The sequence below is a fragment of the Canis lupus genome, chromosome 35, assembly GCF_011100685.1.
Source record: "Canis lupus familiaris isolate Mischka breed German Shepherd chromosome 35, alternate assembly UU_Cfam_GSD_1.0, whole genome shotgun sequence".
Lineage (NCBI taxonomy): Eukaryota > Metazoa > Chordata > Mammalia > Carnivora > Canidae > Canis > Canis lupus.
Genome location: NC_049256.1, coordinates 24,232,418 through 24,483,568, shown reverse-complemented (window position 1 = coordinate 24,483,568; position 251,151 = coordinate 24,232,418). Strand labels below are relative to the sequence as shown.

The 251,151-nt window shown below is 43.0% G+C and overlaps 1 protein-coding gene across 6 annotated transcripts; it reads left to right on the top strand.

Annotated features, from left to right (window-relative positions):
* Positions 1–29,337: 29,337 nt before the first annotated feature.
* Positions 29,338–248,986, top strand: RIPOR2 (RHO family interacting cell polarization regulator 2). 6 transcript variants are annotated; one of them, XM_038584292.1, is made up of 22 exons: positions 29,339–29,714; positions 190,511–190,637; positions 191,965–192,120; positions 192,945–193,023; positions 194,735–194,758; positions 195,859–195,912; positions 199,473–199,622; positions 203,152–203,215; positions 212,390–212,433; positions 213,909–214,034; positions 214,215–214,363; positions 216,060–216,189; positions 219,699–220,376; positions 223,350–223,537; positions 226,000–226,171; positions 229,036–229,171; positions 231,060–231,221; positions 232,223–232,381; positions 234,539–234,741; positions 239,904–239,987; positions 242,418–242,508; positions 247,545–248,986. In XM_038584292.1, the coding sequence occupies exons 1-22, from the start codon at positions 29,639–29,641 to the stop codon at positions 247,643–247,645; spliced, it is 3,153 nt and encodes a 1,050-aa protein (XP_038440220.1). In that variant the 5' UTR covers positions 29,339–29,638; the 3' UTR covers positions 247,646–248,986. The 6 variants fall into 6 exon arrangements, with proteins under 6 accessions (XP_038440225.1, XP_038440220.1, XP_038440221.1 ...); XM_038584293.1 differs by lacking the exon at positions 29,339–29,714 and adding an exon at positions 134,181–134,535; XM_038584295.1 differs by lacking the exon at positions 29,339–29,714 and adding an exon at positions 158,128–158,336.
* Positions 248,987–251,151: the final 2,165 nt, after the last annotated feature.

Genomic DNA, 251,151 nt, shown 5'->3' with positions numbered 1-251,151 from the left:
AGCCAAAAACTGTGAAATTATCCTTTGCACCTTGCTCTGAGATCCACTGCATCTGCAAATAGTGAATGTTCTTCCTTGCCAATTTGGATGTCTTTATTTCTTTTTGTTGTCTGATTGCCGTGGCTAGAACTTCCAGTACTATGTTGAATAAGAGTGGTGAGAGTGGACATCTTTGTCTTGCTCCTGACGTTAGGGGAAAAGCTCTCAGTTTTTCACCATTGAGAGTGATGTTAGCTGAATTTTTCATATATGGCCTTTATTAGGTTGAGGGTATGTTCCCTTTAAACCTACTTTATTGAGAGCTTTTATCATGAATACATATTGTGCTTTGTCAAATGCTTTTTCTGCATCTTATGAAATGATCATATAGTTTTTATCTTTTCTCTTATTGATTTGATGTATTACACTGACTTATTTGCCAGTGTTGAACTCTTGCATCCTAGGAATAAATCCCACTTGATTATGATGAATAATCTTTTTAATGTATTGTTGGATTTGGTTTGCTCATATATTTTTTGAGGACTTTTGCATATGTGTTCATCAGAAATATTGACCTATAGTTCTCTTTTTTTTTTGTAGTTCTTTATCTGGTTTTGGTGTCAGGGTACTTCTGGCCTCATGGGCTGAATTTAGAAGCTTTTCTTCCTTTTCTATTTTTTGGAATAGTGTGAAAACAGGTATTAACTCTTATTTATTTATTTATTTATTTATTTATTTATTTATTTATTTATTATTTTATTTATTTATTCATGAGAGACACACAGAGAAAGAGAGGCAGAGACAGGCAGAGGGAGAAGCAGGCTCAATGCAGGGAGCCTGATGTGGGACTCAATCCCGGGTCTCCAGGATCACACCCTGGGCTGAAGGCAGTGCTAAACCACTGAGCCACCCGGGCTGCCCATTAACTCTTCTTTAAATGTTTAGTGAAATTCACCTGTGAAGCCATCTGGTACTGGACTTTTGTTTGTTGGGAGTTTTTTGATTACTGACTCAATTGCATTGTTCAAATTTTCTATTTCTTCCTGATTCAATTTTGGGAGGTAATATGTTTCTAGGAACTTATCCTTTTCTTCTAGGTGGTCTGATATTTTGTTACATAATTTTTTATAATATTCTCTTATAATCTTTTTTCTCTATAGTGTTGGTTCCCCTCTTACATTTCTGATTTTGTCTACTCTATCTTATTTCTACTCCTCTTTGAGGATTATCAATTTTGTCAATCTTTTCAAAGAATCCTGGTTTCATTGATCTGTTCTGTTATTTTGGGGTTTTGTTTTAGTTTCTATATCATTTATTTCTCTCTAATCTTTATTATTTCCTTCTTTCTTCTGGTTTTGAGTTTTGTTTGTTCTTTTTCCAGTTCCTTCAGGTGTAAGGTTAGGTTGTTTGAGATTTTTCTTGCATCTTGAGGTAGGCCTGTATTGCTATTAACTTCCCTCTAGAACTGCTTTTGCTGCATCCCAAAGATTGTACTATTATGTTTTCATTTTCATTTGTTTCCATGTATTTTTAAATTTCCTTTGATTTCTTAATTGACCCATTCATTATTTAGTAGCATGTTATTTAACCTGTATGTGTTTGTGTTATTTCCAGATTTGTGTGTGTGTGTGTGTGTGTGTGTGTGTGTGTGGTTAATTTCTAGTTTCATAGCATTGTGGTTTGAAAAGGTGCATGGTATTATAACTTCAATCTTTTTGAGTATGTTGAGACTTGTCTTGTAGCATAACATGTGATCTGTCCTGGGGAATGTTCCATGTGCGCTTGAAAAGAATATGTATTCCACTGTTGTAGGATGGAATGCTCTGAATGTATCTGTTAGATCCATCTGGTCTAATGTGTCATTCAGAGTCACTGTTTCCTTGTTGATTTTTTGTTTGGATTATCTATCCATTGATGTAAGTGGGCTCTTAAAGTCCCCTACTACTATTGCATTACTATTGATTACTTGCTGTTTGGTTGTTATTAGCTGATTTATGTATTTGGGTGCTCCCATGTTGGATACATAAATATTTACAATTGTTATATCTTCTTGTTGGATTGTTCCCTTGTCTTCTGTTACAGTCTTTGTTTTAAAGTCTATTTTATCTCTTAGAAGTATTGCTACCCAGCTTTCTTTTCACTTCAATGTGCATGATGAATGCTCCTCTATCCTCTCACTTTCCGTCTGCAGGTGTCTAAGTCTGAAATGAGTCTCTTATAGGCAGCACACAGGTGTCTTGCTTTTTTATCCATTCCATCATTCTGTGTCTTTTGACTGGAACATTTAGTTTGCTTACATTCCAAGTAATTCCTGATAGGTATGTACTTACTGCCATATTGTTACTTGTTTTATGGTTGTTTTTGCAGTTCTGCTCTTTCTTCTCTCATGAGTGCTGGCTTTCTTTTTTTTTTTTAATTTTTATTTATTTATGATAGTCAGAGAGAGAGAGAGAGAGAGAGAGGCAGAGACGCACACAGGCAGAGGGAGAAGCAGGCTCCATGCACCGGGAGCCCGACGTGGGATTCGATCCTGGGTCTCCAGGATCGCGCCCTGGGCCAAAGGCAGGCGCCAAACCGCTGCGCCACCCAGGGATCCCAGAGTGCTGGCTTTCTTTAGTGATATACTTGGATTCCATTTTCTCTTTATTTTTTGCATATCTATTACTGGATTTTGATTTGTGGTTACCATTAGGTTTATATATAACATCTGCATATAGCAGTCCGTATTCAGTTGATGGTCATTAAGTTTGAACCCATTCTAAAAACTAAGTTTTTACTCCTCTCCCTTCCACATTTTTGGTATATGGTGTCATACTTTATATCCTTTTATTTTGTGAATCCTTTGACTGATTTCTAAAGATGTTCTTAATTTTATTGCTTTTGTGTTTCCTACTTTTCTTATTCCTACTTATGGTCTTTCCTTCCACTTAAAGAGTTCCCCATTAGCATTTCTTGTAAGGCTGACTTGGTGGTGATGAATTCCTTTAACTTCTGTTTTTCTGGGAAACTCTTTATCCCTCCTTGTGTTCCGAATGACAGCATTAATAGTTAGAGGATCCTTGGCTGCAGATTTTTCCTTTCAGCAGTTTGAATGTATCATGCCACACCCTCTGGCCTGCAAAGTTTCTGCTGAAAAATCAGCTGATGGCCTTATTGCTTTTCCCTTATATGTATCTACTTTCTTTTGCTGAATTTTAAATTCTCTCTTTATCACTACTTTTTGTCATTTTAATTATTATGTGTCTTCACGTGGACTTCCTTGGGTTGACTTTGTTGGGAGTTCTCTGTGCCTTCTAGATCTGGATTCCTGTTTTCTTCCCCAGATTACAGAAGTTTTCAGCTATTATTCCTTCAAAAAAATTTTCTGCCTTCCATTTTCTCTCTTCTTCTTCTAGGATCACTATAATGTGAATGTCATCATGCCTGATGGTTTTGTTGACTTCCCTTAATCTATTTGTTATTATCTCTCTCTCTCTCTCTTATTTAGACTGATTGTTTTCTATTGCTCCATCCTCCAGGTCACATATCTATTCTGCTTCCTTTAGTCTACTATTTATTCCATCTAGTTTTTTACTTCTCTTATTGAGTGCTTCATCTCTGATTGGTTCTTTTCCATGTTTTCTGTCTCTTTGTTGCAGGTCTCACTGAGGTCCTCCATTCTTTTCTCAAGTTCAGTGAATGTCTTTGTGACCTTTACTTAAAATTCTCTTTGGGGCCTATTTGTTCTTCTCCATGTCATTTAACTCTCTGGCTGTGGTTTTGTCCTGCTCTTTCATTTGGGACATATTCCTCTGTCTCCTCATTTTGACTAGCTCTCTGTGTCTGTTTCTGTGTGTTAGGAAAGTCAGTTATGGGACGCCTCAGTGGCTCAGCAGTTGAGCATATGCCTTCAGCTCAGGGCATGAGCTGCATTCTGGGATCAAATCCCACATTGGGCTCCCTGTGAGGAGCCTGCTTCTCCCTCTGCCTATGTCTCTGCCTTCTTTCTGTGTCTCTCATGAATAAATAAAATCTTAAAAAAAAAAAAAAAAGGAAAATCAGCTATGTTTCATACTCCTGAAGGTGTGGCCTATGAAGAAGAGGTCCTGTAGTGTCCTGCAGTGCCATGTTCCCTGTTCACCAGAACCTGGTGCTTCAGGGGTGGCTCCTATGTGTTTTGCATGCACCCTACTGTTGTGGCTAAGCTGTGTTTACCTTCAGTCCAGTTTATTACAATGGCTTTCTTTGTCTGTTGTGGGAAGTGTTTGGTCCTTGTGTTGTTAGCAGGCTAATCTGGGGCTGATTTGGGCTGGAGTTTAGTCAGATCAGGCATCTGCCAGAGCTGCAGTAACACCAAACTACATCCATGCTATCCATGTTGTCCCTTGAGAAACTTTCATTGGTGGGCAGGGCCAGCAGTCAGACTAGATATCTGTCCCCAGCTCACTGCTGGGGCCACAGTAGGATTGGTGGATGTGGTTATCTTCCCCTCTCCTTAGGACTGGAGTCAGTTTGGTGTGGTGGTGGGCCCTATCAGGGGTGCTTGGACCCCTGGTGCTTGCCATGCTGTGACTCTGCTTTGGATGGACTCCTGTTGAGGGCAGGTTTGTAGGATAACTTGGGGCTAGGGGTGCAGTGCAATTAAGGCTTGTGCCAGTCCACTATGGGAGATTTGCAGTTAACAGGAAAATTCCTGCTGAGGCTGAGATGGATGGGGTATGACTCCAGAAGAGTGGGAGCCAGGAGAGGACACTCTTAGCAAGCCGAGTTGGAGGGTGTTCACACTGCATTGGTTCCCACAGGTGTATGTGTATCTAGGCTGTAGGTCAGGGGAGGGAAATGTCACCTGCCAGCTCTTTTGTTCTTGAGAGGTCTCCCAACAATCCCTGCTCCTCTAGCACCCACTCTGAGTTTAGTAAACAAATCTCCCTCCCATATACCCCAGGCATTTTCCAAACTGCTGCTTCTATGCCATATCTTCATGGAGCTGTTTGTTGTGCTGTCTCTTTAAGAGCAGGCATTCAGTTTTGTAACCCCTTCTGGCTCTCCCAGAGCCAAGACTACTGATTTTAATTTTTAAAAATTTTAATAAGATTTGATTATTTTAAAGAGAGAGGTGGTGGGGAGTACTATTGGGATGACAAAAGGAGAATGAGAGAATCCCAGGTAGACTCCACTCTGAGTGTAGAGCTGGACATGGGGCTCAAACTCACAACCCTGAGATCACAACCTGAGTTGAAACCAAAAGTCAGACACTTAAGCAACTGTGCCACCCAAGTGAGCTCACTGATTTTTAAAGTTCCAGGTATTAATCCCTGCAGGTTATAAGAACTCAAGAAGTTAGGCCTCTCTGGTTTTCAAAGCCAAATGTTATGGGGCTTGTCTTCCTACTATAAGTCTTCTGTGCTTTGGGTGCCTGGCATCAAGCCTGTTTCTCTATCCTCTCTGTGCCTGCAGTATCCCTCTCTCCCACAATCAGACTCAGGGGTCATTTGGCTCCTCGCTGAGTCTCCACCCTTCCTACCCTTTTTGATGTGGCTTCTCTCTACATTCACCAGTGGAGAGTCTGTTCTGCCAGGGTTCAGGTTGTTTTTTGGGTCATTTACACTGATGTGGTATTGTCTAGTTGTATCTGTGAAATGAGATGAGCTTAGAATCCTCCAACTCTGCTATTTCTCTCAGAAGTCTCCATAATGATAAAAATGTTAATTAACCAGGAAGATATAAAAACTAAGATATAAAAACTTAGATATGTATATAATAATAGCGTAGCCTCAAAATATATAAAGCAAAGAATGACATAACTAAACAAACCAATTCAAATCATAGTGAGAGATCTGAAAACACCTCTCTCAGTAAGTGATAAACCAATCAGACACACACACAAACTCAGTAAATATGTGCAAGTGTTGAACAATGCAGTTAAATAAAATGCCTAATAAACATATAGAGAACATTGCCCCCAATATCTACAGAATATTCTTTTCAAGAATACACAAGTCTTTTACACAGAATGATGATATGCTAAGCTATAAGGCAAGTCTCTGCAGATGCCAAAATCATATATAGTGTGTTCTCAGACCGAAGCATAATGAAGATAAAAATCAGCAAAATAATCATAAAATTGCCATGTTTTAGAAATTAAGAAATAGCTTCTGAATGAGTGCTTTACTTTGAGTGCTCAAGTAAAAATGAGAGTTTTGGAAAACTTGTTTTCAGTGTGGGGCAGCTCATTTGCAGCCCCATGGTATGTCAAGGCCTCCTGGTACAGAAACTGGCCTAGTGGTCATGTTGGTCACATTGAGAAAGGGCAACTCTTTCAGCTTATTTGATTGACTTCTCTGTTTCTGCATCAATGTCTCATTTTCACATTATTTTAGCTTTGCAGCATGTTTTGAAAAAGCTTCATCAAGATAAGAAGCTTTTGCACAGCAAAGGATACAGTCAACAAAACTAAAAGACAACCTACAGAATGGGAGAAGATATTTGCAAATGACATATCAGATAAAGGGCTAGTTTCCAAGATCTATAAAGAACTTATTAAACTCAACACCAAAGAAACAAACAATCCAATCATGAAATGGGCAAAAGACATGAACAGAAATCTCACAGAGGAAGACATAGACATGGCCAACATGCACATGAGAAAATGCTCTGCATCACTTGCCATCAGGGAAATACAAATCAAAACCACAATGAGATACCACCTCACACCAGTGAGAATGGGGCAAATTAACAAGGCAGGAAACAACAAATGTTGGAGAGGATGCGGAGAAAGGGGAACCCTCTTACACTGTTGGTGGGAATGTGAACTGGTGCAGCCACTCTGGAAAACTGTGTGGAGGTTCCTCAAAGAGTTAAAAATAGACCTGCCCTACGACCCAGCAATTGCACTGTTGGGGATTTACCCCAAAGATACAGATGCAATGAAACGCCGGGACACCTGCACCCCGATGTTTATAGCAGCAATGGCCACGATAGCCAAACTGTGGAAGGAGCTTCGGTGTCCAACGAAAGATGAATGGATAAAGAAGATGTAGTTTATGTATACAATGGAATATTACTCAGCTATTAGAAATGACAAATACCCACCATTTGCTTCAACGTGGATGGAACTGGAGGGTATTATGCTGAGTGAAGTAAGTCAGTCGGAGAAGGACAAACATTATATGTTCTCATTCATTTGGGGAATATAAATAATAGTGAAAGGGAATATAAGGGAAGGGAGAAGAAATGTGTGGGAAATATCAGAAAGGGAGACAGAACGTAAAGAATGCTAACTCTGGGAAACGAACTAGGGGTGGTAGAAGGGGAGGAGGGCGGGGGGTGGGAGTGAATGGGTGACGGGCACTGGGGGTTATTCTGTATTGAACACCAATAAAAAATAAATTAAAAAAAAAAAAGAAAGCAGGTGGGGTGAATTCTCTTTTACTGCTCTCTTTCATCCAAATTATCAAGGCTATTCTTGTACATCTTCTCTTCAGAACTGTAAGATCAGTTTATCATGCTCCAGCATTCATGTTTTTTAATACAAAAATTGTATCAGAAAAAATTATTATTATTATTTTAAAGATTGTATTTATTTATTCATGAGAGACATAGAGAAAGAGGCAGAGACACAGGCAGAGGGAGAAACAGACTCCCTGCAGGAAGTCCGATGTGGGACTCAATCCCAGGACCCCAGGATCATGACCTGAGCCAAAGGCAGATGCTCAACCACTGAGCCACCCAGGTGCCCCAGAAAATTTATTATTAGCAACTTTATCCACATCTATTGGGTACTGGAAAGATTCTAATGAGGGAAATGGTGAGGCCTGCCCTAATGGAGCTGGAAGTGCCAGAGGAAGGGCACAGGGAGACACTACAGAGATGTCTGTTATGAAGACTTCACAGTTCAAATGCTCAAGGAGTTTGGAAGGATTGTGAAGTAATTGAAATTATTTTCTTTGATGACCCCGCTCCCCAGGATTGGATTACCTCCCCTCCTGCGGCCTCTGTGCATACTGCCAGGTGATGAGTCGCTTATCCAAAGAAAGGAAAATAAGACTTACTATTCCCAAGCTGTGGTTTTTCCTCTTTCTTTGTGTGTGTGTGTGTGTGTGTGTGTGTGTGTGTCTAAATTGTGTTTTGAGGTTGTTAGAGGAAATTAAATCAATCTTTTGATTTTCCTTGTATACAAGCAAATGAGTAGGCTAATAATTATACTTTTTCAAGTTGTTACTTGACAGATCATTATAGCTTTAAAAACTGCTGTTTTTAGCTGGAGCTAGTAATTGTTCCCATTAAAATTATTTTAGTTATGTAAATAACTATTGAAAACTATCTTCCTCTATGTAATATATATTATAAAAAGAAGTGTATAAGATTTAAATAAAGAAAAACAAGAACATTTTACCAAGGAATATAAAAGAAGACTAGAGTAAATGGGAAAACATAAGTTCTGTGGCTAAAACGATCAACTCAGGAAACAAGATATGTTGACGAGGATATGGAGAAAGAGGAACCCTCTTACACTGTTGGTGGGAATGTAAGCTGGTGCAGCCACTTGGAAAATAGTATGGAGATTTCTCAAAAAGTTAAATATAGAGCTATCCTTTTGCACTACTAGGCATTTATCCAAAAGATACAACCATAGTGATCCGAAGGGACACCTGCACTCCAATGTTTATAGCAGCAATGTCCACAATAGCCAAAGTACAAAAAGAGCCCAGATGTGCATTGATAGATGAATAGATAAAGAAGATGTGGTGTATATATATACAATGGCATGTTACTCAGCCATGAAAAAATGAAATCTTGCCACTTGCAATGGCGTGGATAGAACTAGAGGGTATTATGCTAAATGAAATAAGATAATCAGAGAAAGACAATTATCATGATTTCACTCATGTGGAACTTAAGAAACAAAACAGGATCATAGGGGAAGGGAGGGAAAAATAAGACAAAATCAGAGAGGCACACATCATAAGAGACCCAACTCTAGGAAACAAACTAAGGGTTGTTGGAGGGGAGATGGGTGGGGGGATGTGGTAACTGGGTGATGGGAATGAAGGAGGGCACGTGATATGATGAGCATTCTATGCAACTGATTCTATGCAACTGATGAATCACTGAACTCTACCTCTGAAACTAATAATACACTTTATGTTATTTAATTGAATTTAAATAAGTTAGATTTTTTTAAAAATTATGTTCTGGACAGAAACATTCTATGTTGTACCAATCTCTAAATCCAGTGAAATCTCAATAACATCTAAAAATTCATTAAGGGTCCATCAAATCAATAATAAAAATGTAAACAATGACAAAAATTTAGAAAAGATATGAATAGGAAATTCTCTAAGGAAATACAAAAATGGCTAATAAAAAATATTAAAAACTTAAATTCATTAATAGAGTGTACAAGATAAATATACAAGGGGTCATTTGCAGAATTATTATCATTTTAAAAATTAGAAGAACCGAATATCTGTCAATTGTGAAATAGTTAAATTTATTAGAGTAGATCACATTAAGTAGTGGTTAAAAACAATGAGTTGGGGGGGCCTGGGTGGCTCAGTTGGTTAAGCATCTGCCTTTGGCTCAGGTCGTGATTCCAGGGTCCTGAGATTGAGCCCTGCATCAGGCTCCCTGCTTGGTGGGGAGCCTGCTTCTTCCTCTCCCTCTCCCACTACCCCCTACTTGTGCTCTCTCTCTCTGTGAAATAAATAAAATCTTAAAAAAATACAATGATATATATCTATATTTATCTACCCAAAAAGATCTATAATGCATATTTTTAGAAGAATTGAGTTGCAAGAAATACAATGTTATCACTTTTATGTTGAAATAACATTATATATAATTGTGTGTGTGTGTGTGTGTGTGTGTGTGTGTGTGTGTCTAACTCGAAGGAAGACGATCTGGAGAGCTTATGTTATCTATTACTAGGGAGCAGACAAGCTAGAAGCAAGCAGATTATGGGATCCTCCACTTCTTACCTAATAATACACTTTTGTGTGGCTTAAACGTGTTACAACAAGAATGCACTTCTGTACCTGTTATGTAATTAGGAAAACAGAAATATCAGTATGCATACATAACAGACTAACTCAGCTTTAATATTTTAAATATTCTTTTCCAGTTTTATTCAGTATCTCTATTTTTATCTACTAGTTTATATTTTCCTGGATATGTGTTTCTCATATTAGTATTTGTACATATTTGTACAAATAATTCTTAGGCTTCTGTAGTATTCCATATTCTGAATGAGCCATAACTTTAGCTCCTCTATTGTTGGACATTAACCCATCTTATGAAGAATATCATCCACATTACTTTTCTCATGGTTTTGAATTCGTGGATTGTTGAATGGAAGGATATGAACAATTGTGCTTTGGATAGCATCTTCTCAATCTTCCAGCGAAAGTCCAAGCCAGTATAACATTTGGGCAGTTTCTCAAGCTCTACTTGCTTATACGTGAACTCCCATGGCTCTCCATCCTGTTCATTCTGCAGATGTTCCCCACTCGCTTGTGTGCAAATCATAGTCATATACTATTTCTCTTCTAAAAATTCCTTCAGTACCTTTAGGGTGATCATATTTTCTAAAAAAAAAAAAAACAGCAACAACAAAAAATCTTAAAATTATGCAGGGCTTTTATGTGTTAACCTAATGTAAGAAAGAAGACAACTCTGCGTCCCGTTATGCTTGTATCATTCTAGCATACAGAATGAAAATCAGCTAATTTACCCAATAACATACGTAACCGAGTAGAACATGTATTTTCCCCTGAGAACTCAATACATCTATTTTAATTTGCAGAAAACGTGCCTTGAAGAGTTCTAATGTTCCGGAGCCCGCACGTCCTGCAGTGGTCCACGGACAGAACAGCGCAGGTGCATCCGGAAACCGCAGTGAGCGATGCTGTCGACAGGTGGCAGGAGAGGACCGCATGACGGCCGGGCGCCCGCTCCGCTCCCCGGGACCCCTGGGTGAGCTCTGGGTGCTGCTCCCTGCGCCGCCGCGACTTGCACGACCCCAAGCGGCCGCTCGCGCTCGCCTCCTCTGGCGCCTCCGGGAGCAGAGGGCATGCTTCTGGATCCGCAGTGGTCGCTCCCCGAGGCCGGGCCGGCTTCCCTTCCCGGGCCTGAGACCCCGGTTCTCCCAGCGCCTTGCAGGCTGCAGGTGTGCACGCTTCACCCCAGCGCTGGGGTGAGTCAGGACCCCACGGGGCGGGGCAGGAGGGTACCGCTGAACAGTTCTGCGCTGGACGCAACCTTCCCCTCTTTGAGAAACAAAACAAAACACCTAAGGCATTCATCCTTTACAAGACAGTCCCATGAAGTGCAGGCTTCCCTGCTTTCAAATCAAGAAAAAAAAGTTGAAAAATATTTCAGTGGGAGAAAAAAGAAAGATTTACTTATTTATTTTTAAGATTTTATCTCTTAAATACATAAAGAGTATTTATGTAGATAGAGAGAGGCAGAGACATAGGCAGAGGGAGAAGCAGGTGCCCTTTGGGGAGCCCGAGGTGGGACTCAAATCCCAGGACCTCCAGATCATAACCTGAGCCAAAGGCAGATGCTCAACCACTGAACCACCTATGCACCCCAGAAAAAAAGAAAATTAAAACGTGCTTTCCTAGCTCACCCAGGGAACCATTCATCCCCCCATATAGGGGACCCCTCACCACCCCTAGAAACTGAGCCCAGGACCCTTCCTGTTCCCAGGCAGTAAATTTCCTCCAGCCTGGAATATTTTGCTCAAATAATTCCTCAGGGGCACTGTGAGCCCTGGCCTTCACCGCCCAAGACCTACTGACTCCTGGCTGCTGCTGGGGCACTCTGCTGGCTTTGGCTCCAAGGCCTCCCTCCCACTATCAGGGCAAGCGTGGGCACTCTCAGGGTGGTCCCTCTCAGAGACGAATCCTCCAGGTAAGCGTGCAGGTAACAGTTGAATCAGACCCCCAGGTCTAGGAGTAAATGTTTATTTTCCAAGAAAGTAATCTCAGATTTTAAGAAGGAAGAGTGATTTTTCCTGACTTGCCTAATGTGGCATTCAAACTTTTTTTTATTGGCCAGAACCATGTTACCTCTTGTCTGGGACATCATCACCTGGCACCCTCATGCCACCCGTCTTCGCATATCGTGCATCTTTGAGCCAAGTTAGACTAAGAACCAGCAACACGTCTGAGATATTTCCGTTTTAACGAACACTCCCTCCAACACACAGAAGCCAGGCTCCCTTAACTCTGAAAGGTCATCTTGTAAAGATTCGATTATTAGGTTTCTCCTCGGCCTCAGTCTATGGGAGGCTGAGAAATTGATAGCTTTATTCTCTTGTTTACATGAAAAACCAAGATGAGAGGATTGTGCTGCTCTGGAGTCACCACAAATATCACACGATTGAAGGCGTAGTCCGGGTGAATGTGTGAATAGTAGTCGCATAGTCACAGAATGGTGGCCCCACCCAATAATCCCAGCTAAAGGAATGAAGGAGGGGATTTTTGTCTTTTTTGAGTCACAGATCTACCCAATCTGGATCCATGAAGACCTTGTTCCTACTAAAACAACATTTTTGATCTGATCTTTCAGTGGTTGTGATTGACTTAAGCAAATGGGATGTAGTTAGCAATAAAAACTTTCATTTCTCCCTTTTGCACGAAACAACCATAGGACTAGGGTTAATTTGCCTCCACAAACTAGGTCAGGCAAATTCTTATAACGCTAGGCAATGAAGCAATGTTTCCGAGGGCCTCAGGCCAGTATTTCTCTGGAAAAAAATGGAAATATCAGTGGCCTCCCAGTCCGGGAACATTCTATTGCCCTCTGGATAGACAGACATTATTAAGTATGCAGTTCAACCAGACATTTGGGACACAGTGAGCAGACGGAGCATTTCTGACCATTGAGGCCATGAGTCCCAGCTGCCCTCACCCCACCAGCTGCTCACGTGCAACTCCATGGAACTTGCAGGGAATTCTGAAAATGGCACATGCCTGAGAATCAAGAATACGTTCCTCATGTCATCACTGTATACATTTTGACCAAGTGTTGATGAAGCCAGATGGGTTATTCTTCAATAATATCACCCAAGGAATGCAGCCCTTGTGTTCCCGCCCCCAAAGAGAACCATTTGGAACTTAAGCCCTGTTGGGAATTGACCCTTCCCATCAAGAGAAGAAAATACCAAAGCGCAGTCTCCTCTCCCATCAGTGAGTCGGGGCAGAAGAAAAAACTGGCAGATTAAAGAGTAAGAGCGGTGCTGCAAAGTTGGATCAGTAAAGGGAGAAATCCATCCCAGGATCAAACTTCATCCAAGGCCGATCATTTGCAAAGCTCATTAGAGAACCAAGAACTCCTTAGGCACATAATTGTATAGAACATTCTGAACTTGCAGTGCTATACCACAAGGAAGAATGTTTTTTTTTTTTTTTGGAAGAAAGAATGTTCTTTGATGAGCCATCAGGTAGTGCTAGTGTTTTTCCCAGCTCAGCCCCCAGCAGAGTAATGTTGGACACAGAAGAGGCAGAGGCCAGATAGCCAGAGAGCAACAGAAACCCACATCACAAGAGTTTTTGTCACCACACTCAACCAAAGGTTGTTGTTTTGTTTTGTTTTGTTTTGTTTTGTTTTGTTTATCAATTTCTGCTGGGAGCAAATGAGCAATCCATATCAGAAATTCACAGGGCCATGAGCAGGTTTTTGTATGTAATGTTCAAAGTCACTGCGGAGAAACTCGTATCCAGCTCTTGTGTGGATTCTGACTCCCACACTAAGTTCTAGACACTTGTGATTTGTGAATTCTCGGGTGCTGGTGGAAGAAGTGATGCCTTTAAGGGCATCTGCCTCACGCCTATGATGAGTTTCTGGATCTCAGCAGAGGTAGGTCAGGTGGGGTGAGCAGCGGTGCCCTTTTATGGTCTCCCTCCAAGTGCTACCCTGTCCCATTTCCTCCGCACTCCTCCTCCTGGGCCCCTTCTAGATTCCACTGAGCTTTTTCTTTCTTTGCATCTGTCCAGACCCCAACCATCCTCAGCATGCACCTCTTGGGTGCTTCCAGCCTGCAGCTGTCTGCACATGCATCTCTCTCCTCTCTCCTCCCCTCCCCCACCATCTTCCCACCCCGCTGAGCACCTGCTGGAGTGTCCATCTTGTTATGGCACTTAGTCCTTCTTTTCTATGTGTCTGTAAGCTCTGCAGGTCAGGGACTGTACATATCCCTATGGTCATACTGCCTCGTACAGTGACATTTTCAATGAATACTTATGAGTAACAACAGTTAACATTTATGAAACTACTAAGTGTCAGGCACTCTGTTAAGCATATAACATACACTGCTTCTTAAAAGATACAAGGAAGGTTTTCTTGTCTTTAAGCTTTATTTTATTTTATTTTTAAAGATTTTATTTATTTATTCATGAGAGACACAGAGACAGAGGCAGAGACATAGGCAGAGGGAGAAGCTGGCTCCATGCAGGGAGCCCGATACAGAACTCAATACCAGGATCCTGGGATCACAACCTGAGCCAAAGGCAGATTCAACCACTGAGCCACCCAGACACTCCTATTTTATTTTATTTTTAAGATTATTTATTTATTTGAGAGAGAGCATGAACGGGAGGAGGGGCAGAGGCAGAGGGAGAAAGAGGCTCCCCGCTGAGCAGGGAGCCTGATGTGGGACTCAGTCCTGGCACTCCAGGATCATGACCTGAGCTGAAGGCAGACACTCAACTGACTGAGCCACCCAGGCATCCAAGGAAGGTTTTCTTATCCCTATTTTACCAAAGAGGAAATCAAAGCCCCAAAAGTTAGTTATCCTACTTGCCCAAGGTCACAACACCTATTTGGATCCAGAAATTGGAACTTGATTCTTCCTGCATAGGAGGCCCGGGTCCCAACCCCTCACGAGCAGCTTTGCCAGTGGATGGACTGGAGGCCTGTAGTATCTCTCAGTGGCTAAGCACTTCTCTTCTGCCCTCTCTGCCTTAGCACCATGCGAGGTCGAGGGAGGTGGTTTAAGTGTTCTAATGGGTCCCAGGACTTTTGCAAGGATTGATGGCAGGCATGTAGCTGGGTCCCTGGGAATGGGGCACACAAGCTGCCTTTTGTTGAGGAATTGGGGCAGATGATTGAAAAACTATTCTCTCTCCACATCTGCTTTCTCCCCACGAGGTTGTTGTTGTTGTTGTTTTTATATAAGTGTCTTGGTTTAAGGACACATGTAGATATTTCCCTTTCCAGCTGCAGCAAGAACTGCATGGATGTTTCAGATTCTTGGGGTTCTCGAAGATGGGTCATGTCAACAATGCTGTCCTCCTAGGGTATTAAGGAGTATTAAAAGATTTTATTCAGAGGATCCTCCTGCCATATGGTGAGTTAGAAATATGATTCATCTTAGTACCTTCCAAATTACAAATGGAAGATCACAATAATCCTGAATACTAAATTACCACGATTAAAGACTAACAGTTCATCCAGGGCTTCTATTAGATTTCAGTCAGTATGCTCATTTTTAAATAAGCATTATCTCATTTAGTCACCAAAACCAACCCCCTAGAAGACAGATATTCAATGGGGGTGCCTGGGTGGCTCAGTCAGTTAAACAGGTGACTCTTGGTTTCAGCTCAGGCCGTGACCTCAGGGCCCTAGGATGGAGTCCTGCGTTGGGCTCCTCCCTCTACCTCTCCCCCATCCAACCCCTGCTCATGCTCTTTCTCTCAAATAAATAAATAAAATCATAAAAAAAAAAAAGACATGTAGGAGCACCTGGGTGGCTCAGTGGTTGAGTGTCTGCCTTTGGCTCAGGACATGATCCCAAAGTCCTGGGACTGAGTCCCACATTGGGCTCCCTGCATGGAGCCTGCTTCTCCCTCTGCCTGTGTCTCTGCTTCTCTCTCTGTGTCTCTCATGAATAAATAAATAAAATCTTTAAAAAAGACAGGTATTTATTAATTGTATAACCTGGTTGTACAATTTTTTTTTTTTTACAACAGTTACTTAACCTTTACTGGGCTTCAGTGCCCCAGCCTGCAAAATGGGGATTGTAATGGTACCTGCCTCATAAGGTTGTGATGATGCTGGATTAAGTATCCACAGAGAAGACTCAGCCCAGTGCCTAAGACAAAGTAAAACTCATTCTGTACCCTCATTCCCATTTTACAGATCAGGACCCTGGGCTCCAAAGACACCTGCCCAAGTTCACATAGTGAGATCCAAACCTAAACCTCGGGACGCCTGGGTGGCTCAGTGATTGAGCGTCTGCATTTGGCTCAGAGCGTGATCCTGAAGTCCTGGGATCGAGTCTCACACCGGGCTCCTTGCATGAAGTCTGCTTTTCCATCTGCCTCTCTCTCTGTCTCTCATGAATAAGTAAATAAAATCTTTAAAGCAAGCAAGCAAGCAAACAAACCTAAACCTCAAAGGGAAATCCTTTTACCACTCTGCTGCACTACCTTGCTTAATTGTTGGTTTTAAATTAAATAAGTTAATTATTTATGCTGTGTCTTTTGTCCCCTGTGTCTATGGTGTCTGGAGAAGAACTCAAGCTGAAGCATAGGGCTTCCAAAGATCAAGGGCAACTGATACATCCCTCACTGGCCATCCTGCAGCCCTCGATGGTGGATGGAGGGGCTGAGGGGCTTTGGATGAATCCATGAATGTCCATCACCACTATTCCAATAAAGCCTTGCTCCGGTTGGAGTGACCCTGAGTCCTCCTTTGCCCAAGCCGGTCTGGATCGGTTCTAGTCTCCCTGGCCTAATTACCAAGAGTGCCCTCTCATTCTCAAACAATGTCAGTTTAGACGATCAATTATGTGATCACCCTACCCACAGGTGGTATCATCTTCAGCAAATAAAGGGCAGCATGTTCTCATAATCTTTTGGCTCCTTGCTTGTGTTCAGACTGCCAGCACCCATGTCTTGCACACCTGGATTTTCCCCCTACCCCTTTATTGCATGATTGCTTTAAGCTTTGTTCCTCCCTATTTCCCCAGCTACTTCTGGTTTCACAGTCTTGGTGGTGGCCTGGGGCTTAAGGATGTTAAATGGGGCCTCTATCCTGGGTCCACCGCTCACTGGCTGGCAAAATAATTCACCTTTCTGTAAGACCTACTTCCTTGTCTGCAGAGGGGAACACTAGGCCAGACTTCACATGGGTGTTATAATAGGGCGCTCAGTGCATCTCAGCCGCCTGGGAGTCAGATTAGTCAGAAAGAGATGATGGGTCAGCCCAGCTAATGAGACAGGATGCCCCTCCTGGTTTTGTCACAGTTATCCCTGCCAGGCACAGGGATACATGTATACATGTATACATCACATGAAGCCTGGTGAAGGATCCTGGGACTACGATGCAGAAAAATCTTTTTGTTGTTGTTGTTTTTGGTAAACATCTTTTTTTTTTTAAATTTATTTATTTGAGAGAGAAACAATGGGGTGGGGGGGGAGAGAGAGAGCGCATAAGCAGGGGGAGGAGCAGAGGGAGAAGCAGGCTCCCTGATGAACAGGGAGCCCCATGTGGGGCTCAATCTTAGGACCCTGGGATCATGATCTGAGCTGAAGGCAGACGCTTCACCAACCGAGCCACCAGGCACCCCTAGAGAAGATCTTCATAGAGTATATCACTCCTGTTCAACAAAGTAGAAGGCTGAGCTTACAAGCCAGGTGCAGTCTACTGGTATCAACTGTGAGCCAAAGTGCCAGCCCCCTGCCCACACCTGTCAAGCTTTCTGGGATTCAAGTGCTGCTTTTCACAAGGCCTTGAAATATGCTCAGCTTCTAAGAAGCTACTATGAAAATCTCAGAGTATTTGGGTTGCCTCCCTAGCAATTCATGGAGCCCTGATTCTGTGTCCCCCACCCCAACCTGGTTTCCCAATATGGTGCCCCTTGCTCTGGACTTGTCTTTGCAATCTCTGCTATGCCTCATCTTTCAGAGAATTGCTCTCTGCTTGCCATGACTGTGGAGGTAGGAAAATTGAGCATAAGTGTGGTGGACAGGTGTTGGTTTTGTCTTCCTATTACCCACTTTCTCCTCTCTTGATAAGAGCACTTAGAGTTTTCCTTGCTGAACCATCCCCTCCCACTCTTTGAGTGGGGCTGACCCCTTTCCTCTACTCCAGCAATTGGCACATGATTGGGACCTCAGCAGTCAGAGCCACAGCAATTGGCTCATGGAGACCACACATTTCACTTAAGCCAATGAGAAGTAGTCCTGAGATTTTTGCTGGGCTGATGGGGCAAGAGGTGCTCCTTCCTTTGGGGTTACCAGGACAGTAGAGAGTTACTGGAGGCCATCTTTGCCACCCAAAGATGGAGCAAGCACAGAGAAAAACCAAAGCTGATGAAGGAAAGAAGACAGATTTAGGATAACATTGTTTTGGCACTCAATCTAGCTGTGCTTGAAGCCAGTCCACCCTGGGTACTGAGGCAATTAAATCCTCTTTTATGCTCACACCATTTTAAATTAGGTTTCTGTTACTTGCAAACCCAGAAAGTCCCAGTTCATGTAAGTAACAGGGAAATGTGTTCTCTCTCTCAAAGGGCTTACATTTTAATAATAGACATGTCTTCAGCCCAAAGAAATTTGAATTGGTGTGGTAGACTGTCAGTCACTGGGGTCAAGCCAAGGTGGCCAGAATATTCTCTAGTGGGGTTGGGAACTAGGAATGCTCAAGATTGCACCCCTACCAATGACTGTCTTGTGTGCCTGGCATTGAGACTGGCCCAGCGTGAAGGGCTGACCAGGTGGCCCAGGAGAGCACCTTGGCCTGTGAGGCCTGAGGTCATAGCCAGCCAGGGTGATCTGTCCCTGCAAGAACATTTCTCACTGAAAGCCACACGGATTGTGTGTCCTTGTCATCAGCAGGAGCAATCCCCACAGTAAGAGTTAGGAGTATTACTACGTAAGGATCAGTCAAGGTGACAGCTCATCCTAGAAGTGTCATCTCTCATCCTCACTCTGTTTCCTGGCATTCCCATGTTCAGCATTCAGACAGGCAGCCGGACTTGGCAGGAAAGAGTCTATTTTTCTGAAAGTTAAAACTGCTTTTCCAGCTGGCAGGGGGAAAGGGAAGAGCAGGTCACATACCACACCAACCTTCTTTTCTTTCTTTTGTTTCCTTCTCTCTCTCTCTCTCTCTAAGAGTGGCTGTCCTCCTTGTTTGCTTTGAAAGAAGATCTCTCTCTGAAGGCAGAGAGACTGGGCTCCCCCACAGCCCTTCTCGGTGGGTGGGACCCAGTGAAGAATGCAAGGATGAGAAACAAAATCAAATCTCAGGGGATGGAAAGAATTCTTTTCACATGCACATCAATTACATTCATTAATGGCTCACAAATGAGTTCAGACTCATTTTTTGATCCGTGGGATGGTTTGAAATTGAGCTCCAGAAACAGAGCCTGAGAGCAGGACTCATGTGTAAGTGATTTATTAAGGAAATGCTTCCAGGGGGAGCCAAACAGAGAAGGGGAAGAACCCAAGCGAAGTGCCACCTCCGGCAAACTCCTAGCCTCAGCCTGACCCCCAAGGGATCCCTAGTGGGAGAGAGGGGATGTTTTGCCTCAGAGTGTGTCCCCATGCAGGGCAGGGATGCTGGGCTTTCAGACTCCCTCACAGGGCAGCTGGCAGTCCCTGGTTGTGGATTGCCCTGGAGGAAGGAAGACAACTTCTCCCAGGCCTCTCTTGCTCTCTGCACTTATGAGCAGAATGACTCTGTAGATCAGGGGCAATTAGGAGCCAAAGCACACAGCAGTGGTGGAAGGAGCAAGCGACACACAGATGTGTAAAAGGATACAGGGTATCTGGGATGGGCACCAACAGTGCTTACCAAAGACTTATCGTGAAGCACTACAAAATGTAGCATTGCTGGCCTCACCCCTCTGGAGAAGATTAACCAGCCATGGAGACACCCTTTCTTTCTTTGAGAACCACTGCCATCACCTCCTCTCCCCACCCCTCCACCCCCACTCCCACATGCACACACATCAACCTTTCACAGCTGACTTCACTTGCCTCCATGACCACACCAAGTCAAGAAGATTCTTTCTGCTGAGATTTTGGTCTGGAGACCGAGAGAATCATTTCCAGTCTGGTTGTTGGCCTGGACTGGGGTGGTGTAGACTTAAGAAGTGGGGTTGCCATTGTGGGGTAGCCAAGCTTGGACGTAGGCCCAGGAATGCAGAGAAAACCAATCCACAGGGGAAAAGAAGAATATATAACCAGACTAATAGCTAATAAAGATTAAGTGCTGACCCTGCACTGTTTTCACATGGATGAGCTCATCCCTCCTCAACAGAACTTGTGGGGTAGGAACTATAGCTGTTCTTGGCCAAGGTCAGGGCCACTCATGTCTCAAGTGGTGTGATAAAGGTCACCCAGCTTGAAGAGGTATAGTCAGGATTCAGTCCTATGGTTTAAACTCTGGAGCCATGCACTGCCCATGAAGCCAGGAAGGCAGCTGAGCGCTCAGAAGCCCAGATGAGACTCAGCAACAAGTGAAGTCCAGTGTTGCTCTCTCCCTCAGACACCTGCTCAAAACTGTTGTCCTATCATCTTAAAATACCTACCTTCCCCTTGCTTTAGTAAAACAACACTTGGGTTACGTTTATGGGGATTGCTGCAGCTTGCAAGGAAAAAACTCTTAGGGAGGACACCTGCTCTTAATGACATGAGAAAAGAAATGAAGTTTATTTTCAGCTCGTTCTGGCTCCAGAAGTTCCCTTTCCTATCCTATGCCTCTGATTGGGCACATAGGTATTTCACCCAGACTGGACTCTTGGGTGTCATAAGGAGTGACTGGTTGATTTAGAGAGAGCAGGAGCAGGAGGAGGGACGGAGGCAGAAGGAGAGGGAGATTCTCAAGCAGACTCCCACTGAACACGGAGCTCCCCTGGAGCTCGATCCCACAACCCTGAGATCACGACCCGAGTTGAAATCAAGACTGGGACACTCAACAGACTGAGCCACCCAGATGCCCCAACTCTTGCCTGTACTAAGAGAAATTTTCAACTTTTCATGTCTGTGGGTCCTGTTCCTGGACTCACAGGCTCTCTTTCTGCCCCGAGCATGCTTGTACATTTGCGTCATTAAAAATAAATAAATAAATAAATAAATAAATAAATAACCAAAAAGGTCCATTCCAAACACAAAGATAAGAAAAACAAACCTCACTGGTTCCCATAAGATTAAAGCTGTAGAGCCTCGCACATACTAAAAACTAAAGATAAAATTGATAACTTTCTGGAATGTCTTTTCGTCTTGATAATTTGTAACTCTTTATGTAAAAACAAAACAAAACATATATAACCCCTCACTAAATGTTCCTTCCCCAGAGCATTCTCTTCTTTGTGAGGAGTGTGTATCCTGGGCAGCTGTCCTAACTTGGGGTCAAATAAAACTCTTTTCCTTTCTCTTTAAAATTTCTAAAAGTTCTGTTCATCTTGTGTCTACAGGTGTCAGAACAGGCAGTGCCAGGGCGATGCCACATTACCAGCCAGAGGGGCCTGTAACATCTTCACCAGGGCCTCATCTTTGCCACCTCTGAGTGTGAGAGTAAAAGTCTCTCCCAGGAGAGAAAATCCCCCAAGGGATGAGCCCTTTCAGGTGGAGGCAGACAAGGGAGAGGCAAGGAGGAACCCCTAACTCTCAAATTGTCAAAGAAATTATGCTTTGTGTTGTGGATTCCAACAGAGTGGCTTTATTTTCTTTCTCCAACTGTGAGAAGAGCCAGCCGAGTTGCTGTCTGCCCAACAGGAAAACCCTAGCAACAAACGTAGTGCAAGAGAGAGAAGATAGCACAAGGCTGATTACTTCGTTTTTGGTTTAATAAGAAGATTCTGTTTCCTATAATAGTCATATTCTACAGCCAATGCAAAGAATAGAATTTCCTAATGCAAACACATGTTTTAAACTTTGTAGAGGATTAAACAGAATTTTAAACTACTGAATCGTAAAGGGAACTTATGATTATAAGAAATAGAATATATGCAGATTTGAATTTGAGCCACATCTTCATTCCTTCTCTGTAGCCACTTTGTTTATAATACCCCTTAAATGTAATGCATACTTCTGTAATCTATAGAGACGTATATAGTGAAAATGTGTACTGGAATGTAAATATTCTGAATCTTCTTTATCCATGCTGAGGAAGAAATTTTCAGCAGTGTTTATATTCGTCAAAAAGTTACATCAACAATTATTCGACCCTTGACATCAAAGACAATCCTAGCTGATATTTCTACAGATTAAGTGTGAAGAAATATGTCTAAAACCTCTGATTTTCAGAGTTAAACTTACAAAGCCAATGCCTTAGTAGAAGATACCCTAAACATGACAGTATGATTGTAAAACCAAAGAAGAAAGACATGGTTCTGTCAATCATCTCAACCACCAATGGCAAGAATCTGGCACAACTGCAATTTTTGCTTCTCTGCTGCCATCAGAGAGAGCCCCAATCCATCACGGCTGCATTCTCCTGGAGCCTGGATGAGGCGTCAGATTGTCTTCCAGTGCAGCATTCCAGGAAGCCACTGTTATTAAGCTGTTGGTGATGGCATCCTAGTTACCATCTGTATCAATCTGTGGGTTTTTTTGGTTGGAAGTTGCAGGAACTTCTGGCTAATTTATGCAAAAGGAGCTTAAGGAATGGTTACTCACAACCCATAACGTCATTGGGAGGGCTCAAGGTAACACTGTCTGAACTTAAAAGAACAGGCCAGCTTAGGGAGCTATTGCCAGCAGGGACCCAGAAGCACCAGGCCTCTGCCATGATCAGGAAGCTTGAGTCGACCAGCTGCCCTGCCCCTCCTGGCCTCAGGAGAATACAAGCCACTGTGCTTGCCGGGTGGTCCATTCTGCTGTCTCAATGCAAGGCCAATGGCTTACTTTGCCCACTCATTCCTTGGAGCCTCACATCAGTGCTCCTGCGTGGTGGATGTAAGTCACATGAGGAGCTCTAGGGGCAGGTGAGTGTGCAAAACGCTGGCAGCTGCCCAGCACGCAGAGCAGGAAGGCACGCTGGAAGAGGGAATGATGAGGACTGAGCTCAGCTGGTTCTTATCTCTAGATGACTCTATGACATCATATGTGGGAAGAAAGTATAGGATAACAGGAAAGAATTTTAAGATTCAGAAATGAGAATTCGGCAATGTTCACCCAATGCTGCCCAGGAGAGAAGGGGCCCTGATGAGACAGCTGGCTGTCCTCTCCACAAGTAAACCCTGAAAAGAAGAGAAAGAGAGAGAGAGAGAGAGAGAGAGAAAGTGAGAGAAAGAGAGAGTCTCTGAGCAACCAACCATCTTGGTTCACCCAGGACCAGGGTATTCCCAGGACATGAGACTTGCAGAGTCAACATTGACAAAGACTCTGGCAAACCAGGATGAATTGGTAATCCTAACTCGATGACACTAACCATTGACATCAACCAACTAACTCACTTGTTCAGATTTACTCTCCCCAAGCAAATTTCTTATTATAATTAAGCTTTCCAGGTATGGAGGAGATAATGCCCCAACATCACTTAGGACAACGTCTGCCATGTACTAAGCATTCAATAAATGCTTATGTTTTTGATATTTTAAAAGTCTTATTTCACTTTTAAGTATGTTGACCAGTTAACCCAAAGGTTTCATTTTGTCAGTTTTTCTTCCTCTTTGCACGTTGACGGATTTCCTTTCTGATTTCTGTTTCTCTGTTGAGGTTTTGCTTTAGTGTGAGCCAGTTCCCAGAGACAGGTCTTCCCCAGGTGTCTTGCTTCTCAGTGAAGCCCTGACCTCTGCACCACCCCCTGGGACAAGGTGACTCCATGAAGGCTGCTGCCCACCCTCTCCAAGAGGCCAAGGAGCAACTTCTGGTTTCTCGAGATACCACCTTATTTTGGCGTCCTTACATGGCCATACCCTGTGGCATCAATGAGCATCTCTGATACTTCTTTGTGAAGCTTGCTGTGGTGAAGGGAGGAAGTGTGAGATCTCTGGACTCCCTAGGTGGAGGCAGAACACTGCGGTGGTGAGGGAGGCCCATGGATGTTAGAACAAGTCCCCTTCTATCTGGCTAGAAGGGTCTGTCCTGCCCCCACTGCGGAGCCTCCCTGCAGCCCTGCCACTCAGGCTGCGCTCTGTGCCCCGGATCTTCTCTCCTTCTCTCGCTCCTGTCCTCCCACAGCCTTTGCACACATGAATCTTTGCCCTGCAAGGCCTTTCTGCTTATCCTCTCTACCTCTCCAAATCCTCCAGTCTTTGAAGGCAGAGCTCAGATGCCTCCGGAAGCCTACCTTGGCTTTCCTCTTCCTGTCAGAATCATTTTGTTATCATCCGGGCTCCCAAATGACTTGATGGGGCTGCTCCAACACTTGCCACATTGGATCTGGCCATCTAGTTATTTATGAATCTGTCTGTATTCCACACAGGATTTTAAGTTCTCCAGGGCAAACCCATGCATTATTCATCTGCATCTACCCAGTACCTACAACATTTTAAAAAGACTGAATCGGATTAACCTAGTGAAGCAAACACCTCCAGGCTACTTGGATGACCTCCCTTGAATAGGAGGAACAGATGTGTGTGAGTCCAGGACCCTTGGCAGAGACATAAGAGAGACTAGCCCTCCTTGCTGTTTTCCTTATCTCTCCTCAATCTCTTCCTAAAAATATATAGATGTATACATGACCCCAATCAGTTAACTGACCCTCTGGGAAGAAGCCACATGAAAGCTTTGAGACACTCTGGTTTCATGGCACCATTTTAAAAGATAGTCCTGATTTTGCCCTTTACTCACACATAAAATATAATGTTCCAAACATTGCTGAGAAATGCATGTATTTCATATGTGAGAAGTCTGATTTGTAATGGGCTGTGCACGTGGAAAGAGCCCCGAAATAGGAACCAGAATGATGAGGTATTAAGAGTGCCGCAGGGACTAACTGGTTGTGGGCACTGATGAGACATTTCTACCCTTTGAGTCTCTGCTTCCCCATCCGTGAAGGAAAGGTGTGGGGCAGCGACATCTGGGTCTCTCCAGCTCTGGAGTTCTGGGGGAGGTTATGATTCTGGCTTGACTTTGGGGTGAAGAGAAGAGAAGCTATCTTCAGATCATGGAGTCTCTTACCCCTTCTCTCCTGACAAGGCTAAGAAGGGTCCAGACCCACTAACATTGAGATCAAAGAAGACTCGGATCTTCTATAACTCACTATGATAAGGAAATGTTTGTCCTGTACATCTTGAGTATCCCCAGAGGGAGCCACCACAAAGGTGACACAGACACTGCCTGAATACTTCTTCCATCTGCATCGGGCCACTGGAGGCAGCTGAGACAACGGACTCACCCTTATCCCCACTGATCCGAAGAGTTAATACAAGTTGCAGTTAAACATAGAGCCAGGTTATCTGAATTCAAATCCCATTGCAGGGGTGCCTGGGTGGCTCAGTTGTTTAGGCATCTGCCTTGGGCTCAAGTCATGATCTCAGGGTCCTGGGATCAAGCCCCACATTGTCGGGCTCTCTGCTCAGTTGAGAGCCTGCTTCTTCCCCTCCCTTTGCCTGACACTCCTGCTTGTGCTCTGTCAAATAAATAAATAAAATCTTTAAAATACAACAAAAAAAGAAATCCCATTTTAGCCACTTGCTAGGCATGTGAGCATGGCAAATCACTGAATTCTGTGCCTTGGTTTCACCACCTGTAAAATGGGCTCACAACAATGATATGATTATTGCAATGCTATGAATTAATATATGCAAAGCACCATATGTATCAAATGATTACTATTTAAAGCTAGCACTCTTTGGCCTTCACTATCTTATCTATGAAATGAGATTGCTATCTCTACAATAACATGGGGGCAGTGAACTAAAAGCACCTACCTACTTCAAGAATGCAACACCAAGCGTATTCCTTGGTGAGTCTCCATGATGTGGGCAAATAGCCAGCCAGATAGCGGTGGGGAGGACCTGACTCCCACTCCCTTTCCAGTTTCCAGAGAATACACTGAGCCCTATGTCCTTTGTGCATGTGTTTGTGGCAGGAGAGAAATAAATTAAGTGCTGTGCTGTTCTTTCCTCCTGTTGTTTGATAAGCTTTTATTTAAAAATACCAAGTTTTCCTTAATGGTTTGCTTTAAAAGTAGCACGATGTGCCTTGGCTCAGCAGTCTCCATCCTCCACAGAGTCCTTGAAGGTCTATTTCTCCCCAGGACAGTTTTAAAGTAGAAATAAACATGCTGGTGTGCTTTCTCTTGAACCTAACATCTCGTTTCCATTTATTGAAAATGCGTTGAAGGAAAAATGAAGAAAGGATCTCATAATTATGCTTCCCCCCCAATGTTCTTTTAAACACATTGCTCCTAGCAGAACCTCTGTTTTTGCCATGAAATTTTGCAACTTATGAAAATTTAATAGCAATAAGGGCCCAGAGAAGAGTCAAAATGGATATTTGACACTTAGCACAGATGAAAATGTTCCCAGGGAGGATAACACTCCACAATTTATCCCCAGCATTTATATAAGAATGTGGTTGATGAAGGGAAAGGTAATGCCCAAGGAGTCAGAAAAGGGAACTGTGTGGTATGAGCCCGGGAAGAACAGCAAGCATGGCGGCAAGTCCTCAGCTTCATGCTCCATCCCCCCACCAGTCTCTCCGTGATTATAATGAGCAAACTGGCAAGCTCTGTATTTAAATGCACCAGAGAAGAGGAAATGCAAACTTTTCAACTGCCTTTCATTTTAGACCAAACTGTACTTTCCGCCCCCTCTGGCCTGCTGTTCTCTCTCATCTGCTATTGTAAATTATGTGCATAAGAAAAGCAGTGACTCATGCAGCAGAGGCTTGAGGAAATGTGTGGCTTAATGAGGAGGAAAGAAGGTCTGATACTGATTACAGAAGAAGAAGAAGAAGAAGAAGAAGAAGAAGAAGAAGAAGAAGAAGAAGAAGAAGAAGAAGAAGAAGAAGAAGACGGCTTCGTGTCCTATCACATACTATACATTCAAGTTCATTGCAGGCACAGACTTTGAAGAGCCAATAATGAGACAAGGTGGTGGAAGGGAGCATCCTCTCTGACCTTCCTCTTCTTTCATTTGCCTTGTTGGCAGCCACCTGATTTGATTTATGGTAAGAGCCACGTAGAGCAGAAATGCATTGCCGTGAATGATTGTGGAGGTGGGAGCAGAGAAGACTGTGACAACATCCATTCCTGGGCCCTCAAGTACGTGGTTTTCTTATACTGCCTCCACCATTCCAGGGGATTGTGCGCACTTGCAACAGTCCATAAAACCTCCTCAGGGGCTACCTTGATCAGGATGCTGTCCTAATCCTGGTCTCTACCCTCTCTCTGTTTCAGAACCTGAAGCTTGAGGTGCAAGAACATCTGGGGCTGGTGGTGATTGTCTAGACCCACTAAGCCCCACGTGACCCTCAATTGCCAACTCACTCCATTGGTGTAAAGCCCCCCTCCACCCTCTTTGTTAGCCTGAGGGGATGGAGGTCCCTCAGGCTAACAAAGATCACCTGGAAATAGACTCAAGGACTCTGAGCAGCCCCTAGAATCTGGCAAAAGCGAGGAACAGATCCTCCCCTGGAGCCTCCAGAAGGAACACAGCCCTGCAGACACTCTAGGGTCAGCCGGGGGGATACCCGCCTCAGACTTAGGCCTCCCCAAACATAAGGTAAGAAATCTGTTTTATGACATCAAATTGGTGGTGATTTGTTAAAGCAGCAATAGGAAACTAATACTCAGGATTCTTGAGACTATATAATGTACCGCAGGCCCCCTCATTTTGCAGACAAGGAAACAAAGTCCAGGGCATTTGCCGACTTTGATGAAATTGCATTGCTGGCCAACAGTAGCTGCTGACAACAAGCAACAATTTCTTTCTGCTGAACACAATTCTACGCCCTTGGTGCATATCGACTCATGACATCAGCAGAATCCTAAGGCAGTGGCTCTCATTTTTATCCCCATCTTACAGATGAGAATACTGAGGTACAGTGATGTCAAAGGTATGAAGTGAGTAAGCAGCTACCAAGAGTTTGCACCCAGGTGTTTTGGAAATCACTTTATTCCCCCACCCCCACCCCCTGCTGGGCCCAGAGCTAGCTCCTGGATAACCATCCATCTCCCTGCCAACCCCTAGAGCTTCATCCCATTTCATCTTGCCATGCTGGGAGGTCTGTAGGTCATGTCCCTCTGAGCCAGCGAGGCACAGGGATGGAGCTGCCTATGGCACAGCTCTGGTTGGTTGCCACCCTGGCCTCCCTCCAGGTTCCCATCCCTCAGCACTTCCCCTTCCCCGCTGTGGCCCCGTGGCGGACACAAAAGAGAGAGGACAGAGTTTCTGCCTTCAGCCAGCCCAGATTATCTTGGACTAAATGTGGGACCTTGAGTGTCACTTTTTGCAATTTGGACCTCATGGCAAGGCTGTCCCTAAGGCTTTAACACTACCTGTTGGCTGCCTGGAGCAAGGTGACATTGCAGGGGGAAGAGCAATTGATAGTGAGAGCTTCCCTCCCAGGTGCAGCTCTGCAACGACTGTAGAAGGTTGCTTCCAGAGGGCCGTGGGTTTGGGACAGCACAGCACCTGGGGTCCTATGTTGAGGCTGTTTTTACAGCCAATACGGTGTATTTAGTTAAACTGTGTATTTATTCGGGGTGGCCTGAGGAAGGGCTGCTGGATATGGGGAGGCAGGATGCCCGGCCCCTCCTTGATGTTACCAATTTCCCACGCGAACCAGGGTCCATGGCAGCTCAGGGCGACAAATACACAGTGCCTGCCACCAAGGAGCGTCCTCACCACTCGGACATGTATGTTAAAACAAACCAGCGAACAAACAAAAGCTCTAACAGTTGAGGGCCATCTGGTCACTGGCCCGGGCAGGTGCGTGGGGGCTGGCCCCATCCGTGTGGGCTCAGGAGTGCTCCACAGGAAAGTGAGATTTCAGAGCATGAGTGGGTGGGTGATGAGGGAGCATGGTCTTTGGTGGAGAGAAAAGTACCGGGCAAGACGCAGGCCGGGAGGTTCAAGCGAACATATTTGAGGCCTGTGAGCCGAGCAGGTTAACTGGCATCAGAGACTCACAGGAGCACAAAAAGCCCTCCTGTTGGTTATCATTGAAGCATTCATTCATGCATGCATTCATTCATTCATTCAACAAGTATTTCTTGTTTGCCTGCCCCCGCTGGACGCCAGGCAGTCTCCCAGGTGCTAGGGAGCCGGCACCAGGCGCGCTGAGATGCGAGGGTCGTCGCCCGCCCGAGCGCCCTGCAGCCAGGCTCCGCTCTGCAGTCGCGCCCTCGCAGGGGGATTCCCACGTCAGGCCCTTCTTCCTGCAGCCGCGTCCACCTGCCCCGCCCCCGCCAGCCCCGGCTCCTGTGACGTGGGGCGGCCCCGGGAGCTCCGCTAGAATAAATTACCGGCGCAGCATCTTCATGCATAAAACATGGCTCAGGGGGCCCGGCCAGGCGCAGGCCCGTGGCCTGGCGCTGCAGCTGCCTTGGGGCCAGCGCGGAGTTAAGGGGAGGGAAGGAAAAGCAACTCACAAGATAAAAGAAGTTGCCAGAAGCCTCAGACACTAAAAAGAGAAGAGAGTTTGTGGGTTTGTTGTGTCTTTTTTTTTTTTTTTTTTTTTATCTTCCTCCTCCTGGACTCGTGTTCCGAATCGCTGCGCGCCGTTCGCCCCCTGCCATGCGCAGGTTTTAGAGAGGTGGCCTTGGGACCATGGTGCTACCTTCTCGACTACACTGGATCCGAAGCAGGCCCTGGAGGGACCGCATCCGGAGGCGGCAGCTCAACCGTGAGTGTCCCAAGGGCGTGGCGTGCGCCCCCCACCCCGCCCCCTCCTTCTCCACACTCCCCCCTGCACACCCCGACTTGCCCCCGCTTGGCCCCGGGCACCCTCTCCTGGGGGGCCTTCGCCTTCCTCCTCCTCCCTCAGTTCCGGTTTCCTTCCTGCAGCTCCAGCTCGGTCCCAAGCAGGGGGCAACGAAACACACTTTGTTTCAAGCAGCCAACAAGAGGGGGCCTCTTTCTCTCTGGATCTAGGTGGAAAATCCGGATAAATGTTCACACCAGTGGGAGAGTTGTACAAACTGGAACTTGCACTTATAATGGGGTGGGGGGAGGACTGTGCCATGTGTGCATCGAAGGGACATGTCGCTGGAGTGGGTGAAACTCGTGGAGTGAGTCACATTTCCTTTAAAGGACCCGTCGTATGTCTCATTTATTGGTTTCTAAAGTGATCAGACTCGCACCGAGGTTCCCCTTGAGTTGACAGGAATGCTTCTAACCCAAAGGGGATCTCAGCATTGAAGTAATTTGAGAAAGAAAAAGCATTCTGCGTATATGCCAATAAGTAACATATTGGTGCGTGTCTGCGGCTGCTGAGGGTAACTCAACTCCCATGTCAGCAAATGCGCACAGTCCGAGGGGCCGGGCTCTGGAGGTACATGAGCCACGGCTGTTTGCACAGTGGCGAGGAGTACTAGCTCCCTTTTTCTCTGTCATGAGAAAAACAACAGCGAAGCCATGATGGCAAACTACAGCTAACACGTGGCCTGGGCCGGGGAAGGCAACAGGGAATGGTGGGGACTGTGGTAAAACGGGCAAGTACATGTCCTCCCACAGAAAGGCACCCACTGTTCGGGGTCCTCAGATTGTCCGCACAAGGCAGGAAGGTCTATGTTGCCAGGTTTCCTAACTTCCAGAAAAAGCAAGAGCAGGCGAGTTTCTAAGTCAGATCTCTCAGGTCTAAACACTGGCAGTTACCTCTTTCAATGCTAAGTAGCATAGTGTGCTCTGATGCAGAATGTGACCGCTGTGGCCCACCAAGCTGTGGTTTAAGGGTGGGGTATTGCCCTCATTTGAGGCCTGCCACATGGTGTCATTTGAGTCCAGTTATGTGTTGGTGAGACTTTCTTACATGTTAGAAGCCTCCAGAGAAGACTGTTAAATTAAGAGGAGTGATGGTTTAGGAATGTAAACACACCCACGGTGGCGGTCTACTAGCCTAGCTGCTCAGTCGGGCTGATTGGAGTGCACACAGCACCCTGCATATGAGAAACTGCACCCAGTAAAATTCTTGATATGTTGAAAGAGCTGTTAGCAATTTTCTGAGAGCCTTTACATTCTTAGTCATCTGCTTCTCTCACCTGAGCCAGCATTGGGTTCAGATTTCAGCTCGTGTGTCCCTTTACTTTGCATCCATGGGAACAGAACTGCAGTCCCACGGATTTGGGACAACCCTCTGGGGAGGGACGTGCCACCGAGAAAGGCTGGATTGATCCATGTTGTTGCACAGCAACGGGGAAGCAGCCTACCCTCCACAAACAAGGATTTTGGGGAAAGATTGGTTTTGTTGTAGCGATTTTACTTAAATTATGAGCCTGCCAACTGGGCCTAGGGGGGAGGGTTTCTGCATGGTTTTAATATGAAACAATGATGTGTTAGTAAATGCTTAACCCAAGTTTGACTTAAAGCAGGCCAGCCCTGACCTCTTTGGCATAAGTGCCTGAGGAAGGAGAGGATTCTGACATTCCTTCAGGGTGGTCAAGAGCCCCTCGGTGTTTGAGGCAATGTGAGTCCGATATAGCAGTGGATCAAGTGACTTTGTTTTGGGTTTTTTCCAACTCATGGAACACCTGCGCATATTTGAAGGCTGAGAGTTAGAGGCCGTAGAAAGGGGGGGTGGTGGTGGAGGAAATATGCTGAAGAGAGAAAGGACCAACGAAGAGGTTTCTCCCTGTGAACACCAGGATAGCCCTTGGCATTGTTTTGCAATTGCTAACCTCTGTCTTTGATAACTTTTCCTGCTGCTTTTCTGAGGCTTCTCTCACAGGTCAGCGTTCCCTCTGACTTAGACACCTGGGTTATTCTGGTACTGAGAAAATTAAGCTAATAACTCTTTCCCCTCCAATCCACAAGGGGAATGTGTACAGCCCCTTCTGTGCCCATGCAGACATTGCTAATCAACCACAGCTTGTTCTCTCTCCCAGGGAAGCCAGGCCCAAATTTGGACTCCTTTCTTATCCAGTACTGCTATTTCTAATCAGTTAGATTTGCCTCATTTTTATCCCATTGTTGCATTTGTATCCCATTGCTTTCTAACAAATTACCACAAGTTGATTGTCTTAAAACAACACAGGGGGTATTACCTTGCAGTTTCCATCAGCCAGGAGTTGGGCCTGAATTCGCTAGGTCCGCTCAGGGTCTGTCTGCCAACGCTGCAGTTAACATGTTAGCAGAACCACTGTCTCTTTTGGGGCTCACGGTCTCCTTCCAAACTCAAGGATTGTTGGCAGAATTTAGTTCCTTGTGATTGTAGGACAGATGCCCTCATCAACTGAAGGCTCCCTGCTGTTCCCTGTCACATGATTTTCTCTACAATGTGGGAGTTCTGCTTTCTCAAGGCCAACAAGACAGAGTATGTGGTGCTGCCCGTAATCTCTCCTTTAAAGAGCTCTCCTAATTAGGCCAGGCCCACCCACAATAATCTTTTGATTAGTTCAAAATCAACTGATCAGGGATCTTAATTACATCTGAAAAATCCTGAATCTTTGCCCATATGACACAACTTAATCATGGAAGTAAAATCTCATTATATTCACAGTCTTTCCCACACTCTAGATAAGGGAATTACAGGAACATGTATACCAGGGTCAGGAATCAAGGTAGGATTCTGCTTACCACAAAACCTGTCATCTTGCAATAGGACTTGGATTTTGAGCTACTGGAAATCTTTTTCTTTTTTACTTTTTATTACGGAAACTTTCAAATATACAGAAAAGTAGATAAATTAATACAATGAACCCCATATACCTATCACTTAAATTTAACAACTGCTAACATTTTGCCATATTCACTTCGTCTAACTTCCTGCCAAAGTGTTTTCAAATTAATTGCAGACATTATGACATCTCAGCTCTCATTATTTTAGTAAGAGCATCTCTAAAAAGCGAGACCCTTTTTCTATATAACTGCCTAATAAAATCAATGATCCATAATATTATTTAATACACAGTCCACATTCAAATCCCTTCAAGGGGAAACCAATTCCAATCGTGCTCTGTATGCCTAGAACTCTTAGCAAAATGCCTGGCGCCTAGTATACTCAGGAAAGGTTTGAGTTCAGTCAAAATTATATCCTTGTTAAAGCAATAACTCCCCAAACCCATCTTCTCTTAATGTCCTCTTGCTTTTTCTTTTCACCCTCGTACCCCACCCGGGGTCTGTAATGAGATATTTATGTTATTTAGAGTTGATAGTAGTGTAGGATAGAACGTAAGAAACCAAGGTATGAGAGCTAGAATGTATTACCCTTCTTAGGGATATTTGCATTTTAAAAGGGGCCACCAGAGAAAGACCCAAACATGTGATAGTGGGCAGACTATTTGAGAGATACTCATCCAACACCCTGGAAACCACATCAGGCTGCTTGAGCCCCCAGGTCAAGAGAGGTATGAGCAATAGCACAGAGGGCTCCTGGACTTCTGGATGATGACAGCAGTGTTGGAGCAAACCATGGTAGTGAGGGGCAGCTGCCTGTGACCCTTTCTTTCCTTTACTCTGCCAAAGTTAGGAGACCTCAGGGGAAAGGAAGCCTGGCAAGTGTATCCACTTTGATAATGGGAAGATTTGGTTTCTTGCAGCTTCTTAGCTACTGGCCTGTGAACAAGTCACTCTACCTCCCTGGTGCCCACTTCCTCAACCAGGAAATGGCTGTTATAGTGACACCAGCCTCGTGGTCCTACTGGGGAGATTAAAAGACATAAATTGTGTCAACTCCTTGCACAGTGCGTGGTACATGGCAGTGGTAGTGGGTTGCATCTGAAAGAACAGAAGTGGTGATGGTGACATATGGGACAATACAGGGGGGCCGCCAGTGCCACCACCATGCTTTGGGGCTGGTGGGGACAGGCTGTGGGGGAGAAGGTACCCCCGCTTCCTCAGCCTTGACATGACCCACCCCCATATTCAGCTTCATGCCCCCAACCCCAGGCAGGAGAGTCCAGCCAAGCCAGAGACCAGCTAGCCTCTGGGGGTGCAGCCACTCCTTTCTTCTGGAAAATATGATGTAAATCCATCCAGACAACTTAGTCCAAATGGGACCTACTGGTTTGCCGTCCTGAAAGTTTTTGCCTCTGTGTCTGGGTGGACAAAGCAGCAGGAGAACACCCTCTCTGGACCCCAATGAAAGAAATGAGAGCACGTTCTCTGTGCCCCCAAAAAGCTGACACATGGTTGTCCCAATGATACGACTGGATGACTTTCTTCCCAAGGGCAAGGTGACTTGGTTGTCTTGTTCTGCTTCTTTGACCGTCCCCCTGGCCCTGGGTGGTGATATTCTTACCAGGTGATGGATAGGAGGGGGGCCTGCAGGCAGCAGTTTTGTTGTGCACACCCATCCCTGGACCGTGGCAGGGAGTGCAAAGTGATTATGAAGGGGGGGTCCTCCTGTCTTGCACAGGGATGTCGGGAGCCAGTGGTTCTCCCCTCACCTTGCACGGCTTTGGGAGCACTCCAGTTCTCAGAAGGGTCTGTGGTCTCTTCTAAATGATTGATGTCTCAGAAGAGGCTGAAGCCGAGAACTGATGCTGGGCAGGCCCCGGGGAGCCAGGGGGCCTCTGGGAGGGGGGGCATGGGCGCCTTTCCCAGCAGCCTCGGTCCCCGGGGGCCCGCATCAGCTTGCAGAGCGGCCTGCTTACGATCGCCTTTCTTCTCTGGCTTCCCTGCTCTCTGGCTGGGCTCTGCAGCAGCCAGGTCGGCCTGGACCGCTCTCAGTTTCTCCCCCGGCCCCTCCCTCGGGGATTTTGCCCTGGCCCGGGGAAGCCACACAGGGACACCTGCCTCCTAGCCTGGAGCATACGCCTTTCTGCTGCCTTCTAGCCTGCTGTTCCCACTCCCATCAGAACTTCCTGAATGTCAACTCCTAGCAGCACAGGGCTGCTTGGGGCTGGGCGTCTCTGCTCTGTCCTTCCCCTGGGGGGAGTTCCTCTCATGGCTTCTGGTTCCTTTAAAGCTAGGGGCTTAAAAATTTGGAAGGAAGTAAATGATACATACATATATACATCACCCCATCTGAAAAAGTGAAGAAAGAAGCCCTTTAGGACATTCTCTATAATCCCCAAGTTACATATTCTCCTGGGCTCCAGTTTATCGACCTGCTAAAATTGCCCATTAACAGCTTCCGGTCAGAGAGCAGGCAGGTCACCCCCTAAACGCCCCCAGGCCTTAGCTCCTCCCCAGTTTCATATCTGATTTATCCCACAGTCCTGCCAATTACAGAGAGTTCGGCTGTATTTTGTTTAGGGACCCTAGCATTCATTCGGATGTGAGAACGATGTATATACCTTCACACATGGCATTCCCTATGTTCTCATGATCCAGAAGAACAATTGCTTCCACAGAAGACTTACCCTTCTCCTTCCTGCCTTAATGATTGAGTCGCGGAGTGCCATAGCCAAGTGCCCCATTCCAGCTCCTACTGTCAAGGAAAAAAAAAGGAGGATGGGAAACCCGAGAAAGGGAGATACTTTGAATAATTCAAGGGGGTTCTGTTGGTTGAGAAAGTGCTCTCTTTGTATGTACATTGATCTGGACAGATATTTTAGCTGTCTGCAGCCAAGGACAGACAAAAGAGAGGGTGTGGAGGGCAAAGGGAAGGAGAAGAAGAAGAAGAAAGTACAATGAATAAAAATAAAAAAAGGGAATGAAACAGCAGAGGGATTAGAGAACTCAGAGCATGGTGACAGATCCTGAAGTCTCAGGTTGGTTGTTTGTAGATGGATATAAAGAGCCCCAAAGTTAATCACTAGAATAACAACTTGGTCTCTAGTTAGAAGCAGAAAATTAAGAAAAACAGCAAATTTTCTCGGTAGCCTGAAGCTAAGGCATTAAGTTGAGGGGGAAGGTGGGTCCTAGGGGATAGAAACTGTTTTTGAAATATGTTAGCTAAATATAACCCACTATGTGCACACCAGGTTTTTCTCTGAAATAGCAAGATTAGACATTGTTTAACTGCATATGAGTTTGTGTGTATACACACACACACAGCGGCACTTCACTGTCAAGAGCTTGGGCAGTAACACTAAAAACTAAACCTCATTTTGTTTTGATCTGACACAAATCCATTAAGGTCTCCGTGATATAAGAATCCAGCAATATGCAAACATGTAAGAGAGAGGGGAAGTCCGCTAAAATCCCCAGCCTACCACCGTACAGGCAAGTGCTCTCATTTCTTTTACTAAAATATACTCAGTGTATTGCTTTTGTAGGGTCTGTTCTGCAACTTGCTTGTTTCATTCAGCTATACAACTCAAATACCTTCCTATGTCAGTCGAGAGCCGTAAATATCTTTAGACTGAGTCCTTACAGCCAAATGCAAGTGAAGGCTGTGGAATTTGGGCAGTTTGAGGATACCTAGTCTGATTCATTGAAATATACACACACAAGCAGATTATAATTGTAATAATGGATTGTATTGCATGAGGACTGAAGCATCTGATTAATTATTCACCTCGCCTGGAGTCTCTGACTTCTGCAGCCATGCACTGCTGTGCCTCTGTTCCCACATAGTAATGGAGGGTGGAATTATTCCCCAGGTGCTCCTCAAAGGGTGAATCTTTGCCCCCCACCCCCACCAAAATGAATCCTGACTTGGAAACAAGACCGCCCCCTCTCCCCCTGCAGGCTGGTCCCATGGGACCTGGTTTCCAAGGCACTGGAGGTGTTCTTGCCCTTGGGCATGGGTGGCTTGGCACTTGTCCCCATCACAGAATAGAGAGAAGCATCTAGGGCCAGAGCCTGCACAGGGAATAGCCAGGCAAGATGGAGAAAACAGTCTGGGATATTTGCTGGCTCTGAATTGCTGCCACCCCAAGTTTTGTTCACTGAGGATTTGCTACCATTAGAGCCAAATCAACCCAATCCTTCAATTTTTAAGTAAGTGACAAAAAGCCCATTTGCTTGCTAATGCTATATTAAAGGGAAAAGAGCAAATATATGTAAACAAGCCTGCAAAGAACCTCAACAGCTTTCCCCTCTGAACCAAGAGGAGGCTTTACTTCTGTCTAGATGGCTTCCAAGGGACAGAAAGGATGCTCTTTTGAGCTACCAGAGCGTGTGGCATGAAAGGAATTTTGTGGGCTTGTAAGCAACCCTCTAACTGGTGACAATGATGAAGGAAATGTGTTAGATGTGTTCTTTAAGTGTGTTCCAAGATTTCCTGAGAAATAATTTTCACATACAGAAAAGTCAAAAGAATTATAGTGGAAACACCTATACAACTACTGCCTAGACTGTACCACTGGTATTTTACTCTACTTGCTTTATCTCCCACCTATCCCTATACCCAGTCCTCTAACAATCCACCAATAAATCTTATTTAAAAAAAAAAAAAGATTTTATTTGACCAAGAGAGAAAGAGTACAAATGGGGGGACAGAGGCAGAGGGAGAAGCAGACTCCCCGCTGAGTAGGGAGCCCAATGGGTGGCTCCATCCCAGGACCCTGAGATCATGACCTGAGCTGAAGGCAGACACTTAACCAACTAAACCAACTAGGCACTCCTAAGTCTTATTTTTTAATGTTTGACACTACATTCTTTTTTTTTTTTTGACACTACATTCTAAACGCTTCAACATATCTGTCCATCCAATCTTTGTTAATGATTCTTTCAAAAAAAATTTTTAGTCTAGTTTATTGAGGTATATTTTACAGAGTGTACTTTTTTTTTTATAGAATGTACTTTTATTTTTTAGGATACAGTCCTATCAATGTTGACAAACATCTGTGGCTATAGCTACTTCAATAATCAAGATCTAGAAGTTCCACCGCCCAAACATTCATTCCTGCTCCTTTGCCATCAACCCCTCTCCCTAGATTTTGTCAACCAATGATCTTTCTTTCTGTCCTATAGATTTGCCTTTTCCAAAATCTTATAAATGAACTCATATAGTCTAGAGCCTTTTAAGTCTGGCTTCTTTCATGTAGTTTGATACTTTTGAGGTTCATCCATATTGTTGCATGAAAGTTTGTTCTTCATCACAGATAGTATCCCGTTACTGGGTGATTTTTTTTAATAAGGTATGATTATTTACAGGTGATAAGATCTCTAGTCAAAAAGCATGGGTAGACAGCAGTCAGATTGGACGACCCCTAAAGTCTCTAGGGTTGCCATCTCAGGGGATTCAGTAGGCAAATTAGGACAGTGAGCCTCTCTGGAGTCCCACTGTGCCTCATCCATATCCTGGAAATACCAGTGGGACCTACTCAGGGATGCTTCATTCAATCAGTAGAAAATGATTATAGTTCAGAATGTGTCGGACCAGTTGTCAACCCTACTGTACGTGTTGTAGAAGCTACAGAGAAGACAAGGCTCTCTTTCCCCAGTGTGAGACCCAGAATCAAGCTGATGAAGGAGAGCAGAGGTCAGGGCATGGCTGTTCTGGCCCCCACAAGATAAGATACAGTTGCAGAGGAGCCAAGAGTCCCACTGGGGTGGAGGAGCTTTCTGGTTGCCCTGTTATCTCTCCATTTTTTTCTCCTTAACTCAAATTAAAATGTTGTGTCTTGCATCAAGAGCAATAACATCCTGCACACAGAAGGAAAAGAGTGAAAGAGTGTCTCGATTTCTTAAGGAAATCACATACATTAGCTTTCAGCTTTCAATCCAGCTTTTAAATGAGTAGCCCAGACATTGTTATAATCCCCCCCAAAGGACAAAAACTTGATTTCCTTCCAAACTGAAGTTAAATGAAATTGACTTGCCTTGAAGTTGAATTTAACTTCACAGTTAAAATGAAGTTGTTTGGTTTTTAAGATGAGAATTCTAATCCTCAAGGTGAGACTATATATTCTTTTCTTCACCGCCCCTCTCGTGCAATCTCCATTTCTGTGTCGTCTGTGATGTAGGGGATCGCGAGTGTCCCCGCCAGGGCTGTGGGACTTGCTTCCAGGTCTTGCCTCTGATCATCTTTAAAACATCGATTAGACCCCTTACCCTCTTGTTTTTCAATACACAAACATCCTTTCTCTCCCAGGCTAGAATTTTGGCCGTGGTCTCTTGTGCACCCCATCTTTCATCACACATGAAGGGGATCCCTTCTGGCACTCTGCCGTCCCAGTCATCCCAGTGCTAGGATGGTATATTCCAGTACCTTGGACTGGAACAGCCCCATTTTCAGGGCCTTGCCTTACCTCTTCCCACATCCAACCGAACCCTGCGTGTCCCATAGCTTCTTGATGCCGGCATGTCCCAGATGATGGGTCCCAATGTGTCAACCTGATAAAAATGGTTCCAACCTTATGCTTTTGTGCCTAGAGGTGATTTCACCCATATCCTCTTATTGCTCACTGCTACTCTCTAAGTTAAAAGCTCTGTACTCCCTTTCTTTTTTTTTTTTTTAAAGATTTTATTTATTTATTCATGAGAGACACAGAGAGAGGCAGAGACACAGGCAGAGGGAGAAGCAGGCTCCTTGCAGGGAGCCCGACGTGGGACTCAATCCCAGGTCTCCAGGATCACACCCTGGGCTGAAGGCGGCGCTAAACCGCTGAGCCAGTGGGGCTGCCCTCTGGATTCCCTTTCATGTGCGCGGGAATGAACGTTGGGAAAGAAAGCAAGAGGGAACACCTGCCATTTCCCCGGGACAGGACCTGTGCCAGGCACCATGCCAGATGCTGTCTTTGTCATTCTTTTGTTTACTGCTCAGGCCACCACCGTGAGGTTGGTCATCATTATATCCATTTTGCAGGGGAGGACTTGGAGGCTCAGAGAAATTGAAAGGCTTGCATGGGCCTCACAGTTACTAATGATAGGATACAGCCAAGATTCAAAATCACTTCCTTACAATCCTGGCTGGTTTTCACTGTTAAAACTTTTACTGCCAGGACTTTGATTAAAATCAACGGACCCCCAATCTAGCAATATTTCCAGCCTTCTGAGCTGTCTGTTGAAAAAATTCACCTCACTGTGCACCCCGGTGTCAAAGTTTGGGCCCTACTGAAAGGCAAACAGCTCTGGGGGACTCCCCAAGATGGGCTCCAGGCCTGGCAATGTCCACCAGCAGTAAAAGGGGGGCTGTGCGGCATCTGTTGGGCACTGGGTCTCCAGAGCTATGCTAAACGTTCAGGAATCTGAGAAATACACATAAGGAAAACACTAGAAAAATGTTAAAATCTTTGTGGAATAGCTACCCTGAGTTCCTAATTTCTTTTCTATGCCAGACTAAGGTGGTAATGACCACCGAGAAAGAAACCTGGCCACCCAACCCTTGGACTCAGACCTGGCACTTGTCTGGAGCAAGCAACCAGCTTCCAGCAGACAGGTGCCCCTGTGTCTCCTCCAGAATTAGATGAACTCAGGCCAGCTTGGCCTGCCCTCCGGGGTCAGCCTCCAGGGTTCCAGACCTAGTTGGCCATCCCCTGACCCACGAAACTGGCCTCCCCCTACTTGTTCAGTGGGTTCCCATCCTGGTGGCTTCTGACATTGTTTCCTTGCACTGGCCCAGAGGCTCAGCTGAATGGCAAACTAGGGCAGAGTGAGAGCCACTCAGATCCTTCCAGGATGTGTTGACCTACACAGGCGCCCGGCACAAATTCACAGACTCCATTCAGGGCTGCTCCTATGCTCACCAGACCTCCTCCAGCACCACCCGCTCCTAGGTTACCCCAAAACTTCCCTGCACAGAGAAGACAGCACAGACCTTCCCTTCTGCACCCAGCGCAGCAGGTGTCCATTCAGCACCTGGAATCCAGCCACTCCCGTGGAGGAAACACTCTACACTTTGCTTTCTGACCTCTGAGGAGAGCTTTGTACTTCACCATGGAGCTCCTGTCCTCCCCGAGCTGCGGGGGGCTCTGCCCCCAGGTCTCAGTGTGCCTGCCAGCATGTGCTTCAGCCTCCCCAGGCTCATCAACCAGCTGGGCATGGAATCCACCCCTCACTCTAGCCATGAGTGTTAAGACAGAAGAGCAGGGGAAAATATTTTGTCAGCTTGCAGAACCATACAAACATCTGTTCTTAGTCTAGTGCCTTAGAGCGCACCTTTACAATTGTATTGTTTATTTTGAAAATATAATGTGTTATGAAAATATATAGAATGTATCATGGCCTTCTTAATGGGCTTCCTTTTGTTTGTTTTAATATTTGAACAATTGAACACTTGCCTCTAGGAGATTGGCGGATCCAACAAGTGGCATTTGCCTGAGTGGTTCCTCTTGGTTGTCGCTGCATTGGGGCTATGAGGGCCCCAGTTGTCAGCAGACAGACCCACACCTCAGCAACTGGGAGAGGCAGTTGAGGGCAGAGGGTCTTGATCCCAGGACCCCAGGATCACCTGGGCAGAGGGGCTTAAGACGCAGGACAGGACAGACCTGCCCCTTCTTGCCCTCGGCCTCCACTGTGTCATATCCCCCTGGTCGTCAGCCTCTTATCTCCTCCAGCTCCCTCTCAGAGGAAATTCCTACCTATACCTCATGATTTCCCCCCGATTTACTCTCTTTAAATGGTCATGGTCGGGACATCTGGGTGGCTGGCTCAGTAGTTGAGCATCTGTCTTTGGCTCAGGTCGTGATCCCAGGGTCTTGGGATCGAGTCCTGCATTGGGCTCCCCGCAAGAAGCCTGCTTCTCCCTCTGCCTGTGTCTCTGCCTTTCTCTGTGTCTGTCATGAATAAATAAATAAAATGGTCATAGTCTTGCATTTAAGACCACTCTGATCTCCATTACACTGTGAAAGATCACAAAGAAATCACAGAATTAATGCTTTAAATTCATACAACCAATTTCTTCCAAAGTGTTTATTAATTATTTTTCACTTTTAAAAATGTACAGAAAGAGAGAAGAAAATACCAGACAGCTCAAAACAGAATACCAAGTATTGACTTGTAGAGATTCTCAGGCTTCTTGTTTTTAAGGAGAAACAAGAACTTATAGTTTCTTGTGTCTGCACTGTTTATGTACTGACCTTCCAGAGGGCTTTAGAAGATTAATCTCTCCCAACTGCCCTTTTGCCCGTCATTTCTCATCTGCTATGCAAAGGTACTCTTTAGACTACTTAATATGGATTATCATAAATCTGCATTAGTGAGACCTCACATCATGAAACTCAGCTCTCCTCTATGCATTGGCAAAATGCATACCAATATAAATATCGTGGGATGCCTGGGTGGCTTAGTGATTGACTATCTGCCTGTGGCTCTGGTGGTGATCCTGGGGTCCTGGGATCAAGTCCCGCATCAGGATCAAGTCTTCCCCAGGGGGAGCCTGCTTTTCCCTCTGCCTGTGTTCCTGCCTCTGTGTGTGTGTGTGTCTCTCTCTCATGAATAAATAAATAAAATCTTTTAGAAAATATATCTCATAAAATCCTCAGGAACAGCCAAATACAACAAAGGGAAGCAGCTCCCCTCTTCTGCACATAATAGCTCTGACTAATCACACAGCCTCTTACGTAGTGTTGAGTGACTTTTCACCTTTAATTTTACCTGCAAATAGCACTCATTTATAAAACTGTGCTTTCAAAAATGACTCATTGGTGACTCAGAGAAATCAACAATCTCTGTAACTTTTAATCTCATGCAATTTTTTCAGTGTCTTTTTTGTTCATGAATGCACTTATGATTTATTTTAAAATACCAAGTGTTAAAACATAAGCAAAACCTCACTTAAGGTCATAAAGAAGCTCGGTGACACATCCCGTCCTTCAGCAACACATCCATCCTTCCATGCAAGCCCCTATTTTCATCCTCCAAGTCCTGAGCTCTAGGAAAAGTCAACTTCTTACTTTTCCTGAACAACAACTCACTAGAGGGACCTGATAAAGAGAGCGATTGCTCCTCAGAGTCCAAAAACAATGTTTCTAAAGCTACATTGGAATAGCCATCTTCATGACATCACAGGAAATAGGTTTTCTGAAGCCCTGAGGGGCATTTTCTTTAATTGGTATGGTCTTTTCTTCTCAATTCCAGAATCCAATTTGTATTGGATTATCAATTATATTCTGAAAAGAGTTTTTTAAAAAGTTATATCCGCAGAAATTCAGTTTAAATTTTTTTAAAAAGCGTTTACATTTCCTCTCTATCTCTCTCTCTATTTTTTACTTTTCCTTTTCTTAAGGTATAACTGAGGGTTGGAGGGACAGAATGAACTGCCTTACCTATTCCTGACATGTTTTTTAGATTTTAAATCCAGTATAGTTAACATGCAGTGTTATATTAGTTTCAGGTATACAAAATAATGATTCAACAACTCTATACATTACTCAGTGCTCATCACGATAGGTGTCCTCTTAATCCTCATCACCTGTTTCACCCATCCCCTATCCTCCTCCCCTCTGATGATCATCTGTTTGTTCTCTATAGTCAAGAGTCTGTTTTTTTGGTTTGTCTCTTTTTTTCTTTATTCTGTTTCTTAAACTCCACATGAGTGAAATCATATGGTATTTGTCTTTCTCTGACTTATTTTACTTAACATTCTACTACTGTAGCTCCCTTCATGTTGTAGCAAGTGGCAAGATTTCATTCTTTTTAATGGTGGAGTAATATTCCATGACACACACACACACACACACACACACACACACCATATCTTCTTTATCCACTTATCTATTGATGGACACTTGGGCTGCTTCCCTAATTTGGCTATTGTAGATAATGCCGCTATAAACATAGGGGTGGATGTATCCCTTTGAATTAGTATTTTTGCATTTTGGGGGTAAATACTCAATAGTGCAATTACTGGGTAGTTCTATTTTTGGTTTTTGAGGAACCTCTATACTGTTTTCCACATGGCTGCACCAGTTTGCATTCCCACCATGCATGCACCAGTGCATGAGTGTTCCTTTTTCTCTACATCCTTGCCTACACTTGTTTCTTACATTTTTGATTTCAGCCATTGTGACAGGTATGAAGCAATATCTCATTGTAATTTTGATTTGTGTTTCCCTGATGATGAGTGATATTAAGCAACTTTTCATTTGTCTGTTTGGCCACGTATTTGTCATCTTTGGAGAATATTTGTTCATGTCTTCTGCCTATTTTTCAATTATTTGCTTTTTTGGTGTTGAGTTGTATAAGTTCTTTATATATTTTGGATACTAACTCTTTATCATATGTTGTTTGCAAATATCTTCTCCCATTCAGTAGGTTGTCTTTTAATTCTGCTGATTATTTCCTTTGCTATACAGAGGATTTTATCTTGATGAATTCCCAATAGTTCATTTTTGCTTTTATTTCCCTTGCCTTGGGAGACATATCTAGAAAAATGTTAGTTAGTATAGTTGATGTCAGAGAAATTACTACCTGTGCTCTCATCTAGAATTTTTATGGTTTTAGGTCTCACATTTAGGTCCTTAATCAATTTTAAGTTTATTTTTGTGTATGATGAATGAAAGTGGTCCAGTTTCATTCTTTTGCATGTGGCTGTCCAGCTTTCCCAACACCATTTGTTGAAGAGACTGTCTTTTTCCCATTGTATATTCTTGCCTTCTTTGTTGAAGATTAATTGACCATGTAATTGTGGGTTTATTTCTGGGCTTTCTATTCTGTTCCAATGATCTGTGCGTCTGTTATATGCCAGTACCATACTGTTTTGGTCACTACAGCTCTGTAGTACATCATGAAATCTGGGATTGTGATAGCTCCAGTTTTGTTCTTTTTCAAGATTGCTTCGGCTATTTGGAGTCTTTGCAGTTCCATACAAATTTTAGGTTGCTTGCTCTAGTTCTGTGACAAATGCTGGTATTTTGATAGGGATTGCTTTAAATGTGTAGATTGCTTTGGTAATATGGACAGTTTAATAATATTTGTTCTTCCAATCCATGAGCATAAATGTCTTTCCATTTCTTTCATCAGTATTTTATAGTTTTAGGAGTAAAGGCTTTTTATCTCCTTGGTTAAGTTTATTCTAAAGTATTTTATTATTTGAGGTGTAATTATAAATGGGATTGTTTTCTTAGTTTCTCTTTCTGCTACTTTGTTATTAGTGTACAGAAATGCAATGATTTCTGTATATTGATTTTGTATCCTGAAACCTTACTGAATTTATTTATCACTTCTAGTAGTTTCTTGGTGGAGTCTTTACAGTTTTCTATATATAAAATCATGTCATCTACAAATAGTAAAAGCTTCCCTTCTTCCTTACCAGATTGGATTCCTTTCTCTTATCTGAATGCTGGGTAGGACTTCTAATATTATGTTGAATAAAGGTGGTGAGAGTGGACATCCTTGTCTTGTTCCTGACCTTAAGAGAAAAGCTCTTAGTTTTTCACCACTGAATATGATGCTGACTGTGGGTTTTTCATGTATGGCCTTTATTATGTTGAGGCATATTTAAACCCACTTTGTTGAGGGTTTTTATCAGGATGGATATTGTACTTTGTCAAGTGTTTTTCTGTGTCTGTTGAAATGATCATATGATTTTTATCCTTTCTCTTGTTGATGCACGTATCACACTGACTGATTTGTAAATGTTGAACCACTCTTATATCCCAGGAATAAATCCCACTTGATTATGGTGAATTATTATTTTAATGCATTGTTGGATTTAGTTTGCTAGTATTTTGTTGAAGAATTATGCATCTTGGAAACAGAGATATTGGCCTGTAGCTTTCCTTTTTTGTAGTGTCTTTTTTTCTGGTTTTGGTATCACGGTAATTCTGGCCTCGTAGAATGAATTTAGAAGCTTTTCTTCCTCTTCTATTTTTTCGAAAAAAGGTAAAAATAGGTATTAACTTTTCTTTAAATGTTTGCTGGAATTCACCTGTGAGGCCATCTGGTACTGGACTTTTGTTTGTTGGGAGTGTTTTGATTATTGATTCCATTTCATTGCTGGTAATTGATCTGTTCAAATTTTGTTTCTTCCTAATTCAGTTTTGGGAGGTTATATTGTTTCTAGGAACTTATCCTCTTCTTCTAGGTGGTCCAATTTGTTGGCACATAATTTTTCATAACATTTTCTTATAATCCCTTTTTCCCATGGTGTTGGTTTCTTGCATTTCTGATTTTGGCTCCTCTCTTATTTTGATGAGTCTGGCTAGAGGCTTATCAATTTTGTTATCTTTTCAAAGAACCAGCTCCTGGTTTTGTTGATCTGTTCTATTGTTTTCTTTTACTTTCTATATCATTTATTTCTGCTCTAATCTTTGTTAACTCCTTCTTTCTTTTGGTTTGAGGTTTTGTTTGCTCTTCTTCTAGCTCCTTTAAATACAAAGCTACATAGTTTGAGATTTTTCTTGCTTTTTGAGATGGGTCTATATTACTATTAACTTCCCTCTTAGAACAGTTTTGCTGCATCCCAAAGATTTTGGACTGTTGTGTTTTCATTTTAATTTGTCTCCAAGTATTTTTTATTTCCTCTTTGATTTCTTAATTGACCCATTCATTGTTTAGTAGCATGTTATTTAACTTCCATGTATTTATGTTCTTTTTTTAATATATATTTTTTAAGATTTATTTATTTATTTATTTATTTATTTATTTATTTATTTATTTATGATAGAGAGAGAGAGAGAGAGAGAGGCAGAGATACAGGAGGAGGGAGAAGCAGGCTCCATGCCAGGAGCCCAATGCGGGACTCGATCCTGGGACTCCAGGATCACGCTCTGGGCCAAAGGCAGGCACTAAACCACTGAGCCACCCTGGGATCCCCAGTATTTATGTTCTTTCAAGATTTTTCTTGTGGTTGACCTCTAGTTTCATAGCATTTCCTTGGAAAAGGTGCATGGTATTATGACTTCAGTCTTTCTGAATATGTTGAGACTTGTCTTGTGGCCTAACATATGATCTCTTCTGGAGAATGTTCCACATGCACTTGAAAAGGTTATGTATCCTGCTGTTGTAGGATGGAATGCTCTGAATGTATCTGTTCGATCCATCTGGTACAATGTGTCATTTAGAGTCATTGTTTCCTTGCTGATTTTCTATTTGGGTAATCTGTCCATTGATGTAAGTGGGCTGTTAAAGTCCCCTACTACTATTGCATTACTATTGAATACTTGCTTTATGCTTGTTATTAGCTGATTTATGTATTTGAGTACTCCCATATTGGGTACATACATATTTACAATTGTTATATCTTCTTGTTGAATTGTTCCCTTTGTGATTATGTAGTGACTGTGTCTCTTGTTACAGTCTTTGTTTTAAAGTCTATTTTATCTCATAGAAGTATAGCTACCCAGCTTTCTTTTCACTTCCATGTACATGACGAATGCTCCTCTATCCTCTCACTTTCCATCTGCAGGTGTCTCTCTAAGTCTGAAATGAGTCTCTTGTAAGCAGCACACAGATGGGTCTTGCTTTTTTATCCATTCCATCATTTTGTGTCTTTTGACTGGAACATTTAGTTTATTTACATTCAAAATAATTCTTGATAGGTATGTATTTATTGCCATATTATTATTTGTTTCATGGTTATTTTTGTGGTTCTTTTCTTGCTTTCTTCTCTCATAGGTGCTGGCTTTCTTTAGTGATATACTTGGATTCCCTTTTCTCTTTATTTTTTGCATATCTATTACTGGCTTTTGATTAGTGGTTACCATTAGGTTTGTATATAACATCTTCTGCAGATAGCAGTCTCTATTCAGCTGATGGTCACTTAAGTTTGAACCCATTCTTTACTCCTCCCTCCCCCACATTTTTGGTATATGGTATCATACTTTACATCCCTTTATTTCATGAATTATTTCACTAATTTTTAAAGATATATTTAATTTTATTGCTTTTTGTGCTTTCTACCTTTCTTACTTCTGCTTATGATCTTTCCTTTCTACTCAAAGAGTCCCCTTTAACTTTTTTGTAATGCTGGCTTAGTGGTGATGAATTCCTTTAACTTCTGTTTGTCTGAAAAATTCTTTATTTTCTTTATTTATTATTTCTGCCCTTTGCAGGTTCTCTGTGCCTGGGATGCCTAGTGTAAAGGTCTATTTCTCTCCCCTCTCCATGCTCATGGCCTCCATCCCTTTCTTGGACAGCACATTTAGCACCCAACTGATCTCTACTCTTCCTACCTCTTCTCTGCATTTAGCTGTAGAGAGTCTGTTCTGCCAGTCTTTGAGTGATATTTTGGGTTATTTACACTGGTGTGGGTATTATCTAGTTGTACGGGATGAGGTGAGCTTAGGATCGTCCTATTCTACCATCTTCCCCAGAAGACTGTTCCTGTCATTTTTTAAACACCTTTTATATTTTTATATATATATTTTTTATATTTAAAAATATTTTTATATTTCTGCTTTTATATTTCTGACAATAAAAGTATTATTGTCATGATACCAATGTTTCCTCAGCTCTGGCCTCCCAGAGCACTATTGCTCAGCAGATAGTTTCTATATAAATCCAAGGTATTATTTCCAAGTAGCAGAAAATTTAAAAACCACCAGGCACTTCCTTGAATTTCTTTGTCTAGAAGCACTCTCGAGCTGAAAAGTAGGTGCTTTTAAATCACCTTTTTCCACCTCTGCCTATATCTTAGGTCAAATTCTTCAAACTGCCACCAACCGTGAACACCAGGACCTTTGGGTGAGAGTGAGCATAAGGCAGAGAGGGGTTCTCCTTAGATTTAGATGAAGAAACTGACATCCTTCCTGTCCCCCCTATCTTTTCTGACTTTCTTTCCTCCATTTTATCACGAATAATTACTGACCTAACAATGACATTTAATCCAGAGTCATCAATTTGGCCTCTGAAAATGTTGTGAGGCAGAAAGAATAGTAACTTTGCTTTTCAAATAAGTAGTTAGAAATATAGAAAATCACTTTCTGTGCCATCAAAGGACAATGTAGTCGGAAGGATAGCACTGGATCCCAATGAACATGGAAAGGAACTGAAGACAAGACATTGGCAGGATCTAGAAACAAGACCAGCCTTTGCTCAGCCCAATGCCCCTCTGCCTCTGTGGGGTCCTCAACCAGGGGAGGTGGCTCTAGTGAATTCTCTGGGGAAGTACAGGCAAGGAAGGGCCCTCCTTCCTCTTTGGAAGCCAGCAGTGAGGCTACTCCAGCACATAGACTTGGAGACTTTTGACCATTCTTCTCTGATTTCTCTGAAAGTGAATCTACTGAATAGTGACATCTATATTTTTAAAATTAATTTATGCTCTGCTTGGATTTTCTCTCTTTCCTATCTCTCTAAAACTTAGAATTCTCGTTCTGGCTGGTTGAAGGCACAAAGTTATATGTGCTATATTAAAAAGGTATTTATTGCCCTTCGATTGTAGATGATTAAACGAACGGTGGTATATCTATGCAATGAAATATTATGTGGCAATAAAAAGGAATAGAACTGATACATACATTTGGATTATATTCAGATGCATTATTTAAGTGGAAGAAGCCCGGCTCAAAGGACTACCTACTGTATGATTCAACTCACACAGCATTCTGGGAAACATAAAACTGTAAGGATAGAAAACAAATCATTGGCCACCAAGGGTTGGATAGAGAGGCTGGCTACAAAGAGGTCTGAGGGAATCTTTTTTGTTTGATGGAACTCTTCTATAACTTGATTGTGATGAGGTTACACTATCGTATACATTTGTCAAAACTCATAGAACTGTGTACTGTAAAGGATAATTGTACTCTATGTAAATTATACACACACACAAAAGATATATATCTAATTTCATCAAATTTATGGGTTTATTTCTATATAGGTCCCTGTGCCACCAACCTTCATTATAAACCAATGATTTGATTCAAAGAATAAAGGAATTAAGGAATTTCATAGAGATGGATAGATTTCGGTATGGTCCCTTAACAGCTCGTACTACAAAGTCCTCAGTTACATCTTGCCACATCTGCTACCACTTTTCTCCCATGAATGCCCCACATGATCTCTCTTACCAGACAGGACTGATCTCCCCCTGCCTCACTCATAGGTGACTCTTCCATCCATGCCTTTTCCATGCAGTTGCCCGGTCCAAAAAGGCTTTCCTTTTCCCTCTCTTCTTCCTCCACTTCAGTTCACTTCCAGCATCAGTAAACACCCAGGAAGTGTGTGTCCTATGTGCAAAGTACTGTCCTATGTGAAGACAGACAATAAACCAGATATGAATCTTGTCCCCAAAGAGCTTATAAGCTAGTCCTATAGATCCAGGAAATAGGATTTATGCTGTCAACATGTTAGAAGTGTTTTGACAGAATTATTTGTGAATTTTATCTTCTTTCAGTTCATCGGGGTTATCTAATTTTTTTGACATTGAATACTTATTACTTTGGTAATAAGAAGGGAAAGCAGAAATTAAGGGCTTAATAAGTGATTTGGACCAGAGGTTGTCAGACTTTTGAAAATGACAACTAGACATTAGGATGTCAAAAATTAAAAATTGTCACTATCAAAAAGGGAACTAGTGGGAGGAGATGCCCTGCAGAGTCCATTACAAATGGCAGACACATCCATCTTAATCTATTTTGATGCTCCTCATTCCCAGTAGGAATCAAGCTGAAATATCAGATTGACTCATTGGAGAGCACAGGGAAAATTTACTTTTGGAGAAGCGTAATTAATTGCAACAAATAGATCCTAGGAGGGAAAGTATAACAGACCTCAGGAAGGTTCTCGTGTTTCATGTTAAAACTAGCTCAGTTCTGTTTTCATTCTTTAACTAAGTCACAATGATCTTTTGGTTAAGGGAAAAAATGTTTTCTTTCTTGCACAATTTCCACTAATACAAAAGGAGATATTTACTTTGGTTTAATATTCAAAGAATAATAAATCAATTTTACGCACAATAAATTTCAATACTAACTGCTTTTTAATAAGATCTAATGTGATATATATTATTGGGGGATAATCTATAAAATAAATGAAGTACAAGGGATCTGTAAAAAATATTCTATTACCTCACCTCTGGTTAGAACTATTATTAACATTTTGAAGTATATCTTCCTAGTCTTTTGTTTGTATACATGTTTATACATAATAAATCATATTATGTACAAGATTTTGGTAATATTCTTTCAATTAATATAATATCCTAAAAATATCCCCCTTATAATGAACCCTTCAAAAACTGGATTTTTAATATGATATCTATAATATGTCATCATATAAATATCAAAGTCTATCAACATCTCTCTAATTGTTCCAAATTAGAATTAATATCTTTGTACAATTTTTGTTCACATCTGATTACTTTCATAGAAAAAACTTAAGTGTGATACAAGGGTATTATACATACTTTTTAGTTTCCTGGTACATAGTGCTCAATTGCCCTCCTTGAAAGCAGGCAATTTATCCTGATAGTGTAATAGTGTGCCTTCACAATTTTGCTACATTATTCATAGAGTATTTGTGTCAAAAATATACTCAGTGGTCAAAGGTGGGATAATTTGAGCATCAAAAGAATAATTCCTACTATTGGTTGAAATACATCAAATATATAACAGCCTGAATTCATTATGAAACACATGAAATACCATTGTCCCTTTGGAGCTTGCTCGGACACTAACTTTTTATCCTCAATATATACTTTAAAGAAGTAAATCACACATTTGTCCTTTCCCCCCTATATAAATTCTATTTCAAACTGAGAAGATGATGAAGAAATCCATGTTGTAAATGTAGAAGGAATAGAGGCACATGGGTGGCTCAGTAGGTCAGGTGTCTGTCTTTGGCTCTGGTCCTGATCCCAGGGTCCTAGGATCGAGTCTCTAATTGAGCCCCACATTCGGCTCCCTGCTCAGTGAGGAGTCTGCTTTTCCCTCTGCTCTTTACCCCTCTCTCACTCTTCCTCTCTCAAATAAATAAAATCTTTAATATAAAAATAAATTTAGAAGGAATAAAACAATTTATAAAATCTTCTTTTTGCAATTCTTATGAAATAATGGATGGGGACAACAATAATTAATCGATGTCCAAACTCTCAATGAGAAGTTGTTGGGGAACTTGATAATGGAGGGATCCAATTGACATCACATGAACCCACCAATCCATCTTAACATTACTACAAATGGGACAACTGGACATATGTGCCTTGGGATTTGATAAATAGGAAGCATACAGCATCACCCATGAGTAGTGTTACCAAAAAAAAAAAAAAATTGAACTAAAATCTAATCAAGATCTTATCTAGATCTTACTACTAGTTTATAGGAAATATAAGGAATTGAAAACCAAGCAGCACAGTGAAGAAGTAATCAGCCCAAATCAGAATGTGGAAAATTCTATAGGACAAATTTTCAACAAATAAATAGTATTTGTTGGCTGAAATACTGGGGGGAGTGCAGTGTTAGCAAACAAGTCATGTTGAAAAGTTCTGTGTAGATGAATCCCTACTTGTAAAAAGTGGAGAAATAATAACAGAATAAGAAAATCTTATTTATTATATTATGGGAATCCAACATTATACAATGAATATTAAATACAAACTCTCTTTTTTGATGGTAGATTATTCTGGATATTATTGGACTTGCTTTGGCCAAAATTGTAAATGTTTTCTCTATGTTTCTGATTTTCTGAGAACATATATCATTTTGCAACTTTTATGTAAAGCATTAATAAGACTTCTGAGTTGGTCAAAATGACTTCCTATATTTGAAATTGCGAAGTCAAGCTTGGGTAGTAACCACCAGGTGGTGCCACTTTCTAATTTTGTTTATTTTTTCTAAATCCAACAAAACATTTCTTCTGACTTTAACAGAAACAAGGATATAACATTGTTCAGTCATATACATTTTTATAAAACCATAGCTCCTAATTAAGTAATTTTGTATAATGATCTACTTTTAACATTTATTGATAAACCTAAATCCCAGTAAATGGGTCCTTGTCACTAAATATAACTGTTTTTGAGGAATGTTCAACCAAACTTTTTTTCTCAAGGAGAAGATAAAGGTTATTTTCACCTTTGGGATTTTCCCAGGGTTTATGTCTATTTGACAATTTTACTTCATACTATACAGTAATGAAATTTCATTTCTTTCTTCCCTACTGTGAGCTTCTTGGGTACAAATCTGATTTTATTTCTCTTTGTAACCTTATGCTTGGCAATATTTGGCTCATGGTAGAAGCTCAGCATTTGTACACAAGAAGACCATAGAATCAGGTAAGGTATGAAGTGCATCCCTGACTCTACATTTTGTAAAACTGAGCTCCTCCTGCTGTTACTCTTCCTTGCAAAATGAGATGTTTTTTCCATTTCTCCATACAGTAACTCTTCAGAATAAATCAATTATGATTGTCCTACATAGTGTCTACAGAGAAAAAGTAAAAAAGTAAACATCACCACATATTTCTGTCAACACCTTGATTTTTTTCAGTACCAGTGAGTCTTCATATATTCATTTCATTTTTTCAGAGAAAAAAAACTAGGCGGAGGGTTGGCATGTGTTACAAAATGACAAAAGGGAAAATAACCAGTAGAGCAAAATTAACCATTAAATAAATACATCCTGTAATGGGGTCTCTGTGGCAAACTGCAGAGCCAGACACAAAAAGGCATTTATGTCATTTCTTTTAACACTGTGTTACCTTCCCCAACCCCCCAAAATGTCTGCCACTTGACTGGATGACAGTTTGAAATCTCTGGGAGAAACTATCTAGTTTCTTTAAGCTTTTCTCCCCTATAGGTTGTTGACCTACTGTGTTTAGGTGCAGTATCTAGCAGGTGTTATAATACCTCCAGACAGTGAAGGAATCCTTATCCCTAGGGTTTTTTCCTGGGATTGTTATTGAAATAAAAATTGGAATCAGTAAAATTATTTTTTTTTTAAATTGCAAGGTGAAAAACGAAAACTACAAGGAGACAGTTTGACATTTTAAAGTCAGAGCTTATGTGATGAATGTTTATAATTATAGGAAAGAAAAAAGTAATGGAACGGTGGAGGAAAGTTTATCCCCATCAGCCCTGGAACTTTCATTAGCTGTGCGTTGCTTCTGACATTCATTGCATCGTCAGTTGCTAGATGTTCCTGGATTCATGACTATTTGCAATTCAATGGATCAAACCCTTTCTTTTCCTTCCTTCTCTTTCCTCTTTGGTATTTCTGGGGGGGCATTTAAGTCATGCTGTGGAATGCTTATTGCAATAACAAATGTCATGCAAATTGAATGTACAGCTAATTTTACTTCTTATGAATAGAGCTCCCGTGGCTTCCCTTCCAGGCTAATGGAGGGGATGTGTTCCATCCTTCTCCTCCACTTGAAATCACTGAGGTATACCTGGAGGGATCCAGCTTCCCCACAGTCTAAATTTTCCATTGTTGTGGATTTATTTCCTACAGGTCCATCCTATTGTTAAGGCTCTATGCCTTGGGAAGAATTGAGTGAATAGCTACTTAGTATTTTTAGAAGTCCATTTTCAAGAGAAGGCTTTTAAGCCATGATTAGCCCCTCTTTCTGCAGGCATATGAAAGACCTTCACTTCCCCCACCTCCTCGCCCCCCCATGCAGAAGAGTGCTCCACAGAACCTCCATGGAAAGCTAGGGAAATTTATTTCCAGGAGGAATAAGCAAGAGAGGCACTTCTTTCTTTTCTCCAATTACTATAATACTGTTTGGCATCAATTAGTAAACAGGCTTTGAAAAGGAAATGCGGGTTTGTTAAATGTGACTAACTGAATTGTCCTGAAGTCTGCCCAGAGTGGGGGAGATGCCATGAATTCTCCACGGGGTTACAAAGAGGACATAAGGAGGGAAGCATGCCTGCTGGAGCCCCTTAGAAAACAGAAGACACCATTTCATTAGGCTGCATGGATGATACCTCCTCTCATGTCAGAAAGGTTTTGTGATTTCCTGCTCATTTCAGGAGCTGATGTGTAAATGGTGTGTATGTCTGTTGCCATGACGACCCAGCAGCAGTTGGCCTGGGCTTTTTAGCAGAGTACAAATGTGCTCTTGAAGAGATGCTTGTCAGAATTTGCCAGACTATTTCCCCCCCTACCTTGGATTCCCACAAAGGGTTTCAAAGGTTCCCAACTGCATTAAGAGCAGAAACAGGCTGAAATGTAGCATTTGGCTACCATGAATGATAAAGCTCAAAAGCTCTGATCCCCTGCTGAAGCAATGGTGTGCCAGCCTATCATTTCAATATTTGAGGGCGACTCTGTATAATTAAAGAGAAGGACCCAGTATAAATGCAGGGGAGGAATGAAAATCTTGATGATTACCGGAACTGAGCCTCTGTTGACTTTTACTTATTTATTTATTTTCTCTGTTGACTTTTAATTGGCTCATAACTATCTCTATATTTAATAAGGAGTCATGGTGACTGCCTGCATTTGTATTCTTATTTTGGCTTGTCAAATCTGTATGTAGGTGCTATACCGGGAGGGGGCGGGGACCCAACCATGCAAGCCAAAGGCAGGATCCCACAGGCCCCTTGCTGTTGATCCACCTGCTTGTTGCTGGGCCCTGTTTCTCCTTATCTCTAGTGACCAAAAGAACTCAACTCCTAGTGGTTTGTGCCAAATGTCACACAATTTCAATTACGCTAGGATGGACTGACTATATTCACTGTTGGAGCCCTTCATGTCTCCTCCTTATCCTTCCCACTCTCTTTTGAGTCTCCTCAGATGGCAAATAAAGGAAGCAAAACACAAGTTAATCCAACATTTGGCAGCAGCTTGCAAATGGGTTTTATTGGGAAGATGGAAACCAGTGAAGTGAGCTGTGGAGATCTCTGCAGCTTATGCCAATACCATCTTCAGAATCACGAGTAATCAATCTCTAGTGGGTTCTATGAATAAGTAACTTTGTATGTTATCCCAAGATTCCATTAAGATAGCTCAAAAAGTCAAATAAATAGGGGGTTTTGTTGGCTTTGGGGTTTTTATGTTTTTTTATAAATCTTTATATCTCTGAAAAAAAAACATGAGTGCTGAGAGAGTCAGTTGCAAAAGTCTACAGGAAATTTCAACATGATCATACTTACCTTTGGATCCTATTCATGACTTACTCTCGACCCGCTGAAAGAAATATTAATGACAGGAGGTTTTGGCCACCAATGTCTGACACTCTTTGAGCAAAGAGCTTAAGCCTATGGATCTTAGTAAAATGAGGAATTCGGACATTAGTAGTTCTGAGAGCCACTCCAGGTCAAAAATTTGATTTCCTTTTGGGAATTCAGAAAAACTAAGACCCACACATGCTGATACACTTTAATGAATTAGGGTTTAAAAAAAAAATACTAAGGTGGTCATAAGAGAGAGTAATCCAAAAAAAAAAAAAAGTCTACATTGAAGCCCCTTCCAGCCCATACATGAGGCCTGACGCCCTCAATCCAGCTCTACCTCCACCTTCCTACCTAACCCATAACCTACAGTTCTTTTTATTAAGAAGCCCCCAAAGAAACTCCACATTTCTGGCTTGAATTATTAACTTACTTAAATGCAGAATGGCCATCTGTCATAGACAAGATTTTAATATGCAGTGGGAGGTTGAACTAGATCAACTTCCAGGACCATGTCAACACTCACTTTCTGATTTGAAATTCTCATGTCAGTCGCACAAAAGCACCAGGGCAGAGACCACCTAGAGCCTAGGTCACACACTTGGAGCCTCCGCTTGGAACTCTGCCCACAAATACTTTGTTTAAAAAAATGCATTTACAAAATGAAAACTTCAGATTTTTTTTTAAAAATCCAGATTTCCAGCTTATATTATCTCCTATAATAGCCCCCTTGTGCAAAAGTGTCTGCCCTTCTCCAGTAGAACAGACTCTCCCTGCCCAGCTCCCCATTCCCCACCCCACGGCCTCCTCCTTCATCTCCCCTGCCCTACCCTGCACTGCCACCAAGGGAGTTGTCAACACTTGATTTACTGACTAGTCAAGGACCACCCACCGTCTTCAGACCACCACTGACATACTGTGGTTCCAGGAAAAAAAAAATCACTGAGCTTTCAGAGAATATGACCTGAGTATTATCCAATCAAAAGTTACAGCATCCTGTTGGGGATCTACATGTATTTGATGATTTTTTTTTTTTTAAGGAGAGAGAGAGAGCAAGAAAGAGAGAGAAGTAATCTGAACAGAGATGACAGATATTCGGTAGGTGGGATGCTATTTCTGTGTGTTCTAATGAACACCTCATTCTGTGCTGGAGCATGTTCTGCTGATGCTTACCTCTGAAATAAAAGGAGAGGGGAATAAATCTAAGGTTTCTAGTGATTGACAGTGGGGTGCTGCTTAATCAGCTCACCTTCTGCAGATAAGAGAATAACTGGTGATCTGGGAACACCCTTCCATGGATGCAGGGATCTTGTGAGTCCCAGGTTGTTGTTGTTTTAAAGTTGTATGAGATATAATTCACATCCCATCAAATCTGCCCTTTTGAAGCAGACAGTTCCATACTTTTTAAAATATTCAGAAAGTTGTGCAGCCATCACCACTACCTGATTGCAGAATATTTTCATCACCCCCCAAAAGAAACCCCTTTCCCGTTAGCAGTCCCTCATTTCCCCGCCCCCTTCCCTAGCTCTGGGCAACCACTAATCTGCTCTCCATCTCTGAATATTTGCATATCCTGAACAGTTCATATGAACGGAATCATACAATCTATAATCTTCTGTGTCTGACTTCTTTCACTTTGCATGGTGTTTTCAGGGCTCACCTATCTTGTAGCATGTGTCAATACATCATTGTTGTGACCAAGTCATAGTCCATTGTATGGATGTATCACATTATGTTTACCCATTTTTTCAGTTCATGGGCATTTAAGATGTTTCTGTATTTTGTCATGGAAGATGCTGCTAATGAATATTCATATTTAAGTCTTTAGGCATACATATGTGTTCTTTTCTTTTGGTACCTAAGGGTGGAATTGCTGGATCATATGGTAATTCTACATTTAACTTTTTTGAGGAACTGCAAAATCATTTTCCCCAGTGGCTGCACCGTTTTGCATTCCCACCAGCAACATCAGAGGATTCCAATTTCTCCACATCCTCACCTACACTTGATATTGTCTGTCCTTTTCAGTTTCCAGCCTAGTGAGTGTGAACTAGTATCCCACAATCCAGTCTTTGAATCCTTGAATGAGACACTAGGGATGAGACACATGGCCAAGACTCCATGCATCACTGGCATATGACTTTGGATCTTTTATCTGAACTCTGGACTGTATTACATACTCATAGAGCCAAATTTTAACCTGCTCTTCTGCAAAGCAAAAGTCTGTCAAGGAACTCTGTGTTACACTGTGGTGCATGAGGTAAATTGCATGGTCTTATTCTGTATCACATAGAATCTAAGCAAAGCGTTTTTCCTTAGTATAGGATCTACATGTGGGATCCCTGGGTGGCGCAGCGGTTTGGCGGCTGCCTTTGGCCCAGGGTGCAATCCTGGAGACCCGGGATCGAATCCCACATCGGGCTCCCGGTGCATGGAGCCTGCTTCTCCCTCTGCCTGTGTCTCTGCCTCTCTCTCTCTCTCTCTGTGACTATCATAAATAAATAAAAAAAAATTTTAAAAATTAAAAAACAGCAATAAAAAAAAGGATCTACATGCATGTTACATTTGCATATTTTGTGTTCTTTAATAAAGCACAAGCCAGAGCATGCTTCAAATGATCCTGGGAACCTGCTCCTCCCTGAGAAATCCTTTCCCCTAAAACTGTATTTGTGTATGTGTAAATACGTATGCATATATGTATACATGAGCATATGCATATGTGTGTATAAGTATAATATATACGTGTGTGCATATTTACACACACACACATGCTTGTGTACACTCACCTAACATAATATATTAAATCGTGTGACCACATTTCCATTGGCATTTCCATCTAGCTTTGGATGGCAGAAGGCTGTGCTCCTTTAGCTCCTCAGTTGCTTGGAGACAATTGACGGGCAATTGCCCTCTCCACCCTACCTCTGCTGGAAATATAGTTCTTTCCTTATTCTGCTTTTCTCCCAGAAAATAATCATGGAGAATTTCTGGATTTCTTCATTCTTTTACTATTCCTAGTCATCTCATGCATTAGACAAACTATACAGGAGAACTCGAGAACTTTATCACCATTTAAAATATGGTTTCTGGGACACCTGGGTGGCTCAGTGGTTGAACATCTGCCTTTGGCTCAGGTTGTGATCCCGGGGTCCTGGGCTCGAGTCCCACATTGAGCTCCCCACAGGGAGCCTGCTTCGCCCTTTGCCTATGTCTCTGCCTCCCTCTGTGTCTCTCATGAGTAAATAAAATCTTAAAATAAAGTGAAACAAAACATGGTTTCTGTGGGAAAGTATATTATGCATTCTAAACAACTGATTTACACACTTTGGAATTCAACTTATTCATAACCTACAAGCTGTCTAGGTGGTAACTAGTTTTATGGCTTCTTTTCTTTTAATTCACGATTTTGAACAAAATTCAATGAAAGTTAAAATTGAGTAACTATTTCATGGACCTTGGAATTGGCAGAAATGAATGTTTCTGGGAAATTTTGGCCTTTGGAGTCTTAAGATCACTTCTAAGAGATTCCTTTTGCTTAATCAACCAAATTAACACCTCAGGCTAGAGTACCTAGGATTGAGTCACTGGGAGAGGGCAAGTGAATTCCCAGAAACCATTAATCACAATAAAAGTTGTCAGGCAAAGAATGCTGTATTTTGTCTGACCTATCACAAGGAAGCAGGTCTTGTCTTGTTTTTGACACAGGCCCCAGCAAGCTATGCTTCCCTTCTGGGCTCCCTTAGCTAATGGTATGCCTCCCCCGTGAGGCCAGCATCCCTGGTGCTAACGCAGAGCAACAGGGTGCTGCAGTGGGACCCCTGCACAGTGATCAGAGCTCCCTTTGCTGCTTCCACTGCCTCCCCTGAGGTGAGGACCAGAGCTCTCCTGGGTCAGCATCCTAATTCCACCCTTCATAAGCCGCATGAGCCCTAGTGGGTCAGGGAACCTCTCTCTGCTTCATGTTCCCCCCACGCTAAGTGGAGGTCACACCTGCCCCCGTGACAAGAGCAGAGCTCCTCGATCCTGGCTGTGTGGTGGATGCCCGAAAAGCTGAGGTTTTGTACATACAGATGCCTGAGCCCCCACCAGAGGAGTTACAGCAGTGTCTCTGGGGTTGGGACCCCGGAAACAGGAGTTTCTGGAAGGCGCTGAACTTGAGACCCATTGTCTTGGAGGAGTGTGTTAGAAGAGCATGTGCAGTGCTTGGATACCTGTAAGTCACTGCACAAATGAAGGTGGAATTCTTTTCTATTATTATTTTTTAAAGATTTTATTTATTTACTTGAGGGAGGGAGGGAGGGAGAGAGAGAGAGAAGTAGGTGAGTGGCAGAGGGAGAAGGAGAAGCAGACTCCCTGCTGAGCAAGAAGCCTGATGTGAGGCTCCATCCCAGGACCCTGGGATCATGACCTGAGCCGAAGGCAGATGATTAACCAACTGAGCCACCCAGGTGCCCCCTTTCCTTTTCTATAAACTGACCCTTGTGGAGGGTCTACTGTGTATAAGGCACTCCTGGAGGAGGCAAATGGGATGAAAACCTGATCCTGGTCCTGGTCCTGGGAATGTCCCAGAACAGCAGCTCACTACATGGTGGAGGGGATGTGTGTGCTCATCATCTCAAGATTGTGTATTATGACTGCAACCCAGGTCAGATTGTAATTGACCCCCACTCCAGTCACTGTCACTGTCATGATGCCTCTCTGCTTGTCAGCATCCCAGTATCTTGAGTGGCCTGAAGGTCCTCAGGATCAAACCATGACTTACCTACCATGGTATCCCAGTTTGGAGCACAGTGCCCTTCGCTGGAAATGAATAAAGTGCCAGTGAAACCCTCAGGATGAAGGGAGGTAGAGGCAGCTCTGTCCAGGAAGAGTGGCCCTGGCTTCATGAGCAGTGACATGCTGCTACAGAGGATGACATGGGACTTCCACAAAGACTGAAGTGTGGTGGGACATGGGAGAGGGTGACTGGGGAAGAGTAAGCGCAAAGGTGCCTGGGGTTCTTCAGGGAGCAGAAGTTGTCCTCTTGGCGGGGACAGAGGACATGGGGGTAGTGATGGCGGTTGTGGAGGGCCCAGAAAGCCACACAAAGCAGCAGGAACTTTGCTCTCTAGGTGGAAGGCAGGCAGGTACCAGACACTGAGCGATGTTGTGGCAAGTGATGATGGGGTTGTCAAGTGTTGAGGAGCAGCTGGGCATCTCAGTGGCCTGGGGGATATGGAGGCAGGCAGGCCAAGTGGACACAGGTGCAGGGAGAGGCAGCAGGTGGCAGGGAAGGGCACGGGCCAGGAGTACAGGAGGGTACCCGAGGGCACCAGCTCTGGCTACCTTGTGGTGTGGCTCATCTCAAAATGCAACTCTGCTTTCTCCCACTGTCCCTTTGCTCCCAATGGTGGTGTGGGGAGGTTCTCTCTGCTTCTGGTCAAGAGTGGCCAGCCTATATTGTTCTGTCACTTTCAGACATAGCCTCTGGTCACTTTTAATTACAAACTAGGCTCCATGCAGAAATTACAGCATCCAGGCTCATGGAATAGACAAAATGCAAAAGAGAAGAGGCTGCACTGAACCAAGCCCCCCCCTCTGAGCCCTCCCAGGACCCCTGCAGGCTCCCTGGGTACCTGCTACTCTCCCCTCCATCCCAGTGCCACAGCACCCACTTTTTCTCTCTGCTTTGCCCTCTGGGTGACCCTAAAGACACAGGACCCCACCCCCTCTCACTCCCCTGGGAGACCCACTCTGATCCAAAGGGGACCCTAATGTATCCCTTGTCCCACTGCCTCTGGGAGGGAAGGTCAGACCTGGGGCTCTCCAGGAAAACTTGGTCACAGATGTAGATCTGGGAGTGATGGAGAGGCAGATCGTAGCTGAAGCCAAGGAGGCCCAGATCACCAAGAAGGAAGATGGGAATGGATGGAGAGGAAGGGGTAATGGACAGAAGTGTGTGGGGGAAAGAAATAAGTTTACAAAGCAGAGGGCTTTTAGAGAAGCAAAAAAGGAATGAAATAATAATTATAAAAATAATGGCTTTGGCCATCAAGTGAAACTTCATTGGGTCATATCTTCTTGTGTGTCCAGGGGAGGAAACCCACTTACTTCACCTGGGCTAGCATTTTCCGGTATGTCCCATTCCCAGTTTATCACATCAGGACTTGTCAGAGTATTGAGTGCTCACAATGGCCCAGGCGCTGTGTACGCACTGAGGATGTAAAAATGAATTGGCAGGTGCTCTGTGCTCAGCCCTGCAACCGGGAGGAAAGCCAGGAGCCATTAAATAAACAACATCCTCTGTGGTACTGATCGTTACTCAGATAGACTCTGAGGTCCAGCGCTCCATGCAAACTTGGAGCATCCCCTGTTCATGGCACTTTGCATGTAATAGGTTTTTTTTTTTTTTTTTTTTTTTTTTTGTCTGTTGAAAATTTTAAGATACTGGCCATTTTCTTCAGCAGTGTTAGGAAGATATTTAAAAAACAACAATGAAAAGATCTATGTCTCCATAGTCAAAGCAGAGTAGACACTTGAGTGAAGTGAAGCAGATAATTGCCCCAGGCCCCTGGCTCTGGCAAACTCTACCCAGCTTCTGATTGACAGGAGGACATGCTCAGACCCTGGCTCTGAGATGCACGCACAGCTTCTGTTCCAGGGCCGCAGGGCACAGGGCAGCAGCACCCAACAGCTTTTGAGTTCTAGTTCCTTCAGGCTTTCAGCCACGGAAAAATTTGTTTGTTTGTTTTCCCCAAAGTAAAATGCTGCCTAGCAGCCAAATAAAGAAGAGTGAATACTTCCTCTTTCTCAGCCCTGCTCCTTAGATAGTTGTGCTGGACGTAGTAGCTCTATCTGACTTCCTGCTCCAAAGCCTCCCCTTCTTGTTACTATGATTCTCAGAAATCTGGAAGCTCTCATAGGTGTTATCAGAAGATTTTGCAAGGCCTCTCGGGGGTACAGTCTGTCCTCTAAAGAGCTGCCTTCACGCTCAGTGACTCACCTGCCTTTGGAGGATATGGGGTGGGATGTGCAAGTGGGAACAGTCCCCAGGCACCTGCCACTTGAATTGTGATGGCCAGGTATTAATGAACAAAAAGTAGACAGAGATTAGAATGAGTGGGGATGGGACTATGGCAGAGGTTTGAAAAGGAGATGAAACTTAATTTAAGGCCAATAGACAAATACAATGTATTCCTCAAAAAAAAAAAAAAAAAGTAATTTTTTGGTTAAGGTCTATCTTCTCCCTTAGGCTACAAGCATTGTAAGAACATGCACATTGTTTTCACACCAGTGAAATGCTAGCTGGTACATAGTAGGTGCTCAACCAATGTTTATTGAATGAATGAGTGAATGAATGAACAAATGAATGAATGGAGAACACACATAAGAGCAATGAGAAAGAATTCATTTAAAAGTAGGTATTGATATAAATAAAAACCAAATTCATTTATGTTAACTGCTATCTCTGGGTGCAGAGATTAGAGATTACTTCATTTGTTTTCCTTTCATGATTTTTTGTGTTATTCTCATTTTTATATAGTTAGCTCCCATCTTTGTTTAACAGAAATATCCTCAAGGATTCAAAATTTTAAAGTCTGAAAGGAGGGGCATCTGGGTGGCTTAGTCAGTTAAGCTCTGACTCTTGATCTTAGCTCAGGTCTTGACCTCAGGGTTGTGAGTTCAAGCCCTGCATTGGGCTCCACACTGGATACGGAGCCTACTTAGAAAACAAAAAACATTTAAAGTCTGAAAGGAACTATATAAAACTTATAACAGTTTTATGTTAGGCATGGGATTCTAGAGTTTCATTTTGTTCATTTTCTAAATATTCTATTACTTTTATTATCTGAAAACATTTTTTTAACGAGCAACAAGTATCTTAGTCTGTTCACATTGCCATAACAAACTACCGTAGACTGGGTGCTTTACAAACAACAGACATTCATTTCTCACACTTCTAGAGGCTGGGAAGTCCAAGATCAAGGCACCATTGTCTGGTGAAGATCCACCTCCTGGATCTTCTGGCTGTGTCTTCACATGGAAAAAGATGTAGCAGGTCCTCCTGGGGTCTCTTTTATAAGGGCATTAATCTCCCAAGCACTTCCCAAAGTACTACCTTCAAATACTATCACATCAAGGGTTAGGGTTTCAGCATATGCATTTTGGGAGACACAGACATTGAGATAATAGCACCAAGTTAGTGAATCACCATGATAGGAGACCTACATTGTATAAAGACTGGGATCCCAGAGTTCACAAACCCTAAAGAGAAGATCATATGAAAGAGGAGAAGCAGGTGAAGAACTCAATTATGGCATATTTTTCATTTGGTGAAAAAACATGTCCGTAGAGATTTTTTTTTTGAGATTTTATTTTTTAAACCCCTCTTATGACAGGCTATGTTTTCTGACTCTATTCATGGTTAAGAATAATTGTTTTCATTGATTAAAGTGAGACATATAGATGTCTTATGTTTCTTTTATGTGAAAAATTAGAAGCACCGCTTATTTGGGGGATATTTTGAAATGTACAGATAGGAAAATGAGAGCTCAAAATATCACTGTTGTATAAATCATATGAAGGTCTATGTAGGTAGGTAGGAGTATGTAGGAGGAGGGGAATTTTGTCTTCTACTCAGTTGATTTGTAATCTGGTTCAGGGATGCTTTGAGCTATATCTGGTTTGACTGAGGTAGAGCCTGGCCCAAGTCTGGGGACAACCCAAGATGGGTTCCACCTTCATAGATGAGAATTCCAAGGCTTTCATCAACCTCAGGTGACCAGACAGTGTGACAGAACTGCTACAGGTGTAGATACTCCAAGTCCCATTGGTTCTACCAAATGAGGACATAAGAAGAGAAATTCTCTTGGTGCAAAGCTATCAGCTATGGCTTACCGATGGAAGAGTTCATGATGTCGGGTTTAATGGAGTAGGTGATACAGATGTGTGTATGTGTGGAGGGGTGCTTGAATATATTTGGGGAATGAGCTTAATTTTGAATGAGCTTACTTACTTAAATTATTTACTTACTTAATTAAAATATAAGAATTTATTTCTAAATAAATAAATTATTTACTTACTAAAGCATGTAAGGAAAAAACTGAAAAAGATTTTGTTTCCTTTTGAAGATAGAAGATTTACACACATACACACACACATACACACCAGATGCCAAACACAAAGTTGCCATGTCTTCTCTCCAAAAACAACCCTTGCAAAGTCTAAAACAGCATCCCTCAATTTTCTGCCTCCTCTCCACACTTGGTGACCCCTTGCATAATGGGATCTGTGATCGGCAGGCTGTGCAGGGACATCGGGCTTGGCCAGGCACTTTTCCTTATCCTGATGAGACCATCATCAAACCAGCACTGTGTTCAGGCCTTCCACTCTCTCCTTGGCAGGAGAAAACCTGGTGGAGTTGTGTGGAGACAAGCCCAGCATGAGCAGTGAGTGGTTGGCCATAAAGTAGAAGCTATTATCCTCTCCTGGCCAATTACAACTGCAGTGGAGATACTGAGTGGGGGACAAGGCAGGTACGATAAGATATAAAGAGTGTGTGGTCGCCTCTGATTGGTTGATTTTGGTTGCACGACTGTCTAAAGCATCTCTGTGCTCACCAGCTAGGTGGTTCTTCTTCATCTCCATCGTTCTACAAGCAGACTGTGTCAGAGTTTCCATTTTTAACTCCCATCTTTCATTTCCTTCCATTGAATCTGGATATCACTGTGGCTTTATCTGACATGATTATTGCTCTATTGAGCTATTCAGAAATTGTAAGTCCTGGGCAGTTGAGATGATACAAACATCACCACTTTGATTTCTGTTAGTGTGGTGCTCCTTAGCTACTCCTTTTCAAGATGTGCTGCTCCCTGTCTGGAGAAGGGCACTATTTTATACTTGACATTTATGAAATACAACTACAGCTGCTTCTGTCTCACAGAGGAAAGAGCAGTGGAAAGTAGCAATATTACATGGAGGTCAGACTTATCAGAATATTTTTGACATGTGACTTCAGAAATGGGATTTGAACAAATCAGCACCTGTAGTTTACACTTACCTTTTAGAAACACCTGAGCCTGAAAAAGACTGCTTTTGAGGGAAGGCGTAAACAAATCAGACTTGGGATGAAAAGTAACATTCCCTTTCAAGGCGATGGTAGTAACTGGGGTGTATTAATTCTGAAAGACAGATTTGTCAACCAATGTGGAGGGACGAATTAAATAAAAATAAATCTTGAGACTTCTCTTACCTAAAGATACTCTTAAAATCTGAAGCCAAAATGCATTCCCCGATTTTCTTCAATTGCTGGATGACCAGTATTGTGTTTCAGAAATGAATGTTCTAGGGAGGGGCAAGATGGCGGAAGAGTAGGGGTCCTCAACGCACCTGGCCCCACAAACTTACCTAAATAACTTTCAAAACATCCTGAACAGCAAGGAATTCGGCCTGAGATTTAAAGAGAGAACAGGTAGGATGCTACAGAGAGGAAAGTTTTTGCTTCTAACAAGGTAGGAAAGCGAAAAATAAATAATAAATAAGAATCAAGTGGGGGAGGGGCACCATGAGGAGCCGGGCTAAAGCAGGGTGGCGAAAGCCTCTAGAACAAGAAAGCCCAGCCCTGGAGAAGTGGGAACTTTAAAATCCGTGCTGGAGTTTTCCCAGACAGAAAAGTGCTTAGCAGGAAATTGGGCAGAATCGCAGGAGAGGCAGTGAAGCCTCCAGATTCACAGAGTCACTATAAGAGGAGGGGCGCCCTGGGAAAGCTCACCACAAACTGTGGGCTGATCTCAGGAAAGGGCTGGAGTGTGCAGCCCTCGGGGCATTTGGGAGAAGCCAGTGGGTTAGGCGGGTGGCTCCGGATAAAGGTGGCTGTGCCCCGTTCCCTTCAGGAGAGGCAGTCCCTGGGAGCATGGTTCCAGTGGCACAGGGCCCTCGATCTCAGGACGCCCAAGCGGACAAAGCCAGCAATCCTGCATTCTCCCAGGACAGGCAGAAGCAGGAAGGGCACAGGACAGTGAGAACTCTCCTGCCACTGAGCGCCCCCAAGCTGTGCAGATCAGTACACCAGTGCCGGCCCAATAGCATCTAGTCCAGTGGGGACTGGGAGAGGGCAGTTAGTTACTCATGGGGAGCTCGACTCCAGAGCTGGAAATCTGGCCGCCACCATTATGCTTTTCCTCTTTGTTTCACCTTGTGCCTAGGAGAGGCATGGCTGCTAGGGAACAAAGGCCTCACAGGATAAACAGCTCACAATGAGCCTGGCATCTGGCAGGGGATGGGGCTTCTCTGCCCAGGCATAGACACCTGAGAATCAGCACAGAAGACCCTCCCCCAGAGGACCAGCTGGAAGAACAAGGGAAGAGCAAGTTTATTGACCAAGCAGCACTGGAAAGCTCAAGGACTGAGGGAAAATAGTATAGAACTAGAACGTCCTTTTTTTTTTTTTTCCATTATGACTCATTTTTCTATCAGACTAAAAATTTCCAAAATTTTTTCCCTTTTCCCACCTTAACTACAATATTTTAACAGCTCTTCATTTTTAAGTTTTTTCCTTTTTGACTTTCATATTTCTACAATTACATGTCTTTGATATATTTTTCATTTCTGGATTCCTTTCAACGTATTCAATTTAATTTGGTAGATAGACAAGATATGGGTTTTTGTTTTTTTGTTTTTTCTGCCTCATTTTGCTTTACAATGGTGGAAGTTAGTACCTTCTAAAACATGACCAACATACACCCAGAACCAAGTGGAATACTGTGCTGGTTCATTCTGTGAGATTATATTCTCTTTCTTCCATTCCATTCTGCTCCCCTCTTTATCTTGTTTATATTTTGGTGGTCAATGTTGGGGCTTTCTATAAGTATTGCTAGTTTATATAAATTTGGGACTGAGCATCTTCTAACATACAGAACAAAATACACTCAGAACCAAGAGGATCACCCTCTAGGACCCCTCACATAGACTACATTCTCTCTCCACTCCCACTTCTTCACCACCACCACCCCTAGCCCGCTCCCCTTTTTTCTCTCTTTTCTTTACTTTTTTTCCTTTTTTTCTTTTTCTTTTTTCTTTTTTCTTTTTTCTTCTTCTTTGTGGTTCTTGGCCTTTTATTTTTACTGCTTTGTTTTAAAATATGGTTTTCACTTTAGTGGTCCTTTTATTTTGTTCTGATCTTCTTTTTCTTTGTTTTCTGGTCTCTGATCTCTTTGGAATCATATAGGGTGTATTTTATTTAGGTCATGGTTGATATTTTTGACTCAGCCCACTCATATAGCCACTCTGCACTGAACAAAATGACTAGAAGGAAGAATTCACCACAAAAGAAAGAACCAGAAACAATACTTTCTGCCATAGAATTGCAGAATTTGGACTTCAATACAATGTCAGAAAGTCAATTCAAAAGCACAATTATAAAGCTACTGGTGGCTCTGGAAAGAAGTATAAAGGACTCTAGAAACTTTGTTACTGAAGAATTGGGATCTCATCAGGCTAAAATTAAAAATAGATTAAACGAGATGCAATTCAAACTGGATATTCTAACTGCTAGGGTTAATGAGGTGGAAGAAAGAGTGAGTGACATAGAAGACAAGTTGATGGTAAGGAAGGAAGCTGAGGAAAAAAGAGAAAAACAATTAAGAGATCATGAGGAAAGGCTTAAGGAAATAAATGATAACCTCAGAAGGAAGAATTTACGTCTACTTGGGCTTCCAGAAGAGGCTGAGAAGGAGAGAGGACCACAAAGTATATTTGAACAAATCATAGCTGAGAACTTCCCAAATATGGGGAAGGAAACTGGCATTCAGATCCAAGAGACAGAGAGGACCCCCCAAAAAAAATCAATAAAAACTGTTCAACACCTCGAAATTTAATAGTGAAACTTGCAAATTCCAAAGATAAACAGAAAATTCTTAAGGCAGCAAGAGATGAGATTCTTATATGGGGAGAAATATCAGATTAACAGCAGACATCTCCAGAGACCTGGCAGGTCAGAAAGGGCTGGCAGGATATATTCAGGGTCCTAAATGAGAAGAACATGCAGCCAAGAATACTTTATTTAGCAAGGCTGTCGGTTCAGAATAGAAGAAATAAAGAGCTTCCAGGATAGGCAGAAACTGAAAGAATATGTGACCACTAAACCGGCTCTGCAAGAAATATTAAGGGGGAACCTGTAAAAGAAAGAGGAAGCCCAAAGAAACAATCCACAAAACAGGGAATGAATAGGTAATATGATGACACTGAATTCATATCTTTCAATAATTACTCTGAATGTGAATGGGCTAAATGATCCCATCAAAAGATGTAGGGTTTCAGACTGGATAAAAAAGCAAGACCCATCTATATGCTGTCTACAAGAGACTCATTTTAGACCTAAGGACACCTCCAGCCTGAAAATGAAGGGGTGGGAGAACCATTTACCATTCAAATGGTCCTCAAAAGAAAGCTGGGTTAGCAATCCTCATATCAGATAAATTAAAGTTTATAGATTCTGGTAAGAGATGAAGAGGGGCACTATGTCATACTTAAAGGATCTATCCAACAAGCACACTAACAATCATGAATATTTATGCCCCTAATGTGGGAGCTGCCAAGTATATCAATCAATTAATAACCAAAGTAGAGAGATACTTAGATAATAATACACTAACAGTAGAAGACTTCAACACAACACTTTCTGCAAATGACAGATATTCTAAGCAGAACATCACCAAAGAAACCAGGGCCTTAAATGATATCCTGGACCAAATAGATTTCACATATATATATATACAGAACTTTCCATCCAAACGCAACTGAATACACATTCTTCTCAAGTGCACATGGAACTTTCTCCAGAATAGACCACATACAGGGTCACAATTTAGGTCTCAACCAATACCAAAAGATTGGGATTGTCGGGATCCCTGGGTGGCGCAGCGGTTTGGCGCCTGCCTTTGGCCCAGGGCGCGATCCTGGAGACCCGGGATCGAATCCCACATCAGGCTCCCGGTGCATGGAGCCTGCTTCTCCCTCTGCCTATGTCTCTGCCTCTCTCTCTCTCTCTCTGTGACTATCATAAATAAATAAATAAAAATTAAAAAAAAAAAGATTGGGATTGTCCCCTGCATATTTTCAAACCACAATGCTTTGAAACTATAACTCAATTGCAAGAAGAAATTTGGATGAAACTCAAACACATGGAGGTTAAAGAGCATCCTACTAAAAGATGAATGGGTCAACCAGGAAATTAGAGAAGAATTTAAAAGATTCATGGAAACTAATGAAAATGAAGATACAATTGTTGAAAATCTTTGGGATACAGTGAAAGTGGTCCTAAGAGGGAAATACATCACAAAACAAGCATCCCTCAAAAAATTGGAAAAAACTCAAATACACAAGCTAACCTCACACCTAAAGGAATTGCAGAAAGAACAGCAAGTAACACCTACACAAGGCAGAAGAGAGATAATAAAGACTCGAGCAGAACTCAATGAAATAGAGACCAGAAGAACTGCAGAACAGATCAACAAAGCCAGGATTTAGTTCTTTGAAAGAATTAATAAGATAGGTAAACCCCTAGCCAGCCTTATTAAAAAGAAAAAAGACTCAAGTTAATAAAATCACACACAAAAAATATAAATAAAATCACGAATGAAAAAGGAGAGATCACAACCAATACCAAGGAAATACAAATGATTTTAAAGACATTTTATGAGCAGCTACATGCCAACAAATTAGGCAATCTAGAAGAAATTGATACATTTCTGGAAAACCACAAATTATCAAAACTGGAACAGGCAGAAATAGAAAACCTGAACAGGCCAATAACCAGCGAGGAAATTGAAGCAGTTATCAACAATCTCCCAAGACACAAAAGTCCAGGGCCAAAAGGCTTCCCAGGGGAATTCTATCAAACGTTTAAAGAAGAAATAATACCTATTCTACTAAAGGTGTTGCAAAGGATAGAAAGGGATGGAATATTTTCAAACTTGTTTTATGAGGCCAGCATTACCTTGATTCCAAAACCAGACAAAGACCCCACCAAAAAGGAGAATTATAGACCAATATCCCTGATGAACATGGATGCAAAAATTCTCACCAAGATACTAGCCAATAGGATTCAACAGTACATTAAGAAGATTATTTTCACCATGACCAAGTGGGATTTATCCCCGGGATGCAAGGCTGGTTCAACATTCATAAAGCAATCAATGTGATAGATCACATCAACAAGAGAAAAAACAAGGACCATATGATTCTCTCAATAGCTGCAGAGAAAGCATTTGACAAAATACAGCATCCATTCCTGATCAAAACTTTTCAGAGTGTAGGGATAGAGAGAACATTCCTCAGCATCTTAAAAGCCATCTATGAAAAGCCCACAGTGAATATCATTCTCAATGGGGAAAAACTGAGAGCCTTTCACCTAAGATCAGGAACACGACAGGGATGTCCACTCACCATTGCTATTCAACATAGTACTAGAAGTCCTGGCCTCAGCAGTAAGACAACAAAAAGAACTATAAGGCATTCAAATTGTCAAAGAAGTCAAACTCTCCCTCTTTGCAGATGACATGATACTGTGTATAGAAAACCCAAAAGACTCCACCCCAAGATTGCTAGAACTCATACAGCAATTCAGCAATATGGCAGGACACAAAATTAATTCACAGAAATCAGTGGTATTTTTATACACTAACAAAGAGACTGAAGAAAGAGAAATTAAGGAGTCAATCCCATTTACAGTTGCACCCAAAACCATAAGATACCTAGGAATAAACCTAACCAAAGAGGTAAAGGATCCATATGCCCTAAAAACTACAAAACACTTCTGAAAGAAATTGAGGAAGACACAAAGAGATGGAAAAACATTCCATGCTCATGGATTGAAAAAATAAATATTGTGAAAATGTCTATGCTACCCAGGGCAATTTACACATTCAATGCAATCCCTATCAAGATACCATGGACTTTCTTCAGAGAGTTTGGGACAAATAATCTTAAGATTTGTGTGGAATCAGAAAGACCCTGAATAGCCAATGGAATATTAAAAAAGAAAACCAGAGCTGGGGGCATCACAATGCCAGATTTCAAGCTGTATTGCAAAGCTGTGATCATCACGACAGTGTGGTACTGGTACAAAAACAGACACAAAGATCAATGGCACAGAATAGAGAACTCAGAAATGGGCCCTCAACTCTATAGTCAACTAATATTCGACAAAGCAAGAAGGAATATCCACTGGAAAAAGGACAGTCTTTTCAATAAATAGTGTTGGGAAAATTGGACAGCCACGTGCAGAAGAATGAAGCTGGACCATTCTCTTGCACCATACACAAAGATAAACTCAAAATGGATGAAAGATCTAAATCCATCCAGACAAGAATCCATCAAAATGCTAGAGGAGAACACAGACAACACCCTTTTTGAACTTGGCCACAGTAACTTCTTGCAAGATACATCTATGAAGGCAAAGGAAACAAAAGCAAAAATGGACTATTGGGACTTAATCAGGATAAAAAGCTTCTGCAAAGCAAAAGAAACAAAACTAAAATACAACCTACAGAGTGGGAGAATATATATGCAAATGACATATCAGATAAAGGGCTGGTATCCAAGATCTATAAAGAACTCATCAACCTCAACACCCAAGAAACAAAAAATCCAATCATTGAAATGGACAGAAGACATGAACAGAAATTTCACCAAAGAAGACATACACACAGCCAACAAACACATGAGAAATGCTCCGCATCACTTGCCATCAGAAAATACAAATCAAAACCACAATGAGATACCACATGACACCAGTGAGAATGGTGAAAATTAACAAGATGGGAAACAACAAATGTTGCAGAAGATGTGGAGAAAGGGGAACCCTCCTGCACTGTTGGTGGGAATGTGAACTGGTGTAGCCACTCTGGAAAACTGTGTGGAGGTTTCTCAAAGAGTTAAAAATAGAGCTACCCTATGGCCCAGCAATTGCACTACTGGGGATTTACCCCAAAGATACAGATGCAGTGAAAAACTGAGACACCTACACCCAATGTTTATAGCAGCAATGTCCACAGTAGCCAGACTGTGGAAGGAGCCTCAGTGTCCATCGAAAGATGAATGGATAAAGAAGATGTGGTTTATGTATCCAATGGAATATTACTCAGCCATTAGAAATGATGAATATCCAGCATTTGCTTCAACAAGGATGGAACTAGAGGGTATTATGCTAAGTGAAGTAAGTCAGTCGAAGGACAATCATCATATGGTTTCACTTATATGGGGAATAGAAGAAATAGTGAATGGGATTATAAGGAAAAGGAGGGGAACTGAGTGGGTAAATTAGAGAGGGAAACAAACTGAGAGACTCCTAACTCTGGGAAATGAACAAAGGGTAGTAGAAGGGGAGGTGGGCGGGGGTTGGGATAACTGGGTGACGGGCACTGAGGAGGAGACTTGATGGGATGAGCACCAGGTGTTATACTATATGTTGGCAAATCAAACTTCAATTAAAAAAATAGAAATGCACGTTCTGGGAAAAACTAGAATGTTTTAAAGACTCAATATTGTGGAAAAGGTCAAGAAGTGGCTCGCCAATCCTTCCCCTCTACAGTTCAATCTACTGGTAACAGAAAAGTAAATGGCAAGCAAGTCTAAACATTCAGTCTTAACCACTGAAAAATGTGCAGGAGCTACAATCCACATTAACTTATCTTCAACTGCTTTTGTACTTGAGTCTTTTAAGCTGCAGAAGTTTGTACTGGCTGTGAGCACTATAAACCACACATCTCATTTCAGGAGGAATGAGATTAATTAATTAATTGGAGATAAATCCTGCTCAGATTGGAGCATGCTCAGTCATTTCTCTCTGGTCATTTGCTTGCCTCAGGCAGCCGTGAGTGGTTCTGGCAACTGCTCTCACTTCTGCATGAGCTGTTCTAGATTGGTCTTGTACCGGGTAGAGCCGAGTGTCCTGCTTTCACTCTGGTCAAGGGATTGTGTGGCAAAACTTGAATGTGATCCAAAATCCAAAAGTAAAATGTCATATGTCTGAAAGATTTGATTGTCTTTAAAGGGCACTATTGCCCTGGCAGGTTTTTTTCAGTCCTTGTAAGTGGAAGACATGAAATATTGATTGTGTCTCCTATGGAGAAGTACAAGAAAGCAAAAAGCATCCATCCTCTGAACAGATGAGGAACTATAGATGACCACAGTGCACCTTGTCTCCTAGAGCAATATGTAGAGAACTAATACCTGCCAGTGTTATTATAATTATTATAGACAAAAAAGAGGGCACCTCAGTAAAGCATCTGCCTTCAACTCAGGTCATGATCTCAGGGTCCTGGGATTGAGCCTGCATTGGGCTCCCTGCTCAGTGGGGAGCCTGCTTCTCCCTCTGCCACTCCTCCCATTCATGCTCTCTCTCTCAAATAAATAAATAAAACCCTTAAAAAAAAAGAAAAAATGAAGAATGCATACAGTTTGAATAAACTCTTTTGTAACAGGGGCCATTCTTCTCATGATTTTTATGGATTAAATTCTGTTATCCAGAAGACACATTATGTTCTTGGCCACAGAATTTGTGCCATAGAATTTGATATGAGAATATCATATTATGTTATTATGGGTAATAACATTACAATGTTATCCTAAACCTTAGGTAATTTTGTGTTAAATGACATCAACCAAATGTTCCAATCGTATATAAGAAGAGGCTTGGCACACTGTGGCTGGTGGGCCTGATCCAACCCACTCTGGTTTTATAAATATGGTTTTATTAGAACACAGCCAAGCTCTTTTGTTTATGTGATGTCTATGGCTGTTTTCACAGTATAAATGGCAGAGTTGAATAGTTGCATCAGAGATGGTACCACTTACAAAACCTAAGATATTTACTATCTGATCCTGATAGGATATTTACTGATACCCTAATCATGGGCCTTTACAGAAAAAAGTTTGCTGATCCCTGACCTAAGTTATTAAAATTTTTTATAAGATTTTATTTATTTATTCATGAAAGACTGAGAGAGAGAGAGAGGCAGAGATATAGGCAGAGGGAGAAGCAGGCTCCCTGCAGGGAGCCTGATGTGGAACTTGATCCCAGGACCCCGGGATCACATCCTGAGTCAAAGGCAGATGCTCAACCACTGAGCCCCCCAGGCATCCCAAATTATTAAAATTTCATAAGACTATATATATGTGTACAATCTTTGTATAATTATATAAGGATATATACATATCATACAGATGTATATGGCTCTATATGCATAGACACTTGCATACATAGATGCACATATATGTAAATACATACATATAAGCATGTATCAGTACACACAAATATATTTGGGTACATTTATGATACGTGTGCAGGTACATGTACATTTATGTCTGTGCACATGCTCAGTATGAGCTGAATTCCAAATGAGCAGAAATGAGATCTTTAATCACATCTGGAAAAACACATTTGGGGTCAGCAGCCTCTTTTCTGAACACATCATACTGGTTTTCCTCCACAGAAGTGGTAGGTAATGCCTGCTGCAGATATAGAAAGTGTGTTCTTTGTCACTTCAACGTATGAGTCTGTCTCTGGAGAAAGCATTACTGTGAGGGTGTTTGAGGCTTTGCTGCTTGCGCAGAGGCTGGAGAACAAAAGTGGCATGCGAGGGGCTTGGGCATAGCAGGCTGCACACTGGGTGCCTTGGTGATGCCCTGCCACTCATTTTCCCATAAGGAGACGCAGACCCCCAGAAAGAACAGCGAAGAAAAGACAGCATAGGCTGGAGACCAAGATTGACTGTACTTTAAGACACAAACAATGCAGCCTGATGTTACTAACTCACTTAGTTCGAGGGAAGAAGTGTACTATTCATTGTAGATTAAAAGCCCCTCGAGCCAGGTATCCATTTGCTCATGTATTCATTTAGTGAATGGCTCATTGAGCACCTGCTGTGTGTCAGGCACTGGGCCAGACTCAGGGGCCTGAGCATGCAGGATGCGGCCCCTTCCCTTACAGATCACCCAGTTCCGGGGAGGTAGGAGAAGCAACTGGGAGAGACTAACCAACAGGCATGTCCATTGAGGAGCTGTGAGCAATTCACATCTGGGCACCAAGTGCTGCAGTGCAAACAGGAAGGGCACTTGACCTCATCCTGAAGCCTTCGGGGCCAGAAAGTGTGTCTAGAGGAAGCAGCCCTTAATCAAGAGTGAAGTGAAAGTAGGAGTTAGCCAAGCTCTAAGACCACAGCAAGGACTTCTCAGCAGGAGACAAGTGGTACATGAGCCGGAACAGAGCCAGACCATAGTACTAGGGGCATGTTCATGGCTCTGCATGGCTAGATCCAGGGTGGTGCATGGGCTGGAACAGAGCCAGACCATAGTACGAGGGGCCTGTTCATGGCTCTGGATGGCTGGAGTCAAGAGGCCAAGGGTGAGGGGTGGGGTGGCGAGGAGTAAGGTAAAACGCCCTTAGGGGAGCTGGATGGCTCAGAGTCAGCTGGCTGACTCTCTATCCCTGTCACACACATCACCACCCCTGCTTCCCTGATCAGCCTCCACTGGATATTCCAGATGGAATAGGAGAATGGGCCAAGCTGGATCAGCACCATGTGGGGCCAGACGAGAGCCCAAGGCAAAAGGAAAAATGTGCACCCTTATATACACTACCTAAGTGTTCCCGTAGATCCCATCAAGCAGAAGTGAACACAAGCTCTACAATCAGAAAACATGAATACCTGTGAAGTCCTGCATTGTGCAGTCTGGTTGTATGCCTCATGCCTCTGTCAGCTCCCATAAGATTCTCTGGCATCGCCCTCATTGGGCTGATTAGAATTCTCATCATACAATAACAAAGGGTCATAAAACAACAACGGATAGCCTATCTTTATCTTGTTCATCATGGATTTTTCTTTTTGCCCATGATTTAATTGATAGATGAAACCAGAAAGATAAGTAGGTGACAGGTAGTACAAGATATTCTGAAAAATGCTAAGGAGTGTGGATATTGTCCCGAGGGGCATGAGAAACCAATGAAAGGCTTTAAATGAGGGAATGAAGGGATCAGATTTTTGGTTTAGAAAATGTCACTCTAGCTGCAGGATTGAGGATAGATTTGGGATGTGAGATCGATCTGCCATAGAAACATTTGGACTTCTACCAACCCACCAATTTACGGGGCTGTTATTAACATCATACAAATGATTCACAGGGTGTCTGGGTGGTTCAGTCAGTTGAGTGTCCAACTCTTCTGACGACTCTACATTTTGGCTCAGGTTGTGATCTCAGAGTTGTGAGATTGAGCCCCACGTGGGGCTTCCTGCTCAGTGTAGAGTCTGCTTGAGATTGTCCCTCCCCCTCTGCCTCTCCTCCCATTCCCACTCTCTTTCTCTCTCTCAAGTAAATACATAAAATCTTTTAAAAATGACTCACAATATGAAACCCATGTAAATGAGAAATATGTTTATAAACATATGTTGACTGATACATGTGTATGATGGCTAATATATAGTTGTGCACAACTGTTCAAACACACTGCTATGTTTTTGTAAGTGATCATTTGTTTCATTGAGATTCTCAAAAAAATACCTGAGCAAGGTGACGAACGCACCACAGAGTATAGATAGCCGAGAGTATAGTTTTCTACCCAGAATAGAAAAAAGAAAACAGGAAGTTACAGAAAAAATTAAAGAAGAAAAAGACTTGTAAGAGGAAAGGCTAATTTCCATCTGAAAATCCTTTCCTCATGCTGCCTCCTTCACTCGAAATACTTCTACTCTGTGAAGAATTTTTCCAAAAGCTCTGAAGCATCCAACCTTTCTTTTCTCTCCAGACATTTTTAGCAGCCCTGAAAACTGAATGTCCGTGAGAACTGCCCAGAGGACTTCAAGTTTAGGATTCAGTAGGTCTGGGATGGGGCCCAGGATACAGGTTCTCGTCAAGCTCCCAGGTGATGCTACTGGGGAGCTGGAGGCTCACTTTGAGAACCACTGCTCTAGACCTTTTACTGTGGGTACAGATCACCTACATGCCTTATTAAAATGCAGCACCTAAATTAAAATCAGTGTTTCTCACCAGGGGATGCTTTCATTCCCAGGGGACATCTGATCCTCTCTGGAAACACTGTTTGGTAGTTATTAACACTGGTAATGGGGGTATTGATTGATACTAATGTCTGGTGGGTTCAATTCAGAGATGCTTCCAAATATGCTACAATGCCCACCACAACAAAGAATTATATAACCCAAAATGCCACCATTGTGCAACCTTGATCTAAACCATATAATTTAGATATCATCTTAGACCATTTCCTATTGCTTCTTGCAAATGTGAGGATTTCAATGTCTTTGGGGCAGACACTATGTCTAATATAGAGATTCTGAGGCTCCTCCTCTCCCCCCGACCCCACCGCACCCCATTTCCAAGTGGAAGCACCACTAACATGGTGCTTGCAACATAGTATGCACACAGAAAAAGCTTTTTAAAATCAACTGCTCAGGATTATTTAAAGGAATAGTTCTCAGCTCAAAGGGGTATATTAGAATCACTTGGGGAGTCTTTAAAACATAAAGGCTTGCATTCCACCAGCAGACTCTGACTTATTCGTTCTGTGCTGTGGTCTGCTTAGTAAAGTGTTGTAAGCTCCAAAAGTTAGTCCAGTGTGTAGCCAGGGTTGAGAACCACTGGAATCCAACCTTGCTGGTGACCCAGAAATTGAAACGATGAAAATGGGATGGGACATTTGTAGCCTTTTGACCAAGAATATGATTACAACTGAAGAAAGCCTTCTATCCTCAAACAAGCTAGAGCTGTAAGATACCACTAACGAAGCCAGCATCTGTTGGGTGGCGTACATGAGTTGTGTCTTATGCGATATGCTACGAATACAAAGTTGAAAAAGTTTGAGGGCTCTGCCTTGCAGGGACCTCTCCAGTATAGTGCAAACTGGAGAGGACCCCTATGCACAGTACGATAAGGGCTGAGACAGAAGTGCTGGCAAAATACCAGGGCCACACAGGGGAGGTAGCACATGGAAAGAAGTGGCTTGCTCTTCCCTGGGACTTTGTGGGAGAGTCAGGGAATGCACTTCCAGAGAAGGCAACCTCTGAGCTAGGCATTGAAAGCAAACAGTGTTGTTTGGGAATGTCAAATACATCAGCAAGGCTGGACTGTCTGCTATTACAGGAAACAGAAAAATTGGTAGGGAAGAGAGGAAAGTGGCACGGAGCTGAGGAGTCAGTGAGACCACTTCCTGAAAGGCCTTATGTTCTGGGGTTTGGGCTACACAGACAAGAGGGAGCCAGTGATGGTTCTTAAGCAGAGAAATGATGTGAGAAGTTTAGCTCATGTGATCATGCACAACCTCATCAGAGCTTGGAGCTGTGACCAAACTGAGGATGGGAGCCCTGGGTGCTGTTTTGTGTGTTACTGGAGCCCTTGGCTTGAGCAACACTATGGCCCTGTGACTCTCGTCCCCAAGCTTGCTTAGCTCACCCTCCTTGGGCACGGAGTCCAGTGGATGACAAGCTCTACAAAGGGCTGGATTGGGCTTTAGGGACTGGCAGTTTCCTGGACCAGGCCTGGCTGATGAGAGCCCTCCTCCCATGGCCACCTGCTCACAGGTTCCTTGCCCTATCATGTCCACCCCCTATGCTGCCACTCCATGATGGGTTCTCTCTGGGGAACTGTTCTCTTCCTTCTTCATGGAGCCATTTAGAGAAGTCATTGCCTCTTCAGCAGACTATTACTGAGGCCTCCAGCCTCCCCCAGCAACCACAACCAATGCCAGGGAGAGGGTCTCTGTGTGCTCTCAGGCAGAAGGGTCCCTTGTAGAGGGCAGACAAACAGCAGAGCTAGGAGGCCTACTAAGGTTGGGTCCTGCTCTCCAGCACAAACCCTTGCAATAAAAAAAAGATGATGTACACAGGGGAGCAAAGAGCCTGCATATTCACAGACAGCTTTGGGCCAATTCTCAGCCCTGCCACACAAATCACTAATTTCTTCCTATTAAACCTAAGCCATGAACTAAAGCAAATTTGAAGTAGCATATTATACCTACAGGGTAAGTCAAAAAATAATGGCAGTACTGATTGCTGATAAAAATTATGGCAAAATGAATTTATTTATATATCGCTGGAGGCATGGTACATTTATGTAATCCTTTTTAAAAAAAGATTTTATTTGAGAGAGAGAGAGTGCATGTGAGAGAGCAAGCAGGAGTGGGGTGGAGAAGGGCAGAGGGATAGAGAGAAGCAGACTTCCTGCTGAGCAGGAGGCTGATGTGGGGGGCTCAGTCCCAGGACCCTGGGGGTATGGCCTGCGCCAAAGGCAGGTGCTTAACTGACTGAGCTACCCAGGTGCCCCTATACAATCCTTCTGAAAAGCAATTTTGCAAAAACACTTTAAGAGCCATCAAAACATTCACAGCCTTTAACACAGTACTGATAAAAATCAAGAGCTAAATGCACAAGGATCCTTGTTAAATCTTTGGCTATAACATCAAATGAATAAAAACAATCTAAATCCTCAATAATAAACTAGCTTAAATTATGACATATCAAATGTGACACATAAATGTGATGACCTATTACAGAGAATAAGAAGTTAAGTAGAAACAAAATACTTTAATCAACTAGGATTATATTCAGCTGCAAGTAACAGACAAGCTAAACATAGTGGCTGAAATAGCATTTATTTTTCTCAGAAATCAAGAAATTCAGTGTTATTGTTGGTTCAAGGTCAACATCTGTTATTCCCCAGAGTTTTCCTCCTGGTCACAGATGGCTGTCAAAACTCCAGACATCATGACTATGGTCAATGCAGGAAAAAGGAATAAGAGAATACTCTTTTATGATGAAAATGAGAATATTCCCCGAAGCACTCGCAGCAGGCATTCCTTTTTTTTTTTTTTTTTTTTTTTTTTTTTTTTTTTTTTTATTGGTGTTCAATTTACTAACATACAGAATAACACCCAGTGCCCGTCACCCATTCACTCCCACCCCCCGCCCTCCTCCCCTTCTACCACCCCTAGTTCGTTTCCCAGAGTTAGCAGTCTTTACGTTCTGTCTCCCTTTCTGATATTTCCCACACATTTCTTCTCCCTTCCCTTATTTTCCCTTTCACTATTATTTATATTCCCCAAATGAATGAGAACATATAATGTTTGTCCTTCTCCGACTGACTTACTTCACTCAGCATAATACCCTCCAGTTCCATCCACGTTGAAGCAAATGGTGGGTATTTGTCATTTCTAATAGCTGAGTAATATTCCATTGTATACATAAACCACATCTTCTTTATCCATTCATCTTTCGTTGGACACCGAGGCTCCTTCCACAGTTTGGCTATAGTGGCCATTGCTGCAGCAGGCATTCCTTATGTCTTTTTGCCAAAACTCGTTCACAGATCACCTCTCTCTGTGATGTTGTAAGGGAAAATGGGGAACAGGATGACCACAACTGGTTTACCACTGTCTGGGGCTGAGCACATTGCCACACAGGAGGCAAGATAATGGTTTTATTAACAAGAAAGAAGGGGGAAATTGATGTTTAGGGGAATGACAAAAATCAAATGATATGAACCCTTTGATGGCAACTATATGAAATTATGTGTGTGTTCGAGCAAGGGTTGGTCAGAAAGATGCAAAAGAAAAAGTATGTTTATGTATAGGATTGTGCTTGTTTTCTCTAAATTTTCTGCAACATTGTTAATACAACTTCTGAAGGAAGCAATTTTTTTGTAGAGCCAAAGATACAAAATTACTCTAAAAGAGCAGTGACTTTCTTTACATATGGCCACCTTCACCAAAAATTGGTTTCAGCTCTCAAAACTCATAAATGATTCCTTATCAGGTGAATATTCTTTTCAAACTGAAAATAGTGATATGTTTATATTCCTAATCATCTCTGCCCTCCAGATCCCCTTTTTGCCATTGTGCCATATTCACATCAAACCCTCCATTCGCAAACATCTGTTGTCACTGAACAAGATGGCAGTCATACCCTTGGCTGAGAACCTGCCTTGTTCCTGCACCTCAGAAGCATGTAAGTGACGATGCCAATCAGACTTACTGGAGGGGAAGCAAGAACCTGAGAGTGGTTCAGGAAGAAGCCGGCTGGTCTCCAGCCAAGAGTTTTGAAAGGAAATTCTTGCTTTGGTTGAGGTATTGGCTAAGTGGCCACTAGGATTCTTTCCAACTCACAGTCCTCATTTGTATGAGCTAAAGTTGCTATTATTTGTCTAAATAGAAATTCCAGATGGTTAATCTCCCTCCAATATCTAAGAATGGTTATGAAAATCAATTTGACAACTTCTGGTCTCATTAAACAAGAAGTAGTTTGCCAAGTCTATGGGCACCTGCCATGCCCCTCTCCCTGCGACCATTTACCTTCTGTGCCTTCACTCCCCACTGCCCAGCAAAACTTCCCTACTTCCGTCCTTTGAGAGTCCTGCTTTCTCCTTCACAACACCTAGCTGATGTGATGATAACAAACCCATGCTTATGCGTCCCCCATTTGGGGTGCCCTGCATGCATTCAAGTGGTGGATTGTCTTCCAGAGACATAGCAGCTGGAAGTTCAGGTTTTCTTCACGAGGAAGTGAGCGGAGAGCATTATGGCTTCTTAATCATCTGACTCCTCACCCTTCCAAACTGTCATTGTTTTAAAATTGTGATATTTCCTACATCAATCCAGATTTCAGGTATTTCCTGAAGGATTAGAAAATCAGCCAACGCTGGCCAGCATTTCTCCCGGCAGCCTCCACAGGGCTGAGCAGAGGCTGCCCTCTCTAGCCACAACCAAGCTTCCTAGGAAGGGGACAGTTTCTACCACTGCCCACGAAAGCCAAGGAGTTCACAGCCAAGTGTCACCTTTTATCTTCCTGCTTCTCTCCTTTACCTCTCTTTCCTGGCTCTTGAAGGCATCTTGAAGGCGTTTGCAGTCCTACTTGAAAGATTACAGACAGCTCGCACTTTGCATGGTTGTGCAGGACCCCAGAAACAATCCAGCAAGCAGAAATTGTGCAAAGTGATCGTAATAATCAATAGGAAAATGATGACCATTTCCATAAACTTTAAAAATGCTTGTCAAAACATTAAAAACTCTTTTAGTGCCAGCCATAAATATACAAGGAGGTGGCGGGAAATGTAAAACCGATGCTTATTTAGTACACTGGAATTTAAACATTAGAAGCATCAAGAAAATGTTTTATTTCTTTGTGAAAACTTACTGGACGTAGTTTAAACTGTGCTTGCATCTTGTATAATGTACAATATGCAGCATGCATCTTTTCCACACTTTGGAGTATGACAAATACTCCTCTCTAAGTCTGGATCAGCCTCCCAAATTTTATCCTTTGTGTGTTCATTGTCATGAAACACACCTGAGAGCTTTTTAAAGAGAAGTTTTCCCCCATTCCTGTCAGCAGGTCTGCCTTCCTGAAGCTTCTCTGCCTGAGTCTCTCCAATGTGATAAATCTACCCCCATACTCAGGTAGGACTTCTGCAACTTCCCCTTACACTCAGTTTGAATTTCATCTTCCCTCTTACTGCTTTTTTTTTTTTTTTTTTTTTTTTTTTTTTTTTTTTACCACATTTTTATCTTTGTTGGCCAGTTTTCTCTTTCAGGACCCATTTTTGTAAAATGTCACATGGTTTGTCACCTGGAGAAAGGAGGCAACAAAGCCATGCACTTTGCTGTCTATATGTGAATCGTCTGACATAACTGATCATAAAGGCACATGAGTCATTTTTCTAAGTGATTTATGGGTGGAAGAGCTAGAAATGAAGTTTGTACTTTACACAATCACGTATGGTTAATATACCCCAGCAACTGAACTTGCAACCATATAGTTGAGAAACTGGTGCTTCTTAACTAAATCATGAAAACTGAAGTTGATGCCTATGGGAACCCCCCTAATGTCTTTTGTGTGACAATACAAATGATGAAAGTTTCTTAAGACCTAATATTTTGAATGGACTTGAAAAGTCACCGAGGCCAACAGGCCTCCAAAGAAGGGTCCCCTTGTATAGTATCCAATCTTGGGACCATTTGCAGAATCCTTGAGAAAATAAAAAGAGTTATCAAGTTTTTTCATAATGCTTACTTAGCACACAGATTCTTAGCAAAAACCTATTGTGGTGTTAATACAATACAGACCACCAGGTGGGGTGCTAGGCTCCTTGTCTTACCCCCCAGGGCATTGGTGCTAAGAGCCAGAGCTTTCCAACAGCTATGGTAGACACAAAAGGGATTGGAACTCTGAGTCCATATGGTGAACTCTCTCTTTGGAATCCTCTCTTATTCCAGAAAACAGGTACAAGAAGAGGTTACATGGCTTCCCCGGGAGAGCTGGAGTAAGCAGAGTACACTAGCATCCTTGACCCACTGTCTCCAGGATGTTGGGGTTTTTTTCTCCTTGATCCTTTAAGCTGAAGTTTGGTTATGGCCTGGGGGATAAGGAGGACACTTAGTCAGTTTGGGTGGACACTCAATCTAAGCAGAAGGACCTGTGGTCCCAAATGGCCTTGCACACTGGGAACCCATAATAAGGCTTCATTGTGAATTCCACGGGTGTAAATTCACAGGTGGGATTTCGTGGATGGCCCTCGGACACTCCACATAGATTTCCTTTGGGAGCCTAGCAGTGGAACATGATCATCACAGTTAGCTGGCCAAGGTTTCCAGAATCCTGGATCCCATCTGTCTGGGGAAAACTATCTTGATGCAGCATAGACCTAGTACACTACCAGGCAAGCTATCCCAGAGGTCATACAACACAAAGACTCACAGATTAAATTAATGCTCAGGTCACGTGGGTTGTTAAATCAATTTAAAATACATAGCAAGAAGCAAGTGGGAAGTGATCTAGTAATGAAACACAAAATAGGGTGCAGGTGGGGTGGAAGAGCCACAGCACCTGACTCCCAACATGTTCAGAACTCACCTGTCCTCTCTATTTCTGCCGCATCAGTCTTCACCACTGAGGCTCTGATTTGTAAAGACCGCAACTGAGCTTTGCACAAGGTGATCCACAGGTAGAAATTTCTAGAGCTAATAATACATACTTTTCAGAGAGACACAGGGACAGGGGCAAGTACACTTGGCCACAGCTGTAGTCCATTGATTAGCCTATGGAACAACCATAGGTTTTATTTTATTTATTTTATTTTTTTTGGAGAGAGAATGCAATAGGTCGTGATGGGTGTGATATCAATGTTTGGCCAAATTGAGGCCTTATGAACATTGAATGTTCACACATATTTTGTATATCCTCAGTATTTAGGTTTTCTTATAAGTAATGCTTCCTAATATCATGTATATTTATTATTTCATGAATATTAGGATGGTATGTTTATTCTTTTCTTTCTATGTGTAACATATACGTGCTCTACCTACTAGCTGCTTGGGTTTACTTAGCACATCTTACAAGTGTCATCCATCCCATATGATTTTTTCTTCTACAGAATAACAAAGTTTTCAATAATGCTACAAGTGCACATTATTCATCACCCCTAGAATACTTAGTTCTAACACATCATACAGATAAGTTAAAACTATAAACCATCATTATCATAGTAAGTAATATGGAAACAGCATCTTTTATTAAACAACTCACTCACATCAGTGTGAGCCCAATCAGCCAAGCCTTTTCTGAAGCCCTAGGGCTATGACTTGCTTCCCCAGACCATGAGGCCACATGAAACTCCAAGCATCCAGGCAGCACATCTTTGTCATCTGCTCTATTGTCTTTGCAACGACAAAATTCCTATTTTGGTGTTGACTTCTTATTTGCTGATTTATCTTTTGTGCATCCTCATTAGAAGTATGTTTGCAATGTTTTTTAGATATCTGTCCATTAAAGCTGATTTAGTTTTATACTCGGACAGGTCCAGAAGCTGAGACTTTTACCTCTTGAGTACACTGAAACATAGTCTAAAACCACATGTTCCAATATGGCCATAAACATTGTTAACTTTTCGGTAAGCCAACTCTCTCCTTGTGAGAAAATGTCCATAAACCAGGACTGATATTATTTATTTATTATTTATATTATTTATATATTATTTATGATATAGTATGTTTTGTTGTACTTGGCCTGTTTTATTTACACAGGTACAATAAGAGGTATTGAGTATGGAACCTATGCAAATAACTACAGCACAACAAAAAGAAACTCAGCAAATCTACTTTGCAGAGTATTTAGCTATGATTCTAAGTAGTAAGATCAATCCATAGATGACATATTTTCTACAGAATCATTATTCTTTGAGTTTCCTTAGAAATTTATCAGAAGAGTTTTTACAGTTTTTTGACATCCGAGGGAAAAGTTAAAACAAGATACCAACTGAAAGTATGTTCAATGTTCAACGGAGAGATAAAGAGATTAAGAAGCCATTCACAATGGAACATTAATCATAGTCAAATCTGTTCTTTTGGTCCTTGCTAATTAGTTCTTGTTTTGTTGGTCTTGGGTTAAGCTCTTCTTCATGAAGTCTGCCTCTATACTGAAAAAGTCCTGAAAAACCCAATTCAGTCCTTGGGTAGAATCTGACAGGTGTTAGGTACCATCTGTGACTGAGATTCTTTGACAGTTCTTCAAAAACATTCAATTTCAGAGTTGTGGTTTGTAGCAAGGGGCCTTAGACTATGGGAGGAAATGACAAGAGTCATCTGTTGATGACAAGACAGTTTAGGCCTGGTTTCTTATATTAATCAAAATTATCAGTGTGGGTAAGGACTAATGCTTCCAGTTAGGTATGATAGTACGAATAGTGAAGACATTGACAAACCCCCAGGGCCATCTGATTCACCTGGTAAGGTGTGTACTATGCTTGACACCAGTGAAAAGGCCATTTGCACCAAGGTTTTTTTTTTTTCTTTTAAGATTTTATTTATTTATTTATTCATGAGAGACACAGAGAGAGAGAGGCAGAGACATAGGCAGAGGCAGAAGCAGGCTCCCTGCGGGGAGCCTGATGTAGGACTCGAGCCCAGGAACCCGGGATCACGACCTGAGCCAAAGGCAGATGCTCAACTGCTGAGCCACCCAGGTGCCCCCACAGCCGGGGTTAAACCAGTTTGCTGTCCATCTTTATGTTGTGAACATTGCACACCCAAGGTTTGCAGAGTATGCTTGCAACCCCTTGTAAGTATTTTAATGAACTCCATTTTATTCCCTCTGCATCTCTTTGTATACTTTTCTTTTTTTCCAATGCAGGGCTTGAACTCATGACCCATGAGATCAAGACCTGAGCTGTGATCAAGAGTCAGATGCTTAACCAACTGAGCCACAGAGGCATCCCTCTTTGCATGCTTTCAGTGATTTAATCAAACATATGATTTGGGCTTTTTAATTTGGCCTGTGAGCCTCTCTGCTCCATAAGCCCTGGGATAGTGTGTCTGGTGGTCTATACCTAGAGATTTCCTCGATGTCAAGGCAATTTCCCACGTGACACCACCCCATTAATCACGTTGTCATTAAACCTTTCTACCTTAGACTCAGTGGACAGAACCTGATGAAGTATGCATCATACCTCATTTCAGTGGAGGTTTTTGGTTGGTTGTCATTGTGGGGGGGAGGTTAAATCACTCCACCTATGGAACTCCTGGCCCCACCTCTTACCTTTCACGTTCCAGGTTACCTACAGCTTCTGTGCCTGGCTGTTTTCTGGCCATGTTCAGAGAGAAAAGGCTCTTTGGAGCCTTGAGCTGTAACTGTCCCCCTTTCTTCCAGCAAAGTTACTTTCTTTCTTTTCAAACCATCACATCCAAGTTTACTGAATCCAGGATGAAGGTGTCTATGGGATGGATGCCCCTGCTGAAAATACTGAGAATGATCATGGTTCAAATAGTGCAGTTTCTTGTGGGTGTTAGTCAATGTACCACTCTCAGCTGGGAAAAGTGATGGTCCCTCCAAGTACAGGATTGTTCACAATGGAGAGGTCTGGGTGCCATTATGTATGCTGGGCACGGGGAATGTTTTCTGATGGGGGGCATGCCAAGTCCAGTCAGAGTTGTGCTCATTCAGCTGATCGCATTAGATGGCAGAGCGGAGGCAGGGCCTCCCCAGACCCAGCCTCTGCAACATCAGTAGGATGCGCATGCACTACTGCACCAAGAGCCACTCCCACCAGGTGCAGCCAGGGGATGTACAGGCACTGCTCCAAGAGCAGCTCTCACTGGGTGACAGGGCAAAGGGGATACCCATGATGCCTGCCACTGCAAAACAGTCCCTGAGCTAAGACACTGGGGGGGATTTTATTTCCTAAATCACGGATGAGTTCATGTAAATAATAAAAGTACCTGAAGCTTATATTTTATTGAGCATTTGCTAAGGAGCTAGACACAGCGCCAACTGTTTTAGAAAGTATTCTCTCACTTAGTCCTCATAATAACCCTTAAAGATGGAGACTGTTATAAAATTATTCAAATTTTATAAATTAGAAAATTGGAAGTAATTTGTCCAATTTTATAAATTAGAAAATTGGAAGTAATATATAGGATTAGACCCAACTGTACTGTTGGAAAACAGGGAGATTAAACAATATGTAGAATTTTGTTTCTTTTTTTCTCTCCTGTATTAATAGGCCAGAAGTAAATAATGCAGGGCTGATATAGTGTTCCAAGGTGTCAAGATCTGGGACTCTTCCATGTTGTCACTCCTTTTCGTTCACATGTGATTTCTTCTTCATGGCCCATGAGGGCTAATCATGCTCCAGTCTTCACATCTTCATTCCAGTCAGCAGAGAGGAGGAAGGCCAAAGAAGTGTGTGCCCCACCCTTTAAAGGCACTTCTCAAAAGTCACACATGATGTTTCTGCTTGTATTCCATTGGCTAGAACTTAATCATGGCACACCTACCTGCAAAGAGGGTCAGAAAAATACATCTTTATTCCAGATAGCGATGTGCTTAGCTAAGACTCAGGGGTTCTGATATTAGGGAACAAGGAGAGAATGGGTATTAAGGGGCAACTAGCTGTCTTTGTCATAATTAGAACTCGGGCCAGTCAGATTCCAAAGTTTATATGCATATTTGCATATTTGCTTTATTTTAACATTACTGAGTAATCTGGTCTCAAAGTAGAAAAATTGTGGAGAAATTTCATGAGGTCACTAGAAATAAGAAGTAGTGCTGCTATGGAACTCTGAAGCTGTATCTCCAGAACTACATCATTTTTAAAAACAACTTTATTGAAGTAGAATTGACTAATTGACATACAATAAACCATACATATTTGAGATGTACAATTTGATAAGTTTGACATATATATGCAGACATGCATGAAAACGCTACTGCGATCAAGATAATGAGCATATCATAGCCTTCATCCTTGAAAGTTTCCATGTGCCCCTTTGTAAGGCGTTCTTCCTGCCCCTCTTTGACTGCCTCCCCATGCAGTCATTGATCTGTTTTGTGCTACTGTTGATTATTTGTGTTTTCTGGAGTTTTGCATAAATGCAATAAAATAAACTATACTCTTCTTTGATCTGGCTTTAGTCACTCAGCATAATTATTTTTAGATTAATCCGCATTGTTGTGTGTACCTATAGTTTGTCCCTTTCTTATCCATGAGCAGTTTCTCTTTGTTTATCCATTCACCTGTTGATGAATATTTGGGTAATTTCCCACTTGGGGTGATTACCCAAATGCATAAAGCTGCTATGATCATGTGTGTACAAGCCTTTCTATAGACATACATTATCCTCTGGTTTGAATAAATACCTATTCCTGGAATGGCTAGGTTGTACAGTAGGTGTATTTAGCTTTTTAAGAAACTATCAGGTTGTTTTCCAAAGAGGCTGTGCTGTTGCACATGTGTAGCAGCATTGGGTATGAGTGTCCCAGTTCCTCTACATCCTTGTGAGCACTCAGGCATGGTCATTCTGTTTGGTTCTGTCCATTCTAATCGATGCATAGTGGGATGTTACTATTTGTTTTTGCATTTCCCTAATGACTAATGACAGTGAGTATATTTTATGTGCTTCTCTGATAGCTTTATATATTCCCTGATAAGGTGTCTGCTCAAATCTTTTGCCTATTTTCCTTTTTTTCTTATTATTGAGATTTCAGAACTTATTGTTTTATATAAGCTCTTTAACAGATTCATACTTTGCAAAGATCTCTTTTTTTTTTTTTTTTTTTTATGATAGGCACACAGTGAGAGAGAGAGAGAGGCAGAGACACAGGCAGAGGGAGAAGCAGGCTCCATGCACCGGGAGCCTGACGTGGGATTCGATCCCGGGTCTCCAGGATCGCGCCCTGGGCCAAAGGCAGGCGCCAAACCGCTGCGCCACCCAGGGATCCCTGCAAAGATCTCTTAATCTGCAATTTGTCTTTTCCTTCTCATAACAGAGCCGCTTGAAAAGCAGAAGTCTTTAATTTTGATGCAGCCCAATTGAACAACTGGCAGAGAGGTAGTACCTTAACTACTTTTGAATGGGGCTATTTCACACTTCAGTCCTTATTATGACATCTGACAAGCTAATATATTACATCCGTTTTATATGTAGAGAAAACACAGGAACATCAGCCAACTACTTTATCTGGTTCTTGGGAAATCACACATTAAGCACGTTGTTCAGATCAAATGTTCTTCTTTAATGCCTAAAAACATGTAGACACTAAGAGATTTTTTGTGAGTGTGTAAAAATAAATATTTAGTGCCTGAATAGGTGATCATCTAACTTGGCCTCAGAAATGTGTGATTAGCAAAGTACAACACTAGTTGAGAATGAATCTCACTAAGGACAGTAGTAACAAGGCAGGTTGAATCACTTAGAACTAAAACAGAAAACTTTGCTAAATTAGTGTCATTCGAATTGGTGATGTTAGTCACATAACCACTGAATAATTCATTCTGCATGAAGAGGAAGCAAAACTAAAAGAATTTGGATCTTGGAGTAGCAACAACCAAACAAAATTATTATCCATTTTATTTTATTTCATTTCTATTCATTTATTTCTTTTTGTTACAAAGCCAGTAATCATTAACAGTCTTTGGAAAGAGGGCTTTGTGGAGAAATGCTTTTGGTTTTCACTTTCTATACTTTAGAATAATGTGAATTTTTAACACAAATGTTTTTCTTTTTTCACTAAAAGAGAGAAAAAGGAAAGAAAGAACAAAAGAGGAAAGGAGAAAGAAGGAAAGAAAGAAGGGAATCTTTTAAAAGACAAAGATTTTGCTAAGACATTATTAATCTTTGGGAGGTTGATACTGAGGCAAACACTCTGGATTAGGGTTTTTTTAATAGGTTAATTCCTCATAAGTCAAAGAGTAGAGGCCCAGCCACAGAAGTCCTGTCTAGAGCAAACTCTATGCTTCAGTAATGCCACGGGACAAGGTAAGCTGCATCCTCTCTACGCTACCTGGAGTTTCAAGAACAATAATTAGTGTTTATTGAGGACTTACTAGAAGCTGGAAAGCCTTCTAAGCATTTTACAGGTGTTACCTCATTGAATCCTCACAGCAACCCTAGAAAGTGGTTGCTGCCATAACCTCTGTTTTACAGATGACAAAGCTGTGGCACAGAGAGGTTAAGTAACTCGCCCAAGGTTGCACAGTTAGCAAGTGGTGGAAGCAGGGATGAGACTCTAGGCAACATGGCTGCAGAGTCTATAGTATTATCCACTTAAGCCAAACATACCAAGTTGCAAGTGACACAAGTCTAAACTGGAACTGGATGCTGCCTGGGAGAACATGAGCCTCCTCAGTACAGATTCAGATGACCAGTTCTGCAGGCAGAGCAAGCTCAGGAAGGGCCCCACTGGCTGGCCTGGGGCCACAGGCGAGGAAATGACCCCTAGATGTGGGGAGAGAAAGCCCTTCCTTCACTGCATCTCATACTTTGTCTTTCTGAGCCTCATCCCCTTCCTTCCTAAATTCAGAATTCCTTCTGCTTTAGCAGAGGAAGAGGGTGTAGGGTCAGCAGGCATTTATGCTGACTGTTTTCATTTTAGATTCCAACGTGGCTCCACGGGGAAGGGAAAGCTGGGGAAATATTTGTTTGGGTTGATAAGTGCTTTCTACTTACTCACGAGACAGCTCTTCTCTCTCAGGACACAGAAAGCAGCCATTGAAAGCTTTATCCAAAGATAAAATACTTTATAACCCTGTTGGTTTCCATCCAAATTCTACACCCTTTTGTTCAAATGGAAGAGAACAGAATTAGTGGCAAATGAAAAAGAATTTCAACTATTTCAGACCCACCCCTGTTACTGTATCTCATACAGAGGTGGAGAAAGTTATCCCACAGAGAAGCAAAGCAGAGGAATTTGAGATAGAAGCCGAGGACAATGAATGAATGTGGTCATTCAGGGTGCCTGAGAAAGGAGGTTTCCTGGTCCCCGCCAGCTAGTCATGGGGGCAGGGAGACAGCTGAAGGAAGGGGGAGAGGTCAGCAGCTAGCCTCCATGAGTCCACAGCACCCTTGCCTGTACCCCATATGTGCCTGTGCACAGACAGGTGCTCCTGTGCACTCCCATCTCTCCACATTCACCCTCTACCTTACAGGTGTACGAGGTGGCAGCTTCTTCTCTAAGTCTCAAGCCATAGTTGCTCCTGTGGCTGTGACAAAACTGGAAAAGGACAAAACCCACAGCTTAGCCCATGATCTTCTATTCATACTGGGGAAGTTTGCAATTCTAGTTTTTTAAATCCATTTGTATAAAACTGCATATATTTGTAAAACATTATGTTGTTGGGTCACATTAAAGATGACCACACATTCTCATTTTGCTCACTATTGGTGACATCTAAAAGGTGTACAGGTGTCCAAGAAATACAGGTATACAGATTCCCACTACCATAGCCTCAACTCAGATTGCTCCAGGAGGTAAACTAGGAAGTGTTTTCCTTGATTAGTACATTTCTGAATCCGGGCAAAATCAATGAGAGAGTAATTCAAAGTAATTCATGGTGTCTATTAAGATTCTTATCAGCTTCTCAGTGGCTGTAGGATTAACAATGCTGACACTGGGGAAAAGCAAGAGATTTGGATTGCATTAAATAGTCAAGGCCGGGAGTCTATCTAGGATGGGATTCTCTGATGCATCCCAGAAGGAGGATTTTACCTGGGAATATAGTTTCTTGTGGGCTAGTCCTCTCCCTCTTGTGCTCCTACCTCCAGTATTTAGTGGTAAGAAACACAGTCATTGACCCACCAGCAGCAATATTAATACTTACTGCCATTTATTGAGTTCTTAGGATGCCAGATAACTAATTTCATTTAATTTCTACAAGGGATGTCTTTATATTCCCATCATGCAAATGGAGGAAAGTGTAGCTAAGAGATTTGTGAGTGACCAAGTTTTAAAATCTGACAGTTTTAAAATCTATGCTTTTAATCACCATGCTACACTACCAACTTGCTTCCAATACTCAAACGATGCTTGTCATTGTGCAAATTAAAACTAGTCATATGGATGACAAACCATTTCTTTGACTCTGGGTCATAACCTGGTATGCAGGAGGTCTTAAGAACTGGCCTCTTCCGGGATCCCCGGGTGGCGCAGCGGTTTGGCGCCTGCCTCTGGCCCAGGGCGCGATCCTGGAGACCCAGGATCGAATCCCATGTCGGGCTCCCAGTGCATGGAGCCTGCTTCTCCCTCTGCCTGTGTCTCTGCCTCTCTCTCTCTCTGTGTGTGACTATCATAAATAAATAAAAAATTAAAAAAAAAAAAAAAAAAAAAGAACTGGCCTCTTCCTTCCCCAGCAAAGAACTGGAGGCTTCCCATCAACCTACATGACTCTTTTTTTTTTTTTTTCAAACACCAGATAGTTGGTTACAGAAAAGATCCAATTCACATTAATCTCATCAAAATATTTTCAAAATGGGAAATTCCTTGTGCCCACTTTGCAGAAAACACATTTTTGCCTGGGTATGTATGTGGTGATGTGACCTGGGCAGGGGTATGGTCCCTCCCATGTTCAGTATGACTTTTTAAAACAGGAAAAAGAGGGGTGCCTGGTTAACACAGTTAGTTAAGTGTCCAACTCTTGGTTTCAGCTTAGGTTGTGATCTCAGTGTGGTGAGATCAAGCCCCATGTGCGGCTCTGCACTTAGTGGGGAGTCTGCTTGAGATTCTCCTTCTCCCTGCCCCTCCCCCCATGTTCACTTACTCACTTATGCATGCTCTCTCTAAAATAAATAAATCTTGGGATCCCTGGGTGGCTCAGGGGTTTAGCGCCTGCCTTCGGCCCAGGGAGTGATCCTGGAGTCCCAGGATCGAATCCCACATCGGGCTCCCTGCATGTCTCTGCCTCTCTCTCTCTCTCTGTCTCTCTCGATCTGTGTGTGTGTGTGTGTGTGTGTGTGTGTGTCTCATGAATAAATTTTAAAAATCTTTTAAAAAATTAAATCTTTAAACAAAACAGGAGAAAGAATGTCATATTAGGGCTAAGAAACCAGCTAAATAAATAAATAAAATCTATAGCTTTGCAAATAACTAGCTCATTATTGCAGGTTCCTTCCATGGTTTTGGAGTCATCCAGATATAGATTCAGGAGGAATGGAGCAGAGTGGGGTTCTGTGCAACGATAAATAAGATGCATGCCCTCTGAAAGAGGAACACCAAGCCCATTGTTTCTAATTGTTCCATAAGGAACAACAGAAAATGTCAAGAGGTCAATTATAGAAGGGATTTGGGGATGGGAAGAATTAATTTGCAAAGTAGAGAAAACCTTATTAAAGCTTTATCAGAAAGTGTAAAATCTCAGTAGGGTGCCCTCAGGCCTAAGGGAATGCATCTAGAAGGTGAGGCTTATGTCAGCTACATTCATCAGCCTTTCCATCCTGATCAAGGCTGAGATGCTCTTGTTGCTCTGAAATTCTCCCCCACCAAAGAAATAATACTGAACATTTATTGAAAATGATATGTATCATCCTATTCAATTCTTATAAAAACTCTGTGAGGAAGTTACAAATGCTAGCATGAATGAGAATACTGAATGAGAATACTGAAAGATGGAGTGATTAAAGTAGCCCACCCATGGTCTTAGAACTATGTGGAGTTTAGGATTTGAACCCAGAGCAGTTGATCACAGTGTGCATGCTTCAAACAGTCATTCACCAGGCAATTTCAGTGACGAAACATGGATCAGACTTACTCCTAAATAACAGATCTTGGAACGTGGAATTTCAGACACTGCTTTCTGGTATATGAAGACCCTAGGGGCTGGGGAGGGAAGGGGACATTTTTTTTTCATGGCATTTTGGCTGAGCCAATTGGATTGTTTTTTTGTTTTTTGTTTTTTTTGTATGGTTGACACACAATGTTACATTAATTTCAGGTGTACAGCTTAGTGATTTGACAGGTGTTTGATAAAGTGATTTGACAATTTATACGTTATACTATGTTTACAAGTATAGCCACCATCTTTCACCACACAACAGGATTGTAGTATCATTGACTGTATTCCTTGTGCTCTGCTCTTTATTCCCCTTACTCATTTCATAACTGGAGGCTTGTATCTCCCTTCCACTTCTCCCATTTTGCACAACCCCCACCCCTCCCCTCTGGCAACCACCAGTGTATTCTCTGTATTTATAGTTCTGATCATGCTTTATGTTTATTCATTCTTTTTTTTTAGATCCCATTTATAAGTGGAATTATATGGTATTTTTCTTTCTCAGTCTGACTCATTTCACTTAGCATAATACCCTCTGGGTCCAACCATATTGTCTCAAATGGCACAATCTTATTCATTTTTATGGCTACATAACACTTGTGTGTTTGTCTGTGTATGTGATATTTTCCTTATCCATTCCTCTATGGATGGATACATAAGTTGCTTCCATACCTTGGCTATTGTAAATAATGCTGTAATAAACATAGGAAGGCATATATCCTTTTGAATTGCTGTTTTCATTTTCTTTGGATAAATTTTACCCAATAGTGGAGTTATTGGATCATGTGGTTATTTCTATTTTTAATTTTTTGAGGAAACTTCATACTGCTTTGCACCGTGGCTGTACCAGTTTACATTCCTACCAATAGTACACAAGGGTTCCTTTTTCTCCAAATTCTTACCAACACTTATTATTTCTTGTCTTTTTAATTTTAGCCATTCTGACAAGCTTAAGGTAATATCTTATAGTGGTTTTGATCTGCATTTCCCTGATGATGACTGATCTGAGCATCTCTCCATGTGTCTGTTGACCATCTGAATGTCTTCTTTGAAAAAATGTCTGTGTCCATTTCTTAATCAGAGTATTGGGGGGGGTTGATGTGGAGTTGTATAAGTTCTTTTTATATTTTGGATATTAACTCTTTACTGGATATATAATTTACAAATATCTTCTCCCATTCAGTAGATTGTCCTTTTATTTTATTGATGGTTTCCCTTGCTGTGCAAGCTTTTTATGTTGATGCCAGTAGTTTATTTTTGCTTTTCATTCCCTTACCTTACAAGATATATCTAGAAAAATGTTGCTTTGGCCAATGTCAGAGAAATTATTGCCTGTGCTCTCTTCTAGGATTTTTATGGTTTCAGGTCTCACATTTAGGTCTTTAATCCATTTTGAGTTTAATTTTGTATATGGTGGCAGATACCTAACTTCATTTAATTATAGTGTCCAGTTTCATGGACAGCTAGAAGCTGTCTAGTTTTCCCAGCATTATTTATTGAAGAGACTGTTTTTTCCCTATTGTATATTATTGCCTTCTTTGGGTTTATTTCTGGGGTCTCTTTTCTGATCCGTTGAGCTATATATTTTTTTGTGCCAGTACTAATATGTTTTGATTAACACACCTTTGTTGGGGCAGCACGCCCCCCCCGCCGGGGGGGCAGGGGGGAGCCCAGCGGTTTAGCGCCACCTTCAGCCCAGGGCGTAATCTTGGAGACCCAGGATCAAGTCCCATGTTGGGCTCCCTGCGTGGAGCCTGCTTCTCCCTCTGCCTGTGTCTCTGCCTCTCTCTCTCTCTCCCTGTGTCTCTCATGAATAAATAAATAAAATAAAATAAAATAAAAATACACCTTTGTTGTGTATCTTGAAATCTGAGATTGTGACACTTTGAGCTTTATTCTTCTTTCTCAAGGTTATTTTTGCTATTCAGTGTCTTTTATGGTTCCATACAAATTTTAGTATTATTTGTTCTAGTTTTGTGAAAAATGCTATTAGTATTTTGATAGGGATCATATTGAATCTATAGATTACTTTGGGTAAAAGGACATTTTAACAATATTCAGGGATCCCTGGGTGGCGCAGCGGTTTAGCGCCTGCCTTTGGCCCAGGGCGCGATCCTGGAGACCCGGGATCGAATCCCACATCGGGCTCCCGGTGCATGGAGCCTGCTTCTCCCTCTGCCTGTGTCTCTGCCTCTCTCTCTCTCTCTGTATGACTATCATAAATAAATAAAAATTAAAAAAAAATAACAATATTCATTCTTCCAATCCGTGAGCATGGGATATCTTCACGTTTGTGTCATCTTCAATTTCTTCCATCAATGTTTTCTAGTTTTCAGAGTACAGGTCTTTCACCTCTTTGGTTAAATTTGTTCCTAGGTATTTTATTCTTTCAGGTGCAATTGGTGTTGTTTTTAAATTTTCTCTTTCTTCTACTTCATTGTTAGCATATAAAAATACTACTGATATCTGGGTATTAATTTTGTATCCTGACACTTAACTGAATTTATTATTTCTAGTAGTTTTTTGGTGGAATCTTTAGGATTTTCTATGTATAGTATCATATTACTTGCAAATAGTGACAGTTTAACTTCTTTACCAATATGATGCTTCTTATTTCTTTTTCTTGTCTGATTGCTACGGCTAGGACTTCCAATACTCTGTTGAATAAAAGTGGTGAGAGTGGACATCCCTGTCATGTTCCTGACCTTAGAAGGAAAGCTCTCAGTTTTTCCCCATTGAGTATGATATTAGCTGTGGGTTTTTCATATATCAACTAGCTTTTACCTTTAGAGATCTCCGGTACAAATAAGAGTTTGATTCCAATCCAGTAATTTAAAATGTTACCTATTTATATGTTCCTATGAGGTATGTGCATGTGTGCATGAATAAAAGTAGTGTTTTCAGTGAGGTATGTAATTTTAAAATTTGAAAGCACTCTCTGATTGAAAACAAGGAAATTCAGGCTCAGAGAAGTTATAAGATGAGCCTAAAACCATTCAGGAGGTAACCTTCATTTTAACAAAAATAGTTGTGAGACTGCAATATACTAGCCTGGCAAACAGAGACTTATAGAAGGAAAATGACACTTTCATATTAGATTCATATTTGGGCAATGCAGTTGTTTTTAAAGCATTTTTCAGTTGAACGGGTTTTCTTACTTATTCTGGGATATCAAATCATCTCTCTGGCAGTTGCAGAGAAGTTCCAGTTCTCAAGCTCACCAAGCTGAGCACCAAGCCTGCTTTTTCTTCTCAGGTTCACTTCAGAATAAACAGGCAGCCCTGACCAAGTAGGTTATCCACTTATCTATCAAGTTTTGACTGACCTTAGGCTGGTTACCCAAAATCCACTGTTGATTAAACAGCTTTAAGCTATATCTTCGGGTGGGCAGGGAAGCTCTGTATGCAGTTGAATAAACACTTCTAACTATTTCCTGAGACTTTTGTTCTCAGGACATTTACGCACTGAATAATTAGGATTTCAAAGATGTTTCTAGAATCCACCAAAACATTAGGTCAGCCTTTCAACAGGAGCAATAGCTACCCTTCCCCCACTGATGTGCCAGTGGCTGGACCTCACTATTACCTACCATCAAATTTTTTATCAAAACTAGAAGGTGTTTATGAATATATATATATTCATATACATATATTTGGGGAAAATATACAACAGCTTTATTGAGCTATAATTCACTTACCATATAATTCACCAATGTAATATATACAATTTGATGGCTTTTAGTATATTCTGAGTTGTACAACCATTAGCACAATCAAGTTTAGAATATTTTCATCACTACCACCCCCCTCAAAAAAACTGCATACCCATTAGTAGTCTCTACTTATCTTTCCTTCTTTCCAGCCCCTGGCAATTACTTACCTCCTTTGTGTCCTATATTATAGATTGGCTTATTCTGGACACTTTGTATCAATAGAATCATGTAATATGTCATCTTTTGTGATTAGCTTCCTTCACTTAGTATCATGGTTTGAAGGTTTTTAGCATATGCACTGTGTGTGCTGTGACTTCTCAAAGTTACATGCTGTAGCACATGTCAATACCTCATTCCCTTTGACTGTCAAATGATCTTGCATTGCATGAGTAGACCATTCAACAGTCCACAGGTCTTTGAGTTGTTTCCATTTTCTGGCTATTATACATAATGCTGGGGTGCCCTGGGTGGCTCAGTTGGTTGAATGTCTGATTTTGGCTCAGGTCTTGATCTCAGGGTCATGAGTTCAAGCCCCACATTGGGCTTCACACTGGGCATGAAAGTACTTATCAAAATAAAATCTTTATAATACATAATGCTGCTGTGAACATTCTTGTACAAGTTTTTGTGTGGACATAGGCATTTTTTAAGTTTTTATTTTGATTCCAGTTAACATACAATGTTCTATTAGTTTCAGGTCTGCAATACAGTGATTCAACACTTTCATCCATCACCCTGCACTCACATATGTTTTTATTTTTCTTGAGTATATACCTAGAAATGGAATTTCTGGATCATATGGTAACTTTTGAGGACCTGCCAAACCATTTTCCACAGCTCATGCAGCATTTTACATCCCCACCAGCAGTGTATGGGCGTTCCAATTTCTCCACAGCCTACTCAACATTGGTTATCATCTGTCTGTGTGATGTGGCCATTCTGGTGGGTGTGAAGTGGTATCTCATTGTAGTTTTGATTTCCATTTCCCTGATGAATAATGATGTTGAGCATCTTTTCATGTGCTAATTGGCTATTTGAGTATCTTATTTGAAGAAATGTCTATTCAGATCAAATGACTATATTTTGATAGACGCCTCCTTCTCTTCCTCCTTCCCTTCCTTCCTTCTTCTCCTTACATTACTTAATTCACCAATTTGTGTCTAAGACAGTCAAAGAGCTGAGATGTGCCTGTATCCCTCAGCAGATGAACAAGCCTGCATCTAGCTTGGGTACTGGCCTAGGATTCACATTAACATATGTTTCCTATAAAGAGATCTTATCCCTGTCTCCACCCATAAAATAAAGGCATTATTCAGCATTTCATAACATATTAAGAAAATAGAGCATTTAAAGGCTGAGAGGACTTTTAAGAATCACCCAGCCCAACCACCCATGAGCTCCTTCTGTCATATCCCCTGTCACATTATGCACACATCCAATGACAGGGAACTTATTACCTCCTGAGGTAGTTCATTATACTGCTGAACAAAGAACTTGTTTCTGAAGAGTTCTTTATGATATGGAGCTTAAATCTACTCCATTAAAGCTTCCACATCCTATTTCTTTGAGTTACTACAAAATCCGAGGCCCACCCACATATCTGCTGACTTTGATCCTGTGTTTCTAAGATTTCTCTTCTCTGATGTAAACATCATGATTCATCCAACTGTTCCTCAAGCACTGTGGGTCCTACATGGGGCCTTCACCAACCTTTTGTGAGTGGCCCAACTCTCCTATATCCCTATCAAAGTGTGACTCCCAGGATGGGAGGGGTTAACTGTCCAGGAGCAAGTGAGATGGAAATCTTATTGAAACTATATAGTTTAAGATGGCATTTGTGCTTTTTTGGTGGCTGGGTATTGGGTGGTTGACTGCTACACTGAGTTTCACCATCAACTAACATGCCTTCTTTTTCTTTTGTACATGGACTGCTGATGAACTCCATTCCTGCATTTCTGCATATCTTGGTAGGATTCAAACACAGAATTTTATCTATACTCTGAAACATGTCATTTTAACAATAATATGTCAAAAGCTTTGTGTTCATTATTATTTCATTTTGAATCTCACAAATACTCTGTGAGGTAGGTACAATCACCATCCTCATTTTAGAATAGAAGAACTGAGACTTGGCAGTTAATTACCTTGTTCCAAGTCATACCTACATTTGCTGATTTCAAAGGCCAAGTTCTTAGGCAGTTTACCATATTGTTCCCTATGGCTTTGGCCCCAGGGCTCTGAGCCAGCCCAGCAGGGTCACTGCCTTCATGCATTCTGATCAGCAAATCTCCTCATAAGAGTGGACTCTGTGATTCCATCTAGCTCAGAGTCCTCAAGCTTTCCACAGCTGCTTCAGGAAATGAAGTGTCTCCAGTGTCCCTCAGCCCTTCAATCAGAGAAGCACTGCTTTCATCTTTTGTATCCTGAGCTTTCTCTTAACAATGCATAGGGAGAAAAATAATGCTGCCAAAAATAAATTCACAAAATATACATTCTAAACTAGTGATTAAAATGTTGAAAGGCCCAGTAATAGGAAAGAGCCACAGCAGGCTGCCAGTTCAGCCTGTCATAACCAGCTCAGTCATCCCTGTATCAGTGCACATGTTTTCACCTTGTGCATGGGGCTATCTTCAAAGTGCTTGTTGGTGACTTGCTGAACCCGAATGCCACATGTCCTCCGACCTACCTAATCTGAGTCTCTCAGGCTAATAAAGCAGTGACGTTAGGCAGGCTTGTTGCCGATGAGCCCACATCATCGCCATGGCCAGCGTCCGCTCTGAATGGAAGGAGTCTGTATTGAACCTGTTATTAACTATGATGAGCACCATCTTCACTAATGGTCTTTGCTGCTGCTTCTAAGTCTCTGTGGATCATCCCCTTAGTAGCCTATTTTAGTATTTTGCCCAACAACTATTTCCAAAACAATAATAGCAACAAGTTGGTCACAGCTAGCCCTGATCATGCTCCAGGCACTGTTCTGGAACTCTGTCACACTAGCACAATGACGTGAGTATGATCATGGCCCCCATTTTCAGATGGGGAAACTGAGGCTTTGAGAAGCTACAGCAGTTTGCCCAAGATCACATAGTCAGTTGATGGTAATCCCAGAATTCAAACCCAGGCTGTCTGAGCACAGAGTACGAGCTCTTAACCACTATTCAAAAACACCAGAAACTCAATGAAAATGTACTCTTTTTGGCCCTTACTGAAAATCAGTACAATATCTCTTGACTTCAAAATTTCCTCCCTTCTTCCTGCCCTACTGTTCTTTAAATAGGCACCCACAGTGTCTCACCAGTCTCTCTTCCAATCTCAATACACTGGATGTTATTCATGTGGACATGAAAAATGTCTCTGGACATTGCCAAATGTCCCTGGCAGCACAATTGGCCCAGCTGAGAACCATTCTCCTTACAGTGGAAACCACAGTGATTTGTTACAGAATGAGGTTCTGATCCATGAGTCCTCTGGCTGGAGGCTGGGTGTAGATGGTGCTTGTCCTTATCAGGGAGCCACACCATCAGGAGCAGATGCTAAAAATACCCCAAAGATGTTCCCCCAGGCAGAATAGGCCTCAAAATCCTTGTCAGATGCATGCAAGGCAACTGAAATCTGCCTTTGATGCAGAGGGACCATGGTGTAATGGACATAAATTCAGTGCCTGTGGCAGGATTGGGGTCTTCCACCCGAGATGGTGGCCCCCGGTCTAGTATCTAAGGACCTGGGCTCTAGTCCCACCCATTTAATCTCTAAATCACATAACATCTCTTAAACCTCAATCTCCTCACCCATAAAAGGCAACAGTGAATGAACATAGTTACCATACAGGGCTATCTGGTTGATTAAACCAGAGAGTATATTATCTCACAGGAAAACAACTAATATATTTGTTATATTCCTCCAGTAATTTCTGCCCTAATGGAAGCTTGAGCCCAGTTAGAAGAGGGGCCAATTATGTTATAAATGGATTTTTAAGTGAAGCGAGCCACCCACCTGGGATGTCTGTACAGGACACAGCATGAAGCCTGCATTGCGGGGGCCATTTGCCTTCTCACTAGCCACATGATCATGGTCACCCTCACCAGGTCCCAATTCTTCACCAGCAGAATGAAGGGCTTGGAGCTCATGGTCTCCAAAGTCCTCCTTCCTCCTTCCTTTTTTTTTTAAAGATTTATTTATTTATTTATTTATTTATTTATTTATTTATTTATGATAGACAGAGAGAGAGAGAGGCAGAGACACAGGAGGAGGGAGAAGCAGGCTCCACGCTGGGAGCCCGAAGTGGGACTCGATCCTGGGGCTCCAGGATTGTGCCCTGGGCCAAAGGCAGGCGCCAAACCACTGAGCCACCCAGGGATCCCCCCTCCTTCCTCCTTCCATGCTTTGGTTCTGCGTGTGGCAGCAGTGGACAGTGTGTCTTTTCCCACTATTCTGCACTTGGACAGGAGCTTAAACCAAATTTCTCCTCAGATCCTTCTCTCTTCTTTGTCACTTCTACACTCCCACACACCACCTCCTTCCACTTCACGATCCAGAATTCTGTGAAACTGAGTGGATTTTCCAACCTGCATCATACTCCTTCCCTAGTCAGAGTTCTGAGATACAATAATGATGAGAATGCTTTAGGCTCTGCTGGCTCTATTCACGACCGTCCCCCCAAACTGACCGGCTCCCCTAATTCCCAATGAGGAGACACTCACTCCTTTGTTTGGTCAGCAACTTGAATTAATCTATAGAACTAGGAGGGAGGAAGGCACTCCGGCTTCCCTCCGGCCCACCACTAGGGGATTTAGGGTGAGGGGTAGTTATAAAGAAAGAATAGCCCCATCACTCCACACCACCCTCCACCCCCTTAAAAGATGTCATGGGGAAAGAAACTAAAATCTATGGAGTTCCTACCACATGCCAGATACTCTGCCTGTTAATCCTCTTGAGGGATAATAACTTAAGTATCTATTTAATTAGATACAACTTCTTTGCCCTGGCCAAATCCAGAGGAAACCAGGTATACCACAGGGACTGCATTGAGCTCATTACTTGACCCTGTCTTCCCTGGCTGCATAATGCGGGTTCACCCGGCAGTGCCATACCCTGGATCATGCCTTGCTCTCTCTTCATCCTTCTTCCCATTTAGACAGAAATAAACACAGGGATGAGCTTCCCACATAACGTGACTTCATCGTGCGTAATTGTTGGAATGAAAACTTCCCGGTTGCATATCTGCACAATGCCAATGATTACAGTGATTAAATCAATCAAGACCAATTTCATAATCATCAAATGTATAATTTCCCAACTTGGCAAGGCCTCAACACGTGGCATCCCAGCTGTCTGATACAGGGATCAAAAACACAGTATTAAAACATTTTGGGGCTAGGATTTGGTAATTTTGTAAATGTAATACCATATTAATAAGGATGATGAGACTCAGTAAAACTCCATGCAAATCTGGTTTGTGATTTCCCAAGTGTTGACTTACTTCAGGAGCTCAAATATGAAACATAATGCTCTCATTGCCCCCCAGAAATTGCCTCAATGACTATTTTATTCCCAGAATCATTCAATTACATATATAGCTTAATTCTATTATTATTAGTATTATTGTTATATAAAGAGCTTTGCAGGATGCATTAGCTCAGGTCCTGCAGACAGCTTGATAGCACTCTGTCCTAATGATTTATATGGCCCCCATATAAATTGATTGATGCTTCCGGGCCCCCAGGTCGAGATCTGGAGCATCATATTTAAAGGAAAGAGAGCCTCAGATGGAAAACATAGTTTCACAGCCTCAGCTCCTTCTTTGAGAAGAAATTGTATGTAAAGAAAAGAAACTGGACCAGAGCCAAGGAAGGGAAAAGAAAGATTTTTATACTCCCTTTAATGCTTTTCACCCAATCCCACTCTGTTTCTGTACTGAGGCAACCCCTTTCCTACCACAGTTAATTTTGTGCAAGTTTCAAGGGATGAAGTTCATTCCATTTTCATAATCTGAGATCCTACAAATGTCTAGGGTTTGAAACCCTTGTAAGATGCACAAAAATTAATTTATGGAGTGTTGTGTCTACCACATTATATGTAACTTTGAAAGTACCGATGGGGATGGGGACAGGGCACACAGATACTTCAATAGGGGAGCTGTCAAAGTTTGGCTTCCAAACCTAGGGAAGATTTACAGTAGTATTTGCCTTATAATAATTCATTAGCTGTATATGGATTTCTGTGTGTTTTGCTGCACAGATCTGCAGGTAATTGTAAAAGCATTCACTGTCTTAATTAGACCAAATGACCTAAAAGCTTCTCCCTCTAAGCTAGGCAGGATAGTGCCCCTCCCCAAAGATGTTCACGTCTTAACCTTCACAAGAACTGTGAATATGTTTCGTTGCATGGTAAGGGGGAATTACAATTGCAGAGAGAATCAAGGATGTTAATCAGCTGACCTTGAGATGGGGAGGTTATCCTGGAATATCTTATGAGACCCACTGCTGGCTTGGAAGACAGAAGAAGCCCATAAGCCAAGGAACATAGGCAGCCTCCAGAAACTGGGGAAGGCAAGTGAACTGATTATCTCCTGGAGACTGCAGAAGGAACGTGGCTCTGCTGACAGCTTGCTCTCAGCATGGTAAGATCCAATTCAGGCTTCAGACCTCCAGAACTATAAAATAAGACATTTGTGTTGTCTTAAGCCACTAAGTTGGTGATAATTTGTTACCACAGCCAGAGGAAAATAATACATACTTTTCCTTGGTGGGTAGCTATGCTCACCAGTACAAGAGCAACACTCCCTTTTTCTGTAAGACTGCCTCCTTCATAAGATTGTCTCTTCCTCTACAGAATGACCTCAGACTTCAGGTGTTTTCTACTTTTTACCTTTTTTAAAACATTTTATTTTTTAAGTAATCTCTACACCCAACTCAGACTTACAACTCCAAGATCAAGAGTCACATGCTCTACTGACTGAGCTAGACAGGTGCGCCTCTACTCTTTTTTTTTTTTTTTAAGATTTTATTTATTTATTCATGAGAGGCTCAGAGAGAGAGAGGCAGAGATATAGGCAGAGGGAGAAGCAGGCTCCCTGTGGGGAGCCCGATGTGGAACTTGATCGCAGGACCCCGGGATCACGCTCTGAACCAAAGGCAGACGCTCAACCGCTGAGCCACCCAGGCATCCCAAGCCTCTACTCTTTAATAGAAACATTTACCAAAAGAAGATTTCTGATCCCTTAGAATTGCCCTACTGATAGCTATTTATTAAGTAGGAAATTTAAATACACACAGTTGGATATGTAACTATGTTCTCTCATTAATGTTACCTTTAAAAAAAGTATTTCAGGTTTGTTTTATTTCACATTTTGAAAATTTGTTTCATTTTAACATTTTTATTAATTTTAAAGATTGAAAAGATATATAAAGAAAGTTGAATCTTATCTCCAATAATCTCATGATTGAAAAAATTATCAAAAAAATAAAAAATAATAAAATAATAAAAGAAAAAATTATCTAAGGAAAAAATATATTCGCACAAAAAACAAAACCCAGGGCCTGCCCAAGATTTAACAGATCTCTCCCCACCCAACTCCACCCCATATAAAGCTGGGATCCCAAAGGATTCACTCTCAACATAAGAGGGAATTAGAAATAAACCAGGCCCCCAATCCTATCCCCATACCCATACCTGCCTAGACTAGGGATTATGTCCAGCCTTGAAACCTACAAGAGGAAAGAAAAAAAATGAGAATTTAGAACCAGAAGCTGGTCCTAATAAGGGTTGGCAGGAAAAATTCATAGCACCTGGAGGTACCAAAATCCCTCAAGCCCAAGAATTTAATTTAGAAGAGTCAAAGCTGATTGTGACTCCAGGTACCTGGCAGAAACAATGTTCTGAAAGGAATTCACCTTTGTCCACAGCCTCAGGTAATTTCCATAAATGAAATCACAAGAAAAGATCATCACTAGGACAAAGAATTCTCAAACCTTAAAAATAAGAAAATTAAAACCTATTAAAAATCAGCAAACATTGAACAAGCTACTTCACCCAAAAATATTTACAGATGGCAAACAAAAACACACAATAAGGTGTTCAACATCACTTGTCATTAGTAAAAATGCAAGACTCAGATGAAATGTCACAATACATTTTTTAGAACAGCTAAAATAAAAACTGACAGTGCCAAATGTTGGTGAAGATGTAGAGAAACTGGGTATTTCACATACTGCTGGTGGGGATATAAAATGACACAGCCACTCCAGAAATTAATTTGACATTTCCTTAAAAAACTAAACACACTTGCCATACGACCCACTCCTCAGCATTTATCCCACAGAAATTAAAATTTAGGTTCACACACTTGACCTAGACACGAATGTTTGTAGCAGCTGTATTTGTAGTAGCCAAGGACTGGAAACAACCAACCAATGTCTGTCCTAAGTGAGTGGTTAAGCCATGATTTATCCAACTATAGATAGCTATTTGGCAGTAAAATGAAGGAACTGTTGATGCCCCAAGGACTTGGATGGATCTCAAGGTAACGTGTTGAGTGAAAAAAGCCATCTCAAAAGGATACACACAGTGGGTCTATTTATATAACATTCTCAACTGTTGTCAAACATTTTATGCCAGATTGGTGGTTGCCAGGGATTAGGAACAGTGACTGGAGGGGAAGGGAGGTCTGTGTGACTACAAAGGGGCAGCAGCAGAGGGGCCTTCACGGGGACTGAATGGTACTACAGTTTGGTTACAGGAATCTAAATATCCAATGAAACAACACAACACTACACACGTCCTGCACCAATGTCGATTTATTGCTACTGCGTGTGTGCTATAGTCAACGCAAAGTGTAACCACTGGGGGAAATTGGGAGAAGGGTACATAGGACCTCTTTGTACTATTTTCTGCAACTCCCCGTGTCAAAATAAAAACTTAGAAAAAGAAAACATAAGCTATGAGAATTTTCCACAACAGATGGATATTTTACCCAAGAAGCTAAATGAATCCCAAGGAAGATAAATACACATGGATGTTCCCATGCATTCACAAACACACATACATACATACATACACTTTTTTAAAAAACAGAAAATAGAATTGTGCTATGCAAAACTCTTCTGCAGCTCGCCTCTTTTCTTTCTGATACAAATTCCATCAAAGACAATTTTTATCCTGGTCTTCCCAGCAAAATGCCTTATGTGGTGGCATGTACATATTAGCGCATTTCATAAGTGGCTGTGTAGTATTCTATTTTTGCATTTGTTCTTAGGATTTTCTGGAGATTTTAAACTGTACTGAAATTTTTCTGAAAAGAATGAGCATTGTCTTTTCCTGGTGTTGTTTGCTAATTATTGCCCTGTGTGGTAGGTTTGGGAAGTGAGGTGAAGAACCAAGGAGTCTCTGCTGAAGTTTCCATACCAACCAAACAAAGGGGGTTAAAGGCAATCCTGTGGGATTTGAAGCTCAAATTATTTCCCACCTGGCCTCGATCAGTAAACACTTTGAGTCATTCTTCCATTTCCAGATCACTGAATCTCACTTGCATCCTCAAGCAAATACAGCTACCGGCTTTCTAATCTCTCTCTTGAAGATGAACATCATTCTTTAAACTGAGAGGTCTTCCTAGAGCTAATGCAGCCTGAAGATTCATATCACCTTTTTACACATTCCAGTCTACAATCTCCCATTCCAGCTGTAAAGTACCCTTTTCCTAATGCTTAAGAAATAAGCAGCTACAAGATCAAAACCCACTACAGAAAACGAACATGAGGTTTCTTTTTTCCCAGCTCTCAGGCAACCCGTATTACTCTGGAAACCAAATAGAAAGCTGAGCTGGGAAGGGAGGGTATGAAGCTTTGAAATCAGCTGCCTCCTTTTAATGATAAGTGTGCCTCCCAGTGGGATGGATTAATTAGCTAGTGATTGCAGAGTCCCTTAAAAACCACAGCACTGTGTGTCTCTGGCACTAATCCTGGGGTAGACTGGTGTGTTAAACATCTTTCCCAGACCTAATATTCATCCTTTAGGAGTGTCTTTCAATTCTGCTGCTTCCTTTCTGTTCTAACCCTGCCCTAGATCCAGGCTTATCATTCCCTTCTACTGAGTCTCCCTCCAATCTCTAAACTGTCTCCTCCTCAAACCACAATTTATGTCACAGGGGAAAAAAAAGTCTTAAAATAGTTGGGTTTTTTTGTTGTTGTTTTTTTGTTTGTTTGTTTTTACTTATCTCTCCTGCAAGGCCTTCAGTGGCCACATGGAACCATTTTAAATCAAAACAACTTGGTTCAAGCAGCAAAGTGGTAAACTGGAAAGAATTCCAGTTGCTTATGGTGCTCAAGGTCATTACCAGTCTATGCAATCACATATCCCCCTGCCCCTCCCTTCAACCAACCTTCCACTTCAAAGGTAAGTTAGCACAGTAGTTCAAAGCAGGGCTTCTGGTGCCAGACCACAAAGCAGGGCTTCTGGTGCCAGACCATTGAGTGTGCAACCTGCCTCTGCTTCTTGTTCGCTGTGAGATCTACCCACAGTGCTTTGCCTCTCTGGATCACACTTTCCAATAAAAGTACCCACCTCACTGGGTTACCCTATGGATTAAATAAATTAATATTGGAAAAATGCTTAGAATACCATCAATGCCTACAGTAAGCAGGAAATAGGGGCTTTCCTAACTGCCATATGCTCAGCATCTATGATAGCAGCCAACACATAGATAAGGAAACTGAGGCACGCAGAGATTACATGTCTTGCTCCAGGAGCACACCAATCATAAGAGTTTGAGCTGAGAGTCCAGGCTACATGGTTGGTGTCTGAGCCTGCCATTCTGAGTACCACGTTCCACTGCATCGACCTTGTCCTCTGGCTTTTCAAACAGAGACTCCTTAAGTGATGCTCAAAGTGCTTACTCAAGTATCATTAATCTAAATTCTAAATCTGAACCTTTTCACACACTGTACTCTCGGCCTGGAAAATTCTCTTCTCCAACAAGTATTCCCCCCAATTTCTTATCAGCACAGTGTCCCAAAGTGTTCTCTTCCTCTTCTGAATTTTTATGGCACTTTAATTGCCCCTAAAACTCACTGGCACTGACCACATCCTGTCTTATAATGTAACTTGTCTTTTTTATGTGCCTGTTTCTCCAACAAGACTGTAAATCCATTGAGGATGGGCCATGTTTGCCTTCTGGTTCTTTATGTTCTTGGCGGGGACTGGGATGGCGCCTTGCCCAGACCAGACTCTCCTTAAATGTTTGCTGATTGATAAATGGGCACAAAAGCAGCTAGAAATGGACAAAGTGGACCCTTATTCTTCCTGCTACCCCTTTTTTTAGACTACAGCACACTCTGCCCCTCCCTCAGACTGTGCACAGAGGAAGAGCTTGAGAGCTAGAGGTTCATCACCTGCATCCACCATATCTTACCTGTGAGTTCACGCCTGGTTCTTCCAGAGTAGAAGGTATATCTAAAGATCATGGCATCCTTTTCTGGAAATTCAAGGAAACCTATACAGGCATCTCTTTTTTCTCCCTGAATTTGGAACCAATTGAGATTTAGATACAAGGGGGTAGGCAGAAGAAAACCAAACATCACCTAGATTACCTGAAATGCAGACCCACTTCCAGTGTAGGTAAAGACCAGTTTAGAAAGAGTGGCTTACATCTGTGGACCAAGTGACAGGCTGATCCCAACCTGTCAGCATGACGCAGATTACCCACCCAGTCAAAAGCAGCACTGGACAGCCACTGGCTTCCCCCATGACACATTGTCACAGCACAATTTAGTGTGTAAAAAAACACAACATGCAGGCAGTTGGCTCCAATGGGGAGAGGAAGGGGCTCACTGGAGCATGTTCAGAGCCATCTTTCAGATGCACCCATCAGCTAAGATACTTTTCATCCAGTGAGGAGTCTAGGTGAAGGAGTAATGAGGACAGGAGCATTCCTCTGATGCCTGGAAGTATAAAGCCAAGAGATTCCCCACACAACAGCCTCTGTCTTGGGACTTCTGAGTGGCTCAGTGGTTGGGCGTCTGCCTTCAGCTCAGGTCATGATCCCAGATCCGGGGATCAAGTCCCCCAGCCCGCTTCTCCCTCTGTCTGTGCCTCTGCCTCTCTCTGTGTCTCTCATGAATAAACAAATAAAATCTTTAAAAAAAACAACAACAACAAAAAAAACCACCAGCCTCTATCTTCACCCATTGGGCTTAACCATTATGTCCATGGTCAACCAGAAGTGAGGTCGCCCTCTCAGGGAGAAAAGTCAACACCCTATTAGAGCAATCTATCCCATTCTCCCCTTACCACCCACTTTCCTGAGCAGATCCTCCTAGGGCTCTCATGGGAAGCCTAGGTTTTGCTCTGGAATTAATCACAATAGTACATTAATTAAAAGAACCCCAAGGCCACCTATTATGGGTTGAATTTTGTCCCCTTGAAAAGATCTGTTGGAGTCCTAACATACAACCTCAGATTGTCACTGTAGTTGGAAATGTGACTGTATTATTGTAAATGTGATTCGTGAAGTTAAAATGAGGCCACTGGCGAAAAGGGTGAGCCTATCATGCAATATGCCTGGCATCCTTTAAGAAGGCACAGAGACTTGGAGAATGTAGGGGAAGACACAGGCTGAAATTAGAGTGATGTGTCTACAAGACAAGGTATACCAAAGCTTGACAGCTGTCACCAGTAGCAAGGAAGAGACAAGGAGCAGAGTCCTCGGATGGAACCAACCCTGCTGACACCTCCATTTTAAGCTTCTAACCCCTTGCACCATGAGAGAATAACTTTCTGTTGTTTAGAGCGACCCAGTTTGTGGTCCTTTGTTCCCGGCAGCCCTAGGAAATGAATACACCGCCCAATGCCCAAGATCAAAAGTTACTCTTCCTAAACCCAAATTATGGGCTGATACATTCTCAGTGTGCTTCATCAAGCATCAAAGAAAAATGCTTCATGAAGGCATTGGTCATCCTCCTCAGGAATGATAATTTCAACAGTGAAATTCTGAAAAATCTTTAATTTCCTCTTTCCAAGTACTTATTCTTTTCCCCCAGATGTTAAAATAAGAACTCAATGAATTACAAAATATTTAAGAAAAAGATACTTTGCAGAAACACAGAGGTGTTTAAGTTGGGTCTCAGAAAGTTTCTTTTAAGTTTCATTTTACATTTAAGCAAATTTGTGTGTGTGCGCTATGGGGAATAAATCTACTGGATATCAATATTGTGCTAAATTAATTTTGAACTGTGTCAGCATCCATCCATCCTTAGACCATTTTTGATCCAGGAATATATGCAAACTCTGTTTTGCTCAACTCAACATTAGTATATACATTTGTACATATTACTGCACCACACTGTAATAACCATAGTTATGAGTTAGGGTTCCATAGCACTTTCCTGTAAAAAATAGTTTATCCATCCTCTGCTTTTTGGGCATTGAAATATTTTTCCATCTTTGTCTGCTATAAATAACACATATTTGTATTTTTAAATTCTCTTAGAATATTTCCGTAGGTGGACAGCCAGGTGGCTCAGCGGTTTAGCATCGCTTTTAGTCCAGGGCATGATCTTGAGACCCAGAATCAAGTCCCATGTCAGGCTCCCTGCGTGGAGACTGCTTCTCTCTCTGCCTGTGTCTCTGCCTCTCTGTGTGTGTCTCTCATAAGTAAACAAATAAAATCTTTAATAAAAAAAGAATATTTCCATAGGTAATTTTCCAAAAAATATTATTGGGTGAAACTATTAATAGTATATTTCATATTTCCAGGGTTCTATTAAAAAGACTTATGCAGTTGACCATACCACAATGTTATCAGAGGGATTTAAGTATTTTTAAAGTTTCATTTGGCAAATGTATAATACCAAACATTATGTACTTCTTTATAAACTTTGAAAACATTTTTTTGGATTTTATTTAAATTCAAGTTAGTTAACATATGATGTATTATTAGCTTCAGGGGTAGAAAAAAAATTTAAAAATTGGCATTATAGGGATGCCTGGGTGGATCAATGGTTGAGCATCTACCTTCAGCTCAGCGCATGATCCCAGGGTCCTGGGATCAAGTCCTGCATTGGACTCCCTGCAGAAAGCCTGCTTCTCCCTCTGCCTGTGTCTTTGCCTCTCTCTGTGTGTCTCATGAATAAATAAATAAAATCTTTTTTTTTTAAATTAGCATTATTAAGGCACCCAGCTGGCTCAGTCAGTGGAACATGTAACTTTTGATCTCAAGTTCGTGAGTTTGAGCCCCACATTGGGCATAGAGAATTACTTAAAAAAAAAAAAAAACCTTGGCATTATAACCAAATAACTTATGCAGCTAAACTACATTTGTTTCCTGCCCCAGCACAAGAGTAACTTCTCCCATATAAAGTCCTTGGTAAATTCTTAGCTGTTTTTATGGGGCTTTCACTTTACTCGTACAGCTAACATTCACCAAATAGTTCCTCTGTCACAAACTCTGAAACAGTAGGACTTGAGAGAAGACTGGCTATTTTAATAATGAGCAAAAGATAAAAGGATGGTATGATCTGGTGTCAGAAAAGATACCCAGCTAAATCCAACTCAAGCAAAACCTACTGAGTCTTCCAGTAAAAAAAAAAGAAGAAAAAGATTATGGATTTAGTCTTCTTTTTTCTTTCTGTCTTCCTTTTGCAGGGGTAATTTTGGGGGAAAAAAAGGAAAGTATAAAGAACAAATTTTAACTTATGCATGCCAAGACAGCTCAGTGGGGAAATTTTTCAACAGACGGTTCTGGCACAACTGGATATCCACATCAAAAGAATGATTTTGAGCCTCTTCTTTATATCACATGCAAAAACTAACTCAAAATGGATTATAGCCTAAATGTAAGACCTAAAACTATAAAATTTTTAGCAAAAAGCATAGGAGCAAATCCTAACTTTAGGTTAGGCAGTGGCTTCTCATGAAGCATAAGTAACAAAAAATAAATAAATAAATTGAATATTATCAATTTTAAATTTTGTGTATCAAAAGTTGTCATTAAGAAAGCATAACCCACAGAATGGGAGAAAATATTGGCAAATCACCTATCTGTCAAGGGGCTTGTATCCACAATACATAAAGACCTCTTACAAAGATAAATAACCCAGTTAAAAATGAGTAAAGAATTTGTAGAGACATTTACCCAAAGAAGATATGTAAATGGCTAATGAGCACATGAAAAATTGTTCAACATCATTAGTATCAGAGAAATGCAAGCAAAGACTACAATAAGATACTAATTCCCACCTGCCAGAATGGCTAAAGTAAAAAAGACAGTAGCAAATGTCGAAGAGAATGTGAAAACATTAAAACCCTCACACATTGGTGGTGGGAATGTAAAATAGTGCACAATGGCTTTGGAAAACACATGCCTATGCAAAAAACCTGTATATGAGTGTTCATGGAAGCTTCATGCTTAAGAGCCAAAAAGTGGAAAAAGCCTAAACAACACATGGTATATCCATACAATGGGATATTATTCACCCATTGAAAGAAATGAAGTGCTGTCACATGCTTTAACAAGGATGGACCTTGAAAACATTATGCTAAGTGAAAGAAGCAAGCCACAAAAGACTATATTATGACATCATTTATGCGAAATGTCCAGAATAGACAAATCCAGGGACAGAAAGCAGATTAATGGTTGCCTGGAGGTGATGGTGAGGGGGGTGAGGTAGGGAAACTGGAATAGGGAGTGCTACTAATGGGTACAGAGTTTCTTTTTGAGTATTGAAAATGTTCTAAAGTTAGATTGTGGTAAATAACTATACAACTCAGAATATACCAAAAACCACTGACCTGAACACACTGACCTGGTGAATTTTAGAGTATATGAAATATATCTCAGTAAAGCTTCAAAAAAAATTATTGTGCCTAATCCCACCACCGGAGATAATACTCTTAACATCAGCCATATTTATAAACTTTGCAGCCCTCCCTCAATGAGGGTTTAGTGAGTGCTAAAGGAAGAAATCATGGGAATATAATGATAGACCAGAGGCAAGTTATCTTTTCTTCTCTGCATATCAGATCTAGTCGATTTATGATCCATGTTTTCATCACAGCCATAAGATGAAGACTTATTGGCTAAGTCAAGAGCCAGGTCATAAGCACTGACTCCCCTCCTCTTCACCATTCTGGTCAAACTCCTCCGAGGGAGCACCTGAGTCCTCTTGTTTCTCTCCATCCTATTTCAACTGCTCTGAAGGCAACATCACTTCTCACTGAGATTGTTGGAAGAGCCCCTCCAACACTTTGTCCTGCCCACCCCCTTGTGACCTTGATACCCATGTCCCACGTGGCAGCTAGAGTAATCTCTCTCCTGTTTAAAACCCTTCAGTGATTCCTGTTACATTTAGATTACAGTTAAAATTCCTTCAAGTGACTCACAAGACTATGGGCTCACTAGTGGCTCTTCTTGTGTCTAGGACTTCACACCTCCCACCCACCCTACCCCACCCTCCATTCCTGCCACACTTCATTCCTTTCAGCTTCTAGGAGATAACATTCTCTCCTTCTCTCTTCTCTAGGCCTTTGTATTACTGCTTTCTCCAGCTTAAATATTCTTACCCCTACACTCCTAGTTCCTTTCACCAGCCTACTGCTTTTCATTCTTCAGGAATCATTTGGGCACCACTCCCTACAAAATTCTTCCCTGAGTGTCATGAGCACTTGTCCATCAAGTGCTCTTGCTAAGAGCTCCCACAGAACCCTGTATCTACCTCATGATAAATAACATTTATTGCATTAAACTGGAATTACCTACCAAATCTCCCCAGCTCTCCACTTATCTGCTAAGAGGCTTTGGGCAAGTTACTTGACCTCTCCATGCTTCATTTTCTCACATGAAACATGGAGATAAAAACAGCATCTACCTGACAGACTTGCTATGAGGATTAACTGGGATAATATTTGTACTTCACTAAAAGCAGTGCCCAGCACATCATAAGTATGACATAAGTGTTTTGTAAAAGTATCATATACATCTATAGACTATAAGCCCCAGTAGAGAGTTTTTAAAATCTTATTCACTATTGCATCCCCTATAAATTTTGTTAAGTGAACAACTACATCAATCAATTAACCAAGCAAAAGTATAAGTAACTCAAAGCTAGCTCATATTTTCAAGACACAGGGGAAAAAGTGGATACAAAATGAAACAAGTTTCTAAAGAAAGCAAGAGAAGAGAGAAGCCAAAACAAAGGCAACAGTTTAAAATTAGTGGAGAAAGGATAGGTAATTCAATAAGTAAAACTTAGATCATTGGTTAACTATTTGGAAAAAGCTGAAGGGAGAATCCATTCATAGCATAAAAGTAATTCCCTATGCAACTATTAATTGGAAAAGAAAATCTCAAAAGAACCATGAGAAAACAAAATTCAGTATTTGGGCAGCCCGGGTGACTCAGTGGTTTAGCGCCGCCTTCAGCCCAGGGCATGATCCTGGAGACCTGGGATCGAGTCCCATGTCGGTCTCCCTGCATGGAGCCTGCTTCTCCCTCTGCCTGTGTCTCTGCCTCTCTCTCTCTCTCTCAATCTCTCTCTTTGTCTCTTTAAAAAAAAAACAAAATTCAGTATTTGAGGTATGGTAGGTCATTATAAGCATGACACAGAGAGTAATATTTATCAACATGGAAAGATGTTCACTATAAGTTGAGAATTTTATAGCTGAGTTGTTAGCATCCAGCCTCTGGAGGCAGCCTGCCATGGTCCATATCCCAATTCTACTACTTACTGTTAAGTAACTTTGGACAGGTTACCTACCGTCTTTTGGTCTCAATCCCCTTCATCTGGAAAATGGAGATTATCATCACAATAGCAACCACACAGGTGTTATGAAGATTAAATGGGGTTAATATTTGTATATCAAAAATGATATAGAATGATGCCTGGCTGAGCCTATTTTTATTAGATGGATTTATATAAAATTATGTTAGCTGGTCATACCTCAGAGGTGGGATTATGTATCTAGGTTTTTCTTCCTTTTAACTGTATCTTCCAATTATTCTATAATAGTACACTCTGCTTTTAAGATAAGAAAAAAAAACTATGAAAGTGATTCTTAACTTACAAAAATTATTTTAAAGTCTTATGTAATTGTAGAATATTTGCCATGGGGAGCCTGGATGGCTCAGTTGGTTAAGTGTCTGACTCTTGATTGCAGCTCAGGTCATGATCTCAAGGGTCATAAGATCAAGGCCTGTGTTGGGCTCTATGCTGGGCATGGAGCCTGCTTGAGATTCTTTCTCCCCTTCACCCTCTGCCCCTCTTGCCATCCCCCCAGTTAAAAAAAAAAAAAAAGAAGGGTAGCTGTCATGCAAAAAATATTCATGATCTATTGTAAGAGGAAAGGGAGATGCATGAAACAGTATAACAGAATAATTTCCAGTGTATAAAAAATACTTAATGTACACATACATATAATCATGCATGGAAAAAACAAAGAATTTACAATGTTAGCAGTTACTGTCTATTTAAAATCTTTTAAAGTCTTGTCAAATGATATATGACTTTATTTTCTCCATTGTGTGTTTTCTTATATTTCTAAATTTTTCAATAAGGATATGATTACCTGTGAAGCCAGAAAAAAAAAGTGAATTATTTTTGTTTTAAAAAAATAGCATGGACCTTGGTCAGAGTAAAAGGTGGGTTCTCATCTGAAGCAGAGGGAAGAAAGGATGGGTACAGATTTAGAGGTGGAAGGGAAGGAAGAGTTGGGGAGGAAGAATTTCCTCTGCCCTTTGAGGTCCTTCCAGGTGGATTAAGAATCAAATTGACATGAGACAAATTAACAGGAGAAAATCAAATTTAATAGCATATGTACAGAGAATGCACACAGATATGGAAATTCCAAAAACAGCCAATAAAGCTTATATGAGCTAAAAAGAGGGGTAATGTTCTGAGGATACCAAGGGGGAGAAGGACCGTTAGCAGGAAGATGAGGTGTTTGGAAAACACAGGTGCCCTGTTATGTACAGAAGTTTCTTAGGTAGAGAGGAATCTTTGTTAATAGCTCTCTTCTCTGGAAAGCAGACAATTGAGAAAGAGGTAAAGAGAGTTTTCTGAATCTGCTGGGTTAGGATTGCTTTTAACTTAAAATAATGTTCATGCGAAAGTGGCCCATCTCAAGTTAGCCTGCCCTTGGTCCCTACAGAAGTCAAAAAATTACATATGGTGGTCTGTATTTTCTCTGAAGTGGGAGGTAAGCTACAGAGAGAATGATTTCAGCTACAACATAGTTGTGGGGAATGAAAATTGAGGGCTAATTGAGTTGGGTTAAAAAAAATCTGTGAGTCAGGCTGAAAACACCTAACTTAATAACAGTGCAACAGCCTTCTGCACCCCCCTCCCACCACTGAGAACTCAGAAGGACAGGTCAGGAGTCAGATTCCCCCAAGGCTGATGAAAGGGTCAAAGGACATACATCATGCCTAGCAGAAGGTCTAGAGGTTAAACACCAAAATATTAATAGCAGTTATTTCTGGCTCTTTGAATTATGGTTGGATTTTTTTGTTTCTTTCTTTAACTTACTCGCCTTTTTTTGCAATTGGCAGATATTGTTCATTGATTAACTTTTTAACAGTAAAATATATGAAATTATTAAACCATGCAAGCAAATCTCTAAAAGTTAATCCTTCTTCCAAAATTTATCATCTAGCTTAGATCTCAGGTTTTGCATATACACACAAAATTATCATCTGACAATACCTCTTGTTAATATTTTGACCAACATCTTTTTCTCTTAGCACATATACACATATGTGGCAGAGTCTGTCCCCTAAGATCTTCTCTACAAGTCAGAATACAAACGGTCATAACTCTTTTTGTTTTTTTAGGCTTTATCCATTTGTCTGAGATAGAGAGCAAGGGAGAGCATGACTGACAGGATAGGGAGAAGGAGAAGCCGGCTCCCCACTGAGCAGGGAGCCCATCATGGGGCTTGATCCCAGGACCCTGAGATCATGACCCGAGCCAAAGGCAGATGCTCAACAGACTAAACCACCAAGTGCCCCCAAATGGTCATAACTCTTAATTCTTTTTTTTTTTTCTTCGCTATTTGTTCAAGTCCACATATGCCACATTAGGAGAGCCTCCCTCAAATTCTTGCCAGCCACCAAAAAAATCTGTGTCCAAAAAAATCTTAGTGGCTTTCTCATTTCAAAGGGCATAAGTTTTGTTATTGATTTCCAGGAACCATGGAACTTGGAAAATGTTAATAATCCAATGTCTGCTATTCATTTTGTTGCTATGAGATGTCAGAAGACTGAGCCTGCACAGTTTGACAGGTGTGACTCTGTTGCACCGAGCAGTCTTTGTTCAGCCCAGTCCCACCTGCCCTTCTGGGATACTTGGGCTTAAGCTCCCAAGTTAGAGTTGACCCTTTTGCAGTCAGCATCCCGCCAAGGATGACAGTTGTCCTAGGGTGTCTGGGTCTGAAAACACTGACTACAAAGAAAAACTGTTTTTGACTTGGAAAGGGCCACATGCTGAGCTCAAACCAACCTTGCTCTGTGTTCTTAGGTGCTTGTGTTGAGTCCAAGTCACCACCTTGTCCTCAAGATGACTTTATTTTGAGGGGTTTCCAAAATAGTTCTTGTTTTTGTTTTTTTTGTTTTTGTTTTTGAGAGAGAGAGAGAGAGAGAGAATGCACACACGTGAGTGGGGAGGGGCTGCAGAAGAAGAGAGAATCTTAAGTAGGCTCCAATGTAGAGCCTGATACAGGGCTAAGTCCTGTGACCCTGATATCACCTATGCCAAAATCAAGAGTCAGATGCTTAACTGACTGATCCACCCAGGCACCCTACTTCCCTGCTAATTCTATGCCCAGCACTTTCCCTATTGCACTATCACATCAATTCGAGGACTACTGCTTATTTACATATGTCTTATTTATGTCTTATTTGTAGGTAAAACATTTTCATAAAGCAGACAGCATACATTATTTGTCTCTGTCCAAGGGTGTGCTGGAGCCAACTCATATCTGCTCACAAGAGCCATTTGTTAAATTTTCAGAAATGTTGTGAGCTGATTGTTAAAACAGCCAATATCTAAAGCTAAAATCTATGAATGTACAGTTAAATAAATCATATTGACAGCAAACTTAATAATCTCAGAACTAGTCACTTCCAAATTACCACATTTAACAAATTATCTGTGTACTTGAGGTTCCTGACATCTATTATACCTGTGAGTTGGAAACACTGTATAATTGTATGCTCCTGAGTATCTCTTCCCAATTTTGTGTTCAGTGATTTAATGTTGGTAGCTTGAAATCAGCTGTGGTAGACAGGGGTGTTTGCACTATGAAAATTAACAAACTGGTGGTTTAACATTTACTGGTTTGGCACTGATGTCTGTATTCTCAGCAGCTAGAATGACAAGGTGCCCAATAAATGGTGGGTAGGTGGATGGATGGATAAATGGATGGATAGATGGATAGTCAGGTGGATAGATGGATGGATAGATGGATGAGGATGGATGGATGGATAGATAATTGGATGGATGGATGGATGGATGGATGGATGGATGGAAGGATGGATGGACAGATAGAAGATGAGAGAGAATAATGGAATAGAAGGGAGTGGTGTAGGCTTAGAGACAGGAATAGTAGCCACGAGAGAATGTTGGCTAGGTGGGGTATTAGGGTTCTGCCTTTACTCTACATAGCCTACCCAGACAACAACCTCAGTTGTTCTATTTCCTTCTTTCATAGGTTTCTCATGTTGTGTTCTCACATGTTGTGCAAAAGAGTGCAACATAGTACAGAAAATGTGGTCACCCTATTTCTGAATTGTATGTTGCTTCATCACATTTCAAAAGTCATAGATTTTGCATTCTGGTTCATTCCACTGGAGATAGTGGTGTAGCAACACACAGTGCAGAATACAGGAAGGCCCAAGTTTACCATTCACTACATATTGACACTAGCTCCAGAGGAAGGTAAGCAAGGGTGGAGTCCTTCTGTGGCAAGGTTTTCTTTACCACAAGTTCCGTTCCCATACACCATCTTACTCCAGGGAGTATAAAGAAAAGAGAACTAAATATTACTACTAACACTGTGTTCTGTGTACTTGGGCTTAGTGAAAATCATCCAAGAAGCCAGGTCTGAACTTCTTTTTCTCATCTAATTTTCATAATGTCCTCTCCCATGAAATTTCCCTTATACCAGGTTTAAGTGTTGCTCTTAAGTCTTTTATATAGTTTTCTTTTAGTGCATTAAAAAAGGGAGAGAAATTAGAGAAAATGCTAGGAGTGGAAGCCTGGGACAAAGTGATGGAGAAACATTTATTATTGTTATAAACACCTTGTTTTGGAATTCCTTACTAAACAGCTTTCAAGGGGATTCTCTGATGAAGTCTTACCTATATCAATAAAATTTGAGGCCCCTCACATTCTGGTTGTTGGCATCTTGTAGGGACACCTATTCAATTGTAAATCTTACGAATTAGATGATTTACATGAGAAAATGTCTATTTGTCTCTCTCTCTCCTGGGCCTGGGGTCTGCCTACTTGGAAAATAACACAAACCCTTCCTAAACTGTAAACCACTGTCAGGCCCTGTGGGTTAGTGGTTTTTCCACCCATAAGTAGGAGATGGGAGAAAGCTTATAGGGCGAAACAGTGCTCCTAACCTCATAACACCCCAGGTCCAGTGAAGACCCATGCTCTCTCCGGTTATATTCCCCTACTTCCATGCTGATAGGAACCTTCTACAGCCTCTGATCATCTAGGAGAGGAGAGATCACTGCAGGGACTCAGTTACTCATTCATTTAGAAAAGTCTATGAAGCGCTGGTTCCTATCAGACCTGAAACAAATATGCAAAGATCATGCCTGACCTTTGCCTTCAAACAGAGCTCAATGTTGAGTAGGAGAGACAGGCTGAAAAGCTACAAAATATGACCTAGATCTTGCAGCTTTGAGTTGTATGCCTGGACTGTGTTCTGGGAGGCTGCCGAGTTCATAGAAAATAAGAGATTTGAAAGATTAGTGCCAGTGCAGCAAACCCTCCTCACCCAGTCCTTTGCCCCTTTGCCTGTTAGATATCTGCACTTTGGGGCTTTTTTTATTTATTTTTTATTTTTTTTATTTTTATTTTTTTTATAAATTTTTATTTATTTATGATAGTCACACAGAGAGAGAGAGAGAGGCAGAGACACAGGCAGAGGGAGAAGTAGGCTCCATGCCGGGAGCCCGACGTGGGATTCGATCCCGGGTCTCCAGGATCACGCCCTGGGCCAAAGGCAGGCGCCAAACCGCTGCGCCACCCAGGGATCCCGCTTTTTTTATTTTTAACATGAATACATTTTCCTTTCATTTATCTGGAGCGCTTCAGTCATCCACATAAGAACCTCCCTGGCACGATTTCCACAGTCTTGACTCACCTGCTCTTGCAAAGCGCTTGCTCCAGCGACTCAGCCACATCTCAGATGTCCTACTCCTGCTTATCTAGTGTTTTCGCCCTTCATCCCCTCATCAAGAAAATGAGGACAATCACACTGCCCTTCCTTTCTTACCTCAGAAGGATCGCTGAAGAACAAGTGACACACATTCCCAAATCTCTTTGGAGAAATGTGTCTTTGTTGACATTAATATTCTCATGGTGAAGTAAACCATGAGATCCTAGGTGGGTGCAAGAGCCAACGCAGGACCCAGACCTTCCTGAGGTGAAGGAGGGAGGGAGGAGGAAAAGAAAAGGAACCTTGCTTTAAAGACTGGTATCACCAAGTCTCTCACCTCACAGAGTTCTCTGGTCCAAAGAGGAACTGAACAGAATTATTGCTGTAAGCTAAAATCTATAATCAATATTGGTTATTTTTGCCTAACTTTTATTAGGAGCTGTCCATTGAGAGAAACGCTGGCAGGTGCTATTCCAGGAACTTGGGGAGCTCTGCTCAGCACCAGGGACATTTCTACACTCTATAAATAACTGCCCACCCCATGGGTGTGGCGAGCAGCTGGTGCATTTGCTGGTTTTACATGAGGTCACATGGTGGCAGAGGAGCAAGGGCAGAGCCTAACCTGCCCCTTCCCCTCTCAGCTCCCTCTATCCCTCCATCCACCCACACACAACATTTGATACCTCATTTCTGTACTTCGTTAAAACACTGGATGCAATTTTATAAGAAGATAACTCCTCTATTATTCTGACATATGTCCAGCCGTACCCCCTGCCCTTTCCATCGTGTACCCTGGGGCCTTTCCATGAAGGAAAAGGGAAAAATCCTGCCCTCCTGAATTCTTGCTATCCAGCTTCTGTGGTCTGGGGACCTGTCACTTCCTGGTGGTTAGTGACACTCCTGCCCCATCATCACCACAGGCTTCCATGATATTGGGAGATGGGAAGTCGACCTGTATGGTGCATTTGCCTTCTGCCAAGTCCATGCTGGAAGAGGCCCACCTACCACTCACCTTCACTTACCCCTGCCCCATTTCCTCCAAATTTGCTGGTTTATTTACAGGCTGAGCTGAGAGTCCCCAGAAAGCCAGCCAGAGCCAAGCATTCCACAAAACGTGACCTCAGGCCACCCTAAGAAACACAGAGACACCTCCAGGCCAAGGGCTGGGCACAATCGCCCCCTGCATGCCCCCTGCCTCCCCATACCCTAATGCCGGACCTGTGAGGATTAGGGTTTGCAACTCTTGAGTGCCCCCAGGAACAGAGAGAGTCTCTAAAATCCACAGTAGAAACAACTTTTAAAGCTTTTAACCTCAGGACAGTTTCACAAGGTTTGAGTTGGGGTGTGGGGGGGTGATGCTGGTTTTTTGGAGGCTTGGTGGCTTTCTGCTCACCTCCACTGAAGCTGCAGGACGGTTTTCTTCTGGTTTTCTTTCCTCCTCCCCGGTGGCCCCAACACACTCTGGTCTGCCCCCTTGTTTATGAGTCATGGTCCCCAGGTTCGCTGGGCTGTGGTCTCCGAGAGGATGGGCGGCACTCGGCAGCTCGCCGCCACACCAGATAGAGTTCCAGGAAAGGAAAGGAAACGTCTTGTTTTGAGGAGGTAACGAGGATGGCCTGATACGGGTGTGCAGAGATGAAACAAAGATTGTTTTTCACACCCTCAGCTGACAGAGATCAGAGCGTGAGGAAGCAGAGGGAAGGGGAACCCTGGGGCCTCAAAGTCAAGACCCATGGCTAGTAAGAGTCTCTCCAGGGGCAACCTGAACTCACACTTCAAGGGGGAGATTTTTCTTTCTTTCTTTCTTTCTTTCTTTCTTTCTTTCTTTCTTTCTTTCTTTCTTTCTTTCTTTCTTTCTTTCTTTTTGAAGTATGTGGACTGCTTAATAATTACAAGCTCCCGGGCACAATCACAGGAGAAAGAAGCGGGGTGAGCTCCTCCTCCTCGGCCTTCTCCACACCTGCTGGCTTTGCCTTTATTTTGCATTCATTCATTCATTCATTCATTCATTTAAATTCAATTTGCCAACATATAGTATAACAACCCACTTTGTGTTTATGCTCCTTGGTTTTTTCCTTCCTCTCTCTCTCCTCTTTCTGCCCTTCCTTCACTCCCTCTCCCCCTCCTTCCTTCCCTTTCCCCTTCTCTCCCCCTCCCTCCTTCCCCCTCTCCTGTGGCTACTCTCCTCTCTCCTCTCATAGAGGGAAGAGAAGAAAACATTGTTCCCTTTTTCACCACCGTTCACACTGCACACTGGATGACAAAAAGTCAGAGTTGAATCATCCTCTTTCTTCACCAGCTTGGTGGAGTGTGCTCTGGCCACACTTTTCAGGGAAGAAGGCAGCTTTTGCCACTCTGGTTCTTCAGAGGTAAAAGCTTAAATACCACTGTTGTTAATGATAGGCTGGGAATACTGGAGAGCCAGAGTCAGAGAAAGATGGCACATTAAGCCCTCTGGGGCAGGATTGGGACCTAACTCAGTGCATAGAACACATGCATTGTCTTTTTTTTTTTTTTTTTTTTTTTTACTCTAGGTTCTTGTTTTCACTGATCGTCTTTGTTGCAATTTATACTTCCAAACAAAGGAGGAAGGAGCCTGCCGGAAAAGGAAGGAGGACTAGAGATCTCTTAGTCTAGAATTCTCCATTTGCTCCATCCAAATGGGCTCCATGCAGGCAGGTCTCCCTGGGTGCCAGACAAAGCAGGTTGGAAGCTCATCCAAGGTGGGCTGGGAACCTGGGGATGAGAGTTTCAGCATGTTAAGGGCTTGTCCAGGACTCATCTCTACCCTGCAGTGTTCAAACAGCACCCAGAGCCGAGTTTCTGAATTTCCTGGAGGGCTGAAATTTCAAATCCAGGAATGTCTCTGGATATTCTCCCATGGAACCCTACAACACAGACAAGACAAGCAGTAAACCCCCTAACATCACACACACAAAAAAAAACCTCAGATGCAGCCTGGTTGTATTTTCCTTACAAAAGAAAAACATCTTGCCCTTCCCTCATGTTTTTTTTTTTTCTCTCTTTCTGTTAACAAGCCCTCTTACTCAACCATAGACCACCAACAGTTAAAACCAAAAGCAGATAAGACCAATGCTCTAATTAAAATCCATTGTGCTTATTTGTTATCACACCTTCTTGAGGCATGAATAAAGGTGTTTTGCAATGACTGGGATATTCCCAACCACCAGAGCCAGACCAGAAAAACCGTGATAGCAACAAAATGCCTAGAAAACCACACCCCACCTGTCCCCTTCTCTGCCCATGATCATGCACTGAACACATATGGATCCCTACCCTTGACTACATGCTCTGTGCCTGTTCTCTTGCACATATCCCTATATGTTGCACACACAACCTCTCCCTATAAGACTCTAAGTATCTGTCTTGCTGGCAGAGAAGTTGGTTATTAAGGCTTAAGTCAGCCAACTCCCTCAGCTGCTGGTACCTGAAATTAATCTCTTCCATTCTCTTTTCCAAACCTTCCACTGAGTTATTGAGTTTTTATACAAGTTTTTCTGAGTTTGTTCTGCAACAGTGTTGGCAAACCTAGCCAGGAGCTATGCTTTAGATTTGTCAGCCCCCTTGGGATTCCCTGGGAAGGAACTGTTGGCCAGGGCAGAGGATCAGGGCTCACCCGTTTCATTTCCTGAGTTAGTGGCTGTGATAGATGGATTGGTAACACTTCCTATCTTTTTTTTTTTGGAACGGAGTCATTGAGAAGTCTTTTTTTACCCAAGTTATTTTTCTGTCCTCTGTGAAATCAGAAGTCACTGAAACATATATATTAAAAAGAAGCCATGGTGGGAAGAGTTTTCAAAAACATTTGGCCCAAATCAGAACATAACAAATCCCAAATTTCGAATCCTTCTTTTTGTTGCCATCCCCACAAAGAAGAAATTTTGAGGCTAAGAAGAAACAGGTCAGGAGAAAAACAGGTCACAACGCACAGAGCTAGTACATGCAAAGGGATGGAGATACCAGGGCTTCCCTCTGCCATATCCAGCCACCATGGGCCCCCAACTGCCAAATGCTTTTCCAGGGTCCCCTGATCCTGGTGCCTGGTCTATAGGGCCTGCTCTGATCCTGCTCTGCTTAATGCAGGGTCTGCATCATTGGTCTTTAACTGTCTAGGTTTCTGAAACCCAAAGTAAATTTTGGAAAACTATGTACCCTTGCATACATTTTTTGTCATAAGTTTTAAAATTTACAAAGGATATATGAAATAAATATAATATATATATCTCCATCAGCCGCATAAAAAAAGTAAATGATTATATTCTTTGAGATTTGGAAATGTTTTATATTTTTCCTTTTGCTTGCTGAATTCATATTTCCATTTTGTTGCCCCCATCCCAGCGGAATTTTATCCTTATTGTTAAGGCAACTTTTCAGATAAATTGTCAACGTTTCATTTTATACTTGTCACAAGAGAAACACCCCTGAGAGAGCTACCGTAACTACTCTGTAAGTAGTAAGATATTTAATAGAGGAAAGAAAAGGTATTTAGATGATCATTAATATATTAGGATCTGTTTTTAAAGACTTTCTAATGTAAGATCATTAGGCTCACTCTAAGACTGTAAGTTAGGCAGATAGGTTCAATCACATCGCAGAAGGTGATACCGATTCCACTACACCAAAGTTTTTCTTTGGCCCAAGAGTGGGACAATTTCTCTTCTTATAATGTAATGTATTTTTATACTCAAAAGTATTTTTCGATCATTCTATCACAATTCTGGTTGAGATTATAACTTTGGTTGAGATAGAGGGTACGGACCAGGGACTGAGTCTTGAAGTTGTGTTTGTATAGTTAGACAAGCTATTGATAAAGATTGTGTTTTAATTTGGGACAGTTTGAAGAGAGAGGACTGAACTTCAGATTATTTTTCCATTTTGCACAAATTCAATAGCTTCAGACAAAGGGCTGATGTAGCAAAGCTAGGATTGAAATTCAATTCTAGTCAAATCCCAGAACCAGTGCCTTTTATGCCATTTAAAAAGTTACTAGTTGCGGGTTAACTATTCCTAGCAGTCAGACTCTTAGCCCAAGGCTATTCCTTGCAAACCATACCCAGTGTGAGTCTTGCCAGAGAGACCATTTTTGCTGGCCTCTTCTCCCTCCTTCCAGAGCAGAGTGAGCAGATGCAGTCACTGGGCAATTATCTTCATTGTCCTGAGTCCTACTGAAGAGAACCAGCCAGGGCTTCTACAGGCTTCCCAGCATCCCATAAATGGCCTCAATTGTATTCCTTCAACTGAGAGATACACCTAAAATTGGGGGATGTGTGTAGGAAGAGTTCCAAAGCCTCTGGGTTGTCATCCTGCAAGTTGGGTATCTCCTCTGGACAACCTGAGAACAAGAACATCATGAAAAGCCATGTTCCTGGGGCACCTCGGTGGTTCATTCGGTTAAACGTCTACCTTCAGCTCAGGGCATGATCTCAGGGTTCTGGGATTGAGCCCCACATCAGGTTCCCTGCTAGGTGAGGAGCCTGTTTCTGCTTCTCCCTCTGCTACTCCCTTTGCTTGTGCTCTCTCATTCTATCAATAAATAAATAAAATCTTTAAAAACAACAAAAAAAAGGTGCTCCATTAATCCCAGCTCCTTGGTCATGGCATTTAGCAGTTAGATGCATTTTAAATGCATTTTTACAGGCAAAGGTACCCACAGATGAGATTATTTCTGGCTCTGTGGGTTTTTTTCACCTTCTTTTTCTTTTTTGATTCCAGCCACTCCTCACAGTTTCAGTTCCTCTCTCCTACTTGGTTCTCCTTTCTGTTTATGGACATTTTACCCCTAATTATTTCAGATTCGTTTCCCTGCTCTGAATTTTTTGTATCTAAAAATCAAAAACATTTTCTATAGGGACTGGGAAATTCTCCAGAAGTAGAGACAGAGAAAGGACTGTGAAGCTCATCCTCTATTGGAAGGAAAGCCCACCTTGGACAATGCCATGACCCCACTAGTATAGTTTCCTCCTTTAAGCACTTCACAGATGGAAATTTCTTTTTCAAAAGAGTGAGCCCTGCAAACAGTGTTTAAAATTAATAAATAAACAGTGGATCATTATAAACTAAATTATCATACCACAAAATAATAATATTGTGTTGGGTTTTATATGTTCAGCACAACATTTGCCCAGTCACTTATACATTTACTTAAATGTTAATCACTGTGCTAGAAATATAGTAGACATTTATAATTGTTTTTCAAATGGATAGATGGATGGATGAGTAATGGAATGAATGAATGAATGAACGAATGAATGACCACAGGAGCCGGTGAGTAAAGTTCCTCAAAGCATGGACTAGGACTTGCATGTCTTTGAAATATGAACACCTAAGATAGCACAAAATGTGTACCAACTATTCAGAGTAGTACAAAAGCTTTGCCAAGTTCCTGTGCCTTTGACCTTGATGAGGTTCTATTGTTAGACTTAGCCCAGATTGCCACAGTCTTTGCAGGAAATACTTGGCTCATACTGGCCCATCCTTACTTTTGTTCTCTACCCCAGATCCGATAATCAGAGTTGTTTGCCTCAGTCACTGAAAAAGGAAGGGAGTCACTGACCGGACTCCTTTGGTTCCGTTCCACACTCCCTTCTTAGGAGTTAGTCAAACTACTCCCTATAACCTACACCCCTTTAACTCCCCCTCACTGGCTGCCTAGCTGTGTGCACGGAGTTTCCCTAGCCTTGGTCTTTGTATTCTAGTGCAGATTTGAAGAGGCTTGGAATAGGCCTCCCAAAAATATGCCACGTTGGCATTAGGGTTATTTTTAGCTGATGGCAATTGAGGAACAGCAGACACAGGAGAGCTCTCTGCCCTCTCTCTTCCTGCCTAAAAGCAGGGCAAGCATTCCCCTTTTGCAAAGGTTTGTTCTCTCCCACCATGAGGAGAAGAATGACTCTTCATCACTGAAACCACTGTTATCTTCGGAGACAGTGAGATGAGCACACATAACAGATGTTAAACAGTCCTTATTGATCACAAACATCCTAGTCCCCTCCCCCAACTTTACCGCCTCTAGAAGCCCAGACTTTCCCTTTTTTTGTGCATAGTCTCAAGATCTACAGCTTATTGCTCTTCGTTAAAATGAGTCAACCACTTTTCTAGAATTTCGACTTCTTTTCTGCGAAGCCCCTCTGCATGTAGAAATGTTAATAAAATGTGTACACCCTTCCTCCTGTTAATCTGTCTTGTGTCCATTTAAGTCACAGGTCCCAGTTAAAGACCTAAAAGGATAGAGGAAAAGGGTTTTTTTTTTCTCCCCTATAGATTCTAGGATAAAGTCCCAAGTAAAGATTTTTGCCCTCTTATGTTCAATTCACACTTGAGCTTTCTGCTATTCATTTCATCATTGTTACTCATTTAAAAAATGCAAATTGATCAATGACTTTCTGGCAATGTCCTAGGAGACTAGAGATACAAAGCTTAAGGAGAAACATACTCTGCCCTCGAGGAGGGAAGGACAGGGGTGAAATGGGTACACAGATAGGTGGACCTAGGGAGTAGGACAAGCATTTCCACCTGGGATGTCAGAGAAGGCTTCGTGAAGGTAGTAGCCCTTAGATCAAGCTCTGAAAGATGAGTGGATGTATCCTAAGTTGGGAAGACAAAGAGAGGGAAGGGAGCCTTGGAAGGAAAGGTTTGGAGTATTTACAGCAGGGGAGCTGCAAATAGCTCTGCCCTGCCTTGTGTTTTACACGTATGAGAGACATGTAATATGCTGAGGGTAAAGCTGGAGCTTGAGTCAGATCTTGGCTCCACCATGGGATGCATGAGCCTGGGTGGGTCATTTTACTTCTTGGGCCTGAAAGTAAAATGAAGATGATAATACCAATTTCACAGGGCTGGGGTGAGAATTAAATGAATCAATGTACTTAGAACTATGCCTGGCATTATAGAAGTGTTAGCTGTTAATTATATATTTTCTCCACTTTGTCTACTTTTGGCATTTATATAAATAGGATAATACTATTTATATTTTTTGAGCTATTTTAGTCAACACTGTTTTTTCTTTTTTTAGATTTTTAAATTTATTTTAGAGAGGCGGAGGAGGGGCAGAGGGAGAGAGAAAATCTCAAATAGACCCCATCCCCCACTCTGAGCATAGAGCCCAACATGGGGCTTAATCCCAACCCTGAGACCATGACCTGAGCTAAAATCAAGAGCCAAATGCTAAACCGACTGAGACATCCAGGTGCCCAAACACTGTGCTGTTGAAATTTATTCATATTGTTACTTGCCTCTGTAGTTTACTAGTTTTCTAGTAGCTAGCTAGTAGCTTCTAGTTTACTAGCTTAGCTAACACATCATGTGTATACACCTTATCTCTGTAAAATGAGTGTGAATTTTGGAGAGAAAGGACCATATTTTCTATATTTCTTGTTCTCAAAGTGTTCTCAGTGGCATTAGTGGTTTGGTGTTTTTGAGTCTGCTAGCTGTGTTTTTAGAATACCTAAATGGGAAAAGACAAGACTGAAGGGAACTTACCAACAGTTGTTGAGATTTTGTATAGAGCATTGACTGCTCATTCCCTATACCTACTGATGCTTCGATTAGAGAAATGGCCCCAAGCTGCCCTTTGGAAGATTTAAGTTGGAGAATTATGACTGGGTGCATTTAGTGTGCCCTGTGCTGTCAATTCCTTTACAGGAATTATCTTATGTAATCCTCACAACAGACCAAATGAGGAAGTGTATTAGTTTGTTAAGGCTGCTATAACAAAGGACCCTAAACTGGATGCCTTCAATAACCAAAATTTGTCATCTCTAAGTTCTTGAGGCTAGAAGTCTAAGGTGTCAGCAGGGTTGGTTCCTTCTGAAGGAGGTGAGGGGAATATGTTTCATGCCACTTCCATTGCTTCTGTGGTTTGTTGACAGTCTTTGGCATTCCTTGGCTTTAAGATTTCTGCCTTCATCTTCACATGATGTTCTCCCTGTGTGTGTGTGTCTCTGTGCAAATCCCCCTTTCTATAAGGACAATTCATATTGGAATTAAAGGCCCACCTGTTCATAACCAGTTACATCTGCAATGACCCTAATTCCAAACAACATCACATTCTCAGGTGCTGGGGTTAGAACCTCAACATATGAAATGAGGTAGGATGGGGGGAGACACAATTAAGCTCATAACAGGAAGATATTAAAAAAATAGGCATAGAGGGGCACCTGGGTGGCTCAGTTTGTTAAGCGTCTGCCCTCAACTTGGATCATGATCTCAGGGTTCTGCTCTGAGGGGGCCTACTTCTTCCTCTCCCTTTGCTTGCAAATCCCCCTGCTTATGTTTTCTCTTTCTCTCTCTCTGTCAAATAAATAATTTTTTTTAAAAAAGGAAGAAAGAAAATAGGCCTAGAGGTATCATGCTAACTTGCTGGTATGGAAAGGCTGGGAGCCCCAGGGTTAACACGGTACCTGGTGACTCTGAGATGGGAGGAGATGGAAGTGGTACAGATCCCAGGAGCCAGTGGGATGCTGTGGTGACCCAGATCATCTGCAGTCACCCATAAAGCTATTTAGATGAGAGGTAACAGGGTGAGCGCTGGAGCTAGTTAAATGGGCCACTTGCCAGCTATGTGCTCTTAGGAGAAGTATTTAAGCTCTCAGAGTCCCATTGCTTCATCTGTGAGGGAATAGCATGTCCATGATTGAGCTGTGAAGTGTAAAGGGCATGGGGACAATGGATATGAAATGTAGTAACAGTCAAAACTGATACCCTCTGTTCCTCCCAGCCAGTGCGAACCCAGATTTCCTGCATTTGGGCCTGGTGTGTGTGTGTGTGTGTGTGTGTGTGTGTGTGTGTGTGTGTGATAAAAACAGATAACATAAGTTTTCCCTCATAATAATTTAACAACTTTTAAGCTCTGTTGACTGGGTGCACATTATTTTGCAGTAGATCTCTGGATCTTTCTCATTTGCATGACTGAGACTCTATACCCATCAAACAGCAGCTCCCATTCCCCCTCCCCTTGGCGTCTGGCAACCACATTTTTTTTTTGTTTCTATAAATTTGATTACGTTAGATACATCACAAAGGAATCATGCAGTATTTGTCTTTTTACAATTGGCTTATATCATTTAGAATCATGTCTTCAAGGTTCATCCATGTTGTAGCATGTGACTGGAGAAATAGATAGATGGATGGATAGATAGATAGATAGATAGATAGATAGATAGATATCATACTTTATCTATTCATCTGCCGGTGGACATTTAGCTTGCTACCACATCTTGCCTATCATGAATAATGCTGCAGTGAACATAGCAGAGCAAGTATCAATTCAAGATTCAGTTTTCAATTCTTCTGGATCTAAACCCAGAATTGGGATTGATACATCATATGGTCATTCTATTTTTAATTTTTTGAAGAATCCTCATACTGTATTCCATAGTGGCTGCACTATCTTACAATTCATTTTTTATTCATTTAATTGAAGTAATTAAGTACAACCCTTGACCAGAAAAGTCATTTGAGTGGGAATCAGGGTGGGGGATGGTGGTAGAGGGTCAGAAAGAAGGGAGATGCAGTACAGCTAGAGGAGGTGTCAGCTCCATCTGTCTGCCCCTCCATATTTCTCAAGTGGAAAAGAGGCGCTATTGACCTTTGGGGCTGGACAGTTCCTCTTCTTGGGCTGACGACAGGAACTCTCATTCATTGCTGGTGGGAATGCAAAATGGCACAGCCACTTTCGAAGACAATTTGGCAGCTTCCTACAAAATTTAACATATTCTTATCAGACCAACCAGCAGTTGTGCTTCCTGGTACTGACCCAATGGAATTGAAAATTATGTCCACCCAAATGCCTGTGCATAGATGTTTCTGGCAGGTTGATTTGTAATTGCCCAAACTGGAAGCAACTGAGATATCCTACAGTGGATGAATGGATAGAGAAACTGTGGTCCATACAAACAGTGGAATATTATTCAATACTAAAAAGAAATGATCTAAAAGGGCAGGAAAAAATGTAGAAGACATGTAAATGCATCTTACTAAGTGAAAGAAACCCATCTGAAAAGTTTATATTCTGTATTATTCCAACTATATGACATTCTGCAAAAGGCAAAACTATGGAGACAGTTTCAAAGATTAGCATTGCTAGGGAGTGGGTGGGAGGGAGGGAAGAAGAGAGAGCACAGAGGGTTTTTAGGGCAGCAAAACTGCTTCGTATAATACCGTAATGGTGGATACATGTCATTAACCATTTGTCAAAATCCACAGAGTGCACAACACGCAAGGCAAACCCTAAGGTAAACTCTGAGCTCTGAGTGGTTGCGATGTGCCAGCGTAGGTTCATTAGTCATAAATACACCTCTCTGATGGTGGATGCTGGGATTGGGGCTGGCGCTAATGGGAGAAGCTGTATGTGTGTACAGGCAGGGAGTATATGGGAAAATTGTTACTTCCTCTGAATTTTGCTGTGAACCTAAAACTGCTCTAAAAGATAAAGCCCATTAAAAATATATTTTCAAAAAACCTACTAATAAAGTTGCCAGAAGTCAACACTGGAAGCTAACAGCTCTTCACCATTATCATTATTTGCCTTTTCGAAGCTTCTGACCACCTGTGAGGTCTTTACAACACAACCGAGGGCTCTGGGAAACCCCCAGATGAAGCTGCAGTATCACTCAGAGATTGGTGTTTGAACAGCTATCTGGAGCTTAGAGCACTTTGGGTCATTCCCTATGGGGATGCCAGTCCCCATGCTACTGTGGAAGTTCCCTGGTTGGTGACTCCTCCCTCTGGGAGGAGCTGCCTTTGGCATTACACATTTTCTTCTTCCCACTTTGGTGATAGTCCAAAGACCCAGATGGAGTCAAAATTGCAAAATGGAAGCTGTTTGACCCAAACAAGTTATCTATGGCTTAACCATAGATTAACAAGCCAATAAGAACCAACACATGCGCTAGACTCTGTTTAAACATTGATAAAGCTGCATCCTCAAATGCAGTATGTTTGCAAAAAGACCACTATTACAGGGTGAAATAGAAGCTCAGTCCCCACCCCCACCCCACCCCAAATGCCTCTTTGGTGCAGCATAGTGGCTTGCTGTGCTTTTGGAGAAATTATCGTTGAAGCAAAACCAAGATAAGAGAAATGTGAACCGCCCCCCCACCCTCTTTCAACATTACCCATCCTGTTCAAATTCATAAGAAAGTTAAAAGCCCGCCTTCCTCTTTAAGAAAATATGAAAGTTGTGGCCTTGAAAGAATTCATTGCACTCAGACTTTAAGTGGTATCTGTGTTCAGGTCCAGCCAGATCTGCAGCCCCTTTCACCCCCAAAATTCTTTCTTCTCAGGGGTGAGAATTACCCCACATGAAATGCACTCTCCAAAAGCCTATTCGTATGAATGAAGCTGCTTTCCGAGGGCAGATGCAGATGAGGAAGCTGCCTCCCTGAGGGCTTTTGCAACCTGAGGCCCTGGGGAGAGGAAATTGCCCGGGGAGCACTGTTGTCAGTGGGGAACTGCTGCACCTCTGCTGTCACCCTCTGACTGCCCTCTCCAACATGCAGTATCTGGACCCGGAGGAGCTCCTGGGCGAGGAAGAGGATGATATTTTTGGTGAAGGTAAATATCTTTCTGGCAGGAACCATTCTGGTCTACTTTACTTAGCTTTGAAACTTGTGCCCAGCTTGGGTACCTTGAAAGCACCCAGTGGTTGTGGGTATCAATCTAGCCCCAAGGACTAGAAGGCAAAGTGGGAGACAAAGGAATGAATGGTTCCTCCAAATATCTTTTTTTTTAAGTCATGACTAGACAAATGTTTAGTTTAGGGTAGGAAATTAGTGCAAAATTATTCCCCTTGTCCCTCTTTGGTGCTCTCTTTTCTATCACATTAAGGGAAGCCTGCCATGGTGCTTGGCACACAGCAGAGCTGGTGGGGTAGCAGTTAGACAAACAGACCAGGGATGGTTCTCTATGATACCATATTGCTTTCATCTGCACTAGCTGCCTCTCCCCTTCTCCCTTTCCCTTTGGATCTTTTTATCTTCCTTGGATATGTTTGGCACCCCAATGTCCAGGCCCTCTCTGTTTCTTCCAGCTGGGATGCTTCTGATACCCACTGGCACCATGTGGTTCTCCCTTATTTTGCACAAGCAGATCTATAGGGTAGGATTTGGCTGTAGGGTTGTGATTTTCAATGGCTAATCTAGTAACCTACAGATGTCTTGTGCAAATGCTGTCAATGAAATGGGACCATAGGCAAGAGAGCTTTTCTAGAACTTGAAGTTGTCTAAGTAAATGTTAATCTGGACTCAGGGACCTCATCAATTTGGTTGATTTCCACAAGAAACCATAGCTAGTAAGTTTTTGAAAACTCAATCAAGTAATTTTTTTTTAATGAGCAATAGTTAAATTGAGTGACTACTCAAATAATACAAATCCAGTGAAGAAAAATTACAGAGTATAGCATGATAAGATGCCTTCACAACCTAAACATCTAGGGTATTACCATGACCAATGTTCCAATGTCTTTATATTATTTTGTTCTGGCCTCAGAAATATTTCAAAACTTCATAATGTGAAGTTTTATCATAACTGATCGGTTTTAAGAATACCTACTTGAGCTTCATGGGTGTTTGCCAAATTCTCAATCTGTTGCTTGACCTTGATGACAGGTATTTAGAGCCACTTGAAGTTTGACCTTAGATATTTACCCCCTCAGGACTTAAAAAATGTTCACAGCTAGGAAGATAAGCCTAAATTGGACAATCTGGTGATTCTTCACCCAACCTCCAAAATACCCAGACCACCTTTCTTTCCCCCAAAGGGATTCTTTTGCTGCCTGACTATGGTGCTAAAGAGCGCTATCTATAGTCCAATGCTCCACACTATGTTTGATGTGTGACCTCACCCCCAGGAAGAGGTAAGACCTCAGAAAAGCAGGGCTGGGTAAATTCTAGGATCTCTCCCATGAGCATTCCTGATCATTAAGGTGATTATTTCAATCTCACTAGATATGGTGAAGAGTCAAGTTGGGAGTCAGACAAGATTCAGATTCAAATTCTTGTCTGCCTGGAACTACTTTTGTGACTTATACAAGTTACTTAACTTGCTCTGTTCTCTCAGCGCTGAAGTGGGACAGTAATACCCGTTGGGCTGTGCAGATTGTCTTCACAATAGATTCATAATATTTGCATCGCACTCCACACGTGCCATGCTTTATGCTTTCTGGACTGAATTTCTCATTTAACTTAATCCCCAAAGATGAGAGAAAGAATCCTGGTAAGTCCAATATCCAGTGTATTTTTATCTGGTTCTCTGAGTAATGGCTCCTGTTTGCCCTTTTCTGTGAGCACTTGTCTGGCTGGTGCTTCATTGAAGTAAGTGCTGTTAGGGGTAGACAATCAAGAGCTTCAGCAGTAGAGTCAACACTGCTTGGGCTTTGCCACTTAAATCACTCTGTGATTGTGAGCAGGTTCCTTCATCATTCTGTGCCTCAGTTTGCTTACTTATAAAATGGAGTATAAACCTCACAGGCAGTGTGAAGATTAAATGTTGTTACCGGGAAGGGCTTAGAATGGTGCCTATAACATAGTAAGCACTCAATCAATATCAATTCCTACTACATAGTAACAAAAATGGGTTTATGGAGTAGAAAGTGATGCCCACGAATTTTTTTACAGATTGGGTTAACCTAGTATATTCAAAATAGGACTTATTTACAGAACTTCAGCTTCGTTAAAAACTGATCAGAGGTACGATATGAAAATGCATCAGACGAGTTGCTAGCAGCTGGATCAGAGCACAGCCCCTGCCATTATATGGGTGTAGGGTCTGGGCAAGTCATGTCATCTCCTTGGGCTTCACCTTTCATCTAAAACAAGAGGGTTGATTACACAATTCTATAAGATTTTGTTTTTTAAAATTCCAGCATTCTATTACTTAATCTTCTCTGCACAGTGGCATAGATCTACCCAGAGGAATTCATGCTTGCTCTGTTTCATGCATGCTTTTGGCTCCCTTACCATGCCTAGGAAAGCAGAAAGCTTTTGGTACAATGCATTTTCTCTAACATAATGGAAGGAAAATGCCCAGGAGCTTTTTACTAAGGCAACCATATTTCCTTGCAAGGGACACATTTTTAAAGAACCCTTTCCCCCTAAGGGAATACAAATTTAGAATTTAGATCCATTTGCTTAAAAAAGTATATATAAGTTCATTTAGATTTATGGACCCCATAAAGATTTGGGGAGAAAAAAAATGAGTCATGCTCACAGTATTTTTTAACTGCCTTTCTGAGATCCTGTTTGTTTCAGCAATTGTTTTCTGTGGTTAAAGAAAATGTTATGGTTCATTAAGAAGCACTGGTGTGTAACTCTGTATTTGTTCTAGGGGAGAGTTGCAAATGGTTAGTGAGAGAGAGAAGCAGCCATCCACCTACTGTCCAGAAACCCCAATATTTATTCCCCCGCTCTCCATCCTCTCTCTTTCCCCCCCTCTCTCTCTCTGTCTCTTTCTCTCTTTCTATCTCTCACTCTCTCTCTCTCTCTCTCACACACACACACACACACACACACAGAGCACCTCAGGTTTGGACAATAATAGTAAGGATAACTATAACAATTATGCTGGTGATCAGAATAATAAAACAAAAGAGTGTCATGTGCACCGGAGGCCCATAGCCAGCCTTCAGGAACAGAGCAGGGTCAGTTTGTGGGAGGAAACAGTTCCCCAGGTGGCGGTAGGTCGCTGGTTCAGCAGCTGAAAATGACTCCTTGGCACACAGTAAAGCAGCCACAAGTCACTGCCCCATTTTCAGCCCTGCTCAGTGATCTGCTGTCAAGTGCAACGGTTAGGATAATAATACACCACAAGTTCTGAGTGCAGAGTATTTCTCAGGCTCCTATATTCCCTGGACACTCACGAGCTTTGTAAGACCTTGCTTCTGGAAAGGCCACAGGAAATAGCAAAACTTTTGCCGGACCTTCAAATGTTCTCTGGAGCTGATATAGTGCAGCAAAGCATGAGAACACTTCTCCTGTCCTGGCATCATTGCGTCTATGCAAGCTGTTTTAACCTCCCCAAAGGAGGAAGCCCTCCAAGATGTGGATGAACTGGCTAACGGGAGAGCAATCAACCAGTAGTGCCCTTAGACCAGTAGATACTCAGGAAAAAAATACCACTTGCTTTGAACCAAACCTCTCTCATTTCCCCACACCAAGTAAATTAGCACGTTTCCCCTTAAAAAAGGAAGTTCAGTTGAGGAGAGTAAGAAAACTGCAAAAGATTTGTCAAAGAAAGAAAACCGAAGAACTATACGTAAAATAGATGCTCACTTTCTGTCTATACTGCTTATGAAGCCGAGGTAAATATTTTTCAATATGCAAACAATTATGCATTCTATTCTAATCTGGCATATTTTGACATTGTTTCCTGAATTATATTTGCCCTTTCCAAAATTAAAAGAAAGAAGAAAGGATGAAGAGATTAACAATAGGTACAAAACCAATAAATCCTAAAAGTTAAGTCACATCCTCTATGGAAAAAATGTTAAGAGAGAAAACAAGGGGGGCCTCGGTGGTTCAGTTGGTTAAGCAGCTGTCTTTGAGTCAGGTCATGATCTTGAGGTCCTGGGGTCAAGCCTAAATCAGGCTCTACACTCAGCAGAGAGTCTGCTTATCCCTCTGCCCCTCCCGCCATTCATGCTCACTCTCAAATAAATAAATAAAATAAAAAATATGCATCTTGGTTAGGTTGGAGCTTTTTATTTGACTATGCCACACTCATATCATATAAATATAATAATTGGTATAATAATTTATATAATATGTATATATCATATAAATATAATTAGCTATGTTGAACCTTTCTCCAAAAATCTATATCTAGAGTTCTCAAGTAGACCCAAGTAATAGGATTGGAAAATGGACAGGAAAAGGTTGCCCTAGTTTCCTGAGTTGAAAACAATTGGTCACTCTGCTTTCGTGATTTGCCAAGATTGCTTAGATCAGGTTTCAACCTTTGGAGTCCTGGATAAATGCTTTACTTGAAAGTTGTTTTCTCTATTTTATTTGTCACAGGTTATGGAGCAGACACAGACCTCCCCACAGTAATTCATGCCTCTGCGACCTATGTCTTGGATTATTGCAAAACATTCCCTTCCCATAGATATCTAGGAAGCTTTCTTTGACTGGTGCCAAAAAGATGGTGTCATTTCAGGGGCATAAACTAAAATAGCATATTGCACTAAAGCTATGTAGGCTGTTTTAACTACGAGTCCACCCCCCACCCCCCCACCCCCCCAGTTAATAGCCTGCGAGTGTAACCTCAGAGTGACCTATTTAGATCAGGCCAAAGCCAAAGGGGCCCACTAACAAATAAAACATTTTAAATGCTTATCTAATATCTTTATGAGCTGCCAGCCAAGTCTTTTTAGGAATAGTATAAGACACACTCAAGTATATCTTTCATAGGACATGAGGACTAAAAGTATAACCGTGCCCACTGTATGTGTGGCAAAAAAAAAAAAAAAAGTTTTTAAGTAGAAGAAATGTGTAGTTGTTATGACCAAAATAGAGAAACAAAATGTGATAGAATTGCCCTCCCTCCTTGATGGAAGTCCCTACACTTACTCAAGTCAGCATATGTATCAGAGATGTGGTTTCTCCAGTTAACTCTCCCTCACATGGTTTATTGTGCTTGGCAAGCGTCAGCTTATTCAACTTCTCATTTATTTTTGGATGGCTAAATTTTGCCTATTGATTGTTTGCCAAACAGCTGTGATGTTGAACAAAGATGTTTGTGATTTAGTAGCTTTCAGAAGAGGTTTTAGAGAAGGAAAAGGTAGTGGCTGAGTCAAATTGAAATGACTATTTCAACTACCAGAAGGATAAAGAGTTAGAGAAGAAGGAAAAAAAAAAACATAGTGACTGGTCCTAGCAAGTAAAATGGAGAAAAGAAAGTGAAACCAAAAATGCAGGTGCTGGTAGGATGGTTTTTTATTTTATTTTATTTTTTTAAGATTTTATTTATTTAAGAGACAGCACAGAGGGAGAGGGAGAAGCAGACTCCTTGCTGAGCAGGGAGCCCAATGTGGTGCTCAAAATCCTGTGACCCTGAGATCATGACCTGACTCGAAGGAAGATGCTTAATCGACTGAGCCACCCAGGCACCCCAGTGCTAGTGGGATATTGGACACACTCAGTATGTTCTACGCTATCCTGGGGGCTGGCTTCTGGGGAGCCTGAGATGTGGATGAACCTGGCTGACTGGGAGGGTGATGATTCTATAGTATGTGTCCACCCTGGAATGAGGGAGGGATCTGATGATAATCTAGAGTGTTTGATCCTCATTGGTAGACACACCAGGTCATTAAAGCTGAAAAACCACTTTGTGCTGTGTAGACAGAATGTATCTCATTGGGCATCTAGAATTTCCCTTCCAGAAAGAACAATCTACTTGATCATTTTTAGATATTTTTAAGAGGAAGATTTTGACCTACACTAGGATAGCAAAGGGCGAGTATAATGGTTAGTTTTACTCCAGAAGGCAAATTAATAATAATTTATAGTACCATCACTCTCACGTGGACTTTCCACATCTTACACTTTTTTGTGCTTTACCTCACTGTACAAATAAATGCTTCAGGCAGAAGACCTGTAAAGATCAATGATGGAAACAATTTGAGAGAGAAAAAAAACCACTGTGTCAACTTTGTAAAGATTGTCAGTAATAGATAACCTGACAAACAGAGAAAAAGATCTGGTATGTCATCTTCAGCTGTATAATGAGGCATAGCCCTAGGAAAAATTTTTAAGTAAAAGAAAGAGAAGAAAGAATTGTCGCCTTCTGAAAAGTGATGAGATTATGGTGCTGTCTTTTTCATTGCAATGTTTTCCTTCTTAGTCTTTGGATCACTAGGGGTTAAAAATTTAAATATTTATATTATACCAAACAGCAACCAGGGAAAACCAGCTGGACCCTCCTCCCCCTGGCTTCAGATTTCATATGAAACCATCCATTCAAAGTAAGATGCAACCAGCAAAGAAACAGGAAGAAAGTACCTTGACTTTCAGATCACTAATGGAGTCAGCTGGCTGAGGGGTTGAATATATTTTTTTCTTCTATAAATTGCCATTTAGGAAACTCTGAGAAGGAGCAAATATGAAAATATTTTCTACGGTGGGATTTTTTTTCCTATTTATATCAGCACAACAAACTGATTAAATGGTATGTGAAGAAAAGTATGTCAGAGAATCAAATATGCAGATATAATTGGTGGAAGGCACTTTTACCTACTTTCAGATTAATGATATGACTGAAATATTTGGAAAAACAAACTCTTCTCCTTCAACTTCTGGTTTACATACTGAGGGGTACTAAGGATGTCTTTGAGGTGGGACATGCTTCAGCCCCCAATTAATCTCCGTTAGTATCCCTAAAAACTGAAACATAAGTTAGAATTTTAAATCTTAATAAAAAGCTTTTTCAGAAAACATAGCTATTTCAAATGATTTACACTCTGTATATAAAGTTATATCTTGCTTTGCAAACATCTTCTAGCAGAGAGCCAAACCCCTTTTCTGACCATGTTGCTATAATACTTTCCTTAGAAAAACTCTAGAGCCACCATTGTTTCTAAATCTTTGATAGTTACCATTCAGACTTCCAAACTGAGGAAAGGTAGCATAAGAAAGCAAAATATTCAGACTCAAAACAGACCTATTTCAATTTACTAGTATCTTGATGTTAGGAAAGTTACCTAACCCTTCAGAAGCTTCATTTTCCTTCTTCCATGGGGGTGGGGATGGGGGTGATGATAATTATGGTGATAATGATTTTGGGGTGGTGATGGTGATGGCAATGGTGATAGTGATGATGATGGTGTCATCTGGTGGTGATAGTGGTCATGGTAGCAGTGATGATGATAATAATGGTGGTCATAGTGGTAGTGATGATTATGGTGGTTATGGTGGTGGTTGCCATGGTCTTGGTGATGATGATGGTAGTCATGGTGGTGGTGGTGGTCACCTCCTGAGAAAATTGCTGTGCAGTTAAAGAGATAATGTATGAGGTAATGAAAAACCATTAAGGGCCTATTATGTAAATGTCAGTTATTATGGAACTGATTTTCTCAGCTGCCCCAGTCTCCCAAGTCTATATAATTCCTCTCTCCTACTCTTGGCCTGTGATCAACAAAGACACAAGCTGAGGAGAGCAGAGTTATTTAGATTGCTCATTTCAAATGCTTTCCTGGGAATATAAAGGTGCATCTGGCTCATGAATAAACAAGCCTGGCTGCTATCTGATCTCCACTATGTGACCAAAGGAGAGCTCAGAATAACCCCATCATTTGGCACAAAATAGGTGTGTGATTTTCTACCCATATTTTATTGTTAGCCAATCTGGTCTCCCTCTGAAAATTATCTGAGTATTAAACAGTAATACATGCCAGGGCACTTTTCTTGTGGAGAGAGTCCCCTGGCCTTGGTCTGAAATTCTGGAGGTCAGGAATCATATCTCTAACAGTATCTTTAATGACATACAGTCCCTATTTCCTGGGTAAATATCTGCTTGCAATAAACATACTACAGTTGCTGCCTCCCCATCTCAATAATCTGAGAAAGTCTAGGCTTTCTATATTTGTTAAAACATTTCTAATTTATGGGATCCCTGGGTGGCTCAACAGTTTAGCACCTGCGTTCGGCCCAGGGCATGATCCTGGAGACCCGGGATCGAGTCCCACGTCAGGCTTTCTGCATGGAGCCTGCTTCTCCCTCTGCCTGTGTCTCTGCTTCTCTCTCTCTCTCTCTCTCTCTCTGTCTCTCATGAATAGGTGAATAAAGTCTTTAAAAAAAATTCTAATTTAAAGATAACACCCATTGAAATTTGAATCATATACAAGTTACAGTATTTAAGGATAACAATTAAGATTTAAATGAAGCTTCTAAAAATATCCCCTCTCGTAGTATTTTGATGGTTTTTACTTCCATTGTTGTTTAAAATATTTTCGATGATAAAACCTACTGGATGAAATTGTGGTGATCACCACAATTTTTTATTTGTTTGTAAATATACTAATGTGCACACGCATGTACACGAGGACAAATATTAGCTCAGCTGCTTAATAATATTTCTGCATGGGGCAGAGAACAAGTTAATAGGATCAACCTGCTATGAACTAATCAACACATTTTGTTGGAGCTCCATGAAAGTTATGACCAGTGCACAAAACTGGTCCGGTAGGTCAGAAATTGTACCAGCTGTAGCAGGGTTCACTAGCAATGGATCAACCAAATCCTCCCCACTCCTGGAGACACAGCTGATCGTGGGTCAGGAGCATTGCCCTCTGTCTGAGAAAAGACAACATAACCTCTGGTTATTTACAACGCAAGCTACAGAGCAGAGGATGGAAAAAACCCTAGCGTCTCCTCTTAACATGGATGATACTCCAAAAAGACAGGTGCCTATGCCTTACAACCTTCTGGGCGCTGCTGAGAATGGCATATAGTGAGTCAGTGGCTCTCTGCCCCCTCTTGACCTAGTCAGGAGTTGGCAAACCATGGCCCCAGGGCCAATCTCAGCCCACTGCCTGTTTTTGTTCACAGCCTGAAAGGTAAGAATGGTCTTTACAGATGAACATTTGCAATTGATTTAATGATGGAGAAAAGTAAACCTTGACTTCAATTATGCAAAATGTTAGCCCAAAGAAAAAGAATTCCATTCTTCTCCTAAGCAGGCCAGCATTACCAAAAAAGGAGAAAGTGCCCAATTATATTTTGAATTTTGTCAATAAAAATATGTGAAATTTTATTTTCTCTCATGATATGGAAGTATTTATATAATTTCCTTGTTTTTGCCTCTTGGTTCACAAAGCCTAAAATATTTGCTATCTGGCTTTTTATAGAAAAAGTCTGCTGACCCCTGGCCTACTTTATCAAATTCCAAATCATTTTGCCTCTTGAGGCCATTGAGAGTTTCGTGTCTCCAGCTCTTCCCCTTTTCACATCTGCTGGGAGGGTCTTATTTTTAAATCCCCACTTAAGAGGAGATTTATCCCCTTATTGTTGTTTTAAATATTCTTTTTAAGAGAATACATGTCACCATATGACACTGCTCTGTAATACCAACTGGAAGGATGGTGAAAAATCTGCAGTCCAAGCAAAACCAAAGACAGAGTGCCCTGGGTTGGGGAGGAGAGAAGACAACATCACTTAGTGGGGAGACACAGTGAGACTAGGGACGTGTTCTCCCAGCCCACCAATGAAGGAGGTAAAAGAAAGCACAAGAGGAGGGTAGTGTCCAGAGTCCTTTCCACCTACACCTCTTCATCACCTCAAGGGATTTTCCTTCCCATTGACAATTTTGGTTCACATGTGTGCCAGGTCCGAGGCCCTTGGAAACTCCTGGTAAGGAACCACTGACGTGTGAGCATGACTCCAGTCCTCTTCTTGGCTCTTCCACACATATCACCCCAAGTCTCCCGATTCACCATGGGGTGATGGTGCCAGGCTTTAGGGGGAATCATCTAAAGAAACCACAAATGGAAATACATTACTTTTGCATGAGATTACTTGGGATTAGCAGAGTTTAGATCATGCCCAAAACAGAGCTGGCTCTTTCCCACTGCCCTTTGTCTGTAATGCAGGCTACTGTGTGTCCACTTAGCCTGCATGTTAATTCAAGGGCAAGGAAACCTTTTTCAAAACAGGCATGCAGGAATGAGTGAAAGGCACTGCTGCACACACTTATGCACATTCAGTGGGGGCCACTTGGCTCCTGGTTGCCAAGCATTAGAAATAGCAGGAATGTTTAGCTCTATCGGGAATCTTTGAGTAGTTTTAACTTTCTGGAGGGGAAAATATCTTGTTGTTAAAAAGAGTCAGAGAAACATTGTCCATGATTGGTGAGAATGTAAAATGGTGCAGCTGCTATGGAAAACATTATGACAGTTCCTCAAAAAGTTAAAAATATCACTGCCATATGATCCAGAAATTCCACATCTGGGTATATACTCGAAAGAATTGAAATCAGGGTCTTGAAGAGATATTTGTACACCCAGGCTTATAGCAGCATTATTCACAATAGTCAAAAGAGGCAAGCAACCCATCAATGGCTAAATGCGCAAGCAAAATGTGGTCCATACCTATGATTGGAATATTATTCAGCCATAAAAAGGAAGGAAATTCTGACACTTGCTATAACATGGGGGAAATCTGTGGTCATTAAACTCACTGGAAGAAGCCAGTTACAAAAAACAAATAAAAAGTATGAAGTATCTAAAATACTATTATGAAGTATCTAAAGTATTCAGATTATGGAAACAGAAAACAGAAGGGTGGTTGCTGAGGGTTGGGAAGAGGAGGAAATAGGAGCTGTTGTTTAAGGGTAGAGAGTTTCAGTTTTGCAAGATGAAAAAGCTCTGGAGATTTGGGACAGAACAGCATGAATATATTTAACACTACTGAACTATATACTTAAGAATTATGAAGATGGTAAATCGTATGTGTATTTTACGACATATACATATATCTTCACGTTTTTTTTTTTTAAAAAAAGAGCTAGGAATAGCTACACTCAAACAAACAAACACAAAACAAGAAGTACCAGGCCATTGCTGAAAGTCTGCAGAAGAGTTGCTTTTTCTTGAACCACATAAATGTAACAGTAGGGAACTGAATTTCCAGGAGAGAAAGAAGTGGCTCCAGGGAGCTCATGCTGACCATGGCTGGGTGTTTCTGATAGTCTTAGAAAGACTGTGTTCTTCATAACAGGATGTGTAAGAGTTAGGTATGGGAATTCTTACCAATTTATGCCTGGTTGGGAATCAGTTTTTAGAATCTCTGCATAAATGTTTTGAGATGAGCACCTATTGCAGCTCCTCTAGAAAGGAGTAGCATAATCAGAAGAGGCAGCCACCTCAGAAGCTTATGAACTATTTAGGGATATAGGATTTACTTTATCATTCATTTAAAGAATACTTATTGGGATCTCCTGGGTGGCTCACTCGGTTAAGCTTCTACCTCCAGCTCAGATCATGATCCCAGGGTCCTGGGATCAAACCCTGCACTATATTGAGATCCCTACTCATTGGGGAGCCTGCTTCTCCCTCTCCCTCTGCCTGCTTTTGCTCTTGCTCTCTTGCTCTCTCTCAAGTAAATAAATAAAATCTTAAGAAAAAAAAGAAAAAGAATACTTAATGAATGTCTACCATGTGCTAGCTTTGGTTCTATGCAGCCCCTGGGATGAGTAGTGACTATGACAAAGCCCCTCCCCTTGTGAAGTTATATTGCAGTGGAGGGGTATAGAAAGTAGACAAAGTAAGAATAAGATGTGTCAGATGGAAAGAAGTATTATGGAGAAAATTTAAGCGCAGGGTGAGAAAGATAGGGCACAATGGCCAGGGAAGGCTTTGCTGATAAATACCCAAATGCTTGGTGAAACTGTAGATCTGACCTGGACTCCTGGGGAAGAATGTTCCAGGAAGAGCCAGAGGCCTGTGTGGCTGTAGCACAGTGTGTGCAAACAGAGAGCAGGGGAAGATGAGATCTGAGAGGTTTCGGGGGAGGTCCAGCTCTTATAAAGCCTTACAGGCCATTGGAAAGATTTGAGTTTCTGCTCTATGGGAGATGGGAAGACCCTGGTAGGTGTGGAGCACAGTGACATAATCTGATTTGCCTTTCTAAAGGATCCTTCTGACTGCTGTCTTGAAAGTGAAGATGAGGGTGTGGAGCACAAAGGCCAGGAGGCCACTTGGGGGACTTGCCATATTCCAGGAGGAGCTGATGAGGCCCTTCCTGGCCTGACACTGAGTAATTCTGGAAGTAAGGGTAGGGAGGAATTGCCAAGGATAACTCCAAGCCTTTGGCCTAAGCATCTGGAAGGACGATGTGGTTCTTTTCTGAGATGTGGAGGGCTACTGGAGGAGAGGGCTTGGAGGTGGGGCCGAGTATGGCCATGATGGGTAATCAGGAGTCCAGTTTGGGACAGTTCTGTTTACAGTCTAGATATACACAGTGGCTGACTTCATGGAGTCCCATTCCAAGCACGCACAACAGTGGGCACTTAGGAAACATCTGTGGCAACAGTTGATGATCGAGCAGCATGTACACAAGTGAAAATTGCTCATAGATTCATCACTAGCTGATGGAGACTGGGCTGTATGACTTATGGGAGCTGTTCCCTAGTGTTTATGAACACTAAAGGGAGATCAAGAGAAAGAGCAGAGGGGAAGGACTGGATGAGCAGGGCAGGCTTCTTGTAGGTGCCCATTTGAAGAAGAGAGCTTGATATCTTTGGCAGAACCATTGTGATAAATCTGATAGTCGTGGAAGAGCATCCATGGCTCTCCATCTTCACGTCGCCTCTTGCATTGGGTGCTATGCTCACCAAGTAAAAATTCTTGCATTTCTTGCCCTTTGGCTCCAAGGCTGTACACTCATAGAATCTCCACTGGAAGAGACCTACAGAGGTTTTCGATTTATCTTCCTAACAGAAGGCAGGCAAGGGGTCAGTCCACTTGCTAAACTGCTTCCCATCTTTCCCTTCCCCAAGTAGATTTATCAGCTTTTCTGTTCCACATCCATTTAACATCAAGAGCTAGCAATCAGCTCATTCACTTTTATTTTAACACAAATCCCTCAAGCTATGTCTTCAACCACTTTTCTTTATTCTAATCCTGGGGAAAACTGCTCTTCCTCCTGTAAGATAATCTTGGGTATCCTCAAAACCCATTAAAAGAACATATTAACACGTAACTCTCCAAACACTAAAATAGCCAGTCAAATATTTGTATTCCAGCAGGCACTTGAGTTGAATAATACATCTTTGCCGACAAGAGGGCAAGTGTATTCTGAGCAGTGAAGAGGGCCGAACGTCTGTGGATTAGGATGTGAAACGCAGGGGCACGCGGCCACAGCTGTTGACCTTGAATTCCTCTTTGAACGTGGTGCCCAGGGCTGAGAGGCACTTCTCAGAGAAGCCTGTGTACACTCACGCTTCTAAAACCTGCCGGTGCCCAGTGGTTCCGTCCTCATACTGACTTGGCCACTGTCTTGGGTGCAAAGAACAAACGAGAGCAGATGTTCACATTTTTCTTCCTCAGGGAGCCCTTTGAGACTCGTAGAGGAAGGGTCAGTGATGGAAGAGGCTGAACAAAGCCTTCCAACCCCCCACCCCCACCCCCACCCCCACATGGAAGCCTGCCAGCAGACAGCTGTTCCAGCCTCGGCCTGCTGCCGCTAATGAAAACATAAGCAGGATCCGATGAAAGCTATTTAATGGGAGATTGCTTGGAGCAGCCACTTTCTCTGGAGATTTGCTTAAACCAAAGCACGTGGATTTGCTACCGTTGCTGTGAAGTCTTCACCTCCAGCAGCCTGAGTGTGAATGACCTATTTCGAATGTGACAGCCAATTACACTTCGGTGGCGTGAATAATTTATTAGGTTCAAGAGCACCATCAACCAGGGATATTACAACAGCCTCACTGCCTGGCTAATTATGGAGGGTGACAGCGTCCTGTCCCATTGTCACAGCTCCCGCCCAAAGCTGCCAGAGTCCTCTCATGGACTACGTGAGAGCAGAGAGGGAACATCGGGAAACGGGGCTAGGCCTGGTGCCACACTACCAAAGAAGGCTTTGTGGGTTGAGCAAGCTGTGCCTGGGGAATCAGATTTCCACTGTCTCCTCTGCCAAGCAAAAGGGGTGGGGAGTGGGGAGCAAGAGGGATGTTGTCTCCAGTGTACCGATTTTGCATAAAATGTCTGTGGAGTTGGGGGTGGAGGCTGTGAAGTGGGGATTTAGGAAGAAAGGCCCAGACCCTGAAACTAGGAGGGTAGCTCGTGGTTTCCAGGCCTCGGGGAGGGGCCATGAGCCTGCCCGCCCTGCAGCTGGTCCCCACACCAGAGTGGGACCCCAGCAGCTACACAGGGAAGGGCTCAGCCCCAGGAGCCCACGCCCAGTTCCAGGGTATCCTCCTGTGCATGGAGCTGTCACTGAGCTCTGCAGCTCGCTCTCACTTCTAGCCTCACTTGATTAGTAGTGACAGATCACTTCACCTCGCAGACTCCTATTTCAGACTGAATTGGACTCCAGCATAACATCCATGAAGATGGTGAGGCTTCACAACCAGCCACAAAGTGTTCAGTAATGTGGCTTCTGGGCCTGGGATACCTTCTAAAGTCACCTCCTGAATTTAATAGTCTCGATCTTTTGAATTAGGCAGGGACTGATGTTTGGGAAGACGGTGTAATCAGGAGGACGTAAGAAGGAAAGGGATAGAGCTGGATTGTGTGCAACAATGGCCCTGGTCTAAAATAGAAAGAGAAGCAGGGGCATCTGGGGGGTTCAGCTGGTTAGGCTTCCAACTTTTGGTTTTGGCTCGGGGCCCTGATCTCAGGGTCATGAGTTTGAGCGTCACATCAGGCTCTGCACTCAGTGGCAGTCTGCTGGGGATTCTCTCCCTCTCCCTCTGCTCCTCCCTGCTCGCTCCCTCTCTAAAATAAATAAATACATAAAATCTTTTAAAAGAGAGAGAAAAAAAACAAAAACAGTGAAGAGTTACCTAAAGAAGAGTTTTAAAATATGAATGACTGAAGAGAAGCAGATTTTGCATTTTTTCAATAATCAATGGGTGGCTATTAATGTGTATTGATCAAGTATTATCAGGAAACTGATGGCTCCCTCCACATAGAATAATTCAAGGGAGCTTTCTGTACAAAGAGATGGCTTACAAAGGTGTAGGTGGAGTATAGGAGAGCCAGAGGGCCTGGCTCTGTGGGGTCACTCTGGGATCCAGAAGATGGAAGAGAAAGAGGTTGTTAGAACCGACAGGATGGAGGCACAGAGGGCTACCACAGGGAAGCTGTTATCTTTTAAAAGGGGATGTAGCAAGCCCAGCATGACCTCCCAGGGCAGACCGAGGAATGGATATCCTCGCCTCATTCCCTTCCCTTTTACCTGTGCCCTGTTTGGGCTCCCACTGGCAAAACCCCACCAGGCATCACAGGGCAGCGTAGCCCCAGGGGCAGAGGACAGAGACAGGAAGCTGGAGGATGGACAGGAGGGGTCATGCAGACTAGCCTGCTAGCCAGGGACTGCATCAGGCCTGGGGACACAGTATAAATAAGTCACCTTGGAGATTCCTACAGACAAATCTCTTCTTTCATGTGTCTGCTGTTGATGAGGGAAAGGGAATGGATTTACTATAAAGCCAAAGTCAATTTATAACCTATCAAGTACCAAGCATTGTATTTACACATATATCCTGTTTCCAGTTACTTCTACAATCATTTTTAATGATTGTATTTTAATTTTTTAAAAGATTTTATTTATTTATTCATAAGAGACACAGGCAGAGGGAGAAGTAGGCTCCCGGGAGAGTGGGGGTGGGGGTTATGGGAGATGATCCCAGGACTCTGATCCCTTCACCTGAGCTGAAGACAGGTGTTCAACCACTGAGCCACCCTGGAGTCCCTATGGTCATTTTAAAATCTATAGTTATTTTAGCATCTGCAATAATATTTTGTGAATTAAACTTATGCCATTTACCTTCAGCCTTAAAGGTTCATAAGCTATAGGGATTTGCAAAGTTAACATTCTGCGGGTTTATCAGAGTAGGTCAGAACTTCCCAGCATGTGGCCTAAGGACCTCGGAGGCTTCCCAACACTCTTTTATCAGTTCCAAAAGGGGGTGTCTGGGAGTATACTCCCAAAGGTCCTTAATAATTTTTTTAAGTGTAAAAGAGTTCAGTCTAGATTATGTGAGATATATATATACACATATATATATATATATCTCACATGTACCTGTTACATGAAAAATCAAATAGCTAGTCTAGATTATGTTATTGTGTCATAGGTCTTGAGACCAAAAAATTGGGAACTGCTGCTCCAAACGATAGTACAGAAAATGACCTCTCCCTGTAGTGTAATAATAATGTATGAGCAATCCAATCTCAAGTTTCTGAATAGATGGAGATTGTTGGCAGCGTTTAAGGCATATTTTGTTTCCTGCCAGCTTTGAACCTCTTGCGGACTATCTTTTACCCATGTAGTCTTCCAGGTCCCTCAGTGTAGAAACTGGAAGTGGGGGTGGAGGTGGGGTTTAGGACGGGGATCATTTGTTCAAGTAGATAGGCCTGATTTCAGCATCCCTGAGACATTCATTCCTGGGACACGCTAAAATGCTAAGTGTGTTGGCCAAACACATTTCCCATTGTGCAAGCAGATAGTGTGACAATGGTGAGGAAGCCACAGCCTGAGATGTCTACTCCCTTGAGAACCTTATCATCAGCACCAGGCACAGGCAAAGGAAAATGAGGTCTTGCTCTCAGCAGCTCAGCAAGCAGTAAGCAGGACCCAGCTGTCATCTGTCAAGTTGAAACATACTTCTGTACATACAGCTCTGATGTCAATCAATGCAGGCACGTTATGCTCTTTTTCCAGGGGAAAAGATGGCAGAAGCCAGCAGGGCACGTGATATGCTCTCATTCCTCATTTAGCCAATATTTGCAGACTATCCTCTACACTCTTTAATATAAAACTTCCATTACTGTCAGTGGCACTAAGCATAGTTTCTGATATCAAGGAACATATACACTAAAGAGGAGAAGTATACCAAGTATCTGTGACAGAAGGAAATTACGGGACTGGGTCTGTACTTAGGGGGACATGGCAGTTATAGGAGAGTGCAGGGAGAGCATGGCAGGCCAAGGAAGGCATCATGAAAGAGTTAGTGTTTGACCAGAGCTTCATTGGCTGTGCAGGGTTTCTAGAGACCAACATCAGAGGTCAGAGAAAAAGCAATGGGCAATTCTCAGCAGAGAATTTCCAGGCAGTGATAATGGCCTGAACAAAACGGTGGAGGCAGGAATTGTCAAATGTCAGAGTCAAAGGACGCTTGGCAATCAAGTTGTCCAAACCCTTCATTTGACAGGTGAGGACACAGATTTCAAAGGTAGAGATTTGCCCTGAGTTTTCTATTGGCAGAACCAAAATAGAACCCAAGTGTCTGCAAATCAGAGACTGTGTACAGGGCTGTTCCTTGGACACTGAGTGTAGCCAAAAGAGCTAAACCTAGAGCCAGAAGTGCAGGTGCTGGGGTGTGCTGAAAAGGCTTATGGAGCAGCATTGGAGTGCCAAGTGGGCTGGGCACCTCTTTGGATGATATCTAGACCAGCGTTTCCCAAAGTACCTTCTGAGACAAATGTGCCAGAACTGTCAGCGTGCTTGTTAAAATGACTGACTTAGAGTGGCAGAAAAGGTGACTCAAGATCTGCATTTTAGGGACACCTGGGTGGCTCAGTGTCCTGAGCCTTTGGCTCAGGTCATGATCCTGTCCTGGGATCGAGTCCCACATCAGGCTCCCTCTGCCTATGTCTCTGCCTCTCTCTGTGTGTCTCCCATGAATAAATAAACAAAATCTTAAAAAAAAAAAAAAAAGGTCTGCATTGTAAACTCCTTCTCTGAGTGATCCTTTTGCGCTTCATAAGTCAGAAAATTAAAAATAAGAAGAAATAGAGAAAGATTGGTCAGAGCAGCAAAGGGAAGAAAGAATTCAGCAGATGTAAGCAAGGTGGAGGATAAAGAGTTACAGTACAAGGAAAGGGTTCAAGAATCTTAGAGCTGGCCGCATTCCAAGCCATGGTCTGGCCGTGCACTTGGGTGGCCGAATGCCTATAGAGGAAGGTCATAAGAGTACAGAAGGAATTTCAAAATCAGGATGTTAGATCTGGTATCCATATGGATATTAAGCATCATAGTTAGGAAAAGAGATTAGATCTCAGTTGTATCTGGCCACCCCTAGGACTAGTCCACTAGACCAAGAGTAGAAGCCAGAATGTGCTAGCATCATGGGCAGAAGGAATATATAGAAATATAAATGAATAGGGGTCACTAGATCTAAGCAAATCTGAGACCTTCCATCAGTTCTGCTTTGTGACAGCAGTGGGTCTTCAGGCACGTTCCAAGGTCTGTATTAAATATTTAAATCTTTAAATAGAAGAAATCTAAATCAGAAAAATAAATGGGTTGCATTTTGGATGCTCTTCTGTTTGCCACTAAGGAACTGCATATTTACTAGGATCAATTGCCCCTTCTTCTACTCCTACAGAAAGAACAAGCGGGCTGACTTGGCCAATGCCAACCCCAAACAGGCTTAAATAAATCCCCATGCAAGAAAAGCCGGATAAAATTCTGTTACTGAAAGAGAGCATCTTCAGTGCTGCTGAGGTTCAAACACCCTGTTATATGGAACCAGAAATAATCACAGTTCCCACAGCACCATAGTACTTCCTCTTTCTTAAAACCCACCTCGGTTATGTACGGCTGTCCTCATGCCAGGCTCTGTGAGATGAGTTACATGACTTTCATGTTTTCCTCTATGTCTCCTGCCCTTGGTTGTAATAACGTCACTACCTTGGAGTGTTTTCAACTAAGACTGGAATCTGGGGAGGAGGGTCAGGGGGACTTGTATTACACTCTTTCTCCTTTGGGAGAACCATGTCTTCCCACTCGGTGACATAAAATCTCACAACCAGCAGAGTTGTCTCTAATACCTGCACCTTCTGCATCCCCTACCACCTCACACTCTGCCCCATGCCTGACAGGCTCTGGGCCTCATTGTTTCCCTGCATGAGGTTACAAGGGCTCAGCCAAGGTGTCTCCATATGCCTGGCCCAGGGAAATTTTGAGAAAGAAGAAACCTGGTTAGGCAATAGTAGGGACCTAGAAAGAAGGACATGGTATTATAACAGAGAGCGAGGTGACGGGGGGAAATAATCACTCAAGGATGGAGACTTGGGTGACAACAGCAGGGGCAGTAATTTGAGGAGCAGTGTGAAGTCCTCTGGATTAAGCACCTGGAGATCTTGGTTCTAGTGCTGACTCTGGTTGTGTAACCCTGGGCTCTGGGATTGGGACTAGACACGCTGCTAAGGATTGTGTCCTGGTTATGGGGGTCCGTGTTGCCCCATCCCTCGCTCGTACATGGACCTGATCTCAGGGCAGGGTCTCTATTGAGACTGGCAAGGTCTAGAAAGTCACTCCGGATGGATCCTTGTGCCAGGTGCCAGTTCAGGGAGGGAAATGAGCCCCTGCTAGGTATTCACCTTGTATCCCCTACATGCTCCTTTCCTGAGGGAAAAGCTCAAGGAGGATTGGCTGACTTACCATTGCCACCTCATTCCTGTTTAGAGCTTAATCCTGAGGCTGAGACACTGAGGCAAGCTCACAGGAAGCCTGGGAGCCACTCCCTGCCTGTCTCAGTCCCCTGGCCTCCAGCACTGTGTGCACACACCCCTGCCCCCATACTCCTACCCAAGCCTCAGCAAGATATCCCAAACCCAATGGGGGAAACTGAGGCCAGGAAATGGAATGTACTATAGCAAACAGAGCCTTAAATGTTTATCATCTCTGACTTTGAGTAACAGCTTCATCTCGGTGATCATGAACACGTTACGTTGTCAACCTATGACAGCATCAGTTTTCTTATCTTTCCAGTGGGGACAGTAATCGAAAGAGGGATTGTAGAGCATCTGGGTGGTTCAGTTGGCTAAGCATCTGCCTTTGGCTCAGGTCATGATCTCAGGGTCCAGGGATCAAGTCCTGCATCAGGCTTTCTGCTCAGTGAGGTGTCTACTTTTCCCTCTGCCCCTTCTTCTACTCCTGCGCACTATCTCTGCAAATAAATAAAAATCTTTGAAGAAAAGAAAAGAGGGATTGTAGTAGACTTAGGTGAGACAGTGTCTGTAAAGCAAAGCACCAGGCATCATCTATGATCCTTATGAAATCCTCCACCCTCCCTCCCATAAAATTCAGATGAGGTCTACAGCAGATCCCGTTCCTCATCCAGAAGGCAGTGGAATTGGGAAGGTGGGTGCTGGGGATGCAAACAAATGTTTGCATTTCTGCAAATTCATATGTTAGAGCCCTCACTCCCAGTCCAGCTATATTTGGAGTAGGGAAGCAATTAAGGTTAAATGAGGTCATGAGGGTGGGGCCCGGAGGCCCTAGGATTAGTGTCCTTGTAAGAGAGCTGCCACCAGAGAGCTCACTCCCTCTCCTTATGCACGTGCACTGGGAAACACTGGGTGAGGATGTAGCAAGAAGGCCACTGGCAAGCCAAGCTGGAAAGAGAGCCCTCACCAGAAACAAAGGCAGCCAGAACGTTGTTCCTGGATTTCCAGCTCCCAGCACTGTGAGAAAATAAGTGTCTGTTCCGTAGGCTACCCAGTCTGTGGTATTCTTTAGAGCAGCCCCTCGAGGCTAATACAGTGGGAAATGGAAAGTCTACCATCCTCCAGGGTGATTATTAGGCCCTGCTTCTCCCTCCAGGATTTTTCTACATGGCCCTCCTTGCACTGATGCTAATCTGCGGTAGCTCTTTACCCCTTTCTTCCAAAATTTCTACTGCATATCTGTGCTTCTCTCCAGGTCTCCTTCTCCAGAGTAAGGTAAACAGATTTAAGATGTTCTTTTTTTTTTTTTTAATTTTTTTTTATTTATTTATGATAGTCACAGAGAGAGAGAGAGAGAGAGAGGCAGAGGGAGAAGCAGGCTTCATGCACCGGGAGCCCGACGTGGGATTCGATCCGGGGTCTCCAGGATCGCGCCCTGGGCCAAAGGCAGGCGCCAAACCACTGTGCCACCCAGGGATCCCGATTTAAGATGTTCTAACGGTTCTGAGGAGAGCAGGGCAAGGGGTCTGGGAAAAACAGATATAGCCTAGAGTATTTAAACTGGGTCTTGATGAATTTCCCATATTGGGAAATGGGCAAAGGCGATGCAGATGGATAATGGCTGGGGGTGGGGTTGACAAGGGAAGAAAAGGATCAAGTAAGAAAGAATGCTCTAGAACCACACAGAGGGATTCATTCATCTTTCACTCAGTAGGTAGATACTTACTCCTTGCCCTGTGCTGGGGATACAGTATCTAAAGACAGAAAAGGTCTCTGCCTGTCTGATCTCATGGTCCAGGGAAAGAGAGACAAGAAACAAGCAAAAAAGGCAAAAAGGCAAAAAGGCAAAAAGGCAAAAAAAAAAAAAGACCATTACAATTTACAATTAGTGCTCTAAAAGACGTAGGGTTTTGAAAAAGAATAACTTTTGGGAAGGGTATACTCAATGGTGAGGGTGGCCAAGGAAGACCTCTCTTCACATGTTTACAGAATTGAAAGAAAGCCCCCGTGGTCAGAGCTTAGTAAGAGGAGGAATGGGATCCCTGGGTGGCGCAGCAGTTTAGCGCCTGCCTTTGGCCCAGGGCGCGATCCTGGAGACCTGGGATCGAATCCCACGTCGGGCTCCCGGTGCATGGAGCCTGCTTCTCCCTCTGCCTATGTCTCTGCCTCTCTCTCTCTCTCTCTCTCTCTGTGTGTGTGTGTATGTGTGTGTGACTATCATAAATAAATAAAAATTAAAAAAAAAAAAAAGAGGAGGAAGCGGGTCCTCAAGAGGCCAGAAGGGCTTTGGAGCATTAAAATGAAGTTTGGATTTATTCTCCAATAAATGGGGAATGCAGGGTTTTAAGCAGGAGGGTGACCACAATGTATTTATAGTCTAAAAGAGGAAGCTTTCTGTATTGGTTATCTATTCCTGTGTAGCAAATGGTCACAAATGTAGCTGTTCAAAAGAACACCATGGACAAGTTACATTGTCACTCTTGAATCTCAGTTTTCCCATCCATTATGGGAGTAATAACGCCGACTGCAGAATTATACTCAGGAATAAATGATCCCATACTCATGAAGTATCTGCTCCAAAGCCAAGGTTATAAGAAGACAGCCCATGAACTGTAGTGTTCAGCATAGCAAGGCCTGGCTCAAGCCAACCAACCTCACCAGGGACTGACGAATTGACAAGAATACCAATACTGAAAACATATGAAGAATAACTGGCCATGCAGCCTGGAATGTTCCTATCATATGGTTGACACATTTTCTCCTCTGAAAGGCATGCTTGCATGGGAAGACTGAGAAACAATTTTGTAAATTAAAAGGAGGGCAAAGAGAGGTGCTGTCTTGAAAAACCAGGGGCTCAGACTGTTAGGGCACTCACTCATGCTGCCCTTCCTGGTCTCAAGCAGAGACCGGGGCTTGCTCTGGGAGGTCTTTCTAACACATAAAGCACTCTCTGCTCCTGTTGTATCCTTAGGCGGGTTGTGACTCACTAGTTGTTCAGGCTATGTTTTTAGCTGTTCATATTCAGGGGCTGAGGATGCCGACCGTCCCCCGCCACAAGTGGATACAGGTGTTCCCATGTTGCCACAGCCTCCTGTAATGTTCCCTTTGGGTCATTGTCCAAGTTCATCAATTCTTACCAGTCCACTCACACAGTTACAGAATCCCAAGCTGGATCATTGTGGAGGGTGGGAAGATATATTCACAGTACCGTTTTATTTAACATATCCTAAATACACAGTTTATTCAGTTTGGTGGCTTTATAGATTAGGAAACCCAAGCAGAGCAGACAGACAGACATTCTCTGTCTAAGCAGGTGACAGAGACCTTGTCCGCGGGTCCTTAAGGATTCCCAGTCTCATACAGTGTCCATCCAAAAGACCCTTGATGGGATGTGTTGTCAGACAGACCCACACTTTCCCAAAGAAAAGCTTTCTGTATAGCTCAAATCCACTAAAACCAAACCAAAACCAAACAAAAAAACCACACACACACACACACACACACACACACACACACCCCAACCGTTTCTCCCTATCATTCCGAGATCTGTCCACCCAAACGGGCTCTAGTGGAGTGCCCGCACAAAGCAGATCTCCCCAGGGGTGCTTTCCAGCACAACTCTTGCCTTGAACAACGAATTTCACCCCATCCCCAACTACACGCGCGCGCGCGCACACACACTCACACACACACACACGCACGCACACATGCGCGCACACACCGCCGCCGCCCCCGCGCAAGGTTTCCAAGGCAGAGCCTCTCTTCCAAATCCCCCGTCTTGGTGGACTCCCCTGGCCTCTCCCTCCAGGGCACTCTACCCCCAGCGCGAATTCCGCGGATAACTCGGAAGCTGCGGCGCGGCTGGGGCCGAGGGTCCGGGCGCGCCCGCGGTCAGCTGGAGGCCGAGCGCACAGGCAGCCTCGGGAGCCGGGCAGCTGTCTCCGCAGCCCCCCCCGCCCCCGCCCCCGCGCCGCGCCCCCCGCCCCCGCCCCCGCCCGCGCGCTCCCCTCGGCTCCGCCGGCCCTGCCGCTGCATCCCCACCCCCAGCTGCCGCGAGCGGACTCGGGAGGGCGGCCGGGGTCTGCGCGGGGACCCTGCTGCGCCCCGCGGCCTCTGTCCCCTCCCCCCGAGCTCGGCTGTCTGCAACGCCGGGGCCCGGCTGCCGGGAACAGCCTGGGCACGGAGGCTTGTACTCGCCGGACAGCCCAAGTGTCCCCTTATCATGCCGAGGAGCCTTCGTCTCTAGGTACGTGCACCTTCCGTGCGTCCTTGTTTCGCTACCGATTCCGCCTGCAGCCCGGGTGAGGGGCGTCCTGGGCGGGGGCGAGGTTGCAGGTTCGGAGCCGTGGGGCCGCGCGTCCTCGGCGTCCTGCGCCCCGGAGGCTCCGCGCGGGTGCCCACAGGGGAGGGCCGCCAAGTTGCGGCGCCGAAAGGGACACGCACTTGTGCAGGCGGTGAGCTGGGGGGCGCCCGGGAGCGCCGAGGGACGGGGCGCGACGTGGTGAGGAGCCCGCGGTCGGTCGTGCCCGGGCGGGATGGGGAGCGGGGGTCCCGGGGCGGCCCCGGGGCACACGCGCACCGGTGCGACCACCAGTGCTCCCGGGCGGGGGGGGGGGGGCGGCGGCCTGCTGTCCCCCCAGCGACCTCCGGCATTGTTCTCGGGTGCGGGGTCCCGCTAGGGCAGGAGCCTGGGCTCCAGGGTCTCGCCTTGCCCGGAGACTTGGCTGTGAACCAGCCTCTTCCCCGCGTGTCTGAAATCCACGCAGGTGGGGGGGCGGGGGGCGAGATGACAATGGAGAGAAGAGGCGGGCGGACGCCGGCCAGTGTCTGTAAGGATGGGGGGGAGGGACGATGCACCCAAGGACCCAAGGACGGGAGCACCCCGCAAGTTTCTGTGCCTTGGGAGGGGTCTCGTGTCACCACGAGAGGCTGTGGCCTCCTCGCCTCCTCCCAGGGCGCGGGGGGCAGAGAGAGCAAGTCCGTTCACAGCGGAGCGAGTGCTCCCTGGAATTGCGCGAGCCTTGGCCATCCAGATGTGAAGGTGGCAGCGGCGCCCTGCGATCCCTGGTGCCAAGTGGCAGCGCCCCGAGGGCCAGCAGAGCCGGTGGAAAACCGAGGGAGCCGGGCTGCTGGGGGGAGCGGGGATTGCAGAGGGGTCTGGCGGCTTACGAGGCTCTCGTCCCGGGGACACGCAAACGTACGCGTTGCTGGAGTGACCCAGGAGAAGTGCTTAAGCTTTTGATTGTGGGGCTCATGACAGTCTCAGGAAACGTGGGGGCCGTCTTTCCTCCTGCTCCCTCCTTCTGCACGCTCAGATCCAGGCACCTGGTTGGAATCCTAGGACAGCGACCAACCATTGCCCCCATTCCCAGAGCACCAGCGGTTGGCCCTCTCTAGGGGACTGGGCTGGGCACCTGGGGTCCGCATCTGCCCCTTTGTTACCGGACACGCAATCATTTCTTCCTTTTTGTTTTCTCTTCGGTTTCTCTGGCTCTGAGAAGGTGCCTCGTCTCCTCCCCTCCCCCCCGCCCCGTACTCGCTTATTCACCCCCTTCCTCTCAGCCTCCTTGGGCCAGTTCAGCCAGGAGCATACACATGATCCCGGCATTGTCTTCATCTCTCTGTTTCCGCGGCTGTCACAAGCAGGGGGCGTCCCCGTGAACCCTCTAGGAACCAGGATGGCCAGGCTATCCTCCAGCGGTTAATTAGGAAGCATCCAGTAGCCTTCCCCTTCTGTAGGAACAAATTGCAGGGGTGTGTCTAGGCGGGGTAAGAGCAGTCAGGGTGGGGATGGGGAGGGCCTCCCCCCTCTTCACCACTTCTCTCAGCCCAGCCCTCAGGGTCAAGCCTCCTGTGCTCCTGCTAGGCTTGCCCTTCAGCTGAGAATCTGCCAAATTCTGGCCCTTCTCAGGGAAGGTAAAGCAAATGTCTGTTGTCCAAACATCTGAAAATGGGACCATTGGAGAATCAGCTCAGTAAACACAGGCTGCCTATATTGCTTTTCCAAAAGACCCCCCCACCAACTGGTGTCGCCTCACTCTTTCTCTGACACTCCAGTGTGAGATTTCCCTTTGCATATTTTATCCTTAGTATAAATATAAAGAAATACTAAGCCAGAGCAAGGAATAACTGCAAGCATCCACTAAGGACTTGCATAGCATTCTGAGTACCCAAACACAGATTCCAGAAATGGCAACCCTTCCTGTGGGTGACTGCAAAGTTAAATTCCTTCCAGCAGAAAAGAGACGCATCCCCTTTCACAGGTGACCTAGAGAAGCCAAAGGGGCTGGGAGGGAGCTATTTATGTCTATACATGTTGGTAGCTAATCTCGCATAAAAATTCCACTCTTTAGTATTGAAGTCCCTGGGTTTGGGGCCCTGCCTGTGACTGCCAGGTGTCCTCCCCTAAATCTGAGTCACTTCATGGAAACACCCCTACTATGGTAAAACCCCACAGCCCAGCTGTGATACCAACCACATGCCGACTTCTAAATGTAACCGAGTCACTTCTCTGTTATATTTTGGTTTAATTCACAGATTATTGGCTCATCTTTCAGTGTCAGAGACTAAAACCCAGACAAAGGCAGTTACGGAGAGTGAGCAGAGCAGCTTGCTCGTTTTATAATTAAGTGGCCAGATCCATCAGATCAGGCAAACAATAGTCCCTTGGGTTGAAGAGTTTGCAAACCAGTGTTTTATTTTACTGTTCATTGCATTCAGGGGGTTGGGGCAAAAAATAATAAAGCTGTTTTGTTTTCATTCTGAAAATAAGTCAGGAGTCTAAAACCAGCTTCTTGCTTTTCTTGGGAGGAAGTGGTGGTAGAAGTGAAAGTCCATTTTATTGAACACAATGGGTGCTCCTTGGGGCTACAGCAGATTTGACTTTCCACTTGAGCTTCCTCTGCACTAGTGGTCTGAGCAGGGCCTCGTGCTTCTGAATAGCTTCTTGACCAACGTTATGTTCATCTGCCAAGCTGAACTCCATGAGCTAGAGGAGATAGACAGCTTGTGTTTGTGGCCATTCAACCAGAAAAGAATACCAGCTGAAAACAGACAAGCAAGGGAATTGGGGAGGGAGGGAGGGAGAGGAGGTATAGATAGGCCAGCAGCACATATAATTGGTTCCCCAAGGGCAAATCTGGACGCGGAATGGTGTCATAAAGCAGTTGTCATGTAAACATCCCACAATGTGATTATTAGAAAGATCTAATCAGAAAGGAAAATGATTACGATTATGGGCCTTTCTTTTTCTTTTTAAGTAGGCTCCACACCCAGCATGGAGCCCAACACGGGGCTTGAACTCACCACCCTGAGATCAAGACCTGAGCTGCGACCAAGTTTAACCAACTGAGTCACATACACACGCCCCCTCCCCCTTTTTCTTTAACAGTTTTATTTATTTGAGAGACAGAGAGAAAAGGGAGCATGAGCAGGAGGAAGGCAGAGGGAGATAGAGAAGCAGATTCCCTGCTGAGCAAGGAGTCTGAGCAAGGGGCTCTACCCCAGGACCTTGGGATCATGACTCTAGCCAAAGGCAGATGTTTAGCCAACTAGGCCACCTAGGCACCCCACTTCTTCTTCTTCTTCTTTTTTAAGTAGAGTATCTGCCTTTCATCTGGAGGGAGCCCTCCTCTGGCTCTTAATTCCTCTCCACTTTCGGAGTCATATCCTTGCAGGCGGTTTCTTGGGACAACATTCTACCCCTGAAAATGAAAACCTCACCATTGTCTACAGGGAAGCATTCAAGTTTATTCAACTGAACAAAAAATCACTCGACACATTTATCTTTGATGAATTAATTTGGAAACACCCACACATCCTCTTCCCGGCTACCAAGTTCCTCTCTAGGTTAATGGCCAGGGTTTTTTTGGTCACAGTACACTCATCCCAATTTAGTTGGAAACATTCCCTAGAAATCAGAGATGTTTTTCTCAAGAGTTTTGCAGGCTTTCTAGAAAAGATCATTTTACATATGGCCCGATGCTGGGTTACCCTCCAGAGTAAGGAAACCCTGGACCCATTAGGAAAAGAAGCACTCCAATTTATTTTATTGTGCATTGTTTACATGACACTGATGAGGACTGTGTGGAGGTGAATATTTTCACACCTTCATTACATTAATTAAAAAAGGAAATTAGATTTTTTTTTAAACAGTGAAAGCAAATGAGATGCAATGTGTCTGTGTTACATTCCACAAAATCAAAACGAGCTCTCTGCTAGACCAAGGAGTGAGGAGCCTTAGACAAAGGGAATATTTTTCACACATTTAGCATTCTAAAATATAATATAGTGATTAACAATCATATTTATTTCTGAGGTGGATTTGAAGTTCAAGTCTGCAGTATTATGTAATGTAGGGAAGTACTAATTTTTTTTTTTTTTTTTCATTTTAAGCACTTGTTAGTATACTGAGCACTCTTCTGGGATCTGGCCAAAGTTAGGTTTTTCATTCAATGTAAAAGTGTAAGATACTGATTCCAGGGAGTGCCCAGTCTGGAAGAGAAGTGGGGAAGACCCTTTTGTGTTGAACAGGGTGCTATCCACACATGTCCTGGGTACATCTGCTGCTGCAGCATAATTATTAATAGCTCCCTCTTTCACTCAGAATGTCCTGGGTTGGACAGTAAGTTACCTGGTCACCCTAGAAATAAGGAACATAGGTTTAGGTTAGGGGAAGGAGAAGGTGGTGATCGGAGTAGCAGGTGGAGATCTCATTCCTGAGGGTGTTGTAGGCGTAGAGATGAATGGAAGGGAAAAGGGGAGATTCACCCCACTCTGGGAAGAGTAGAGAGAATGTCAGCTCCCTGAGGACACAAAGGCTCCATCTCCCTTGTTCCTGTATCCTCAGGGCTCACGTGCTTGTGGCAAACAAGAGGCATCAAATAGTAGCTAACTGCCTGTGACTTAGCTTTAAGACCAAGACTGAAGGTGAGAGAGCTCAGAACAGTGAGGAGGCATGCCTGGCAAAGGTCAGTTGGGAACAATTATGAAACGAGGCTATTAATAATGCTGAGAATGCTAAAACAAAGCTGACAGTGATCATTCCAAGAACCAGCCTATGTGCAGACAAACAATGTCCTGTAGCTCTTTCTTGTATATGCCACTTATCTTTATTGCCTCTAGCCTAGAGGTGCTCTCTTCCTTCTCCAGCAAATTGTCCAGAAGGAACTGAAGGAACAATGACCCCATTCTCTTCAAGCTTGTTTCCTTCTCTCCTGTCCTCTAGGAGGCTTTTTGGATGGGAGGCAAGGGCAGGGGCATAGTGCAGGGCGGGGGAGGGGGTGCCTTAGAAATACAAAAGCAACGCAGATGAACGAACAGAACACCTGCTTTTTTCCTTCTCCTAGCTGGAAGGAGTAAATTCAAAGGGACAGTTTCATGGAGCTAGTGCAATTCCCAAAGGGTTATTCCCAGTATAGCATTGGATTTCCCTGCTTTTTGCTACATATGAAGGCCTGGAGTCACATCACCTCGGCTTGAACTGCACCTTCTAATTAATGTGACACACACTAGGCTTCCTGCTGGTATGCAGAGGTTCAAGGTTAAGTGCTCTAAGTGAAGATTCCAGGACAATTACCAGCTGGTAACCCTTCAGTGGCAAGGCCATACTTCTAGTTTATAAGGTTGTCGGTTCTAGTTTATAAGGTTTTAGGCCACTTTGGAACGATTCTTATATTTCCAAGTTCTAAGCTAATGTTGTGTTGTCTCAGGGATGCTTCATCCTCAGAAATAAGCAGAGCTTAGAAAAGAGAGAAAGGGACACATGCAGAGGGATAGCACTGAGAAGGTGCATCAGGGTTCAGGTGTAGACAGCAGAACCCACTCAGCAGAAAGGATGTGAAATAAAATGGCTCACAAAAGTGTTGGGTCACACTCCTGGTGGAACTTTCCAGAACAACTTTAAAAGGCACATTGTGCCATTGGGTCACTTATGAAGCCACTGCCTAAGCAATCATCAAGAAGCTGCCTGCCGATTGGAGAAGTCACTGGCCCCAGTCACGGTCAAGAAGCAGCTAGTAAGGAAGCTGGCACAGAAAAAGCCAGGTGGTCCAGGAGGCTGCTTGCCAGCACTCACCATGGAGAAGCAGAAGCACAGCACGGCAGGCAAGATAAAGTCCACCTCCCCAAAGATATCCACATCCTCATCCCCAGAACCGCCGAACATGGGACTTTGCAACTGTAATAAAATCCAGTATCTTGAGATTATCCTGGATTCTCTAGGTGGGCCGGGTCTCATCACATGGGCCCCTCAAAGTGGAGGAGCTTCTCCACTGTGGTCATATGGCTACTGAAGAAGGCTAGGAGAGATATAACATGTCCTGCTTCGAAGATGGAAGCCAGGGGCCACACGGCAGGAATGTGGGTGGCCCCAGAAGCCAGGAAAACAACGAAATGGATTCTCTCTCTGAAGCCTCCAGAAGGGAACACGGTGTGCTGAAACCTTGAGTTTAGCCAGTGGGGGACCCATGTCACACTTCTGATCTCTGGAACCGTAAGATAATAAATGTGTGTTGTCTTAAGCTGCTAAGTTTGTAGTAATTTGTTACAGCAACCATAGGATACAGATACGTGCAGCCTCCCCGTCCCTACTGCCTTCGAATCTCCTGCAAGTGTGCCTGGAGGAACCCCCCACGTGTCACACGTGGGATCCTGGCTGCAGGGCGTCTAGGAAATGTTGCTGTGTGCTCCCAGAGCTTCAGTCGGAAGGTGTCTTACCCAGGCAGTTGGAGTGATGTCAGGTGCCAATCACGGATGTCCAGTGCAGCTGCCATGGGGAGCCGGGGGAGCCTGGGAAGCCACAAGCACCACACCCCTGAGCACCCTGCTCTAAGGGACTACAGCATGAGGCAGAACAGAAGTAGATGCCTGAGATTTTTTGGAAGTTTAGCAAGTGTTATTAAGTCATTCAAGCACAGAAGGGAGGAGAGAAGGCCTCAGAATAGCTGCGGATTTCCCATACTAGAAGTTACCATCTGATTTGTTAGAGATCTTTGGCTGGATGGTATGAAGGAGAGATTGCACATAAGTTTCAGTGTCAAGGATAAATGTTGGTTTGCTATAGCTTAACTATTAACTATATACAGTCAGTGTGTAGGGCAGATTATATTTTCCAAAGATGTCTTCAAGAGGATATCCATCCAGCATACCCTTCCTACAAAGTGACTTTGAGACTCTTTACAAGGAGAAATGAGGTCTATGAGTCTATGTTCCCTTCCCTCAAATTGTGACTCTTTATGCTAATAGAAAACATGACCTCCAAGGCTAGATAGGTCATAAAAAACAAATCAGCTTCTACTTTTTTGGCTAGAATGCTAGTAAGCTGTCTGACTTTCCCAAAGCTACTACACCTTAAGGAAGCCCACACTAGCTGAGCGCATAGATAGGCTGGAGACTACAAGAAGAGAGAAAGATGCATGGCCAGCTCCTGGCTCCTCTCACCCTACTGCTCCACGTCGAGCCACCATTGGACTGCAAACCAGACCCTGAGCCAGAATAGTCCAGCAGAGAGCCCTTCCCAGTTCCTGACTCACTTGTTGTTTTAGGCCACTACATTTTGGGATGATTTATCACGCAGCAATAAATAACTGGATTGGCCCATACAGTCAGATGCAGAACAAAGGTCAATTAAAATCATCTTGTGCTATTCCTGTCACATTTCTTCACTCTGGAGAAATAGCATGGTAGCTGTCAGTAGTAGAATAACCAAATCAAAAGCCCACCTTCTCCTGTAGAATATCAGCCTAAGAAACTCATTCTTAAAATGTATATCTGAAAGGGGCACCTGAGTGTCTCAGTCGGTTAAGTGTCTGCCTTCAGCTCCAGTCCTGCTCTCAGGGTCCTGGGATCAAACCCCATGTCCAACTCCCTGCACAGCAAGCAGGGAGCCTGCTTCTCCCTCTCCCTCTGCCCCTCCCCCTGCTCATGCTCTCACTCTCAAATGAATAAATAAAAAATCTTTTAAAAAGTGTATATCTGAAGCAAACCATTGCAACTTTTGGTTTGTTTGTTTTCATAGAACTGGTAGCAGTGAATGGTTTCAAACTACCTAATCCAACATGTGAATAAGCAAGAATCCAAATAACTTCTATTTATTTATTTTTTACAGTTATTTATTTATTTACGTATTTATTTATTTATTTAAGTAATTTTGATGCCCAACATGGGGCTTAAACTCATGACCCCAAGAACAAGAGCCATAAGCTCCTCTGACGCAGAGCCAGCCAGGCGTAACTCCCCTCCAAATAACTTCTTTTTAAAGTAGAGCTGCCTCAGTGTGTCCCGTAAAAGTGCTGCAAACCTTGACCTGGGGGAGTCCTCAAATTGAGGACCCACTGAGGAGGTAGGCAACAAGACACAAAATAGTAGCTGGCTGGCCCACAGGGACCTGGGCCCCGAGGTGCAGTCAGACACGCTGGAGCCTGTTCTCTCTGCAGGCTGATTGCTTTTTTTTGTTTTCCTACCACTTCTTTTCTGCACAAGCCTCCTTCCCTGATACCTTAAGTTTATTGTTCCCAAAGTCCAAGCTCAAGACCCCCTTGATACTAGAATGCAGTCATACATTAGTCCAGGTGATATGGCCATGTGGTCTGTGGATGTTTGCAGTTTTCAACAGCTTTTGTCACATCGTGTCCAACTGAAACCATGGACCCCTGTGACATAGAAGGACTCCCAGTAACTCCCATAGAAGAAGGACTTCCCACTCCCCAGAGTGGGAAACAGAATGGAAAGATGAAGCAGCTTGTCCGAGATCACAGTGCTGGTGTGCATAAGGGGCTGGGTCGGCACTGAGTGTCTCCACTCCTCATATGGGGCCTGTCAGCCTCAGAATATCCACTCAGCTGGCCTCTGTGGCACAAACAATGTTAAAATAGAGAGAGGGAGAAGTGATTTGTTCTGCTTGCCCACCACGTTCAATCACCAAGATATGGGTTATTTGAATCCAAATTCCCTAAGAGCCTGAAGTCTGATTATTTTCTCTAATTACCTAAATACTTTCCACTTGATACTGTATTTTGCAAGTAAACAGTGCCCCTAAAATGACATAAGAAGGGTCAGGAACTGCTCCCGTTTCAGGCTCCCATGACATTTCCAAAAAAGTTTGACCTTTGAGTTTTGTCATAATGATCTTTGGCCTAAAATAGGGTAGAAATGACATGGGCTGTTTCTTTTTCAAGGGTTTGTTTTTTTGTTTTGTTTTATTTTGTTTTGTCTTAAAGATCCTCAGTGTGTGTTTCTTCACATTAAGATATTTTCCAGATGTAATATTTTTTGGCTCTGATGGTTGCAAAGTGATTCTTTCCCCAACTGATGGAAGAGACCAGCCAAAGCAGAAGGAGGCTAAGGGGCTGCATTAACTCAAGATGCTTCTGTGTATCTGAAGTATAGTTATTGAGCTCGAGGTACTGAAAAAAACATATTGAAGAAATGTGTAGCTTTTGACTTATGGAACTAGTTTCATCCTTTACAATCTAGTGGGGGAGGAATAGACCCCGGTAGACCTTGCACACGTAGATTCTGCATACAGCAAAAAGGACCCTCCCTCCATCATTTCCCTGTAGGTGAATCACGTGGTCCTGAGTGTGGCACAGGCCTTCCTGGGCACAGAAGTGTCTGAAGTCATTACAGTTTTTAAAAATAAATGCAAAATCTGAATTACAGATGAGGGTACAGGTATGTCACATTGCATGTTGACATAAAGCCCCCCTTGCATCATGAAACACCCAATCTAAATAAAAACATTTTCTGTAATAGTAATCTTAAAAATAATAGCTACCACTTAATGGCATTTCCAGTGTGTCAGGCACCTGTGTCAATATCCTGAGTCCTCATAAGGACCTAAGGTCATTCCCATTATCATCTCCAGTTTATAGATGAGAGACATAAGGCCCAACAAGACTCATAAAAGCAGAGCACAGTTTTAAACCCGGGCTATCTGGCATCAGAGTCTGGGCTGTGTCTACAGATGTAAATACATAAAGACCCCAAATTCACAGTTCCCACAGGAACTCTCAGTTGGTAGCATGCTCAGGAAGCCTGAGTCTCCCAACATAACAGCAGGACTGTCATTGCCAGATCACCTGGCATAGCGACTCAGTCCTCAAAGACTGTCCATGCAGTTCTCAGGCTGAGGTTGTCAGTTGCTATCAAGGCATTAACCAGACTTCTCGAGATTCTCCTATAATCACTGGGAAGCTTTTTTACATTGTCCAGCCAAAAGGTTCAGGATTCCAGTTAGGTGAGCAGCGTGTCTGAACAGGTGCCCAACAGAGAGAGGGGACCGGTACAATCCTCCGAGTAGACCGTGCACCCTGATAAATCCCACCTTGTCATTGGCAAGCCTCCTTTCTCATTGTACATGACTGACCCTCCCGATGCCCCAGAGATCTGAGCTGCTCCAAAAAGGTGGAGGGAAATAGAGAAAAAGAAAGGAAAAAAGGGATCAGTCGTTCCTTTTCATAAACACTATTATTGTCTGATCCACGCCCACATGTAAGGTATCCCCTGATCAGTTTTGTGTTAGTTATCATATGGGGGAAACCAGGATTGTGGTTAATTCATGCAGTTTTAATTTATGCATGGGAAAATTATATGGGGTAATTACCTGTGGTTGAAGAAAAATAAATCATGTCAGATCTGCTTAATCCTTGCATGGTTTGCCCCTCCATCTCTCTTTCAGAAAACATTCAACGCGGTAAGCAGTGTGTGCAATATGCAAATTTGCATGGGTTCTCCCTTTGATGTGCATCACCAGTAGAGTCCTCAGGTTCGGACTGACCGGACTTCAATATCATTCCCAGGACAATAGCTTTCATGTACTGACTTAACTCCTGGTTCATCTTTTCCAGAAGTGCCCATTGTTCAAGTCTGTGTGAGATAAATTATCTTCACAGGCCATGTGTTAGCTGGAGGGTAATTTCTTTTGTGGGAATAATTCAACGGGAAGGATGATGATTTCCTTTGTCGACAATGATGGGGGATTTATAGTTGTGATCACTGGCTTCCATGCTGTCTCCGAACCCCTGTGATTCAGTGGCTCCCAAAAACTAAAAGTGAAACCAGCAGCTAAAACAAATGATGTGGCATTGAGTGGACAGGGATGGAAATATCCTTGTGACTTTTGCCAAGCAATAGATGGTTTGAACTCATCTATGAGAATGCAGAGAAGAATAAGACTTGGTGAAGGTGTGCTTAATAAATTATACTCTGTGACTTTTCGAACATTTGAGGCAGACTGCAATCATGTACAGTTTAAAAAAAGAATTAATATTTGTGCTACAATTGAACTGTGAGTTTTGCCCTGAACTTCCTTGAAGCCAGGTGAAAGGGAGTCTGTGGTAGATTATCACTTCTGTTATTGCTGTCAAAAAGATGGACATACAAAGCACAGCAGTTCCTCAGAGGGCAGATTCCCCTGGGAATGAACCATAAAAGAAATGTCTTATGTGGGAACTTATATATATCCCTGCTGGGAGCCTGATGCAGGACTCGATCCCAGGACCCCGGGATCATAACCTGAGCCAAAGGCAGATGCTCAACCACTGAACCACCCAGGTCCCCTTCACTCTTATTTTCTTATCCCTCCACAAGATTCCCCTAGAGAGAAACGAACAAGGGGTAGTGGAAGGGGAGGTGGGTGGAGGGATGGAGTGATTGGGTGACGGGCACTGAGGGGGGCACTTGACGGGATGAGCACTGGGTGTTATACTATATGTTGGCAAATCGAACTCCAATAAAAAAATATACAAAAAAAAAAAAAGATTCCCCTAGAGATCGAAAAGGAGCAATCAAAGGCCAGTTAATGAAGAGAAAAAGAACATGAATATTTGGCCCTCAATTGCTATTGTTTAGAAAACAATGATCCTACTTTTCTAAGGCAAGGTTATATGCCCTAATCAGATGTTGTCTTCAAGGGCAGTTAAGCATGACTCACTCCTTGCCCACCACCCCACATCCCTCTCCCAGGGGAGCCCAGCTCAGACAATTGAGTCGCAATTCTGTAATAATCTGGTTACTGTGCCAGAATTTCTCACTTGAGATCTTAGGTTCTAGCAAAACCAACTTGATTAGCAAAATAAATAGATCATAAAAACATAAAACTCTTGTTGTTTAGGTAAGACCATTAGTGTTTTTATTCTTGATTTTGATGAGGATGACAATGATGGGGATGATGATAGTGGTGATGGTAATGATGGTGACAGGCATTATTTTCACTGTGTATATACTTTGCTTTACAAACCTGATGTCCCTCAATCCTCATAAAGACTTTAAGACATAAATGTTATTATCCACATTTTACAGAAGAGAAAACCATTGTCCCAAGGTCAATTTCCCAAGGTCAATGTCTCAAGGAGGAGATGCACACCAGTTGTGTGACTGCAGACTGATTCTGTAACCACGTACCACACAACTTGATGGGTCTTCGTGTGCATGTACATGTTCAAGCTTCTAGATCCTGCTGTTTCCTTATTCTTACTTGCTCCTTTCTCTGCCCCTTACAAAGCCCTGGCTATAGGATCCTCTAAAATTCTGTATAACTTGAGACCCTGTATTGACTAGAGCTTCAGTGGCATGAAATTGCTGAGTCCACTCTCAGGAAGTAAGTAATACTTGCAGGTACAACATTTATATGTGCTCTTCATCTGCTAGGATGAATGCTCTTACATAAATCATTGACTCCAGAAGTACTAACAGAAACATAACTGTAAAGGTAATACTGCCCTTTCTTGTTGCGGATATTAATTGTGGCACACAATGTAATCTGGAATCCAGCTCTGGAGGATGGCAGAAGACTAGGATATGGTGACTGACTGTGTCTAGCCACCTATCCACATGGTTGCCCCCTTTCCTCATCACCCTGAGTACCCCAGGCTGAACAGTTGGAGGGCGTCTGCTCTTGGGTCTGGAACACCCACACTGCTAACTCAGAAACAGTAGAGCCATCCTGCCAAATGATATATTTTTGATGCATAGAAAAATTCTGTCCCTCCACTGGTTCAAGATACACTCTTAATGTGAATTCATGTCATTTTTGAAAGACATTTTGAAAGTTCACATTTTGAATTGTGCTCATCCTATTTGATTGTACTCAACACCCACATTCAATGTTCTCTGTACTTTCAATTCCAAAGTCTGAGAAGAGGTTTGAGAAACATACAGTGTGGATGACATCCTTCAAAAAAGAAAACGTTCAGAGCAGCTGATTGTCTGGAGGACATTCACCAAAAAACTATCAAATCATACCATAGAAAATCAACTCTTAAAAATGCCTGTTTAGGGGTAAAATATCCTAGGATCCTGTACCGTATTTAATACCAACTGCATTTTTAAATAAGATATTATTGTTAAGTAATCTCAACACCCAATGTGGGGCCCAAACTCATGACCCTGAGATCCAGAGTCATGTGGTCTACTGACTGAGCTGGCCAGGCACCTCCCAACTGTATTTTTTAAATAGGAAAGTCAACTGTTCTTGATTCCCCCTGCATGTATTATATAGTCTCTATCACTAAAGATTAACTCAGTTTGGTAATTCAATTTTCAAGAGATTAGAGAATGCACAGGAGCCAGGTAAATTATAAAACTCATGAAATCAACTCCTGTGAAGACTTTCTCCTCTGGGAGATGCACAGGGAGTCTCAACCCAGGCCATATTAAACTAAAAATGACTTGATAATACATTTTCATCACCATTACAATAAAAATAGCAAATGCTTATTCACTCTTCTGAGCACTTGATATTCGTTGACCTATTTACTCTTCACAGCAACCTGTGAGCTTGGGCTTTTTTGTCATCCCCACTTTATAGGTGAGGTCACTGAGGTCTGGGGAGGTTAAGCAACCTGTCAAGGCTGCACATATAAAGTGGTCCTGCTAGCCACAAACCCAGGCAGGCTGAGTTCTTCTGTCCCAATATCCCTGAGATAGAAGGCATTACTTTTTTTTTTTTTTTTTAAGAGAGAGAGAGTGAGTAGAGTGGGAGGAGGGCCAGAGGGAGAGAGAAATCCTGAAGCAGATTCCCTGCTGAGCATGAGGCCCATGGGAGGCTTGATCTCATGACCCTGAGATCATGACCTGAGCTGAAATCAAGAGCCAGATGTTCAACCAACTGAGCCACCCTAGGACCCCCTAGAAGGCATTACTTTTAAGTCTTCACAAGAATGGAAAAGTTTTTCTTTTAAATTCATAGATTCCCAGAGCCATTCCCTTTTTCTGTCATTCAGTAAAGATACAATTATATCCTATTTTTCTGGTGAAGACTTGCAAATCCTTTTTTAATATTTTTATAGTGGAATTGGAATTATGTAACCAGAGACCCATTGATGACTTAATTTTTTTAGATATTGAATGAATGGAATGGAGATATGATCAGTGATCACTGCATACCATGTGCACAGAGAAAATGCAAATCCTGGGAAGATTTTTTAAAAAGTACCCAGGCTCCACCCAGATCAGCTAAATAGAAATCTCTGGGGATAAGGCTCAGATAGTGACACTTTTAAAAAGCTCTCTAAGTAAATAACAACAACAACAACAACAATAATAATAATAATAAAAAGCTCTCCAGGTGACTCTAATATGCAGCCAGGTTTGGGAACTTCTAAATTAGACGTTGCAATAAATTGGGCTTTTTCTAGAGGTTATTGATAGAGCAATAGGAAGCTACAGAGGCTGGGATGTAGGTTAAATATTTATTTCAGGGCAGCCCTGGTGGCGCAGCAGTTTAGCGCCGCCTGCAGCCCAGGGCGTGATCCTGGAGACCCTGGATTGAGTCCCACGTCAGGGTCTCTGCATGGAGCCTGCTTCTCCCTCTGCCTGTGTCTCTGCCTCTCTCTCTCTCTCTGCATCTCTATGAATAAATAAATAAATAATCTTTAAAAAAAAATTTTAATAAATAAATAAATATTTATTTCAGTGTAGCAGATGTTTTCAAATAAACCAAATGACTGAGTTAACAGTGGTCATGATTTTCTGGATTTAACCATAAGAGTATAAGGTACAGGGAAGGCATTACCTCTGAGTGGCAAAGATTGCCTGTTTATTTTTGTTGAATCTAAAATACTGTCATAGCACGAATGGGTGGCTCAGTCAGTTAGGCATCTGCCTTTGGCTCAGGTCATGATCTCAGGGCCCTGATCAGTGGGGAGCCTGCTTCTCCCTCTCCCTCTGCACTTCCTCCTGCTTGTGCTTGCTAGCTCTCACTCGGTCTCAAATAAATAAAGAAAATCTTTTTTTTAATGCAGTCATTATTATTACACTGTGTTGTTAACCCATAACAAACATCCTGTTGTGGGAATGGTTATAAAATAAGAAAGTACACTGTGAGAAGACTAATAGACAAGTATCAACCATTCTTCCTGAGCCATCTGAATACCTGATGACTACCGATGGGTGATGCTTGTGGGGCACCCTGAACACCGACGATCCTCTACTCCAGGTTGATGGGAAGTCATGTTAAGAAATAGGCAAAGAGGGATCCCTGGGTGGCGCAGCGGTTTGGCGCCTGCCTTTGGCCCAGGGCGCGATCCTGGAGACCCGGGATCGAATCCCACATCAGGCTCCCGGTGCATGGAGCCTGCTTCTCCCTCTGCCTGTTGTGTCTCTGCCTCTCTCTCTCTCTGTATGACTATCATAAATAAATAAAAAAATGTTTAAAAAAAAAAAAAAAAGAGGCAAAGAATACTAGGGAGGATTTCTGCCTTCTCGGCTGAAGGGAAATAGAGTTGGGTGGACACAAGACCCCATCTGGGAGGTAGACACTCAGATTCTAGTTCCAGGTCTTCCAACAGTCTTGTGGAATGGTGGCCCACGGGGCAGTTTCCTTCCCTATGCAGCAGCAATCGTGACAACTATCATTACCTGATAGGACTGCAGTGGGATATAGAGTGGCTGTCAAAGCATTTAGAAAAGAGGAATCTGCAAACCTAAAATGTTATTATCAATCTTCTCTTTGGGGCCCTGAGGCACTGCTAGAGACACATATGGCTGCTTAGCCACGGAAAGGTGAACCATTCCATTTTCATGTCCAAAGGGTCACTTATTCTAAGGTCTTCTTAATTTAGCACCTGCTACTACATTCTTTAGAAAGAAGTTCCATTTGCTGGAAAAGGTGTCTCTGTCAATTGACTTGAATGTTTACCTTCCCTACACAGAGATTATTTCAATTTTTTTTTGTTTTTGCATAGCTCTTATTACCCAGTCCCACGCCCAGTCCCAGTTTGCTTTATGCATTTGTTTCTGCATGTTCTGACTACCTTCCACCTCCTGAGCCCTCGTCTATGATAAAAGTCTCACAGTACTCCCGGAAGCTTCTCTCTCTCAATCCAGAGAATGGAGTAAAAATCTGAGGCTCCCAGGGATGTCTGGGTGGCTCAGCGGTTGAGCGTCTGCTGTCAGCTCAGGGCGTGATCCCGGAGTACTGGGATCGAGTCCCGCATCAAGTTCCCTGCATGAAGCCTGCTTCTCCCTCTGCCTGTGTCTCTGCTTCTCTGTGTGTGTGTGTGTGTGTCTCTCATGAATAAATAAATAAAATCTTAAAAAAAAAATCTGAGGCCCCCGACCACACAACTCCCTCTCTGTTGGCCTATTCCACGCCTAGGAGACATGGTTCAAGTTTAGAGTTCCTGTGTTTACACAGATGTTGGCCTGAGTGCAGTGGAAAATTAGGTGGATTTGGAACCTAAAGTCAGTTAATTTGACCATCAGTGTGGTCAAATTATAAACTTCTTGTTTGCTTTGAAGTGGGATAGAGTAGACCCACCAAGCTAAAAGGCCAAACAAAATCTCCTTCTCTTTCTAGAGAAAATAGACAAATTTTCCTTCTCGATGACCTCATCTTTATCTGCACCAGCATCTGAGCAACACAAGGCTTATCCTGCTTTGCATCCATCTTGCATTCAACATTCTTCCATTTACTGTGTCCTGAAATGCTCCATAAATGGGGCGAAAGTTAAGAATCACTGTCTCCAAAGTCATCCTTGCCAGCTTTATGTTAGATGAGTGTCCTCATACCCATATGCTACTTGGGATTGTCTTATTTTTCCAGTACTGGGCTAGTAGACACCCAATAAATTATTAAAATATTCAATAAATAGACTTAATAGAGCAAATGGAATAATAGATTCCTGACTACCCATCCCCCAGTTGCAACTGTTGTCAAGAATTTGCCACACCTGCTCCACCTATCCCTTTTGTTATTGTGGTTGAAGCATTTTATTTACTTTTTTGTTTTATTTTTTAAATTTAAATTCAATTAGTTAACATAGAATGTATTATTGGTTTCAGAGGTAGAGGTCAGTGATTCATCAGTCTTACATAATATCTAGTGCTCATTACATCGTGTGTCCTCCTTAATGTCCATCACCCAGTTACCCCATCTCCCTTTTATTTATTATTACTTTTTTAATTTATTTATGAGAGACACAGAGAGAGAGAGAGGCAGAGACACAGGCAGAGGGAGAAGCAGGCTCCATGCACCGGGATCCCGACGTGAGACTCAATCCTGGGACTCCAGGATCACGCCCTAGGCCAAAGGCAGGCGCTAAACTGCTGAGCCACCCAGGGATTCCACACACACACACACACCCCCCCCCCGCCATCTCCCTTTTAAAGCAAATCTAGACATTAGGTCGTTTCACTCCTATACCCTTTGGTGTGCATCTCAAAAGTATGGACATTTTCTTACATAATCCTTATTCCATTTCATACCTAAACAATTGGCAATTGTTCTTATTAATATCTATTTCATATTAAAATGGCCCAAGGGTCTCAAAAACGACCTTTGTTCTGTTGGTTTGTCATCGTGATCCAAATAGGATTCACACATTGCATCTCGTTGGTATGTCTGTTGAGTCTCTTGTTGTCTTTCTCCCCTCTCTTTTTCCCCTGAAAGAAATTATTTGATCAGTAAGGAGTCTGGGGTCCTGCAAAGTGGTACCAGGGGAAGTCTGTTCCCTGTTCTATTTCTCTGAGGCTGTCCAAAGAATCATCAGCTCTCATTCTGTTTATAATTTTTGCCCAGCCTGTTGGGATGGAGAGGATAGAGGCAGTGGGTAGGGACCCAAGAAGATGAGTGGCAACCACTTTCTTACCAGAGAACCAGAGAAAAAATTTAAAAGACAAGGGCTGACAGAAGGCCAAGCATTGCAGAGTGAGATCTGAGTCCCAGAAAACTAAAAGTAGTTCTTCATACAGTTCTTTTTTTTTTACAGTAATGACAATATATACACTTATTGAATAACCACTGTATGTCATATACTTTAGGTTTACTTTACATAAAATAGCTCATTTGTTCTTAAAACAGTTTTATGGGGTCCTCACATAGTTCTGGTATGACTCAGAGAATGGAGTGAATTCTGTGAGTGATCACAGGAAAGGTCTAGGAAAGAGCAGAATTTCAAGCTGGTGAGAGGGGTTGGTGGAAAGGTACATTAGGGAAGACAGGTGGTCATGGGAAAAGTCTTCCAACCTCTCATTTTCCTGCTCTATAAACATGGATCTGGAGTGCCTGGGTGGCTTCATCGGTTAAGTGTCTGACTATTGGTTTCAGCTCAGGTCATGATCTCAGGCTCCTGGAATGGAGCCCTGTGTCAGGCTCTGCATTCAGCGGGAAGTCCGCTTGTCCCTCTCCCTCCTACTCTCCTCCTCCTCACGCTCTCTCTCTCTCTCTCTCTCTCAAATAAATAAATAAATAACCTTTTTTTAAAAATGAATCTGACCCCCTCTAGGTAAATTGGCTCAGGACAGTGAATGGACAAAAGGGATTATTGATAGCTAAGAGTGGAAGTTAACTTACCAGCCTGAGAGAGCTCCATGTGTTCATAGACCTCATGTGGGCACTTGACAGGGGAAGCATCCTGACAGTGCCTTTGGGCTCAGAATCCAAGTAATATAGCATTTCACACAGGTACAAATCATCCTATAATGTATTCTTTTGTCCTTCGTGTTAGAAATTTACCATCTGTTGAAGGATCCAGTTCTTTGGTGTGGGTCTTTCTTTCGTAGAAAGAAGCCATGAACATTTGTTCTTTCTTTGTGCTAAATTGTACTTTAAGCTAAGGATTAGATGCTCCATTGCTGTTTTTACAGCTTCAAATCTTTTGGACAAAGCAAGGGATAGTATGAAATTACTAACCACTCTTGCTATACCATAAAAAGGAACATGATTCTGCCTTGTTGACAATCTGGCTACACCTAACTGCTTTGCATTCTGATTATAAATTATTTGTTTTTGGCAACCAAAAATAACTCAGCAGATGTTATTCACATGGCCACCTTCTTGGTATGCAGCAGCAAGGGCCAGTAATGAAACCACTATCCTTATTATAGCTGTTTAATTTGCCAAAATTACCATGCAGAGAACATGTGTCCAGAGAACAAATCTGAAAAGCCACTCAACTTTGAAGCTACTGGCAGATGATTCGTACACACCCTTACTCTGCTAGAATCCCAGAATAACTTTTTAACACTGAGTTCTTCCAAAATGAATCCATCAGGATAGTTTACTTCAGCTGTACTTTGTTTAGTCATAATTCATAAAAAGCACCTGAGATTAAGAGAGACCACAGTAAAGTTATCAGAGGAATGTACTTCAGGGCAGGGAGAAATCAACATGACAGATCAATTTCTCCCTATAATTCGTAATAACTGGAAAATGTCAATATCCAGCTAGCTCTTGTCCATGGCAAAAACATTTTTCTATTTGTAGGCTGCTTTAAGGAAAATTATAAAGCTTAACAAACATTTGTACACTTTCATCAGACTATAGGGTGAGCACAAGTCATTGGTTCATGTAACAGGTTCACTCCAACACCAATATCCCTCTCATTTATTAAATTTTCATAATACATCTGTGTTATGAGAAGTCTTTCTATAAACTTACAGTTACCTAAGCAAACCACTTCCATAGCTAACAGTAAGCAAGTAGAGCCAACAGAACACAGTATCAGGGGCACCTGGGTGGCGCAGTGGTTAAGCATCTGCCTTTGGCTCAGGTCATGATCCTACTGTCCTGGGATGAGTCCTGCATCAAGCCTTCTTCTCCCTCTGCCTATGTCTCTGCCTCTCTCTCCATTCTCTCATGAATAAATAAAATCTTAAAAAAAATAGAACACATTATCATTGGGGCACCTTGGGTGGGTCAGTTGGTTGAGGGTCTAACTCTGGATCTCATCTCAGGTCTTGATCTCAGGATCATGAGTTCAAGCCCAGCGTGGAGCCTACTTTAAAACAAAAATAACAACAACAACAAAACATGGTATCATTTACAGACTTGTAAAAGCTCCACGACATAGGCTGTAACCAAGAGAATGACACTCATGAAACAGTGTCTTGTTCATTTTATGCAACTAGGGACAGAGACTGTGAATAATAATGTGTATCTTCCCACATACATTCTGTATGCTTCCTTCCTCTGGGGATGAGCACTCACTAGTTTTTCTGGTAGAAAAAAGACAAGTTGGACCCTGGGGCCAAGGCTAAGAAGGAGTCCAGGTGTGCTTCTCTTCATGATTACCAGGCCCCTAAAGCCCCCAGGAGCAGCCCTGCATACCCTCAGGTATCATTTTCAAGTCTATAATAAGACGCCTGGATGCTAAGCATTTGAAGTGCTGCTTTTTCAAGTGTTGTCATAACAACAGGAATAAAATGACGAATGTAACATGAGTTTGAAAGAACTGCCTTAGTTTTAAGTCCATTGTGTTCCCTTCATGTTGGAAGAGCTTAGCTGTAACCTCCTAGCTCAGATAAAGGCCATGATTATTTGACATCTTACCACAATTGAGTCTGTGTTTTTAGCTATATCTGCTATCACATAATCGTCAGTTAATTCTGTTTACTTGTTCAGATGGCAAAAAAAAAAAAAAAAAAAAAAAAAGGACCATATGCAATGTGTCTTACTTTGATTATGTAAGGCATATCTGAAAAACTTTAAAATAATTTATCATTTTGGGGCACCTGGCTGACTGAGTCAGGAGAGCATGTGACTTGATCTCAAGGTTGTAAGTTTGAGCCCCACATTCGGTGTTGAGATTACTTAAAAATTTTAAAAATCTTAGGAAAAAAAAGATAATTTATCCTTTCTCTGAGATGAAACATACCACATAGCTTGATTATAAGGCACTATTCCTTTTTCTACATCTCATGTTCATTAATGAATGCCAGTGTTTATCACATGTGCTAGGCAAGGGAACAAGCATATTGTGCATAATCATGCTTCCCAGCACACTACTGGGCACATTCTCCTAGAACTTAATGTGCTTTTTTTCTGTTTAGGATTTCCAAAGATGTAGCTTGTTTCTAGTGAAACAATAAAAAATGTGAGTTTATAGAAATGGTAATTTTAGTCAGCAAATAGCAATAGAAGTCAGTATCATTTTGATGCTTTTTTGAAGTAAAGAAGCAATGCTCAGCATTAGCTAGAATGAGTTGCCAAGCTCTAGGGATAAACAGGCTGCCTGCGGGAAAGCCTGAAGGAGTTGATGGTGCCAGGCACAGGGCCATTTTCTTCTCTATCAGAGCGTTGGTTTTGAATCTGGTGATTAGAAAGTGAGGGTTTGTGGTGGGTGTACATTTCTCTCAATAGGATCAGCCCAGCTGTCTTTGGGGATGGTTTTCTCAAGAGATTTTTTTTCCCTTTTGATATACATGGGTTTTAAACATAGATATAGGTAAATGTACTTACTATTGCTAAATAGCTTCAACCTTCATTGAAGTGCAAAATGCTCTTTCCTTTGAACCAAGAAACAGCTGGTCCTGTTTTGCTATGTAGCTTGCACTCTATGAAGGTCTATCTATGAGTGTTCTGGATTTTGCATTTCAAGATGAGTTATGACAACATTACGTCAAAATCCACTCAACCCTTCTTGAGAATAAGCTAGTTTTATGTCCTGAATTGTTTCTTTTCTAATTATTATGAGACCAGCTGCCACTCCTTGCATTTATTGATCCACTGGAATAAAAGAAAGAACAGACTTTTCATTTTCCCAAGGTTGAAGCAGTGTCAATTACCTACAGGCTTTTGCAACTAACTGTCCCAGTGAATAGACATGCTATTAACATTTCTTCTTTACTCTTCAAATGAGTCAGCCAGACCCTTAAAATAGTTTTACCATGCTCTGCTGTCATTGCTTTGAGCAGTGATTAAAGAGAAAGAAATAAGGATGTGCTCGCTTCGGCAGCACATATACTAAAATTGGAAAGAAATAAGGAAATAGTCATGTCAAAATACTTTATAGGTCTCTTGTAAAGTGTGTATGGTTTTCTCATTAATGTATTCTATTTTATTGATAAAAGATGCATCTTCAAAGGACAAGCTCTAATTAACAGGAAAAAACATTAGTTCAGACTAAGCCTTTTACATACATTATCTCATTTTCTTCTTGCAACAACCTAGGTGACTTAATATTATTGACATCATTTTATTGAGAAAAATTGGAGCATAGAGAGGACCGGTGACTTGGGTGAAACCTGGATCAGCCTGGCACCAAAGCCAATGCTTTTCTATCCTACTCTGTACTAAGAATCAAAGAAGTGGATGCAGATAGATGGTGCCTACCCTCAAAAGTTTATAGCTTGGTTGAAAAGAGATATTCAAGAAAATAGTTATAATACAAGTAGGTCCCTGAATCTGTGAGTTCCCACCAGTGATGCAGAGTTTTTCTGTTCATAAGGAAAGACGTTCTGGCAAACTGCCCAGAAATGCTATGAAGAATAATTGTCTTCTGTGTTGTGAAGTTAATTGGTTAAACCCATTGAATAAGAATCCCTGAGTCCGTCCTGACAATCCTGAAAATAAAGGAATAAACAAACAAATACATAAAGAAGATTAAGGAAAGCTCTCTCTTATAGTAGGAAAAAGTTATTGAGTTTAAAGAGTACCATTTTGCCACCATCATAGTAATGCTTGATTTGGGCAAGAACCAACAATGGACAACGCTGAAACTCCCATGTCAGAGTAACAAGATATTTGAATAGCCTCAAAGTACCTCCTTACCAACTACTTATCAATTACAGAGCAAAAAATAGTAACTTTCCAGGGGAGAAACTGACCAACAACACCTCAACCTAGTTGAGGTGTTGAACGTTAACATCACCAGTCATGGGACCATGGGACCCCTTGTGCCTTCTATACAATGCCTTTTAAGGGTAACAATATCATTTATGTGATGTTCCTGGCAAAAATACAAAGCCTGAATATGAATCTAATTATGAGAAAGTGTCAGACAAACCCAAACTAAGGAACATTCTAGAACACAGCTGGTCTGTACTCTATGAAAATGTCAATGTCAGGAAAGACAAAGAACCACCCCACATTAGAGGAGACTAAAGACACATGACAAGAGAAAACAGTGCATGATCCTGAAACAGGTCCTTGCATGAGAGTGGAGGGATGATATGTGTTATGTTACTGGGACAATTGGTGAAATTTGAACAAGGTCTGTACATTAGATAATAGTATTGTGTTCATGTTTAATTTCCTGATATTAACAATTGTACTCTGGTCATGTAAGTGAATGTCTATATTCATAGGAAATACACACTGACATATTTAAAAGAAAATTTGCATCACATTTGCAAATTGTGCAATGAGGAGGAGAAAATATATATGTAAATATGTATATACAAATTGCCCTCAAATTATTTAGGCAGTATTGTGTATGTGTGTGTGCACGGGGAGGACGACAAAGTAAAATATGGCAGATGTCAACAAATAATGAATCTGGGTGAAAGATATGAGAGCTTTTGCTATTTTCCTTACAACTTTCCTGTAAGCTTTAAATATTTCCAATTCACGTTTGTTTGTTTTTCAATTGTCTTTTGAACTGGGCTTGCAACTCACTCATGTGTTTAGACCTTGGCTGTATTTAAAGTGGTGCAGTTTTTTAATTATCTAAAAATTGCTATCTTCAGAAAGATACTCGTTTCCAACTTTGCTAGCATTTACCTGTCCAGATCATTCCCAGTCTAGAGATGGCCGGTTTTATCTTCTTTATGAAACTTCTGGTGGCCCCTGTCTCACTGATCTTTCTCTCTATTGAGAGAAGTTTGTCACTTGATGAAGGGATGAGATATTCAGGAAAGTAGTTATAATACAAGTGGGTCCCTGAATCTGTGAATTCCCACCCGTGATACTCTACATATTTTACATTATTATTAACAGTGAGTCTTCTTAAGCACTTACTACATTGTGTATATTCTCTCATTGCACATCACAAAAATCCTCTAAATGTTTGTCCTTTATATAAACAAGGAGACGGGGATTCAGAAAAGTAACGAGCAGAAGTTCACACAGCCGTAAACAGTACAGACAAGTCTGAGTCCAGATTCCTGTCATCTCTGCCTTGTTGTCTTCCTGGAGCCCTGAGAAATAGGTCCCGGTCCTTGTTATTCCTTACATCACAAATTGCCTCCCATCTACTAATGTAAAGCCATATTTTCTTATCCAATTACATTATTAAAGCTGTTTAAAGCAGAGATCCATTTGGGTTCTCTTTGGATCTTGGACAACAAGTAGCAACTGTGCCAGTGTTGAGCATATCACATACACTTAATTATGTGTCGATTGATGGAGTCCTAGAAAACAAGGAAAGAAAACCATCAATATCAGTTTCCAGAGATTCTGAAGATGAATTTCTTTCTTTTTCTCCCAAGTGGATTGAACCTAAGTCTTTATTATCACAATCTCTGTGTCTCTCAAGCATTTTCCCTTTTATAAAGCACTCCTTGATTTTATGTATATTTTCAGGCAGAAGTCCTGCTGTCTGCAGGGATGACGAGAATTCAGGTTTAGAAGATGTCCACGTAAAGTCTTGTACTTGTAAAACTAAATAATGCTTTGATATCAGTTGAACTTTACAATGCTTGTCTGTTAAAATGGGGAGGAAATACTACTCTCATTGTACAGACACCAAATTAGAGATCCAGCAAGCTTAGTACTCACCCAAGAGGCCATGTTGGTTATTCCATCTCTTGCTGAGGAGTGGGGCTATGCTGGTTGTTCTATAGATTTTATCTAGTCAGGCTAAGTCTTTATTATCTTGTCTTAGAGTGATGTGTCTTAGAGTGATGTATCATGCATGCATTTATTATGTAGTTAACAATGTTGACAACCAAGAAGCAAATATTAGCATTGACTTAATTTATTTTAAAGCAGTACATTACAAAAAATAGCCAATGACTTAAATATATCTACTTTTTTTTAAAGATTAGTCAACTTCTGTAATAGGTACCTTGCAACCATATAATAAGCAGACACCTATTTTTAGGCTTCATCTTAAGTAATCATTTAGCATAGCAGGCTATTTACATCTGGCCCACATGCCTCTTTCAGACAACTGAATTATACTTCTGCTCTTGACCAAGATGTGGGGGAGCATAAACAGGATGGAATTGTTAAGAAGCAGAGCAGAGGCACACAAATCAGGCATGCAGAAATGACTCAGAAGGCACAGGGCTGGGGGAGCGGCATGGGGCACCCTACATGGCCTGACGATCAAAACACGAAAGCATCAACTCTCAGGTAGTTGTTCATTGATTCAGCTTTTCACGTCCTGATTTTTTGACGCTTCCTCTTGCAGAAGTAATGATGACTTTTCTAAAAATTGATCATGATTTTTAATAGTTTTATTGATGTAGAATTCACATACCATAAAGTTCACTCATCCTGAGTGTACAGTTGGGGTCTTAGGAAATGTGTGCAGTTGCCAGACCATGGCCAGAGTGCAGTTTTAGCATGCATGATCCCCCAAATGACTCTCCTGCCCCTGTGCCTGCTCCCATCCTTGGCACCAGGCAAACACTTGAATTGATTGTAGCATTTGTTACTTTTGCCAATGCACTGCCCCAGCCACCTGCCACCTGACCTCCTGGTCATTGTCCTACCTCAGAGGATTGGTCTCAGTCTAACTTCTGGAGAGGGCATAGCTTTGAAACTGTGGCAATTGATGGTTTTTAAGTAGACGCTCTCCCGTCGTGAGGAATGGAGATATCCCTACCGTCATCACTCAGATGTCATAGATGTCTCATATATTCCAGAATACCTGTGTGTGTCCTTAATCAGAAGACTTGGTTAAATAAAAAGAGGAAAACACTGTAAAAACCTTTCTTTTCAAGGGTTAGGGCAATGACACAGCTATTATGTTGTATTTTAATGTCATGATGTTTGGTGTCCTGCAACTCAAGCATGAACTAATGCTAATTGCTCCCTCATTTCCCAAAGAGAAACCCCAGTGTTTCCTTTCCGGGGTTCCGTTTGCCTTTGGCCACATATTAAGATCAGAAATAAAAAGCATGTGTCATATAGACTGGTTGGATTTCCTTTTATTATCCAAAGGAGAACATGGAGTAGACCTAAGTACCCTTTTTTTTTTTTTTAGATTTTATTTATTTATTCATGAGAAACACAGACAGAGGCAGAGACATAGGCAGAGGGAAAGACATAGGCTCTCCACAGGGAGCCTGATGCAGGACTCGATCCCAGCACCCCGGGATCATGACCTGAGCTGAAGGCAGGTGCTCAACCACTGAGCCACCCAGGCATCTCGACCTAAATACCCTTTTAAAGATAGTTTAAGAAAAAAATCTCATGTACAAACCCCTCGACATAGCCCTATAAAAAGAATCTGGTAAGAATAAGCAGGATACAAAATTTAGCATGCATTATGTTCAAAATCTTTATGTTTTAAATGGAAAGGAGAAACTTGAGGAACATGAAATACATCAAAATTCTACTGGTGGTCATCCTAAGGTGATGGAAGTGGGCTGGTTCTCTCTCACGCCCTGTGCCCTGCCTTCTTTCTATCTCTCATATTTCCTGATATAGCAGAGTGCTGTCACACTTGGAAAAACTAAAAGGACCCAATAATTCCTATTTCTGCAAATGAACCTCCATATATTTGACTCTAACGATCATATTCACATTCCTTCTAGTGGATGAGACAGTTTATCCAGGTACGTTATGGGTTAATCCATGTGACCACCACCACCTCTCTGAACTAGTCAGCTTGGAGACACTGGCCTGGCAGGTGTTAAAAGGAGGTCAGCCTGCAGCTGGGCTACCAGGATCCTTACCCTAGCATACTTAATTAACTTCATGGGTCCCTAAGAGGAATGGTTCAAATTTTGGGAGAGAGGCTTGCCCCTCAAGCTAATCAAATTCACAAGAACATATAAGCCAGAATACCAGTTTATAAAAATACAACGGATTATAGGCCTGTCCCCAGGATTGAATTTTTCAAAAGTTTTTCTTCTGCGTTTGCTACTTCTGCTGGCAGTGCTACTCCAAGCTTTGATGTAGGGCCCTGCTGAGTGATTCAACTTCTTCATCGCCCACCTGCAAGCAACTCTCCAGGGGTGATTTCTATCACTCATTCATCTCTTCTGAAAAGTCAGTTTATCACTATGTTCTCCCGAGAGCTGGCTATTTCCTGGCTCTGAAATGCACTCAGATTTGCACATTTTATTTCTGATCAAACAGGGCAGGAGGTGACCAGTGGAGGGAGGAGGCAGTTCTTGATCTCCTGGGGGTGGTTTTTATCTGCCTCAGAGCCCTCCCCAGACCCTGCAATCTCTAGGCTCTGTGCTCTTCTCCAAAAACGGCCTGCTGATTTGATGAGCTATCTTCTAATTTGAACAAACTCAAGGACATTCTGTCAGGGAGTGGTGGCTCATAGCACCCACCAAGGCCCAGTGCACCTGTGTCGGTGTGTTATGACGTGTAGAATCCTACACTCGTTTCCATTTCAAAAGCCCCCGGTCTGGTGGTTGGATCCCATCACTGTGCAGTAGAGGAGGAAGCTGCGGTTTCGTTGTATAAACAGTCAAGAAAAGAAACAGCTGTGATTTTCTGGCTTCTTTTCCAAGAGGCTCAGCTCAGAATGGTAGGGCTTATTTAAATCAAGGTGCTTGAGATTCTTTCCAGAAGAGTTCCATCCTGCCCATGGATTAGGGAATGGCAGGGCAGGGGTGGCTACCTGGTACAGCAGCAGGGCCTCTTGGGACAAAGCAAAGTGAGGCGCAAGCCCACAGCTTGACCATTGGCCGAAGATTTGAAGCTTTTCCAGGATGTAATGCATACAAAGGAATGGTGGTGCTGGCATTTTCAGGAGGACCGGGGAAGGAGTCACTAATTTAGGGACTGTAAACATTTTCAAAGCCCCAGCAGTTTTAAGTAGCAGCATCCAAAGAGTTTGTTGTTTTATATGGCATTTCTTGGTTACTAGATATGGTATTTGGAGAGCCTTGGCGTTACACTTTGGGTCCGGTTCATGCCAAGTACTGTTCCACCTCTACAAGTTTGGCAGATGAAAATAAAGATGTTGGTACAAAGCTTAGAACTCATAATAAGAACCTCACTGGGGGAATCGGAATTGTTCTGGTGTAATGAGAACTTGTGACACCAAACACATTATTTCTTGGAAATCTTATTTCTCCTTTGTGAGACTTCTATACGACAGTCTAAACATGGTTGTTATCCAACACTTACGATGTTTGTTCTTTCTTTGTCCTTTTTTTATTGAGGTATAATTGACAGGCAATATCCTATTAATTTCAGGCGTACATCACAGCAAGTCAACATGCTTCTACATTATGACGTGACCTCCAGGATAAGTCTCATTGCCAACTGTCCCATCATATATACTTTTTTGTGCGATGTTCTTTTTCTTCTAGTCTTAACTTTGGCAGCTCCAAATGTCTGCCATTACAAAAAAGAATTTTGCATCATGGGGCACCTGGGTGGCTCAGTCAGTTAAGCAACTGCCTTTGGCTCAGAACATGAACTCAGGGTCCTGGGATCGAGCCCTGCATCGGGCTCTGCACTCAGCCAGTGGTTCTGCTTCTCTCTCTGCCTCTGCCCCCTCCCTTCTTGTGCTCACTCTTTCTCTCTGTCTCTCAATAAAGAAAGAAAATCTAAAAAAAAAAAAAAAAAAGGAAAACCACAAACATTAAAATATGCTGGACTACTCCTCAGTCCCTCTGATCCATAGACTGTGCACACTTTCAGAGCTTTTCTATTCCATTTAATACTTTATATTGTTTTGTTTTTAACACTCCTTGTATCACAGCTTTGCTCTGAAATTTGTCCTGGTGATCTTTCCACGTGGGCCTATTGTTTTTAAAACTGCCGCCTCGTATTCTATCCCATGGTTTTGCCATAATGTAGTGACCATTGCTGTAAAGATGATCATTCATACCCTTCCCATTTTTCCACTGTTACATTACTTGTCAGGAATATCCCTGTATATGCCCATTTGTGAACTTGAGTCTTTGTCTCCAGGACGTACCAAAAAGTAGATGGAATGTGTTAAAGGACACGTATGTTTTACTTTTTAAACAGATGCTGCCAGATTGTCCTCCAACCTTTGGGTACTACTTTGCACCCCTACCAGCAATAATCATATAGTTCTACTGTGGTCCTTTTTTTAAGTTAAGGCTTTTAGGCCAAAAAAAGCATCCACTGTTAAAATGCAAATTATCTGGTGGGGATGGCTGGTTTTAAATCCTTAAAGCCTTGAAAATGAGTGGTGTAGTTTTGGGGTGGTTTTGCTGGACGCTGGAACTGCTGCCTCCATGGGACTTCTAGGAAGCCAGAGAGGAGTCTGCAGACTTAGCAGATTTGGCAGGCCCAGAGATGGGAGTGGGGTCACCAAAAAGGTGATCACAGAGCATTGCAGGTTGACTTGCAAGTGGGGAGGAGCTGAGGAAGCTGGAAGACTGGTAGCAAAAAACTAGCCCTATTTCAGAGTTAGGGTTGTGGATGGGGCACATGTTTGTGTACTCTCTGTTCCTAATAGCTTCTCCTCTGTTCCTAATAGCACCCCGTCCCAAACTACTCCTTTTCTCCAAGAGCCTGACATTGTGTGGAGGCTGTGCACACTTGTTTTATGACTCTCCTTGGGCAGTTTGTCAGCCTTTGGGAGAACTGACTCTCAGGATAGAGATCTCAGCCTAATCCAGCTCTCAACCAAATTCTTTCCTGATAATGATCATTTTTAAGACCAGAAAGGCTCATTCCTACAGATCATCCATTCAACCTGTAACAGAAAGCTTCTGAGGGCTGCACCCACCCTGAAGCACTTTACAATCTTAGAATCATGGACAAATGTTTATTTTATTCTCAAGACCATTCCTTATCTATCACTGAACCGAGGAAGAAGGTAAATTATTCTAGCATCTGGTTCATATGTTTTACTCGCTCACTGTTTAATTCATTTAAAGACATTTAAACTTTGCAAAGAGAGGCTTATTTAAAACTGAATACTACTTTTTAAAAGTGGGATTTGATAAATTTTAGCAGATTATTTTAACTAAAGTTTTCAAATTTCAACCAATATCATCTTTTTTTCCTTTGCTTTGCTGAGCCTAAGAATCACCTAAGGACCTTTTCAAAATCTAGATACCCACATGGCACCCCACATTAATTAAACTGAATGTCTGGGCATGGGAACCAGGTGCCCATGGTAGAAACTGGGCGAGAGAAAAAAAAATCTTTTTGGCTTAAAAATTTCTAGGAAGTACAAGTCATGCCATTAAAATATTTTAAATGCTTTAATTCTTTTTCTGTGATCAAAGAATTCTATAATGCAATAGATCTATTGAACACTAATTTACAAAATGAGATATAATACTAATAAAATTTGCCAAATTTAGGGGTGCCTGGGTGGCTTACTCGGTTGAGTGCCTGACTCTTGATCTCTGCTCAGGTCTCGATCTCAAGGTCATTGAGTCTGAGCCTGTACTGGGCTCCATGCTGGGCCTGGCACCTGCTTTAGGCCTTAAAGTGCATTTTTTATTATAAAACTAATGAGTACAGAATTAACATAAGCTATAGTGTCTAGTTGATACTCATGTGGATACAAAGGTAGCACAGGCAGGCTTTAGGAACCTAAGAAGTGGACGGGCCCTCCTCATAAGCAGCAGAGGGCACTCAGGAGAACCTCATTAAGTCTTGCATTTTGTCCTCCCATTGATGCACCTGATATTAACTTGACCACACACACACAAACACACACACACACACACACACACACACACACACTTCCACTTCATCTCTTTTAAAATTCTAAAGAATGCCTGCAAAATTTAAACTGCCCCCACCCAAGGCTGGAATGAAATGAGTGGGACCCTTGTCTTCATCCAGGTCAAAGAGCAAGCCTGTCGCCTGCTGACTCACTCAATTCTGTGCCCATTGCCCAGTGAGTCAGCATCTGTGCACCACAAGAATGCCTTGCAAACCCTGGAGCTGCTTTCTTCTAGAGAGGGCCTGAGGGAGGGAAGGGAGGGAATGAGGGGATTTAAAAACCAGCTGCAGGGTGCAGAAGGAGCCTGTTGTCCTCCCTCTGGGGAAGCAACTCACTGCAACCTCCTTCCCTTGCTGAGTTGCCTGGAGGAGCTTCGAGCAAGGCCTGGTGAGGTTGGCTCTTCCATCCCATCTGCATCAACCAGAGAAGTTCTTCTGCTATCTTTTAGCTTTCCATGCTTGCTGGCTGGACATTTAAAGGACAGTTTTTGGTGTCCATCTAACAGGCCGTTTTGGTGTTTGCCCACCTTGCAAATGCTCACTCTGGACAGTAGCTGCCCCCCATCTCCTGCTCCTGGGGACCTGCCCTTCGCCCACCCCACCCCCCTCACTCACCTAAGCATCCCCACTAAGGCAATGGTAGGTGCTCCCACTCCTCCCCACCTAGGGGAATAGTTACATAACAGCTCAGGCTGTTAGTGAGTCTTGACAACAGCCAAGCAAGCGACTAGCATGGGGGATGTGCCTTCTGCTGATCTTCCCTCTCACTTGGCCACTCTGCTCTTGTTGTCGTATCATCATAACCTAGATCATCAGCACTTGTGGGAGTGCTCTCTTTACTCGTCTTCTCTTGGCGCTGCCACAGTAATATGATCATTATCTTTCAAAATATACTGAAAGGTAGAAAAAAGGAGAACACGGCTAAGTAAATTCATCTCTCAAGAAGCCTAGTGTTCTGAGCCATCTGACTTCTCATTGTAGAATTCTCCCCTGAGATCTGTGTTTTGAATGGAAGCAGGACTCAGCTGACAGTTCGAGTTGGCCTCTTTGTGTGTTTCTGCTATTGTTTTGTTGTTGAACAGAGGTAAACATTCCGAAGTTTTCGTGTATTTGAACCTTGTCTAAAAAAAGTAATAATAATAAATCCCTGAAAAGAAACCTGAAATGACTGATAATTGTGTGCGATTTCTATTTATTTCTGTCTCAGTAGGTGGGTATCTTTTTTTTCTTCACCTGAGAGCTGAACCCTTTGGTTTGAAGAGAAGTCAGAGGAAAGAAGGCTTACAAACATCTCATCGTCTCATGACTCACCTCACCTCACCTTTGTCATTGTTGACAGGCTTAGTGGGGTTTTTTTCTGTCTGGACCTGCCTGTAATTTGCCATCATCTTTCCACTGTCTTCCAGGACTACCAGCCAGACTCCCAGAAATCATGTTGGTAGGATCCCAGTCCTTCTCGCCTGGGGGGCCCAATGGGATCATCAGAAGTCAGTCCTTTGCAGGGTTCAGCGGCCTTCAGGAGAGGCGATCCAGGCAAGTCGTTTGCTCATGTGTGGTTCTCTCCCGGAACGCATCTCTGTGCAGCTCGAGAAGGACGTGAGCTGATGCTCAGAAGAGGCTGTGCGAGCTTGCAGCCTTGTCAGAACACACACACACACACACACACACACACACACGTCCTTTTAATCTCCTTCATGGAAAAGATGTAATGTATTGAAAATTAAGTGCTATAGTTTCTTTTCTGTCACTGAGAATTCCTCCTGCCAAGCAGATGGCTGAAGATTTTGGACAAGCTGGTGGCCTGTGTGCCTTGCTCTCCCTACCCCACCCTTTGGGCAGCACATTGTCCCTGCCACCAGATGTGGGAGCCTGTTTGCTGTAAAGTTATGCAGTGTGTAAAGACGGCCTCTGCACATCGACTCTGGGAAGCAGATGTCATTGGGACACAGGCTTGGGAAAGTTAGTCGTCTGGTTTCTCTGGAATCTCCCTCTATCTAAAATAGGATGCAGGGGAACTCAACAGGGAACACATGGGGAATGAAATAGGTTAACCCAGAGTGAGTTTTGTTTTCGGTTTTTCAGACACAACAGAGGTCTTGGGCTCTTGGGAGCCTATGTGCTCCCTTTTGGTACAGACAGTCATGCAGAGGAAAATAATAACTGATCTGGAAGGCTCGGGGCAGGCACCTGCCAGACCCAGAGGTCACGGCTTTCCCTTTGACAGCCGGGTCTGTGAGGCTCTGGCCTCTCCATCTCCTAATCGAATCAGTGGTTGGGGTCTAAGTTATCAGGTGTCCATCTTCCCCTGCAGGCTGCCTCCCTGCCACTAACAGAGACGCTGAGTTTTATGCTCTACCTAAAGATAATTTACTCCAGAAAAAGAAAGCTTAAAAAAAGCCATAGGTTAGGCCTTATGTACCTTTCCTTAACGCCGTCTGGAGTGACCCTTTATCTAGAAACAGTTCCTTTACATCCTAGTCAAATTTAGTAGACATTGTGCCTGATGTAGCATTGCACACGTATTTTTTTTCTACTGAATTGTACCCTTCTGCTTCCTCGTTTCCTTGGAAGCACTTGTCTTTCTGTAAGGTTTCAGTGACCTGGTTGGTCTTCACTCAGAGCACGTGACCTGACCCTGGGTAGCCATTGCCCTGCAGAGTTTCCCAATTTTAGCGGTTCACAAATCTAAGAGTAGATCTACTGCTAAATTACACATAGAATGGCTCAGGTTATTCAGCTCTCAGGGACTGAGATCTTCCCCCAAAAGACACTAATGCAAACACAAGATGATCAAAAGGACTTTTCTTTGCTCAAACCCTTTTGGATGCCGAGACTCACGATTTTCTTTTTCTTGGTGTAGATGTAACTCCTTCATTGAAAATCCCTCTGCTCTCAAGAAGCCTCAGGCCAAGCTGAAGAAAATGCACAATTTGGGACACAAAAGCAACAGCCTTCCCAAAGAGCCTCAGCCTCAGAGGGTGGAAGAGGTCATCAGAGCCTTGAAAAATGGACTCGAGTAAGAGCTCTAACCTAACAACGCCCTAGAATCTTGTTCCTTTCTGAAATCCCCCTGGGGCCAGGGCGGGGCAGGGGGGGTTGGGGGGGAGGAGGAGAAGGAGCGTGCAGAAAAAGCTAAAAAGATCATTTTAAATTGTTGATTTCTGTAGTAGATATTTCATTCTCACACCATAATCCAGAGGCCTTCGATGAGTCTCAAACATGTGAAATATGTTGGATTTCCAGATCCCATTATCCATAACATTGAAGGAGATCTCAACTAGTCACGCATTTAACTGGACACAGTGTTAGTTTCACTCAGACAACAGTAGACAGACATCTCCATTTTTGTGATTGCTTAGGAAGGATTCTGGAACTTTCTCAAGTTATTATATATTATGTTATGTTATATATTATAGTATAGTATATCATTATAAGGATCGTTTGCCCAGAATAAAATCTCCCTGGTTTTGGGGGGAGACCTCTAGAGTCAGTGTTGTACTCAACTAGATAAAATTCTCTGAGCTTGGACCCAGGACTGATTCCATAGTTATTTTGCCCATTCCTTCCCCACTGGTTTTTCGTTTTTTGGACTTTCAGCCTCACTGGGGTTCGCTTTTTTTTTTTTTTTTTTTCACCAGTGGATGGTGTCAGAAGCAACCACTAGAGCCTTCAGAAAGTGGAGAGATTTGGGAACAACACGGCCTCTTCCCCACTGACTCTGCCCTCCCCCAGAGCAGGGCACAGAGTCTTTCTCTCCTTCAGCAGGACTAGGTCAGCACCAGCAAAGATGCCCCTTGATGGGCACAGAGTTCACGAGCATGTTTCCTATTATTTTTGCAGTGAATATCTGGAGGTTCACCAGACAGAGTTGGACAAGCTGACAGCTCAGTTAAAAGATATGAGAAGAAACTCTCGCCTGGTAGGTTCCATCCAATCTTTAGGACGTTAACACAGTATTCCTTTTTTTTGGCTAAGTATCTTTTCTTTTCTTTTCTTTTTAATCTTTTTTTATTGGATGGGGATGGGGAGCTAGGGATGAGTATGGAGACAAGGAAGAACCTTTAAGAAAAGCAGACCCAGGGATCCCTGGATGGCTCAGCAGTTTGGCGCCTGCCTTTGGCCAGGGGTGCGATCCTGGAGACTCGGGATCGAATCCCGCGTTGGGCTCCCGGTGCATGGAGCCTGCTTCTCCCTCTCCCTGTGTCTCTGCCCCCCCCCCCGTGTGATTATCATAAATAAATTTTTAAAAATTTAAAAAAGCAGACCCAAGGAGCAGAGTCCTATCTGCTTCCTGATGCATATTGGAGAAGAAGGTTAAGTTTCTTCTCAGTGTTTTATTCTTCATTCTTCTCAGTATTTGACAAGCATGTTTATGCAGATACACTTCACAATCAGGAAAAAATGCTAAAGAATAGCAACTACAACCCCTATGCCTCTCATCCAAATAATATAAGGAAATGAAAAGTCTGAGTTGTCCTAGCATTTTGTTAATACAGAATTTGGAACCCAGAAGCACTAAGAAAATAGTATAGGTCAGTGACATCAGTGCAGCAAAGGGGATCCCAGGGACACCTGTAGTGGGAGGTTGGGAGAAGCCCCTGAGCCTGTTCCGTTCCATGTCTTTGTGTCCAGACACTTGCAGGTGTCCTCTATTCTAATGAATTTGTGAGGACTTGTCTGGTTGAAGAGGTGCTTCTCACCTACACACTACTTTAAATGATTTTGTTCTGTTCAAAAATGATCTAACACCTTAATATTTCAAGGCATCAGAAAGCTCAGAAGTCTCCACACAACACATGATACCGCTGCGCATTAATAGCTGCTGTCTTCTTCTGTTTTCAGAGATAAAATAAAATGCGTAGTGGTGTCCTTTTCGAAGGTGCAGAGGTTAAAAGCTTTATAGAAGTTAAAGATTTTATACCCTGATGATATTAAGTATAAACCGCCCCATCTCTGTGGGGAAGGACTCCTTATGGAGTGGCTTCCTGCGCTTTGGAATGCCCTTGACCATCCTCAATGGCAACAAATGTTTCTCCTTGAAGAACAATGGTGAATGGAGGCAGTAGCTTCCACCAGGACTTGGTGTTCCATAGGAAAAAAAAAAAAAAAAAAAAACTGCTCCTGAGGGGGACGTGGGAATGGTGTGCCGATTCCACTGTAATGTGAGCATACAGGAAATGAACTTGCTTAAAATACAATTTGTGAAAAGCCTATCGCTGCACTCCAGACTCTTCTTTAACACCAGTTTTATGTGTTTAAACAGGAAGGCAAGTGTTCTTTTAACACAGCTATACCTGCTACATTTGATGTTAATTTGTTTTATTTATTTAAAAGTTAATATGAGTTTATGTGCCCCTCGGTGTGTAAGACAGAAGACCTGAAACCAAGTGAAACCCTTAAAGCTCCCAGGGTACAGAGAGATTGGGGTGGAATTCTGGAGACACAGAGGATAAATAAATACTGGCTCTTAAAAGTACTCTTACTACCATTTCAAAGAACCCAGCAGAATTTGGCATGAATGATCGTTTCTTCACTGGTAATGCAGAAATGCAAACTAAATCCCTCTATTGATATTTGTAACAATTTTGAGGAAAATATATTTTAATCCAGGTATTCCTTTTTTATTTTAGGGTGTGCTGTATGACCTAGACAAGGTAAGTTATCATTCTGTGCAAGAGTGTTGCAAAAAATAAAACACTGCATTTTTGGAGAGTCCGTGATTTCCTCTTTAGGCACAAGATCCCCGAGAACTGATGATTTTTCTAAGCCTAGTAAAAGTCATGCTTTTATCTAGTGAGGGGGATAAATAAGTCCCATGATCTGAGCTCCAATACCATCTTGAGGGTCGCTTCCATAAAAATGTCACCTGGTTGTAGGATTTCACCATGTGCTGCTAAGTTCAAGGACTTCCCAGGTATTCAGAGGTCCTTACCTGTGTTCCCTCTAAACATTGACTACCATAGTTCAATGACTACCATATTTCATCAAATTGAAGACCTCTTAGATTGGAAGACACACTGTCCCTAAAGAAAAAAATAGTGATTCCAGTTAAACCCTGGCATGGTTTTTTTTCTGTTCATTTAAAACTTGTATTTAATACTTCATGACAAAACTCTTCTAGGCTTCTTTTAAATGTAGATTTCGTTTTTATTTATTCATATATGCTGCTACTCCCTCCCCGTGCCTTCCCATGGATACATAATTTTATGCTGAATCATGGTGTAATGTTTTTTGAAGACATTTGGAAGGGTAATTAAATTTAAGGCATGTAATAACAATATTTATAACTTAAACAAAGAGATGACACATAAACCACTGTGATTATCTTTGAGCATGCACCGACAGTAGTTTCAAAATGCACCCCCGTTTCAGAGACACTGAAATGTAGGGAGGTGAGTTCACTTTAGAGATGATAAAATATATTACTCTGAAGGATTAGAAGTATACCCCATCGTAATACTGTCCTACCAGAAATCCAATGAATTCCATTCGATTGGCTTCCCTCGATGTTCAACACAAGGATTCCAATAACTAACTCAAGTTCATCTCTCGGAATATTTATTTGATATTTTAGAAAATACTCTCCAAGTTGTTATTAGAGAATCTCTGAAATAGCCAAGATTGGAAGAAAGGGGAGAGAGTTAGCATTTTCTGGTAATTTTGAGTATGAGATAAGCAGATATTCTTGCCAGTCTTCTAGACATGTTAAACTATAAATGGCTGTACTTTTTCAAACTTCTCCTTTTAATTCCAGCAAATTAAAACAATTGAAAGATACATGAGACGCCTGGAGTTTCACATTAGTAAGGTAAGTTCCTGGCTTTGGTGTTTCCTTTCTTAGCCACTAGTCAATCTGCCTCTGGCCCAAGCATGGCATCTAGTCTGTGGAGAATTTCTTACCTGATTGACTCTTAAGCTGATTAGCGATGAAGCCCTCCAACAGGCAGTAAAAGTGGAAGAAATAAAGAAAAGAGCCTGACAATCTGGCACAGCTCTGACTCTACTTCGGTTCAACGAACATTTATGGTTTGTGCCTCCTGGTGGGCTTTTAATCCTGGTGTAGTCTTGGTAAAGATAGAACCAAGCTGACTCCCCAAGAAATTTCACACTTGCATAACTTGTCCCTCTTGCCACACATACAACTTGGCAGCCTGTAAAATTCTTCATGAAGGCCTTGAAAGCACTGGTGGACAGCTGCCATGTACGTCCCCAACTTTCTCAAGCTCTTGGTTCCTTCTACCCTTCCTCACATGGCATTGTTTCCAGGCACCTTTCTACCTTTGTCGCCCCCATATGTGTGCGTTGTTTTGTCAAGATCCCTGACACCCAGCCCCAAACCCTATAAATCGTTCACTAATGGTCCAACCAAGCAAGAGACTAGAGGCTTCAGCCAATCTCTCTACTAGGAGTCCGAAGCCTTAGGTTCCAGTCAACATGTTCTCTGGGCTATATCACCTATACAGACCTTGATTTTCCACTCTGTAAAATGGGGCTGGGAGGTGCACATGATCAATCTAAATGATCCTAAGAATTTTTTCATTTTAAAATTCTGTGATTTATGTGCTTATAAACACATTCATATGCAACTGCCTTTGCATGTTCCCACTTTGCAAAAGAACTATTGCCTGGGCGAATCTGAAATTGCTCCAATTTCTTTAAACTCAATAAATAAGACAATGACATGCATTCAAAGGTATTTGTGTGGCAAGCAAGTGTTGGCAAATTACTCTGTTTAGTTTGAAAAACAGCAAGAAAACAAGATCCCTATCAGGTAGGAGTGTATTTATCCATCATGTATCCATTTTTGTCAGACATGACAATCCTGGTAGTTATGAAAGGTTGAGGGCAGACTGTTTGCAGTACCTTATGCATAGCATGCCTCACAAATGATATTTAACTGAATAAGTCCATCAGTTGATTTGATGAGAACCCTTGCTGATGTATGGATGAGACCAATGCTTGCCTACAGATGGGCCCGTTCCCACTCCATTGAATACATAGTTAACCCTTATCCTACTGGTTAACTCCATCTGGCTAGGATAGAGTGGTATTGAAATGAAAACAAAGAATTAACTCTTCTGTAAATGCAGAGTAACAGACTGTATGTTTAGGGCTTAACTATGTCCCCGTGAGCAGTTTCCTGTAGAGCGGATTATAGTCTCAGACGTTAGCAAACCGGTTGTGGGGAAAAGGAAAGAAGAGGCAGTCTCCCAGGGGACCCCATGGATGAAACAGTCTAGCCTGCCCTGGAAGAGGGATCAGCTCTTGTGTTTCTAGGGGGTTTGTGGGCACCTTCCCCAGTAGAACAATCTGCAATGTTTAGGTAAAATTTCAGATTCCAGCCCAGACTAACCTACTGAATTGCCATCTCGGAGGGAGCCATGGGCATCAGCATTTTAACAAGCTCACCAGATGAGTCTTAGCTTAGTTTTAAAGTAGGGCAACCACCTTCTTTGCCAGTCACCAACCCAAAGATTTCATCAGCAGATTCGCCACTCTTGACTTTACATCTCCCTTTCAATCAGGGTCAAATCCATTGACCCCACAGATGGAAGGCTGCTTTCCAGAGTTTGGCAATTGCTGTCAGCAAAATGGATGAGTTGTTGAAGGACAGAGCAACAGAGAATCCTTTAACCTGAGAAAAATTTCCAGTCTCTTAATGTTCATCTTCTAACCTGAGCATGATTGATGTCTCTGCAGAGACGGCAACGGTGCAAAATTCCACTTACTCGAACAGGTCCTACTAACACTTTGTCATGAGCACCCAAAAACTTGCCTGCAGAACAAAAGAGGGATCTTCAACTCTGAAACTCATTATATTCCATCTCCACTTTCTTCTGATTTTACAGCCTTGTGAGGGAACAAAGTTTGCACTGAAATGAAAAATTCAAGTCATCCTAGACAGATTCCCACCTTGCGGAAGTCGTGCATTTCCTTAGCTGGTGTTTAGTGTCCTTTGCATCTACCTGCAAGTTCTGTAGTTACCTGGGGAGTGTGTTAATAATGGAGGAGAGAGCACAGGACTGTGGACATGGACGTGATCAGGAATGACCAGATGTTGTCGACCTGGGCACCATTGATATTTAGAGATCGTCTTTTGTTGTAGGGTGCTGTCCTCCGTACTGCGGGATGTTTGGCAGCATCCTTGGCCTCTGTACCTACCAGATGGCAATAATACCTCCCAGTCATGATGCTAGGAAAAAAATGGCTCCAGCTTTTGCCAAATGTCCCCTGTGTGTCAAAAATCACCTTGGGTTAATTGAGAATTGCTGTCTTAGGGACAGTAAGTGATTATTAGGCTTACAGAATGAGTATGATCAATAGTCATTTGCAAACAGGTTATTATTGTTTAGAAGTATAAGTGTAGATATACAGCAGAAAAACGCTTACCTCCAGTATTTTTATTTATGTTTTTGGTGGCAGTATCATTCACACAAAAAAAAACTGCACAGTTCCTAGGTGTTTGGTTTGATCAAATATTGACCATTGTGCTTCACCCTCATTTTATTTTAAAGATTTTATTTATTTGAGAGAGAGAGAAAGAGCATATGAGCATAGAGAGGGGCAGAGGGAAAGGGAGAAGCAGACTCCCCCCTAACCGGGGAACCTGATGCGGAACTCAATCCCAGGACCCCAGGATCACTACCTGAGCCAAAGGCAGATGCTTAACTGACTGAGCCACCCAGGCGCCCCTCTTCACCCTCATTTTAAGACTCATTTAATAACTTTGTTCTCGGGCAGCCGGGGTGGCGCAGCAGTTTAGCGCCTCCTGCAGCCTGGGGTGTGATTCTGGAGACCCGGGATGGAGTCCCACGTCAGGCTTCCTGCATGGAGCCTACTTCTCCCTCTGCCTGTGTCTCTGCCTCTCTTTCTCTCTGTGTCTCTCATGAATAAATAAATAAGTCTTAAAAAAAACAACTTTGTTCTCTCTACTGTTGAGGCTCTTTATTGAAAACGATTTTTATAAAGTGTTGCCTCAAGTTCTTTTTTAAAAAAATGCTAAACGTAGATGTGTGAACATCACCTTGTGATAGTACTCTTAAAGTGATAATGGCCTCGTGGAAACCCTTCCTGTGTTTGTTCCTTATGTGGAAGATTCTGGTCTTCGTCATCCAGTACTTGGCTCACACAGCTCACCAATGTTAAGTTCATTTTCATTTTGTGTCATTGGAAAGGCAGGCTCAGATAAAAATATGCTTTGAAATAGAAAAATGGACTCCAGTGGCTCAAAGATGATTGGTCTCCATCTAAAAGTATGACACTTCTACAGGAATCTCTTTGATGAGGTCAGAAATACCTGTAAGAACTTCATACTGGCCTGTGTAACTTCTTTCAAATGGGATTAAATACTGACATGCCTTCCAACAGGTAGATGAACTCTATGAAGCATATTGTATCCAAAGACGCCTCCAAGATGGTGCCAGCAAAATGAAGCAGGCCTTCGCAGCCTCGCCCACCAGCAGAGCTGCCCGGGAGAGCCTGTCAGAGATCAGCCGCAGCTACAGGGAGTACACGGAGGTACGTGCTGGTCAGCTCAGCAGCTCACTTCTGCAGGGTTTGTGCAGCCTGTAGCCTCATCCTACTCTTTAGGGAGATGTTTAACTATTTGATTCTTACATTGTTTTGAGGGCATCTGGAATTAAGATGACTTTCGGGTAGTTCTGTCAGTTAGTTATATTTTGGTTCAGAGTCTTCACTGGACTCCGCTACTTTCGTTGGCTTTTGTTGGTCCCTGATCATCACCTGCCAGGCAGTCATCTCCTAGTGCCTTGGAACATGCTTGCTCATGGATATGTAAAGCTACAAGATTTGAGATGCTATGAACCCATTCACTGACCAAGACTTACACTCTGTGTGCTCCATGCTGCCTTGTAGTCTTTGCCTCAGCTAGGCTACAAATGCTTGTCGAAAATTTCAGTGACTGCATGTGTAAGCCACAATGCCCTGGTTTTTGATGTCTTGAGTGCCCTTCTACATTTTCTAGCATACAGTCTAATTTCACTTTATTCCTGGAAGTTGAACAGACTTAGTGGTTAAGATGCTACCCTGGGTGTTGAGTATCACTAATGTTCCTCCCTGGGACTATTTCATCATAAGAAAGTCCCCTTCTATCTTAAAGGAGGCAAGATAAAGAACTCTGAGCAGAAGTGTACTTCCCTGGCTTCTGTCTCTGAGGCCCATGCACATGACAGAAGGAGGTCTTCACTCTTCCTAGGGTCACCTGATACCAAGTGTCTTGGATGAAAGACTGAATTATTAAAGCAGCATGTCTCACTAACCAATGAGTCTGCTCAGAGATCGAATTTCGTAAATGAAGTCATTGGCCTCATGAGGGTTCGTGAGGGTCTGCTGGACAGTTCCCAGAGCCGAGCATCTGTCTCAGCCCTGCAGGAGTAGGGACCTCATGGGTCACCTTGTATGGTCACTCCAGCAGCACCTCTGGTCTGAACCATTTATCTCTTCCATGGTCTGAAACAGGGCTTCTCTATCTATGCCCCCTTTCAGAAGAATGGTTTTTAAATGCATAAAATAAAATACCCAGAATCTAGGAATTCAAAGGAAATCCATCATGTTGAAATAGTTATTTCAGTATTAGCAGCACAGTTATCAAAATATCTTATAAAGCAAAGTATTTTGATACGCTACTATGCTTTGTCTATACCACGTTATTAGCACATTGAAATTCCGTTATAAGCTCTAGCAGTGCCACTAGCTATTTGAAGTTATAAAATGTTCAAGTAGCAAAAAGTAGAAATGATTTTTCAAGGTATCTGGAACCAGTGATGTGGCGTGAACACACATGTGATTTCTATTAGTGTCAGAGTCTCAGGCACGAGTCATACCGCTGGGGCTTACTTTCTACATTTGTGATACTTCGACACGACACATTTCAATTAGAGGTTGTAACATAATGAGGACTTTCTTTTTCCCCATCCAAATTTATGGACCCAGGGGTTGAGACTCCCGGGCTTAGAAGCAGCCCTGGTTCATGGGACCTATTTGTGCATGGCCCTGAAATAAAAGAACATTTAAAACAGTCGTTCAGAGCCCACGAGCAGATAACTGACGGCAGTCTGGAGATGCTTCTGTTCTAGAACACTTGCTGCCTGTTTCAGAAACACCTGTCCTTGCTCAGGTGCCAGCCCATGGCATCATACTTTGCTCACAAGTTCAAAGACGTAGAGTACAGTTTCGGCAAGCAGAACTGTGCCTTGGAGAGGAAGGAAGCTGGGCTTCTGTGGCGTCCTACCTCACTCTCTGTGGTGTCCTACCTCACTTGACATCAGGTGGTTTTATATCTTCACGTTACTGCAAAGCCAGGATTTTCTCACAAAGAACATTTTGGGCAAGAGGCTCCAGGGGCTTCTGCCGGGGGCAGCAGTACTCATCAACAGCTGCCTGGTGAGATGGAAGAGAATCCTGCCTATAGAAGTCCTCACCTGCTAAGCTAGCTGCCCCCCTAGGTTTTTTGAAGACACTAGTGGCAACCCTGGCTTGTATGATAACATCGCTGATGTTCGGGTAAGTGAGACACGTGGTGCTCAAAGAAAAGTGCTTTATGATATGAGACTTTGTTTTCAAAGCTTTCAAGCAGTGCAGAGCTCAGACTTCAGGAAGTTTTGAAATTTCCAGGTTTGCTAAGCTATTCAAGGTACTAACAGCTCACATGGTGGGAGGAAGGCAGTACCATTCCCTTTGCACCCCAGCAACACAACAGTTCAGGAGAGTGATCTTTTGGAGCAGAACAGAGGTGCAAATAAAAACCAGAAGCTGTCACCTTACTAATCAATCCTCAAGTCCTCAGCACACAAAATGCAAATGGGCGCAAACCCTGCCAGCACTCACTGGGCTGGCCACCCCAGGCCCCCGCCCCCCAGCATGGAGGCTGGCTGCAGAGGGAGAAGCCTGCAGATGCCACCCCCTCCCCAGCACCGGGGTGGGGTTGGGCGCGACTGCTTCCTGTGGCAGATGTGGTTTCCAAACTGAAGCTGTTGAAGCTGGAGCAAATCAACATAAAGGTTGAGACTAGTATAATAAACGGCATCTATCTTTACCAGTTGGTAATATTTTGCCATATTTGCTTTCCTTCTCTCGCACAGGCTCAATGTTTTCTTTCATTATTATTATTTTTTTTTATTGCGGAGTCATTTGACCATAAGTAGTAGACATTGTGACACTTCACCCCGTAAGTATTTTAGCACATCGAATAGCCAGTGCATTTTCAGGCATCCCGTATTTGGTCCAGTCATGACTTCTACAACGTTTTGTTATCCTTCAAATCAGGATCTAATGGAAGGTAACAGGTGTCATTTAGTTTTTATGTCTCTTTAACCTCTTTTGTTTAAAACTTTTTCCCCACAACATTACCATTTTATAGAATCCAGGCCAGTTCTCATAGAATATCACGTTCTGGATTCGTCTGTTGATGATATAATTTGATGAGATAATTGATATAACATCTGAAGGCAGCACAGCAAGTCTTCTGTTGTAGGGGGTCCCAAAGTCAGCAACTTAAGAAACCTGATATTCTCCACTTAGGAGAAGACTGCTTTCCTTCTTTTTTTAAAAAAATATTTTTTTATTTATTTCTTTGAGAGAGAGACCATGAGCAAGGGGGAATGGCAGAGGTAGAGAGAGAAGCAGGCTCCCTACTGAACAGGAATCCCAACCCGGGGCTCGATTCCAGGACCCCAGAATCATGACCTGAGCTGAAGGCAGGTGCTCCACCGACTGAGCCTCAGGTGCCCCCAAACTGCTTCCTTCTTACCTAGCATCCCAACCCTCATCATTGTGCATGGAAATAAGTGAACGTGTCCCTCTGTGCTCTGAATGTCCCATACACCAGAAGGGTCGTGTAGACTCGGGGGAAACATTTCACCCACAATGCTTCACAGGCACTGCCGTGTAACTCCCTGCCAACAGGTAAATGCCTCCCCTTGTTCAAGCCTCAAGCCTGGCTTGTCTGCAGCTGCTAGAACGTCATGTGCTTTGAGCTGCTGTGTGACAGAAGCCTAGAACTGATGCCAATCTTCTGTACTTTTCACAGAATATGTGCACCATTGAAGCAGAGCTGGAGAATCTGCTGGGGGAGTTCTCCATCAAGATGAAAGGTATTATTCAGAGTAAGGAGCCATGTCCACAGACAGAGCTCCTTGAAGTTTGAGTGCACATGCTATTTTTATTTTTCTTGCCAAGACACTGTGCTGCCCACACTTTCCTCTCCCAGTTTGTGAGTATATTGCTGTTCTAGAACCTTCTTGTCCTGACACTCACCTGCGCCCTTAAATCTTTATTATGGCAGGATCTCAAACATACACAGAAGTGAAGAGAATGTTACAGTGAACCCCACATCACCCAGATTTCATAATTAGCAAGGCTCTGGCACATTGGTTTCATCTGTTTTTCTCTTTGATGATACATAACCCAGACACATGAGTCTGTCTGTGTGTATTTCAATAGGCACCCCTTAAAGAATGGGGGCTTCTTTTTTTTAAAGACCTTTTATTTATTTATGATAGACAGAGAGAGAGAGAGAGAGAGAGAGAGGCAGAGACACAGGCAGAGGGAGAAGCAGGCTCCATGCCGGGAGCCTGACACGGGACTCGATCCCGGGACTCCAGGACCGCGCCCTGGGCCAAAGGCAGGCGCTAAACCACTGAGCCACCCAGGGATCCCAGAATGGGGGCTTCTTACCTAACCACAAAGCCAAGTATTATCACGTCCAATAAAATTAATATGTCTTTGTTATTAATCCACTGCATTATCCAATTTCCCCAGGGGTCTCAAAAATGCTTTGTACGTACCATTGCTTAGCTCACACCGGGGTCCAGATAAGGTCCATGTGTCATAACTGGTCATCAGGTGTCTCTCTGGGGCTCCCTTCCATCTGAAACAGACCCTTCCTGTTTTTCTCCTACCTCTATTTGGTGTAGAAACTGCTGTTGTACAGAATGGCCCACATTCTCAATTTGTCTCTTGGCTTCTTTGTGGTGTCATTTCAGCTGTTCCTTTGTGCTCATGTTTTCCACCAACTACCCACCCGCTCCTTGATTTTATTTATTTGTAAATGGAAAACCCACAGAGGACTGTGCATTTTCCTCCTTTTCCCTAGTGCATTTCTGGGGTTTGCTCTGGAAGGTTCCAGCCTAGAAGCATGATTGGTTTCTCTCTGTACGGTGGCACCTTCAGAACAAAGGAGGCATGCCAGCTGTAGGAAACGGGAGTGTCCCCCAGGTGCTGCCGGCAGAGCTCTCAGCTCCTCAGAGGCAGGTCCGCTTGTCTTGAGTTTGGGCTGATTAACTGACGCAGACAAGAGATTGTCACAGTTCTGCAGCCGCTCGACCCCTGGGTTGTTGCTAATGGAGACTTAATCACCCTTTCCACCCTCTCCTCTGACTCTTTTCAATTAAGGGAGTAAAGAAGGGGCACTGTTGTTCTTTTTTAAGTGCTCAACAGGAGAGCTTCGTTTTGGAGTGAGTCATCTTGGTCTGCAGGGCAAGGTCTCTGTTGGGCACTAGGTGCCCCGTGAGAACGAGAGGGCCACTCTGAATGGATTATTCCTGGAATAACGTCGGCCTCGACCTTCACCTTCCCCAGCACTGCTTCCTTCTCTTGGGCAGACCTGAGTGTAACTCTGTTACTCAGTGTTGAATCTCAACACTTGCTGCCCCACTAAGCTGGGGCATCCACGCTCCGTCCATTTCTCGTTATTGTCTTCGTGTTGGGTCCTCACCTGAGTCAGAGGCTCCAGAACTGCTTGGGCCCTGCCCCAGACCCAGAAAGGCAGAGTGGACCCCAGAAGATTTTTTTTTAAGACTCTCAGGATGATTTCAGCAGCAGCCTGATTCTAGAAAACAGCTGCCCGAATCAGTGTTCCCCCGACCTTGGCACCATCCATCCGGACTGGGCCGGTCTCTCAGTTCAAGAGCCTCGGGTCACACGCATCCTACTGTTAACATGCAGAGTGCCAGGTTGCCCCGATTTCAGATGCTCACTGTTACCTAATGCATCCGTTTTGGGCAGGGTGATGATTTCCCCCTTTTTATTAGTGGGAAAGGGTGTTCAGTGACTTGTCTCAGAAGTCACATAGTGAGTTAGAGTCCAGCTTGAGTCTGAATTCCAGGGCTCCTGCTCCGAGTCCATCCCCATGCCCAGTCTCCTACGAGGAGGAGAGTTCTTTTTTTTTTTTTTTTTTTTAAGATTTTATTTATTTATTCACGAGAGAGACACAGAGAGAGGCAGAGACTTAGGCAGAGGGAGAGGCAGGGTCCCTATGGGGAGCCCAATGCTGGCCAATCCCAGGACCCCAGGATCACACCCTGAGCCAAAGGCAGTGCCACCCAGGTGCCCCAAGTAGGGGAGTTCTAACAGAGCAGAGCCCATACTAGAAGCTGTTGCTCAAAGCACGGCCTCCTCCTCTGTGGGAGGGTCTTCTCTGACCCAGAACACAGGCCTCGTGGGTGAGGAGCTTCAGGCATGGTGGCAAATGAGAGGATGATGCTGGTGCCCACCCCCCACCCCCATCTACAGAGGGATCTGGGCACCAGCTACATAATAGCACCAAGTCCTACAAGGTCATCCTGGTGTGCTGACAGGGCCTCCCATTCACCGAGCTTTTCATCTTTGCCTCTCCCTGTTCTCTCTCTCCCACCTGGTCCACTTCCATAGCTTGTGTCTGGGCTCTCGGTTTCCGCTAGTGGGACTCGAGGCCTGAAACTTACTCTCTCTTTTCATTATAGATTATTCTCCCTTTTCACTTCCCTAATCTAACATGAAAACCCAGAAATGACAACTATGAAGCCTTTCAAAGGGAACACTGCCTTGGAAGTCTTCCTCTCCTGAGGAAGGGAAGACATCTCACACTGCCAAGAAATTTCACATCTTTGCAATCAGCTATTTTCTTATCTGTTATTCCTTCTGATAAAACATAAGCACCCCCAGCAAACAACAGTGACATAAGCTGAGGATATTTCATAATTTTCTCAGACCTGGTAACCCAACTTCCTCCTGCCACACCCTCCACACTTCCCGTTTTACCCCACCCAACACAGAATAAACAACCCTTTTGGGCGTGTGTGTGTGTGTGTGTGTGTGTGTGTGTGTGTGTGGCCCCTGGGGGTGCAGATGCATTGGTGATAAAAACAACTGATGGGTTACAGTGCCAAGCACTAGGCTGTATCCTGCTGAACGGCCCCTGGCCTTGACTCCCAGAGTCCCCTGGAGAAAAGTGGACACTGAGCCAATATGCTCTAATTCAATGGAACAAATGACCAATGGGGTGGCCAGATTGTCTCCAAAGCCCCCTGCCCCAGGGTAAGAGCAGGAAGGGGAGTGCCACTCACCTGTCTCGGGGGAGGGAAGCAGGAAGGAAGCAGGAAGGCTTCCCAGGGTAACCTTTGAATTAGAACCAGAGGGACTGCTCTGGGTGGATGAACAGCAGGGGAATAGCATTCACCAAAGAGGGAAAAGCATGTTGAAAAATCTGCCTTGAATGTCAGGCTACAGGGGGAGCACTGTGTTAACCAGGACCTACGTGAAAAGATGTGATTTCTGAAGGAAAACTATTTCTTCTCCTAGCTACTGCTTCATTCCAGTGAGGTTCCGGGTGGGGTGGATCTTCAACCCTTGCCTGCCTCTCCAGCTTGCAGGGCAGGCCAGGCCTTGGCAGAGGGAAGAGCTACCTGGGAGCTAGTAAATCTGCATTATTTATGCCTGGTCAATAAATCAGGAAGGCCTGTAACAGCGCTCCCGGCCCTTCAGCTGCTTGGCTCTTTTCCTTGGAATAGAAAGTGTGACTTCCTTAGCTTCATAATTGTTCTACCCAGTGCTAAACACCATTAAAATTGTCACGAATACCCAGCCATCCTTTTCTGTGTGTATATGCTGTCAACAGGTGTGATATTTTTTATCTTTGGAAAGGAAGATCATCATAGAAGTAGCAAAAACTGGGGAGCATTCTTCTGGCAGAGAAGTCTCTGAGCCAAGAAAGGAAAGGGTGGGTGGCTACATGCTGTGGCGTCTGGGACTTCCAGACAAGGGCATTTGATCAGTAATAGGTGTTTACAGTAAAACAGCCAAAAGGTACAGGAAGATGCACCACAGAAATAAAAGCCCCCTGCCCTGACCATTCCTGGTTGCTAACCTCCCGATGGTCTGTAGAGTGGCCAGGATGAAAGCTTTCTAGACAGTGCAACAGCAATCGCAAAACTTCTGAGAAAACATGAAGCTTTCCCCAGCTGTGAAAATCCCAGCAGGCCTCTGGCCAGGTTTAAAAGACATCAAGCTGTAACTCTAATTGCCCCACTGCTGGTTTCAGTTCTGCAACCAGTACAGTGATGGGCTTAGACCAGCAGCTAGAACTTTAGGAAACACAGCACCAGGACTGCCTCTGCCTGGCTGGTGCCAGTTGACTCCACTATGGTTGTAATCAGGCCCGCTATAAGCAATTTCGAGACATTTCACTTTAATAACATGGGCTTATAAACTCAAAAACCTCAGTACCAAGTACCTTTCTCCCAGTTGGATAAGTTCAGATATGAAATTTTTGGTAATTTTGAGAGGGGAAAAAACCTTCAAAAGATTTTCCCCTTTATATGTCTTTATCCAGCACTGATTCCAGGTCAGTTGCTTAGGGGATTTTTTTGTTTTTTAACCAGGCTTCTGTTGTAATTGCAGAGGTAATCTGGCAATGGATGAAACCTAAACTAATTTGCAGAGGTTTTATTTTATTTTACTTTTTTAAAGATTTACATTTATTTTAGGGAGAGCACTTGAGTATGAGTAGGGGGAGGGGCAGAGAGAATCCTGAAGCAGACTCTCTACTGAGTCCAGAGCCCCACAAGGGGTGGATCTCATGACCCTGAGATCATGATGAAGAGTTGGGTGCCCAACCAACTAAGCTGCTCGGTGCCCCTTTGCAGAGGTTTTATTTTTTTAAGATTATATTTATTTATTCATGAGAAACACAGAGAGGGGCACAGACATGGGCAGAGGGAGAAGCAGGCTCCCCACAGGAGCCTGATGCGGGACTGGATCCCAGGACCCCAGGATCACAACCTGAGCCACAGGCAGATGCTCAACCACTGAGCCACTCAGGTGCCCTTTGCAGAAGTTTTAAAGTGCACTTTGGATTTTCTTAGAATTGGCATGTCTGACCATTCTGACTTCTAAAAACCAGTGAGTTGTGCTTTTTTTTTAATGACATATTAAAAAAAAAAAAGACTAAATCTTCCAGAAAATGATTAGGGTAAACTGACTTTTTATTTTTTTATTTTTTTTCTGACTTTTTAAATTCTACTCTTATTTCAGGAAATCTTTTAAAGTGCCTTGTTGTGTTCTAGTTAGAAGAGTCCCAGGTGGCCTGGCTCTCCCGTAGGGGGGCAGAGGGAGCTGGTGAGTTGCTGCCATCTACTGGCAGGTAGTGGTCGGTGCTTTTTAAAGCCTCCCCGGACCCCGTGTATCTTCTTAACCCTGGCTAGTCAGTCACAAAAGGCAGAATAAATTGTGTGATTGTGATACCATCCTCGTCATCTTTACACGGGTTAAATCATGTTTAAACTAATATAAAAACATGTTTCAAGGGACACCTGGGTGCCTCAGTGGTTGAGCACTCGGTTCAGGTCGTGATCCTGGTCCTGGGATCGAGTCCTGCATGGGGATCCCGGCAGGGAGCCTGCTTCTCCCTCTGCCTGTGTCTCTGCCTCTCTCTGTGTCTCTCATGAATAAGTAAATAAAAATCTTTTTTAAAATAATAAATAAAATGATATGAAAAGAACTTAGACTTCAAGGATCGTGAATGGCAGCTTGAGAAAACTGAGCCACCCAGGACTCTGCTGCCCAAATGGACATCCTGCGTGTGAAGGGATCTAGGAGTCTCAGGGCTGCTGTTGTACCAGCTGTGCAAAGTTATTTCCTCTCCAGCCGCCTCTATCAAAAGTGAGGGGTTATTCTTCTCGAATCCGTTTTAGATTTTTAAATGATACCTTCTCTTTTTTTTTTTAAATACGGGCAAAGATACCAGAAATTTTAAAGGCACAATATAATCTCTCCACCGGTGCTAAACTTTATAAAATATGTCTCAAATACCCAAGTAGCCTTTTTTCTGCATATACACTGCCTGCCCACTGATACCTGTGACCTTTTTCATATATTTTTTCTTTTCAAATAAACACATGATATTTGAAAAAATCCAATAAAAATTACTATTTAACGTCCAAACATTTCACTTTCTTCATAGTCCCAGATTATCAGAGATAATTATTTTATCTACCTTTGGTATGTTTTTCTAGAATTTTTTCCTATGGATACATTTTTTTAAAGATTTTATTTATTTATTCATGAGAGACACAGAGAGGTGGAAACATAGGCAGGCAGGCTCTCTGTGGGAGCCCAATGCAGGACTGGATCCCAGGACCCCAGGATCATGACCTGAACCAAAGACAGGCACTCAGCCACTGAGCCACCCAGGCGCCCCTGGATACATTTTTATATAGCGGAGGTCACACTTGAATTTTGTCTTTTTGCTTTTTTACTTAAGATTAGTTTATAAACATTATCTTATTAAAGACATCTAAACATCTGTACCGGGATCCCTGGGTGGCGCAGCGGTTTGGCGCCTGCCTTTGGCCCAGGGTGCGATCCTGGAGACCCGGGATCGAATCCCACATCGGGCTCCCGGTGCATGGAGCCTGCTTCTCCCTCTGCCTGTGTCTCTGCCTCTCTCTCTCTCTCTGTGACTATCATAAATAAATAAATAAATTTTTTTTAAAAAAGGTAAAAAAAATAAATAAAAAAATAAACATCTGTACCGAATTCTTTTTTTTTTTAATTGAAGTGTGGTTGGCACATGGTGTTACATTAGTTTCAAGTGTACAACAGAATGATTGGACAAAGTTATATGTCATGCTCTGCTCAGCATGACTGTAGCTCCCATCTGTCCTCATATAACGCTATGACAGGATCATCGACTATATTCCCAATGCTGTACTTTCTACCCCCATCACTTATTTATTCCATAACTGAAAGTCTGTATCTCCCACTCCCCTGCACCCATCTTGCCCATCCCCCTCCCCTCTGGCATCCATTAGTTTGTCCTATGTATGTATGGTTCTGCTTCTGCTTTTTGTTTATTCATTTGTTTTGTTTTTAGATTCCACATATAAATGGAATCATAGTATTTGTCTTTCTCAGCCTGACTTACTTCACATAGCATCATACTCTCTAGCTTCTTCCATGTTCTCACAAATGGCAAGATCTCATCCTTTTTAAGGCTGAGTAATATTCCATTTTATATAAACATTTGTACTGAATCCTTAAGTGGAATTCTTTATCCTAAAATTGTATTGGTTCTTTTCATTAGAAAATGAGAAAGTCCTAAAGATTTTTTTGCCCATTTTTATTAAATGTGTTTCATTCCTTGATTAAAATATTGTCTGTGGCTCCCTATTAGGGCAAAGAGCTTTGTTTTGTGATTGGCAGAGAAACAAAGCCAAGATTACTGATAAGCCTCTGTTGATGAGTTTATTCCATTAGGTTTATTGTGCATGTATGACGTGTGTACCTTCCTCCCCACAACTTTATTCATGCTTGACACACAGTAGGTATTCTGAAAATATTGCTGAGTGAATACAGGCCACTCCCTCCGCCCAGAAGCGCCCTCTCTCCCATGCCTTCATTTGCCTGGGGTGATATGACACTCTGTTGTTCAAATGCTCCCTTCCTCCATGAAACTATCCTACATTAAATGGGACAGAATTTCTTGTTTGATTATATAAGTAATACAGTCTTACAAAAATTCAAAATATAGGAAAGAACCTCCTTTTACTGTCTCTTCATTACTGTTCTCCTCTCCAATGTGTACCAATTTGCAGTTGTTTCATACAGATAAGTCTTTTAAATTAGCTGTATATGGTGCATGCCGAATCAACAGTATTATCCCACTGCCGAATATATAATTATTACATATTAAGCACGTACTATGGACCTAATGCAATCAATTGTCTTTACAAACAGTTCTGTGAGGAGGACACTGTTAACTCCCTTCTAAAGGTGAAAACACTGCAGCTAATATCTTGAGGCGGCTCACTAGAAGATAAAACAGAAATCAGCTTCAGCCTTAACTTCCCGTACTGCCTCTAGTCCTTGTCCGTTTTGTCTCTGTGGACATTAACTGCATTTTGTTCTGTTTTCTGGGTATCAGTGAAGTCTCTCTTAATTTCCAGATTGTTACCCCAGTGCATAGATCCTCCCACACAAATGAGTCTCCATAAATATCTACAGAAAGAAAGAAAAGGACTGATTAAACCTAGGGTCCCTGGGATGGCCCACAGCAGTGGTGTGACATGACTTATTCTTGGGGCTACACAAAATATGGGGCTGGATCTCAGACTGAGCAGACTCAGCTAGGAATGATGTGCCGATGGCGTGATCAAAAGGGGGCCCCATCTCCATTTGGGGACTGTGGGCTGTTGTTGTTTGGTTTGGTTGGTTTTGTTTTCTTTTTTTTTTTTTAAAGACTTTATTTATTTATTCATGAGAGACACACAGAGAGAGGCAGAGACACAGGCAGAAGCAGAAGCAGGCTCCACGCAGGGAGCCCGATGTGGGACTCGATCCCGGGACTCCAGGATCACGCCCTGAGCCGAAGGCAGGCGCCCAACTGCTGAGCCACCCAGGCATCCCACGGTTTTGTTTTCTTCATCACTGGCTTTGTGTAGATGATAATCCATTTTAAGTGGTCTCAAAAAACAGTAGATGGTGGTATCATTATGCCCCGTAAATAGGAGAAGGAAAACACAGGAGTGGGTGAATCAGAGACAAAGTAGAACATGAACATGGATTCTTTACCCAAATGAGCGGCACTTAAAAAAATCACAAATCTTGGGACAGAAAGAAAAACAAGAGAGCAGTTTGTTTTCATGGGAATATTTTGAGTAAATAAATGAATATATCTTTCTGGCCCTAATTCTCTGATCCTGGAGTCTGGGTGGACTTCCCACGGGCCAAAGGCACAGAGAGCTCTAGCCCCTGCCCAGCAGCTGTCTCGGCCCCAGAAAGCACCTGTGATTAGCCCAGCCAGGAATGTTTACTCCTGCCTCGACAGATGGGATTCCCAGCAAAAGCTGTGCCCCCCCCCCCCCCCCCCCCCCCCCCCGGCGGCCCTCTAAAACTACTGCAGAGCTTTCACAAAGGTCTGACGTTTCGGGTTGGTAAATGTGCCAGGGTGGGTGTGCGAAGAGTGGAGACCTACCTATTCTGCCCCTCATGCCCCTGCTGCTTGCCTGCAGGTCTGGCTGGATTTGCTCGCCTCTGTCCTGGAGATCAGTATGAAGTAAGTATCGTGTCGGTCTGTGTGTTGGGATTGAGGGTTTGAGGGGCAGGCGTCAGTTGCCATTGTTTTATCAGAATTTCAAATTGCCTTTTTTTTTTCTTTTACATTTGTTTATTTTGAAAAAAAAAAAAAATAAGCCAATGAGAAAGTTTGAGAAGACGCCCACATACTCTTCATCCAGACACCAATTTTAGGAATTTTTAACATTATGCCACATTTGCTTTATTATTACTGCTATAATTGTTGTCATTTTGCTGAACCCATTTTAGACTAATGGGCAGACATCAGGACCTCTCGCCCCTCAATTATTTTCCTAAAAATGGAAGGACGTGCTCTTCTATTAGCATTGTGCAGTTCTCAACATAGCTAACTTAACATTGGCCCTTTAGCTACCATTACTTGTTATACGATCTATATTCAGATTTTCCCTAGTGTCCTAATGTTGTCCTGATAGTGGTCTTTTCTCCTGAAGCAAGAGCCAATCTAGAATCATGATCGTAAATATCATGGATTGAAGAATACTAGACTCTAGACCTTTCTTTAGAAAGATACACTCCATGAAGTAAAAAGCCTTTTATCTTTTCCCACTTCAGAGGGAACTTCCCTAATTATTTCATCCAAATGTCTCCTCTAAAACCCTCTGTGATCATTCTTCTTGGGGAGGGCAGGGGAAGGAGTATCTTTCTGTCTGAGCAAAGAGAGAGTGGGAGACCCTCTCCTGGGAATATGTCAGATTTCAGAATCCGCCCAGTTCTGTCTTCCTCATCCAGGAGGAGGGGAACTTACTTTTTTGCTTCTGGCAAAAGTGGATTTTAGCTGGTGGTTTTAGCTGGTGGTTTTGCTTCTGGCAAAAGTGGATTTTAGCTGGTGGTTTCTCCTCCCTGCATTTGTTTTATGGGTTTCTTTTTTTAAGATTTTTAAAATTTATTTGAGAGAGTGATCAAGCATGAGAGAGAGACGGAGAGAAAGAGCGAGAGAGAGCACAAGCATGGAGGAGAGGGAGACACAGACTCCTCGCTGAGCAGGGAGCCCTAAGCAGACTCGATCCCAGGACCCTGAGATCATGACCTGAGCTGAGGGCAGATGCTTAACCCACGGAGCCTCCCAGGAGCCCGAGTTCTCCTCCCTGTAAAAGACTGGGGAGTCCAATGAGACTCACAGGGGAAGGAACTGGTCACCATGACCGTGGTGATATGGAGGATGCGATGTGATGATCTTCTACCACAGCAGACCCTCCATGCCCTCTTTGAGGGGAGCAGACCCCACTCCCCTTTGAAAGCCTCTTTCGCACTCCCCATCTGCTCCACCCCCTGGACCCCAGGCAATTTGGAAGAATCCATCAAAAGGATGGGTTGAGGATGATGCAGAAGGGGAGGACAGGCACCTGCTTTGCTTCCCTGCCTTTTTATCTTGGTGTTTGGGTGAGGAAGGCAGGGGAGGGCCCTAGAGACTGAGGTTTGGTGTCTTCTCCCCAGATCTTCATGAAGTACGGCCGACAAAGGTGGAAACTAAAAGGCAAGATAGAAGCCAACGGCAAGCAGAGCTGGGATGGGGAAGAGGTGGTGTTCCTGCCCCTGATCGTCGGATTCATCTCCATCAAGGTTCAGTATTGTCACTGCCATTCCTAGCCTGGCTGGCCCCCTGGTGGGGACCTTTGTGTGTGACTCTCGCCTGCCACTCCCACCCCTGCCTTGCAGATCACCCTGCACCCCGAGCCCGTGGCAAAGAGCATCACTCTGGTGCAGCTCCCCATAAGGCCTTCCCTCCCCCTCTTTCACCAGGTCACAGAACTCAAAGGGCTGGCAACTCACCTCCTGGTTGGCAGCGTGACCTGTGAGACCAAAGAGCTGTTCGCCGCCCGACCTCAGGTGATGGCAGTCGACATCAATGACCTTGGCACCATCAAGCTGAGCCTGGAGATCACCTGGTAGTAAGTGGTCCTTCTCAGTTTTGTCATGTTAGAGACACATGGTGCAGCCTGGTGCTGTTCTGGGGGTGGCGCTTAGACCATCAGCGTCCCCAGGGAGCTGGTCACAGAAGGAGACTCTCAGAGCGTCCCATCGAGTCCTGGGTGGGAACCTCACAGGGCCCAGGGATCTGTCCATGGGCTCACCGAGTGATGTTCATGGACCATCATCTCCATAAATTGATGAAGCCTCTATCTTATCATTGTTCTCCTCTTCCGCTTCCTATTTTATTTATTTTTTTAACATTTTATTTATTTATTCATGAGAGAGAGAGAGAGGCAGAGAGAGACAGAGGGAGAGGGCAGCCCCAGTGGTGCAGCGGTTTAGCGCCGCCTGCAGCCCAGGGTGTGATCCTGGAGACCCTGGATCAAGTCCCTCGTCGGGCTCTCTGTATGATGCCTGCTTCTCCCTCTGCCTGTGTCTCTGCCTCTCTCTCTGTTTCTATGAATAAATAAATAAAATATTTAAAAAAAAAAAAGAGGGAGAAACAAGCTCCATGCAGGGAGTCCAGTGTGGGACTCGATCCCAGGACCCCAGGAGCACAGCCTGAGCCAAAGGCAGATGCCCAATCACTGAGCCACCCAGGTGCCCCTCCACTTCCTATTTTAAAATATTTTATCCAGCTGCCTTCCCTCCCTGTCAACCTTTAAATATACATAAAGAAATATAGTTCTTAAGGTAATTTGGAAAGAAAATCACTGTCCAGGAGGAGATATCTTGCCCTTGGAAAGATCCCGATTCTCACTATGGTGTTTCCATCGCCTGTCCTCCTTTAGCTCAAATAGCAAATGCTGCTCGGGGAAACTTTCCATATCCTTCACACTCTGCTGAAATAGAACATTTCCAATGGGCAAGAGACACCTTTTGAGCAGTGAGCTTCAAGGTGGTTTTCTGAAGTCACCTCACGAGAAGGGTCGCAGCTTATTAAACACTGGTTGCCCACAAAGCTTGATGCCAGGCCCCTCGAGGGGCTTGATGCCATGCACCCTTGCTGAGCGTTGATGGTCAGGGTCCCCTTTCCAGCGTGGAGGGCTGGCGTGGAAGCAGCAAAGACCCTGCCATCTGTCATTGAGACACTATCCACCCCTTCCCTCCTGGTAATTTGTAGTCGTAGACATAGCAAATGCAAGATCATCCGTCTTGCTGGATGAACCCGATGGCGTGATGACCAGTGGTGCCAGGGCAGACCCACTGTGCTCCTCCTAGTCACGCGAGAGCCTGTCAACTGAAATGAATGGGAGTCTACATTTATTCTCTTTAGAACAATAATCTGTTACTCCCTTGTGCTGTTAATGTATCTGTCCCCGCAAAGCCCAAAGAGATTTCACAGATTTCAGCGTCTTGTGTTGCGCAAGCATGAACATGTTTGCATCTCTGATATTAATGAAGAAACACATTTGCCTGGTGTCTAGGCAGAGACAGAAACTGTACTCAGAGCCAACCTGTGGTCCCCTGGGTGGGTCTGGACTCCGTTTGCTGCTCCACTCTCTTTTACCTTGGTTTGTCCTCTGCCAGACCAGTTTGGCCAGAACCAGCCCAATTCCCAGTGATCTGATCTGAGCTGACCTCAGCGTGACCAGGTGCTTTCTCAGCCTGCGGTCCGGGGCTCAGAAGGGGCCTCTGACAAACACGCCCTCACAGGGACCTGTTGTGTTGCAGCCCATTTGACGTGGAGGACGTGACGCCGTCCTCGGGCACCGGGAACAAGGCGGCAGCCCTCCAGAGGAGGATGTCCATGTACAGCCAGGGCACCCCGGAGACGCCCACTTTGAAGGATCACTCTTTCTTTGTAAGTTCCCTGGGATTCCTGGAGGAGAAACATTGAACCCCCGGGCAGGGCTTGCGCCCAGTGTCTGAAGCCCTTGACGTCATTGTTAAGGTTCTCAGCAACTCCTGCGGCGCTCATCTCAGAGGGCCCCCAACCCCCAACCCAAACAGCCACTAAGAGAAGCACGTTCTGAGATGCCCTTGGCCGTCTGCACGCAGGCCGCCAGCCTCCTGTCTTCCCTCTCCCCTACTCCCCCCACCCCTTACTGCTCTGATAACCTACAGACTTTCCTGAAGATTCTCTGAGGTCAGCCTTTCCAAGGAGTGCATGCGAATAACAGCCCCCTTGTGTTAATCAGAAATGCCTGCCGAAAAGCTAACAAAACATAACCGATGCTTTCCGCTAACCCCCCTCCCCTTGCTCTGACACCTGAAGAGGCGGCTGTGTCCCCCAGCAGCCAAGCCAGGGCGACTGTCTGTCTGGAGTGCCCTGCAGGACACTTTCCTTGCCAAGCTGTACCGCAGCCGCTCTTTCAGTGACCTGCCCTCGCTCAGGCTGAGACCCGAGGCCGAGCTAGAGTTTTCTGTGAGTGGGGGTGGCCTGCCCGGTGTGCGGTGCTTGCCTCTGGGGCTCGGGGCACGTTTGCTTGGGCATGGCTCTGCCTTCTCCCTCTTGCTCGCGGGGTGACGGTTCCAGGGGTCCCGTCCCCAGGGTGGGAAGAGTGGTCACACGCATGCCCCTTTGCCAGACGTGCCTGGTCCCCCTCTTGTCCACGATCCCTGCTTTCGTGCTGTGATTTCTCTCCTCTGTGGCCAAGATATCCATGGTAACAAGATTTTCATTTCTTAAAAGTGCAGATGTACTCACAGTCAAAGGTGCTCGTTCCCAAGTTGAACTAGTTTATTGCTGATAAACTTCACCCACACTTTTAGGCCTTAAAACCTGGCATTCAAGGGAGTGGGAGAGGGATTCATGCTGAAATTCCTTGAGCTATTTTGATTCAAAGAGGTTCTTAGCCTTAGTTTATGGTAGTGTTTGTACTACCCTAGTAAAAGAAGCTCTTTCATTTGTAGTCAGGAGTGCAGCAGGTAACCTCCATCATACGTGTCATACATCATGTGATGAGAGAATGCACACATACTCATCTGAACACCTATACTTGGGATAGTCTGCTCTTTACCGACATATAAAAGTAATCTTTGGGAAAAAGGAGAAAGGAAAGGACTAAAAAGTTTTCTGGTTAATGATAATAATAAAAATTGCATCTAATTCGTTGAATTATAAAACACAGGTGAGAAAGGCAGGCTAACCTAGGGGAGTTTCACAGGCAAATAGGAAGACTCTAGAAGGAAAATGTGCATGAACGCATGGACCAAAAAAACATATATATCAGGTGCAGTTCGTAACTATTGATGTAAGGCATCTATTCATGCTCCCATACGGTAAGTGGTGGAGGGAGTTGGTAGAGGTTTTAATAGCATAATTTAAATGAGAACAGGATTGGGCAGCCCCGGTGGTGCAGCGGTTTAGCGCCGCCTGCAGCCCAGGGCGTGATCCTGGAGACCCTGGATCGAGTCCCACGTCGGGCTCTCTGTATGATGCCTGCTTCTCCCTCTGCCTTGTCTCTGCCTCTCTCTCTGTCTCTATGAATAAACAAAAAAAAAAAAATGAGAACAGGATTAGAAAAAAACTCAGCAGCTTCCTCTAGCCTTTTGGGTACAGGCAGATTCCTCAGAGGGCTGTATCCATCTGGCCTCAGCCATACCTGCCGTTGGCCATTCTTTGTTCTCTGCTCCAGCCTCCCAAACTCCCCACCCCCCTCCAGCTGGACCACCCTCTTCAGGAGCTGCTCCTGTGCACACACTTTCCTTCTGGAAGGCTCTTCTACCTCCTCGCCTCTACCTCCCCATCCTGTGGGGTGGAGCTCCAGGACCACCTGTCTCCAGGCAGCACCATCCCTGTGCTGGGGACCTGCCTCATTATGTCATGCCTCAATCAGAAAAGACACATCCCCTTGTACTCTCGTGTGCCCATGGATGGGCTCGTCCCCTCATGGCACACCTCAAGTTCCCATTCTTGAATAGAGCATCCCAGCTTCATCTAACTCAATGTTGGCCACTCCCATAGCTGCCAGTCAGGTTTGGGAACATGGGATCAAGAGAAATGGCTGGCAAGGACTTTGAAATTTGAATAAGAACCCTGACTTAAGCAGACTGCCTGCTTAGGATGTGTGGTTTGGAGATGAGATGAGATAGGGCAGGACCACCTGGAGGACCCAGGACTTCTGTGAGATGCCTGAGGGACCCCCTGGGAAGAAGCCCAGGGAGTAGCCCAACCTATTGCTACCACAAGGCCCCTCTTTGCCCTCCATATAGTTAAAATAGGCATTTGCTCAGTACTTACATTTACTTAAAATATCAAATCTGGAACCGAAGAGAAATTATCCATTTCAAAGGAGTTGATCTCAAATACTAGAACACTTTTTCCATGGAGCCACATTTGGCACGGAGATACCACCTAGACCACAGCATAGGAAGAGATGACCTAGACATCATTTTAATGCCTGCACAAATAAATTATCTTGATTACCTGGATATTTGTAACCTCTCTCCCTTCTGCGTTCTGCTTCATGAATCACAGAGTGTGCTTGACCCAGCCTGGGTCAGCTTGAAAAGACAACTTGGTGTTTCCAGACACCCTGAGAGTTCTGGCTCTGCAATCCTGGGAGATGTTCAGGTTTATTCATCTTTTTTCTTCCATTTTTACAGAAGCTGTGCGAGTATATTTCTGGCCTTTGGTTATTTGTGGCATGGTTACTAAATTAATAGAACATTTTCAAGGGCTTGGGATTTGTGGATAGAGATTCTTTTAAAATAACTTATGAGAAGTGAAGCAGAACAAAGCATCACATCTTTTGAGTGAACTAGCATGAACATTGGAAAGTCTTTTAAGATAAATGCCAAAAAAAAAAAAAAATTGGTAGTGTTATTCAGAACTATGGCTGCCAAATACTGTGAGATCCTGGATTTTAGGAAACAGGCTCTGTTCCCATACTCCCCCAATCTTTTCTTTTGAAAAATATCAAACCTAATAATAGTATAATGAACTTTCACCTAGATGCAGCACCAGAAATAGTTTGTAAGGGCTTGTTTTCTTTTGCCACACATGCAACCGCACACACATATGCACACACAAAATCAACAAATAAAAAGTTAATATTATGAAAGTGCTGGTTGTTTCTTTTAATGGCTTGGCATCTTGTCTGGAAATAAACCACACCAAACATATCATTTGTTGTTGTTGTTTAAGATTTTATTTATTTATTCATGAGAGACACAGAGAGAGAGGCAGAGACAAAGGCAGAGAGAGAAGCAGGCTTCCTGCGTGGAGCCTGATGCAGAACTCAATCCCAGGCCCCCGGGATCATGACCTGAGCCAAAGGCAGACGCTCAACAACTGAGCCACCCAGGTGCCCTTACCAAACACATCATTTGTATTTAAAATAATAACGAGTTGCCTTTTATCCGCAGTCTAATCTACCTGATGACGTCTTTGAACATGGAAAGGCAGCTGAGGAGAAGACACCCCTGTGTCTCAGCTTCAGTGACCTACCCAACGGGGACTGTGCCCTCACCCCTGACCCAGCTGGCTCTCTGGCCAACACATGCTCCACAAATCCAGAAATTACCATCACCCCTGCAGAGCTGAACCACAGCAGCCTCTGCTCCCCGAATGAGGGCACGGATGACTCTAGCTCAGCATCTTCCAGGAACTCCTCCAGAGAAGGCCGAGAGTCACAGCCCCACCCGGAGGAGGACACTGATGGGCCTGGGAACCCTGAGACGCGCCGAGCGTCTGCCGGTGCTGCCACCAAGCACCTGTTCCTGGAGAAGGATGTGGCCGAGGCGCTCCTGCAGGAGTCTGATGAGGCCTCTGAGCTCAAGCCTGTGGAACTGGACACTTTCGAAGGAAACATCACAAAGCAGCTGGTCAAGAGGCTCACCACGGCGGAGGTGCCAGTGGCCACGGAGAGGCAGCTCTTTGAGGGCTCTGTCAGTGGAGAATCCGAAGGCTGTAGATCCTTCCTAGATGGAAGCTTAGAGGATGCATTTAGTGGGCTTTTCCTTGCATTAGAGCCACATAAAGAGCAGTACAAAGTGTTTCAGGATCTGAACCAAGAAATCATGCATTTGGATGATATTCTAAAAGTAAGTACCGTTTTAGGGAAATCAGATTAGGTTTGAAGAGAGGTATCCAAAGCCAACATTCTATTTAAAATAGTTGTATCTTTTTGTTTTCCCCCATCTCCACACAGAACCAGTAACCAATCATCATTTGAGTGGCCCTGACTTTTAAACACCAGGAGTGCATGTTCACCTATATTTCCCTAACAACAGATCGATGCAACTATGATGATCAGGAGTTAAATTAGCAGCCCTGAGGAATGTCTGGGCTCCTTCAGCCCCAGAGTTAGTCTTTGTAATCCCAAATGTGAAAGGGAGGTACTTTGAGGATCACAATCTCATGGAGATGCTACTGGATAGAGTCCCTTCCTGACTGAAGTCAAGAGTTAGGCAACCCCTGATGTGGGAGCCATAGGCCCATCTCCCCACCCCCACCCCTGCACCCCTGCACTCCTGTCCCCACCTGTGGTGCTGCCTCCAGAGATTCCCTTCTCTGGTCTAGTCTCAACCAGGGAGTTGGAACCTGAGATTAATCACTCATACATCATCATCTGTATTCTAGAAGCCAGGGACCCCCAGTTCCACCAGAGTTAGCCTCCTCAACCCTGTTCCTGATCAGACTTGGTGGGAGGGGAGAGCAAAAGGGATGATTTCCTCTCAGGTGGGAAGTCCTAATCCTGAGGTTATTATTGCTACACTGGAACGTATATGCTGCCACTGGGCATGCAAATTAAACTTTTTCAAAGGCTGCACAAGAAGACAGAACCTGAATTTTGTCCTGAATTCCACTGCCATCACTTCTTGTGTTCTTGGCTTGGCCACTCTGATATTGCCATACAGAAGATAAATTGGGTCTTTTTCCATGAAAGAGCAATTCTTTGGTGACCTGTCCTGTCATGCAGGTTTGAAAATAAGGTGCTAGTAGTGAGCTAGGATTCAACCTGCAGAAGGCTATTTCACCACCTTGAATGGCTGTTTATAAAATGGGGTCTTCTCAGGGGCATTGGAAGGACATTTCCAAGGCTTTTCTATCTTATCCTTCTCAGTGGTACGCACCTAACCCCTAGGGATATCTGTCCCCAAGGCAGCTGAGGCCAGCAAAGCCCCAACTCTCCAGGTCCTCCAGTGCTCAGCACAGACTAATTCAGCTGTAGGTACCACCTGCCTCTGAGTAGCAGGTGGGAGTGCTCTGAATCTGAAAGCACCAGTTCAGGACTCCTTCATGAAGGCTGCTTGTCTAATACTCCCATGAAAACATCTCTACTCCCTCAACAAACTCTCGTCTGCAGAGTTGACTGGCTTTGCTTAATGGGCAAGAGGTGTTAAATTTCAAGACACAACTGACCCCACGTGCAGCAGGTGTCTTAGAGAAAGCGAGTGGAGAGAGCAGCTCCCATTTCCAGGCATCTAGATTGCTGATAAGTAGTAGCTGGATCCACCAGCAGACACTCAGCAAGCCATCTGTTAGTCTTATAAAAACCTGGTGGTCCCAGATTTCCTTCCAGAGTATTATTTCAATCTGTTGTTGTTTCAAAATGATCTTGCCTCTAAAATCCTTAACTGTCTATCCCTTTGTTATGATTGACATTTAAACACATCCATACTCTGTGAGGTCAAGTTCAGCAGATAGCTAGTTAAGAAAGAAGACCCTAGAAGTGGGTTGCATCTGGACTGGCTCCTTCTCTCTCTCTGAGATTGAAAATAGTTTCGATCTGGGGCAAGTGGCTTTGGATCCAGCCAGAATTAAAGCATCAGCTGGACACAGCTTTCTCTTTTTCCCCCCTTCACATTCCTAGGATGCTAAGCCTCTTGAGGATCAGAAACTAAATGATGCTGCCTCTGGGACGGACACCACTGAGGGTGAATGAAACAACTCTGATTTAAAAGACCAAAAGACGGTTTCCCCTGTGCTTTTGTGCCATCTTGAGTATCAGAGACAGATCTCTGCAAGGTGCTGCCTGCCTTGTGTTTCGAAGTCAGCAAGGAGTGCCACCTAACTGGATGGAGGACCTACCATTTAGTTCTTCTGATTTGCAGGACTTGTCCCATTCAATCCACCCCAGCATCCATTCTTTTGAATATTTGGAAGGGCTTCTTTCCATCTCTGTGCCTGTAGCAAATGGCATTATTCTGTGTGTCATGCTTCTATCTGTGTTTGGCAATGTAGAATTTTCCAGGCCCTAGATTGAGTTTGCTCACATAATTCCAGGGCCCAGTCAGGGAAGTGATGGAATGTGTTCCTTCAGAGATGCAGCTGTAGAGGACGCAGGGCCCCTGCTTGTTGTACCCAGCCCTTCCTTTTCTCCTCGATGATCAAAGAAAAGTATATATGCTGTGAATGTAAAGACTTACGTACGCTGTGTACATAAGTCTACTTATGTAGGAAGTATGAATTAGGTGAGTTTTCTCTCTCCGAGTTGGTTTTGTTAATCCTTTAGAACAGGTTCCTTTAGGTAGCCAGCTCTTGTCTCAGGACAATGCATTGCCATGTAGCATTACAGATGGTTGGTATTTGGCATTGATTTGACAACTTTAGATTTGTCTGCTGGTTGCATTTTCTTTGGGATTGAGTACTAGACAGAGGAGGATAGCAGGTCCTTCTCCCAGGACTTCCTGGGTTGTAATATTTTCTCAACTTTTCAGCCTAAAAATTTCAAGCACAAATGGAGAGAAGCCTATAACGGCTCCCAATGAGCCCATCCCCCAACTTCCATGATGTCCACTCATGGACAGTCTCATTTTGTCTGTTCTTCCCCCTGCTTATTTCCCCTCCAGATTATTTTTGGAACAAATCCCAGATATTGTGTCATTTTATCCATCCTTGTAACTTTTTTTGATATGAAGATTTTAAATGCTTTCTTTTTTTAACACCAACAACAACCCAAAATAAAAGCTTAAAAAAAAAAAAGAAAGTGTCGCATCTCGAGTCAACTGTTGCTGCTTCTGTTTCTGCTTCTGGATGTGTTGATATTTTCCTGATGCCTTCTGCCTTTGCAGTGCAAACCAGCCGGAGGCCACAGCCGGTCTTCCAGTTTAAGTCTTACAGTTGAAAGTGCTTTAGAAAGCTTTGATTTCCTGAACACCTCCGATTTTGACGAGGAGGAGGAGGAGGATGGTGATGAGGTTTGTAATGTTGGAGGAGGCGCTGACTCTGTATTTTCAGACACTGAGACTGAGAAAAATAGGTAAGTGTCAAGTTGGTGTCTGCTCACACCTCAGTAGGGTGGTTGTTGTTCTCGCGGGGTGGGGGTACACCTGTGCGCATCCCCAGGAAGAGAGCACTCCCTACATGAAGGGCCAGTTGGCTTTCAGCTCCCTTTCATTGTCGAGGACAGATTTTAAATAGTGTTCACCTCTTTTGTGCTGTTTAAGGAAGAATGAATTGCTTTCCTGCTCATAAATGGTGGGGACATTTTTGCATGATTATGCACGTGTGTATCCATTTATGTGTGCACACCTGCATCTTGGAGGGCTCGGGGTCTACAGCCTGACCCCAATTTAATTAATTCCAGATTAACTAGGTAGGCTCTGTTTCCTGAGAACTCTTACTGGACAACCCGTTCATACTTGGTTCTCCTCAGTCTGTGTCTTATATCTAATCTCATCATTTTGTTATGCTCTGCTTTTTCCACCCCTTTATCTCTTGCTCCCTTTAGCAAAGTAGTTGTAGATCAGGCTCATCGGTGCACATATCAAAGCCAGGTTTAAGCCCGGGGCACATATTTACCTTAGGACGAGGAAGGCCAACTGATTACTAGGAACAGATTGCTCCTGGTGGAGAATGCACCTTCTCTGAGGTGGGCAGGGGGTGGTGAGGCAAGCAGGAAGGGATGACAGATGAAATGTTGTCACCTTCTCCACCAGGCTTTTTTTTTTTTTTTAAGATTTTATTTCTTTATTCATGAGTGAGGCAGAGGCAGAAGGAGAAGCAGACTCCTGGAGGAGTAGGGAGCCAATTGCGGAACTTGATCCCAGGACCCTAGGATCATGACCTGAGCCAACAGCAGACACTTAACCGACTGAGCCACCCAGGCACCCATCCATCAGGCTTTCTTGTACAGCCAAACTTGTGTTTGGAGCTAGAGTCTGGGGTCCTTTTTGTGACTTTAGTTGAATTAAATCAAGCACAGTGGAACATACCTTTTAATGATTGGGGGAGAAAAAAAGCACACACATACTTTCCCAAAGGGTGGATTTCTACCATCTTTACTTTTGACATTTTATACAAGCATGTTTTCAAGTTACAAGGAGCTCTAGCTGTCCCAATCTTTACAAACCGCTCTGTGGGTGATGTTATGGTAACATTTTTGAGGGTTTTCTTGTTTCTAGAGAGCTCATTCTTAATCAGGAAATGAAAAAGTGAGAAACAGAATTTATCCGTTGAGCAAACAGAGGGCATGGCAAACAAAATCTATTAAATGAATGGAATATTTAAGTCATCCTCCTACATTCGATGCAGAGATTTTTCTAACTTGAATTTGTGAAGTACTCCTAAACCAAAAATCCCTCTACTCCTTAGCTTAAGCTGTTATGTGATATGTCAAAGTCGAATCAAAACTTTCATTCTTGTTGCTGTTGGAAGCATTTTAACAACAAAAGCATTGTGGGTTTTGTACACTTTGTAGACCATTGATATTAAATTGTCTAAACTGATCCACTTTATGTCATCAGTGTTATTAGAGGAAATTGGGGATGTTTTAAATATGTGTTGATTGCCAGGGCACAAGCAGAGTGCTTTCCCCTTGGAGGCAAGTGTGAATTTGGAGGAAAGCGTTCAACGCCCTTACACTCGGGTGTGTGATCTTTTTTAAATCACAGAGGCTAGGGGCGCAAGCCTAGAAGCCACTAGCTGCCCGGGTAACAGGACACCGTGGTGAACAGCTCTGCTAGTCAGTCCTCCCCAGTGTGAGATGAGACAACTGCTCCCTCTTTCCCACATAGATTAATTTTCAGAACCAAACTGGATAACAGAGGCAACAGATTTATTTGTAAATGTAGGTGCCCATCATGACCTGACCATAGACAGTCCCATGGAGAGGCTGAGACGAGGCAGGAGAGGCAGAACGAGGCCTCGCCTGGAAAGATGCAAATGCCCCTCTTAGCCTTTGTCTGGAGCGGAATGTCCTGCCTCCCGTTGGCAGCTCTTCTCTTTCCCTTTCTTCAAGTCGCCATTGATCTGAGGCCAAGAAAACGTCTTGATGTTACTTCTTAATGGTATCGCTCTTGGGAAACCACCAAAGTTGAGGACAGTTTAATCCCGGAAAGCCTGGCAAAGCGCCCCAACCACTGAGCAGGAAAGGGTAACAAGTGCAAGATGAGAGCGGTTCAAAGACCACTTGGTCGGCCTGCTCCAATGGCTCCAATGGCTCCAATGGCTCCAATGGCTCCAATGGCTCCAATGGCTCATTGTGCCTGGGAAGCAGAGAGCCCTGGAAGCAATATGCTCGCGTGACCTTCTAACAAGGCAAACTGGTGCCCAGGCCGACTCAAGAAGTAGTTTTTGAAAAGTATCTCAGGTTGTCGGGGAGGCCCGCAGAAGCCTCTGATTGGGGGGCGGGGGGGGGCCCTTCCATGACCTGTGATGAGTTGACCTGTGGTTTCCACGCTGAAAGGAAGTGCTCACGTGTCGCTTCCCTTCCCGCCCCAGCGCTTACAGAGCAGTGCACCCGGAAGCCAGGGGCCACCTCAGCGAAGCGCTGACAGAAGACACGGGAGTGGGGACCAGTGTGGCCGGAAGCCCCCTGCCGCTGACCACAGGAAACGAAAGCCTGGACATCACCATCGTCAGGCACCTTCAGTACTGCACCCAGCTCGTGCAGGTAGGATTGGGGCTGCGTCTGTGTTAGAGCCTGGGTCCCAGAGGTGCCAAGAGTGTGGGCTTCCTTTTTCAGTTTTGCCAGAGAAATGATTCGGGAATAAGGGGCCAGTCCTCCTTTGAGTTGGGCCAACTCAAAAGTCCTCATGGCATGGCCATCCTCCCTGAAGCCTGGGTTTGTTTTTTTTAATTTTTATTTATTTATGATAGTCACACAGAGAGAGAGAGAGAGGCAGAGACAGAGGCAGAGGGAGAGGGAGAAGCAGGCTCCATGCACCGGGAGCCCGACGTGGGATTCGATCCCGGGTCTCCAGGATCGCGCCCTGGGCCAAAGGCAGGCGCCAAACCGCTGCGCCACCCAGGGATCCCAGCCTGGGGTATTCTATCTTAAAACCTAGCTCTCCACCCTTGAAAAGGTAACAGGTTAGCTCTCGCTCCCCAGTCATTTGATAAAGGAGTCATGTGACCAAGGAAAAAAATTTGACTCTGAGAGCCAGAGTTACTGAGTGTATGTTGATGTGAAGATGTCACGTGACTCGCCTTTCTACCACCTGGACAGCTAAAGGCAAAATGTCACTGAACATAACCCCAGTTTTCCAGATCTTGAATGAATACTCATTAGCAATGGGAAAGAATACTTTCATAGGCCACTATCATCACCAGTTAGCTCTCATTCTGATACACCGTGGGACTTATTTTTCTTTCCATTTCAAGTTGTTTGCCAATTAAGATTTTGCAGCACTGAAGACAATGTTTCAAAATCCTTTTATTGCAGGAAGTGTTTGAGCTATGTTGAACAAAGCATTTTCCCTGAGCATCTACTTAAGTGCTTCCTCCTTGCCTGGTTGCCTGTCTGCTCCAGCCTACTTGCATGTGGGGGGAACAGGATAAGAATGTGAAAGCAAATGTGGAAGGTCTTCGGGAGGGATTGGCCAGGCAGGAAGGGTGCCAAAAAATGAGAAATTGTGCTCCTAAGAGCATGGGTCCAACGGGAAGACAAGAGGCAGGGTAAGGAGGAAAGGGTTCTAGAGAGGCCAGTGTGGGTTTGCATGCTTCTTCCATATACACTTGGAACAAGATGTAGAATACGCCTCTCCTCCACGAATAAAGAACCCCAAAGTCACCTTAGACACTGTGGGAAGCTGATTGGCAATTATGACTCTGCCACCATGTTGACCAACGACCCAATTGATCTCTTCTGTTGACTTTGGAATCCGTAAGCCATTTACTGACAACCAGTCTGGGAGGAGGTGCAATTTTTTTTTTTTTTTCTGACTAAAAGGGACAAGGATTGTGGTTCACTTACAGCTATTCTCTATTCCCCAACCAATTGAATGAGATGGTTTTTGTAGTTCTTTGTCTTTGCTGAGCTTGATTCTATGCTGAGCCAATGACCTGTTCGCCTTTTAGAGGGAAAGTCATTATTTTGTGAGACATAAGAGAATTCTCTTCCATGAAGGAATGAATGTTTTCTCTCACAGACTAACTGGCAAGCAATGCTCAGTGCCATATTCTTGCCGATACTCAGGCCACAGTTAAAACAAGTCAGCGCTTCTGTGGGGAAAATCAGTACCAGAAAAACAAAAGAGGTAGATATAAAGATGTAGAATGAAGGAATAAGGATTAGAAACATAATTTCTAACTCACATCCACTGCTGAATCGGTAAGTTTATGTGTTCTTTTGGCATCTAATTGCAAAGAGATAAAAATGGGCATTCCATAAGAATCATAATAGCTATAATTACACCTAAAATCAGTTCATTTCTACTGTATTTTCTTACATGAAAGGCATCAGCACATAATTGCTAGATTAGACTTCTGAATTCAAAAATCCTATTTGTGTAGTCGAGAGGATTTAGACAGTACAGGACGGTGGTTCAGGATGCATCCTGCATCCATGCCTACCATGTGACCAGGACAGGTCTCCAAGGGACACAGGAAGGATGAGAACCTTTAGGCAGCTACCCGCTTCTGTTGTCTCTCACACCCTTTGCTCTTGTGACCTGCACATAGGTGAAATCACTTGCTATTTCTGTGGCCTTGGGCATGTTACTTGATCTCTCTAGCCTCAGTCTCCTCAGCAGTAAAATGGTATATCAAGGTGTGCCTGCGGGGCTCAGTCAATTAAGTATCCAACTCTTGGTTTCAGTTCAAGAGTCTTGAGATCAAGCCCTGCATTGGGCTCTGTGCTCAGCTTAGAGTCTGCTTAGGATACTCTCTCTCTCTCTCTCTCTCTCTCTCTCCTCTTCCTAGCTCTCTAAATAGATAAACAAATAAATAAAATCTTTAAAGTGGAAGATCAATAGTATTGATAGACTCTTAGGGTAACAGTGAGAAACAGCATGAGCTAATACATGGGGTCAGACTATCTGGTACATAAAAAGTACTTGTTAATTAGAACGAGATAGCCTTGGTTATAATCATGATTATTATACAGCATGCTCTTAACTTTCAGCTTGAAAACAAGAAAATAAATCCATGCTGTGAAAAATTACTACTTGTAAAATAAATCTCTTTTCTGTTAGCCCATGGAGAAGCAGCCTAAATAGGCCTTCCAAGTTTCAAGGAGGATTTACAGAAGATTTACAATACATAAAAGGAAAGGCAACTTTATAATAACCTTGCAGCTCTATTACTGAGAACATTCCAGAATCTATACAGGCATGAAAAACATTTAAAACAACAAAATCACGTGTGATTTCATCAGATGTTGTAAACAGCATGGAATGAGGAACATTCTCAAACTGGAACCAAACAACTGAATGGGTTTATTTAGCATCACTGTTGAGTTAAGAAAGATGGGGTTGGGCCAGGAAACCTCTACTGACAATGACATAACTGACCCGGTGGTTCTGTTTGTTTTATCAGCAAATTGTTTTCTCAAGCAAAACCCCATTCATGGTGAGCAATCTCTTGGAGAAGCTTTCTAGGCAAATCCAGGTGATGGAGAAACTGTCAGCTGTCAGCGATGAGAACATAGGGAACATCAGTTCTGTCATTGAAGGTAAGGCCCTGCCCATCACACCACCAGCCGTACAGATGATGGCCACTGGTGCACCATTGGCCGTATCTCTTCCTTGCTGTGTCAGGACTGCAGGAGGGCATGCTCAGCTGTAAAATCAAGGGATATCTCCATGCTGGTGCAGTTTCATTAACACTGGGGAGTCAAACACTTGGCGGGGGGGGGGGGGGGAGTCCCTCCACCCCCAGAAGTCAGACACTAGGACATACACGTAACCAGCATCCAACTCGTATGCAATCTCACAGACTCTTCCCGCCAATGCACTTCCATTTGGGAACAGATGATTGGGATTGTGCTTACGCCACGGGACTGGCTCAGGTGCTTCCCATAGTGGCTGCCTGGCAGATACAGGAGACTCCCAGACTCTCCTTGGAAAAGGTGGAAATATGTGGATTCACAGGCATTCAGGAAAGTCCCTGGTTCTCCCAGTGGAGAACCTGACACGGGGAAGATGCTTCTGAATTTGTGTGGTCTGACCACAGAGCTCTTTTCTAAAGACAAGAATCTTTGTCTCTGTGCACATCAGTTCTCCTGTGGAAATAGGGGAACACCAGGCTCTTCTAGGTTAGGTTGGATGAAGCCTAGAACAGAACTCCCTGTAGCTTCTTATTATGCATTTCGACTCCATGTCTAGTCCTACCAGGAGCAGGGGACCTCAGCAGGTGTCTGAGAGGCATGAAAAGGAACAGAATACTGTGTCCCTGAGGACACTCAGGATGTGAGTGGCTAGTATCCTCTCCTCTGCAAAGGCTCCTTATGGTCACACAAGGGGAAATGCTGACATGTGCCACCTGACACAGTGCTCTTCATCAGTTTGTCTGAGAGCCACGTGGGCAGGGTATCAGACTTCTCCAGCGACCTCCTGCCCTGTCCTGTCCCCTTCAGGTTTCCTTCTCTGAGCCTATACTTTGCTGTAAAGTTCCAGGAAAGGAGGTAGTAAGCCATCTTCCAAGAGGAGTGCTGCTGTGTTTTCTCTCACTGAAAGCAAACAGCTTTGCTTCAGCTGCGTTTTCTTGGCTGCTGAGGCTAGATGAGTTCCTTCTCAGAACTTCTTTGCCCTTTGGAAAATCTTCCTAATACAGAGGAATCTTATAGTTCCGATGAAAACCCACAATCTTTAGGGAACACCTGGCTGGCTCAGTCAGTGGAACCTGCAACTCTTGATCTCGGGGTGGTGAGTTCAAGCCCCACATTGGATGTGTAACATACTTAAAAAAAAATTAAAAACCAGAGTCTTCCGGGACACCTGCACCCCAATGTTTCTAGCAGCAATGTCCACAATAGCCAAACTGTGGAAGGAGCCTCGGTGTCCATCGACAGATGAATGGATAAAGAAGATGTGGTCTGTGTATACAATGGAATATTACTCAGCCATTAGAAACGACAAATACCCACCATTTGCTTCGACATGGATGGAACTGGAGGGTATTATGCTGAGTGAAATAAGTCAATCGAAGGACAAACATTATATGGTCTCATTCATTTGGGGAATATAAAAAATAGTGAAAGGGAATAAAGGGGAAAGGAGAAAAAATGAGTGGGAAATATCAGAAAAGGAGACAGAACATGAGAGACTCCTAACTCTGGGAAACGAACTAGGGGTGGTGGAAGGGGAGGTGGGCCGGGGGTGGGGGTGACTGGGTGACGGGACTGAGGGGGGCACTTGATGGGATGAGCACTGGGTGTTATTCTATATGTTGGCAAATTGAACACCAATAAAAAATAAATTTATTAAAAAAAAAAAACCACAGTCTTAAAAAGAAAAAAAAAAAGAAGCCCTGGTGCCTGCCCCACCCCCACACAGGGACATCTCTTCATCTGCTTCATTCAAAACATGTGTTGTGGGATGGGGGTTGCTCTTCTCTTCCAGCCATCCCAGAGTTTCACAAAAAGTTGTCTTTGCTGTCATTCTGGACCAAGTGCTGCAGCCCAGTCGGTGTCTATCACAGCTCCGCTGACAGAGTGATGAAGCAGCTCGAAGCCAGCTTTGCCAGAACCGTCAACAGAGAATATCCAGGACTTGCAGACCCAGGTACAGGACAGCAGGGGGGAGGAAGGTGTCACTGTCGTTCTGAGAGTGAATACGGGCGGGTTCCCTCGCCACTTCCCCACCAGCTCGCCCTGGAAAAAGAGGCTGATTCTCCAGAGAAAGCATCATCTACTCAGTATGATCTAAGGAAAAAATAGACTTGGCACATGTCTTAATTCAGAATATCAGCAGTGACTTTTCAAAGCACTATTTCTGTATTGCTGTTGAGGTGGCTATATACTTTTTTCCTTAAAATGTCACCAATTAGAGAGTATCAGGTGGGATAAGCACTTGGGAAACACTGGCAGTGTCTACTAAAGCTAACTATACCCCTGCCCTAGGACCCAGCAATTCTGCTCCTAAATATATCAAGGTAAATATATGCTTATACTCACAAAAAAGAACACCTATAAAAAAGGTTCATAGCAGCTTTAGTCACAAAAATAAAAAATCAGAAACAACTCAAATGCCCACCAACAAGAAAATGAATGTATTTTGTGTGTATATGTGTATATATAATGTGTGTATATATATGTACACATATAGTATTACATATATGTATCTATTGTGTGTATATATATATGTTAATAGTAATTCATACAATAGGGTATTACACAGAAGTTTTTAAAAAGAATAAATTACTGCTATACACAATAATTCAGATGAATCTCACAGATATTTTGTTGAGTAAAAGAAGCCAGATACAAAACATATATACTATATTATTTCATTTACATGATGCTCAAGAACCGGTGAAGCTAATTCACGTTGACGGAAGTCAGATCATACATGGTCTGTGGTGAGAAGGGGGCACATGCACACCCTGTAGGGTGCCAGCCATGTTCTGTATCTTCACCCAAATGGCAGTTACATAGGTGTGGACATGTAGATGCAGCACACCGAGGATCAGCTCACCTCCTAGACTTCGCTCCACCACGTACCACAGTAAAACATGAATGGATGGTCATGTCTCTTAAAAGCCACTTCGTATCTTTCCCTTCCAGTGTTCCGAACCCTGGTGTCCCAAATCCTGGACCGGCCTGAGCCTCTGCTACCTTCCAGCCTCTCTTTGGAAGTCATCACTGTCTTCCAGTATTATAGTTACTTTACCAGCCACGGTGTGAGCGACCTGGAGAGTTATGTGAGCCAGCTGGCCAAGCAAGGTGGGACATGTTCTTTGGTCACACTGTGAGGTAGCTCCATTGGGAGGTCACTCCGGGCTTTTCAGGCATAGTTTTTAGTGATGGTAACCAATTTTTTCCCTAAGTCCACAGCTGGGATAAGACCTGCCTTTTCAATGACTTTCTGACCCTTCACATTAGTGAGCCTCTTGGCAGTGGAGCGGGGATTTGCTGAGAGCATCCAATCACCCAGCAAGGATGTAACATTGATAAGAAGCTGCTAAATGATTTACTGGTGTAATTTCTTGTCTTCATTAATGTATTGTATTTGCTGCTTGTGGGAAAGCCTACAGGCAGTACTATGTTAGGCTGCCCTTCTGGGTGGTGCTTTCATGATAGTAAACAGAAGTGGGGTTCGTGAGAAGGCAGATGGGGTGACATGTTGGTAAGGGAAGGAGGAAAGATGGGGAAGCAAATCTCAGGCTGTGAATCCTGAGGGAATGAGAAGATGGGCACCAGCAGGGAAGTGTGGCATGAAGCTAGCTCATCTTTGCCTTCTCATGTGCTGCTTCAAATACCAGAAATAAAATAAGCACCTGCAAGGAGGGAAAACCTCTTTGGGAGTAGAGCCAGGCAGCAAGGGGCTGGTTTCTGGTTCCCACATCTGTGCTCTGTAAACCCACCATGGCTTGACAGCACTGAGGAAAAGGGGTGGGAATGTAGCATGTGCTTTAGGAGTAGATGGTTTGGCACAGCACCCGGCTTAGCCCTTCTCTCCAGAACGTTGAACCCTGGGCTAACGTGTCCATCCCAGTGGTCACATCCTAGGGAGAAGCAGCACATCCTCCTCCACCTGGTGTCATGCCACCCTGAACACAGGAAAGTCTGTGTAGCCCTCACAAGCAAACACTAGTCCAGAGTTCTAGAAGGAGAGCCGAGGCAGGACACCAGAGGGTCTGACTTCAGGATAGTCTTCATTCCTTCATTCTATGTTTGACATGGTTGAAATCAGTTTTCTTGGTAAATTTCTCTTACTGCTCCAATGACATTAGTGACAGGTGACATCTCTAACCTCTTACTCACACAATGGTCCCAGAGAATTTTCACCTACTCACCAGTAGGAGTGGAGGATGACAGTGGAAAAAATCATAACTTTTACATGTTTTTTTCCCTTCTTCCTTCAGATAAGAAAAGAGCCTTCATTATTTAAAAAAGAAAAAAAAGGAATAGAAAAATACATAGGAAAATACTCAAATCACTTATTATCTTACTTTTAAATTTTTACGTATTTTTAGTTGGATATGCATGGGTTTGAAATTCCTAAATTGTGATGACTTATTATAGAATATTATATCCTAGTTTTTATTTGACATTGTAGCTCATGTTATTCTTTGAAACTTTTTTTAGTTTTGTAAATTTTTAGTTTTAGTTTTTTAGTGTGCATGCCTTGCATGCACACTAATATAGTTGATTATTGTTGAACAATTGGGTTGTTTTCCATTATTTGTTTGTTCAGTTGTTATGCATACTACCCTCTGAGCCCTGTTGCTGGGGTCTTTATTTATAAAACAGGAAAATGACCAAAACATCCCCAGCAGAAGGAATGGGAGATTAAAGCAAAAGAAAAAAAAATTAACTAATGTGTCCAGTATATAAAGGATGCTGCTCTACCAATGAGCATGAATTTTAGTTTATATTTTCCCACCTGTACTCACCAGATATACTCTAATCCTAATGTTTCTGTAGCTAATAGATGCCTACTCTGGATACCTCATCGGGGATTGGAATATATTCCTTATCCTTATATATAATATAAGGAATATTGTCATAGAACGTGGTCAACTTATCCAAATGGGACTCAGAATTTTATTTTTTATCAATTTCTCCATCAGGGCCTAGGTGCCCGAGTGCAGACAGAGGGATGTGAGAGCTGAGGTTACGCAAGGCTAGGGCTTTGCTAGACGGGTAAAACTGAAAGACAGAGGGGCAAAAGAGTTTACTATCATCAGGAGGATTGGGGAAAGTGTTTATTTATTATTTCCTTCACTGTATACTTTTCCCCTCCCTTCCCCTATGATCCTCTGTTTTGTTTCTTAAATTCCATGAGAGTGAGATCATATGATAATTGTCTTTCTCTGATTGACTTACTGAAATGACATGGATGGAACTAGAGGATACTCTGCTTTTTTTACTTGCTAGTTTCCTTGATTCAGACTCTGCAATCACTGAGAGATGAGAAACTGCTTCAGGCCATGAGTGACCTTGCACCTAGCAGCCTCCCGGCCCAGCAGGAAGTACTCAGGACCTTGGCTCTGCTGCTCACTGGGGATGACAGCGAAGTGAGCCAGGCTGTGATGCTTTACCTGGACGCAGCCTCCAGAAACGAGCATTTCAGGGAAAAGGTAAAGCCCCAAATCATGGACATCAAGCCAAAAGATTTTTTAATTTTCTCATTTACTATGAATATTTTGCCATCTGTTTTTTATAAAAATAATTTTCTTCTGCCTATTAAAAACATATACATGTAACACCATGCAAACTACAAAAATATACTGTAAATATTTGAGCACCCATAAGTGCAGCCTCCAGGGAGAACTGTTAATAATTTGGTGTATGTTCCTTCTGGATTTTTTTCGATATATCTGCTCACATATATAATAATTATGTTTTTCTTAAATGAGATCACACTGTTCTGTAGTATAACTGATTTTTTAAATGTACTATAACATGGTGATTTTTCTTGCTAGAACATGTTTATCTACTTCATCCTATTTGATGGATTATGTGTGTCTCAGGGTGTGGATATTCTATAATTTATTTTCTCATTCCTTGATGGGCATTGATGTAGTTTCCAACTCTGAAAAATATCATGGTGAGCATACATGCACACATTTTTATGAATAGTTTGGGGTCAAGTCATTAAACTATTGACTCAAAGAACAAAATATTTCTAATTTTAAAAGCTGTCATTCCTCATTGACAGGGAAGAGGTGGTTTATCTCCTTGGTGGCTTTAATCCAGTACCATCCAGGGGTAACAAGTATCTGTAGTTTAAGCACATGGGGACCCCAGATAGGCAACAGCCTTGGTCTTCTGGGAGCCCTTGACAAACTGAACAGTGGTTCTAAAAACTAACTGATGTCAATCCGCAGATCAGCTCAAGAAAATTAAACTTGGCCCCTTCTTGTCCTTAGAATGGTGAAATGTTGAACTCTGAGTAGAGTTTAACTGGTCTAAGGCATTAGCTAAGCTAGAGAATGGTGGAGTGTTTGTGTCTTCACGAGATCTTCCATTCTAATGCCATTTTGGCCCAAGAACAAGGACCTCACGTTATTCTTTCCTACAGAGTTCCAGTCTTTTACTGGGATGTGCTCAAAGGCTGTTCTGTGGGCCAGCCATCCTCGCCCTACTGCATGGGCACAGTCTTCTGGGAGCAGCATCACGGTACCCTTTGGTCATGATGAGGAGCCAGTATTCTAGCCTCGCCTCAGAAATAGCAGCAACCATTGCCCCCCTTTGGCTGTTCTGTGTGCACCTTCTATTTTTATGCCACTGGCCACATGCTCTGTCTTTATTCCAGCTCAGCTATCATTGCTAGGCTCTTGGATTCATTTCTCTGGAATGAACTTTTGCTAACTGAAGATGGCTTAGGTGGCACACTAGTTAAGAGGTACAACTTAGATACTACCTAGAAATGTTTGACTCACCCTCCCTAAACCTTGAATTCTTTCCATTTTTTTAAATATGAAATAGCATAAGTTAGTACATTAATTCTGTACTACCAGCTGTGAAGGCTAAAGTAATACAAAACTACCTAGGTGAGAACTGGTGGTTTCTGTAAATCTTGAACCTTCAAAAACCCATAACTATTGAAACAAACTAGAAGTTGTATGTTGGTTCATTTTTGATGCTTTTTACATTCCCCTCCCCTACTCCCAGCCCAAATAAGTAGGAAACACCTACTCTTCTGTCTATTGGGAAATTGTTGCTTCCCTCATCATCTAGGACCTGCCAGAGGAGATGCTTACTTACTATCTTGCATGGCGACCAGAAACTTCTTCACAGTGTGCCTCCCATTTGCTTCCTAGAATTCTTACCAATCCAAGTGTCATGGCAGCCACCATTTCTTGGGCAACTGCTCAAACTCAAGTGAGCAAGATGATGCTTATTTGTTCTGTGAGACTATATCTCTGCAAGGCACCGGGAAGTACCAAGGGCTTTCTTAAGTCAGAAACAGTGCCCACTTCTGACTCAACCCAGCAGAGTTTGGGTCCTCATGCTCAAAGGGACAGTGTGGTCCAGAAGTCTCATCCAAAGACCCTATACCAGTGGTGGACTGATCCAGGCCCATAGCCAGCACCTCATCCCTATGGAAGCATTGTTATAATGCAAACATGCCTGAGAGGAAGGACCATTTAAGTTGTTATTGGCCATTTAAGCCTTGGAATCTATGGTTTAGGGAAAGGATTAAACTTTGGTTTGGTGATTAAAACTTGGAGGCTCTTAGGAGGGAAACAAGAGGAAAATGGAGGAAAACAGAGAAGCATTGTGTGCTCAAGTTCATCCACTTGATGATGACTATGCAAAAGCCTAAGTAAAATGGGACATTTATTATTATTATTAACTCATAACAAACAAAAAGTATAAACAACCAAATGTCCATCAGCTGATGAATACACAGAATGTGATCTCTCCTTACAATGCGATATCATTCAGAATAAAGGAAGTACTGACACAGGCTATCACATGGACGAACCTTGAAGACATCCTGCTAAGTCAAAGTACAAGACTTAAAGGGCAATATATTATGTGATCCTGAATAAAACGTCTGCATGAGGCAAATCCACAGAGAAAGATCGGTGGTTGCCAGGAAATAGAGGGAAGAGCAATGGGAGTGACCACCAATGGGTACAGGATTTCTTTTTGGAGTGACAAAAAGGATCTGGAATGACGTTGTGGTGATGGTTTCTGAGTATAAGAGAAACCACTGAGCTATATACTTTAAAGGGTGAATATTATGGTATGTGAATCATATCTCCATTTTTTAAGAGTGGCGTTGTTCTACAGAATTGAGAAAACAGGCCACGTTTAATCACAACTATGTGCCATATCATGAGCAAACACATCATCAAGTGGTTGATGACACTTTCAAGCTCTTTCATCCAGGCACTATGGTGTCATCAGATTTGATGGGCATTCACTAAGTACAGAATATCATTCTAAGTGCTAGGAATTAAATAAATTTTAAAAACAAAAACCAGGGGACCTGGGTGGCTCAGTCCATTGAGCATCTGAGTCTTGATTTCAGCTCAGCTCATGATCTCAGGGTTGTGGGATCAAGCCCTGTGTTGGGCTCTACACTCAGCGGGGAGTCTGCCCCCCTTTTCCCCTCTACCCACCCCACTTCCACATGCATGCTCATTCTCTCTCTCTCTCTCTTTCTCTCTCAAATAAATAAATCTATTAGAATAAAAGTAATACTACAGTTCTATTCATTGAGGGCTTACTCTGTGCCAGGATCTGTTTTCAGTCCCTGACACATGTCACAACATTTAAGAATCACAAAGACCTGTGAGTGTCTTATTATTCCAGCCATTTTGCATATTAACAGACTGAGGCACAGGAAGTTAAGTAAAATGCCAGAATCACACATGAGCAAGTTGAGAATCATATTAGAAGTAATATACTTATAAACACAGATGTATATAAGTAATGATAATTAGCTTAATAAGAACCAAGGAATATTAATAATTAGCCTAGTAAGATAATTAGTTTAATAAGAACCAAGGAAATGGAGCACTTGGGTGGCTCAGTGGGTTAAATATCTGTCTTCGGCTCAGGTCATGATCCCAGGGTCCTGGGATGGAGCCCTGCATAGGGTTCCCTGCTCAGCGGGGAGCCTGCTTCTCCCTCTCCTCCCTGCGCTCTCTCTCAATATCTGTCACTGTCTCTCTCTCTCTCAAATAAATAAAATAAAATATTGTTTTAAAAGAAGAATCAAGGGCAGCCCTGGTGGCGCAGCTGTTTAGCGCCACCTGCAGCCCAGGGCGTGATCCTGGAGACCCAGGATCGAGTCCCATGCCGGGCTCCCTGCATGGGGCCTGCTTCTCCCTCTGCCTGTGTCTCTGCCTCTCTCTCATGCTCTGTATCTCTCATGAGTAAATAAAATAAAATCTTTAAAAATAAATAAATAGGGACGCCTGGGTGGCTCAGCAGTTGAGCATCTGCCTTCAGCTCAGGTCATGATCCCAGAGACCTGGGATCGAGTCCCACATCAGGCCCCCCGCACGGAGCCTGCTTCTATTTCAGCCTGTGTCTCTGCCTCTCTCTCTGTGTCTCTCATGAATAAATAAATAAAATCTTTAAAAAGAAGAAAGAAGAAAGAAAGAAAAGAAAGAAAGAAAGAAAGAAAGAAAGAAAGAAAGAAAGAAAGAAAGAAAGAAGAAAGAAAGAAAGAGAAAGAAGAAAGAAAGAAAGAAAGAAGAAAGAAAGAAAAAAGAATCAAGGAAAATGTAAATTATAGGAAATCAGGGAGAAAGTACAGTCACATGGTGGTTCGTGAAGCAGGGCCTGGATCTTGAACCTATTTTGAGCTAACCAGGAATGAAGCCTTTCCAAAGGGCAGCAGAGCTCCCAGAGTTCCCTGTGCAAAGGAGGGCAACCGGGCACATCAGTGAGCGTGACAGGAACAGTGAGCAGCTGGATGGAGCGGGGAGCCACCTGCGTAGGAGCTGGGAAAGCCCCTAAGAAGGCTTTACAAGGTGATGCTGGCCACAAACACAGAGGGAAGGTGCTCTGCTCTTCTGAGAGAGGGGCCGTGGGTGTGCGCATGATGGACACCACATGCTCTTGAAGAAGCATCAGCCCTTATCATCAGCGCTGGAAGCAGAAACATGGTGATGGTGATACAGGCATGAAATTAAGACCTTGACAAGATGTGTGGCTGCAGAAAAGAGGCAAATCTAAGAAATATACGGTATTGAGGAACACATTCACTTGGTAAAAATAACAACTTATTTTTACACTGAGATTGGTATCCAGAGTATCAATGTGCCATGCAGCAACCTCAGCGCCACGTCACTGCCTCCCCACTCTCTTCCTTCCTGCTGGAATGTCATTTCCCCCTTGACTTCCCAACTGAACTCTAACCCACCCTTCCCAGCCTAGCTCACACATCGTGTCCACGCAGCCTGCCCTGGTCACTTTAGAAGGTGAGTCTTCCATGTGACTCCCTAGCATCTTGCAGCTTTCTATGGAGCTAACACATTTCTTCTCTGCATTTCCTCTCAACAGCCTTAGCACTTTTGCTAGTCCTGAGGGTCTCCAGAAAGCTGTAAACATAACTCTGGATCTTTTAACTTCATATTCCCCAGTGTCTGTGACCTAATAGAATAGAGGCAATTAATGAATTGAATTAAAAGACAGCTTTTTCAATAAATAAGAATTTTAATGAATTTTTTTTTTCTCTGAATGCAGTGTGACATGTCTCGTTTTATCTATGGTGATACCTCTAAAACTACAAACAACTCAAAATGTCTTCCTGGGGTCCCTCCCTCTCTTTCAGGCCCTGCTCTATTACTGTGAAGTGCTGACAAAGGCAAACCTCCAACTCCAGAAGGCAGCTTGTCTGGCTCTGAAAAGCCTGCAGGTAAAACGCAGCCTCAGAGGCCCTGACAGGTCAGCTTTGAGCAAGTCAAGGCCAAGTATACCTAACAGCTCTCTTCCCGTACCTGGAAGCACCTGCATTAGCAGCATATCTCACTTCCTTTGCTGTGGAAAGTATATTAATTTGGGGATCTTTTTATTCACTTTATTTTTCCTTTCTTTTTTTCTTTTTTCTATAATTCTCTATTTAAATTCACTGTTAATATATAGTGTATCATTAGTTTCAAAAGTAGAATTCAGTGATTCATCAGTTGCATAGAATACTCAGTGCTCATCCCATCACATGCCCCCCTCATGCCCATCACCCAGTTGCCCCCTCCCCACTGCTCCCTCCCCTCCAGCAACCTGCAGTCTGTTCCCTAGAATTAAGAGTCTCTTATGGTTTGTCTCCCTCTGTTTTCATCTTATTTTATTTTTCCTTCCCTTCCCCTATGTTCATCTGTTTCATTTCTTAAATTCCACACTAAACCTGACTTTGTTTTGTTAGAGCCAACAACTTTCAGAAAATAATTATGGGTTTCAGGATCCCACAGGTCAGTGTCAGAAACCTAGATCTTTTCCCAAAAGAGAGATGATAGGATGATTTCACCAAATTTTCTCATGTGCAAAAAGAGCAGGGACAGATAAAATTTGCAAGGAAATACTAAAATTCAATGTGCCAATAAATTCCCAGATCTTTTCCCATAAACTGCTTTCACCAACAGCTCACCTGTCTTACCTATGTCAGGGGGAGCCGTCTCTGAGCCATGACAGAGCTAAAATGTAAATGAAAAGAGGGCTGAGAATTCCCCACGCTAAAGGGTTTGCTGTTCAAGGCACCTGGCTGCCTCAGTAGGTGAAGCATGCAACTCTGGATCTTGGAGTCGTGAGCTTGAGCCTCACATTGAGCGTAGAGATGACTTAAGGAAATTTAAAAAGAGGGAGAGAGAAAGACTTTGCCTTCAATAGGTAAGATTTAATGTTCGGCCTACCTTAAATCACCAAAAATAAAACTAATCTTCAAACTTGCTAAAATCTTGGATTGCCGTATGGGACAAAGGGCAGGGGCCTGCAGCCAGATGGGCATGAAGAAATTAAGGGGTCAACACTCAAAATCTCATGGACACCTAGGTGCTCAGTTGGTTAAGCATCTGCCTTTGGCTCAGGTCCTGGGATCAAGCCCCACATTGCATCGGGCTCTCTGCTTGGTGGGGAGCCTCCTTTTCCCTCTGTTCCTCACCCTGCTCATTCTCTCTCTCTCTCTCTCTCTCTCTCTCTCTCTCTCAAATAAATTTTTAAAAAAGGATAGACAGCTCCAGTTGCTCCCAGCTCACCCACCTCTAGTGCTTGTATCTCAGGGGATTGTACAGTTCATCCCCGCACTGACCCGCCCTGCACCACGTAGGCCCCACTTCCTTACAGCCCAGATCAGTGCACTCTCTCCCCACTCTGCTCACTGGATCTGAGCCATCTTCCCACCAGTTTCTGCCTCCTTGGAGTCTGAACTCCTTCCATGCGTGCTCCCCACTAAGGTTAGAATGCTCTTAATAAGACACAAATCCTGCTTCTAAAGCTCTTCTGTGGCTTTCCATGATTCTAAGAATGAAGTTCAAAATCCTTAGTGTGGTTTGTAAGGCCCTCCTTGACTGAGGCCCTGTCACATGCTGCTCGCTCTCCTTGCCTGGAAGTTATTTCCTTCTCTGCACCACCCCCCCAACACAAACACACCCCTACCACTTGCCCAAACTTGGCTAATTGCTCTAAGACACCACTTTCTCTGTGAAGACTTCCCTGGTCAGACCAGTTCACATTTCCCAGCTGTGCTCTGTGCTCGCACCCTGACCAGCCTGCCCCTCATGATAACAATTACCTGTCCCACCGTCTGTCTTTCCACTGGATCATAAAGTCTTGAGGGCCAGAATCAAGTCTTGTTCATTGCTGAGTCTCCCATGCCTGGCCAGCCACCTGGTTCATGGAGCACTGGATAAATGGGGAGAATCCAACAGAAGAATTCCCACCACCGACCTTTACTCTCTGTTTTGGCACAGAAGCTAAACATGATGAGTTCTTAATTAGCTCTGTGCTGGGGCCAGGTGCAGAGGAAAGAACCACCAGGAGTGGATTCCCTTTTGGAAAGGCAGACTAGACACCTGGCGTCCAACACCTGGTATCCTCTGTGAAGTGGGGAATGTAGCAGATTGTCAAGGTTCCTGCGAATACGAACCCTGGGCTCCATCCCAGGAAATTCTAGTGCAGCGAATGCATCTTGGAATGACTCCCAGGAGTCTGTGCTTTTAAAAGAGCCCCCTACGTGATCTGACACTCAGCGAGGTGTGGGAACCCCTGTGTGAGGGTCCCAGCTATGGGATAGTCCATCTCATGTGACCCCAGACAGAAGTGTCAGAAGATTATTTTAATGACTTTCTCCCTGCAGGCCACTGAAAGCATTAAAATGCTGGTGACGTTGTGTCAGTCCGACACTGAAGAAATCAGAAACGTGGCCTCGGAGACCCTCTTGTCTCTCGGTGAGTTCTTTTTCACAACTGTTTGCTTTTGGCACTCTCGAAGGGAACTGGAAGGAAATGTTTCATGTGCATTGAGCAGTTTCCCTCTGTGGGCTCTCTGCTCACACACAGGGTATGTGACACACACACACAGGGTATATCACACTCACACATATACACAGAGTGCGTCACACACACAGCGGGTATGTCACACACAGAGTATGAGGCACTCACATAAGCTATGCACACTCACATACACACAGGGGATGGCACATTCACACACACATGTTTGAGAAACCAATCAATTTCCATCTTGCTTCAATGCCCTGTTCTCACTATCTGGGTGTTGAGTGTGAGAGTTGCTCTCTCGAGCCTTTCTAGATGGATTGGTCTATGCAGTATTTGGAATTAAGAACACAGAATTTGAACCATGAGGCAGAGGCAACAGTCAGGAATCCACGTGGGATGGCGAGGTTGGGCTGGTGATCACCCACTCCCAGGGCGGGTGATGCCTGGCTGGTATTGTGGAGATGTGCCTCAGGGAACGCTGTAACCTCCTGCTCCCATGGCCTCACCCTGGCTCTCAGGCCACCTTTTGGTTGCTCCACTGGCCACCTGGGTCCCCACATCAGAGAAAAGAAGTGAAGTATTTATTTTATTCTGGAATACCTAGATAAATCTTCCCCTTCATTTCTCTTTGGTTCATGCCTACCATGCTTCCTACCTCTATTCTTGCTGGGGAGTGGGGAGGGTGGAGAGAGGCTTTTTTAATCCTGTATAACAGAGTTATTACTTTATTAGTGCATCTGCTCTTCGTGTGTAAAAACTATACTCCCAGTCTTCAAATCTAATCCGGCCGATAATACTCGTTGGAAATAAGCCACCTTGGCTTGACTATAGTAGCTTAATAACGTAAGGGAGAATCTCATGGCATTTATAATCACCGTGAAAATCACATTCACTGGTAGGTGTCCTTTCTTACAGTTACTGGTTTAATAACACTTCCTTCTGCTATTGAATATATCATGCGATGCACATAAATCCAAGCCAGCATGCATATTTGCTTAAAGGATAAGACAGTTATTCCTTATGGCTGTTTTAAGCACACAAATTATTTAATTCCCTAAAAATGTGCCCCGGGTGTTATTACCTCGAACTTCTTTTAACCCTTCATGTTCTGAAATAACAATGAAGGCAAGCCTGATGTTTGTAAAGCAGAGCCAGCAATTTTGCTTTATCTGGTGCAACCCGAAGAAGCCGATCCCTGTGGGATGTGCCCCAAGATTCACTTGAGCGGCACGAACAGCAGCATCTCCAGGAGCGATCATCATGCCCGCTTCTCCTTGGCTTTTATTTTTTAGATTTTATTTGAGACAGACAGAGCACATGAGTGCAGGAGAGGGGCAGAGGGAGAGGGAGAAGCAGACCCCCCCCACCTCCTCCACTGAGCAGGGCGCCGCATGTGGGGCTCAATCCCAGGACCCTGGGATCAAGATCCAAACCAAAGCCAGCCGCTTAACCAACTGAGGCAGCAGGGCACCCCTTTACTTTGACTTTTCATCTGCATGGCTCCCCCAATCCCTGTGCCCCTCCCCACAAGCTTGGGGCTCTCAACACTAGCTGCAGGTTGGAATCACCAAGTAAGCTTTAAGATATTCCCATGCCCAGGCTTTGCTTCCAAAACAGCTTTCCACTGGACCCTTGAAAGCCTCCCAGGTGATCCTAATATGTAATAAGTTGGAACTGAATGTTCTGAGTCTCCTTTGACCCTAATACACAAATACTGTGCATTTTTATCTCACACAGATGAGTGAATCAGTAATTGTATTCAGTAGATCCTCCTGTGGCAATGGGGCTGTACTAGGTATGAGCTGTCCTGTAGGGCAGCCAGTATTCACTGTGGCTATTGAGCATTTCCACGTGGCTACTGTGAATGAGGAACTAAAGTTTAATTTTATTTAATTTTGAGTAGTTACCACTTAAATTTATATTGCCACAGGAGACCGGAGGCCACCATGTTGGGCAGAGCAGTTGTCCCTATTGGCTATGGCCTTCCATTGTGTCCCAGCTGGATCTCAGTCCAGTTTGCAAGCACACTGCCTGACATCCCAAAGAACAAGCTCTTTCTCCTCCAACACCCTTCCTACTTCACAGGGCTGCTAAAGACCAGAGGAGGAGCCAACACAGATCATCACCCACTGAAAACTGAACTTTAGTAAGGGTGAGGTGCCCTGCCAGGCTGGCCCTGGTCATGTCTCTACAGTAATGTACTCTACAGTACTTTACATCTGTAGAGTATTTGCTCTGCACAGGACACTATTTTGAGGGAGCTTCATGGGTTAGTTCATTTAATCCTCCCAAGGACTCCATGAGAGAGAAGTGCACAGTCCCATTTTACAGGGGGGCACATTGAGGCATAACTTACCTATGACTCCCAGACCTCATAGGACACTGTGATGGTATCCTGACCACCTAGACTCTGTGGGACTCTAGGAAAAGAATTTGAACACTTCTAAACTGGAATATATCCATGAGCAAACTAGGAAATGGCTGGGTAATCACTGTTTTTTAAATAGTGTTAATTAGCCAAGGTATCCAAGGTATGTGCAAGTGGGCAAGAAGCATGGTATGCATGGTACTGTGTTTAATGTTTTATATATCAGGGTGTTGTGTAAATATTTTGTTTCTAATAAAGGGTTCTACTCCAAAGTAATAAGAGGTAAAAAAAAAAAAAATAGCATTTGCCTCAGAAAAGTCAAGGCATGCAGAAACAATCAACAGAAATCTCTAAAAATTGGTGGCCTTTGCCTAGAAGAGTTCACTATGTTCTTTTAAATGCAAGTGAATCCCTACTTCTGTATCTGATGTATTACTAAAAAAAAATAAAAAATTTTTAATTCTAAATTTAAAAATTAAAAATTAAAATCCCTGGTTTTGTACCAGATATATTACTGGGGGGAAAAAAAACCCTAAAAGCAAAGACAAACTTTTGGTTGATCAAGAAACTTCTGTTTTCAGGGACTGTATTATAAAACCCATAATTACACTCCTTTTCAAAAACCCACTAACATCAATGTATTTCCAGCTTTTCATGAATCTTTTTTTTTTAAGATTGTATTTATTTATTTATTCATGAGAGACACACAGAGAGAGAGGCATAGACATAGGCAGAGAGAGAAGCAGGCTCCATGCAGGGAGCCCGATGTGGGACTCGATCTGGGATGCTGGGATCACGCCCTGGGCCAAAAGCAGACGCTCAACTTCATGAATCTTTCTTACTTTTCTTCTTCACAATGAACTTCTGATTGAGCACCATTCATTACTTCCACCTTTCTCCTTGTATTAAATGCATGAATGCCTGCTTCTTATCACTAGTTATCTGTGATTTTTTCCCATTTCCTAATCATTGTTTTATATAGGAAAGATGGAATGGAATATTCAAATAATTTGCAAATAAATGTTGGCTGTTCGAGATAGTATTACTGACAGAAGTGACCTAGCAGCTGGCTGGTGGCTGGATCACCATGTGTGTCCAAGGCAAAGAGAATTTTTTAGCTGAAGTTTGAAAGCCTAGATTTGACTTTCGTAAAAGACCGTTTAGATATGCCAATATAGGGCAGCCCGGGTGGCTCAGTGGTTTAGCACCACCTTCAGCCCAGGGCATGATCCTGGGACCCGAGATCAAGTCCTACCTCGTCAGGCTCCCTGCATGGAGTCTGCTTCTCCCTCTGCCTGTGTCTCTGCCTCTCTCTCTCTCTCTCTGTCTCTCATGAATAAATAAAAAATTTTTAAGATTTTTTAAAATTTATTTACTCATGAGAGACACACACATAGAGAGAGAGAGAGAGGCAGAGACACACAGGCAGAGGGAGAAGCAAGCTCCATGCAGGGAGCCTGACATGGGACTCCATCCCGGGTGTCCAGGATCACGCCCTGGGCTGAAGGTGGCGCTAAACCGCTGAGCCACCTGGGCTGCCCAAATAAAATCTTAAAAAAAAAAAAAAAAATAGATATGCTGGGGATCCCTGGGTGGCTCAGCGGTTTGGCACCTGCCTTTGGCCCAGGGTGCGATCCTGGAGTCCCGGGATCGAGACCCGCATCGGGCTCCTGGCATGGAGCATGCTTTTTCCTCTGCCTGTGTGTCTCTGCTTCTGCCTCTGTCTCTCTCTGTGTCTCTCATAAATATATACATCTTTAAAAAAATAGATATGCCAATATATAATGTAAAAAAATAAAAACCATGTCGAAGTTCAATGCTTTGAAGTCAAGGGCCAGTCATGCTGAAATCCCTAACATACATCAAATATAATTCATATGATTTCTCAGGAAGAAATCTATTATGTGAAATTATTGCAATCAAATGCCCGTAGGACTTCTACTGTTTCATACTCTTGACATCCTTATAGTCTCTGGCATTAACTGAAAAGTTCCTGGTTCTTCTACAAAGGAAAAAAGAAACAAACCAAAAAGCAGACTGAACTATAAAGAACAACCTGCTGGTCACCAGAGGGCAGGTGTGGGAGGGGAGAGGTGAAGGGGATTAAGAGGACACTGATCGTGATGAGCACTGGGTAATGTATAGAATTGTTGAATCACTATATTGTACAGCTGAAACTAGTACAACACTGTATGTTAACTATGTTGGAATTTTTTTAAAGATATAAAAGAAATTCTTGATTGTTTAAACATTGCCTAGAAAGCAACATAATTAAGAATAACGGAAGATAGGGGATCCCTGGGTGGCTCAGTGGTTTAGCACCTGCCTTAGGCCCAGGGCATGATCCTGGAGTCCCGGGATCAACTCCCGCATCAGGCTCTCTGCATGGAGCCTGTTTCTCCCTCTGCCTGTGTCTCTGCCTCTCTCTCTCAGTCTGTGTGTCTCATGAATAAATAAAATTTTTTTAAAAAAAAAGAATAACGGAAGATGATGTCCTTACCTAAAGTCAACATTAGCAAAACACAACAGTTTCTCCCCCAACAACCAGTATTGTTATCCTGAGTGATGAATAAGAAACTTCGGTTTCAACTGCTGTTCCTTTTGGATGTTCTGTATGCAGGAGAAGACGGGAGGCTGGCGTATGAACAGCTGGACAAGTTTCCTCGAGACTGTGTTCACGTTGGAGGACGTCATGGAACTGAAGTTGCTACAGCCTTTTAATGAACTCTCCCTAAGGTTGTCTTAATAAATGGCCCTGTTCATCGAGATGGTGCTGGGATTGAGCTGGAATGCTTAAAACTTGAAGAGTTCCATTGAGGTTGTCCGGAAATGTAACATGGTATAGATAGGATATCTATTCTTCCTTTGGCCATTAGAATAGGACTACCTATTACTCTGTAGATTACACTGTCACTTGCGTCTGACAATACTTAGTAAAAGAGTCCATCTTATCTCATATGTATGGAATTTTAAAATAGCCATCTTTGTACTTTTTTGAAAGTTCTTCTCTAAGCCTAAAATAGTCACGTGATACTTTGACGACTATTATACACCTTGCAGTTTTTCTCTATCGTGTTCTCAGGGTTGAGTGGCCCCATTTAACTACCTAATTTTACCTTCATGCAAAGCACAAAAAAAAGAATTTCTTCAAATAAAAGTTTGCCTGCAGAACTTGGTAAAGTGACACATTGTGAGAGTTTAGTTTATCTTTTAATGTCATTTTTTTTTCAAGCCTCCGCGACTTCCTTTGTTTCTTTTCTCCATCCTGGAAATTTCAGAAGCATGTTTCCATGAGGGTTAAAAGACAGGTAAATGACTGAGAACTACCTTTTTAAGACTATAGCCCTAAAAAAAAAAAAAAAAAAAAAATATTCAAAATTTAAACTTTTTTTAAACAAGAGCCATTTTTCTTATGATACTTTTACAATAGAGGTATTTTGCTGCTAAGACAAATCAAAACCAAAAGTCAAGGATTCAGAAAGCTGTGATGCTCTTTGAAGTAGAAGAGCTTGGAAGTTGGAAGATGACTCTTAATGGGGCGGGAGCAGAAGGACATAACAAGTGGTCCTTGCTTCCACAGGAATTACCATGAGATTAGGAAGAAGAATGCCCCAAGGACTGTTACTACCCCTCGAGAAATCATTCATCACTGGGTGGGATCTCTTGGCCAAATGGTTAAAACAACAGTTTCCTTTATTGCTTCCCTATCAGGGTCGCAAGTCCACTAAATCAAGTACAAGACCACTCAATAGCTTTTCTTCCTCTTAAGAGTATACAAGGTGGAATATGCCAAGATATCAAAATAATATGTGTGAGTGTTATTTAAACTGTGGAGTATCAACTGTATTCTGGATGTATTTGTATAAAATATCATTTAGGTGTCATTTTAAATATTTACATTTTAGCAAGACCTTTAAAAACAATTCATGTTTCACTTTAAAGTAAAAATTGTTGGGGCACCTGGTTGGCTTGGTTGGTAGAGTATACGACTCTTGATTCCAGGGTCATGAGTTTGAGCCCCACATTGGGCGAGAAGCCTACTTAAAATTAAAAAAAAAAAAAGTAAAGATTGTTTTCCAGGCTTCCTGGCAAATAATTCCTTCAACTGTGAAGTTATAATGTATATATATGTATGTATATTTATAAATATTATATATATGCATATAACCTTCATTTTAAAGGTACATTGTACAGTCTATAGTTAGTATGTATAGTCTATAGTCTATGTTAAAAGGTTGAAATGATTCTTTTTATAGAAGGTCAAATCACAAATGTTACAGAATTTTTTGTTTGGTTTGTTGTTGCTTTTTTTGATATTTTGAATATTGCATGAGTAATTCCATATCTTTTGTATTCATTTCTGTATTTTATTTTTGCTCGATGGGGTGCTTTTAGTTTTGTGGCATTTGTATCCATCACTCTTTCAATCATGTAAGTTAAAATAAAAATTATTTTTGAATTATTAGTATCATGTGCAGAGTCTGCTCCGTGTTTTTCCCATGCCTTTCTTAAGCTGGCATTTCTACAACCCAGTATGCCTCATTCTCAACCTGAATTTATTCTTATCCTGAAACTTCTTCACTTATAAATGAGGATAATAATATTTACCTCTCAGATTTGTTGTAAAGCTAATTGGAGAAAAAAGAGCTGTGTTTCAGAATTGTGTTGTCTATGAGCAGAGACCATGAGCACCCTGAGGATAAGAGTCCACATTTATTTGTGTGTGTTCCAAGCCCGTACCCCACCAGCATCATCACGGGGGTTCCCTCCCAGTCAACTGTGAGTTTAAGTATTCACCAACTGATTTAAATACCAGTGATGGCTTTTAGTGGATCAACAGGAAAAAAAAAATTTCCTACAAGGTTCATTGCTATACTGTTTAAATGAATTGCCTTCCTTACTTTGCAAAATTATAAAGTAAAATTGTAAACCCCGATTCAGCAGAAAGCACCAGCACTTCTCACTATCTCCGAAAAGCAGAGTAGTCAAATAGAAAAATACAGATTTTTATCCCTGAAATTTTCCCAGAGACAATATTTCTTATTAAATAAATAATATCTTGACTTTGAGAAATTTCTAAGTATACTTGGTGTGGGGAATGATTGCTAAAAACTAGATGTCTAATTTCTCATTTATGCAAGAAGTAATTTTTTTTATATTAACTATGAATAAGGTGTATGCCAGGGTCTGTACTCTGCCCTGCAGATCAGCAGTGAAGAAAACACAAAAGCATAAAAATCTCTGCCCTCAACAAGTCTTGTATTCTGGTGAGGGGAGACAACAAGACATAGAAGGCAATCCTAATTGTATACCAGGTTAGGCATGAGACAAGTGACAGGACAAAGGTCAAAGTTTGAAGAGTGGGGTCAGGGAAGACCTGATAGAAAATTACATTGGAGTAATGACGGGAGGAACTGATGGGGTGAACCACGGGGGATACCTCTGGGATAAATATTCTAAGCAGAGGTAACTCTGCCAAGGTAATTCCAAGCACAATGCCCTTGAAAAGGAGCCATGCTTGGGGTTTTAGATTTTCTAGTAGCCACATTTTAAGAAGCACAAAGAATAGGGAAGGATAACTTTAGTGATATTTTTTTATTTAATCTAATATATCCAAAATACTTCAACTTGTAATCAATACAAAAATTAGCAATATGGTATGTCGTGTTCTTTTTTTCATACTAAGTCTTTGAAATCTAGGATGTAGTTTACACTTAACAGCACACATCAGTTCAGACTAGTCACATTTCAAGTGCTCCAAAGTTACGTGTGGCTACCATAGCTGGATGATGCATGTCTATGTTTCCCCAACTGTCCCTCTAATGTCTTTTAGAACACATACACACATGCCCACATACGTGTATGCATACATGTATGGATGCACGGTTCCCACCATGGAATACATATATAATTGTCATATCTCTTCGGGCTCTTTTAATCTAGAACAGTAGCCACACACACCCTTTCCTCTTAAGCTTTCATACCTTGATATATTTGAAGAGTACAGAACGTACACTTTGTAGAAGATCCCATATTTGGACAGGGCATCCAAATTTCGCCTTTGAAAATAGAGCCTTGTTGATTAGTTGGAAATGAAATGTGAGACAGATAAAAGCCAAGGGTGAATCCAAAAATTTCAACCTGAACAATTGGAAGGATGGGGAGCCATCTTCCAAGACCAGAGAAACAGAGCAGCAGTAGGCTTAGGAAAGAAGACCAAGAACTCT

Excerpts from the sequence above, each read along its gene's own strand:
- RIPOR2 (XM_038584292.1), top strand. The coding sequence starts at position 29,639 with ATGGTGCTACCTTCTCGACTACACTGGATCCGAAGCAGGCCCTGGAGG. Across the intron at positions 195,913-199,472 it reads TGGAGTTTCACATTAGTAAG|GTAGATGAACTCTATGAAGC; the intron begins GTAAGTTCCTGG and ends GCCTTCCAACAG. Across the intron at positions 242,509-247,544 it reads GGAGACCCTCTTGTCTCTCG|GAGAAGACGGGAGGCTGGCG; the intron begins GTGAGTTCTTTT and ends TTCTGTATGCAG.